The sequence below is a fragment of the Eleginops maclovinus genome, chromosome 17, assembly GCF_036324505.1.
Source record: "Eleginops maclovinus isolate JMC-PN-2008 ecotype Puerto Natales chromosome 17, JC_Emac_rtc_rv5, whole genome shotgun sequence".
Taxonomy (NCBI): Eukaryota; Metazoa; Chordata; class Actinopteri; order Perciformes; family Eleginopidae; genus Eleginops; species Eleginops maclovinus.
In genome coordinates, this window is record NC_086365.1 from 4449226 (window position 1) to 4737583 (window position 288358).

The 288358-nt window shown below is 41.8% G+C and overlaps 2 protein-coding genes across 2 annotated transcripts; one reads left to right on the forward strand and one right to left on the reverse strand.

The window, feature by feature from the left end:
• The first annotated feature begins 783 nt into the window (after positions 1–783).
• On the forward strand, positions 784–175914 carry snd1 (staphylococcal nuclease and tudor domain containing 1). Its single transcript, XM_063905770.1, has 24 exons — positions 784–1037; positions 3434–3583; positions 4291–4411; positions 4943–5024; positions 11675–11835; positions 13239–13330; positions 14225–14383; positions 14473–14579; positions 15617–15707; positions 22029–22133; positions 32092–32193; positions 42481–42581; positions 45584–45694; positions 47175–47247; positions 52716–52857; positions 64777–64886; positions 113946–114134; positions 139424–139565; positions 152388–152511; positions 154731–154800; positions 156856–156969; positions 161068–161271; positions 173166–173210; positions 174928–175914. The coding sequence occupies exons 1-24, from the start codon at positions 963–965 to the stop codon at positions 174991–174993; spliced, it is 2736 nt and encodes a 911-aa protein (XP_063761840.1). The 5' UTR covers positions 784–962; the 3' UTR covers positions 174994–175914.
• On the reverse strand, positions 84635–89917 carry lrrc4.1 (leucine rich repeat containing 4.1). The gene has a single exon (XM_063905105.1). The coding sequence runs from the start codon at positions 88410–88412 to the stop codon at positions 85563–85565; it is 2850 nt and encodes a 949-aa protein (XP_063761175.1). The 5' UTR covers positions 88413–89917; the 3' UTR covers positions 84635–85562.
• Positions 175915–288358: the final 112444 nt, after the last annotated feature.

Below are 288358 nucleotides of genomic sequence, written 5' to 3' on the forward strand. Positions count from 1 at the left end.
GAACACAAACATTATTTAAGTTTAAAGTGACATGCAATCTGTGATAACATGAACTGTAACAATGGCTCCGTAGGTGTCATGTAACATTTAGTGGGCATGCACAATACCAGAGCCCTGGGTCTGGCTTGCTGCCAACAATAATATTATTGATTCCACCTGATTGTTCCAGTCCAAACGTCTATTGTGTAAAGGGTCCATAAGTTAATGAATAGTTCAATTTTCAAATGTTATTAAATTGAACATTCTTTGTATTTGGCGATGCACAGTGCACACTTTTTTGTAGTCCTAAATCTGACAGCGTGTACAATGTTGTAAGTTAAAATAAAAAATGGTCTCACATATATATCTATATATTATACTCTAATACCCTTTTTGTGTTTATTTCATTTCCATCTTGCAATTTTGTGGAGAAGCTGCAGGAACTGAATGAAGAGAAGAACATATTCAGGAGATAGTGTGAATTTACAATACTTACAGTCAATTACAATATATTAATCAATAACATTTGATGCAAATACACCATATTTAATATAGATTGTTGAAACCTCCATTGTGCTAACGAACCCCCAATTTCCTAATGGAAACTGTTGCTAAATGTATTGTTAATTTGTGATTGAGTAGTCTCGCTTGTGTGGTGCCAACATTTCCGTCAGCCCATGAAGGCAGCACTGTAGTGTTAACTCTATGCTGACGTGTCGCAGGTCTTGCTCCGGAAGACGTTATTTCAATTCGCTTACGCGGTGAATAAACGGCCCCGTTCGCTCCCATTCATTCTGCTTACCAGACCCGGAAATATTTGGACGTGTGTGTATGCAGGGCACAGTGTGTTTCCGGTATAACGTGTGTGTTTATCGGTGCTCAGCCTTTTTCTCTTGGCTTTCAGTAGAACAGTCATTCACTACAGAGTCAACGCTCCCTCACCTGCTCACCCGTTAACGGCGTTATATCTTAAACCAGTGGACATGGCATCTGTTTCGGCACCAGCTCAGGCAGCAGCAGCTCCGGCTGCTTCCCTGCAAAGAGGAATTGTGAAAATGGTAGGAAACATATATATGTGTGAGCTCACTACGTGAACATAGTCATACAGCTAGATAGCGTAGTGAGCTAGGGGCTTATGCAGGCTAATCTAACTGTCTATTGTCATACAACTTTATATAAAGTTATTTGGTGACAATGATGAAACTGGCCGTTAAATGCCAGAGTTGGCAACGCGTCACTTACAACTGTCACTTGAATTCAGCTAAACTGCTAACATCAGCTAGCATTAGCTAGTTTGCTAATAAGCTGAAGCCTATTGACGTTAGCACATGTGTGCTATCTTGCTAGTTAGCTTTAACTTCAACTGACCTTTTCAGCTTAAATGTAAATGTATTGACAACTGTTGTGCAGCTGTAAAAAAATCACTGGCAGTAGACAAAGTTTATTTGCATACACTTATAGCCAAACGGGCTGGAAACGGACATTAATTACAAAGTAGATGTTAGCTCTAATATTAACAGATGTTTAGTTTCCCAGCTATTGTCTAGCTGGCGGTTAGCTAACTGGCGTTTACTGTTCAGCAAGTGTTGATTTAATAAACAAAGTTCTCGGTCTGTAATGCAACGGAACAAGGAGTTGACAGCGATTACGCATCTTATTATACTTATTGCTCTCATGTTATTAGGTACTTAGCCAAGTAGCGTTTAAGCTAACACTCAAAGCTTTTCCTCATATCACTTTTTATTGTCTCTCTCAGCATTTCCCATAAGTGCTATTGTGACATATTTCAGCAGTTAAAGTCCGGGTTATCCCCGTTAGTAAATATTTGATTCCTTTGGCTGGTTAACGTGTCCCGACCCCTTCGAGTCAGACAGCATTTCACCAGTCTGCCGGTTAAAACCGACCACGAGAAACTGACACGTAGCCTCAGCTTTCTGGCCCCTATAATCTCCCATTCATTTCGGTTTTGTGTAATCGCTGCTATGTAACTTAACCTTCTTTGGTTTTGATTTCGACCTTGCACTTGGTTATAAAGGAGAGATAACCCACGAGTTAATTAGCTAGAATAAGTTAATATATTTCTCAAGGAATGCCTTGCATAGTTCCATATTTTGAGCCCTTGGAAAGAGGCCAGTAGACCCTCAGTCTTCTGTATGCCATCAAGAAACAAACAGGCAACCGATGAATTCGGACTAATCAGGTTTTAAGTGGTATGTTAAGTTGTTTTCGTCTTTTAGATGTTACCATTATTAGGAAAATATTTGCCCCCAGGTGTTTACTACTGAAAAAAACAAGTAAGAACTGGTGTCCTCCCTTGAGAAGGTAGTGTGTGTATTATCTCTGTTGGGTTAAGGGCCAAGGGAATTTAGGGTTCTGTGAAGCATCTTTTGATATACTATAATCTGAGTAGTTTGGTTGAAATTATTTTGGTTAGAAATGTAATATTAACTGGTCGTTCTTTGATTTATGATGCACACAGTGTAGCCTACATCATTTAAATCCATACAAGAACCTTCATTAATGATGACACTTATCATTTACAATCAGCATTGTTCCTTGAATAAGGTGATCGGAGTTGTGTAGTGCATTCCAAGTGGAACTTGTACCTTTTGTAAACAGAGAAGGGGGTTTGGGGGTAGTGCCTGTTTTATGCATGCCAGCCACCAAAATACAATCACTCTTCTGCTTAGCCTATACTTTGAGGGACAGAGTCAGATAGCGGCAAATTGTGGTGACTTGATGAAAGACTTTATCTAGCCCACATCTTAGATCAACAGCCCCCAGTGATGCTCCCTGCAGACGAGGGTCCGCAGATAAAAAGTGTTTGCTCAGATTCGTGTAAATGCCATGGTTGTCAAACCCAAGAGTAGGTTATCTTTTTTTTTTTTTGTATTGAGCTACGTTATCAGATAGTTTGATCTACCCTTGTGTTTGAATGGCATAGTCTCTCCATGGCAACATGCAACCTGAAGTTGCATTTTCAACTCTATAAAGTTAGTCCTATAAGATCTTTTAAGATTTTGCTAATTTAGAGCTATTCCAATTTGGTAAGTTGCACTGATTTGCATTCACACACAAGCTCGGATCTAATTCTCTAAATTGAAGATTTTGTTGTTGTTGTTGCATATTTACTGTACTTATTTATGTTACACCTGTTTTAAATAAATCCTCCATGACCCTGTGATAGTGCTTATCAGATTGCCGCAATGCAAACACAATAGCTTAATGATTGTATCAGAGTGCATGTCTTACACAGAGGAAACAGAAAATGAGGGCTACCACTCATTGGTCCTTCCACACAGGTGTTGTGGTCTGTGAAATGCATTATGTTTTATGAGATTTTAAAAAGATTTCAAAAACAAAAAGAAGAGGGTGTTAGATATTATCTGTCGACTGAAACGGTGGCAAGGACAATTGTTTTTACTGTTGACTGTGTTTTTGTCATCTCTCTCAGGTGTTGTCAGGCTGTGCCATCATTGTTCGGGGCCAGCCTCGAGGTGGACCCCCCCCAGAGCGTCAGATCAATCTCAGTAATATCCGAGCGGGGGCCATGGCACGTCGAGCAGCTCAGGCCCAGCCCGACACCAAGGACACCCCCGATGAGGTGAGCAGCTCTAGTCCATTGTGTTTGTTTGTTTGTTTGTTTTTATGTGTGTGTTTGGCAAAGGCAGAACAAGGTCCCTCTGTGTAGCCCTGCAGAACAAACTATGATATTTGCTCTGCCTATTCTTATTTCAATGTTGTTATTCCAACAGTGCTTCATTGTATATGTGACTATGTAGCCTAGCAATTCCCTGTAGAACTCCACTGAAGATCCCACTGGTGTGATTTTCTCCACACTTTCACCAAGTCCATCAAGTATTTATCACAGCCGGATGCTGTCTGTTGGTTTGTTTTAGTTTTAATTAAATCTATAAATATCAAACGTTTGGGACTGAAATCTCTGCTTTTCATATACATCTCCTATATGGCTTCGACAGACAGCCAGGCCTGTTTCCTTTTTATCTGCTGAAAAAAGAAATCCATTAAAAACGGCTTACAGCGATAATTTGTTTTAATTAAGATAGTATCTGATGTACTGATAACTGTGTTTAGTGGGTATTATTTTCACTTCACTGCTGTGTGAAATAACCTGCAGACAGGGCCATCAACTGTGATTACACTCTAATTTAATTGGAAATCAATACAATATACATTTAACTTAAAATGAAGGATTATGTTTGTTGTCACAGCAGTATGTGTTTACTAGATTTCTACCTTTTTTTAACCTGCTTTACGGGTCAGTCGATAATATTCCTGTCTGTTTTGCAGCCTTGGGCCTTTCAAGCCAGAGAGTTCCTGCGCAAGAAGCTTATTGGCAAGGAAGTGTGCTTCACTGTGGAAATCAAGACCGCTTTGGGCAGGGAGTACGGCATGGTTTACCTGGGGAGAGGTGAGGGAACCGTCTCTTCTAACTCACAAACTGATCTGAGAAATGTCCTCATAGAGAGAAACACTCATTGGAAGTACATTTATTGAAGATAAAAGCAAAATCAACTGAGATGGAACATGTTGTAATGCTTTGAATTTACCTGTGATGTGCAACTGAGGGGGTCTTCCCAAAGTTCTGGGTTAAGATAAAAAGTTTAATGTATATTTTGTGCAAACAAAATAGCATTAGAGTGAGTTAAATACCCTATTTTTCAAAAAGAAATTGATCGTGTTTTTCAGGGAAGTTGTACAAGCTGCTGGTATAATGTAATTGGGTTTATAATCAGCTGTTTAATCAGCACACCTGCAAAATGTGATTTTTGTGTAGCTAAATTTTCTCCCTATCCGAAATGTCAGCACTCCTGATTGCCTCTTGTCCAATCAAATTTCCCCGACCACAACTAACTGCAGTCTGATTTTAATGGTCTTAAAAAAAATGCTTTGATTCTTAAAAAGTACTTGATGTTTTTTTTCTCTGCCCTCTTATTTTCAGACACAACAGGCGAGAACCTTGCCGACAGTCTGGTGAACGAGGGCCTTGCCACAGTCCGCAGGGAAGGAATCAGAGGGAACAAGTAAGATATTTGCATCTCTCTGTACCTGTAAGGTGTTGCTGTTTGTTTGTCGACACCAATAGATGAGAGTAACACCTACGTCACTTCCTGGCAATGGCAGTCAATACAGATTCTGAAGTTTTTGGCAATCGCATCAAAAAATTCAGAGAACGTACTTTTTTTAATCTACAAGAAGCCCCAATTATGATGGTCAGACAGGCAAACTATTATAAAAGGTCAATCGAGATCGATGCTCTGTGTCGACTTATATTTTCATTTAAATCAATAGGGAAATTATGTCCGGTCCGTCTGCTGGAGGATGAATAGCAGGCTTACACTGAAACTGTGATTTCTGAATTAGTTTCTTTTACTCCTTTTTTTCTGTAGAGGAAGTAAAGAAACCGTAACTCTGGATTTATTTGTTGTTTGAGGTGCAATATATGACTCAGCAGCTTTAAGACATGAAGAAACTATTATTTTCCTTTTCGCTCTGATGCATTATTTCCCCCCGAAAGTGGTTGGGACCATAATTTCTCCAGGAAGTGACGTAGGTGTTCGTCTCATCTATGGTTTATATGCTGACAGAATGGCATCACACTTACAGTTCAGTTAAAGTGCCGAAATAATTTTCTTGAGTCAAATGCGTATCGTTAGAACTTTTAGGCGTTAGGATGAAACTGCTACTTGTGCGAAAAACAGTAAGGTTAAGTTCTGTCTGTCCCTCTGCTTTTAGAAACAATGACTTTAAAAGAAATACAATTAGATAACATTTTATCTCCGCAATATGTCATTCATCAACGTTTCTCCGTGAGATACCCTCTTTATTACGCATCAGATTCTGTGGAACGTGGTTAATGTGTTGTGTAACCAGCCACGTTTGGCATGGCTGACCTCCTTATCCAAGAGACGGAGAAGTTAAATGTTTTCCCTCCAAAACGGTTTGCTCATTCACTGTGGTGGAAGTAATGCTCATCCATGCTGGTTTACAACTTCACAGAATTAGGAGGAAATCATTCTTGGCAACATGTTGTAAGCTTTGTAAAGCAGCACAACAACACTGCCGGATCTGTGGGGAGACATCCATAAGTCCTCAACTAGCAGACTGTAGAGAATTGAGATGGAGCCACCGTGTCCCAGATGGTGGCAGTATTACCCTTCTGCCACAATGATGTCCCTCGGAAACCCTTTTCTGCCACATTGCCTCTGCACAGTACTCCCCTAAATACACTTGCATACCCAGCACTATATGATAAAGTACTATATGTCCCCCCCAGTGGCAGTATTTGCACACTACACACATTACAAGCACTTTGACTCATGCTGCTACATTTGTATCATCCAACATGAGCGGAGATGATGTGAATATCCCGTCACTAATGACCCATTTCAAGCATCCTGTGCAATGGCCCAGATCAAGCACTAATGTAAATGATGCTTTAAGTGTAAGCGGGCATCATTTGGCCAAAGGGTGGGCCCATTACTCAGCGAGGACTTAAGGCCTTAGTTTTTCCCCTCGGTGGGCTAGCCTCCAATATCATTACCCCTTGTGACTGGCTACGTTGATCACACTAACTATGATGTGTTCATGATTATAGGGGCGATTAATACAATGATGGCTCAGGACAGCGCAGTAAAAATGTGTTCAGGCGCTGAGTGCGGCGCGGGGAAAAAACTGTCAGCCATTTCACAGATTTAAGGGATGGTCCACAGTTGTTCAGGGCTTTTTTATAGATTTTTAAAGAGCAAGCGTGAACACAGTTACACTCCATCGCACAAACACAACAACTAACTGACCACAAGTTGGATTAAAAGTTCATTTATGACCATTGATGCGTTAAACTTTCCATGCATTTCAAAGTCAACAAACCGATAGTATTTTCTTTAGCGTTTTGTCGTATTTTTTACCCATTTTTGTGCAAATTAAGTCGACTTAAAGTGCAATATTATAACAGAGGATAGAAACCAAGTACGTTTTCTACAGATAGCCTTTTTTAAAGTTCTTTTTGTGCTGTCAGGTATTGTTCTCTTCCTTGTAGCCTTCTCAATTTGAACTTAATACATCTTTGCACTGTTGCCTAGAAAGCACATCTCATTAATGTCTATTATGGTCACAGTAACATAGTCCCAGAGGCTTTGGTATATCCACAAAACACGTTTGTTGTGGTTAGTTATCTTCCCAGACTTCCCCAATACTCATCAAAGAGGTTTTAACCTGAAAGTAAGTGTAGTATCAATCTCTTTTCCTTCCACTGAATGGAGATTGTTTTTGTCCTAAGTACAAATCCTGGCATTTTAAGTAGAACGGTCTTAATTTGAAACTTGCAGTTTTAAGTCCTTTTGACTAGTGCAACAATAAATATTTTAGTCTGGTACTTGGGGTTTACCATTAATGAATGATGTGATTTCTTCTTTTCCTGTCAGCTTTAGCTGCGTGCTACATATCGCAGCCCTCTGAGTCAGGCAGATTTATATTTCATAAAAATCACATGGATGAGTTTTTTTTTTTAGTTTAGCTGTTACAGGTTTCAGTTTTACTTGATCAGGCATAAAAAAAGCTGTTCTTTTTTTTGCTGAGCTCCACAGCGATTGGTACAGACACGTTCATCAATCTCCCCTACTCAGAGTTTGATCTGCGGCTCTGTCACTCAGTCACAATCCTTTTCTTTTTAAAAATCTAATCGCTGAGGTGGCTAGAGCCAGAAAATCGGTCAGCTAAACTTCCCATCTGAAAAATAAAAATCCCAGGCAGGGAGGGGGGGGCTTGGGCTGATTATTATTTATATCTCCCACCCACCAGAGCAGAAAGGAGCTACATTAACATGGAGCCCAGCTGTGCTTTATTCCCACATCCCTCCTTTTTTTAACTGGAGCAGCAGAGGAGTGCTGGTTGAGGGATGTAAACGTTTGGGGGGGATGAACTGCGCTCATTTGGGCCTCGCCCTGCAGTCAGCTACACTTGGGAACGTCCTCCACCCTGCTCATACTGTGCAAACACAACAGGGAGCTGTGAAACACTAAGGTTCAACGCTTTGTATCTGTTTAAAGAGTTTTCGGCTGTTCGAGGGAGCCCAATGGAGATGAATTTAACCTATAGTGGTTCAAATAAAAGGGATTTGGAAGTTGTTCCTCCGTTTTGATTTCAAGCAGTGTGGTTAGGAGGAAGTTGCTGACCTAGAAGAACCCCCACTATTCAGAGCCATGTATACGTCCACTATCATCTGCCCACACACATGCAGTTACTTCTATATCCTAACCAATCTCTGCTTTCCATTTAAATCTCTGGCTTTTTCTGTGTCTGCGTTTCTTGATTGCATTGTTGGTTTCCTTCAATCTATCTTTCAAGCTCTCCGGTCCTGTTTAGCGCTTACATTCTAAGAAGCTTAAACACAATTGACTTCTTACAGAAAGTTTCACTCTTGCTGCCCGTAAGCAGGAAAGTGCTTTGATTTGAAGTTAGAAGAGAAATCAGTGTTGAGAGGGAGAGGGAGCTGCTGTTGGGCGTGAGTCCAAAAGCCCAATTAGGAACACACAGCTGGAGAATGGGCTACATGGTTTTTTATGTGTGGCATTTTAATTGAGACCCACTTTGTTGCTTCTCCAAAGCCAACAGTGTCTTTTTAAGGCGGCAAGACGTGAACAATTCAGCGTGTGCACCGAACAGCTCTCGTCACCACCACTGCTCCCATATCAACGGGGAGGCCTTTTTTGATTCTAGGAAACACAAAAGCCCGTTGCCCATTTTGAAGTAATGAATAATTAAAGTCGTAGAAGGGCCCTCAAAAAGCATTAGGCTGCACAATTTAGCAAGCCAGCATGGAATTAATTGTGGCGTTCGTAGCCAGCTGCGTGGTTGCTTTTGAAGGAGCTGTCAAACACTGTTATTGTCTCCTCACAAAACGCTCTGATACATTTTTTAAGCTGGTCATCAACTTAAAAACACTAAAACAACAGCTCAGTTTGTCAGGAACATCACTTTATCCAGCACTTAACTCAACAAAGCTGGAGCCTCACCACACACATAGTCCTATAATTTTAATGAGCATGTGCATGCTAATCAGAGCTAATCAGCAATGACAGGTTTCAGCGCCAAAAATAATCTTAATGAATGCAACATGAGAGAAGGTAAAAGACCTTTCACATTGCCTACTAGTTATTGTAATTGTAGTTCATGTAATGCTAATACAGTGGTATGCAAAAGTTTGGGCACCCATTAGGAAAACCACTGCATCAGTTTGTCACTTGCTGAGCTTTTGAAGCAGCAACTTCATTTTAACATATGTTATACCTTATGGTAACAGAAACATCTCAGTAGTGAAATAACTTTTATTGGTCAAACAGAAACATGTTTATGTGCATTCAAACAAAAATAGGCATGTGCATAAATTTGGGCACCCCTAAGAAATAATTCCATTAATATTTAGTATTGCCTCCTTTTGCTGCAATAACGGCCTGTAGACGCCTCCTGTAGCCACAGACAAGTCCCTTAAGCCTGGCAGGTGGTATTTTGGCCCATTCTTCCACACAAAACGTCTCCAGTTCAGTCAGGTTTCTTGGCCTCCGTGCATGGACAGCCTTCTTCAAATAAATCCATACATTTTCAATGATGTTAAGGTCTGGGGACTGGGATGGCCATTCCAGAACATTGTACCTGTGCTTCTGCATGAATTCCTTGGTGGATTTTGATCGGTGCTTAGGATCATTGTCCTGCTGAAAAATCCAACCCCGGCGTAGCTTCAACTTTGTGACTGACTCTAGAACATTCTTGTCAAGAATCTCCTGGTACTGTAAGGAATTCATGTGGCCCTCAACTTTAACAAGTTTTCCAGTACCTGTGCTAGCCACACAGCCCCATAACATGATAGATCCTCCACCAAATTTTACAGTGGGCAACAAGTTCTTTTCATTGAATGCAGTGTGTTTTTTTCGCCATGCATACCTGTTCATGTTATGACCAAATAACTCAATCTTGGTCTCATCTGACCACAGTATTTTGTTCCAAAATGCTTCTGGCTTGTCCAGATGTGCTTTTGCATACCTCATGCGACTCTTCTTGTGATTAACACTCAGGAAAGGCTTTTTGCACATCACCCTTCCAATGAGCTCTTCCTGGTGCAAAGTACGCTGGATTGTGGAACGGTGAACAACTACACCATCAGCAGCCAGATGTTGTTGTAGTTCTCTGGAGGTGGTCTGTGGCTTCTCTGTGACCATTTTCACCATCCTTCGCCTGTGCCTTTCCCCTATTTTTGTCGGCCTACCACATCTTTCCTTCACACGGACTGTTCCTGTGGCCTTCCATTTCACAACTACGTTTCTGACTGTGGAGACAGACAGTTTAAACCTGTCAGATAATTTTTTGTACCCTTCTCCTAATTTATAATGTTGGATTATCTTAGCTTTCAGGTCAGTGGAGAGTTGTTTTGAGGTCCCCATCTTGCCACTCCCTAAGAAAGAACCTAGGCCAGGCACAGCCAGCTATTACCTATGTTAAATAGCCTTTTTCATGATTGGTTCCACCTGTCTTTGTAATTGAAGGTCTAATGAGCTAATCAAAGCAATTTTGTGCAGCAACCTGTCAGCTATAAACCCGTACAGGTGTTGAAATGAATGCTATTTATAAGGGTGCCCAAACTTTTGCACATCCCATTTTTTGCATTTTATTTTATTATAATAAAACTATGTAATGCTACCCTAAGAATTTTGGTCTGGAAAACACTAAAACGTCTACATCTTTGTAGGAAAACAAATGTTGTTGCTGTGATCTTCTATTATAAAGGAAAAGCAAATTGTCATGAAATCTCAGAGGGGTGCCCAAACTTTTGCATACCACTGTATTTGCCTTTTGGGATACTGATTTGGGTAGCCATGTTTCCACAGCCTGGTTAGCAATAATTAGGGCATGCTAAAGTTAACAGGAAGTGAAACTCTACAATCCAAACATTTTCTCCTTAGCCACCATTTCTGACTGGTGTGAAATTAACAAGCTTTATATATATATATATATATATAATATATATATATATATAGAAGCATTGTTCTAAAACAACATTTGGGATTTTCAAAGCTGTCAAACATCCATCTGTGAAAGTTTCAATATCAGTTTCACTCAGCTGCAGCTTTCAGTAGTTGACCAAGTTTCTAACCATCCCGTTTAAAATGAACATTTGTGAAAAAACCTCACAGTCTGTTCCCCTTTTAACTTTTGAAGAAAACTTTTTTTTACACGGCCCAACTGTGAATGGAGAATACAAAAACATCTGAAAACTGAGAGAAAAAACCCACATTTTTAATAAAACTTCACTGTTTATTACAGTTAAGCCACTACCACACTGCTGCGCTGTGTGTCTGAGCACGAGACCAGATTTACAGATGACGTTTAAAGGTTAAAATACTCATTTAGGTTGTTAAGCATTCACTATTTGGGTGCATGCAAGCTCTTCTTAAAGAGATTGCCCTCACAGAGAATACAAATATTGTTACTTTTCTACATTCATCAGTAAAAAATCAGCAAAAACCTCAAACTGATTTAAGTCGTACAGTCATGTTGTAAAAGAGTACTACAGATAGTTCCTGCTCACTACAACATATTCATTTGTCACTAACTGTTGTCCAGTGTTTGAAATGTGTTCCTTTTCACTGTGCCCTAAACGTTTCTCTTTGTGTGTTACCAGTCCAGACCAGGCCAGACTCTGTGAGTTGGAGGACCAGTCCAGGGCTTCCAAGAAGGGCTTGTGGAGCGAGGGCGGCGGCACACACACTGTCCGCGACCTCAAATACACCATAGAGAATCCGCGGAACTTCGTTGACTCCTTGCACCAGAAACCTATCAACGGTAATGAGTTTGGCAGGGGCGTGCAAACATCCGGATGAGAAGGCTTGGCCTAGAAAACAAAGGCACACTTAATTTAAAAGATATAACATAAACCTCTATTTTCCCATTAGAAAGCCACACTTACAGGCTCTGTTGGCCACTTTGGTTGAAGATATTTAGTTCTAAATCTCCACTTCAGGGTAATGGAACACACTGTATAACCATCACTGGCTCATTCCTCCAGCCTCTCATCTCTGACCCTACCCGAGCTGTAAAGTGCCCCTCGATTCATTTCCAGGCGGCTGCCGTTAACAGTGGCTCAGCTCATTTCCCTACCATTTAATTGAACGGAGGAATGAACAGGGAGAAGTGTTTTTTCCTTCCTTTATTTCTGGTTCTTACCATTCATGAGACAGTCAGGGTTGTTTTGAAATTGGAAGCAGCAATCCAGCCGAAGCGCTTTAAAGTGTGTGTTGAGTTGCTCTGGTTGAGAGACAGAATACCAATGCCCCTCTCATCTGCTTATGCAGACACACACTCACAGGCACACACGACATACATGGAAAGAAAAGCATATAGAGGCTGAGAGAACCCATCATCAAAATGCCATTTAGGCATGAATTGCCTTTAACACAAGTGACTCATCCTGTCCAATTCCTTGAAGTACTTTAGAGGTCAGGAGCAACAGATGGGTGATGTGGTTTGGAAGGAATAAACAACGTTATACCTCCAAAAGCCTTTCATATATATTGACCTTGACTCAAGCCTTGATATGTTGCATAGTAAAATCTTTAAAGTGATCATCCAAAAGTGTTTGAGTATCAAGCACTCACCTCTAGGCTTGAAAGGTGGCTGTACAGTCCAACACTAGACATACAGAGAGTCCTTCTTCCATAGGCCAAGACTTTGACCACATAGAGATTATGTTTGTTTTAATTTAGGGACTTATTATTATTAGAAACTGACAGCAGGCATATGAACAGCTTCTTTATGCCCTGAGGAAGGAAGTGGCAAACCAGAGTAGCATTTTTCTCCTAAAGTAATGCGTGTTTGAGAACGATTTAGTTTGGGGTGTCACGTATAAGGCTTATCACTTATCAATTTCTCTCCTGAGTAACAAACAGTTTCACAGGTGTAAATTCAATGGGCCTTGTTGAAAAAGAAAGCACGTGCTATGACAATCTACCAAGGATGGAAGGGGATTAAAATACATGAAATCAATTCAGATTTTCATTTATTGGTCTGTCCCGTAAAATGAATTGCCTCTGGGAAAGTTTCCTGAAAGTATGAGATATTAAGTGTTTCCCTTCCCCAGTATGAAATATAGTATATGCTCTGACCAGCCTAGAAATCAGCAAGTGATTACAATTGAACTCATCGTACTCTCCTTCAATCGCTGTAATGTTCTCGTCTCCTCCCTTCAGCCATCATCGAGCATGTGCGTGACGGCAGTGTTGTTCGTGCCTTGCTGCTTCCCGACTACTACCTGGTCACCGTCATGCTGTCTGGAGTCAAGGTAACCAGCACTCACCAGTAGCCAGAAATAGATGGATGGATGGATGGATACTTTTTTTCATCCCAAATTGGGAATAATTTTGTCACAGCAGCAGGGTTTTCAAACATTACACCTGAGTGAAAAATATTTAAAAGATAGATAAAAATATAGCAAAATGAACAGCAAATATATACAAAATTACAATAGAAAGGACATATATCACGAGTATCTAAATATAAAGAATATACTGAATACATTTGAATACTGATACTAAATATATAGAAATATACAGAAAAAATAAATAAATACATAAATGGTTTATCATATGTAGTTTCTTCCACACAACCTTTACTTTACTTACTTTAAAATTTAAAACTGAAGTATTTAAAAGGTTATATATAAATATGCTAATGAAAAATAAGATATTTATAAAATAAATGCTCATTTTTGCCTCACTTTTTAATCTGTGTGTGTTCTACTAGTGTCATTTCCACTGAATTTCCCCATCAAACTCTTTCACCAAGCCCAGATCACTAATCTCTTTTCATCTCCCACTTTAAGATATTTCATTTATTTCAAGACGTTCTTTGTCCCGTGTTTCAAAGGCTTGTCTGCGCCTGTTGTGTTTATATCTGTCTGCTGTTCTGCCACACTCAAAGGACATTACAGATAGCAAGTAGAGCAAGAGGACATCGGTTAGAACTGGATAACGGTACTACACAGAAAAAAATGATCGTATCAAAAGAATGTGCACAGGAACATCTCCTAGAGGCGCTGCTTGACTGCTGGGAAATTCAGTCGGACAAAATGCCATTGCAAAGTTTCTAATCAAAGATATTTTAGCATGACTCACAAATGATCTGTTGACAAAGGCACGATAATTCCTGCGTTAATCTGCGTTTTCCTTCTTCCCAGTGTCCCACATTCAAGCGGGAAGCGGATGGTACGGAGTCTCCAGAGTCATTCGCAGCGGAAGCCAAATTCTTCACCGAGTCCAGACTTCTGCAGAGAGACGTTCAGATCATTCTGGAGAGCTGTCCCAACCAGATCATACTGGGCACCATCCTTCACCCGGTAAGATTCGGGAGGCACTTTATGGAAGTGGCTATTCAAATCAAGGCTTTTCTGTCTCATTAATTACTGTTCTTTTCCCACTGTTGCAGAATGGAAACATAACAGAACTCCTACTGAAGGAAGGCTTCGCCCGCTGTGTGGACTGGTCCATGGCCGTGTACACCCAGGGAGCCGAGAAACTACGTGCTGCTGAACGGTACGACACCTTAGACATGCAGAAAAACATGTTTTGTCTAATGGTTACTTCTATTTGTATCAGATGTTTTTCAAAACATTTGGACAGTGCTTGGGTCTTGAAGAGATATACAGGCAGAAGTAGGAAAAGTACTCTTTGAGACCCAGAGTGTAGGAATACTCTGTTACAGTAAAAGTCCTGCGATCAAAATGCTGCTCAAGCAAAAGTACTAGTATGAGCATCAAAATGTACTTAAAGTAGTCATTGTTTGATTGGTCCGTTTCAGAATAATATCTCTGATGTGTTTTATAATGATTGATCATTAAAGTGTTCTCAGAGCTGGTAAAGGTGCAGCTAGTTTGAATGGCTTTGTATACTGCAGGGTAGCTGCTGAATTACTCCAGGTGAACTAAAGTCTGATTAAGGGCTGATTATATTTACCATCATTAATCCAAATCTGTAAAGTAGCTAAAGGTATTAAATAAATGTAGTAGAGTAAAAGTACATGATTTACCTCTGAATTGTAGTGGAGTAGAAGTAGAAAATAGCAAAACGTTGAAATACTCCAGTAAGTACCTCAAAATTGTGCTTAAGTACAGTACTTCAGTAAGTCTACTTTTCACCGCTGTCTACAGGAACGGTTTTGGCTTTTGTTTATTTAATTTGATCTTTGTTTTTTCCTAATAAACACATCGTAAAGCATTTTTCTTCAGGTCCAACACGCTTTCATATCATACATGATTAAATACAGATGTTACTGAAAAAAGTATAGAAAGGAGTATAACAATAGATACATAAGACATCATAAATAAAGTACCTTCACTTTAGGTATTAAATAATGTTGTCAAATAAATGGTATGCAAATATGTACCCCCGCTACTTCCGATCCCCCTATATTGCTCTGCTGCAGTGATATGATCATCACTGCAGAGACTAATCATCTCAAGATTTTGCCTTTGTAGCTTTTTCCAGCCAAATGGATAATTGTTATTCACTCGATTAAGCCCTCTATGTCCTATGTATTTGTGGCTGATGATGTTTTTTTTTTCTTGTGCCAGATCTGCTAAAGAGCGCAAGGTCCGCATCTGGAAGGACTACGTGGCACCCACAGCCAACCTGGACCAGAAGGACAGGCAATTTGTCGCCAAGGTGAGGTCCTGAAGTGTCTTTTATATAGGCTGTGTCCCTTGGCACTTTGCCTTTGGCCCCTAACATAATGTCTTTTCAATTTGGGTCATTTTCCCTCCATTGAAAGCCCTAACATATCTTTGAACGACAGAGGGAAAAAAAGCAGTACGGTATAAAACCCAGCATGACGAGCAGCAGTGTCGAAAAATGATCCAGATTCTTTACTTGAGTAAAAGTACTAATAACACTCTAGATAAAAACTACATTTCATGTAAAAGTACTTAATCAAGAATGGTACTTAAGTAAAAGTTTGTAAGTATTAGTTAGAGTACTCATTGCGTAAAAAATGTATATACTAAATAAATATTTGAAAGCAAAAGCAGCAAACCTTCACATTTAAGAAGCTGGAATTTAAATATTTTTGAACAGATAACTTTTGTGTCAAAATCAGAATTTATATAAAGTTAATCGTAAATAATAAGCAGAAATGAACGTAGTGTAGAACACAATCACAATTGGCCTTCAAAATGCAGTAGAAGTATCAAGTAGTGTTAAATGAAATTACTCGGTTGGAGTACCTTAAATGTGCACTGAAGTGACGAGCAGACATTATCCATTTGCTTCAGAGCTAAGGGGTTTCTTCCTTTGCTTCCATCTCTCCATGTCCACTGCGGCATATCCACATTTTCTCCCAGCACTGCAGAAGCCACTTTAAGGCTACTAACAAATAATATCCTAGGAGGTTAATATCCTCCTGATGCCTCTATTTTCACATCTGGACCCCCCCCCCCCCCTTCTGAATAAGACTGAAAACTGCTTCACTCGAATACTAGGAGGAATGCTTAACAGCAACCTTGAAGCACTCCCCAGTCAAATTAGGGCCAAATCGCAGGCGTATGCTGTAGCAGCAGCACACAACGACCCCCAAAAGCCAGGGAGTGGAGATATTAGCTTTGGAGGTTATTGGCCAGGGCTATGGGGAAGAAGAGTATCCTTAATATCAAGTACACGGGAGGGCACTCCCTCCTAGTTGTCAAGACCCATTAGCTCAAATCAAGTGAGATGGACGGCTTGATACATTTTGGTAATAAAGTTTAAGTGTGAGCCGACGTGTTAAAGTGTCCACGCTGTAGCTTTGATGTAGTTAAAGTAACCCTTCAAAAACAGCTTTCCCTCTGTGTGCATTTTGATGATGACCTCCACTGCTCCTTTTTAGTTGATTTATTTCTTTCTAGGATTGAGAAAGTTTAATACCTCCTAAAGTTTATCTTTTGTCTGTGTTTGCTCCCTCAAGACGGGAACTTTTAAGACCCGGGAAAAAATTCATGGCTAGCCTGAGAGAGTTACATAAAAGGTGTTGCTTTGGAAAATCTGCTTACAGACTACATTTGATAAACTGCACACGCCATAAAGAAGGCGCCAAAAGAAACTATGTGCATGTATATTTTTTTCCTGAGTCAGAAGCAAGAGGCTAGAGAAAGGATAAAACATTTATGGTATCAGTGTGAGCCGCTCTCCGATCTGTCTGAACCCCCTCAATAAGAGAGGGTTGGGTGTGGGCAGTGGTGGGGGGGAGGCGGAGTGAGGGAATATTTGGTGGTGAGCTCCGGAGGGTGTATGAGAGAGGCACAGTAAGGTAGGTGGTTGAACGTTAAATAAAAGATGTAATATAAGGAGAAAAGACATGGGAAGAAATGAACAAGAACCCTGAAACTATGAGCGTCCTCTCGCTCTGCAGTTCCCCTTTTTATTTTGCTGCACTGCTGAAGCCTACACCTAAACCTCGAGGCACTTCCTGATCTCTGCAGGACGTTCCTCTGTCCTATTTCCACTGCTCTCCCCCAATGCTTCAGAGGAAGTGTTGCTGCTGCTGTGTTGTCTTTGTTGTTTAGGTAATAGAGACACATCAGAAGCTCCTGCAGCATGCACCTCTTCAGATTAGCACATTTAATAGTGTATCAAGAAGCATTTCTGCAGCATAAACGTGATGTAAGATGTATTTGTAGAAAAACACTCGCAATGTTAATCATGGGAAATTTGAATTATCCGGATAATGGAGAATATCCTCACACAGGTGACTTAAATAATGTTTTCCTGGCTATCATAATAGAAAAAGTAATATGTAGTTTACACAGCAATTAACTGAGAACGGACTGTCACAATGTTGCTGTTATTTATTCATAAATATATTCTTTTATTTATTCTGGTGGGCCTTATTATTTAAGATGAAGGGACAATTTATTTTTCTCTAATTCATTGCATCTGTTCCTTTTTAAAATGTAGGATCAATGGATTTCATAAGTCGATTATCTGGATATTTTATACATTTAAATTATTTTGGCTGGAGTACTACTGACATCAAATGATGATATCATGCCTGTATAACATGGCTTGAAAACTTTGAATGCAGCAACGTGACGTCAACACTTTTAGATAAAAGCGCCCTGATGACAGTTGTGATGGACCCCGGATGCTGACCCTGCATCATCTCGATCCACTTTAAAGCTCAGAACATATTGGACAGGCTAAGGTTACTCAGGCTGTCACTGCCCCTCCATACTTGTCCTCATGACATTTGTCGGCACCTAATACTGCAATGCACCCAGGGACACATCTATCCATCAATCCCATCATCATACACTCCGCTCCTCTTCCCGTCCACTCTCCTTTTCACTTCTTATTATCTGAGTGATGGATAGAGTGGAGAGGCAGAGCGGGTCCAATCCCCACAAGTTGATCCCGCTGACGCAGCTTCCTCTTGGACTGTCTGGACTCTCTCTCTCTGCCCACCTCTACAGGGACTGGAGATGTAGGCCATGCCCCAATAGTCTTCCTCTCTTTTTCCCTTCCCTTCCATACCCTCCTCTCCCCTGGGTTGCCATCGACCTGCGAGGTGATGGATGAAAGGTGACGTGGTGTAAACCCCTTCACCAGCCTCTCATCACGAGCACTGCCACTGTTGCTTTCAGGCCAACCAGATCCGTCAGAATATGGATTTAAAATGCTGGTGATGCTTGACGATGAAATGACAAGTAGCAGTACGCTTGGCAGTAGTATGGTTGGCTTTTTTGGGGAGCAGTTCTACCTACTATACTATACAGAAGGCTAACATTTTGTTGCACAACTTTCAGGTTGATGTGTTTTTATGCCTCCACAATGGAAATATCCCATTATCACAGGAACATGTGGAGGGGACTTCAAATATAGATACATTGGACTCAAAAATGAAGGTCAAGATCAGACCTTTAATGCAAATTATAACAATTGCACACAAATCTCTCTAACCAGATAAAATGATGTGATTTAGAGCAGACATACAGTTGTGGTCAAAAGTGTACACTTACTTATTACAAGAATGTAAAGAACCTCTATTTCATGGCAGTACTGAGTTTCCAATCATTTCTACAACTCTTATTTTTTTTGTGATAGTGATCGGAGCACATTCTTCGTGGTTACAAAAAAAAAATCATGAGTCGCACAACTTTCCTGTTGCAACTTGGACTTAAAAAGGATAAATGGCAACTTACTCAGCTTTAAAGATAATATTGGATGTAAAATGTCTCAGTATTAATGGTTTGGTTGACAATCCATGTGAAGTTATTCCACAAATACCCTTGACTGTCATGGAAATCAACTTTTGATAATGCTATATAGAACCTATATTACTGTATTTTGGTGCTGAAGGTCTTGCTGGATGGAAAGAGAATGGTACCCATAAGGGTTAAAAAGAAACCAGTGGCACGAGGGCCTCTTGGCTGTTATGTACTGCATGCCCCAGTTAAAAGCAGTCAGACAGAATGGTTACAAGGTCAGACGGCTTCTTTGAGAGATTTAAAAAAGGTTACTTTTAGCTGAAGATGATGAGAAAAGGGTAAATTGGCCCGTGCCCCAGTTAATCAGTCGAGCCTTAAGGTCAGAAAGTCTCTCGAGATTATTGTCACCTGTCCCGGCAAACGGTACAAACTCAACCAGCACCAACGGGCTACAAGCCAGCTGATCACAAACATAACCAGTTTATTTGAAACTGGTTGACAAATCATCTCCACTGGCACTGGAACTGCGCCATAGGTGTTGTTGCTTTTTGAAGTAGATGATCTGACGGGAGTAATCAGTAAGTCTTGGCCCTGTGGTTCAAACCGACCTAATGGATCCCACTGCCAGTGGCCACAATCCTCCTTTTTTTCTCCGTGACTGATCTTGGCCACTGCAGATGTCATGTGAGCCACGGGCAGAGGGTGGCAGCAGATCCCCACCTCTCCGCTATCAGATCAGAGCCGTGAGTCACGCTGCCTGCTCACTCGACCCCTCATGGCAGCTACTTTTGCAAAGACTTTTTCTTGCTCTATTTTCCTATCTATGCCCCCCATCTCTCCTCGCGCCTCTGTCCTCGTGATATTTGCCGAGAGATTACACTCCGACTCGCTCCGTCTTCCCGCTCCCTCCATCTCCCCGCTCCCTCCATCTCGGCGTGTTGATCCGTCCTTCCTTTGCCTCTCTCGTGTCGCCTCCTCCGGCTGATAATTAGCCAGTAAATGCTGAGCCATTTTCCTCCTTCTCCTGCCACATTCTCCCCCCTCTTGCTCTTTATTTACTCGGGCGAGCCACAAAATGACCTTGTTACACTGTGAATTTGTGTAGGCTGGAGTGCTTGGTGCTCCCCCCCCCCCCCCACCTCTTCCCCCCCTCTCTCTGTCTCCCTCCTGCTCCCTGAGTCTCTGCGTCTCTCCCACTCAGCTCTGTGATTAGTATATGATGTATTTTGGCTGCTGTGGTGGGCAGCCCATTTAGCATGTGGGCTGGTCTAATTTCTGTTCCGTGGTGCTGAATTCAATGGCAGTCTGATTTTTGTTTTCCTAGAACAATGAGTCTCCCAGAGAGCGGAACACATCTAGATTTGTGTCTGCCATATTACAATCTGAGATTCTGAAAGAGGATTTTTTTCGGCTGTTTTTTTGTTTTTCCGCAACAAAAATGCCCACGCAGGTCCAAACCCGGCTCCAAACGCGGCTCAGACCTGCATCTCTCACTTGAACTTCAGCCGGAGCGCAGCCTACATATGAACCAGCGTTTGAGTGATGACGAGGCCGTTTAATGCACACGTGGGCGGCAACATGTGTAGGGCGATTGATTTCTCTGTCTCTTGCAAGTGGCCTACTTAAAGGCTCTGGGTTTGGATGCCTCCTCCATCTCGGTCACATTATAGCCCCAATCTGTCTTTATGCTGGGACTGGCTCTGGCACGTAGAACCGCACATCCATAGATTGGGTTACAAATGTGTGACATTTGTTTCCTTCATTTGGAACCAACGCCACATAGTGAAATCAAACTTTATTTGTATAGCATTTATCATACACAAAGGTAATTCTAAGTGCTTCACCAATCAAAGATATACACCATTTACAAAGTATAAAAAACATCCTACCTCCCAGAATAACACATCACTTTTATTTGTGTTGCTTTGTGATTTAAATAATAATAACATAATAATGAACACCAATGCAGGACTGAATAAAACAGGAATCAAATAATAAATGAAATACAAATCTTACAATAAATAAACAATAATAAAACAATCAAAAGGAATAAAATACAATTCAGTCAAAAGCCCCAATATGTACATATTTTAGTTGTACAAATTGTAATATACTTTGAGCTAATAGCTTTGAATATCCTTTTCCTTCTTACTATAAATTGTGGTTGCTTGAGAAATCCCATTTAAATGCCAAACCTAAACTAGTCTGTGTGTTCGTAAGAACACTGGTAAAGGTCTCCAGAACAAAACACTGCCAGCCATTTGTAGAGGGCTGTATGACGCTCCACCGCTCTATCTTCAACAGGATGTTTGTGTTTCTAAAGCAGTTTCTCTTGCTTTCCGTCTCCCCCCACCCCTCCCTTCCTCCCCGGTGCCAATCCCCCGGATAGCCGAACGTCCTCGCGCTGTCCTCCAAAACCTCTGCCGGCCTTCTGGGACGACTTAGTCCGCTTACTCACTCAGTCACTCAAGGATCACTCTCTCTTACCTTGCTTTCAGTGGCTCCCGCTCGTGACAGCGCACGATCTGCACTGTCACTCCGCTTCCGCCTTTTTGAATAGATCTCTTCCTCTCCATTTATCCTTTACCTGCTCCTTCACTTCCCATCTTTCTTCCAGTCTATCTGCTCGCTCACTCACTAAAATGCAATGCCAGTCTCCTTCCTCCAAAGTCCTGCCTCTGTTCTAGTTTCCTCCTGAAATATTACCATGTTTTTTGGACCCTTAAATACATTTATTTTTTCCTTAAGTTGCTTGGTTCACCCTTCTGTATTTATACAACTAAATTGCTCTCTGTATCTGTCCCTACAGGTCATGCAGGTGGTCAACGCTGATGCCATGGTGGTGAAGCTCAACTCTGGAGAACTCAAGACTATCCACCTGTCCAGCATTCGGCCCCCCAGAATTGAGGGAGAGGTACAAAAACACTGTCTGTCTGCCTCTGTGTGTCTGAGTGGCTACTTTTGGGTCATGAATGTGTGAAAGTGTGGGGTCAGCCACTTCATCGGAAGCTCACAGACGACTCGAGCCCCTTTTATACATAAATGTGTGTAAGGAGACTCACAAAGAGTCAGAAAATACAACCCTCTCTCTTTTACTCCTAACCCACATCTCTGAAAGTGGGGGTACAAACGAGCTGATCCAGATTACGTCATAACCGAAACGTGGGCTGGCTTTACATTGAACTCCTGGCAACGTCCCGACACATGACCCTACCCCAACATATCGTCCGCAATATACAGTCGCAGGCTGAATCCCCTCCGCAGCACCTCTGTGTGTCTGTGTGTTCAGCAGGATGTCTGCAGGAGGGACTTAGAGTTGTTGTATATGAAATACATATAATGTCTCTGTTCTAGTGGTAAACACTGAGTTTCAAAATAATGCTTGATGTGGTTTGGAACATATGGGGTTTAATCACGGCAGCGTTTTAGCTGAGTGTCTCCTGGTGTAAAATGTTCACTGAGGAGAGATCATGACGCTGCAAAGGGGCGTGGCCAGCTTGAGCTCAGCTCAAATTTAAAGCCAGTCACAGAATCAGCACCTCAGGAACAGGGCTGAAATAGAGGGGTATGAGGCATGCTTCAATGGGTCTGATTTGTATTTTGAGCAAAACAAGACAAGACAAGTTTTGTATAGATATTGTCCTACACTATATTGTTAAAATATAGCATAATAGGAGACCGTTAAAGTCAAACACAAGCTGTTTACATATCTCTGCATATGTTTCTATCTCATGCCATGTCCTCTTCCCTCACACATTAGTCTAGTCTCCCTCCTAAATGACCGTGAGAATACTTTTGACCACTTGGTGGCGCCCCTCTGTTGGGCCACATGCAAACACAGTGAGACGCTTGCACACACCCAGTGGTTGCAGCACTGCAGAGAGTGAGGAGGCACATTGGGCCCCCCCCCCCCCCCACACACTCCCATCATTTTCTCAGAAGCACTTCAAGACGGTGAAAACATACACATGCTTACAGTGGAGGTGAATATTAATCCACATTTGCACTCATTTCTGTAAAACTGCTAGTTTGTAGTAACATTTAGACACAGAAGTCTACTCCCCAGCTCTGATTATGATGCATCGCCCATTCTTAAAAAAACATGTATTTCATTTTGAAAAACATGTTTCTCGCTGATTGCTCAAAAGAAAATGAGATCTTAGTTGGTATTGAAATGCCTTAAATAATCATTTAAATGTCTTAAGACTTGAAAGTAGCTTTTTATAAATCATTTGTGTGTGACATTTCCATCTTGGATCTCAATCATTTTGTCTATTTTGATAAAACAATCATTTACCAAATGCCTCTATAATTACCGGCTTGCAGATCGTGATAGCGGACTCGTAAAAATTGGTCTTAAATTTCTTCCATGTGGCATTTCAAAAGTCTTAAATTTAGCTTGGCTTTAGCTGTAGGAAGTAATCAATTTTCTTTTCTCAATTACCCTTGGTGTCTGAGTCCTCTCAAATGCCATAACATTCAAAATAACAGACACAAAATGTCACTTCCATTAATTAGAAAGTTCAAAACCGTAGTGATGACTAATAAAAAGCTGTGCTCTCTTTGTTTGACACGTCTGTCTGACACCATTCCCCTCGTCAACGCTGTGTTTACTATAATATCCTTTAAGAGCAAGTCTTGCGTTTCCTTGCTCAAAGAGGTTGTGGTGCTTCTGTCGAGGAACCGGCTGTAAAAGTCGGAATACGGAATGTGTGGTTTGATTACTATAGTCTTTATTGACTCCTCTTCATTTTATGGTGTTCTCTTTGCTATCTCTTTGTAGTTTTTTTATTCTCCAACCTCTCCCTCCCTCTCTCCCCTGGTGTCGTTGGGGCCTCGCATCATTAAGAGACTGCTTTGTATCCCTCAGTCCCTCCCTCTTTCCCTCCTTCCTGCCTCCCTTCCTTCCACAGTCACTTCCTCTTACCTCCCTCCCTCTGGGTGTGCAGTACAAGCCGTGGTCAGATTGTTGACCTGCACCGCTGCCCTTCGTGTGTGTTTTATTCTCCTTAGCTCTCTGCCGTTGTAACAAGCTTGTGGGCACAAACATCTCTCCTCTCTCCTGCCCTCTCTCCTGCTCTTCGTATTTCACAGCTTCCTACTCCTTCCGTATTCCTGCACCGCTTTCTGGATTCCTCCCCTCGTATTATTCCATCTGTCTGTCTCTCAGTGCCCGTCTGTTTTCTGTCTGTCGCCCTGCACCAGATGCTTCAGCAGTATGTGTTTTGTGCTTCATTACACTGGTGTATGTTACAGGGAGCCCGGGAGAGGGAGCCCAGATGTGAATGTTTGTGTCTATCGGATTTGGTGTTATATTGGCACAGTGTCCTATCGCTATTTCTTGCACTTCATGCATATTTAATTGCTCTTGTTTGGATGTGTGTGGGCTTTTCATGTAAATAACCTGAATATTTCTCAAAATCAGTCTATCTAGGGGCCAGTTCCCTTGGCTAGGACAGTTAAATGTGCCATAAAGGATATAATATGATAAGCCCTGTAACGATACTGTCACATCCATCATGGACTGTGAAGATCATGTTCGATTTGCTTTTATTTTTTCTAAACTGTTAGTCTTACTTTTCACTGTTCGATGGTAACAACTTAAAAAGGAAATGCAAATCTAATCCTGCAGTGACATTTAGAACATGTTCAAAAGTCATACCCGGTGTTTTTTTTAAGGCATTTTTTGACACTGCAGGAGGACAGTCTTTATCCTTTTCAGTCTTGTTTTTTTATAATTTGTTGCTGCGTTCCATGTTTGGATAAGGGTTGTTTACGGTGCAGCTGCTGGTGCTGTTTGTTGGCTAGTTATTTCTGTCTGTAAAAGGCCGCCTGCTTGCCTGAATGTCTGTAATGCTGTTGGCCCAGCTTTGAGTGTTGTCGCTATGGCAGCAATGCAGAGTTGTGATGGGTTTACTGCAGCTTTGATGAGCCCATGTACTGTAAGGTAGAAGAAAGGAAACCAGCAGAGAAGCACTGAAATGTCTCTGATATAAATATAACTGCAGGGCTGAACATCATCATGTAAAGCAGCAGGTTGCACAAACACGTTTCGCTCTATGGTCCAGTTGCCAGCACTTTGAACCCAGAAATATTGACCCCAATACCCCAAAGCTTCATGATAGAAATGAATGGAGTTAGACAATTTCACAATTAGCATAAGGTGCGTTAATTACAATTATGGACTTTTCTAGACAGTAGTGAAACATGGCTTGGTTGATTTGGAACATTTTGGAGTGGTTTTGGTGGTTGTTGAAGATGCTGAAATTAATGTTTGATAATTTCAGGATAAAAAAGGCAGGTTTAACCAGAAAGTGGCAATATTGGTACCTCGAATGGACTGATTTTGTTGCATTTTTGGATCGATTTTCCGGTTAAAATTACCATCTTTTTTTGTGTTTTTGTTGACTGGGTTCCCAATAGGACTATATGACCTGGCCACAGGCTATTAATCTGAGTTATAGCTTCAATCACACACAAATAGCTTAATCTGTACTCACATTTACTTCTAGGTCCGAAGCTATATCGCACACCAACACACTCTTACTCTACCTTACACTTTCTAATGTTCCACACACAACCCAAGTCTTTAAACAGAATTTCTACTTGTTCAACACCTTTTGAAAAACATTGTAACAAATAACCTACGTTTAAAAATAAATCCCTGATTGCTTGGTCCCGACGAAGGGTCAATTTAGTCAGTGTTTTATGGTCATGCATGGAATTTGATGTCCAGTCTCATTTGCCAGCTGGACTTGTGTCCGATCGCTAAATTAAGCAAGTGAGCTGTAACCTTAGGCGAGCAGGGGGAACCTCATTTCATGCCCTGTCTACGCTCCATTACATATGAAGATATAGTAGTTCACATTATATTATTGGAAGCCATTCTAATCTGTGTAACTGTTAATACTTACTGTCATTACTGTCGCTTGAACTGTTTTAAAGGCAATGAAATGTGTTGTTTAGCACCTCCAAAGTATTTGTAAAGAAGAAACACTCGCTGCGGGGTTATTCTTTCTCCAACAATTGTGAGGCACACACTGATTTTTGAGAGGGTGTAAGCAGCGGGGATGTTTCCTACCTCAGAGGTCACAGCAGGTATCTCTCAGCCACACGCTCGACACACTCTGACATCATGTTGGCTAACACTGTCACGAGCGAACCGGCTTGTTGCTTACAATGCAGCAGACAGACACAAAGACAGCGTCACGGTTTGTAGCACAGCTCACACACACACAGGGACATGCTTGGTTAAGCTGCGTTAGCCAATGTCAGGAAGCATCTTGGAAATTGGCGTCAGCATGTGCACCAACATGGATTTCACACTCGTGCTGCATGCGTACACAGAGGCACTCCAGATGTGCGCAGGCTAGCACCGTAGCCCGTGTATGAACCAAGGAATTCTCCGGAGAGAACACAAACTCAGATATTTTGGTATTGTGACAACTGTGTGTGTGTGTGTGTGTGTGTGTGTTGCATTCTCTAGAGGTCTTTAGGGATTCTCTTGTGCCAGTTGTTATTATTATCACTGTCTCGCTGTGTGCGTGTGTGCACTGGGTGACCCTGCATTCTGCAAGCAAGGCCATTTATGTTTGCGTGTGTGTACTGTTGAAGCGAGGCTAGATGTGAAAAACTGTGACCGTTCCTGCCATCCTTTCCTCTTCTTCCCATCTCCTCTGCTTTGTTTTAGTCCCCTAACACCACGAAAACACCCCCCCCCCCCCCCCCCCCCCCTGCCCCTCTCGCACTAATTGTGCTCAGACAGACAGATCGGCCGACCAATGGCGTGCGTCTGCAGTGAAACGTAGAACTTCCCCTCCTCTCCTTTTGCTCCCCAGTATTACTGCCATCTTCAGATGTGAGTTATTTTGAGCTTGGGAGTTGGAGTCAGCTTTTTTTCTTCGACTCTCCCCCTCATCCCTCTTTTTCTCCCCCCCCATCCCCTTCATTTTTTTTGCTCTCGCTCCGTTTTTGTATCTCATGTGCAGCAGGACAAACCCAGCGTAAACACGAGTAGAGATGTCAACGCCACTCAGTGACTCACTGTTACACCCACACTGTGTGTGTGTGTGTGTGTGTGTGTGTGGTAAGTAAGTATGGTTAAGGACAGTGCTGATGGAGCACATGGAGAGGTCAGCTCACTGTCCTTATGTAAGGCAATGACTGTGGCTCATCTCCATGCTGCCTACTCCTGTAGCCTGTGTGTGTGTGTCCTGTCTACTGCTGCTAGCTACCGTAACCCACCTGTATATCTCCCTGTGTCTCTCCCCCCTCGCCCTTTCTTCCGTCTGCATCTTATTTTTAATTTCACATTTATTGGGCTTATTTTTATCCTGGAACACTGATTAGCATTTCTGTAAATACTGCACAGGTCGGAAAAGTCTGACAAAGTATGTAGGCAGAATTTGACAATTCTTCATAACTATGAAGTACTTGAGTCTGTAGATGTGTGTGGAAGGCATGTCACAAAACAAATGACTACATATCGTCAACGTGAACACATATGGATGCACAGCCGCTGTTGTTGTTTTTGAGCAGTTGCTATACAGTCATATGTTTTGGTTACTTGTGTCTTTACATGACAAGGAATCCAATTTCATATCTGCAATTGCAGTCAAGACATCAAGGTCTTAAACAAAGGCGGTACAATATGGAAATAAAAAATGTGTTACTATGCTGTTACTGTGGCGTAGCGCAGGATGCTCAAATGAAAAAGGAGTAAAACAAAAAAAAAACAAAAGCTGTCAAATAAAAAAATTGACACCATGCCCAGCAAGAATAACAATAACATGTGGGAACTTGATGCGAGTCAGACGGGTAGGAAGATGACAAAACAGCAATGTGGAAATACATGTTTTTTTTATAATAATGGCATAATGGAAGTTTGGTTCAATCCCAAATCTGTAATGGAGTAAGATCATTTGTGTTGAATTCCATTAGCATTTCAGAACAGAATCAGCATGCAAATGTCACTGCAGTAATACACTCTTTTCAGTTTAACACTTGATAAAAATGTGATAAATGACGGGATACAGTTTTACAAAAACCAGTCTTTAAACAGACGGACCCATCTGCAACTCTGAAATTGCTCTGAAGTGGCTCCTCGTTTCTTCTCCTCACTTTGGTTTGGTCTCTTCCTGCCCTCCTTCCCTCCACATTTCTGTCCACTTCCTTCTACGTCTGATGGTGTGTGTTCTCAGCGTGGCCCCTATCCTTGCATAGCATGCTTTGACCTCAAGTGTGGGAGGAGAACAACAGGAGAGGAGGGTCTCTCCCTTTTTCGTGATTCACTCGTGCCTGATTGGCTGTGGCGAGGCAGATTGGTACCCAGTATCCCTCCTCACTACCGGGTGGATCATTTTTTGCCCAATTGCCGGGCTGACACTGCTGGAAAAACAAGGACTTGCTTGAGGAAGCTATACTAGGGATAAAAGACATTAAGTGTTGCAATGAGAGGTTTTTTCAAAAGCACAAAGGTAAAACACTGTACGAAATAAATTTGACCAGAATATGTTTTGATTCAACTGGTTAGCCAATTTATGCAGAGCTGAGCACTTCCATTCAGAGGTTTTTCAACACTCAGCATTGCAGATATTCCAATACTGCATCACTGTCTGTCTGCAGGCCCCGCCTGACCGTCTGTCTGGGTCAAAAATTAGGAACGCAACATATTGAATCGCAGTGTAGCTGCTTTCCTCACTGCTTAACCTCCCCCTTATTTTCTTTTTTTCCAAGCCATTATTATTCATGAGCGCACAATCCGAACACTGCCTGTCCCAGCAAATGTACCTGCACCAGCCTGGAAGCAGCTAATGATGAATTGAGTGTCTTTTTGTCGTTATGTTGCTTCAGGTAATTCCATTCTGAAAACCCAGGTTCCCTCTTGAGTCTATTGCGGAATCAGTTCCAGTCTTTTTAGTAATGACTTATTTGTATTCTGGCATATGGACAATAATGCTGTGAATGTAAGGTTATTCGATTAGATAAATTTGATTTTGTATTGTAGTACCATAACCAGCTCTTCCTTCATGCTCTTGCTCCTGGAAGTGTATGCCTTCTGTCTCTCTGTGACTCCCCCCCCCCCCCCCCCCCTCTCTCAGTCCCTCTGCATCCATTTAATGTTTATGCATGCACAATTGAGTTATGTTGTCCGGCATACAGTAGTGAATGTTTGTCTGAGGCTCCTAGTGCACTGCTTAATCAAAAAATAATGTGCACTTTGTCTGGGACACTCACGCCGCAGTGTCTCAAAACATAGGTTACAAAATAAAGAACACACAGTTTAATACAGAAGCAAAACTAAACCAATACTGTACACTCTCCCAAACCCACCGCCGCACATCAGGAGGCATGACATGCTCCTGAGTCATGATTCCACCCTTAAAGTTCCAGAAGCTGCAAATGCTTCCAGCAGCAGCAGCAGCCACATGTTTGCAGCCCCATCCCCTGCAGCCCTGCGACACTGTACCATCCAGCTAGCATCATGCCTCTGCAATAGTCAAAGATGATTCCTGAGCTTTAGCTGGTAATTTGGAACGAAGGGAAATTTACCCCAAATAGAACAGAACTCCCCCCGAGGGGAGAGAGAGCAAACTGTTGTTATTGGGTCATGGTGGAGACATGGCAGTAACTCTCTCCTCTTTCTCTAACCTTCCTGCAACCGCACAATAATAGTTTTAAGGACAGTGTGCACAGTTTGTCTGGGTTATTTAATAATGGTAATGTCTGGTTGTAATGTCTGGTTGTATCGGTAAAAGAAAATTAGACTTGTTGTAGGTTTTGTTATACTTGAACGTCTCTGTGCACTTTTATTTGGATTGGCAGTGGAACGCGTTGATTCAATTCACTTAACTGCAGGGAAAGTGACCCTGTTGTAGGTTGAACACAAAGGCCCGTTGTGAAATATCGGGCAATCAATCGGCATCGATTCCCATGTCTGCCTATGTTTTCCAGTTGTAATATTTCCTCTTGTTTTCTGATTTTTTCACCTTGTCGTCATTGACTTGCTCCATTCCCCTAAGACCTTCTCAATGATAGAGAAGTACCTATTGCCCTGCTTCTCCAGTCCTTGTGCCTAATTGGCAGAGAGTGCTGGCATTTCCACTCTTCGCCCTCAGTGACATGGCTGCCTTTCCAGCGTGAAACGGCTTATTAGTTAAAATGATTCTTTCTTTACTTTCCATCCATTCAAGTCATACTGTTGTTCTGACGCGGAATGGCCTCTAAAATGCAGTACTACCATGACTGTGCTATGACTGTGTTTGTGAAAGCCCCTCAGGATCGTCCCGTGTCTGGGAACTGTCCTAATGAACGACATTAAGATTATATGGTCCACAGGAAGGGGTTTCACCGGGGCAGTGCCAGCTTGGTGAAAGTTATCCTCATCCCCAGCAGTGGGCGGTTAAGTCCGCAGCTCAGGCACAAAATGCAGGAATCCTGGCCCGGCAGTGCTCCTAAAAAAGGCCCCATCATCCCACCGCAACTGACTTTGTAGGGATGAAAGACCCTGACAATAAGCCCCGACTGACACAAAATGGAGGACATCGGATCTTGGCTGAGCGGTGGGGGATTTCCGCCGGCCATGTGTGAGATTAACTCACCTCCGAGGCTCTGTGCGGTGCTGACTCTGCTCGTGAAAGTGCAGAATGATGGTAGGGAGGGAGAGAGAAAAGAAAGATGGAAAGCTATTAAACTCAAAGGTTATTACATTCCTGCCAAGGTTAAAGGAACTGGTTGGTGAATTTGGCAGCTTGCAGAGCTACGTTACCTTGGCTAAATCCAGCAGGCATGTTCAGACTGACTCAAAATATCATTTAGAAGGAGAAATCGCCACGGAAACACTTCTGGGAGTAGGAATTCCTGTAGAGCTTGTCGCCACCAGATTTATCTTAAACACCTTAATGCTCGAACATACCAACACATGCTCACACACCCTGTGCTCCCCATGTGTTCCCCCCCACATCCATCAGCCCAGCTGTGTGCCACACCTGGCGGCTCGGAACAACTGGAGAGGCATTACAAATTAATGGAAACCATCGAAGAGAAGAGGATTTTAATCCATCCCTGTGTGTTCTCTTGGAAGAATGTTACTGGTGTGTGTATGTGGCAGATAATGATGGCGCTAATGGAGCAGTGTGGGAGGGGCAAGGCTGGCGAGCACACTGGTATTGTCATTCATAGCCTCATTCGTCCCGTTAGTGCCTGTCGTTTATTTACCCACTGCGTCACTGTCGTTTGCTGTATTATTATATTGTATCCCGCCCCTACAAAAACGGCACCTGTCACCGTGTGTGTGTGCGTTTGTCTCTTTACACTGGGAGCAACACAAAACCTCAGCCTCCTTTTTTTTTCTAAATGCAAATGGGATCTATTTGTGGCCCGCTCCTGTCAGAGAGTGGGTGAGCGTATTGAGAGAAGTTTTTGTCTGCAGCTGTGCCGTGTGCGCGTGGCTTCATCTGTGTACCCACAGTGTGTGTGTGTGCACATGGCGTTAGCTCGCCTTTGTGCATCACTTTAACACAAAGTGTCTTTGGCTCGGATGCTTGGATCTGTGTCCTTGGTAACTGTGTACTTTGATTTCTTTTATTTTCTGCTCTGTCAGTGTTGACGGCAGAAATGTCCAGATCCTTCCTGACTCAGGGCTGAAGAAAGGAAAAAGAAGGGACAAACTGCCTGTGAATCTGTGTGTGAATCTGTGTGTTTACGAGGCGGGCGGGGGGGTTTGTATTTGTGTTTTTTTGCATGTTTCTCACAGGTCTGAATCTGCAGCCAAAATGTTAAGCCAAACATCTTTATGAATAATCTTTCTTTTCTCTCTCTCTTTCTACTTCCTATCCCTTCCCCCATTTTTTCCTTTATCCTCCACTCATCAGGAGAAGAACAAGGACAAAGACAAACGTTTCCGTCCGCTGTATGACATCCCCTACATGTTCGAGGCCCGGGAGTTCCTGAGGAAGAAGCTGATTGGTAAAAAGGTAAGAACCACTGACTCCCGATCACTTGTTGCAACTTTGATTCACCTCTAATCAGCTTACACTGATAAACCCAAAGAGGTATTACCCCAGTGGCTGTACATCTGCTTTCGACACCCTTTCTCCCCCACACCAGTAGCTTCACTTTTCTGATGCCCATAGCTAGATATCTATTCCTCTCCCTCTCAGTTTGAATACCAAGTACCCTCGGTAGGTACCCTGGGGCTTGGCATTGGCCCGGGCGCACCCTTTAAACAAGCAGTGTTGATTTCCCCCTCTTGTGTCTATTGATCTAGCGAGTATGTACACCTAGAGGGCCGCTATGATTTACACACATCTGACCTAGCAGAACCCAGCACAGAACTAAAGAGCAAACGGGACCAAAACCACCACTTGAACAGCTTCCTTTTTTTGTGATATATTCCAAGAAATGAACTGTGGTGAGATCGTTCTTCTGAGAGAAACTAAATGGGACTTAACGCTTTAAATGGTTCAGGTACTGAAGTACTGATTTAATGCCAACTTTACAATAATCAGAATAACATTATGAGTCCCACTGAGGGGACATTTCCATTGTTACAGCAACAATAAAGAGCATAATATTAACTAAGAGGCATGCGTCAAATATTGGAGAGAGAAATTACACACATGGGTACTATTAACAAAGTGGACAACAATAAGTACACACAAATAAGTGTGGAATGTAGTGTGGTAGCAGCCAGATAACAGAAGAAAACAGTTAAGTGACAGTTATTTTAGATTTTGTTACAGTTGCTGAATATTCTGACTTAGAAATAGCAGACAGTGAAATAATTATTACTATAAAACGGTCTGTCATTAAGGCCTTTATATAAGCATAATATGTTACGTATAGTATATTTAAATTTTGGCTGTCTTTCAACACTACAATGGTCTTCCTCTACTGTGGACATACTGTAAAAATAAAAACATACATTTTAAAAAGTCTACATTTTTCAAGATTTTTAACCCTAAGATCACCCAAAAATGGAGATTGGAAGACACTTTTCTTTCTTTGGTTCCCAGGAGGATTATATATATATGTGTGTGTGTGTGTGTGTGTGTGTGTGTGAGAACATACATACATACATACATACATACATACATACATACACATACAGTGGGGAGAACAAGTATTTGATACACTGCCGATTTTGCAGGTTCTCCCACTTACAAAGCATGTAGAGGTCTGTCATTTTTATCATAGGTACTCTTCAACTGTGAGTGACGGAATCTAAAACAAAAATCCAGAAAATCACATTGTATGATTTTTAAGTAATTAATTTGCATTTTATTGCATGACATAAGTATTTGATACATCAGAAAAACAGAACTTAATATTTGATACAGAAGCCTTTGTTTGCAATTACAGAGATCAGATGTTTCCTGTAGTTCTTGACCAGGTTTGCACACACTGCAGCAGGGTTTTTTGCCCACTCCTCCATACAGATCTTCTCCAGATCCTTCAGGTTTTGGGGCTGTCCCTGGGCAATACGGACTTTTAGCTCCCTCCAAAGATTTTCTATTGTGTTCAGGTCTGTAGACTGGCTAGGCCACTCCAGGACCTTGAGATGCTTCTTACGGAGCCACTCCTTAGTTGCCCTGGCTGTGTGTTTCGGGTCGTTGTCATGCTGGAAGACCCAGCCACGACCCATCTTCAATGCTCTTACTGAGGGAAGGAGGTTGTTGGCCAAGATCTCGCGATACATGGCCCCAACCTTCCTCCCCTCAATATGGTGCAGTCGTCCTGTCCCCTTTGCAGAAAAGCATCCCCAAAGAATGATGTTTCCACCTCCATGCTTCAGGGTTTGGATGGTGTTCTTGGGGTTGTACTCATCCTTGTTGTTCCTCCAAACACGGCGAGTGGAGTTTAAACCAAAAAGCTCTGTTTTTATCTCATCAGACCACATGACCTTCTCCCATTCCTCCTCTGGATCATCCAGATAGTCATTGGCAAACTTCAGACGGCTTGAGCAGGGGGAACTTGCGTGCGCTGCAGGATTTGAATCCATGACGGCGTAGTGTGTCACTAATGGTTTTCTTTGAAACTGTGGTTCCAGCTCTCTTCAGGCCATTGACCAGGTCCTGCCGTGTAGTTTTAGGCTGATCCCTCACCTTCCTCATGATCATTGATAGCCCACGAGGTGAGGTCTTGCATGTAGCCCCAGACCGAGGGAGATTGACCGTCATCTTGGACTTCTTCCATTTTCTAATAATTGCGCCAACAGTTGTTGCCTTCTCACCCAGCTTCTTGCCTATTGTCCTGTAGCCCATCCCAGCCTTGTGCAGTTCTACAATTTTATCCCTGATGTCCTTACACAGCTGTCTGCTCTTGGCCATTGTGGAGATGTTGGAGTCTGTTTGATTGAGTCTGTGGACAGGTCTCTTTTTATACAGGTAACAAGTTCAAACAGGTGCAGTTAATACAGGTAATGAGTGGAAAACAGGAGGGCTTCTTAAGGAAACACTAACAGGTCTGTGAGAGCCGGAATTCTTACTGGTTGGTAGGTGATCAAATACTTATGTCATGCAATAAAATGCAAATGAATTATTTAAAAATCATACAATGGGATTTTCTGGATTTTTGAAAATGACAGACCTCTACATGTTTTGTAAGTGGGAAAACCTGCAAGATCCGCAGTGTATCAAATACTTGTTCTCCCCACTGTATGTATTGCTCAACAGATGCGTTATAGTCTTTGTTGATGTGTGTGTGGTCTACCAGGGGCCATGATGGCTGTAAAGTCTGACTGCTGCAGGAATATACTATTTAATCTATTATTAATATTTACAAATAAAGTTTACCAGTGCAAACAGTATATTTTATCTTATCAAGTCCCCTCAGTAAATCCAAAAATGATTCCTATATTGTTGTCATTGAACGTGCCACCGCAGTAATGGCACAGGGAGAGCAGGCGGCTGCTGCTAGCGGGCATGCCTCCAGCTGTTGTCCACTGGCTGAGTTGAATGATAGTTTATATCTTTGCAAAAAGCGAACTCTCAAAACTCGTCAGACTTAGAGGAGACATATTATGATGGGGACAATTCCCGGAAACGATTGGAATCTTTCTCGCACAAACTTGGAAATAGTTCGTAAGTGCACATTGATGGGGAACTGTGTCAAAATGGTGCGCTTATCCCCAATCATACTGACAAAATGACTTCTGCTGTCAGAAGTTCTCATATATTTACCTCTTTATCTCATCTTAATACTGTTGTGCAGGTTTGTAACTTTAAACCTCCAATAATACATTTTTTTGTTTGAGCTGAGACTACACCACAAATGTTAGGCCTCCAAAGACATTAGATGGAACAAATCTTCCCATTTTACACACTCTAGCAATTGTACAGTACAGAGTATAAAAGGAAAAGCAAAAAAAACCTTTGCAGCCTGATAAACAAAAAAACATGCCGCCACTCAGAGCCAGAAGCCAAGAGAGTTCCTTTTGGCATTCAGTACAGGAGTGAGATGCATGTCCCTGGCCCAGCGTCTCATCACACTCGTTTTAATCATCCTCATTAATGCTTTTTTAATGACGGAAAATTCAGCCGTGAGCCGGCTTTTGACAAGTTAAGCGGGAATAAGGATTCGGCTGTTTATTTGTGCTGTTTGTGTTGGAGGGATAATGAGTGTGCGTGCGTGTGATAGGGATAGGCCGACTATGGCCTTTTTTAAAGGTGTAAAAATGCTTTCCAAAATGTTCCATTAGTATGATGATATGTGTTTAGCTCAGGAACACAGAGCCTTTTATCAAGCCGTATAATTAGTGTTTCTTGGAGTATGTCTGCATTAAAACAGAGCGGCTTGTGTGCGGTGTGTGTACATGCATGTAGATGGAGTCGTAAAACATATATATGGGCGTTTAGAGCCGGAAACGGGTATAGACAAACTCTCTTCTGTCTACCGTGGCCTTTAGCTGTTTAGCATGCGTAATGGATGCGTTATGTTATAATTGTGCTCTATACACAGACAAACAGTCTAGACATTGCTCGGATCAATCTCCGCAGCTTTTATACCTGGTTTAATTTCACAGTATTGCTTGTTTAGACTCTAGGGTGTTTGGAAATCAGCTCAGCTAAAATGTGCTTTTCCAGATCTCAGACAAAATTGTGGCTTGCAGTGTTTATCGGAGAGGAAAGTATGCATGATTGTCTAAGTGTCAACGAGAGTTAGCGTGATCAACGTATGCGTGTATTTCTCCAGAGTGTGTCAGTGGTCCTGGTTTACGCTCTGCATTTGAACGCATCCTGGATGAGGCAGGTAGGAGTGCACTCCATGACGTGTCAAGAGAGGTGATGAGTGAGGCCGGGGTCGCAAGTAGTGGTCCTCACGATCGGTTTGTCCTTACGCAGAGTGGTTAGAGTGCATATTGAACCTAATCACTGTTGCAATCTAAAGAAACAGTCCATAAATTACATTTACTGTTATCCAATGACGTTATCCATTCAGACGTTTGTTTATTCCATTCCCCGTCATTAGGGTATCTATATAGCTCCCTCTAGACCACTCCACATTTTTCTTAAATCTTTATCTCTACATGAATGACAGCCATTCCAATGTCTGTTGAATTCCAACAGAGAGAAATGTTGTCAGTAGTTTATCGAATACTATAAAAACAAATAATATTAACTTAACTCAAAGACATATCTATAAATAGTCAAACCAGAGAAACTGATAATGCTGAAGTGGTCTCTTAATTTCTTTCCGGGGCTGTATGTGCATTTGATTAGTATTCAAATTTGGTCTCCCAAGGGTGTGCTTATAGGCTCTTAGGAGGGCTCATGCCCATTTGCCTCCTTCCTCAACCTGAAAAATCAATAACCCAAAAGCTCTGGAATGTTACTTTGTTGTTGCTAAGACACGAGGCTGAAGCTTCGAATTAAGCCCTCCGTCGCAGTTAATCATCTTTTTTACACTTTATTTTCATTAAGCCCTTAAAAACTGCAGATTTATGAAGGTAGCGGCAACATCAGCCGCTTTTCCAACAAGCAAGAAGTATTTTTGGAAGAACTAATCACAGGCTCGCTATGGGTGGATGTTGTTTTGCGAGCACACTACTTAACCCCTCGGCGTTTTAATGCTAATCTACGCTACCTCGGCATACTTGTGTTGTCAAGTTGGATGCAGGTAGGTGCACGAGTGTACAGATGCATGTAGCACTCCAACAAGGAGAGGAGTTTAGTCGACCCACTTACTGTCATCCTGTCTCCGAACACTAAGCTCTGTAGAGACAGATTTGGAGCAGTAAGCATTAGAAGGCGTCTCTAAGACCACTGCTCTCCCTGAAACTCCTGGGAGCTCCTCTTTTATCTTTCTTTTCTTGTTCTTCTCAGACACAAAACGAGAAAAGAGATTTTTACCTTTAACATTGGCCTAATTGGGCCTGACCCGGTGGATTTAGAAGGGAAACGTATGTCGAGTCTGGGTCGTGCCAAAGTCTTGCATACACAGGTGTGCAGATCACAAAGGTGCATCTTTGCTGTGAACGAAACTTCTGGAGCAATGGAGACGAAACTCAGAGAGAAACAGGAGAGCTGGAACTTTGATGGCAAACACTGAAGGTTTATTATGAAGTTAACGGCCGGAGAATTGACAGCAGTTGCCCGACCAATCCTAAAGATCTCCACTACAATACGAGGCTCTAGCTAGTTCAGAATAGACAATCAACATTTTCAGTCGCCAGACTAAACAAATATGGATCCTAAATCTAACTAAAGCTGTCATACATGGGAAGCGATTGTACACCAGGGAACCTACGTTCCAGACAAGAAGGGCTTCTAGACGTCCCTAAACAATAAACTATCTCATGGCAGCTTGTGCTTAGTCAGAAGCTGGCATCAACAAAGCGCCAAGCTCCCCCTCCTTAAGGGAGATTACAGCAACCCCAAGGCCAAAGAACTATGCCATGGGAATAGAGACAGAGGAAGGAGAAAATGATGAACTAGGTCAAAGGTTAAACACCTAAGCAAAATATTCCCTAACAATTGCGTCTTCTAGCTCAAACTGAACTTGACCAACGCTTACTGTCCCATCCAGTCCCAAAATATTCCATTTCAGAGCTCAGAGCCTGCCTAACAGAGCAATACAATGCATGCATTGGAAACAAGCAGATTTCCCCTGACTAAAGCTTCTAGGACGTGACTAAGCATAACTATGAGTCTCAGTGTCCTGAGCAAAAAGCTCAAAGCCCTAATGCCACTGCGCCCCTTTAGGGGAATAAAGCTACATTACCTTCTTTTTCTATTAAACCTTCATCTCTATAAGGAGAGTATGGTGCTTTTGATCTTTTATAAAGCACATCTAATATCCATACTCAAAAGTCTGCCATTCTGTATTTGATAGCTCTCTGAAGCAGAAAGGAATTGGTGCAATACGTGGTGTAGTCTTTCAAAGAGGACTACAGGTAGTGATGAAGTATACACACAGCCTCTACTCCTACAACCACACACCACCTCTTTTGAATTCAATATCTACTTTTCTTGCCCGCCAAAAGCTACGCATTTTTTATTTTATTGTATTTGATAAACTACTGAGAATTTGTCTCTGTGTTGGAATTCAACAGACACTGGAATGGCTGCCGTACATATAGAGACAAAGATTAAAAAATGTGGTCTCTCAATTTCTTCGGGGCTGTATATTATATTGCATTGTTGGAGGAGCCTGGGATTTAGGATTTCCTTTGCAATGTCTAGCTACTATGCATCTGATAATCAAGCCTTTTAATCTTTAAAGAATTGAGATTGTATAGGTCTTAAGATTGAATCTAAGACATTCAAAGTCAAATTTTAGGGGACATTTGTCTCCATCACTGAATAAATTATTTTATATTAGCAACACTTCTTCTGAACTCCCCCTGTTAAGGATGCTAAATCTGCTCTGAGGCGTTTCCCTTTCTCTCTTTTTCTCCCTGTCACTCTTCGTCTGTCTGTTCCCTCTCTCTCGTATATATATATCCCACCCCCATTGAAACGGCGGCGTTTGCATGGTGACATAATCCCAAAAAGCTCGATTTGGCTAACTTTATAAGTAGCGCTTCTTGTGCGCCCGGGTCTCAGCCTCAGCAGGAAAAAAAGTCCACTGCAAATGTTGCATTAAGCCACTTATCAGGGTTGAGCACATTCGGATAATCCTGCGTGCTCAAAGTGGCTCCTGTTATGCAGCTGCTTGTGTAGTACTGTTAGCGCCAGAGTTCCCCCCCTCGTATTGGTGTGCACGAGTGGGAATGCGGTGTGTGCAATAAAGTATTTGATCTGGTGTGTATTTGTGAGACTTCAGGTGTGTGTGTCCAAGCAGATGCAAAGTATACCTAAGCATCACCAGGTCCAATAGTTTAAATCCAGATGGGGCTCCCTCTCCTCATTCCTTCTCTTTATCCCTACCTTATGCTCTCCTAGTCCTGTGTTTTTTCCCCTTTGTGCAAAGCTAACTTCATTCAATTGAATGCTAAAAACACAACAGCAACTTAAGCCCCTCACGTCCTTAGATTTCTTTATTCAAACTCACTCCGATTGGCTGGCCATTGTTAGGCTGTGGCAACCAGTGTTGGGTGTAACGTGTTACAAAAGTAACAGTTACATTAAAAAGACAGTAATATGTACTGTATTACATTTTGGAAGTAACTTGCCCAACACTGGTGGCAACACCTGCACACCTGCAGTGCTAATGATAATTAGGGTTTTGTAAGAACCGGGTAATAGGCGTGCACCCTCAAACCGAAATGCCGATTTTCCCCGTAAAATGTTAGTGATGCCAGAAAACAATATTTATGTTTGTCAAAAACTGTATAATAACTCCAAAAATCTGAAAATCATGTCAAATAAATTGTCAGACAGCAGAGACGGCTTTGTTTTTACTGAGCTCCGACGTTGTGTTTACGTCCGCGGCGCCATCTTGTATACGGTATGATATACAGTATCTTATATACAACAGCAGTGCCCTTATACTATATTTTTATAGAAACCAAACCTCATAATAATAATAATAATAACAATAACTTGGAGTGACTTTACAGATTCAGCTTATAGGTTAAAACATTAAAAAAAACTATGAGATGCAAATAAGGTTGAGATATTTCCAGCAGCAGTATATAACCTTATTAAAAACACCTCCACTTTGAACAGCTGTGAGTCCAGTCATTTCATTTTAACTTGAACTTTTAGTACTTGAGGTATATCATGATGCTTTTTTTGTTTAACTTGAGTAATATTTCAAGTGCAGGACTTTCACTTGTAACAAAGTTTTTAGACTGCAGTATTTCTACTTTTACACAGTAAATAATCTGAGTACTTCTTCCACCTCTGCATGTAGATAAGGTTTTCTTCACAGAAAACTTGGATGCATTTTAACACTGTTATTTTATTCCACATGAAACTGTTATTACACGTTCACCCATATTACAGACATGATTCCAAACCGCGTCCCCCCCCGTGCTGTTGGCGCCTCAGCGTAACAATAAACATTTTGTCTCGCACTTGTCCTGCTGTCCTTGTCCTTATCACTCTCCCCGATTTCTAATCCAGCGACTTCCTCGGCCTCACGTTCCTCTAGGGGGGGGTTCTTTATAGATAGCTTGGCCTTATCAGGGGATCGGTTAGATGGCCCGTGGAGAATGGGTCTGGAACTCCTCTAATCTAACATTGCTTGGTCAAAGTTTATAATCTGTCATCACCCCGCTTAATAGGGAGCTACTGGTTTCAGAGCGTCCTGTTTTATTTTCTGCCTGTGGGTTTCAATCTCATACTCAAATCTTCCTCCTTTTTTTGTGTGCAAATGCCTTTTCATTTTTTCCTCTTGAATTTCATCTCATTTTGTGTTCTCATGCCAACTTGAATTCCTTCCTGTTTTTTCATTGCTTTGTTTGTACCACTTTTAAATTACCCACGCCTTGCAATGTTCAGCCATTTAAACTGAAATGTAACCAAGAGGAGCGCAAATGGGTTTTTCCTTTCTCCTCTTCATTTGAACGGCTTCACTTTTCAATAAAGCTGAATTAGACGTGAAACTCTGTCACTATAGGGTTATGAGGAAATGAACAGCTTTGATGTGGGAGTGAGGATAAAATAATTTCCTTCAAGACAATGGCGATGGGTTATTTGCATGGTTACAAAATTAATGACTTTGGCAACGAGGATATTGCATAATATTCTACGGCTGACGAGATCACAAACCAATTCTGCTGCTGACGGTACGACTGTTAGAATTTGAGGGCTATTAATTTAAATTACGCTGCGAGGGGATGTTTATTTTGTAAGCTGATGATACCGTTAGGATTATAATGCTGTCTCATAAATGTTAAATAAAATGTGTTGCAGATGCTACTGCTATCCGACTACTTTAAGTAAGATTCAGCTGTCCTTTCCTTCCAGAGAACATCCACAAACTCTCTTAGCCTTTTCACTAACACCGTGTCATTCCTGGGCTATAGAAGTTTGAAACTCTTTCGTATGTGAAGGGGCAGCCACTGAGGCCTCCATCATCCATATCCTGGTTTCTTTTTTTATTTCCTGTCTGCTCTTGAGAAGCAGGCGCCACTTGCAGCTGAACACCCCAACACCAAACATCTATTCCGCTTTGACAGGAGCTCCTCTCTTCCCTTGCTCCCCGTCACCGTGCTCCCATCCCGTCCATCGAATGACAAGTCGCAGAGTGTCCTGCTTGGCGTGTCTTTCATGTCCCTGTAATAGGCCTGTCTGCATTGTCTCCATTTGACTTGTTCACGCTTTGATCCACTGCCAGATCCCTACTTTCCTACATTTGTTTTCCTTCCCATCACACTTGCTTGAAACCTCCAATAGTGTGTAGATGTACAGCTGCACCCCTGCTGTCGGCGTCGTCTGTCTGCATCTGGGCCACCGAGCAGGCTTTCCCCGTCACATCCCTGCGGATACACACACACACACACACACACACACACACACACACACACACACACACACACACACACACACAGCTGAGTGACAAAAATGCATCTTCAGGGTGGGTGGATTGGAGTCCATCCCCAGGGAGCTGCACAGTGTAGGGTCATTTGGGTTCCATCAATGTTCTCTGTGTGTGTATTTGTGTGTATTGTCCCAAACACCCACAGTGTGTTAATAGCGCTCCCCTAGGGACATCTACAGTGCTACATGATGTGATTCACACTGACTGGGGGTGACCTTGAGAACTGGGACACACACACAGAACACATTTTCACCGTTAATGTTGCTACTGTGTTTTTCTCGGTACTTGTTGCCTGTTTTTTTGACTTTTCGTCTCTCTCTCTGCTCCTTTAGGTCAATGTGACAGTGGACTACATCAGAGCAGCTACCGGTCCAGGAGAGAGTACCCCCGCATTCTCAGAACGTACCTGCGCTACAGTCACCATTGGCGGCATGTAAGTAGCACACTGAATAATCAGCTTCCATTAAGTCCAATCAGGATATTTCTCAAATTTCTATTTCCGAATGCTGATCGTTTTTAATAAGACAAAGATAAGATATACTTTATTGATCACAATTTGGGACATTTGTATTGGCACAGCAGCAGGTAAACAAGGCATTGCACACAATGAACCATTAAATCTAAACATCTAGAAATAAAAGTAAATGCAAAAAAATTGACAGAGAAAGATATATTTCTGAAGGTGATCGGTCAAATATTCAGTGGGAAGGGCCAATTACAGCTAGCAAAATATAAAAGTAGGACATTATTAACCGGGGTACTTCTAGAAAAATATAGTACAAGGGGGTTAATGTCACTTCCGGACACAATTAAGGCCCTGCCCACTGTCTGGAGTGAAGAATGAAGCAGAAAATAACAGTTTATTCATGTCTTAAAGCTGCTGAGTCAAAAACAAATATATGCCGAGTAATATTTTATTTACTTTACAGAAAAAAGGAGAGTAAAAGAAAGGATGTAATTCAGAAATCAGTTTCAGTGTTAGCCTGCTTCCTGCCACTCGTCCACCGGCAGACCCACCGGACAACCATCCCCTATTTATTCTCCGTAATAACAAAGCTGTCTCTGCCGTCTGACGCTCTATACGACACCATCTTCATATTTTTGGAGTGATTATACAGATTGTTTCCCCACTATTTTACTTCCTTATTTATTTTCTTTAATATATTGTGTGTTGAGCTGTTAGAGCAGCCTGAGATTTCACATTTATTCATTGCCATTAACTACACTGTGGCTGTTGTGCATTCGATAATAAAGCCTTCCAATGCTTTTGAATCTTTAAATCACAACATGTAGGATTTTTCTTAAAACAATGTAAAGATAATAACAAAACTTATCGCTCCAGTTGCCCTATCTTAAGCACCCATGCAAGAATAATTGCATTATGAAACTGTCACTAACAAATCCTACACATTGTGTCTTGTTAAACTTGCAGTACGGTTTTGTTTCCAATAAGTTGCACTGGCTGGGATATCATACAGCGTCTAATTGTCAGCAAAAGGGGCTTCACTAGCACATTTATTTTAATTACAGCAGCTGTCTCCCGTTTGTAAAACATAATTCTTCAGATGTAAAACGACGTAGAATAAACAAAATTGTAAATGCTCCGAACTTGTAATCTCAGCATGAATCACAAAGTAAGCTGAAAAGGCTTCTTTGTGTTTCCATTTATACAAGAAGTGTCGCCTCAGTGCAAGCAATTATTTCCCATCTACAAACAACCCTTTGAGGGAGTCTGCTTTATCTGTCAGAAACACGGACTTTCCACAGCACCACAGATCCTACTGTTATTAAAACTACTCAGAGGTTCAAATTGAATCAAAACCAGATAGAGGAGCTTTAATGCTGCCATCAGAAGTCTGTTCTCGCCCCCCAAAAAAAGTTAAAGGCCCGATTTTCTTCTGCATTACTCTGTCAGCTTTGCTTTATGGCAGAGTTACATGCAAATGGATCCCTGTTCGTCATCAACAGTCGTGTCTGCATGTGTACACAAAGGTCAGGACCCCACCTCGTGACCAGTCAGTTCCTCCCCAGTGTCAGCCAGCTGCACCAGCCTCTCCACTCCACAGTTAACAGTTGGCATGCCCCCCCCCCAAATGACGGCTGAGGTCGGGGGGCAAATGCTTTCGAGCTTTTACGTCATATCGTGTATCAAATATATAATTTCTCTGCTTGTGGTCAGAGGGTTAGAACTTGGCAGCGCATCTATTAGAAGAAACAGGCTTTGCTGTGGGAAGTGATAAAGGTTACCCAACTAGAAGGACACAGGAGGTAGGCGATATCACCCTAAAATAATATGACCATATTTGGGATTATTTTTGCAAATAATCTCCTTTTCAATTAAAAAATACTGACTTTTTAAAGTAAACCAAATCAATCTCTGTTTTTAACAAGTTTCGCTGAGTGAAAGTGAATTTTCTTTTAACCTCCACAACATTTATATTTTGTAAACTAATAATTAATCGCATGATTGTAAATCGTATTAATTGCTAATTATTTGCCCGTTTTATTATCGATTCTAAATGAACCTTAAACGTATATTTCATGCTTGGCCAGCAAGTGATTTTAAACTCGACGTACTCGGCTTGTAACTTAATTCTCTTTGACTGTACGTGCACATTACTTTGGTCTTGTCAATAAAGCCACCTGGCAGCGCTTTATAGCTCAACTTTCCATTCAAAAGTGACTTTTTTCCTTCTCCATTTGTAGTGTGTTACCATGGTTTCCTCATATTTGTTCAAACTAGGGAGCGGGCTGAGGCTCACAGTACGTGCGCGTTAATAAAAAAAGAGTGCCGTTAAAGGATGTTGCGTTAACGTGCTGATAACAGCCCAAATGTATTTATATATATATATATATTTCTGTTTTTGCTGTACTACCCCAAACCCCTCTACTATATCCCATACCAAATGATTCTAAATGTCCTTTTCTCATTTAGTTCTACTCTCTCTTTTAAACTACAACTCCAATTGACAAGTGCTGATGTAGGAAAAGGTCAGAAAACGTTTTATTGGAGACAACAAAGTGTGTAATATCATCATGCCTGCCAAACGGAGAGGGAAAAATGCACTCAATGATACAAACTCACTCCTGAAGAGTTTACTTCATTCTTTTGTCCGTACATCAACTAGGACATCGATGTCCAAGGGCTAGCCGCTAAGTGCTGCACTAAGCACAACAATACTCTCCTCTTTCTGCCCTTCATCCTTTCTCCTTCAGCACATCCATAACGCAGCGAGGAAACGGTTAGTCAAGTGTGCAATGTCAACATTTAAGTGACCTTTGTTCATTTGCTAAGCCACCGTTGGGATTCGTCATGGTTTTTCTTCCCCCCGTTGAGCTAGCTTACTTAGGATTCTGTGTGAAGCCGAGCGGTTTCGCTTGTTGGTTTTTATTAAAGTAATCTCTCTCTCTCCTCCCCCCCTCCTCTTCCTACAGTAACATAGCGGAGGCTCTGGTCAGTAAAGGCCTGGCCACAGTCATCAGATACAGGCAGGATGACGACCAGCGCTCCTCCCACTACGACGAGCTGCTTGCCGCAGAGGCTCGGTGAGACACACACACACACACACACACACACACACACACACACACACACACACACACACACACACACACACACACACACACACACACACACACACACACACACACACACACACTCCTTCCATCTCCCTTTCACCTGAGACTAAAAGACACAGTTTTAGCTTGAAATAAAACAAACATGTGCACACTAATCTCTTACACGAAACATTTTCACACAATCTCTCTGCCATCCACGGGTTCGGCATGACCTTGACAGATGTTGCTCTTTGGAAGAGGAAATGAATTGTTATGACCTTGAGGCTTTTTTTTTTTTTTCTTCTTCCAAATTGCTTTCTCCTCCCGGAGAAGCAACTCTGAATAATTACTATTACTATAGAAATATTATTACAGGCACCCTCATAGGTCACAGCTCATCACAGAAAATATGTTATGGCTCTCACACACATTTGTCCCCCTTTCATCATGGTTTTCTACATATAAACATACATGCAGCTTCCCAAGCGCCCTATCAGAGGCTGCCTTTACACCGGCCCTATGAATATAATTATATGGGGGTGCAGTGGAGAGATTTAGTACGGGCTTTATTGCTCTGCTATAGATTAAGATCTGCTGGCTATAGGTAGAGCAGATGCAGCCACAGCCTCCTTTTTACAGGACTCTTTCTCTCCCCTCCCTCCCGTGCAGTGTCACTACCCAGCCACCCTCCTTTCCCTACCCTCACCTCATCTTTTTTTGTTGCACATTTTGTCCTCCTTTTTTTCTTCAATTTTGTCCTTCTTTGGCCTTGCTTGCCTTCCGTGTCCCCCCCCCCTTCTCTCTGTCCCTGGCGAGGTGTTCTTAGAGCTGATGAGAGGTTTCTGTCTATAGTCTTGGTTTTTTTTATTTTTAGTTCCGAGGCCAACGACTTGCAGTCTTCAAGAAAACCTCTTCCGGGCTCTTATACACGCTTATATACACACTCTGCATAAATGCATCCATCATAGAGTCAATGACCTGCTTCCCAGTGACCCATAGGTGGCATTATCCCACCCCTCAGCCACAGTGGTCATGTTGGTCTCAGTCGGCACCTTGAGGCTTTTTAAAGCGCCGATCAGTAGCACCAGTGATCATCGCGAAAGCCCTCGCCGGCACTTTACAAGCAACCCTCCATCCCTCCCCGTCCCTCCATTCTAACAATCATTTCTCCTTCCTCATAATTTCTTCTGCGCCATTTCCACTCTCATCTCACGCCCATAGATTATCTGGGTGGGAAGAAAAACCCTCCCTCCCCTAGCACTTCCCGTAGAGATGTAATGGCATTTCAGCAGTGGGAAAGAAAATGGTTAGAATTGACTTCTCCACAAAGCCACAATGGCTCCATTCTTTTGTATCCACAGTGATTACTCAAACAGCTCCCATTTCTCAAGGTCTGTTTGGCCTCCAGCATAACGCTTTCTCCATGTATTATGATGATGATGTTTGAGCTATGTTTGTGGTTTTGTAGGGCCATCAAGAACGGGAAAGGGCTGCACAGCAAGAAGGAGGTTCCCATCCACAGAGTGGCTGATATCTCTGGGGTAAGTGTCTCATTGGTGTATGTATGCATAAGAACCATTTCCAGGATCAGAATCAAGTTCATTGCCGGGTAAGTTTACGCTTACAACCTATGATGGTGCAAACACAAGAAAATAAGCAATTATCAAAAAAATGTATGAAAAAAACAACTATTTAGCATTAGAAAACACAAGTATTTTGACCAAATTTAATTATACAAAAGAAATAATATATGACAAACTGCAAGTGGAGGGCTGTGCAGAAATGTGTGCAGAGACACAGGTTCTTCTAGAATAATAAAGTGTAAGTGCGCTGATGTCACTTCGGGACAAAATTACGGCCCTGCCCACTTTCTGGTGACAATAATGCATCAGAGCGAAGCAGAAAACAGTAGTTTCTTCATGTCGTGAAGCTGCTGAGTCATATATTGCACCTCAAACAACGAATAAATACAGAGTTCTGGTTTCTTCACTTCCTCTACAGAAAAAAGGAAAGTAAAACAAACTAATTTAGAACTCAAAGGTTCAGTGTAAGCCTGCTCGTCCGTCCACAGGCAGACCCACCGGACATCCATCCCCTCTTTATTCTCCGGAAAAACAAAACTGTCTCTGCCGTCTGACGGTCGATTTGTCACCATTTTCATACTTTTTGAGTAATTATACAGCGTCTGACGAACAGCAATGTTGTTTTCTGTCATTATTTAAACATTTTACGGGGAAAATCAGCATTTTGGTACGAGGGCGCACGCAGGAAGTAAGAAGGTGCAGCGAACCCTGTTACCTGGTTAAGACAAAATCAGAGAGATGTGCAAGATATATGCAGAACATGAACATGGCTCACCGTATTAAAAAAAAAAGAACAATATGTTCACATGATGTGTTGCATGACTGAACAAGCATCTCTAAAAATGCCTCTTTTTTCCACCATGGACTCATTTACACACTCAACCCCCATGACACTCAAAGATCATCAATGCCCAAAAGCTACCGCCTTGTTCCACCACTCTCAGGAGACGATCCATAATCCTCGGCTCACCACCCCTTCCCCCGATCCTCACAGCCGGTTTCCTCATCTTACAGAAACTAAGCGGCCTCTAAAAATAATCAGCGCCATTAATAAAACCATCAGCGGTGCTCTGTCCTAGCTTGTTTACGTGTGCCCAGGGGCTTGATGGAGGCATCGTTTGGCTAATGAAGCCTGATTGGGAGTGCTCACAAAATGAACATTAGCGCGGGGAACACATCAAATCTCTCTGTAACAAGTAATGGCGATTGGTACGCGTTGTTTCGAGGCGTGTGTGTTTGTTCGCACAACCACGATTCCCTTTGTGTTTTCCCTTCATCTCATGCTCGCCGTCTTCTTCAATCTTTGAAAGTCGGGCATGTTTGCGCTTCATTATTAATTGCAGAGACACTCCTGACAACAGTTAATTTCTAAAGGGAAAATGTCCTTCTTTCTGTCTTCGTTTTCACAAGAGATTTCGTCCTACATGGCTACAGGCTGTCGCAGCATACTTCTATACCAGTCTGCATTGAGTCGCTAAAGGCTGCAGTGTTGTAGCTGTCCAACGTTGTCATACTGAGATGAGCTCACATGGAGGGCAAGGCAGTGGAAATGTACCGATGGCTCTCACTCACATTAAATGCAAAACTACAATGGCCATCATGGCTAACTAGGTAACAAAAATAGTTTTAGTTTTACATTTTTGTCACAGATTCAGTGGCTCTCTAATGCTTTCAGTATACTGCCAAAATACAAAAAAAATAAAATAAATGTACAACAAACTTTTATTGAACAAATGTTTGATCTTGACAAGCCACCAATAAAACACATTAAAAAAAATCCCTCAAAATTCTCTCGCTTTCAACCTATAATACCCTCTTCCACACCCCCCTTCTTCCACTCAGGAATGTGTCTGTTGTAATTTATTTTTCTTATTTTCTTGTATTTTCTTTGAGCTCTGGAAAAAGTGCTATTTAAATATGTATTATTGTTATTATTATTGTATGTTAAAAGTGATGTATTCATTTCTATTGATACTCTTAAAATTGTATTTGAAAAAAAACTCCAATATTGCATTATTTCACGATGTCTCTGTTGTGGAATATAGCATTGCAATGCAAAATTGTATTTCACATCTTTATAAGAGCCTGTTATGCCTCTCTCTGCTTCCAACGGCCCTCTCCTTATACATTTCCACAAGCCACTACATGTTCTACAGTGAATGACTCAAAATTGAACTAGAGAAACATTAGCATCTCATTGTCTCTCCCACAGGAGCGCTCTTGTAGTACTTAGACTTGTAGGCTCTAGAGAGACATTTGGTTAAATTAATCAAGCCCTCTTTTTCTGTATCAAATGTTTACCTCTGACAGATTTGCCAGTCATGCACAAGCCCTGCAGGTTGCTGTTTTTAAAGTGTCATCAGCCCGCGTTGGAACAGAGGCATTCAGCCAAGTTATTAAAGCTCTTTAGCACCAACAAGGACGTTAGTGTCCGGCTAATAAGTCCGACACGGCTCTGTATTAGCGCTCTCAGATGTTCTGCTGTTCCACATTGTCATCATCCTAATCTCCCCGTGCGTTATTGTGTCAGCAGGACAGATAAATTCCCAGACCCTGTAAAAACATAATTATGACAGGGAATTGTTGTGCTGACTGAGCAGCCCTGTGCTTCTTCAGCAGGGGTTTATAAGTGCATTTTACACTTACAAACCCCGACAACCTAACTGACCTCTCTCTGTGTGCAGCAATGCATGTATACAGGCAGAGGGAGGTGCTCAATAATTAACTTTGATATAAGAAAAAACAATATGTTTTTCACGCCAGACTTCCAACGTCACAACTCTCTAATTAAAAACTGAGCCAGTACGGGTAAAACGGCGATGACTAAGAACTGGCTCGAGATTGGAGCACCAGACTTTAGACAATGGTTGAACAATATAGCTGATATTTTAATAATGGAGACACTTGCAGACTAAAGTTATGGAAGATACATTTCTCAAAGGCTGGGGAAAATGGTTAGGATACATATCCAAAAAGGAGGCGTGCAAACTGTTTGTGCTGTTTGATTATGATGTAGACTGTCCCCATTCAGACACTGTTCACTGATCTCTTTAAAAGCAAGGACATTTTTAACTGTCTGTAAATAAATACACAGATAAATAGATACTTTATTCCTCCAAAATTGTGAAATGTTTTTTTCACGGCAGCAGTGTCAAGCATTGTACGAGTTAAACATATCAAAAGATGCAATGAGATACAAATATAATACTAAGTAAATAAATGAATATTAGTGGCAAGCAGAGGTGTAAAGTAACCAAGTAGATTTACTCAGGTTACTTGTACTTTTACTTGAGTATTTCAATTTTAAACTACTTCTACTCAGCTACAATTCAGAGTTAAATGGTGTACTTTTACTCCACTACATTTATTTAATACCTACACATTTACAGATTTGGATTAATGATGGTAAATATAATCAACCCTTAAATCTGACTTTAGTTCACCTGGAGTAAATCCAGCAGCTACCCTGCAGTATACAAAGCCATTAAAACTAGCTGCACCTTTACCAGCTCTGAGAACACTTTAATGATCAATAATTATAAAACACATCAGAGATATTATTCTGAAATGGACCAATCAAACAATGACTACTTTTGCTTGAGTAACATTTTGAATGCAGGACTTTTACTGTAACATGGTGTTCCTACACTCTGGTACGTCTACTTTTACTTAAGTACAAGATCTGAGTACTCCTCACACATCTGACAGCTAGTATATACAAAATCCCAATAGACAGAACATAAATCAGTATCTCAATAATACACAATATAACCCCAAAAATATTGAACAAATAACCCTTTAAGGAAATAAATAAAATAAAGTTATAACAAAAAAAAACTGTCCCAGTAACCCAGCACACGCTTTACATTTTAGCATGATTTTGCTGCGTCATGCATTTCTCTCTCTCTCTCTCTCTCTCTCTTTCTCTCTTTCTCTCTCTCTTTCTCTCTTTCTTTGTGTGTGTGCCCCCCTCTAAACCCTCCCCTTATCAGTGCCAGCCCTGTCAGTGGGGTAGGCCAGTGCCATTATGAGCAGCTCCTCCTCTCCAAGCATTCCCAAAAGAACTCTCAGGATTTGCAAGCGCAGTCCAGGGGTGTGTGTGTGTGTGTACCAGTTGTTTAGTTAGGCTAATGTAATGAGCATTCGAAAAGGACCAAAATAGCAACATTCGCCCCCCCCCCCCTTCCTTTCCCTCTTTTCTTCTCTCCTTTCTCCTCTGTGCTACACGCCCACACACAGCTGTACACGTGCACCCCCATGGAAATACACACTACCATACGTCAGCTTCCTTCAGCTAGGTTTGCTGAAAAGGATTATGTACATTGAGTGGGATGCAGTCGCAAAATAGCGCAGCGATAGGTTTATAAGCGGACGGTGTGGGAGATGAACAGAGGTGGTGGGAGGAGAGTGGATAAAGCACTTGACTCACCCCGTACCTCTAAAGGTTGCATAATGAGGTCCTCTCTCATGTCTCTTCCTTTTTCTTTTTTTTTTCTTGAACCGAGTTAGACTGCACAGCCCACTCACTGCAGGTGCTGTGAATGTGTTTGTGTGAATGTTTGCTTCTGTTGTCACCCACTCGAGAGGCTATTTCGGACCGCAGTGGGTGGAGTTCAGGTGGCGCATCTTACGGCTGAAGCACGTACACCTCACATGTGTTCTAGTCCCGCCAGTGACGCGTGTTGCACCTGTCTCTCCTGCTGTTGCTGTTTTTGCGTCAAAAAATGTCCGTTCAATGATTATCAAAAACGTCCTTTTTAAAATTTTTAGATCTGACTTTCCTAGCTTGAAATTCGCTCTGAGCGCACGCACGCACGCACGCACGCACGCACGCACGCACGCACGCACGCACGCACGCACGCACGCACTTCCCTGGTCCACGACTCAGTGTTGTCCCTAAATGCTCACGTATTCATTTAGTTTTTATGAATACAAATCTGCCGCTGCATCCCCAGCTCTGCCTCAGACGCGCATAATTTCGCTCTGCTTGTAATTTTGGCACTACAACCTAAAATAAAAAGCTAGTGACTCACTGTTGCAGACAGACGGGGGCAGGGAGGGTAGAGAATTTATTTCTGATTGCACAAATTAGCAGACGCGTCACAGAGGAGCGGACTTCATTAGGCCGAGGCTGAGATCTAAAGATTCCTGATAAGCTTGCGCATCCCGTCTCCAATTAACATATTAAGTTTGTCTTTGTTATTTAGTCTCTAATCATTAATTTGTTTTCTGTCGGTGCTGTATACGTGTCACACATTATGTAAATAATTGTAATGTCTTCATTTTTTAGCCCAATAACTTGACAAACTCAATTTGAAATCATATTAAAATACCACGTCCTTCTTTCCTAGAGAACGACAAAGCTTATACAATGGGTCTTTCTTTAGGTGTTCTCTAACCTCCTTCTCTTTCTTTTTGTCCACCAGGATACACAGAAAGCCAAGCAGTTCCTGCCCTTCCTGCAGAGGGCCGGCCGCTCAGAAGCTGTGGTAGAATACGTGTTCAGCGGCTCCCGCCTCAAGCTGTACATGCCCAAAGAAACCTGCCTCATCACCTTCCTCCTTGCCGGTGGGTAGAGCTTTTTTTCGTCCGTTCTTCCTCAGTCTGTGCGTACAGGCATCAATCTATGCTGTGTGAAAGTTCTTTGACAAATCATTTAGTGAGGAAGTGTTTGTGTGGTGCACATTTCTCCACACTCAGACTTCTGCCGGATCAGAGCGCAGGCTTTCCTATCACCTCTCAGCAGGCAGGACTTACAGGCCAAAAGGTGCTGGGGTAGTTACTAATGCATTATACATTACCAGGTACTTTAAAAATAAACGTATGGACACAGACCTTTTTTCCAGTGGTGAACCGTCAGGGCCTTCAAGGTATTCAGAGAACACCCTGGAACCCTCAAATAAATAAAACAAAATCTCATTATATTTAAACATTTTAATAAAATGAATAGATAAGAATGGTATCTGAGTTGTTGATCTGTAATATTTCAGTGTTACGTTGATTTGTTTGTCTCTCTCGGTCCATGCACTAAGCATTTGAGTGGTTTTGTGTTGGAAAGAAAAGGCAACCAATCAGATATTTTTCTCTCTGGGAAGAATAACCTTCAAACAGGGTATTCTATATCCTTGATACAATGCCCTGGCCCTTAAACTGAACGAGAGTGTACTTTTTTATCAACCAATCATATATTGATTTGTAGCCAATGGGCGTATTCCTTCAGATATTCCCACGGTTCCAGGGTATTCTAAAAGACCCGTTAGTTCACTGGCTCGAGACAGAGGATCTAGCTAACGTAGCAATTCACCAATTGACGTAGTGAGGTTACGTAGTTTTGATTTCACTTTGAAATGGCAACAGGTGAAGATGATTTTGTTGCGGAATTGTTGTTAGTACACTTTTGAAGACGACCATTCAGTGAAAGATGGACATTATAAAAAAAGGCCGTCCAACGCCCGAAAGTCTCAAGCTGAGCTGAGTGAAGTAGTCCCTAATGTTGTCTAACGATGTAGCGAGCACAGTATCAGTAATTCAAGTAAGTGACTGCCTCCCTGACGTCTCTCTGACTAGACCTACCACATCTTCGAATCCGGGGGGAGGGATTGGGGCGTGTCTGCAGAACGTCTATCCAGTTGAGATAGACAGGTTCCCCGCTGCTGTTTCTGCTCTTTGCAAATTTTCTCCACACTCCGACTTCTGCCGGATCAGAGCTCAGGCCTTCCTACCACTTCTCAGCAGGCAGGACTTGCTGGGTGTGAGGCACTGACCTCAGCCCACCCTCTGTCAAGACTCCAGGGTTGGCGTTATGCATGTGTCACCCTTTGACCTCACATTCCATTCTCTGGCTCTCCGCCAGGTCAGAAGAGACTCGTGCTCTGCTCTCCACGTCTTTTCTGTTTTACCGTTATGGTCATTTTCATTAGGAACTGGCCTCCGTGTCGAGGTAAAGCAAGATTTGAAACTCCAACGCTGTGTCAGCTGGGTAAAAACAAGTTGTATATTTCTTCTTTTCCCATCCATATGTTACTCAGGTGAAAGTAAATGTCAACCGTTTGGCTTCTTACCACACTTTATCATTCTTAACGGTGTTTGTTTTTGCTACCTGACGAACTGCACATAATGAATCGTAAAGAAAATGAGCTGCTACCATCAGCTGATTAATCGTTCAGTCCCTTCAATACCTCACAGCGCGTTATCGGATATGATAATAAGCATTTTCCGCTATTTTGTGAGTAGACAAAATCGATTATCTTCTAAGTAATTAGCTGATTAACAGATATCACCTCCGAGAACATCATAGCATAACTCTTTTAGCATGAGACAACAGCAGTGGCTGAGGGGCAAGATGCAGATGGGATGAAATACACAGTGTTTGATAGCAGGTCTAGGCATTTATTCTGTGCTCCTCGACCACTTTGACAGTTTGCACTAGCAATAAAAACACTGAGACTGTATCTTTGGCAGCCCACAATGATTTGCACATCCTCTCAGATCATGGCAATGGTGGGAATGCTTATCCCCCCCTTCCACAACTGGGGACGCTCTTTTGTTATAGTCGTCATTAAAAACTCGCTTCAATCCATCTCCATTTCAGTCCTCTCCATACTGTTCCTGTCCATTTTCCAGCGGGACAAACACCATACATTCCGCACAAACACTCAGTTTAATTATGCGTGGCTGAATTGTCCATGCGTTCATTAATTTTGTAATTTGCTTCCGATTGTCCTCGCCGACGTTTTTTTCCCCCGTAATTGCATCGTTTTTTTTGTCCTCTGCCTGCAGTACGTGGAACATGTGAGGCGTTCAAGTGCTTGGTTGAAATGTCAGGTGTGTGTGAGCTGGTGTTTACTTTCGAAGAGGGTTTTATTTAATCAAAGGTTATTAGAAAATGATAAGAAGCACATTAGAGCTGATGGCCTCGGAGCGTATTTGATTAAGGTCGCCCCCCCAGAAGCAAAGATTCATCTGCTGGAAATGACACGAAGCGTTTGGTCTTTAATAAACACATTAGGCTGGATTAGCCCTGATTGATACGCATTATGCTTGATACTCTGCTCTGTGTGTGTAACCTCTATTCCAATTAGACTCCCCTAAGCTCCCCTATAGGTGCTTTTTCTGGTCACCTCCTTGTCATTTTTCTTTCAGATATGGGATGTTTATGAGATAAATCTGGTGGGTCATAGCCTCCGTGTTTGGATGCATGCATGTTGCACGGGTTTCTTTATCTGATGTTAACCATACATAAAAATGATTCCTGTAGGCACAACATCGCCTTATTATCTGCAGCACCTCTAATCTCCTAGCGCCTCCTATCTCCTTCCACTTGCTCTGTCCTGTCAAAGTTATCTCCCCGTGTTTTTTTTCACCTATCTGCACCGAGAGCTGTGTTTTTGAAATGACACGTACTAGATAAATCAGCTGCTTCGAGCCTCTTGTGTTTATCTGAGTATGAAACAGCAGAAGCCCCCCATTTTGACCCTCAGCTCTTCAAACCATCCCGTAGCTCTGACGGATAACGAGGTGTGTATTGGCCAATCTTTGTAAAAGCAGCAACTTGTTAAACCAAATGCATTTCCCTCAGGTTTGGATAAAGTTATATTATGCATTGTAAGCCTTACTAATGCATAATGTCATAACCAGAGTCTTAAGCTATGACCTTAATATTTTAACAAGATCATATGTCAAAATAGTTTCTGATTGCATTCATTTTGTATTAAAGCTCGGAGCCCTTTGCTTCATAATTGTACGTTTCTCTCAGTAAACATGGACTACAGACAAATGGAGAATATATTCAGTGTCAAAACAAGACCTGCATTAGTCATCGGTTTCTTTATACTGTATTCATCACAGCCACGTGTTTTTATTCTTTAACGATGTCGTGGGAGCCCACTGAAGAACAAACTGTTTACAGTAGAGCTGCGAGTGAAAGGCAGTAAAGAGATGTAACGCAGCAAGTTGAAATTATAATACCAAACACGCAGCACATGCATCTTTGAATCTGAACCAGCAGCTTGTTTGCCAATGGCGTCTTTTCTCCTTCTTTCAAACCTATTATTTGTCCTGATTTGACACGGAACCCCATTCATTGCTATTTTTCTTCCCCAGTGAGACCTCAAAGCCTCTTCTTCCTGCTTCTGACTTTTCACTTGATGGATAAAGACATTGCTTTTGAAAAAAGGGGGGTGAGGAAACAAAGGGTAGCATGAGAAGCCTTTGCTTCAAAGTGGGCCGGAGGTGTTCTCCAGGACGTTAAGGGGAAGTTTCCTTTCCTCTCCTCCCACATCACCTCGCCTTTCTTCTTCTCGCTGGCTGGCCCACGCCGTGGCACTTCCGTATGCAAGTTTGATAAAGGGTAAGGGAGTCATCCTGCTTCCTTACAGCAAAGGGATTTGAGAATGACGCGAAGGGGGGAGGGGGGCTAGAAGAGTGATAAAAGGAGGTGAAGCAAGAGTTGTGGAGGCAGAAAGGACAGAGGGATGGTAAAGGGAAGACAAAAAAGTCTAATTGATGTGGAGTTTGTGGGAATAAAGGGCAGCTGAAGCGGTGAAAAGTCCATAAAGGTTTTCGACAGAGTTTTGGGCGGAGTCCACATCAGGTGGAGCGTGCTTTTACATTTGCTCAGAGAGGTGTGTTGAGCAGCAGTCTGTCGGAAAGATGAAACACCCATCGCTCGGACACAAAGATTTACAGCGTCAGCGAGAAGCCTGAGCCCCTCGGTGTGTGGCTTCGTACCGTTTGTCAGAGGTTTCTGTGATGTGTGTGTGTGTGTGAGGTTGTGTGTCTACACTTCCTGCAGTGATTGACTGTTGGAGATGCTTGAGAGGTGGCGCAGGACATTTTTAGACTTGTTCCCAAAAAATATGTCAGTGCAACAAAAAAAGTTTAGCACAGGAGCAAAGTGAGTCAGGAAAAAGTCTGCAAATAAACTGTTATTGTGCTCCACTATGAACCGTGTCCTTCAGTGCGACGGCGGCTCTGCATCTCATTGAGATTCACTGTTATTAAAAACACTGAGGTCTTTGTTTTCTCGCCTTCAGACACATTTTATGTCCCGCCACAAAGAAATAACTTAATTGGTATTTTTCAACTTCATCATAAGCTAATCTCATCAATAATCCACCAGAGCTGATGCTCACGTTTAACCTACAACTTTGAAGTGCATAATGAATAATTTAAATGTGAATTTCATTAAAGACGCTTCTGTCTAGTGAAGGTGACATCTGATATGTGCTTTAGTGTAATGGACCAACCTGTCAGGGGCCTTATTTGAGCCCACACCTCATCATAAATGTCTAATTTTGTGATCGGTAACCTATATATATTCATTTAATTATGCTATAAAACAGAAAAAATAATAAATCTTCATATTTGAGAAGCTATTTGTTGCCCTAACTGCATAAAAATGAGTTATAAGATTAATGGATTATTAAAATAGGACATTAATTCCCAGTAGTTTGACTAACCGATGCAGCTCTAATTTGTCTGTCTAGTGAAGGTGACATCAGAAATGTGCTTTAGTGTAATGTCCCAGGCCTTGTTTAAGCCCACGCCTCATTATTTGGGTTTCATTAGACCCTGCCACTGGGTAGTCTTTGATTTAAAAGTGTGTAAAAATATGCTGAAATATTCAACAATGATGTTGTATTTTTAGAAACCAAATATAGAACTTTTCTTCATGATCTGGAGGAAAGGACGTAGCTTTGCCGAAGCCCAGTCTGAGGTAATGAGGCCCCACATTAGAGCTGGAGTTAGATAATGGTGAGACAGGGGGAATGGATCGACAGAATAAAAGAGAGTCAAACAATCCTAGGGTTTTCACTAACAGCATGTTCCCTCCGTCTGCCTCCCCTTCACCCGCTCTAACCTCCATGTGTTGCCAAGCTGCGTCTTTCACCCGCCGCTGAACTTCTGCTCAGAACTCACTTCTACCCAGAGAGGGGGAGAGGCTCATTAGGGCTGCAATTAACCACTCTATCTAATATCTATTAATCTACCCATTATTTGGTAGATTAATGGTTGGAAAATGTCCATCGCAATGCTCAAAACCAAATCGGAGATTATTTATATCGCCCAATATCACAAAACACGTTTTTTTTACAGATTTAAAAAGCGTAAATTACAAGAAAATGATAAAAGACATGATAGAATGTGAAATACGGATAAAATGGATACAAATTAAACAAAATAAAATACAACAAAGACAATAAAATAACATACAATAAAATGTAGGACAAACTTAAGGTAATCTTAAACCAGCTCAAGGGATTTCAGAATGTGGCGATCCAAAGTGATATTTTGTGAGTCCGTAACCTAAATATATACATGTTTCTGTTTTATAAAACCGAAAAGCCATAATATCCATATTTGAGAGGCGGAAAACCGATTATCTTTTGCTGTTCCTGCATAAAATACCTTATGAGATGAATCAAAACTTAAAATAGTTGACCATTCGTTCACAGTGGTTTGACTTATGGATGCAGCTCTAATTTTTTAAAGCCAGGAAGGACTGGGAGGGTTAATGAGAAACAAATCTAAATGGAGTGATAGTAATATGGTTTAAGGGGAAAAGAAAGAATTAGAGATAAAATCACACACACTCGCTCCTCCCCCGGCATTTAGCTCTTTGTTTGTTGCCTGTCGCAGTGCTAGTTATGTCCCGTCAACAGCTTGTCAAGAATCAAGAATTAGAAACGTTAACAACATTAAAATGAGACGCACTAATGGAATTCATGCCGAGTGTGTTTCTAACTGAGCGGGAGCACAGAGCGCCTGGCAGGTTGTGAGCTGGAAGTCAGAGGCTAATCAATACGCACATTATTCGTGAGGGAATTTGCGATGTGCTGCATGTTTGTATAAATTGCAGTGATGACACTAATGCACGGTGCACACACTTCTCCCTGCAGACTTCTTTTCTACAAGATGAAGCTCATTATCTCAGCCTGGTTAGCAGAGGAGGGGAGGTCGACTCAATCATGTTCCTGCTTCATGTTGGGTCAACTGAAACACGCTCGCTTACAGGCTTTAATGATATATTACAGAAGACGCTACACGCCACAATTAATGCATGTTGAGTTTTAGAACTAGAATTAAAAATAATCCTCTCTGAATGCATCACTTGTGTATTTGCAGTAATAGATTACTCTTAAAAGTATTCTAGTTAAATATATTGCGGTTAGATTGTAAGTGGTTCAGAGGTAGGAAGTAAAGTACAATTTTGAGTACTTTGCTTGATTATTTCCATGTTACGCTACTTTATACTTCTACTCCAATACATTTGAAAGGGAAATAATGTAATTTTAGGTAAATAGATAGATAAGTACTTTATTGATCCTAATTTTTGATATTTTCTTTTGCGTTGCAGCAGCAAGGCATTGTACACAGTCAAATTAAAAGGCTAGAAATAAACCATTCAAAATATAAACATCTCAATAGAGATAAAATAGTATTGAAAAAGCAGAAAATATCCAAAAATGTACAAAATATAAGCAAAATACCACTTATTTTAAGGTTTAAGATACTTTTAACAAAAACTATCTCACAAAAAAGTCACAAAAGAGTGAAATTATTTATCAGAACTTTGTCTACAACACTAAAATGCTACTTGATCCAACAATATTTTCTAGAAATGTCACATATATAAATATATACACATTTTTCTGCACAATGATTACTTTTTAATAATTTCAGTTCATTTTTACTGATAATACTTTTGCACTTTTACTTCAGTAATATTTAAATGCAGGACTTTTACTTTGACAGCAGTGTATTAGTACTTTTACACAAGTAAAGCATCTGAATACTTCAACCACTGCATAAGTACATTTATATAAAGAAGTACTTGAGTATTTTCAGTAATTGAAAGTCTTACCTCACCTTTTTTCTGAGTTAAGTATCATATTTTTACTCAACTGTATTCATTTCAGAGCTTTATTAACTAGCTACTTTTCAGATTTAGATGATTCAAACATTATATAAGGTTGAATATTAATTGATGATGTAAAAATAGGTTAAACCACTCGGCAGTGTACTTAAAATAAGCCCCTCCCCAAGCAGCTGCAACATTAAAGCCACGAATGCAACATTACTTAACGTTAATTAATCCAGTGATATCACACACACGATACATTCAGAAAACTTCAGCTCTGTCTCCAAAACCCCACACACACTTTTTTAATTAAGAAATCTAATATCTATGTCTCACACACATGCCGAGTGATTGATGTGAGGCGAGTGTGAGGAACAGCACGTGGGACGTTCTGTACAGCAGCACCCTGTGTGTGTGTGTGTAGTTGTTTGTGTAGTGCGATGTCAGTAGTGATCAGCGTACGTCTTGTTTGTCTCGGAGATCAGATAAGATGGATATCCTGGAGTTTGACCCAGATGCTTATCTTGGTGTCAGGCGTGAGTTATGTATCATGGTGCAGGTTAAAATTGGCTGTGCTAAGTGACTCCCCGGCTTGGTTTAAATGCTGCAGGGAGGAGACTACTGTGAGTGTGTGTGTGTGTGTGTGTCGCAGGATATTGAGTGCTGTAGGAGAAGCAGTAGATCATTTTAGGACGGCATGCCTGTGCGCCTTTAACTGCAGACCTATTTCTTCGACTTATTTTATTGGAATAGGATTATTACGTTAATATTTGACCTATTTAAAACCCCATTGTCAGTTAATAATCCTATTACTCTTTCTGTGTGTATTAAGAGTTTTTTAAAGGATGTTTTTTGTCTTTTAAGAGAGCTGGATTAAGAGTTGGTGGCTGAAAAGCTCTTTTTAGTCATTGTCCTATATGTGAGCACGACTTCCCGGGGCATTACATTCCCAAGCAGTGCAGATTTTTTGGGTTGCTTCCACATGGTCCACTGCACTTATTATAAGTTGCTTTGGATGAAAGCATGAGCTAAATAAATGTTATCTAGTCTTTTCTGTGGATTACGTTGGAGTAGCTTCGGCCAACCCTTCTCCCCCTCTGCAATTACTTTGTACACCCGTTTTTTGTCTGCAGTATTTACCCTCCCACTGTCCTTCTTTTATTCTGCTTCCCTCCTCTTCGCTTCACTCTGGCACTGTTGTAGCCACAGTGTCCCACGTGGAACACCCTGTCCTGGTCCATTTCTATAAATACTTTGTGATGATGTTGGCCTTCAGTGTGTCTCCACTCTCCAGGAAGCTTTCTCATTATTATTCTGTTTTATTTAAATTTCGGGATACAGAAGGATGGCTAATAGAATGAAACAACAGAATCTGGCTAAGCTATTATATTAACATTTTTTGTGTGTATTTGTGGGTAACATTTCCAAATAATCAGTTTCTTTTGGAGTCAAATAAATCATTTTAATTGACTGTTTAGCAGAATATGCTAATAATGGGTGAAAAGATGCAAATAATACAGTGGGAAACTAAAATGTGCATTTGTATTTGATTCTAAAGCTCCCTGCTGTGTACTAGGAAGACATTAATGTCCCACTAAAGGTTGACTGTACAGTTCTTCACAATTTTTTACTGCTGAGTGCCCCGTGTCCTCACTTTGCCTCTGCTCGGTCATTCTCCTGCTCTGTCTGAATACGCTGAAGTCTTTAGTTTTTCAAAAAAGGACAAAGGTTTCTGCAGGGAACAAACTTTCCTCAAAAAAAAGCTAGTTGGTTCTTTTATCTAGTAAAAATCAGCTAGGAAATAAATGTGTTCTAAGGTTAGGGGTTAGACAAAACTATCCCTAAAATAATTTGGAATTCAGTAGTAAGTAAATAAACATAACAACATAAATACAAATACATTATAATACGAGGTTATACCTATTTATAGAAAATAGCGTACTTGTAAGAAGAGGCCCTGACAGTAAAGCCCTTCAAAAATATAACATTTTAAAAACAATATTAACTTAACGAACAAAACTCTGTCTGCTTGGAAATTAATATTTTGTAGTAAGGTTAGCTGATATTTTTAAAAGGACCCCAGTAAGAATTGTTCCTTTTGAATTCAATAAAGAATACTAATATGAACAAAAAGGTGTTGTTTACTAGCATTTTTAAAGGTGCTAGCAAAGTCAGCCAAGGTTCAGACACACCTGGTACACAGTGTCCTAGATATACAGTACTCAGCGTAAATGAGTACACCCCCTTTGAAAAGTAACCTTTTAAACAATATCTCAATGAACACAAACAATTTCGGAGTTGCAAAGGTGAGGAATACAAAGTAAAATGCATGGTGCCTAAAGTGAAACATGGGGTGGCAGTGTCCTTATGTGGGGTTGCATGAGTGCTGCTGGTGTCGGGGAGCTGCGTTTCATTGATGGCATCATGAATTCACAGATGTACTGCTCTATACTGAAAGAGAAGATGCTACCATCACTCCGTGCCATTGGTCGTCGTGCACTTTTCTAACATGACAATGATCCTAAACACACATCTAAGGCCACTGTTGGATTTCTGAAGAAGAACAGGGTGAAAGTGATTCAGTGGCCAAGTATGTCTTCTGAACCCAATTGAACAACTATGGGGAATTCTGAAGAGACAAGTTGAGCATCACTCTCCATCCAGCATCCGGTCTCTAAAAGAGGTCATTCTTGAAGAATGGAAAAAGATTGATGTAGCAAAATGTTTCCAACTTGTTCATTTCATGCCTAGAAGACTTGGTGCTGTCATTCAAATCATGGAGGCCAAACAAAGTACTAGATGTAGTAGTTTTTTTATTGTGTGGTGTACTCATTTTTGCATCACCCTTATTTGAGTAAAACTGAAAAATGTGTAATCTAGGTTATATTATTAACCTTACTTTCATGTTACAAGTTAAACAGATGTTATATTAAACTTAGTCTTGTCAACATTTTGGAAATTGTTTTTGTGTTCATTGAGATATTGTTTCAAATTCTTTTCAAAGGGGGTGTACTCATTTACGCTGAGCACTGTATGTCCCTGTTAGGCACCAAGGACACATTTGGGGACATCTTCAAACATTATTGCTCTATTGGTTAGTAATGTAATCTTCAAATATAAGAAATGCTTGAACAAATACTCTCTTAAGCACATGCCTCCATTTTATTCAGGTTGTTCCCATTCGTCACATTGCTGGGCATCATTCTCTCAGGCAAAACATGTGGGGGACACTTTTCATACAAGTATGTCACTAGTCAAAGAAAAACCCAGTGGAACATGTATTGAACTTGCACAACTTTAATATTAAAGAAGTCCTTGTCAAAGCCTGAGTTGACCACCTCCAAAACATCTGGATCTGCTTCTATATAAACATATAGAAAATGAAGGGGTATAAGAGACAGAACGAGCGAGTCCAATGAAGCTGGATATTCTCCAGCATTATGATGTGGTTTAGTTGAATATTCGATTCTGATTGGTCAATTCAGAACATGTGACATATTGTTAATCCAGTAGTACAGACCGTTGTCAAAAACTTGTAGGAGGATAATAAGTTAAAATACGGAGCGCTGGATGTCAGATGAATCACCAGAAGAAGACAGACAGGAAGTGAACACAGGAACACGGTCTGGGCTCTGCAGGGTTTAAGGACTTGTTAATGGATCAGAAAATGTGAACAGACTTGAACAGTTACAGAAAACCTCGATCAGTGTTGCCGTAAAGTTGTTGTTGTCGCAGTTCCAGCCATTGGTACGCCGTCGAACAGAGTTTCTTTTTCCTTGCGGAAGAAATACGATCATTTTTGAGTCAATCAAATAATTTCAATTGGTATTGGGAGTTGAGTCGTTGGTTTGTTTAGTATCATTGCACCAGGCTCCCTGATCAGCCTGTCGGGTGTTCTTTTCCCCATAATGACCGCCTCGCTGCACATTATCCCTTACATAGAGGCTGTACTTCCTAATGTGTGAGACTTTGGACCGAACTTCCTGTACGATCGACTCACCCCCTCTCCGCCTCACAGCCCCGGCACCTTCCAACAGAGCCTCCCTCTTATGCATACCTCTCTTGCATACGCCTCCTTTTATCACAGTATACTTTTTTAAACAGTGTGAACATGAAATGGTCTCACGGCGCCTTTATACCCACTCGTTCCTCTCCCACCCCCTCCCCCCCGGTGCCCTGGAGCTTATCCATTCCCACCTAAACTCTAGAAGAAAGACTTCTGAAAACACACCGACTGGAAGACCCACCACCTGACAAGGCTGTAGTTTAATCCCGCTAACACAGAAACACTCTACGCACTCACCGTTGACCTTTTTGGATGACCAATTATCCAGTGAGTGCTGATGATAGTGTCGCTGGTTAATCTGCTCTCCGCCACGGACGTACCTCTGAGCAAATTTGACCTCGACCTGCTAAGAGGGATGACAGTTGTTCAGAGCACTCAAGGTCTATATAATCTATCAATGCCCACATTATTCCCATATTATCATGTTCTCTATTTGACAGATCCAGTTATGTCCTGCTCTTTTTGTACTTATCAAGCCAACTAAAACTATTCAGGATGTCCAGCTGTTCCTTTTGATTAGCCAACCTTTAACTCCTGCAATCATGCTTGTCTTTCCCAGGTATCGAATGCCCACGCAGCTCCAGGAATATGCCCGGGGGGATGCAGGTGGCTGAACCCTTCAGTGAAGAAGCCATGCTGTTCACCAAAGAGCTGGTGCTGCAGAGAGAGGTAAGCAGGATTGCGGGACATTTCTGGCCCCCGGTTGCATCACTTCCTTGCGGTTTGAAATGCTCATTCTCATGTTGCTAACACTGGCCATTCTGCTACTTTGGCAACACACATTGCTGCGTTTTATTTTCACACTCACAATCCAAGTTTAGTCTGCTTTGAGCCTTTTGGTTTAGAGATGCGAGAAGAATTAGGTCTATTATTTTTCAATAACAGTTGTTCAATACCACAGAAGCTACTTTTGGCCGGAAAACAAATTTCCATCACGCATTCTGGCTTGTTTTTAAGTGATTGCCACATTGAGTAGAATGGATTTGATTTGAGCACCACATATTCATCAAATTATGTTAGTTAATTTACAGTTTTATGAAGTAGTATAACATTTTACAGGCACTATTTATACTTCCATACATGAGGATTTGACATGACAGACATCCATATTTTCCTATATATCTGTTCCAAACTATATTCATGTTTTTCCATTTGAGGTCAGAAACAGTAAATAAATGTCACCACTGACTCCCAAATTATCTTATATGAAGCGCAGCCTCCTCAAGTGCTGTGAAATCTCAACCACAATCCATTCAAAAGTTGCCACAATCAAGTAGACCAAACCGAAGCACACACACCCCGTACCTCCCCCTCTTACACCCAGTTTATGGAAAGCTCACCTGATAGTGGATCAGTGCTCCTGGGCTTTAGGAAACTCCACTGTGTGCCCGCTCATTCACATGCTAATACGTTTTTATAGGAAGCAGTGAACGGGCCGAGCCCATAATGGAACCAGCCATAATCCCGCCACCACTTATCCCGGCCACACACTGCCTCTCTTTAACTCCCCCTCCCCACCCCCTATCGCCACTTTAAAGGGCTCTCTTTGCACAGGGTGGCTGACTCCACTGTTCGCCGCTCTTTAATTGTCATGGAAATGTACCTTTGCCAGCGTTTGGAGGTGGACTACTGTTGGAGTGGTAGATCTGTGTGTGTGGCAGTGTGTGTGTGGCAGTGGTGGAAACTAGCTAAGTACATTAACTCAAGTCATGTACTTTTGCATTTGAAGTACCGAGTATTTTTATTTCATACCACTTTAAACTTCTATTCTACGACAATTTGGAGGCAAATGTTGTACTTTTTACATTTATTTTGCAGATTTATTTCCTCGTTACTTTATAAATCATTTTCACACTCTTAACTAATGGAAACAATAAAAGGTGTGATTATTTGGTATAAATTAAACCATCCAACATTATATTTCAGTAACTAATACCGTGACTGGGAAATAATGTAATTTAGCTAAGACGTTTTTTTTCTGAAATATTTTACAGATCCAGCTTCTTAAAATTGAAGATTTACTGCTTTTGATTTAAAATACTTAAATGTTTTTTGAGTTTTTTCTGCAATGAGTACTCCTAATACTTTAAGTACATTTAGATAGATGCAGTACATTTACTTGAAGTTGAGTATTTTTAGTGTGGTATTAGTACTTTTACTCGAGTAAAGAATCTGATTACCTTCTCCATCACTGGTGTGGAGAGAGCCAGGCGTATAGGTTGGATCCAGGAAGCCTTGCCTGTGAAATAATTGATGCTAGCAACAGGGGATTTTGATTGACAGCCAACCATGAGTCGGTGCAGTGCAGAGGTGCTCCAGCGCTGACATGTTGATATGAATTTTGATTATATCCTTTTTTTCCGATGCACACACAAATGCATAATTAATCAGATTTATAAGGCGCCTGCTTCGCCACACCGCCCTTAGTCTTACAGAAACGCGCGCATATTAAATTAAACATTTCTATCCATACCCACTCTTGACGCAAACGCTCTCACACATTTTCTCCCTTGCCAGTCATCGGTGGTGTCAGCAAGTTTTTCTTCTCACAGGTAGGTGGGAGTTAGCAGGCAGGACGGAGCCACAGAATGAGCCCAGTGCGGGGGCTGCTTGGCTGGCTGCACTGACCTGCTGTTATGGGCTAGTAGGAACACAAACACACTCTCAAACGGACACGTTTCCAATAAACAACACAGTTAAGCATTAACACATGAGCTGTCACTTTTCCAAAATTATTAACTGAAAAAAAGAAGCTACTTTTTGAAAATCCGGTTCATGGCAAGAAAACCAGGTGACAGGTCTGAAAACACACACTTCTAGCTGTAAAGAAAGTCAAATGATGGTGTATTGGTGGAGTGAGAAGGTGAGAGGAAGTGCAGGAGCTCTAACGAGAGAGTATATAGCGGCAGAATAAAGAGGTGTGATGTAGGATGGAAAGGTAGAGACGCTTCTCTCCATCTCTCCTCTCCCTGAGGGCGAGCGAAACAGGTTATTAAGGTGTGTCACTCTCCATCCTGAATACACATCGTTTGGTTTCATTAGCATAAGACTCCGCTGTTGATCCGTGTCTGAATAGCGTGTGATTGCAGAAGCTTTTCACCATGTTTTGGAAGACGGCCTCACGTGAATAACATTTGATTTGGTTTTTGCCGGCGTATTTGTATGCATTCATCAAATAATTCTCTCGCTCTCGCCGCTTCACAGCCCTTTCCAGCTCTGCAGGGCTTTGTGATGTGATGGCATGTTGACTCAATGGTCCGTGTGCTTTTTTCTTCTCTTCATGCACTTCTGTATCTTACTGCTCTGTAATTATCTGCTCTGAAAGTGATGCAGACATGAGCTTTTTGGTGTTTCACTGATAGCCTTTTCTCTCTCCCGCTTCCCTTTTACCGTTTGTGACTCTTCTCTGGTGTCCAGTTTTAAATCTGACATTTGCTCTCCCCCCTCCCCTCCCAGCCCCTCCTTCATCTAGTTCTCCCCCTCTAAACCGCCACACAGCCATATCTTAATTTCTCCTGATGCAGACACGCATAATTAATGTGCATCCAGCGAGGGTAGAGGCTCTGGTTTCTTTCTCCTCTATTTATAAACACCACCACCACCACCCCTCACTCCATCTGTGTCTCCCTGGTGATTCGCTGTTTTTTTACAGATTTATTTCACTTTCTGACTTTCTTTTCTTCAAAAAAAAAAAACCCTTTTGTGTTTATCTGCTCCGTCTCCCTCCCTCCCCTCTTCCTATCTTTCACTGTCTGCCTGCCTCTCTCCCTCTGCGTTGTGTTAATCTCTGACAGACACTGCTCCCGTTCGCAGTGTGGAACCCAAACAGCAGCACATAATTCTGAGGGAAAAAGGGAAACACATGGTAAACACCACTCCCAGACGTCTCTTCTCTGTTTTGATGTATTCCGTTTAATTTTTCTCACCTCCCACCTTCCATTGACAAAAAAAACCCAAAACAACACATCCATTCAGAGTCTCTGTCACTGACGCTTTTTTATTTTCGCTTTGGGTGGCAACTTCAAACGCTCAGGCTAACCAGCAGGGACGAAGAAGATGAGTTCTACCGCGTGTTAATCGGCGAAGAGCCAGCTAGAGACGGCACGTAATTAGCTGTGCAGCGTTAATGAAACACACTATTCAGTGAAACAATATTTAAACTGTTCCCAATGTGTATGTTTAATCGGCGTCAGTCCAAACAGAGAATGCTGTAAGGTGACAGAGTGACGCTGGCAGCAAAGTCACTTTAAATCTACAAACTATTTGAGACATGCTTGAAGAATAATAGTTCCAGGTGCTATTTTTACATTTGAATATTGAATTAGAGCTTCTGCAGGGTTTCACATAAGCTCACATCTTTCAAACTCAGTTACAAATCACATTTAGTTTGCAGTGGTGTAAGTACATTTACTCAAGTACAATTTTCAAGGATTTATACTTTACTTAAGTATTTCAGTTTTTTCTACTTCTACCCCATTACAATTCAAAGGTAAATCATCTACATTTATTTAATACCCTTAGTTGCTAGGCTCATCTGGATTAATGATGGTAAATATAATCAACCCTTAAATCTGACTGTAGTTCACCTGGAGTAAATTCAGCAGCTACCCTGCAGTATACAAAGCCATTCAAACTAGCTGCACCTTTACCAGCTCTGAGAACACTTTAATGATCAATAATTATAAAACATATCAGAGATATTATTCTGAATGAACCAATCAAACAATGACTACTTTTACTTTTAGTGCTTTACGTATTCTTTTGTACTTTAACTTGAGTAACATTTTGAATGCAGGACTTTTACTGTAACAGAGTATTCCTACACTCTGGTACTTCTACGTTTAAGATCTGAGTACTTCTCCCACCTCTGATTTTGTAATATTTCGTCTTTGGTAATGAAATCTTTAATTTGTGTTAGCAAAGAGTCAATTGATTGTATATTTTTCCAGTTATATAACAGATACCCTTTCAAGGGGGGTGGAGCAGGAATGAGGAGAGAGGGTGAGGCAGAGCCGGAGTGTTTGATGAGCAGGTATGAGAGCGGGCTAAGTGGACAGTAATATGCGATGTACTGATCCACCTACGTCCTCCGTCAGCCCTGTTGACCTCATTCAGTCTGGGTGGTCCCTCATCTCCTGCGCTGCCTACACAGTAACACTCTATCTACCTCTCATACACACGCTCCTATAGCTCCCATTCTCTGCTTCACACAACATGGGCCTATGTGTGTGTCGGGGTGTTTTTCCTCCCTTTAAGTATTAAGCATACATTTTGTAGAAAGTGTTTTGTAATCACCTAAACTGTGTGTCATGCCCTTGTGATGGATTAGTAGAAAAACAGCCTATTTAGTAGGAATAATTTCTAAATGTATAGCTTGTAGTGCATGTCTTTCCTTTGGAGCAACAATTTAGAGACACTTCCTTTCACTGCAAATTTCAAATAACATGGCAATAGATGAAGAATGTCAATTGCTGCAATCAGGCAAAGAAAACACACAAAACAAGATTAAATTAGCATTTTAACATAATTGCCTCAGTCTTTACACACACACACACACACACACACACACTGACACACACTGACTTACCTGTCTCTGTGCAGAATGTCAAGTCTCGGTGTCGTGTTGCACTCGTCTCTAACCCCTCTTTATCACGGCCCTCGCTCCCACCTTACCCCACCTTGGGACCAAAACTGTGCCCCCCCCCCACCCCACCCCCTGCTGTTAACGGTGTGGGGCTGGCACAGGCTACATTCAGACCTGCAGGGGGGGCCGTGTCGTGGAGCGATGAGTCATTGTGCGAGCTGTGAGCTGCATTCTGTGAGCCATTTAATGAAACGCTTATACATCCGAACACCTTTCAGGATATCAAGAGGATGTGTCCGCCTGTTCTCTGTGCGATTATTCTGAAAGGACACCTACCATACAGGTACAATGGGGCGATTGGATAATTGAAGTGCAATCCTTTTCTGCACATTTGTGGTCAGTTTCTCCAATCAATTCATTTAGCATTCTCCACACACACACACACACACACACACACACACACACACACACACACACACACACACACACACACACAGAACGCATCCTTCCTGCGTTCCAGCCTCTCTTTCCACGTCTTATTCTGCGTCTCAGGGCCCGCGGGACACCATCGGATTTCTCCCCAGCTTCCATGCTCGCATTGATTTCCAATCACGCTTGAATTATTTTGGCATGAGGCCGATTATACAAGTACTGCTTTGACCATGTCCCTTCCTCCCCTCCCTCCCCCTCCTCTTTCACACACTTGCCTCACATTCTGTCGTTCATATTGGCCTGTTTTTGTCGACATCCATTTGTGAATATTTGCATCTATTTTTGATTTGTTTCTTTCTTGAGTGAGAGTGTATGCGCTGGAGAGAGAATGCGAGTACACATAATGAATAATGCATGGTGTGGTTTCCCCGGTCAGAGAGACAAACAGACGGTGGGGATGGTGAACTGCCCCTCGAGTCCTTTTTTTTCCCACCACATACTGTAGTTAAACAAACCACGAGTGCAGAAGGCAGCCCCACATCCACATTACTGCTGCTTTATGGCCACAGACAGGATATGTCCCCATCTATTTATAATGCAGCAGTCTGGACTACCACACCAGAAATGTGCAATACTTTTCACCGTTATAGGCTAGCTACATTTACTGACAGTAGAATGTTTGTTACTCGAGGGATATAACCCATAGGAGGCTTGTTATCATTTAAAATGACACTATAGAGTTGTGCAGGGATGACGTGTTTTTGTAGGCCGACCTGGAAGTAAGCTGCGCATGGGTTCCCTCCACAGAAAAACAATGCAATTTCTCCATAGGCTTTTGGAATATTGTAAAAAAAAGCAGATCTGTGGAAAGCCAACCTATTTGATAAATGCCGTTTTTTCAGCCGGATAACCTCCACATGTCTACCCTACTTTTATCATTTTCGAATCATAAATCTGCAAAGGCTAAATGCTAACGTTATGCTATAAACGAACTACATACGAGTACAGAAGAGTCGCACGACTTAAGATCCTTTCAACTGACTTTTGCGCGCTTGCATATTTTAACAAAGCTGTTCTTTTTAGCCACACTGAATTTAGCTAGAAGTCATGGCTGTTTCAATTACCAGTCTGATATCGTTTTACACAGATGAGCTAACAAACTTAGCGGGAGTGTTTACGTGTTCAGCGTAATGGCGTACAACATCCTTGGCAGGTTCTGTAGTCCTATTCAGCCACTTAACCATCGTTTTTCAGACACGTAAACTTTTCAAAAATCACCGGGGGGGGGTGTGTTCACTGCTGATGTATTTAATGTCGTAGAACAAAACGAGATCCATCTGTTAAATTTGTGTCAACCACAGACCTTATTTCGAGCTATTTTTCAAAATCCTACGCAGAAATCCCATTGACTCTCAGACGAGGGAACAGGAAGTGGTAAAATGCTCTCTCACTTCCGGATTTTAGGACTCATTCCTTCACCACTCTTTGGAGTCTTTATTGGCAGACTAAGATATTCTAATCGATGAAATGTCAATAATATAATCTAAAAGGAAGGTGTAATCGACATTTACCATTATTGATGTTGATGCATCTGAGGGAAAAAACCGGAAAAAAATATTTGAGGTCTTTTTTCCTTGCCCAGCAATAATTGTGTTTCTTTAAAAAAAGATAAGCAGCTAGTTTAAAAAAAAAAAAAAAAAAAAAAGATTAAGCATGTAATTTCAAATTTGACCTTGGATTTCACCTCCATGGAGCTTTAACGCCATTAGCAGCAGTTTGTAGCAACCACCGCTAATTGGTGTCACGGGTGGAGTCTGAGCATTTTTTTTTGCAGCGCTTTGCAAATAAAGTAGCGCTCTGCCCTGTTTGCGTGTATCAGTGTCACAGCTGAGCGGCTTTTTGTTCCTTTTTGGAAAAATGGAGAATAACAGCCTGAAGGTGAACAAAGCGACCCACATAAACACTGACGGTGAGATAGATGGGCCTGAATAGAGATGGAGAGATGAGAGGAAGGGAGAAACCTGCTCGCCACTTTATCGCCCTAACTCCTTTCTGTGTGTGTGTGTGTGTGTGTGTGTGTGTGTGTGTGTGTGTGTGTGTGTGTGTGTGTGTGTGTGTGTGTGTGTGTGTGTGTGTGTGTGTGTGTGTGTGTGTGTGTGTGTGTGTGTGTGTGTGTGTGTGTGTGTGTGTGTGTGTGTGTGTGTGTGTGTGTGTGTGTGTGTGTGTGTGTGTGTGTGTGTGTGTGTGTGTGTGTACCGTCCACCCCTGATAAGCAGACCCTGCAAACAGTGCAAAGACACAGACACACACTGTGCTTGGGGACCAGCTGAATCCTCTTAGCCCTTTTCCTCCACATGAAGGACACTGCAGCACTCTTCCACATCAATGAGGGCAGTAGTATAATGCTCTCATGCACTGTACCGTCCCACAGTATATCAATCCTCATCTTTAATTCTCTTTCTTTCCGTGCTTTTCTTTTGCACTCTTTTCCCCTCACATTGATCTGCATTTCAGCTGCTTTGCTACAAGGACAAATCTCACTGAGAGAGAGCATAATGAGGGTGTATAGTGTGTGTGCACATTCCTAGAAAAGTAATTGATGAACCTATGGTCCTAAGACTGCATGTTTCAAAAGAAATGTAAGCAGCAGTGGAGAACAAAATGACTTTTATTGTCTCTTTTTGTTTGCCTTTCCTCGGTTATACCCAGGTCTCTCTCAGATAGAAAGAAAGTATATTGAATTTTGCTCCGTGCGAGAATTCTCCATCCAGATATCAAGTGGCTGTATCAATACACACGTCATTACCTGTCTCTGTATCTGGCTCTTTCTTCTTTTCGCTCTTTTTGCTCCGCCTTTTGTTCAAATAAACAACAGATCTGTTTGAATTCACTCCTTTCAGTCAGCGCTGATCAGCCAGAGTAAAAGGTTTGTGACGAAGAAGTAGAGACAACTAATTAATATATTGAAAGGAGAGTATTGTATACTATGGAGTATTGACTTTTGAATGAGGCCAGTCCAAACTCGATAGCTTAACAGTCGCCCGACAGTTGGACCAATTTAATTCCTGCTTTTTATCACAAACAAGGAGTATATAACTGTTGGAGGTCTAATTTAAATCTAATGCACATGTTATTTAGTCATTAGAAATGTATAACGGACTCATACAATGTCTCAGCTTTGGCTTTTTACTCTTAAAGTGTCTTCTTTTAAATCCTCAGCTGATTCTCCTTCTGCCCCATGAGGCAGCTTCAACTTTTATTGCTAATCTTTTCATTTACAATTATTGTTGTCTCGCCATTCTTCTCACTCAGCTGGCATTTTACGTCCCTCGCTGTGTGGATGTTAGCACACACACTCCCTCTCTCCTTGTTGGTTGTCACGGTTGTCTTTCAGTGCCCTCACGTCACCCCCCTCTTTTGAAAGTTATTTCCACACATGTTCATTTCAGTACCCCCCCTTCAGCCTGACCCAAAATGAAAACACTCTCACACAGTTTCACACATCCCCAAATCCCTCCCGCCGTGTCGCCTTCCCAGCTGCAGGCCGCTAGGTGTTTGTTATCCGAACACGAACGCTGTTTGACACTGTAACAAACATGGCGTGCTTCAGAGGCAACATCTACAGTCAGATTCATTAGCAGCAAATCAATTAAGCCCTTTCCTGACATCATTTAAAGCCATTTTTATTAGATAAAATGCTGAAATTCAATACTGCTAGATTAAACCCAGTGCGTGTGCTGTTGCTATCTGACCTAGATACTTCATGTGAACCAGTATATAGTCTGTCCTTCCCCATATGTCAGCTGAATCTCTGATGAGCCGGCCTCAGGAAGTGGCTCCGGGCCTCGATGCTTTATTGATGCTTCGATTGATCGTATTCTGTGACTCAACATTGAACATATTGACAACTTTGGCAGCATTCCACTCTTTTGTGCAGTTTTCTTCCCTGTGCTTGGATATATTAGAGGTAATAAAAGCCATATATTGATGCATTGCAGTCAACATTTATGTATCTGTGTGTCCATCTCAGGCTATGCAGAGAAATGCTTCTCTCATTCATCACTAACATAGAGAGTTTGTGTGTGTGTGTGCAGGATAGCGCAGAGCAGATACCAGCCTTTCAGTCTTGCTAATGGTTCCCTTGACAACACAGCAGTTGCTACACATCGACAGTGCCTTGGCTGTAGGGTTTAAACAAATAGTACAAAAGACACACACACACACACACACACACACACACACACACACACACACACACACACACACACACTGAAATCAGCTTTTCTGATAAAAAGAGCACTCCCTGTCCTTCTCTTTTTAAAACGAGACACACACCCTGCTGTCTCAACCACCATCATCACCTGTTCCATTCCCCAGGTCGTGTGTGTCATGTCAGTCCTCCATTACCCGCTCGTTTATTGAGTTGTCAACGCGTGGCCCCGCTGCTCGGAGGGCTCACCTACCCAGACCTCCCAATCTCCTCTTGTCTTGTCCTTTTCTTTTCCCCTCTCAAGCTTCCTCGCTAACTCTGCCTACCTGGCGTGCGCGGGAACACAGCCTCAGAGATGTGAATACATAAGCGTGCAAATAAAGGGCAAGAAGAGGTGCGATTTGAAGCATTAATCCTTGGGCAGCTTACCCCAGCACAACCTCCTCACGCCTGCACCCTTATCCCCATCTCAGCATCCCCTTCCATCTACTTCTCCTCTCACTCAATTGCTTCATATCCCTTTTCCAACAAGAGAGAGGCTATCTCAGCGGCTGTGTCAGCGATCAGCATCTCTCCTCCCTCCTCCTCTCCTCTCACTTTTTTCCCCAGAGGAGAGACGGGGGGGGGGGGGCATAAAGGGAAGACGAGCCTGGCAAAATCTTTTCAAAAAACAGGGATTGGGCTCTTAGCTTTGAATTCAGACAGATAAAGCTAATGGCAGCAGTGGGCGACAGGCGGAGAGCCGTGTGTGCATAGCTCCAATTGAGGCCAGCTATAGAAATGTAGTCGCTTTAAACCCCTTTGCTGGCTCAATCTCTCTCTGGATATGCAGGGGTGTATGCAGGGGAAGTTCCAAGAAAGGCTGGCCGGGGCACTGCAGCTTTTTCAAAACGCTTTGGTTGTCAGCTGAATGTTAAAGCCAGAGCGCCTGCTGCTGTGCAAGTGTGTTCAGTTAGCCTTTTCTGAGAGGTGATCAATATCTCCGAGGCACATTTCATTATCTTTCAAAGAGGATCTTGTGCTGATTTATTTATTCATTCTAACCTTGTTTGGCCTTTAACAACAACAGGTAAGGTAGTGATAGCCCTTTCCTCTCACTGCTATAACTCAAAAAATCTGCGGTTTGGAGTCGCCCCGGACAACATTGTCCTTTCCAGACATTATTCAAACGCTGTTGCTTTTGCTTCACTAATTGCTAGGCGACTTAAACTTATGAGGTGGAAACTGGAGGCGCCTCTCACTCATGTCCAGTGGGTGACAGAACTCATACAGTTTCTACACATGGGGAAAATAAAGTGTACTTTTGGTGGCTCCACTTTGTTAACATATGTGTTCTCTTCCCTAACTGATTCATCTTTTCTTAATTGTAAAGAAAAATAATAAGCTGAATTAGAATACAGAACTACTATAGTCAACCATGACCAACAATATTTTTTATTAGTTTTGTTTTAGTTTTTTGTGCTGTGACTTGTCTATCATTCTAAATGTTTTTGTACTATTGATGTTGTCTTATTCTGGGGGGGAGGGCGGTTAAAAAACGAATTGAAAACCTGCAGGCCTGTTATTCTGTCTTTGACAATGTATTTGTTGTTTAAGAAAAAGGAAAATAAAGCAAAAACTAAAACAGATCTGAGGTTTCCAGGAGCGCTGTGACTGTTAGCCTCTGGTGTGTCTATACTGCTGACATTCAGCACTAACGTCTGACACTCCCACAGACAAACGCTTGCGTTTTAACATTGCCGCTCCATACTGTTTCGTCTGCCGCCTCGTAGCAACTCGTTTCCCACTTTTGGCTGACACAAACATGTACACACACACACACACACACACACACACACACACACACACACACACACACACACACACACACACACACACACACACACACACACACACACACACACACTCACACTCACACTCACAGTTATTATCTCCTGGAACAATACTAATAGATGCATGTACTGCTGTGAGCAAACAGTTTGTGCCTCCGCTGCCAACAGAGTGGGAAGGTGAACGCTTGCCAAGTCTCCTCCACCCCGAGCCTCCTCTATTCCTCCTCTCCTCTCCCCTTATCCATCATTAAACTTCACACACCTTTTCTCTGTCTCCCCTTTCTCCCTTTTTTTGATCAGTTCCCTCTGCCTTCTATCAATACTCCTCTCAGCCACATCCTCCTGTTCACTGTATCAAACTCCCATTAGAGTCTGTAGGTTTTTCTGCTGCTCACACCACCACCTACTTGTGTAATATCTCTCTCACTTGTGGAGCTAATCCCTCATGTTTACTCTCTCGCAGCAACTATGGCTCACGACTTGGTTTTTGAAGTATTTTTACTGCCGCAACAACAAGAACAAAACTGTAATTGATGGACAAACACATGCCCTCCCGCACACACAGGCCTTTGATGTGCCGTGTCCCTCACTGTGGCTAATTAAACACGACCAGAGAGTGTGAAGCGGTATAACTAGCTGTCTAATAATTGGCTCCCCCGTTGGGCAGGTACTCTTATATCAGCCAGGCCGACGAGGTCACGCTCAGCTTGGGGCCACATAGCGCCTCGTTTTAAAGTTTCTGGTTTGAAGACACCCAACACTCCCCAGTTTTGCTTTTCTAATCAGAATAAGTTTAAAAACCCTCAGTGTCGGACAAACAACTGACACACATTGATAAACAACCAGTCCTTAAATCAATTTATCGTAATTTTAAAGTCAGAAATCTATTTTCTTGTCAATGTATTGTCTTGTTGGAGGCCTTAAACCCTTGCTTTAACATTTAAATTAGCAAAGTTGAAAAGTTTATCTCCATTTTTTATCATGTCTGCCTCCATCTCCAATGACTCGCATTTAAAGATGTCCCAATTGAGCTCCAGAGTATCTCGCTTTTAAAGTTAAGGTGTTGTCTGACATTTCTACGCAGCTACCGGATTAAAATGCTCTTTGCTATCTTTTTTTTCCCCGGCATGGCATATGCTTTGATCAGTTTTTCTGCGGAGGTGGCACAGTTAGACTGGCACAGGTTCACCTGCAGTGACTCACACACAAGCTCCTCTCCAGCATGCAGTCACACATCTGTAAGTGTTATTGCAGAGGGCTGAATCATATCAAAGACACGACCAAAAACTAGTGGACTCGTAAACACATCACTGCTAAATATGCACATGTTTCTCTAATACAAATTCAAACAATTGTATCACCTACAGCACACGGAATAAATCACAGCACGCACTCTTCTTTTCTCTTTATGCTTGAGTCCAAAAGGATTTATTTTGAAGTCACAATTAAAGGGAATGACCTAAATGTTTACAGGGTTTAGTTCCTCTGGTTTTAGATCTGCCAGCATCCTTTTCTATTAAGAAAGCGCTGTGTGTTTTAAAAACGAGCCCTTTTAGAGACACCATTAATTAAGGTTCCATTAAAAAAATTGTGGCTGGGATCAGCGCCTGAACCCCGCCTCCACATGAAAACAGCTTGAGCTCCCCTCCCCTTTCTGTTTCGGAGTTCGACTTAGATAAAGTAATTAAACAAAGCCTGACCAATTCCCAAATGCCCGCTGCTAAAGATTAAAAAACTGCGAGGCGAAAAAGACTTGGCTACCTACAATGCAGCGAGGCTTTACTTGCAAACAGACGTTGGCTATTGATTTGTTTGATCTTTAAAGATCACTACTGACCCACCTGCACCCACACACATGGAAGCACACACAGTTTGCTGCAGCAGCTGAATAATTCTGCCACTACATAAAAAAAAAACTGTGTTTCAACCCATGGATTGCTGTACGTGGAGCTTTCATCTCCACGTTGCTTTCATGTGCCATCCTGAGCGCTGCAGTGTACGTTTCCTCAGCAAGTCTTTGACAGCAGCACACCGCTTGTCATCTTGAAGTCCACATCAGTGTAAATCCATGATCCTGCAGTTACTACAGAACGAATACCGAGCTCTCCTTAATGTGCCAGATAGGGACGTCTTATCTACTGCAATCACACCCCCCCCCCCACACACACACACTTGTCTCCACTTTTCCCTCCACACCTCCTTTTTTTCTCCATCCTATCCTCTGACAAACTAGATCAGGGTGTCATAGATAATGTGTCGTCTTCACTATCCACCTCGGTTAATTCTCTAACGCAAGTCTGTCTTTCTCCCTGCCTCTCTACTTGCATGGCAACGGAGGAGGCCATTTTGTCACCCCAATTCAACCCCTCCACAATCACTAAAATGTCTTCAGACACACTAGCTCGCACCCTAGAAAATATGAAATCCCAGAATGATCCCTTAACTGCTTATTTTCCTCCAACATAAACCTCCAGGATGGAAACACAGCATCTTCTTTCCTTTCACATACGGCATAAACAATGTTCTCTTGTCTATGCCTTTTGCCGCCTTTCTTCAGAAGATTATATCCATGCATCGCTCGTTATGTTGTTTTGTTTTTTATCGTCGCCCCAGTTGTGTAAAGTAACTAAGTACATTTACACTCAAGTACTGTACTTAAGTACTATTGAGACTTGTTCTTTACTTGAGTATTTCTATTTTTTTCTACTTGGTACTTCTACCAGACTAGAATTCAGAGTTGAATAGTGTACTTTTACTCCACTACATTTATTCAACACCTTTTAGTTGATAAAATCAGACTTCAGTTCACCTGGAGTAAATCCAGCAGCTACCCTGCAGTATACAAAGCCATTAAATCTAGCTGCACCTTTACCAGCTCTGAGAACACTTTAATGATCAATCATTATAAAACATATCAGAGATATTATCTGAAATGGACCAATCAAACAATGACTACTTTTACTGTCACTACCTTAAGTATATGTTGATGCTAATACTAGTACTTTTGCTTGAGTAACATTTTGAATACATGACTTTTACTGTGATAGAGTATTCCTACACTCTGGTACTTCTACTTTTACCCAAGTATAAGATCAGAGTACTTCTCCCGCCTCTTTTAAGCCTACTAATAACCTCAAGAGTTTCATTCCACATATGCAGATTTATTCTTATTTTTATCACATGGCCGCCTGTTTCATAGACTGTGTTTATGTGCTCCTGTGTTTGTGAGTGAGTGAACGAGGGCTCAACCCGAGCTCGGTATCCTTGGTGATGCTGCGCCTGTGATCATGATTTCTCTCCAAGCCGTAAATCTCAACAAAAGCAGTGAAATGAATGGTCAATGGCTTTATTTGTTTCCCGGTGCGTGCAAGTGTGTGTACATCTTTTATTTTATGTGTAATCGCACAAAAAACCCCTCCACAATCCCCCTCCACACATATGTCTCAGACCCCCCCCTCCTCTCGCTGCTAGACCTGATTTACTGCACACACACCTCGGCCTCAGCTACTGGACGGGATCGTAAAAGTAAGGTTTCATCGTTGTTGGCTGCTAAGAAAACGCACAGATATTTTTCACCCACCAAAAGGGCAATAAACTATGTCTCGCTGGGAGGAAGACACTTGAGCGGTCCTACATGGCAGGGAAAAGCTCACACAACCCACCTGCCGTTCACTCCGTTTAAGCAACAAAGTGTATACATCCAATAAAATCTGTTGACGTGAACCTATTGCAACACTACAGCCTCAACGGCACCGGGCTGACAGCCAACTGTATACTGTAATGAAAGACATTTCTTCTGTTTAACCTCACAAATCATACCACCAGCTGGTTATTGAATATGGCTTCATCAGCTCCACACCTTCCACACCTTTACCCTATGCTTGTTAGATTCCGACGAAATATATATCTATAGCACACTGTATATAAAGTGTATCCTCTTAATGACAACACATTAAAGTTCATTTCAAGATCCCTTCTGTCACAATGAGCATGACCTTGCTCTCCGCGTGGATGACGTGCCGTCTCCACCTTTTGACTTCCGCGTCCCTTCCAGTCCCTCCTATCTGACATTAGGACCGCAAAAACGACTCTGTGGCCCTGACTCATGTTGACTCACAAGGCAGCACGCTCGCAGGCCTGCTCAGAATAGCCTCCTGTCTGCTCCACTAGCACACTAGCTAGTGCTCACACAATAATCCCTTCACACGCACTGTGTAGCACACACTCCTTGGCATGCAGATTTCAAGCATGTGTGTAAATGATCAAGGAATCAACAGAAACGTATATGCAAATGATACATATTAAGTTTTAACATTCATATAATTAAGCATTCTGGAAAAATAACCCAACATAAATACATAAACTCACTCCAAGACACTACCTCCTATCAATTAAATGGCGAATCACAACAAATAAAGCATGTTTTCGTCCTTATTTCCCCTGTATGGACCAGCCCTTGTGCCAAAATGTGGTAGTAATCCTAAATGTATGGCAATTCCACCATGAGCGGATCCAAAGTCCCAGAAGAATATATCTCTATCCTATTAATAATTTAGCATTGATCACATTTTAACACAGATTGATTGTTTGCACATGAATCATTATACTTTTCATCATCTTTAATATACATTTGAGCGCACACTGATCGAGCAATGTGCCCGTTTGACAGAGTATTTTTCAAAAGTGAGCAGTCTTGTTGCTCCAGTGACATGACTGATTGAGAGGCTTTAGTTGATAAATGGCTGATGCAATTGAGATTGTAATGCCTATTGGTCTTGGTCATTTTAATGGAATAACTTTATTACAGCCATCTTCTGCGCCTTACTGCATAGTAATTTACAATGCGAAAAAAATCTAATTAAGAGATTGCATCAAAATAATTGGGTTTCAAACTTTGCTACGATATTTTGTTGAGAATTATCTCTTTCCCTCAAATTGAATGAAAGTGAAATCGTGTAGTTTCTTTCCAGTTTAAGGGCTTTGACCTGTTAAATTAGGATTCCTCTTTATCCCACTGACGACACATACGCACATGGTTGCTCTCATCGTCCCTGCAGTTCCATTTGCGCTGACCCCCTTGATCTTCCCATCCTCCCTGCCGTCATATTCACCGGCCTCCCTTTCCTCAAGTACCCCCAGCGGTCAAGTCTATTACTGGTATCAGCACTTCTGATCTGCTGCACTGTGCTATAGTAACATCACACGCTATCTCCCCCCACCACTAGCACCACACCCCTTGTGGTGCTGTCCAGGCCATTCACCACTGATGCAGGAGCCATGATGGCCACGCTATATATCCCCCATTCCATCTGTAGCTGGCACTCTTGCATCACATTTGCTCTGCCTACTCCTCTCCGGAGCGCCTTTGCTCTCTATACCTCTCACTCTCGCTGCTTTGCTTTCCCCTTCTTTGGTAACTCTTCTTCTCTTATTTTCATTTAATGTTACTACTTTGTTCCTTATCTGTTTTTGCTTCATTCTTCTACCTCTCGCCATCTCATCGTGGCTTGATTCTCTCTTAAATCCATTAACTTCTGTCCTTTATTTTAGCCTACCAGAAACAAATCCCTGTACCACCACCTTATCCAACCCTCTTATATTCCTCAGTTTTTATCTTCCTTTGCTGTCGGCTCTTTGCCTCTGGAGTTTGCTCCCTTTCTTTTCTGTTTTGGCTGAATGTCCTACTTTTGCTTGCCCTCTAATAAGTTCTGTCTAGCAATGTCTTTACTTCCCACATTTTTCCCCCTACAGCTCAGTTTCTATGCCATTTTATCTTCTTCCTCCTCAAATCTCTGAGCCTTTACTCCCCCCTCTCCCCTGTCTCTTTGAGCTGTGGGTAAATAGGTGTGTCTTGCCTTGCTTCCTCTTTCAAATGGCTTCATGATTGCTAATGAAGCACACAGAAGAAAAAAAAAAGAAAATGACGTGGAGGAGGAAGGGATAGAGGGATGGAGTGTTTCCCATGGAGACGGGCCCTTCAGTGGCTGCATAGCTGATTGGCTGATTTATGACCCTGTAGCCATGTTGACTGATTAGTATGACAGAGCCTTTTATAGCCCAGCATAGCTTTATATGTGAACACATTCTCGGGTATAAAATATAGACTGAAGCATAAGCCTCCTCCTGCTATTCCATACGGCATGCAATACAGTATGGCCAATCTTACCATCGAATGCCATAACACAGCTTAATGCTTGACACAGTGCTTGCATCTGTTCATACAACTGCTCACAATCCATCTCACCCATTTACATTTCCCGTTTAGATACAACACACTGATGTGTACTTGTTTTCACGAGTGGGAACATTCCTCGCACAGGCTTCACATTAGAGACCATTGGACACCCGCTGTCTGGCAAAGCTATGGTACAAAAACAATTGGAAGTAAACAACGGGAGTTTGATACATGCTGTCTGGGATGCGAGTCAGTAATGTGTAAATGGCTATGTTCGCATGTGTTTTATTTGGGCCTTTGCCTTTTTATTGAAAAGCTTCTCATGCTGCACCCTAAAATAGATTCATCACCCTGCTCTTACTTTCTCCTTTCTCCCCCTTCCTTCCCTTTTTGCCATGTTTAGCCTCTCCTGCACAGCTTTTCTTCCTGTGCTCCTTGTTTGATTTATCCAAACACATAGAAAACAACTCTGCTACAAGCAATGTACATACATGGACAAATGCAGACAGACTTGCATGTCTGATCGATGTAGATTATTATCGTACCTGCAGAAAAGGCTCAGTATTTGAAATGCAGGCTGAGTCATCAACATACATGCAGGAAGGGAGCGGGAGCTGTGGTTGATTTGATCATATCTGATTTTTGCCTAAGTGACCAGTTGTGACAGCTCTTGGTACACTGCAGCACAGTATTCTTACCCCAATTGTATAACGGTATGTAGAGAATAGTTTTGAGAAAATCACAATGAAGCAGTCGTGACCACTTTGTATGTACCACACCTACATCTGAAGCTAAATGTATTGTATTGCTGTTTTGGGATATATAGAAAAGTGTTAGAATTTTGAACATCATCCCTTCCTTGTAATATAGCACAATGTTTGTGGAGGTTATCACTATACACTTCCAACAATGCTCTCACAAAATATGATGTGTTTCCAAGCACACTATATCCTCTCAAACCACTTGATGTTAAGAAACCAAACCCTTGCACAATAGGCTTGTTCAGTTGTCCTCTTTAACCTTCGTCTCTTTTTCCATCTCTCTCTCTCTCCTTTTGTCACTTCCTTATTTCTCAGTGCACACATTGTCAACCACACACAGATATCACTCTCCTCTTTTGACAGCTTCTGCTACAGGTTAAGAACACCACAAGCTCTCAGCTAACTGCTGCACTGTTTTCGTAATGCGCCATGTCAACCTATCGCTGCCTCTCTCGCCCTCATTTTTATTCCAACATTCTCCCATTTTTAGTTCCTCTATTTCAAGTATTCTAGCTCTACAGTGGAGAGGCAAACCCTGATTCTGTTCTTGTGGCTGGCGTAGGTACTCTCCTGAAGCAGGTCTTCATTGGCCACACTTATTATTGGTTATGTAAACTGGTGTTGTCAACTACACTTCTAGGCCAGAGCGTTGCCTGCTAGCACAGGCCTGTGCCTGTGGACCAGATAATGGCACCCATCTCCAGAGGCTAGTTATTGTGTTTCTTTATGATCCTAGTTCCCATTAGAAATGTACAGCCTTAAAGGGTTAATCTCCCACCTGCTTTATCAGCTTTCGCCTACATGTTTCCCACTCAAAACATGTTATTCCGTTCATAAAACCAATACGTGCTCCCAGGGGAGTTCACACCACTTTTCTTATTTTTGTATCATTGAAATTTGAAAACACTGTACCCAGTTCTGTCCTTAAAAGAGTTGAAAAGGAAATAGTATGGCACTGCTTCAATCCCACTCACCACGGTTTCCAAACACTGTTTCACCTGTGCGTTACATGAATGCTAATCACTGTGTATGTTGTATGTTATCTCTCTTTGTTAGGCAGAGAGCCGTGGGGCTCTATTATGATTGAGAGGGTTAATATTGTTGAAGATGAAAAATGCACAGTTAACAGCGAGACCAAAATGCATTTGTCACCATAAAAGGCCCCATGGTGATTAATGAAGGCACAACAGCTGGCAATGCGATGACAAGTGAAATGAGGATCTATATATTTGGCAAAGTGCAACAGACTTAACACCCAAACAGTATTCCACCTTAATTTATCACCTTTTTCATTCATTAGATACATGATTAATAATACCAGGTGATAATGTAGGAAATGACTTTTTCCATTGTTGAAAAGCATTATGGAATAGGCATTTTATTTACCATTAGATATTATGTTAGCACTGCTTTACTCGTCTCTTTACAACATTTCTTTATCCTAAAACACATTTAAGGACTTAAATACGCACTTTTCATCAGCCACACCTGGATGAAGCCCCATGACACTCACTGGTGGTGTAAAAAAACCCTGCACAAGTCCTACTATTACATATAGAGAATATAAAAATAGAAGCTGTTTAGAGATTAAAAGGGAACCAACAAAAAACCCATCCACTTCTGCACCGTGATTCATTCTGCCTGAGTCATCCAGCACTTGTAGGGTTAAAGTATAGCTGCAGCGTCTTACTGCAGTGTCTAAAGCATTTGGCTGATCGTTACAGTATACACCAGAAGAAGAGGTAAGGGGGAAAAAAAAAACATCTCTCTCTATACTTCCTTTTTTTTTTCTTCCAAAAATCCTTTTTATTGCATTTATAACATTTGGCACAGTACAAATTCTTGGTGCTTTTACAAGATAAACCTGTAAAGATCGTCACTGACCTTTTTTCGGTTTTTGTTAAAGAAAGTCTTCTCTGTATAAATATTTTTTTTCTTATCACTGCATTCTCTGTAGCATGGTGTAAAAATCACACAGAATGCCCCCTTTTTAAAACAACACTACCCTCATTTGTCAAAGTCAAGACAGCATCTTAAACAACTCATTGTTTTAAATAGAAGTTACAAGTTAGAAAATAGTTTCAATTTCTTTTTAATATATGTTTCTCTATCACCAGCCCATGGTAGTTTCAATTTGTCCATATATATATTTATTTATAAGCATGTACAACAAGAAATCATCAGTCTTTTTAAGTTTGCACTCTGTACAAAAAAGTAGTTCCTGTCCTTTTTTTGTTGTGCATTCTATTGCATGATTTTATGAATAAAATGACAAAGGGGTGCTAGGGACAGGGATTGGTGGGTGCTAGAAACCTAGGGAAAGGAGTGGGAGCCTTTTGGGGGACCTTTTTTTAAATCTGAGTCTCCTGCACCTTCTCCTTGGTGTGAGTTTTTATGACAAAGGGCTCAGCCATTGCTGTGATGGTGCTGGGCATGGTTCGAGGCAAAGAGTTCCCAACATTGTTGTCTGTCCATTTAGCCCCATGGCCCGTTGGTTTGTAGGTGTTATATTTGGGCTTTAGAGTGCTGTAGTCCACTTTATGGGGGCTATAGTCCATCTTGTGTGGACTATAATCCAGTTCAGGTCTCTGAGTGTGTGGACTAAAGGCGCTGTAATCCGCTTTGTGGGGGCTGAAGTCAGTCTTGAAGGCGCTGTAATCAGTTCCAGTCTTATGGGAGGAGTAAGGATCCTTAGGTTTGAAGGTATTGTCAGTTTTAGATCGCTGGGCACTGTAGTCCATTTTGGGTTTGGGTTGAGTGCTATAATCAGGTTTAAATGGGCTATATTCAGGTTTAGGTCTTGGGTGAGTGCCAAAGTCTGGCTTGAATGGACTGTACTCCGCCTTAGGTTTATGCTGTGAGTTGTAGTCCGATCGTAATGGGCTGTAGTCATGTTTAGGTTTTGGTTGGGTGCTGTAATCTCGTTTGAATGGGCTGAGGTCAGTTTTCTGTCTGGGATGAGTGCCATAATCTGGTTTGAATGGGCTGTAGTCTGTTTTATTTTTTGGGTGAGTGCCAAAGTCTGGTTTGAAAGGGCTGTATTCTGCTTTAGGCTTGTGAGTGCTGTAGTCCTGTCTAAACTGGCTGTAGTCAGGTTTTGGTCTATGAAGGCTAAAATCTGGTGTAGATTTGTGAGTGCTGTAATCTGGGATGAATTTGTGGCTACTGAAGTCCATATTTGGCTTGTATGTGGTATACTCCGCTTTCGGCTTGTGAAGGGTGAAATCAGGCTGGGGTTTGTATTCAGCCTTAGGTTTGTGAAAGCTATAGTCAGTCTTGTGGCTAATAAAGTCCAGTTTGTGTATGCTGTTATGGTCCCGGATTTCAGGCAACGTGAGAGCCGTCTCTTGAGCTGCAGATGCTGGCGGAGGAAGGTCTTCCTCATCCACCTGGATAATCTCCACAGTTCGGGCAGCTGCCACTGTGCTCCTCTGCTGGTGGCGCTTTCTCAGTTTGTAGAAGGCGATGAGCATGACAGCAGCCAGCAGTGTCACCGCTACAAAGCAACCAATTATAATCTTAGTGGTCTTCATCACTTCATCCAGGCTAGGGCCAGACTTGCCTGGCTTGCCAGTGGCACCTTGTAGTCCTGGCGCCACAGATGTTTTAGCTGCCCCCGGTGGGCTTTCAGTACTCTGCAGCAGCACAGTTGGTGTGGAGATAAAGACTGGCTGAAAGACTGAAGGAGAGGCAGTTGTAGTTGTTGTCCCAAGGCCAACCCCTCCTCCTCCAGCTACCCCAGCTCCTGCTGCAGCAGCTGTGGTTGTGGTTTTAGATTTGGGCATTTCAGTGGTTGGCTCCAAGACCTCAACTGTCACTGTGGTGAAGTAACTCAAGTTGGATGTGTTGAGCTCAGCTGCACTCACATTGAGGTATGCAGAGGCGTTAGAATTCCCAGCTGCATTTGACACCATGCAGGTATAAGTGCCCGTGTCAACTGCCAGGACATTTGAGAAATTAAGAGTCCCATCATTGAGGACTGATATTCTTGGGTGACTAGAGGCATGAGTCAGGATAGTTCCATTGGGTAGGAGCCAGCGCACCGAAGACATCGGGGCTGTGCGGCAACGAACCTCAGCCACTCGCCCTGCTGAAATGTTCAAGTCCCTTGGTGCATCAGCAATGAATGGTGCTGAACACTGGGTTGCAGCGCCCTCACCTCGGTCCACCTCAACCAGCTGTCGACCTCTCATGCTGGCAGGTGCGTGACAACGTCCACAGCAAGTTGAGTTAGTAGGGATGCTCTCCCTTAGCCAGCGTGCTAACCATACAGCCTCACAGCCGCAGTTCCAAGGGTTATGGTGGAGATGCAGCTCCACCAGGTACCTGAGCGGGGAGAATAGATCATGTGGCACAGCGCTCAGGTTATTATGGGCCAGATTAAGCTCCACCAATGAAGATAAGTCATCAAATCCATTGCGCTCTATCACTGTGATTTGCGAGTTCATCACCCAAAGCTTCTTCAGTGAGCGCAGGCCCTTGAAGGAGCCTGGCTTTATCTCTGGAAAGTGATTTTCAGATATCTCCAGCTCCTCCAGGCCCTTGAGAGGACTCAGGTTTGGCATATCACCCCTTATGTTGCACATGCCCAGGTTTAGGTACTTGAGATTTTGTAGGCCTTCAAAAGCTCCTTCTGAGATATACTCCAGTTTCCGTAATTCTCCCAGGTCCAATCGCATGAGGGAGGGCACCCGGTTGAAGGCGTAGGAGGGGATACTTTCAATAGGGTTGTTCCTCAGCCACAGTTCTCTTAATTTAGACAGATACTCAAAGGCCCCACTGGGCACCACTGTCAACCGGTTGTCAAACAGTTCCAGGGTGTTGAGACTGGTGAGTCCATTAAACGCGCCCACCTCAATCTGCCGTATGGCATTTCGCCCAAGCTGGAGCACCTCAAGGTGGTGCAGGTGGCGGAAAGAGTCAGCCTGCACCGCCTCAATGGCGTTTTCCATTAGATTGAGGTGTCGCGTGTTGGCAGGAATGCCGGGAGGAACACGGGTGAGGCCACGTCGGGTGCACACCACCTTCCCCTGCTGATTACTGCAGGAACACTGCGGTGGACAGCCCTGGGGTCCCTGAGACACCGCCGCCCCCGCCAAGGCCAAGGAGGCGCTGCTCCACGCTCGCGCCATCAGGAAGACTACACAGAGCAGGGCGGCTTTCCTGGCACGATGCACAGCTACCCGCCCCAGGAGACTCATGATGTGGCACGTTCATAATTCAGCATCATCTGGGGGGGAGGATGGGGGTGTTTGGGGGTGGTTTTGGGGGGCTTTGGGGAACAGGGAATGTAGTTGTCTGGCTAGTAGTAGTGTCAAGGGGACTAAAGAGGGCAAGGATGGAATGTGGGTTTTGGGTGCTTTGATAAGGGGCAAGAGGGCTTGACCTCTCCTCGATTAAGCAGTGTTTTTACTCCCATTAACTGTGCTCAGGGGCAGAAGGATAAGGAAGGGAAAAGAGGGCTGGTTTTTCTGAAACGTGTGTATGAGAAGGACATTTTGATAAATTAAGCAACCAAAAGCTGTATTACAAGACAGAAGGGAGGGTTACAAATTGATGGAAAGAGGGGTTGAAACACTAGACACCTACCTCAAGTAATTATTACAGGTCCTTGAACTGAGTTATATAGCTTCCCTCCTGTTTGCAATCAGAAAGAGCTGTGGTATTCACATCAGATGTATGTATATCCCAAAAGGCAGCAAAGAAAGCCTTTTTATATTTGCTGTCAAAACAGGAAACAATGCCAAAGAGCTTAACCAAGATGAGCCCTTTTGTAAATCCAAACATCCAAAGAGAAAGGTTCGAAGGCCCTTTTTTAAAATGTTTTTTCTCTCCCTTATTGATTATAAAAAAAAGAAGAAGAAAAAAGCAAAGATTGCAGATAGGAATCCAGTCAGGCTCCCAACGCAGCAATGCTCCCCTGCTCGCTTCTCGCTGTCGGCTCCTCTTCTCTTGCTTGTCCTTGGAATCCGACAGTTGATCCCCCTGCTAGACACCTTACCCAGGTCTCCATAGCACAGGCGACCACACAAACACGCACAATTTTTGTGTGCACCAAAAGCCAAGGCAGAAATGGACAAAAAGGCGGTAGGTGGGGGTGGGATTGAAGAAGGTTGAATGAAATTCCACAGTCCTTTTTAAATGTTCTTTGCCTTTTGTTTGCGATTGTTAGAAGGGGAGGTTGACAAGCCGGGGGGAAAAAAACAGACCCCCCTCCTCTCTGTATTCCTCTGTTCACTTTTTAGTGGTCAATCAGTTGGTCGGTTGGTCAGTCTGACAGCCCTTCTCGCTCTCCCCCTTTCAATGTGGCGTCGTGTCCACTTGATTTTTCTATCTTTTTCTATTTTCTTTTCTTCCTTCAGGAGTGCTCGGCGGGGGTTATAAAGACTAGGCGACACGCACTGCCTTCATTAGCCTCTCTTCGTCTTAACTAGCCACACGCTCCAGCCTCAGCAGCCACGGTGGCGACAGCAGCAAATGCAAACGCACACACACCATCCCTGTGAAGCACACAGCAGCAGTAGTGAGCACACACAGCAGCAGCTGCAGCCTGCCTCCCTTGCACTTCCCAATAATCCGTCAATTTCTTCAGAGGGGGAGTGGGTTGGGGGATGGAAGGGGGTGCTGCGAGGAGTGGGGGTGTTGTAGCTGGGTTGATCGAGGTGGGTTGGAGGGAGGAGGGGTGGTGCGCAGTTTCTCCTTCCTCTCTCCGGCTTGTTTCTTTTATCTTCTTGTTTTCCAGTTCTTTTTTTTTTTTTTTTCTCCTCTCCTCGTGGTGATCGGCGTCCCCCTCACTAAAGCAGCGTCCGGCTAGGGAGAGGAGCAAGACAGGGAAGGCGAGCGCTGGGTGAGCGCGCGGCTTACAGGCGTGACGTTAACAGTAGCGTCGATGTGGAAAGGATCCGTTGTAGCAGCAAAAGAGAGAGCTATCGCCGGCTTGAATCCCTCTCGCTCGCTCTCTCTCTCTCTCTCTCGCTCTCTCTCTTACTCTCTCACACTTTTTCTCTCTCTCTCTCTCTCTCTCTCTCTCTCTCTCTCTCTCTCTCTCTCTCTCTCTCTCTCTCTCTCTCTCTCTCTCTCTCTCTCTCGCTCTGTTACTGCCTGCCTCCCTCCTGCTCTCTGCAGTGTCCTAAGGTAGTTGGGTGAGCTCAGAGCACTCAGACCTTTTTAGAGATCTACCTCTTCAAAAACCAGTTTGCTCCTGCTGTCCTGCGCTCCTTCTTTTTGAATGCTCGGTCTCTTGTTTTGTGGCTTTCTGGGGCTTTGTGTAGCTTAGGGGAATAGACGGACTGTCCAAGCTAAAGCAGAGATGGACAGTGGCATTCCCACAGCAACCATATTTTAACCCCATCCTCCCCAGCAATAATCCTGCCATTCCCGAGTCTGGCAAAGCTTTTCAGCATGGCTGTGGTGGTGATGGCGGGCAGATGGGACACAGTTTCTCACTCGCTTTCCTTTTCTCTCATGATGCGCTTTCTCTCTCTCTCTCCTAATCTTTCCTTTTCTTTACCTCCCATTGCTCTCTCATTCTCTTCGTTTTGTCCTCTATTGTAAAAAAATAAATAAGAGGAACATGAATGGACTGCTGACGCATCCTGCTCGGAGCAGTGCTTTGGTTTGATGCAGTGTGTTTTGTGCATTAACTCCCCTCACCCACTCCAGCGTCCTGGCTGTCTTTCCTTCTCACTGCTCACTCTTCGTCCGTCATTGTGTCACTCTACTTCGTCTCCTGCTGGCTATCCCTTTTATAAACTTCCTCATCCAAGTTGTAAGGACATTAAGTGCAATGTAAGCCATATCCATGCTGATCTCCAATCGAAAAGTTTGTAAGCATTTAATTAGGTTACTTTATTAATTCAGTATGATGGACTGAGTGACAGACTTAACCAATGACAGGCAGCAAGTGCAGTTTACAACATCAAATCAGAAAACGGAGCATTTCCACTCCGTTGCTACACTTTTTACCTGTGTTTTCACTCTTTCCCTCATGTATGCCTTTGCAGGTAGTTAGAGCACTCTAAACAGGCAGGCCTTAACCCTCAATTTGAGCACAAACTGTCGCTTCAGGAACACACAACCTTAAAGGTCACGTAGAGGAAGGCGAAGGGGAGAAAACAAGACATGCTTTACCTTCCTGCCACAGTAGAAGAGGCAAAATAAACACACCCTACTGTCCCATCGCCCCTCTATCTCCCATGATTTGTACTGGTCTTATGTCCATTTAACCAGGAAGCAGTGTGGGTAATTGATGGCTGGTGAAGCTAGCTGTGGCAGTGTTGCTAGGTGTGTGTATGTGTGTTTGAGCTAGAGAGAAAGCGTGTGAAAGAGAGAGGGAGAGAAAGCACGCCAGCTAGAAAAGGTCACTCTGCCTGTAGCGCAGTACGTTATTCCCACCGGCGCAAGAGTATGGAGCCAACTCCTATATTATATACACACACACACACACACACACACACACACACACACACACACACACACACACACACACACACACACACACACACACACACACACTTTCTCCTTGACTTCACTGCAGTTGAATACGAATGGGCTTCAATGAAGCACATGTAACAGTGTGGTAGCAGCCACAGGAGCATAGGGGGGGTTTCCTTTGTTAAAAAAGAGAGGCTATTTCCTTTTCCTTTCCACAGGGATTCCCTGGCACTGCGGCCATGTGATGGCTGATATCAGTGATGTGTTGCAATACTGCATCCTCCTCACTGCATCCTCCAAGCAAGACGATAATGCATGTACTTGAACAGGAGCGCAAAAAGGCAGGTTATATTACAATGGCAGGAACTGAGGTAAATGTGCGGCTCCAAACATCCCAATTTCATTGATCGGTTGTCAGGGAAGCCAACTGCAAAGGACGGCTTGTGATTCTCTGTGAATACCGAGTGCACAAATCAAACAGTGTGCGTTGTGGCACTGCTGGCTGTGTTTGGGTGTCAGATGGTGACAGAGCTGTGTCTGAAGGTGTGTTGTGCCACCATTTGATGAGCTAGTGACCCAGCACAGTACATCCCAGACTACTTTCTAACCAAAATGATTCACTGACCCATCACATGACCAACTCCGCCAGGACAGCGCTCTCCTATTGGCCCTCAACCTGCCTATTTCTCTCCTTCCTGTCTTTTCTATTCTCACTTTATTGCTCTCTGTCTGCGCACACTGGCTTCCTCCCTACTGATGGAGCGTAGGTCATGGCCTGCCAAACTCTGTAATGCTCCACTGACCAAAAATGGTCAAGCCCTTACTTTATAGTTTGATCCTGGCCCGCTATGGCCAGCATTGCTTGATGGTCAGCCAAACTCTGTGATCAGAGAGGTTTTCCCAAGTGTGTGTGTGTGTGTGTGTGTGTGTGTGTGTGTGTGTGTGTGTGTGTGTGTGTGTGTGTGTGTGTGTGTGTGTGTGTGTGTGTGTGTGTGTGTGTGTGTGTGTGTGTGTGTGTGTGTGTGTGTGTGTGTGTGTGTGTGTGTGTGTGTGTGTGTGTGTGTGTGTGTGTGTGTGTGTGTGTGTGTGTGTGTGTGTGTGTGTGTGTGTGTGTGTGTGTGTGTGTCAAATTGAATTACTGAAACTGGCAAAACGGTGAACCAGAAAAGCCTTTTGCCTAGCTAGTGACGCTTTTTTTTCCCGGGTGTACCTGAATCCAAGCTTAATAGAATTTGACCAATAATGACATTTAAAGTTCAGATTATGCCAGTATATCATACCCTCTCTTGTATGAATGAATGTTGTCAGGCTTTACCTTTAGGACTTGCTGCCAGACTTCATGAGCTGTCATATTTGTGGGACCTTCACGCTTTTATGCCAGCTACATGCCCCCTGCTATGCGACCCCTGAACTCCCTGCTTCACCTGAGGCTTAACGGAGCCTCCCCCTACATCAGGCCAGACCAGCAGGGCACTGGATGTAGTTTGGGGGTGTTGCAAGACCTACTTTGGTGTGGGTCATTCGCTAGCATGTTCGAGGGGACATTACAGAACCCATCCCCTGGGGTCAGTGCTAGCGAATCTGGACTACGGCCAGTCACATGTAGGTCAGCAGTCTGTCTCTGTTTGCATGTGTGCGTGTCACTAGTTCCATTTGGGTGAACTGCCTGCAGTATGGTATAGCAGCAATGACAATCGGAGTGAACTGACGAATGACAGATCTAATGATAATGTCATTGACGGCCATTGCTAGGATCAAGCATTCACAGTATGGGCAAGCTACACTTCTGTTCTTGTGCATATGAAACATTATCTTTTCAAGTCGACAAGAGACACACCATTTTTGGGCGTGTGTTGAGAGCATACTTGTGTGAGGGTGTCCTCCAAGTATCCGGTAATGTCCCAGTGGAGGATTGCACACCAGTACTCGCCCTGGCACAATGTTATCTTAAACAGATTTCTCCCGGCCAACACACACACACACACACACACACACACACACACACACACACCCCCCCCAAACTCTACGTTGGTGACCTTGAGGTAAATGACCCGCGACTACACACTTCCTTTCCCATATTCATTTCAATTTTCAGGAATTAATTCTGCAAGAGATTACACACACACACACACACACACACACACACACACACACACACACACACACACACACACACACACACACACACACACACACACACACACACACACACAGAGCTATCAGTGCTCCCTGTAAAGGCTTAAACTGCTTGGTAGGGATATTTCCGTTTATCATTTTTCTCATCACTCGCAAACACAGACAAACACACCAATCATATTCCAGTGTATCATGAGATTATAATAAGCAATAAGGGTATATTAGCGGCTTGTGTGCCCAGGTTGGATGATTTGTTGTTTCATCCCGATGCCTGATCATTCTTGCCAGTCTGCTTTTACTGACCTTGTTTGACCTCGACTCAATACGAGCATACAAATCTTGATAACATTACCAGGGTTGCCCTTCATCAAGCATCCTGTGACATTTTCATTTAAAGCATTTAGCTGGCGCCTTTTCCGAGGGCAGGTTAGGATACTCAGGCGATAAACATGGTTTGATCTAGACTTGCTGGTAATTTATTGCTGCCATTAATCACATTATTTTAAGTCACAGTTATTCCCTTTCCATATGAGTTTCTGGTCCATGTGTGTTCTTACCCTGTTCTCTCTATTACTTTCTTTTTTCTTTTCACACTCTTATTACACTGCCTTTATTCTTACCCTTTCTTCTACCCTCTTCCTGTTTTGTTCTTTCTCTTTTGCTTTCCCCTTCTTTCTTTCTCCTCTTTTTTCGATTCCCTTCCTCTGTCCTCCCCCTCTGTCTACTTGCCGTCACTCCCTTTCTCCAAATTGCTACTTCTTGCAATGCTCCTCTGCTCTACAATTTGCAGGCCAGTCCCAAGTTAATTGTGTTTGCTCATTCAGCATATGTTTTTTGTGTGCGACAGAGTGTGTTCTCTCAAATGAGAGCACTATCAGGTCATGGCAACTGAAGGCGCACAATAAAAGATGAGCGTTTTCACTCCTCTTTTTTTTTTGCTTTCATCCTGTGTCATTCAGTGTTGGAGCTTCGCTAGCAGCCATTGTCTCCAGACTAATGGGCTTCATTATGTTGAGCTGTGTTCATACTGGCTGCCAGAGCAGGGATTAGCTCTAGCGCCATGTTAGCTGGAAGCAGAAGAAAGATACAAGTAGGTTAGCACTGTTAACCCGATCAGCCTGAGCCAAGATGGATAGATATGAGGTATTGGCCTGTTAAATTTACATTTTAACCTTGATTCAAGTAATACTTGCCCCATTCATTTTTGGTTGTTTATACTTGTGCCAGGTTTGTGATATAATGCCCGTTATAATTTTCGCACCATACGCTAATGCCTCTCATGTCTCGCACCGGCCACGTCATTGGTCAGCTGGCCTCATTACGATTCGTGGAGCATCCCTGTATGTGCGTTCATCACAATGTTGCCTTGCCAACTGCCAGGCCTTAGGAAATGGATGTCTCTGTCTCTGAGCAATGTGAAGGTAAAAACATAGTAATTCACCACTGAGAGAGCAGCTAAATCTTCTAGACTTTTAGTTTCTGGGGAGCAAAGATGCCGTCTTCATTCCACCCCTCCCTCGCCTTCTTTTACTTCTGTGTGCCCTTGGCTTGGTCAAAACAAAACCTTTAAGTAGTGAGTGGATGCTTTGCAACAGTGACATCAGTCCTCGGTGGTTTTAATTCTACTTACCACTTAAGCAGGAGTTAAAACTGGTGTTAATTGTTTCCACTAACATACGTTTGTCGCGTCTTGCCTTGATGCTGGTATTATCGTCTAGCTTATTGAGTGGCTTTCATTCAATGACAAGTGTGAAAAGTGTACTGCTAGATGTAATTGGATCAAATGTGTAGCTCTCGAAAAGGCTCTGTTTGCTTGTTAAGCTATATTTCTCAGATATCGACATGAACTCTCCTCTTGTAGGGCCATCTCAAGGGTTTGTGAAGTGACAAGTCTTTTGTTGTACTCAAAGTGGCCACCTTTCTCTGTTCCGCAACTATAAAGCCATGACCTTCAAATATCCTCCTCCTCTTCCTCCTCCTCACTGCGACAATTACCTTCTTAAAAGGGTTATTTCTATGAAGCTGTTAATCCCAGAATCTCCATCAAGCTTCATGTAGGGGAGGATTAGCCAGACAGAGGACTGTTCCTGCACAGGGATGGAAGAAAAAAATAGAATGAAACAGCTTTTCATCTTTTCAAATCCACCTGTCCACTCCCAGATTACCAGCCGCACTGTCCAGCAGATAGATTCAGCATGTGCATGCCAATAATCTTTTGCTTTCCACTTCCATTTTAGTGCGTATCTTTTGCCTTATGCCAAATATCTTTGATGTGTGCCACACAGTATTGCAAACTGCTTTCCAATGACGCTCCAACGGTAGAAAGCAGACGGACGGTAGGGAAGAAACAGAGCTGTTTTTCTAATATGCACCCAATTTGGATTTCATTTCTGATAGTCTACTTCATCTATGTTCAAGGGAACTATCAGCTTCAAAATGTAGGCAAAATAACAATAAAAACATGCAATGTAGCCAATATACTTTAAATACTTTCACTGAAAAAACTGACTTTAGTAGAATGTATCATGTCAACCCATTTCACATAACTGTATTAGGTTAGTTGAAAGCATTAATATTCAGTTGAAATATAAAATATGAGGTTCGACTTAATATTATTGCTTTCAACTAACCTAAAACAGTTGTGTGAACTTAGTTGACATCATACATTTTATTAGTTTTAGTTGAATTCTGATTGTGGTGACATACACAAACATTTTAGCAGTAAATGCTGTAGAGTGTGTGTACAGGAGATGCATTGTGTGTGTCCGTTCTCTAATAGGACTCACCTCCCAGCAGGTTATTTTTTCCTGTGTAATATCCGCTGTCTCTCTGCCTCCATCATTTTCCCATACTGGGGGATTTGTGAAGCCAAGCTAAGTGTGTCTAATCTACGAGCGCAGCCAGCGCAGCGTCAAATGTTTTTGTGCCGATGTACCTGCTGCTTCCAACAATACGACACTTCAGCAGCTGTCTACCCAAGCAGGTAGGACACAATGCAGGAGGGGGAGGGCCGGAGGTTGAGAAACGGACACCCGAGTGGACTTTGACATTATTGCTAGGCGACCATGGACTTGAGTATGAATTAATGTGAGGAAAAGGAATACATTTGGGTAAAGGTAAGAGCATAGTAAAATGGAAATGGAATATGGGTCAACGGAAAAGAGTACCCCACCCCTCCAACTCCAACCCTGTGACCTTGCTTAAATGTGTTTTCTGTAGCAGTGCAATCAGGGATATCGTAGGCTGCGGTTGGGGGCCAACAGAGTCCTGGCTGTGAAAGGAAGGGGGGTGGGGGGGAAAGCAGCAGGCAGCACTTTCTAAATTGAAGTCAATAACACAGCAGTCCATTCTGTCAGAGCCAGTCCTCCCACACAGTCCGCTTACAGTCACTAAGGAGAGCTGAGGGTAGGATGTCGATTGAGTTCTCCAAAGTACCACTACGCAGGGCAACATGTGTTTGTGTGGGTGAACGCACACGGGGGAGTGGGGGAATAGCAGCGTCAGTACAGAGAGGCGTAGCACCGTTGCTGTACATGTCATAAACTTGGTCTTGTTTAAAAAAACGCTGACAGTAATTGTTTACCCCTTTGCTGCTTGTACTCAGTTGGTAACAGTACAACTAGAATTAAATGTTAAGTAGTATAAGTGATCCAAAATGAAAAATAAATGCAGTGAGCATGCTACATGGAAGGGCTTTTATTCTGGCTGTTGTATGAGATCTTGCTAATGCAGGCATATCTCAGACACACATGCACACACAGTCTTATTCTGCCTTTAATCCCTTTCTGCATGTTAGCACTTCTACATAGCCTCAGGGGGATTAAAACGAGTACGGTTGGCCTGCCCTGAGCAGGGGTAGGAGAGGAAATTAGAGATTGGTAGAGGGTAGACATCCGGCTGACATGAGCTGTCCTGTGCGTTGAAACATGTAACTTACATTTTCTGTATTAGAATCTGATGACGACTACTTACTCTCACATCCGCACAGCATGGACAAGCATGATTTTGTTTGGGAGCTAGCACTTTTTGCTTACTTCTGCTGAGCTGAACGCTTAAAAAAAATCAACTGGCAGCAGTTTTGGCACTCTGTTCCCACTTCTGTACTGCTTACGGTATTCTGTGCTTCTCACTGGGAAATTCATAGTCGGATTTTAAGCGCCTGTATATAAATTAAACAATTAAATCCATAACTATCATGCCCTATACGCTATGTCAAAGAGTTCCTGCTCTCAACTCGGGGAAAAGTACTGCTCAGTCACATGTGATCATACTTGGATACATGTCTATGATTCCATAATGCATGGAAGTGCTCGCATTGTACACGATATCAAAAGAATAAGGTAAATGAATCATGAAGCTATTCTCCATCTACAACGCTGTTTAACTTTTTAAAAATACACAGAACATTTCCAATGCATTGCCACAACCCACTTAAAAGCTGACATCTAGATTTAGAAACTACAGTAAGTGCATCCAATGTTTTATCTACATTACCTCTCTTGTGCTTTTATTCCCTTGTATTCCATCATTGTTTGCTTGTAGATATTTTATAGACTCATGCTGCGCACAGGCCACCGCCTACTAATCCTCCTACTGCTGCTCTCGCTGTATTCTCTGTCAGTGTTCTCACTGATGGCATCAGTTTAAGTCACTTGCACTGCTGCTGGGTGGACATTCATAATTTCCCAAGGCAGACATTGATTTCACTTTCATTTTCCTGTCACTCATTTTTTGACACTTACTGAAAATGATAATTTTGTCTTGAAACCTATCTCTGTTTTGCAGAGAGTAGCTGGAAATGTGTCTAAGTTTGTGCTTCGGAGAAAACTCCTGTAATAAGTCATGAAATGAGGGATGCCACAGTGTGTTGAAATGTAGTTAATAATAAAATCATGACATTATTGATGTTACGGATTACACAAGACATTTTTATTCTTTTCGATGAAGCTTACTTTGATCTTAAACATTGGTTGGCTTTGTTGCCTCGGCGGTGGGCAACTTGTATAGTTGGTATATACTAGGGGGGAAATAATCGATACAGCATAGCAGGCTTTTAGCTAGTTTTTGTTTTTACAGGGTGTCCAATTTTTGTTCAATGGCCTAGCAACGGGTGAGTATTTTAGGGGGGCTAGGGGGCATCCCCCCCACCAAAACATTTTGAAATTCATAACTCTCTGAAACACTATTTCCTGCATTTTGAGGTGCAAATTTTGTGGAATACAGCCACGTCTTTGTCTTTGTTACAACCTTATTTTTGTGCTGAGGCTGGGAGGAGGTATGTGTGTGTGTCGGGGGGTGGGGAAGACCAGAGATCGTTGTCTGTGTTCTTCCTCTTTTCCTCATCTGTCACAGTAACTTCAAGAAAGAATTTTCATTTAGCCTTCATATCAAATCAAATCATCAAATATTATAAAGGATATTATCAACTGTAAATATGTCAATAGTGGGTCTTAAGTACACTGTTCTCCACAAACAATCTTTTAAAAGTAAAGGCTCCCTATTATTCAAAGGAACCATACACATTTTGATCTCCATCATGTGCCCCCTTCCCACTACAGTTCTCGCTGGTCGCATTGTAATGACGTTTTTGTTGTTGTTTTTCCCCCGGTTCATCGACAGTTATTGCCACCAAAGAAGCCAGAAAAACTTTGAAATACTCCTATATGTATCAGGCTTTCTGTCATGTTTGTAAAGATTGTCAAAAGCTTACCTGCACTTTCTTCCCGCAAAAAAGGTTAAAGAGATAACAGATATTCCACCAATACAGCGGCCGTCCACGCCGTGTCACGGAAAACCGACCAATGCAATGCGAGTCACTCGCGAGATGTGAGCTTAGCGCGATTTCGGCTTGAATCCGCGAATTTTGATCAAATTCAGCAAAGTTAGTAGGGCGTCCAATTTCTTATTATTTTTAGTACAGGGCGTCCAGAGAATGCCCAGACGCCCACCTACCTAAAAGCCTGCAGCATAGTATTGCGATACTTTGCGTGGCGATATTGTATCGATACATGTACACCCAACTATCGATATTTTATTATATAAACTATTCATATTGCAGTCAGTGGGATTGGCAGAAATGTAGTCAAAACAAAGATGGAGTCAGCGGAGAAAGAAATCAGAAATGCGCCATAGCGTAATATATCGGTATCGTGGCTTAAGTATCGCAATAGTATCTTATCGTATCGTGGGGACCCTGGTGATTCCCATCCCTAGTGTATACCCAACAACCATGTTAAACCAGTCAAACCATGGCCAAGTCTGAGACACATCATTACTTTTGCCATTACTGTCTTCATGTGGTGGTTCCAGGGAATCGCGCTCATTGATACAGACATTTGATGTTTCCCTCCATTTCTTAGTGTGAGTCAGATGTTCATCCTGTTTTTTTTTAAATAAGTTTTGTTCAGTTCTACAATCTGCTAGCTAAATCTTTCAGTGCCTGCATATGTACTTTAGTATGCATTTATTTTCTGCAGGTGGCTTTGCTGACTTAAATGTCTAGACACTCTTCTTGGAGGGCTGCTATTTGTTTTCTCCTGTTGCTTATCACCGTCCTGCCATCCATTTGTTAAAAGCTCAGCTGTGCACAGCAATAATGGAATGAAAATTGATGAAACCACCGAGACACATTGGTTTAGCGTTTTCTTTTGAGGAAACAATTGAGCTCTCCACTTATTCACTGAGCGGAAACAGTATCAGACAGCCTTCGGGCGTGGGGTTTTATTTTCTTACAAGGTGCATTGGGTATTCAAGCAGTAAGTCTGGGCAACATGTTGAGTTGGCCACGAGATTGTAATGGCTTGTAGCTCCATGTTAGTAGCAGGGTGTCTGCCTTTGCCTTTGGCCACATTGTTGAAATTGAATTTGAAGAGTGTGTGTTGTGCTGCTGCCAGTTTCTGAAGTGAACGTTATCCATCCTATTCGGAAGCACAATTGTCCTATCGCACACCTGCTGGTGTTAAAAGCACTCCTGCAGGAAATGGTGCATTCAAAGCCAAATGTATCGAGTAATCGCTGCTGCTGTGTCTGTTAAATAGATTTGATCTGTTACAGTAGATTTTAAGTTGTGCATATCTGGGCTAGCTTCACTTTTGCAATGTCCTGTTTTTATTAAGCTGATTATCAGGAGGGTTATTCTAAAATGGACACTCATTTGTTGCTGTGATGGATGAGAAAATGTGTTGCCATAGTGATAGTACTTGTCAGATATAAAGACTGCACTTTCCTCACGAAATGATTACCTGCATTATACAACACAATGCAATAAGAACTTCCAATCAACCTGTGATAAACCCAAACCAACCACTAGTGACATCACTTGGCTTGAGGATGTTTTTGATGCCCTTTTGTACCTGAATGACTCAAGCTTCCTGCTGATTGTACTTCTTGTATTGTGTTGTGCTGTGAATGAGCACACTTCGTTCACAAACCTCCATGTGGTGTTCATGACTAAAAGGAGCGGTTTAGATTTTTCTGCAGCTCTGACACAAGCCCTGGCCCTGAAGACACTTTTAAAAGGAAAGAAAAATGCAATTCTGACATTGTTGACTGACTCATGACTGATGACTCAGTCCCAGCTATTGGAGGAATTATTTGATTTAATATAAGTGTTTTAAATGATGTCCCCACGTATGTTGAGATTCAGTTTCCGTCCTGATGTTTTGTAATGCCTTTTAAAGGTAGTCGATCGAGGGGAAAATGAGGTAAATTAACATGTATTGATGTAAATGATAGGTCATACAGCCCAGTGTTCTGAATAGCTAAATTAAACATCATTAAAGTGCATTCTTAATCTTTCTTTGCACTGATTCTTTATTTGGATAATTTCCTCTCTGATGTTGCACTGATTAACAGCCTCTGTGTTCTGTAGTCAACTTTTATTTTCTCATTTTTAGCCCCATTTCCTTCCCGTCTCCTCATTATGGGGTTGTTTGAAGGCCCAGTCGTGATTTCGACCGGGCCTTTTTTATCTCCCTGTATTTCTTATTTTATGATCTCTGACTACCTGTTGGCATGAAAAATGATTTTGGTCTGACTGTTATATCCCTTTTCATAGTGTACCTCACAGTTGCTTCACAAGTGAGTGCGTCAATGTCCTCTCAACAAGGAGGCCTTTCTGTCTAGGCTCCTGGTTTTGGTCTTCTATAGGAAAAATCCCTGTTGTACCAGACCAATACAGTTAAATGGAAACTGAATGTCTTCACAGGTCTATAGGACTCCTTCTACTCCCCAGCTTTTTGTCTATACTACAGGTTTATATCAACCTGTAGTACCACTCCAGAAAACTGTCTCCACTACTTTCCCAACACTCAAACTTCCACCCCTTGCCTAACAACTCCACACCCAGCCTAGCAACCAGGCACCACCTCTCCTTTTGACAAGCACACAGAGATTGACAAAAAGCCATGTTGAAAAATGCTTCTGTCGGCTATTTCCCTCCCCTTTTTTTTCCGCTCCCTCATTCTCTCACTCTGTCAGCACCGGCAGGGTCTGGGAGGACAGAAATGGCTTTTTGAGTGACACAGGCCGGCTATGCCATTTGCCGTGTCAACTGGAGAAAGAGGATAGAAAAGGAGGTGGAGACAGATGATGATAGCCCGGCCATGATTGTCCCATGCCCTTCTCACATTCACCTGCCATCTCTCCCCCTGAGGTCATTGAATCCCAAATAACAGGGCCACAATGCTGAAGGTGTACAAATGTTTTGCACTGGGCTATACAAGTTTCAGTTCTCTCTCATTTGCAACACGGCAATTTCTTTCAATATTCTCCTATTTCGAATTTGGATTGTTTTTTCCAATCTGAACATTTTGCTTAGGAATCAAAAAGTAAAAATTGTTTTATGGTTGTCAATTTTCAAAGGACGTCCACTAAGGATTCATCTTACCGTTTTCTGGGCTATAAATGGCGCCCCATCGTAGTTTGGTCATTCCAGCTACAGAATCATAAATATTTAAAATTCCATTATGAAATCTTAAATTGATTAGCAAGTGGGGGCTGAAGAAGCAGCTGCTGGATATGACTGTAGAGAAGTTCGAAAAAAGGTACCCACTCCTGCCTTCCGTTCTTACATCTCCCCACTACAATTAGTAGTATAATCATTTTCTTTGAAGGCATGGCAACCATTGTGATCAAATAGACATACTCCCCTTCATCATGAAAAAATAAGCATGTTGGATGATTATGTTTAAAAGCCTCTGTATAGCAAATTATAGTAGATTACTAACACATTATTTGCACCGTGCTGACATCACAAAGCTGGGCCTCTAATGAGTCTTGCTTTTTGGGCTTCCAATGTCTGTGTAAGAGGGTATTTACTTTAATACAAATAATAAATGGAAAATAAAGTAATGCATTTTATATTTGAAGATAGTGGACCTCTTAATGTTGGTTAGTTTCATTCTCCTTATCACAGCATAATGTCTGCTTTTAAAATGAGGCAGTGCTCCAAAATGGTAGGGAAAACAACATGGCATTGTTATTTCCTCTGTGTTGCTGCCGTACTGTTCAGTGATTGCAAAATAATAGCCAGGCTGTATTGGTTATGTACTCAGAGGTATATGTGTGTATCTGCGGGAAAGCAGTGCTGTCATTTTGAGAGGTAATGTGGCTTAATGCCCTCTCCAATCATTCTGACCACCCCTAAATGTGCTCAATGCGGCTTGACTGCTCCCACCATGCATTCACAGCTTCAGGCAGCGATTTTAAGATTTTGACGCTTACCTCTCATTGCTTTCCGATGCCCTAGGGCTTCGAAAGGCCGGGTGTCTCAACCCAGAACACAATGTGCCGCTGAGAACTAAGTCTACAATGTCTGAAAATGAATTACAGTGACCATTCAAATGTGTCCAGAGTTGCAATTAATTTAGAATTCCCCCTTTTGTTACCATTTTAGATCGGTATTAGCTGACAAAAACATTTAAACTGTTTCACAAAAGTAATAACTCTCACAGAGCTGTGTGACATTTGTTTTTAACAGCCGTTTAATAACTCACAGCCCAGTTCAATTTGTGTTTTCCCTACTGCACCCTCCCACCGCCCAGTTAAAGGGAATTCTATGATATTAGTGATATTACAAATGTAGCTCAATATTCATCGACCGGCATGCCATGTCGCTCCTCTTTAAAAAAAGAGATGGATTGTAGTTATTGCTGTTATTGATTTTAATAACCAGGCCCAATGCAGAGTCTTGCTCAGCTACCTTTCTGTGTTTCGTGTGAGCTGTTCGTCAGCCCGGTAACAAAGGATCTATAAACTCATTTACCTACAGGTTTAGCATGATTAGGTTTGCAGACTAGTGCAGTTTTTCTTTTTGACCTCCAACCTTCCAAGAAACAGGAGGTTTTATGATGTGTACTACTTCCCCCATCATGCTACCTTAACCATGGATACAGGTAGACATAGTGATGATTTAATGGGGGGGTCGCAGGATTAGAAAAGCCAGGTAATGAACTCAAATGAGAGGCCACTGTTAGTTGAAGGATCAAGCCTCCTCACACTATTGATTCACCCTGAGATGTTGAATGGTTTCTCTCATTACATCACCAGAGGTCTTGTATTACGCAAGGTCCTTTCATGGGGTTGGTACTTGTCAAATCCCTATAGTGTTTCATTGTTGTACATGTTGTGGCTTCGGGGGGGGGGAAATGATGGAAAAGCATGATCACAAAGGTCAATGAGCTTCACAAAAGCCTGCGGGTTTAAACCAGAGTCAATTTCCTTTTCATACAATTCAGCACGACCTTGTTCATGTGTACTTTTTAACGACAACAGCTGTGCCTGATCAATGTTGAAAATTCATTCCATGCTGTATTCTAACAGGATAATGGTTAAATACACTAGCTCATTTACTTTAATGGATAGTTCTCCCACTCTTAGTGCCACTCAGCAAACGGATAGCAGATGATAAAAGGCTGCAAAGTCATTCAGTTGTTTTGAGATTGTATGTCACTAGCAAAGGGATGCATTTGTGTTGACAATACTCCACTTAAAATGCCAGCGCAGTCCTGAACTCCCCCCCTCCTCCCTAAGCAGGAGAGCTCTCCATAATTTATTGCTTTAGTTTGGTAGTCTACTGTAGGTCATTTGCAGAGGACAACAGCTCTGATCGACTCACTATTGACGTCTACTCTTTCTCTCTACATCTTAGCTCGGCCTGCTTTTCTGTAAGGCTTCATAAGGCTCTATAAGCCCGCTTTTGAAATACTGTTCTCTCTATATATATATATATTACTCTTTCGCCTTTACTTTTCCAGAGTAGTTTAGGCTATACTTTGGACTCAATATATCATAGATTGAATCATTTATTTACTTGTTCTTTTTCTGAGTGAAGACAAACCAATGATGGGGCCCAACAATTTCTGGTGACCACTAAACATGTATTATTTTAGGTATCAAATAAGACAACCGATGTTGATGCCCCGCTGTTTAGGGGTTTTTCCTTTCCTGCAGTGTGAATAAGTTTGTGTTCATGTAAATGGTATGCAAAGGCTGAAATCCCAAAGTTCCCTTCTTGGAGTTTCTCTCCCTTGACTTTCGTAACATAGTGACATCACTATATAACACTTCTATTGGCAAGTGCTCCAACATATTGTACGTGATATGCTAAGCACTTCAGACACATTTCTAAGCAATTGACAAATCAACAGAGCCAGAAATCAAACCAATCAGAGCAGACTGGGCTCTTGTGTACTTGTCCACTAAAGCTTTCCGGTTTCGCCATTTATTTAGAAAGACTTGCCGAAAAACATGCCAAATAGGTCTTCGCTCAATGTTTTGAAAGCACAATTGCATGAAAGTTGCAACAACAAAGGAATGACAACGGCAACAGAATGCATTCGGCAGCAGCAGTTTGTCTTTTCGTCTAAGTTGGAGATGTCCTAATATACCAAGGGTCAACATCTCAACACTCAAGGACCAAAGGGTAAAACAACAGTGATGTTCTCGCATCATTTTCTGCTGTTGGCCTTTTCTCAACAATTCCCTGGGGGGCGAACATGGCTCCATCTCGGCTGGACAGGCTGACAGTGATGCCAGGATAAAACCTTCACACCACCTGCATTAACTGGAAGAATCTCTCGTTTTCCTCCATTCACCCTCTCTACCAACTCCTCCTTTTTTTACCTGTTTTGGCAGAACAGCGATGCAGGGCAAACATCAATAATCTATTGATAAAAAGAAAAACTCATTAATGGGCGTCGGGCAGGTTTAATGGTGGAGATCATGCTGCTTGCCTGACCGTTAATGGCCTTGGCCATTAGGGAAGCCATTTGACTTTTCCCCACCCTGCCTCCGACAGACAGCAGCCTGCCACTGACACTGATGCATTGGACCCCCCTGAGTCACATTGATCACCCTAAAGAGAGTCTATGCACACATAGGCACCCCCCACAAACACATTCCTCTCCACCATGCATGCTGTTGTTCCAATGCTACAAACACTGACCTAATGCGGAAATTGTTCTCCCGAAATGTAGTGTTCGAGTCCAACAGGATATTATTTGGAGCTTGATGTTTGTGTAGAGTTGGTTAGTTTGCTGGCGTGTTAGATTTGTTGTCCTTAAAGTAACGGCTGTTATTACTGTTGACTGAGGGTATGTGATAAAGTGTCCTTCTGCCACCAAGTCGTTTAGACGACCAGATTGAGACACCCTTCAGCTTCACAGTGAGCAATGTGGACAGCAATATCTTCCCCAATCCTCACCTCACACCAAGCTGTAAATGGAGAGCTTCTTGCGTCTTCATCAGCTCTACCCTCCATTTCAACCCGTCCGTTATTCTTGTACAATGGAAAGGTGTGTTGCAACAAAACAATATCCCCTATTTAGCATTTATGAGCAGTAAAAGATTCATAACACACTATAATTTAGAAGTGCTAAGTAATATTTAATGTATTTGTCTTTATATAACATGAAATACATTGCTAAATGTTGAAAGGTGTCCTTGTATACTACATTATAAGGTGTTAATAATTTATTTCATTTTGTATGCTGCGTGCTTAGCCCTCATTTTCAGGATTTAGAAAAACCTAACGGGCTTAACTTGATAAACATCTGACAACTAGCTCTCTGTCCTGACCCTGTGGTCTGATAGTTAATGAACCAACCTAGTTTTGGAACTTGTGCCAGAGGTTTGGCCCTTGGCCTACAGCTTAGCTGGCTTGCCAAAGCAGGACAGTCAATAACCCACAAACACAGGCGTCCTACCAGCTTAGGGAAGCCGCCGGGGAAGCTTCACCTCACCCAACCTTTGTCACTCTAATCGGCCTACATTTGCTCGTATTGTAGTTCATCTCCTCGAGTTTCTTATAATATCTTTTGTGTGGCTATAACAATGAATGGCAATCCCATTGATAACCAACAAAGAACATTTTAACAGACTATTATCGTATATTCTTATTGGCTTGATTGGATGTTTTTGCCTCTGACTTGACATCTCAATGTTTGACATCACCCAATGTTTTCAAATAGTACGCTGAACATGTCTCACTCAATTCACATTTTATTGTATATTTTGTCTCACTTACTTCATATTAACTTGTTCTTGTTGTTGAAACATATAAATAAAATAGGTCAATGCTTCAGGCATCATTCTCACTGCCCTGGTTTTAGCACTGTTTGATGGTTGATGGCCTCTTTTAGCCTCTGGCCCTTGTTTCCTCTTGGTTGTGGTTACTACCCGAGTCATCAGTTTCCACGCTCACCTCTCTTCACTACTGGCTGCTGCTGTTCTCACAGTGTGAAGATTTTAAAATGACAGGGGACCATTAACACACTATTTACATCCCTGTCTGATATATGCCATTAAGGGATCAATAGTGGTTTGTTTAATTCATGCATTTATTCTTCTGTCTCTCTTTCTCTCTTTTTTTTGTATTTAAATAAAAGCGATCTATATTTATAGATTCCTCCCGGATGCACTGGCCTTGTCCTCTCAATTCCACCGGAGTGGCCTGCTAACATATTTTTACACCCATGCATTCCTGGTGTGATTGAGTGAAATAGATATTAACATGTGTAGCACTTAAGAAAGACAGGTCTTTTGTTAGAGTTAGGTCACTAAACAAGTAGGACGTCAGGGTGCCTACACTTAAGAGTGCCTGTTACCACAATCAAATAGCTATTGTTTTTTTTGAGTGATTGAACATGTGCTTGTGTCCTGGCCATGCTGTGCAACTGTGTTCCATTAACAGCAGTTTATGGACCTTTAGTAATGGACATGCACTATCGATAATGGGCTGTGGGACGATTTTTAGGGGGTGCCATGCAGTGCTAGTGCATTTTCTTTTCCAACTAAATGACTTCTATGGTAACAGCTTCAGGGTGTCGACACATTTACCTTCTGCAGCTTGTCCTTTTTCTTATCTTCCCCTTTTGTGATTACCCTACATAAACATTAGGATGTCGCCTTATTTTCTTTCTGGTTAGCGCTGCCCACGCTGTCACCGCCCTCCACGACGCGGTGACAGTGCTACTGATATGTTATTCCTGCTCTTGACGGGTAAACAATTACATACCTATCAGCACACGGTGCAGGATCTCACACCCGGACATATTTCAGGATCACTAAGGAGCCGAGCGACTTCTCTTCACATCGCTGTCATGGCTTGTTGCGACTCTGTCACACTAATGTTGTATTTATTACCCCTGTAGAAGTCGTCCACTTATTTATTTTTTGCCCCTGGCTCATATGTCTTCTCGGACAGTTTCATTCAGTTTGCAATTTAGCTCTGATTAATTATTTCCGCGCAACAGGAACACCTTCCTGAGATATTGATTTTCGGTTGAAATCTGATCAAAGTTGTGTCTTACTTGTGGCTACAAATGTATCATTTAAAGGAACTCTGGGTGTCCACTTGGGAAAAAAATGGCCCATATAATTCAGCATGAGGGGCAGCATTGAGGGATGATCGACTTTTGTTGGATGGGGCCGCTCATACCCACAAATGGAGTTTTTCACGCAAGACTGGGCTCAAGAGCGGTGAGGCTGATCGGCCAGTACTCAGCTTATTCTACTTAAGTCCACATGTGCCCATGAGGAGGACAAACTGTCCTTTTCATGCAACATTCATGACTGTGAATTACATGTCCAGAGGCATTGATTTTTTTTAAGTGAATAGAGTAGGCTTGGAATATGAATTAAGGTATAGCATATCTGATTGCTCTTTCTTTTTACCCCATTTCTCCCCACTTTGCACCTCAACCTACACTTTTGGATCATTCAGTGCTTTTAAAGGAGGTTTGATCCCTTTGCCCGAACACACAAAGGATCACACACACACACGCACACACACATACTGCACACCGTACACCTCCACATCACTCCTTCAATCTTCTCCAAGGCTCAGTTTGATGAATGGCTTATTCTGTTGGATGAGCAAAGGGCTATAGGTGGGTGTGACTTGAGATTCTTTCTTTCTTTTTTCTGTCTGACTTTCTTTCCCTGCCTGTCGGGTTTGTTTTCTCTGAGTCACACTGATGAGGGAGACGAGCTGATAATATGACGGAGATGGAGAGGAAAGAGTGATGCTTGTGCTCTTCGTTACAGAAAGTTGTCTTGGCCTCACTTTACCTTTATCAGCCGAGTGCGCTGCCATAGGATATATTCACACACACAAATTCATTAATGCAAACAACACTTAATACACTCAAGCAGGTGCAAACACACCCACATAAATATTATCCCCTGCATCATTTGACTTAAAAACGATTGATATTTCCACTTTGATTTCATACACACAACTATTTGAGGGAGCCAGACTAAGTGGCAGAGTACAGGAATCCTAAAAGCAGCATCCTCCTTGTTGCCTAATGAGAATGAATGAAGACATGCCAAAAGGTCTCCACCTGCCAGTCTGTTCCCCCGGTGTTCACTGCTTGCATCCACACATTGCAGGGCCGTCTTTGACAAGCAAGTACACACACGCTTTCTCACTCGCTTACCCAACAGCCAGTACACTCTATGTTTACCCCCCCCCCGTCTGCCTTTTAAACTTTTACGACCAGTACTGGTAATTTGCACCACGCAAACCTAACTCTCTATGGTGATAACGGTGATCTCGGTAATTGGAATATGCTGTAAAATTCCGATTTCAATAGTGGCAGAGTAACCGTCGGCGATGATTGAAAGCCCTGACTGACAGATTAATGTTCTCTGCGCCTTGCATTATGTATATGCTGTGTATAGGCTGTATTCAGAAAGCAATGCTTGAGTCGAGCCTCTAGCATGTGCCAGGTTAGACCTCATGGGGTTTTGGACACACAAGTGGACACACCCTGCTCTGGGTACCCTTTTGTGTGTTCCCTACATGTACTCAAAATCACATTTGTTTGTTTGTGGCGATAAAAGGAAATCCCATTGCTTGCCAATTTTGAAATTGCCAGCCCACCGTCTTGTTTAATTTTCTTTTAGTGCAGGGTTTGGCTCTGACATGAGGCGACACTTTCTTAGTCTTGTTTTTTTTTTGTTCACTTTCAAACGGCTAAGTGAATTAAATCTGCTGCAGTTTTAAAACATGCCCCCGGGCCAGGTTTCACTTCAGTGGCACCAAATGCCTTTGTCTTTTTGTTCCTGTGAATGACTGCACATGTGTATGTGCCTGCACGCACATGTGCATGGCTTTGTGTGTATGTGTATTCTGCCCTTTTCTCTTATCCGTCCACTGTGTCGACACAATCCCAGCGTTTATGAGATTACCAGAGCCCATTTGTGTTCCGGCGGGAGCCATTTTGGCTCGGAGGAAGCCTCCGCTGGGAACCATCTGGGCTCAACTCAAACAGTTTCCACTCCGCCTCCCCTGTCCCCTCCACGTTGTGACCAAAGCTATTTACTTTAAAGGGCAGAGGAACTAAAATCCATGTGTGGGTTCTGAAATTCTGTCTTCAGATCTAATCCATGAGTTGTGGTGTGGCACTGTCTCTTCAAACAAGTAGAGGAAGAGGAGGAGAAGAATCACAATATATTTGTCTTCATTAGTTTTATGATTGTTGCATCTGTTGATTTTTTCCTTGACCTATCATGTATTCTATATAATGTCAAACATGACAAATGTTGATAATGACTTAACAGATCATAGCAGTTCCCTAAAATAATTTGTCTTACAACCTAAAAGCAGAATGGGAATCAAGACGCGTCATATCTGTTATCAATAGTATCAATCTTCTATCCTCTGAAGTTGATGTTATTCTGCCAGTGAAAAATTGGGCATCCACTTCCTTTTTATGAATGAATTTGTCCTTTTTAATTTTGCACCGGCCCTCTCTATGGCTATGCTACCATTTGTCAATCGTGCCATATAATTTGGTTTTCCAGTATATTACTGACATCCCTCAGAAGGCCTCTGTGTTATTATTAATGCCGTGTGCACACACGCTACCCCTCTAGTCATAATGTGCTGGTTGGCAGTATGAGGTAAATGAGGTTTTCCCTTTAAGTGGTCTGGGGGAAGAAAGACTCATTTGTTTCATTACGATCGAAGCAGGTCTGTGATGCCAATCATTTAACATGAGCTATTCTTTACCTCTCCCGTGTCATCTCTGGCTGTCACATGTTTACATCTGACCCCATAAAGTGTGATGGATAGGACTTGTCCTGCTGTGTGATTTCTCCGTATGGTTGTGACATTCATCACATTTATCTAGTTGGTACAGGACAATTCTATTTTCCTCAAGCGCACGCACACGGTAGGAGGGAATTGCCTTGACCTCAGAACCCAAACTGAAATCTCTAAAATGATTTCAGAAGGATCGTAAATTATCTTCGATATGAAAGCAAACGGTTGCATTTCACATACAGTACTTTCCCCTATAATCTATGATCACATTTCTTGTTGCCATGGCTTTTTTTCGCGCCTTTTATGGTGTAGACAATTATCACCTAATGAATGGTTGTTTTATATGCTAAACAAAAGGCTGATCCGAGGTCAGAATGTTCCACTTGTTGTACAACGAGAGATGGAATTATCTTTGTATTTCCCTTAGTGGTGGTATATTTTCCCTCTTTCAATGTGCAAACTACATTGTTATTATTCTTTACATAACATTTTTATATTGGCATTTCTCTGAGTATGTGGCTGTCAGTGTGGTTTTATTTGTGTTTTGAATTGTCTGCCTGCGTGGTACTTGGTGACAGTTAAGTTGGTTCCAGCCATTCTAGCCTTTTTCAAACTCTCGCCCACTTTTGACATTTGGGTGCTCCGAGGACCAGTGCAGCTCTAATAGCCTAGTTATGTAACCACTTCTGCACTTAGAGACAAAGGGAAATAAAATAGGGTGAGTATCTGAGAAAGCAGTGAGAGGAAGAGAAGGAGAGTTGGAAAAAGGCTATCACACGAAGGCAGATGAGGTATGAGTGGACTTAGATTGGATCGTGGTCAGGACCTTGGAGGCTAGACTAATGTCCTCGCTGCTCTTGTGTCTTGGGGCCTTTACAGTTCCTTTGGCAAGAAACAACAATACTTATTAATAAAGCTTTTTAATTTTTTTTAATAGAAAACCACTACTTTTTAACTACTTATCAGACAAGTGTTGTTCTTTGAGCCATTCTGCATTAATGTGCCATTATACCAAGAAGGGCTGAAATATCACATTCTTTTTCAACAAATAACTTTATATTGATATTGTAGGGTTGAATAGTGCTGCCTTTCCTGATATTTTTGATAAATCATCAATAATATAATAATAGTTTGCCATATTTTCATTGTCCTCAATATTTTAGTGTTTTCGCTTGTAAGGTCCTTTATATATTTAAATACACATTTTACGTAAATACTTGTCTTTAGCATTTTCTTTTTTTAATGGTAAATCATTTCTTAAAAATACTTCTTTTTATTATCTTTATATATTTGACCTACTTTTACAACTTATTTTCTTAGATGGTTTATTTTCGCACCCACAGACGCCAAATCAAATTCCTTGTATGTGTAAACGTACCTGGCAATACACTTGATTTTGATTCTTATAATTGTTAAATAAATAAAAGTGCTCTGCTTTCCTCTAATGTGTTCTTTGAAACCCATAAAAAGACAACACTTAAGCCTTCAATACAATATCTAGTCTCACATCTGAATATAGTTACATACATTATTGACCAGCCACACCTGAGGAAAACATATTCACCTTTTTCCTTCCTCCCCCCCCCACACCTTTTTATAAATGGAAGTTTGAATATATGTACGCCGCTGCTTTATGCTTAGGTTGTCAGTTTTGAGCTTAATAATAGAACCCATCATTCGTTCATTAATCAAAGCTTTTTACTTTAGTTCTGAACAAGGCAGAGCAGTTTACTAACTTAATTCCTCTCAGATTTCCCTGGTGGCTGCTGGGCTGAGCAGTGCGAGTCTTAATCGCTTGACTTCTTCCTATCTCTTCAGCACACCTGCCCTCTCACTTTCTCGCTGACTGAGGCTTTAGAGTAGGGAAAAGGGGGAAAAAAATCGATTGATTTTTCTTTTTTCTTCTCTTCCCGGTCGTCCATCACTTATGAAACAAAATGTAATGAATAGATAATTAGCCTGAATATGCAGAATTTGGTTATGGTCCATCGTGGGAAATGTTGGGAGATCTTTCCTACTTTGTCAGCAGGGTTGGCTCTTTCAGTGCCCTCATTTGTTAACCCGAGGGGAATTGCAACTTTGCTGTCACTAATTGCAAATGATTTACATTACAAAAAAAAAAAGTAGGATGGCAATATTTAGAGTCTTCATTAAGGTTGAAGTGCATACGCAACACTAATTTAAAGCTACTCACACTGTTTTTGTGTGGGCCCTGGGGTTTCTGCACTTACTCTTAGGGTTTGCAAATTAAAACAGAAGTTACTTCCATTAAAAACTGGCTGAGGTGCTTATTTAGGAATGTCAAGGACAATATGTGCAAGACAGGAGGCCACTTCTGGGTGGATGTATACCACTCTGGCTAAAAGTAGATTCCACTAACTGGTAGAACCACCACAGAAGAAGGAAGTGGGATCTGTGTGTGTGCTACCTAATCAATACAGCCCTCACAGGCCTCTATGGATGTGTCTATTTAAAAACAGTGGTGTCTCCTCACAGCAGTCCCCCAGCCCCCTCCTTCCCTTCATTGCTGTAATTGAATCTCAAACCTAATCTCGGACACAGAACATTAACTTGTCCTCTCTTTTTTTCTTCCTCTCCTTCCCTTGTGTTCCAGGTGGAAGTTGAAGTGGAGAGCATGGACAAAGCCGGAAACTTCATTGGCTGGCTGCACATCGAGGGTCTGAATCTTTCCATCGCGCTGGTAGAAGGCGCTCTGTCCAAGGTTCACTTTACAGCCGAGCGCAGCGCCTACTACAAAACCCTGGTCTCAGCAGAGGAGGCGTGCAGAGACAGGAAAGAGAAGGTAAGTCTCATTTAGATGCTGCCACATCCTAATTAAACCGTCAAAGTGATGACTGGTCTCCTGACTGATATAAAAGTCCTTCTAAAGTAAAAGAAGCATTTATTTACTCCCATTCATTAAAGGAAGGCTGTGTGACAATTCATTATTCTAAAGAAGAATGGGGCTCCAGATATATTTCTCTCTTAGCATTAGTATCAGGCATCGGCTATGATGTCATGTTTCTCAGGCACACCAGCAGCCTGGGTTAGCACATCAGGATTTATTTTGCTGCCTCCCTGATCTATGGTGTCCCGGGTCTGGCTGTCTGTGAACATATTTTAGTCGGAGCTGCATAAAACTGGCTCTGGTCAGGGTGTGGTTCATTCCTTGCAAGCCAAACAACAGCTTTTTACACCAGAGTAGCTTAGCCGTTTATCAGAAGAGGAAGCCGTCAGGATGATCAGAACTGAAGGGAGAGATTGTAGCAGTAAATGTTGGCATAACGTTTTTTTAGCTTGCCAACCATATGCTTCTTCTGGTATTCCCAACTACAACAAATCCCTTAACGGCTACTTTTCTATTAATCGCTTGGAAACTTCTACAGCCGAGGTGTCCAAACCTTTTTTAAAGTATAATGGAATATGGCCAACCCTTAAAACCTATGCTTGTGTTATATTTTACTTCTTGAAATGATATGGAAAAATATATACACAGTGTTCATGTGTTAATGAGCCACATATTCAAATAAATGCTGTCAATTAAAACAGTCTAACAAATCTTAAGCCCAACAATTTATTTGAATAACAAGCTTGGCATATACCGTTCCTTTTCCCCCTTATCTTAAGCAATCTTCTGTTCTAAGGGATGAGCTGCCAACTGTTTTTGTAACAACATAAATGAAATCCTATGGAAAACTGATGTTGGCTGTTTTTTCAATCAACATTTGATTGATTTAGCTAACTCCTAACTTAACGTGTGAGGCAATATACCTATCCTCTAGTGAGTGATGTAATGGAATATTTTATCATTCTAAAGTTAGCATTGAAAGTTTACCATGTGTTATTAATTAAAGCTGTTTTCTAACACAGTGTTTGACAGGTAGTAAAAGTCCGAACCTACAAGAGTCGTAAATGAGGATGGACGTGTTTACAGGATTACGGACTCTTCCTTTTGAGGAGTGTAGACATTTTGTGTCTCTTGTTGCTAACTGGTGTGTTAAACAGTCATATAACTCTTCTTTTACTTTTGTGATTATAAGACACTCTGCAGACCACCTTAGCATTTCTGCAATCTGCTCAAACGTTGTTAGTATCTTCATTTCCAGGTATCCGGAAGGTTTCCTATTATTTGTTAGTTTCGATTGCTACATTTCCACCACAGTGTCCCTGCCGTTTCTCTATTTTTCTGTACGCTAGGACACCCCTGTTCTTCATACTGCCCTTGTCAAAGGCAAAGCCCATCCCCCTATCAGCATGACGGCCAATTAGGACAGGTGCCGACTTGACCTTTGGCTACCTTAAATCAAAAATGTGCTTTTTTTCCTGCAAAAACTTCCCAAATAATGGTAATATATCTAGCCTGACACCCTATTCAATCATGAGAATAGCCAACACTTTTAGCATGCAGGCCATTCCTTTAGTTAGAGCTGCAAAAATGTGGAAATGCTCCAATCTGGGCTGGAGAATAGCCACATATTTCCCCGTTATCATTGAAGCTTGCTTTCCTCAATGGGAGTCCTTTGATGGATGGAGGCCTCTCTCACACTGATCCTGATCTCACCCTGCATTTTCATTATGGCTCCACGAGTCGCCCCTGCCAGATGCATGAAGTGCCTGGCCAGCTGTCATCCTTGTCCTCTCTATCTCTGTAACGTATTTCTTTCACCCTCTCTATCTCCCTCTCGCCTCTGCTTTCATTCTCTCTCTTCCACTTAAGTTTACCTATGTGCGTCCTTAAGGAGATACAAATGCCTCTTCTCCACATATAAACGTGATGTATTGCTGCGGCCGAGGAAGGGGCTGTGTTTCTTTTTCCATCCACTGAATCTATCATGCTCATTGTCAGAGTTCCTACTCACCGTTCATGCTCCTGGCCTCCCTTTTTTCTTACATATACTCCCCATTTGTGTCTCCTTTTCTCAAAAAGGTGAAATACAGAGCTCAAGATCTTGAATGTTAAGCAGGTGAACATTTTTCCTCGATTTCTCCCCAACAAAAAGAATATATGTTCAGCGGAGTGAGCCCACCGACCCTGCCATGTTGAATCCAACTGCAGCAAGACGGCCTATTCCTGACACCTCCAAACTAAATTTCACTCTTAGGTCTCCAAAACCCTTTGCATGTGAGGCGGATTGACTTTCACCACAAGGTTCTGACTTAAGCTAACCGGAGTGCGGACAGGACGGAGAGGAAACACAACAGAACAGGCCAGACAGATGGTGATTATGTTTGAAGTTAGTTAGTAGCCACCAGTGCACCGATCAACCACAGCCGTCTGTCTGTCTGTCTTCTGTCTGTCTGTCTGTCTGTCTGTCTGTGTGGGGTGTCAATGGAACACAGGGAAGTTGGCTGTGTGAATGCATAGTATGCAGCTTGGAGGCAGATGATGTGGGACCTGGTGTTCTAATTAACCCGTAGAGGCCGTTTCGAGAAAAGCTGAGCGCTTGGCAATTTCTTCCCTGTGTCTTTCTCTTTTGAAGTCGCGGCTGGTCTTTGTCTGTGTGTAGGCTGAGGCTAGGTAGGGCAGATTGCTTCTCCTCCCACCTCTCTTCCTCTTTTCTCCTTGCCCTTTCTTTATTGGCCCTACGGCTGTGTATATGGAAGACATCGGCGGTACTGCTGCGTCAGGCGTCCCTGCGAGAAAACAAGGTTTTCGTAATGAAGTGGACTCAGAGGGTGTGTGTACACACTCACACGCGCTCATTAAAGGAAACTTTCAACGATGGTCCAGCGGGGGACCCGGGACAACAAGGGGGGATTGAGGCTCTTTCTGCAGTAGCATCCTGAACCAAAAGTGCTTAGTTCGAGTGACTTAAGTGAATATGAGTTTTTGCTACAATGAGACCAATGGGACAAAGTGATTGTGTTCTAAATGAGGAATTCCAAAGGGTTTAAAGAAGAGTCTTTTGTGGAGCTCAGCAGATTTTCATCTTGCACATCAGCATCTCTTGGAGAAACATTTGGAATCAGTCCTCGCACGTGCAGGAGGCTCAAGTTGTAGGCATTCATAATTATGTTCGCCATTTTGTTTATTCATGGCTATTGTTTGTCTCTAAATCGCGTCGTGCTGTCAGAACCTATTGTCGTGCTATAATGTTTAAGCTACAAGATAGACCCGGAACACTTTATTCACTTATTTCATGTTGTTTTAACAATGAGTAGTTGCCAAGCAATGCCCTCTTCTTAAATCTCCTGCCTGATTTGTGTAAAGCATTATTATGTGTGTATGGATGCTCTGAGGGGTGGAAAAAAACAAATTCTTGCTTACCAAGCATCTCTGTAAACAAAACACTGCATTTTGTCTTTGTAATCTGAGATGGCTCATTGCAGCGCTTCATATGATGTTCCAGTATTCCCATGCGGCAGCTGCGGGAAATAAATGTGACATGATGGCGGATAGTTTGGCTCAAAGTGGATTGGGAGAAGCACTTTCAAGTGCACATTATTGAAGTTCCCCTAAGATCGAACATGTGTCGATTGTTAACATTTGGTTATGCCTCAAAGGGTATTTTTTTTCCTTTTGAATATTCACAAACAAAATGAAATGGAATGAGTATCCATTGGGAATCCATTTACACTCTCACACACTCTTGGTTCTTCTTCAATTTTCGTTGAATGCATGCATGTTTTGCAACATACATCGACTTGAACAGACAGCAATCCTAATAGCTGTACACAGGCAGCACAAGGAAACATGCAAGTAATTGGAGTGGCCTAATTATGAAGAGGTGAGTCAACAATCAACCCTCAATAATAACCAGAGTGCGCTTTCTGCTGAGCAAGGTTTTTCCGCTGTAATTACCCAACCTTGAAGGATACTAACACCTACGATGGTTCTCGGAGTGGGAGAGAGGAAGTCGGAAAAGAGAGTGAATGTAGAAGGAATGAGGATATGACAACCCCTGTTAAAGATATTTCATGTCACAGGATTTCCTCCTTTCATCTCTGCCCGCCCCCTTTCCTTCAGTCCTGCTCTGCCCGCCTCACAGACCACACTCTTCCTCTTCACCTCTTTAGTGGTCTCACATCCTTGCCCACCCCCTTTATTTCCTCTCCTCCTTCATTTAATCATCTTTGAATGCCTTCTTATTAACCAGATTAATGTCTTCTCGGATGCCCTGTGTCATGCCCTTGTTCACCTCAGTTGCTTTTTGAACCGGGGAGGACAGTTCATTCTTTGGCATGGTCATGGTGAGTCACGTGTACTCTTTTTTGAGAGGAAAAAAATCCTCTGAAGCATAAACCCAGGACCCGCTGCTGCCGTTCCCTATACTTCACCCGTCCATCAACGACACTCGTCAAAGCATTTGAGGCGCCATCATTTTGACATTGAGCGCGGTGACATGTCCTTGGCGGAGCATGATTGAAGTACATAATCTTGTTTCGGCTTTCTCTGTTTTTTTGGGTAGAATCCAAAGTTGCATTCTGGCAGACTTTGCCCTAGGGCCTGTTCACAAGTACACACCAAACACATGACTCGGACGTACCATTTTTGTACGACAAACCCAGACAGCCCTTACGTTTGCTGTGATTGGCTGACTTATTTTCTTATTTACGTTGCTATTTTTGCCCATTTTTAGAATGCAGTTACCTCACACTCTCAAGGGTCAAGCCACTAGCTCGTAAGCCAAACACATTTCCATTAGACCAGAAATCCCCAACTGAACCGCTTTTAATGGAATATTCCTACTGTTTTCAATAGTGTGCAATAAAGCGACGTGTCCCCCTCCTCCCATCTAAGTCTTCTCACCAGTCAGCACATCACACACCTGGCTAAACAGGAACACGCTGTGGAGAATCAAGATAATTGGGCTTTTAACAAAGCTAATAGGCTTGTGACTCCGACTAAAGACAGGAGGAAGTTCAACTCAAGACTGTTTTTACTCTTGAGGATTAGCTATGGTTTGAGTTCTTTTTTGTTCCAATTAGATCATTTATATGAAAATCTACTCTTTATCGAATGTTTTTCCGAGCGATTTTCATTCAGAACATTTAGAGGAAACACATTATTTGTACAATGAAAGACCATTTCTTGCCACGCATGTGGCATGTCGATTCAGTGTTATGTAAATAGCGATCGGAGAATTAGCCTACAAACAAGCAGCCTTGTTTGGTTTCCATGGATGACAGTCCCTTTTCTATTAATACCATGCTCAGTGCTTTCCTAAGCCCTGAAGCCATTGAAACGCATTCAGGTTTGCAATCTTTTTCTCTTTCCCCTCCCATTTTTCTTGGAATCTCATAGTGAAATAACCTGTGGCAGTCAACGAGCAATATCATGGAATATTGCTCAGGATTATTATTAAAGTGTCTCATCTATGGACGCTTCAAGTGGAGTAACAAAGTAAATTTGACTCTCTTCCTAACTCTATCCACTGGGTCTCCAATTAATATCCATTCCAGCCAAATCCCATGGCTGCTCCTGCAAATTATCTTCTCTGAGCTTTACCCAGTTTGGTGTCAGTCCCTGGCCATCCTCGCACCGCAAAGAGATTTTTGGCGAACATGAAATCATTAATGTTATTGCTTTATAAATTGCATTAGGCTTTGCGAATAATTGAGCCTTAATGGCACACTAAGACAAACAGGATGATTGCACCTGTATTACCATTCCAGTCATCCCTCTCTGCTATCTCTTCCATCCATTGTCTAATGCTATAATTGTCTCCTTGTGGGTAAACAAATGGAGGCCGCATGGTGTTGAGACTGAAACAACGTCCATGACATGGCCAACACAGAAAGTGATATTCAATTAATGACCGGGCAAGATACCTGTCCGCTCCATTTGATAGGAAGCAGCACTGACAGCTGAGGAAACGGCCTCTCTTCCAGGATGGAAAAAAATGCCCCAGCTGCATTTGAACAAATTTAGGAGTTAGTTATTCTTTAGGAGAAAAAGTGCTGACGTTTTAAGATTCACCAGCTACTTTTTAGATTTCTTTGGCACCCTACCTTTTCATCACAGAAAAGTCTGGGTCATTTTTGTAAATTAAGTTTATATGGTTTAAAGGTGGATGGAAGCTTCTATAAATGTGTCCTTGATAACACATTATACCCAGAAATGTGTATTTGCTGGCGTCTTCTCTGCCCTGGAGATTAGATTTGGATAATGGGAAATGCTTAACTTAATATAGTGCAGTATATCTTGCAGCTTTGCTTATATTCTCAGGATCCGCACTTGTTTGCATTTGCTCCTTTGCTGTGTGGAATGGTTTCATAACAGTGGATTAAAAAGAAAGACACGTTGTCTGCTCATACAGTTCCAAGTCCGGCTACTCCCTCCTCTTATTCTGATCAACCTGGACTTCTGTCAGCCAGGGGTTTTTGCGTTTACTTTTGTGTGTGTCCGTTTATGTTTTCCCTCAAGTGAAGGGGCTTCAAATGTTAGCTGAAGCCTCTCAGCAAACACATTGCGTGCATCCTGCAGACCATGCATAATGCAGGTGTTAAAACTGCTGATTCAGGGTCACAACAGCCATGATGTGCATCTATAACTGACAGTAACTAAAGTCTAATTGAAGTGATGATTGTATTTCACATCATTATAGAGTTAAAGTACAATATTTACCTCTAAGTTGTAGTGCGGAGTAGCAGAACATTTAAATACTCGAGCACAAGTATCTGGAAATTGTACTGAAATACAGGACTTGAGAAAATGTACTTTGTTACTTTACACCTCTGCTTATTATATCATGTTCTACATATTTAAGTCCCCAAAATGTTACAATATGTAGCTGATATTTCAGATTTTATTTCAGTTCTGATAAGTATCGTGCCTTCAGTGACAACCTTTCATCACTGGATAGTTTTTAAGAGGATATATCAAAGTGTCAGCCATGTGCAGAGACCCTTTCAAATACCAGAAAACAAATGGGAGAATAAAACGGTGTCAGTGGCAGCATTTAGCTCAGCCATCACAAAGATGGAGTGCCTGGAGAATCATTATGTCACTGGTGATTTGCATTTTTCTGCCCTTTAGGAGATGAGTGGTTAAAAACTGAGCCAAAAGTCACAGTACATCACTTCACCTATGGGCAATCTATCTGTGCTAGTCTTGCCTGTTTTGCCAATTCATCCTCCTCGGTAAAACATAGTCAAATAGCCACTAAACTCCAAATGTTGGCTTCTCTTTGGACCAACATTTGCTGTTCAGTTCAGAGTAGCTGCAATAGAAATGAACAGGTAAGTACAGTTGACAACTCAGCCGACTGCAGTGACATCATGTTTGTTCCAGCAGGCCTCTTTTAAAAACACATTTATCAGTTGATTGGCTTTAAGCAGAATACTACTACTACCAATGATGATGATGTACGTCTGTTTATTTTTGAGTATTTGGCTTTATTATACAAATCATGATAAATGGGTGAACATTAATTTAAATGTGATATATTGCAATTTAAAAGAAATCACATTTGGGAAAACATATTATAAAGAACCCTTTGCCATATGCATTCAATCTGAGTTTAATAAGTGTACCCTTATCGTGCATCATTGCAGATAGAACTATGTTTGTGCTTTTCACATCCAATGTCATAGCACTAATCCTTTTTGTGCAATTTCTTTTTGGTTAAACTTTCCTTGTGTGTATTTATATATTGGCTTTATTAAGAAGAGCGTTATGTCCAAATAGGTTTTTCCTTTTTTTCCCGATGTACTCATCATTTTGTAATTCTCAAAGTAATAATACTGGCAGTATTTCATCAAAGTTCAGTCACAATCCAGTGACTTTAGAATGAAATGAGGAAGAGCTTGCCAGTGGTGAGCAGCGCCCTGTAAGACAGCGGAATAAAAACAATCCTTGGCACAGGGGACCCGGTCCCATGCTGGAAATCATCAACACATTCAGTGAGAGAACGTTTGGCCCCGTTGCCAGCGTGTCAATACACAAGGATGATGAAGGTTGCAGGGTTTGTTGGCAAGTGTGAAAGGACAGCGGGATCCCAGCAAGGGGACATCACTGCCTGCAGGGGACCTCAATGGGAGAGGTGACCCGTGTGAGACCTCACATCTCTGGAAAAAACAGATGGAGAGGACTGTAATACGCCACACAGTCCCAGGTTCCACTCTGTGTGTGTGCAGTGTGTCTTCACATGTGTACAGATGTGTGTGTGACTGCATACATTTCCCTTCAGTTTGTTTACTGTTTGCGTGTGTGTGTGTGTACTCCTGACTTCATCTTTCTTCTCTGCACTGCATGCACAAACCTAGCACACAACAAAAGCAAAGAGCTGACCGAGGCTCTTTCATATGGCGAAAAAAGATTACATAATATGATTCTCAGTGCGCTGTGTACACACACACACACACACACACACACACACACACACACACACACACACACACACACACACACACACACACACACACACACACACAGAGTTAGGTTGCAGATGGAGGGAGGCGGCACATGTGCACACACACCATACTCTCGCTGTCTCTCTCCTGCTTACTCAAACACACATTGAGCATGTGCAGTCGGACAGTGCACACACACGCACACACTCTCCGATGACACCCCACCCCTCCTTCACTGTAGACGCCAAGCTGGACCCTCGGTGCCCTGAGGCAGAGAGACAGAAAGACAGAGAAAGAGATCAGTGGACCCAGTGATGTGTGTGTTATTTACACCCCAACCCGCAGTCCTCCCGTCTCTCTCTCCCTCTTTCTGTCTTCATCCTCGTTTCCCCCCCCAGTTCCAAGTTGCAGACTCAGCAGTCTGTCAGCTCCACTCGCAGTCTTGTGAATACACATGCAAACAGTCCCCCCCCCCGTCTTTATCCACTTCTTTTCTCCATTCGTGCAGTCACCTGCAAAGTGACGCATTAAAAATCCGCTATGATGAGCCAACAACTTAAAAAGTCCAAAAGACACACACCCGGTGAAGCAAGTCCGTCTCAGCAGTCTCACCTTCTGCACGCTAAATTATACATTTGCATGAGTTCCAGGATTACACGCTGACTTTGGGAAAATGTCATCTGAAAAATGCATCCAGCCTCAAGGACATCAGGACGATCCTGAGGAACACACACACTCTCGGATGAGATATTCTACTTGATGAAGCACATAAACAGGAAGTGGGCCTTTTTGTTAAGGGACATTCTGTCTGTGTTGTGCCTTCACTGTGCAGCAGTGTGCATTCTACAGTTCTTTTGTACAGCTTTGTTGGTGTAGTTCCTTTAACGTGCATTAGTGTGCATGTCCATTGTTATGCATATGATCTTGTGTTTATGTGCATTTGTCTGTACGTCCTTGGCCTTGTGCCTCCCATTCTCCAGTCATGCACACGGATTCTTGCAGGCTCTTAGCAGAGGTCCTCAGGGGCAGGTTTGCGGCTCACTCTGGTTCATCAGTGCAGAAAAACTCAGTCAGTCTCCCCCTCACCCAACTGCACGACACTCCCCCCTTTCACCCTGCTCTCTGGATGAATGGGCTGAGGCCACAGGAGGAGGGCGATGTCTGAAAAGAGGGAACGGAGGTGAAATGCTGGCAGAGAGCATAATGTGAGACGACATAGTGCGTCACATTATGGCTGATTAACACATGCTCAACTCCGCCAACACAAAACACAAACCCCCAGGTGTGCCCGCACGTCTTACTCTGTCTCCCCCCCTTTCATCTTATATCTTGGGGCTTCCCTTTTTTTTCCTGTTTACTCTAACTCTCCTCTGCCCCAATTTCTTCCCCGGTCTCTGCTGCTGAGTGTGAAGGACAGGCACTGACTGGAGTTGGGCTGGCGGATTATTCATTCTTCTTTCTTTTTTTTGGTTCATCCCTCCTGGGACACTGTAAGGAGACACTTTTCCACTCGGTTTGCTTAGGACTGGTTGTGGCTGACTGCCTCCTACCTCCACTAGAATGAGTGCATGGAATACACGCAGCAAGCCTTGAATTTTTTACACGGCATATCTGAGCTCAGACTGCAGTGCTTTGATTAGTCAGTCGCCGCAAAGGTTTTAGTTCAGTTTTATGCGTGTTTACTTTAATGCTTTACATATTTATCTGAAATGAATTATCTTGAACATATTCACTTCAGAATACTCTTTTTAAATGCTTGCTTTTGATCAGATACACTATAATATAAATACACTTTTGGTGAAATTATCTGTAACCAGTGGTGTAACGTAACTGAGTAGATTTACTTAAGTGCTGTACTTAAATGAGGTACAATTTTGAGGTACTTGTACTTTACTTGAGTACTTTTTTTGCTACTTTGTGCTACTACCCCACTACAATTCTGAGGTATATTGTATACTTTTACTCCACTATACTTACTTAAGTTACTTCAGATTAATGATAAACTATATAACCAACTCCGTCATAAGACTTTAGTTACACCTGGAGTAATATTTACAATAATTAAAACGAGCTCCAACTTGATCAACATATAGATATATCATTAATTATAATCGAAACCTAGCATATATATTATTCTGAAATGGGCCAATCTGCAGAATGACTACGTTTACCTTTGGTACTTTTAAACTTTCATTTAAAGCCAATCCTTTTTGACTTTTACTTGTAACAGAGTATTCCTACATTGTGGTACTAAGTACAACATCTGAGTACTTTCCCCATGTCTGTCTGTAACATTGCAGGGGTTTATACAACCCTGCCATGATATATTGGCTTCTCCGTTTATCTGAACATCCATTACGGTTAGAAGCCGCGATGACATTTCCCCCCACAGATAACTGACATTTTTTATTTTCGGAGTCATCAGGCAGATGCTGTGAAAACATCCCAGTCCGCTCATTTTCACCCTGCTGCAGGTGTCCTTTCCTATCGTCCTTGTGTAATCGGGGGAAGAGAGTAAAACAGCGTGGTCTTTCGGCATTTGCACTTAAAATAAGACACACGCAAGTTTAGTCATTTACGCACACTTTGACATTTTTTAGGGCCCGCGCTCGGAGCCACACTTAACTCCATTTATTATGGGTCGGCAGTGAAATACCCCTCTCTTGCTGTTTCCCTCCATGCTTCCCTCTGCTGTCTAATGAAATGCTAAATATTTGTTTCTGCAGGGCACCATTTAAATGCGCTCTCTGCCGGTTGGACTCTTCAAACCTCGCCTTGTTTAATGAGTTCCAGTTTTATTACTTTCAAGGCATCAAGATGAATCCTGGTTGACACCATGGCCCTGCTGACACCTAAAAGGGCTGACATGTGTCCGCTATTTATATGCATTATTATTTATGTTGTAGTTACTCCATAAACACACAGCTTCATGTAGGGTCAGGGGTGTCCAAACATATCTCACTGAGGGCCACGTACAGAACAATATACGAAGGGCTGGTCCCTTATATTGGGGTATATACTGTAGCTATATTGCCTCACAAATGAAGTTAGCTAAATCAATCAAATGAAGGAACATTTTGCTGGATAATTGAATAGGTTTTAAAAAAAAAAACAGCCTACATCACAGCCTTTCAAGGGATTTCATTTATGTTATAAAAAAAGATGTACAGCTCATTCCTTTAAGCAGAAGCCTCAGATTTCTTATAATAAATGGGAAACATGAAGGGTATATTTCAGGCTTGTGATGCAAATAAGCTATTGGGCTTTTTTTTTTAAACTTGACTGAAATTATTTAAAAAGTGGGCGTATTAACCCATGAATATATTTGTGTGTATATATATATATATATATATATATATATATACACACAAATATATATATATTTCAGAAGTACAATAAAACCAGCACATGTTTCATGTGATGGCCATATTCCATTATTCTTTAGGATTGGTTGCAGGCCAATTACAAATGGACCACAGTTGGTCCCCGGGCTGTAGTATGGACACCCCCCAATCTAGGTTAGAGCAGATCAGTCCCCTCCGCTGTTAGCCGGGATGGGGAGAAGGAGCTTATAGCCGGTGTGGTTGCTACGCCTCATCACTTCTCTTTATTACCTGCGCTCAGACTCTGAGTCCTCCACACATTGGCAGACCGGTCTTGGTTGAGCGGCCACTTCTACTCCTAAATGCATTTTTTTTTTCCTGTGTTCGCCTCATCACAGTTCCTCTTCGCAGTCTTTCTTCCTTCCCCTTTTCTCACACTTTTTTTCCTCCCTCTTCAACTCGTCCGCTGTCTCTTCCGTTTTCATTTGCTCTCGAATCTTTCTCTTTTTCCATCATCTCCAATCAACCTGTTTTTCTCTCTGTCTCCCCTATTACCTTGGTCTTTTTCCAATCTATGCCCTGAATTAGACCTTCTCTTTATTATTCTCCCCTTACCTCACATGCTCTCTAATGTGTTCTCTTTGTAAGGAGAATTTAGAGTGCATTGATTCATTGATGTTTTTGTTTTTTTTTGACTCTCCTGTGGTCTCTCTAAAGGCAGCTCTTAGGAAATTTGATTTCCAACAAAAGCACCAAAACGCAAATTCCCCTGCTCATTTGTTCTTTATTGGATGATTTGATGGAGTCACTAGGTAACAAATGCTACTGCTGTATGTCTCCCTACCTTCTTATTTGAGCAGTTATCTGTATTGCTTATGAGTCACGCTCCACCAGCTCAGGGATGATATAAGCCACAATTCTGCCAACTGCAGAGGGCCATACCTGTCAGCCGAAGTTTTATTTGTCCGACTGCTATTTTAGTGTGTTTAGTGGCCTCTCAGGGATCGTCACACTGTCCCACAAAATAAAATATGTTCTGGTGACCCTAGTTAAGTCATAAAATGCCAGTGCACTGCAGATTGCCACTGCTTGGCTTGTGAGAAGGCATTCAACTTGTTTGTAAAACCTTAAAAAAAAGCTAGCCGTTAATAGAAAATAGATGGGTCCTTTTTTATGGGCTGTCAACCTTGGAGCCCAGTGACGTACAGGGAAAAAAAGGAATAAATAGATGAATAAAAGGAAGCGGAGAGGAGTGGAATGATTGCCATTGTTCAGAGGATTAATGGACTGGATTGGGGTGCGCAATACTTGAAATGGTTAAATGTGTACAATGTACTGCACATGTATACAGTTAAATGTTGTTATACACCTATTAGCATCATTTTGAATTGATATACTATAATTGTTAACAGATCCAAGTAGTTGATGAGTTGTTCTGCATTCTCCGTGTTGTTAGTTTGTATTTGACTGACCATTAGAGGTGTGGCTGGCCTAATCCATCCCATCAGTCAGAGTTAAGGGGGTGGAAGGGTTTATTAACAGGGCGGACAAGAAATAACTCTGTGCCTGTCCTCCTCTGTTGCCTCTTTGTCACCAACAAAGTCAGGTTTGAGATGATTCTTGATGGATTCTTAAGCCTTCCCCTTGTAATTTAGGTCAGCCCACTTTTAACTCTGCTCGTTCTCCTGGTTGGCTTGCCTGCAGAAAACACTCCACATCTAGAGAACGGGTCCACTCCTGCTAGTTTTGCAAGTGTGTTTTTGTGCATTTTACTGAGTCGCTCTCTTCCCCTCTCTCATGCCTCGGGGAGAGACGGTTACATAAACAGGCTCTCGTCATCACTACACTTCCGATTCCCCCTGTTGTACCAGTCTCTCTCAGCCTCTTTTTTTCAGTTTGTTCCTGTCTTTTATCCCCACATTTCCCACACTACTTCCCCAGCTCATTTCTGCTACTTCCTCTTGTGTCAATATGGGTCTCTGCAAAAACGTTTAGCATGGTTTCAATATGTTACTTGGGTCAGAGCATCTCGTTGAGACAGATGTTGAGACATAGAATAAGGCCTTTTGTCCTGAAAGGAAATGGAAAATACTTTCACTTTGCAAATAAGAATCAAATCATTTGCAAATTAGTTTCACATTACCTGATGTAATATGCCTTTTGAGCATTGCCTTTGTATCCATTTTGGATTTTACTGCTGCCAGTGTTCATTTTGACACCTAATTTAAATAAAATGCTTATAAGTTCAATTCATATTTGAGTTGTTTGTATCCGTCATAGTTTTCTGTCTCAAAATGTATAAGTTGTCAGCTTGTTTTTACCTAAAGGTCATCCTTTTCAAGTCATTGCTAGTCAAAGTTGTTTTGCTTCATTTTGTAAGTGACTTTTTTTAAACTTATACTTAGTTCTACAGTATGTCACATCCACTTTTTTATTGAACATTTCATTCAGTATAGCCTAGCCAAAACTGATCATTTTGTCATGTTAGTCCAGCATTTAATCCTTTTATATTGTTTCTGATGAAAAAGTTGTGGACAAACATATTTCATCACTTTTTTTACCAGTCAACACTAGCTACTGCAGTTTGCTGAAGGTCATGTGGTCTTTTCCTACATTCACCAGTAAACAAAGGAATCAAATACTTAATCCGTCGGACCAATTTCACATCTCAGTGGTAAATGGGTTGAATGGGCAAATCAGCAAAATCCTAAATGCCTCAAGTGCCCGGTCATCTGACTCATAGGGCTGTTAAAGCTCTGTTGATCTCCTGCCTCTGTCAACTTATGAGTTAGGATTTGGTCTCTGACACACACGTGACCGACCGTCCCTCCTAAAGAGACGCTGATTAGTTCAGTTGTTTGTCAAACTGGGAGAGCATCAGTAGACCTTTTGAATCGCTCAACAAACTGTGAGATGTGATTCAAGGAGCATTACCTCTGATGTGATAGTATTACCATAGCTTTCCTCCCCTTACCCTTCTCCCCCTCCCCCTTTCTATTTCCCTTTTCTTCGTTCTTGTTTTCTCTTTCCATCGCTGCTTCTTGCCAAAGCCAGATCCATATTAACCTCTCTGTCACTCTCTGCTATCCTGCATCTCTTCCCAGTTCCCTTAATCCCCCACCAGCTCTGCCTGCGTAGCCCCCTCCCCTTTTCATACCTCTATTATTTTCCTTCTCCTTAAATGGAGAGTGCATAGGGAGCGGAAGAACAATCGAGTGGAAGGTGTGATCAGAGAGAAAAATGATCAGGAGTCCTCCACAGAGAAAGAGAAGAGATAACGCCACCCTAGAAAAACCAGTCGTCATGGCAACAGCGTGGCAACCCACTACAAACTAGCCTGTTAATTAAAAAGTTGATTAATTGCCTTTAATAGAATACTTACACATTTTAACATGGCGGTAGTTCTGGTTTTTTAATCACCTCACTTTGTTCTCCCCTTTTCCTCTTCCTGTCTGTGTAACTTTGAGCTCTTCCATTATTTCCACTGATGGACACAATAATCAATATTAATCAGCTTGAGTTTATAACCATATCTTACAGAGGAAGGACAGAAAGAACAACGGAGGGCGGAAGGGACACGAGGTGCTGTAAAAAATCTGAGTTTTCTCCTTCATTTCAGCCCCACATGTCGTTAAGCCAGCGGAACTTCACCCATGTGCATTCAAAGTCATAACAATGGCTGTGAAAGGAAGAGGACAAGGTCAAAGAATATGGGGAAAGTGATCTAGAAATGCAAAATCAGTGCACCTCATGTAAACATAGCAATCAAACCCAAATCAGGAAAAGCTTGCGTCCCTCTGAAACCGCTCTGCATCCTGCTTACTTTTTACCAAGGTTATCACGATACAAAATCACACAAAGTGTTTGTCTGGACTAAAGCTTAATTATTTTGTAACCCTGCTTCCTTTCAGTCGATTTTTTCCCCCGCCTCTCTATCTGCGCTATTTAAAGATGGAGTGTATGTATCACTTGCTCTCACACTTGCAGCTGGCCGGCTTTTAATGGCGTGCTTATTCCCCGGCGCCGCTTTTTTGTTCTGATCTGACGACACTTCGCTCGGCTTGATCATCTTTTAATGGCCACGGATGGACACAGTCACTGCTCCGGTTAAATATGACCAAAAAAAGGCCAACTTGACATAAGGCTCCATATGCTGTGAGTGACTGCCTCCAGGGACGATGTGTGTGGTTTGGTCTGTGTGTGTGAGCTGTGCCTGGTGCAGCCGTCTGGTTTTCCATACCGGCTAAGTAGGGTGGCGCCAATCAGGACGGTGGCACAGGTGTAGGTTTGTGTGCATGTCATTACACATGCACCCACATGTCCTGTTTCCATGGTTACACCTTGCCCTCCTTTAGTATATGCAGAAGTGCCACCAACCTGTCAGTCGCAAGATAGTAATTATTCATTCTTCGCATATTTCTTTATTGTTCTGTATTTTATTTGCTCTTTTGTCTTTTATTTGCACTCAAATGTGCTAAGTAAATAAATAAACGTATAGTACTTTCTCAGCGGCTCTGACAGACCAGCTCTCACCCCCCACCCCCCGACTCAACACATACGTCTAAGTGGATCAATTTATGTCAATTTAAAAAGTGTAACAAGTTACCGCTGCGAGAGCCTTAGGTCATCCCTGAGCCCTCAACTGTCTCCCGTGTGTGTCCGTGTGTGTGGGGTGGCATAAGGGGGGACATATTAGCCGTGTAAGCCGGGGTTGAGTGGCCCTGCCGCCCGCCTGCCGCCTCTGTGATGTGAGAACATCTGTTGGCTGTGATATGAAGCTAGGGAGTATGGTTTTCTCTCCCGCTTCTCCCTCTCTCCTTCGCTCGCTCTCCCGTTTCTCTTATGAATTCCCAGCTGCTCGGCTCCCTCCCTTCACCTAAAAACCCTGTCCCGCGCCACCTGTGCAGTTTTAATGCATAATTTATCTGCTAAGTAACCACATCCGAGAGACTCTCCCCTCCATCCTTCTCCTGCTTTCACTCTCTTCCTTCAGTGTCTGCTCGGGATGTGAAAACGGACACCTATTTTTCTAATAGTCTTATTGAAGGAGATTAGGATTGATTGGGCTCCTGTGGTGGGCAGTGTATCCAAGAGTTGAAATCCACAGTCGGTGTTGCTTTGGCTTTAACCTACAACCTAGAGCTTGGCACTCTTTGAGGAGGTCATTTTGCCTAAAACTGTAATGTGTCCTGTAATGATAACATAAATACAAAAATACAGAATTGTTTATTATAGAATCTATTGGTATATTAGATTTCACCTCCAGATGTTTCCTAGGTTAAGTGTATTTGTGACTGTTTTTATTTATTTATTAATGTGTTTTTTTTAACTATACGGATAAAACCTTGTCAAAACAATCTCCCTTTTTAAAATGATTGATGTGTTAGACCAATCGTCCCCCCAAACATGATGTACTGGTGTTACGTGACTTCAGTTTTTACAGCTTGTCAGATAGGCCTGTGTGCAGCTGACGTTTTAAGTTACCGGGTCCGCCTGTGTGGCCTTGCAGTCGTCCTGTATTAGCCCACTGTGGCAGGAAGCATGTTGCTACACCATCGTAGCTCAACCTGGACCAATCCTTCCCAAGGCCACGACAGTGCCTCTGTGCACGTACATATGTTTGTGTCTTCTTAGCCCGTGTCTATATGCTTTATGATGCAAGACTGCCATGCTTTATGTCTAAATATGTGGACAGCAGGGAAGGAATGACAAGAAGCTTGCATACAAGCAAAGCCTCCCCTCCAATAAATCAGATCTCCTCCTCTTCCATGGCCGCCCCTCTTACTTATCCCACCACGACAAGGTTAACCATCAGGGTTAATGTACCAAAACCCCATTTAACCTTGGAGGCGAGCCTTTTAGGGCTATGCGATTGCATTGGGTTAATGTCTTTTCTCTCTACTGTACAAGAGCGATCGGACAGCCCTGACACCTGTCACTCAACTCACTGTCCAATTAAGATCAATACAGACAACAGGTCTGTTGTGTCACATCCATTGTGATCACTCAAATGAACTGTAAAACTGCCGATAAATCTAAGTGAGGGACCCTTGTAGGCCGCCTGTCAGTCAGTGGAGCAGTGTGCTACCTTTATCTTCTCCCAGGATTTACCTGGCACCAACCTTTTATCACATTAGTTGAGTCATCTTTGAATAACCAAAGTAGCAATTGCATCAGCAAAGAGGAGCAGAGACAAAGAATATTTTCCAGTGTTTTGATTTATTTTTCAAATGTCCATATGGAGAATATTACTTGCTTTTTTACTCATTTGTAACGGGTGATTTTAACCTGAACCCCCCATTTCAACTTATCATAAGCCAATAACCCTCCACCTGTTTATCAAGGCTTGAATTATTGATGCTAATGAGGAATTACACCCTGGTCTATGCCACCAATGCACCTTTAAATACTTATCTAATTATAAATGTCATGAAACCCGCATGACGTGAGGAATTGATTCATTTTTCAAGTGTTAAAGTGACTTTAAGAGGAGGCGACTCAATCATAGCAGTTGTGTTGAAGCAATTGTCTGTCTTGTTGATCATTCTCAGCCTCTAATGGCTTTGTCGATATGGACAACATCATCGAGCAAAAGGAAATCCGGGTCATTCACCTTTCTGCCACGCCAACCTGTCCCACTCATGAACGTGACTGCAATGCTGATTTCTATTGAGCGCTTTCCACTTTGAAGGCCAATCAATTTGTTGTATTCACCAGGATAATGTTTGTAAGAAATATTATGGAGGGAATGCACTGAATACTAAAACAGAACATACAGGAAGTATCATAAAGCTGATTGTTTGGGCCACAAAAGTGAGTATTTTCTACAGAGGAGCATGATTTAGAGCAGAAAGGTCTGTGTTTACCTTTCATTGGAAGAGGCAGCCTTCTTTTCCCTTTGATACCTTGCATTGTTGTTCACCCAGCCGGCATCTATACGGCATCAAAGTGATCGTAAGTAAATGTGGTCCCTTTCTATTCTTGAGTCGAGCTTTAAGCTTTTTGAAGTGAGCTTCTTAAAAAGGCCACAAGTGAACACTGAAGCACCGAAAGACAGAAAAAACGTGCCCTCGATTGAATTAATTATCCATTCTCTCCAAAGGGGATTCATCAGGGATATAATGGGGGCTAAATTGATTTACAAAGTGCGCTCTTATGACTAACATGCTCCTATTGATTTCAATTGTTCTCCAAGTGTTATTCGGTAATAAAATAACAATGGAGCCATGTAAGAAGACGGGCCACTCTATAATATCTCGCTCATATTCAAACATACATCAGCTACTTTCAGACAGCTGCATTGTCTCAGAGAGTTCATCATAGGCTGCGAGGGGCTCAGATACCTTCTCCAGTGAGGTGTGTTTGAATCAGTGGGCAGCGACATGTGCATACTGCAGCTGTCGAGCGCTTCTTATAGAGTGCATTAGTATCGCAAAGACGGGCTAATGAGGAACTGTGAAGACGGACTGTGTTTGGAGGAGTGCTCATAATGTTCTCTTCAGGGAGCGCTCTCTTCTGAGTATCAGATTAATCAGAAAAGGGGTGTATCATCTTCTTATTTTCTCAAATCATAGGAAACTTTCTATAGAGATTTACTCCTAAACAACTTGTAAACCAAATTCTATGTGATTTAGTATGACAGTCGGGTTGGACTGAATAAGGTTAAAGCCACACCCTTTGTCTTTTTATTCTTGAAATGTGGGCCTGCTTTTAGTGCATGATATACTTTATGGAGCAATTTTTGACTAGAATTGACTCTCTGAGGACTTTAATCAGTGTTCAAACCAACCTTCACCCCCTTGTTCAGTCATCCATCTGTGTGTTCAGTCATCCATCTGTTTGTGTATTCACCCACCTGTGCTTGTGTGTGTGTATCTACTGTATGAATGTATCTCAGTCGTTCTTCGCTGCTGCGCTCTTTATCAAATTAGAAATATCCCTACAAATCAGCGCTGAGTTGATCAGCAGCCAGCAGAGCTCTCCAAAGCAGAGTTACTCTTCCATCAGAGAAGTGTCTGATGTGCCAAGCTCAGAAATTAAATCTGGCCACCAGTGAATTGCTGTAATGATTTGCCCAACAGACAGGTATTTCTTCTTCAGGATGTTTGTGGTTTGCATCCACGTTTCATCTGTGTAAGGCTTAAGAGGTGTAGCAAGATTAAGGAAGCCGGGAAATGGATGAGTTGGGGCCTGTGTCCACATAGAAAAAGGCCAGAAAGAGGCGCCCTCAGCGTTTCATCAAGAAAACACTCCCAGCTCTTTTTTGTTTTCGTGACCACTGTTGTAAGTGTATATTTTTCCACTTTGACCACCACTTAGATGATTCTTGCTCCCACACTATGAATGTATGAGCTTGTCACTGCTCTGTCTGACAGCCATAAACAAGGAAGAAGGACGATAAAAGTCTCATACTCACGGCAGCAGCATCCGGTGTCCACCCGGCTGATCTGCTCCGACAAATGGGCCTTTAGGTCTCTGTTATGATAGTTTCTGTCTGACAGACACAGCCCAAAAACAAGCTTTTCACCGGCAATCTTCTGAAAAGTTCAATATTTTCATCTCACAGCGCCACATCAAACCGTCGGAGCATTCAGAAAAAATAGACGCTGGGTGCTGCACCTTCTCTGGAGTCGGCTACCTCCGATTGCATGCGCTTGGTCCTCATTGGAATCGATTGAAAACAGCACAGAAAAAGGCACTACATGGACTCTGCTACCTGAATGAGACGTGACAGACATGAATTTGTGAAATGTAAATAGAAGCAGACCTTCTCCCCACTCTGTTGGTGAACACTTCTTTCATGGGGCCAGTCGTCACATCACCCCTCTGCACTCACAAGTGTGTTTTGTCATTCAGGAGTTGTGAAGGTCAGCCTAACCTGCCATCTCTCTCAGATCGGCCTCCATTATTAGGACTTGTTGTCCTTTCAGCCCGAGCTTAATGGGCTGCTGCTTTTTTCCTTTTCCCCATCTTTCTATCGCTCTCCTCTCTCTGCCCCCCCCCCCCCCCTTCATTGTCTCTGGCAGCTTGGTGTCTCTAGCGTCTGGCTGCAGTTGCAGAAGCAGCAGTCACATACCTGCATTCAAGTGGAACAAACAGGATGGTTGGCTGCTTACGGAAGGTCATCAGCCCTGGGCACAGCGTGTGTGTGTGTGCGCGCGCGGGCGTCTGCGTGTATTTTCTCTACTTTAAAAAGAGATGAAGCTCTACAGTTATCCTGATGCAAAACCGTGTGAAACAAATAACCAATAGATGATCTTCCAATTGTATTTTTACCGTGACAGATGCTCTTTATGTGCGAGGGATATCTTGTACTAGTGTAAATACTTTAAAGAACTAAACATACTTTCAATATTTATTTTTGAGTGTTGGGCCCATGCGACAGCTTGTGTTCTCAAACATTTCATGGTAACGTTTTCAGCTCCAATGTGTGCTTCTCATAGCGTGACTATACTGGAGACAACTTTTTAATGCTTCTGTTATAAGCATGATAGAATTAAAGCATGAAAAGTATCAATTTTATCAATATTACCAATCCATTCTCACGTTCCACTTGTGTGCAAACACTACCCAAACCAGAAAGTGGCCTTAAGCTGCATCTCAGTTAGCGTGCTGTTCACGCTAAGCCTTCTGTGCGGACAAAGCAATAGCCCTAATTCACATGTGCAGCTACAAAGGGAGTAGAAGAAGTAGGATTTCATTTTACTGGAAACCTTCAAATATCCAGCCGTGCACTCTTCGGCAACTCAAACAACAATAGATCTTTTGTTGGTTGCAACAGAGAAAAAAGAACACATCACGTTGAACTGCCCATATGCAGAGTAGGAGCTGGAAATGGAAGGTAAAAAAGACATCAACAAAACAAAACAATCCAGATTTTGGGTGCAAGGGATCGCCTGCCTGTTCATATTGTTGATTCTATCTGCATCTGTTGGTCCTGTGATAGTTGTATGCAGTTGTGCAAATTTCAATCACCGTTTTATTTTTACCTGTCACTTCGAGAGTCACACTCGCCACAGAGTCAGAGGTCAACAGGAAGCCCTGTGGCTATGCTTGGTATCAGATCCCAACCATAAGCCCACCCACTTGCTACCACCCTCAAGGTGCCACGGTGATGGCCACCAGCCTAATAAAACGTGACACTCTAATCTTTGTCTTCCATAATTATTGCCGCACATTTGATTTAAAGCCATGTCAGCGCCGTTGCAACGAGGGAAGCGTGTTTGCATTCCAGCATTTGTGTCTGTGCATATAATGTGTGTATGTAATGGTGCTAATAATGCACATGCAGGTCTAATGCCATACACAAAAAAAAATCCAGGTTGATCTCAGGGTTTACGAAGCGTGGCTGCATTTTCGGTCTTCATTAACCTCGCTCGCCCTCAATCCACAGAATTTCCACCTTTTTATTTTCCGTTCTCCAGCTCCTTCCGTCCTTCAGCATTGGTGGGATGAATAATTGAAGAGGTAATTGGGTAGTGTGGCCCTGTCTTTTGTTGGGGGGGTAGTCAGGGCAGCAGTCACTCTTTTCATGGCTAACAGTTGCAAGCATTTGTCCCATGGTTATTAATATCATTTAATTTCCCCTTCCTCATTCTCCAATTTCTCTTGTGAGCACAGACACACACAGTTCCCTCTCATCACCACATCAATGAGGTAAAAGGATAATCATAGCGTGCTGAAGAGCCAGAATATATATTAAAAAGAAAAAGCAGCCTCGGGTATGATTAACTAAGGCTTTACACTAGCAGCTCTGCAGATGAGCTAAGGCAAGAGGGAAAAAAGTGAAACATTAAAACTAGCTAATCTAATTAGCTCTATGATACCACACCGTTAAATAATTACCCAGAACCTAATTGGGTAATATCACTGCCTTATTAAAAAAAAAAGAAGAAAATCTGTCTGCCTTTTCCCCCTCTCTTTCTGTAACCTTTCAAAGTAAACACTTCCCAAATAGCCTGCAGAAATTACAAGAGAAAACACGCTGAGCTGCTGCTGCTGATGCACGAGAAGTTGGAGCACCGTGGAGCTCGGGTGCACTTTTTGACTTTTGAGTTCCCCGCCCCTCTTCACTCTCCGTCTCCCCCCCCCTTCGCTTCATCTGCAGGGAGTTGATTGGATCGCTTTCATTCGGACCATCCTGTGTCGGGACCCGTGCTTTAATACATTTACTGTACTTGGAGCCGTATACACCTTTTTTATATACAGTCCTGACAACCACCTACTCTTTCTGCCGCATCCCTTGCTCTCTAAACACACACACACATACACACACACACACACACACACACACACACACACACACACACACACACACACACACACACACACACACACACACACACACACACACACACACACACACACACACCCTCACTGACATCCATGCAGTTTGATATGTGGCCCAAGGCAAAGCACTTCTCCGTAATGAGCCTCCTGCCCTCTGTTTCTCCTGGGGAGCCGGAAAAGAAGTAACCTTGATGCAGAATAGAAAGGATTCAGCCTGTTTACACACACATTAATATGCTTGTGAGGAAGCTCATTGACTTTATTGTTTCCCTAACCTGTCATCAACAACACCACAGTCCATGGCTAACCTCAACCTGATTCTAACAATAACGTTAAACTCGTTAAATATCCTCACATTACAAAACTTCCAAGGTCTAAAACGTTTGACGTAGAATTGGTGGTTATCATTGACACTAGTTGGGGCATGTTGGATTCTTTTCTCTGCTATATTTTTAATCTTAAAGATGGTTTTGTTTGTCACGTTTTAACAGAAACATCTTAATTATGAGCAGCACATTGTTTCTTGCTATTGTACTTTAATTTAACTCTAAGTTAGGGCTGCAAGTTTTAATTGTTTTTATGTCTTTGCCCCTAAATTACAGACTATTCTCTTGAGTCTCTAAACTGAAACTCATTTGGCAACTTTTACCGTGAGGATTATCCAGTTTCTAATCATTTGCAGAGTCGTTTATAAAAAAGCATGATTACTTTCAAATCATCAGCGGGGAGTGTGGAATCAGTCGATTGGTCTATTATAACTCTTACTATTAGGGAATATTTTGCTTAGGTGTTTAACCTTTGACCTAGTTCTTCATTTTCTCCTTTTCAGTTTCTGACCGAGCATAAGCTCACCTGAGATAGTTTATTGTTTAGGGATGTCTAGAAGCCCTTATCTGGAAGGTAGGTTCCCTGGTGTTCATTCTTTTCTGATGTACGACAGCTTTAGTTAGGTTTAGGATCCATATTTGTTTAGTCTGGGGACTGAAGAATGTTGATTGTCTATTCGGAACTATCTAAAACCTCGTCCTTCAGTAGAGATCTTCAGAACTGGTCGGGCAACCGCTGCGTCAACTCGTGGCTGCAGCACGTGTAGTCAATTCTCCGGCCGTTAACTTCATAATAAACCTTCAGTGTTTGCCATCAAAGTTCCAGCTCTCCTGTTTCTCTCTGAGTTTGGTCTCCATTGCTCCAGAAGTTTCCATCACACTTACCATGTAGACAAAAGAATCTCCACTATTATGTGCTTTGAATTGAAACGTCTGTTTAGTGTAATCGTTGTTCAGAAAGCTGTGGTTGGAATGAAATGTTTTAGTTTGGCCCAACATAATGAGTAATACATTTTGATTTCATCAAACAAATCAGTAATGCGTCAGTGCCTTCCTTTATGTCTATCTCTTTCATTATAATGATGCTCTCACAATTATGTGACCCAATTACACGGAAAATGTATGGATCAATGTTCTGTCTCAGGTGGGAGAAAAAAGCTGTGAACATATTGAGTTAATAGACAAATGAGAAACATTAGACAGTTGTTAGTTTGATTCAAGTTCTCAATCTACTATCCTCATTTACGTTTCTGTTCCTCAAATTATACTCTAAACTGCTTAAGCAGAAGTATTGGATAATTGAGAATTTGAGAAATATTGAAGGAAAGCCACTTGAGATTTGGCTTCTCATTTTCAAGTGGCTCCTCAAACATAAATACACAAATGATCCAACACATAGACAGTTGCATAACATAACATACACTAGTACATATACACACATACAGAAAGCTCGCTCACCCTCTCACCACCTCCAGCCCTCGACAGTTGTACAGGAAAAACAATGACCAGATAATAAAGTTTGAATGTAAGTTGGTATGCTAAAGGCATAAACAAGGTGTGAATATAAACATGTCCTTGATTAGTGGGAAGAGGTAATGGATCTAACAGAAAGAGGAAGATTATTCCAATCAAAAGGAGCTTTGTATTTAAATGACCTGTGTCCCACTCATTTGGAAATCCTTTGGTTAAAGAAAAAGGAAGCTGTCTCAGTGGATATGAAGATCTAAATGGAACCAAAAGCTATTTCATAAAAGAGTGACAACATTATTAAAGATAGACCTTATCCAATGAGATTGAAATGAATTAAAAAGCATATGATGCGTTTACTGACCTGTCCCCTGTGTGTTTGTGTTTTGCAGATCTGGGCCAATTACGAGGAGAAACCAGTAGAGGAGGTTGTGTATGTAACAGAAGAAAAGGAACGAGTGGCCAACTACAGACCAGTGTTCGTCACCGAAATCTGCGACACCCTGCACTTCTACACCCAGGACGTAGAGACAGGTACGTTAACCTGGTGGGAAAACAGATTTAGTCAATAAGTAAAACTTTGAATTGTTGTGGAAACATTTTGTAGGACTGTTTCCTCCTCCTCTTCACAGAATACCAACCTTTCTCAGGTGCAAACGAGGGCTCTCTGACTTTTGATTCCTTTTTAACACCACACTGACTTTATGAATGACAATTATCTCTACCACTCTGACGCAGCCCCCCCTCCCTCTAGCGAACACAACTCAAAGGAAGTCCTCCTTGTTATTACGACTGAATGACAGGAATAAATCACACCATCCCTTCCTGTCAGCAGTGACACGGGGGAGGAGAGGAGAGAAAAGTTTGGAGATGGGAAAACTAACAATCCCTAGTATTCCTGCATGGCTGCTCCCTCTGAGTGTGTGTGTGTGTGTGTGTATGTGTGTGTGTGTGTGTGTGTGTGTGTGTGTGTGTGTGGATGCACACTTAATGCCTCCCTACATTCTGTTTTGTTCAGGGTAACGGTCCGTCTTTTTTAGGTAGTGTACTTAATGAGCCGTCATCCTCAGAATCAAGCTGTGTGTGTAGGCATACATATGTATCCAGGTTTGTTTACACACACATACAAACAGCAGCTTGTTGTCACTAAGTTGTCAAAGGTAGCAACAGTAACTAAGGGCAGACAGAGCTTAGGCTGCATTTCCCTCAGCAACACTTTTGCTATTTTTGCCATCACAGTCTGTACTTTAGGGTCCACATCATGTGGAAGTGGAATTTGTTTTTATAGAAACTTGGCCAGTCTTCAGAGTAATCGAGAATTCAAACCAACCTGTCTGTGTTGCCTCGGATTTGTTGGCTTAATCAATGTCACAATTACACCAAAAACCTGCGCTCATAAACTCGCTGGAACCGTTCTGAAGCCTTCATGCCAATCACCGTCCCTTCATCGTGTGCCAGCCTGTGTGTGGGAGCGGCACAGGATGCTGAAGTCTTCCTCTCTCTGCCGCCCCGCACATCTGGCCCCACTGCCTGTTGCCTTTCCGATGCCATGAAATCGACTTTGGCCACCTCTTAGTTTGCCATAATTACTTAATGTGACTTCATTTACTGCCAATCTGAGCCCAAGCATCACTCACACCATAATAATCCAATCACAAATGAGTGTAGAAAGCCCCCTCGATTGTTCTTTTGAATGCGCCTCTACCTCCCCTTCCTCCTGGGGTTAATAAGAGTGCAAAAACAATCTGTTATTCATCTCCTCTTCCCTGGATTCAAATCTGTAGCCTTTACATTTCCTCTGGCTACTTCAGCTTCATTCCCCCGCAGGTCAGCCAAGATGTTAAGGTTGTGTGTGACGTTTTATCACTGATCAGAATCACGTGTAACCGGCAGGAGTCTGAATGTACAGCATCACTCACTGTCAGCTGGGAAAATGTAAAGGAAAGATGCCTTGTGGAATTTATGATCTAATGGGTTTTTCTTGGGATACACGAAAGAGCACGTCCAAATGTTTTTATAGATTTAAAGCACATTTCCCATATATTCTTTAGGGTCTGTAAGGGGAGCAACTGAAGTGTTTAACAAAATGTACACAAACTGCATTTTTTATATTGCTGCTCAGTGTGGTTTGACAGGATTGCTGTGAGATATTTAATATTTCTCATGTAGAGGCATGATTTTAGATGATCCAGCAATGCTGCAGCCTTTTTATTTATTTTCTCCCTTTAATTGCCCTGTGTTCCCTCCACCAAGAAGCTTACGTGCTAGTAAAAAAAAAAAGTGTTATTCTCAGCAGGGAGGCAAAACCTGACCAGTCCTCACCCCTTCCTCCTTCTCCTCATCTCCCTTTACATCACGCTGTTTGTCCGCCCCACCTCCCTCCATCTCTTTTTTCTCCCGTTGGTCTCTTTCATTTTCGCTGACGCTCCCTCAAAGCTACATTAAGTCATACCAACCCCTTGAAGAGCACATCAAAGTGTTAGGGCCTGTAAAATCATACAAGCTGAGTGCTTTGCAATATCATTACATGCCCCCCCCCCCCCCTCGCTTTCCCTCAGTTTCTCAAGTGAAGGAATATATATATAAACTCAGACAAGCTTGCAATCAGAGTCTGAGTTTCATAAATACGCCTGTGTTCGTGACTGATGGCAACAGAACTTTGCATGAATTGAAAAGCTTGGATAATGTGTGCAAGTTCACCTCTATGTTGTGACCTCATCCCGTGGGTGCTGCACTTCGGACAGGGCATCTAACCAATCACACCTGTCAAAGAAATGATGTGGAACACAAACAAAAGCTGACACTTCACTCACATGACAGACAGCTGGTACTAATGTAAACATCCCTGCAGTTCATCATAATACAAAAGCCCTTTATGCCCTCTGTGACACCCAGAATTCAAATACTTCTCGATTGTTTACAACACCTACCCATCTTGTGCTCTGCAGTTACAAATTCACCGGCTCAGAGTCAAAATTCTGAGTGTTTTTTGGCACCGCTACCACCACTCCATTTGCCAGATGGAGCAAACACTTTCATTGAGTACTCCTTGACCATCCTTGAGGTATAGCACGCTTGTGACACAGAGTGCCAGCTAACTGTCTCTCCCCGGTCCCGCCTGATGTTCAGTTTGGAAGGCGGGGGTAAGCCTCACTGAAAGACAAATAAAATGGTGGTGCTTTTTATGGTCAATGCGAGACCATTTTACTTAACTTCAATGATCACAGATTTTATTGTGGGTGTAAAAAGCAATCATGAAAGGTAGCTGTATTTATAGAAGCACAAATGATTAAAAATGCAACTGGGACCAGCAGGGGAAAGTAATTTTTCTGTCTTGCGCTATGCTCCCATTTTGTTTTCAACCGTATCTTCAATAAGATAAGATGAACTTTATCGATTCCAAGTAGGAAAATTAAAGTGTCACAGCCGCAAGATGAGAAGGGAAAAAGCAGTGAAATGTTCCAGGTAGCGAGATAATTCTCTCAATAAGGAGCAGGAGCTCTTACAACCTTCTTAAAACCAGGGTTTTAAAAAGTAAATTCAAATAAATGAACAAGACTGATATACATAGAAACGTATACATTTTGAGGCAGATGGCAGCACAATATAGTCCCCAGTAGGGCCAGTTAAATAGCACATCTGTTGGATAGCAATAAAGAAAACACAGGGAGAAACATTATAAAAACAATAGGATAACCGCCATCTTTATGTAAATACTATTACAGAACATTAATCCTATGGGAGTCTGGGGTCCAGGATTTCTTGTATTGTGGTCTCACTGAGGGCAGTGGTGAACAAAGTGTACACAGCTGTTGTTACACTTAAACGAACAAAGGCCCACAAAATCATGTTCACGCTGTTAGCTACTAAGTGGTCCTCGTTTTAGTTTTTTTTCTGTGGAGGAAGCTTGGTATGTAATATATTTATATTCTCTGGGGATCCTTAGCGCTCTGTGTTTTACCCCTTTTCCCATTTTAATTATTCACATTTAATTACTCTTAAGTGCTTCTTTTTTCACATATGGATATCTTTACACAAGCCCGATAAGTGATTAAATTCACGTTAGTTTTTTCTTCCCAGTCACTGAGAAGCTTGAGGGATTGCGCTCTTAAATCCTCCGTTTATTTTAAGGTTCTTTATCTGTCGCTGTATGCGGTTATCTCTCATTGTCTCACTGTCCTCCCCGCGCACATTGTCTCTTCCTCATACTGCTTTTTCTCTCCCGATTTTTCCTTTTTTCTGTATTGCTCTGTCTCCGGAGGCTATATGTAATTACTGTCGGAGGGGGACCTGCATAGATCTTTGTGACCTTGGACACTAAAAGACAGAGGCCACTCCAGGCACAGGGGGGAGCAAGTGACTATGCTGTACACTGTTGTTGCTTCGCCTGTATGCGGCAGAGTCCACATAATTAAAAAACTTTCTAAATATAGCCCTGGAGTCTTTATGGATGCGTATCAGCAATCGCTGCTCTGCTGCTTTACAAGTTTTTATAATCAAAGACATTAAGTACAGGGGTATTAGTTTCCCTAAAATTCATGAGCTGAGCCCCAGTTTCATAGTGCATACTGTAGTTTTGAATGGACTTAAAAGGATAAATTAGATGCTTAGTGCAGATATGTTGTTTATTGAATGTATGTAACCATGATTAATTTAAAAAGTCATCGAACCCATAAGTGAACAAAATATGGCCTTATTTGGTCTTTAATCTTTTTTTTTTTAAATGTAAACGTGCAAAAAATGAAAATGGGAAGTAAGATTTTATTGCTATTTTTCTTGAAAATATTTGGCTTCTTTTGTTTTTTAAATAATTTGCCAAATACCTCTCGCATTTACATCACGCAGATCTGGAAAGTGGAAAAATTCAATTGCCTGCAAGATTGTCCTTCATTTTCATTTCAAGTGTCATTTAAAAAGTCTTGAATCTAACTTTCGGAACCCTAGGGTAAGCTAGAGAACCCTCAGAAATGTTAGATTTAATAATGTCCTGCAGACTGCTTCACTAGACACCACTACGGGCTCTTCTTTGCCAAGCTAGCAGCCTCCTCCGGTTTGTGGTCGTCAACCCCGAGTGTCCAGGTTGCTAGGGCCCGGACATCGGCTGACAAACGCACGATTTCTGCCCACCTCAAGCCTCCGCTGTGGCGCAGTTGGTGGTACATCCTGTCTGGTGCTTGTTTCCTGGCACTCACACAGACTGATAATGAGTGGAGTCGTTCCCCCCCAACCAGGTGCCACTCCGTCCACATTATTCACACTTCTACCTTTTACACACAGCAGCTGTTCATCACCTAATGATGCTGGACCTAGCTACTGATGGAGCAAGGCATGCAGGGAGCTCTTCTCTCTCTGGCTGCACTTCAGTCCTGGCCCTTTGTGTCTTTGGGGATTGAATTCCATTACTTTGAAATGTTAGGTCCCAATTTTACATTATGTCTTCGAGTGCTTGATTCCTTTTTGCCAATTGAGGAATCGTCTTATTTCCTCTGTGTTGGGTTCCTCTACTCCGATGTTTCCCGCACAACATCTTTGGTAATATGGCCTCTCTACAGTGATCTCCCAGTAATAACATATTTCTTTTCAAATCCACCCTCTATATTAAATGGAGGCGAGTTGCCACAGTAACCATGGTGTTCACGGTTTCGATTTCAATAAGAGGACATGAGAATTACTGCAGCATTTCATATTGATTAGGGTGAGTGGCCCGCTAATTGGATGTCATGTCAAGGCAGCCAAGTGATGATTACTTTATACAAAAGAGCTTAACAAAAAAACAAGGGTGCACATTTAGACACTCAAGTCCCTGCACAGCCTGCAGTGTTTGCTTTACATTTTCATTCTCTATGAAACATCTTCCTGAGGCAAGTCAGTCAGGGGGGTGAGATAATTAGCTCCTACAACCGAGCGTTATGCAACGACTTTTTCCACAAAAGCATTTGAGAAAGTCATTTTTCTCTTAATCAAGGGAGTTCTTTGTTGAACAATGTAATTAAAACAATGAAGTGAAGGAACTAATTGGGGAAATTAAAAAATGAGCTCATGAATTTCAGGCAACATACAAAAGAAATGCAACATCCTGCTAAATGTGACAATTGTATAAACGATTATGTTGAATAGTTTAATGGCCCCATTACATTAGGGGGCTGTAATTGCTTTAGTGTTCTGTCGATGTACATGCAGTCATCTTAAAGCGGCTTGTCTTTAACACCATTAGGTTTAATTTTTACATTCAGTCTGATTAAAATGTGCTGCCTTCTTAATATTGAGAACACGTTGTCTTCTTTACAGGCTTGAAAAGGAAAAGAGCTTCTTGCTATGAAGAATTTACCCAGACCGTGGCCCATGTTGGGTCCTTTTTGTCTTTTATGTCTCTTGTTTTAAACATGGCCTTTTTCTTTGAGTGAGCAAAGTAACAAAGCAGGCGAATAAAAGTTGCAGTACTTGTAGCAGTCGATGCTGCTGTTTCTCCCTTTCCCCGGCTCCTTGCCTTTGCAGCCGATGCAATATTTAGAGGTCACACTCTGCCCAGATGATCCCCCCCCTCCCAAGGCATTCATAATTAAATCGGATTCGCAACTTAGCTTCTCAAAGGTCAGCTCACCTGTCGGTTTTAGGCGGGGTGCTTTTGATTTTCTTGGATTTCATCCTTATTCTTCACTATCTTAGCGCGCATGATTTGCTCTAATGCCAACTTCTGGGTCTATTACCTAAAGCTGAGTGACACTTTTCTCAGCGGAGAGCCACTTAGAGGTCCATGGGGTTCTCTTCAAATTTGGCAAGTCCGCACTCCCCAGTCCTCTTTCCTCAAATGGTGCACAGGGCCATCTTGTGAATATATTTGGACTCTTCACTATCAAAACAGGGCATTAGGCGCAGTCAATGAGGCTCGACAGGTGGCACAGAGAGGAGCAGGAGAGACTGATGCAAACACAGAGCTGCAGATGCTGTCTCTGTTTAGATTTTCAGTGATGGTTTTCCAATTACAGAAACAGTAATTTGCTGTAAAAGGCTCCAGACTGCCGGGAAGGGTAGAATGTAGCAGGGTAATTGGTGGTGGTGGTGGTGGGGGGCGGCAGCGGCGGCGGGGGTATCGCGTGAGATATAATCCATATCACTCTCCAGTGGGAGTGGAGCAGCATTAGTCAAGCAGGGGTATCATTTGTTTTTTATAGTGGCCTCCCTCAATGTTAGGCAGATGCTGACACCACTTTAAACATCACTCAGGAAGGGGAGTAAATGGCCTTTCCTCGTGTCTCGGCTCCCTCCTTGTCACACTGTGTCCTCAGAAAGTGTACAAATATCCCCGGGTGAGCGCCGGCTCATTGTTGACCAACCACACAGGGGCTTTAGACTCATAACAGCTGTGCGTGTTTGCTTGCCCACACAAGTGCAGACCTCCCGAGCCGCTACGCACAGAGCCCGTGTTCTGTTGTTTGTCAGTGCGGCCTTTTACCTTTGAAGTGTTGCTTGCATGGCTTGTAACGTAGTCATTCCTCTACCCCAGAGGATAAAGCCCATCCAAACCTCGTGCATATTTAACCCTCCAAACTAACACAATGCTCTGTGAAGGTAGAAGAGGCACCGTCCATGTGTCCTTCATAGCACTCAACAAGCTAAAGCTCTGTGAATTGATGCTTAAACATATTTGTGTGTCTGCTTCAGTTTGATGTTTCCTGGGAAATGATCATCAATTATAGCCAGGTTAAGGTCTCCGGATCCTCTCAAGTCAATTGTTTCCCCGACAGGTGTCCTTTTCATAGAGGCGCTCCACTCCGATTTGGTAATTCCTTCATTCTTCTAAGCCAGGAAATGAGAACGCTTTCATAACAGCCATCGCTCTCTTGGCCTCTGCCTTTGTTATTTTGTGATTATTTACCCTTCTGTGGTTTAATGGCTTTGGTAAACAGCTTAATAGAATTCAGTATGGCCTTGGGATGCGTAGCGAAAGGGCACATGATTCACTGTTTTCATTGGCTTTTTGTTCCCCCCCTTATTTCTGCTCACACACCGTGTGCCACAGTATAATCAAATATGATCATGGCCAACCTGTAAAACTGTTCTAAGTATCTCTTAACCTCTCTCTCCATTCCTTCTTCATTGTTTCCTCGTTTTTTCCACTCCGCACTGGGCCTTCACAATGTAATTATATATGATTTACAAACAGCTGCAGCCATAATGGTGTATAAACAAATTACAGAACGAGGGAGGAAAAACAACAGAGGAATAAAGAGATGAAGACGGAGAGAAATTGGCCCGCATCAGACGCAGTCAGTGGTTTGGCTGTTTTTTTGGATCATCACTTTGGCTCTCCCTTCGACACAAAATGAGCATTCACGCTCGACATGGTTTACCCCTTCTGCAGGCAGATATTTAGTTGTCCGTATGCCAACATTGAAAAGGAATCTGCCTCTGTAATGCAGAGTGTCCTCGCTGCTCTTCCTTCCTAATGTGATTGCTAGTATTCATTCTGGATTTCACAAGGATGCATAAGAGTCTTCTAAATTGACCCCTGAGGGCCTAGATTTTCTCTCTGTGATGGCCTGCAGCATAAAAAGCTCATTGCAGACTTTTGACATGATTGCAGTCGGAGTAGTGTCTTTTATTACATACGGATGCCTGCTTTTTCGATGTGCTGTCATATTTACACATTATCCAACCATGGTTCAGCGAAAAAAGCACTCAGCATTCCTTAAACCTGCACACATGGATGTGTTCATGATGAATTCATAACCCCAAAGTCGGTACACCTTTTGTCCAGGAAACTTGCACAGCAAATTGAATGTGTAAATCCCAACAGAGAATAATGATAATGCACGAGGCGCACTGCATACTAAATCAAAGACTTCCTGCAAACGTGGACGTGTGCATTATACATTGCTCAGCAGCACACTGGGAAAAAAGGTGTATGAATTAAAAGTTGTCATAGTTTACCGCTCCTAGGACACCGCCTGAGACGAGGAAGGGCTACAGGGACAGTGTGATGCAATGGCTATATTTAGCTCCTCATATTAATGATCCTTCAGAGTCCCACACTAAAATCATCAGGAGTTGATGGTTTGATTTGTCAACCATAATCAGCAAAATGTCATAAAGGAAACTGCACAGAATGACATCAGAAGACACGTTTTTTCTCGAAAGTCAAAAGAAATGTCAGTCAGAGGATGGACATGGATTTATTGTTAACGTGTGACTGGACTCGACTTGGAAGTAATTGGAGTGAATGTATGGGTCACAGCAGATCGTAAATCATCTTGTTAAACATGGCGATCCATAACACTGTACTGTCAGTGCCCTTTGACTTCATAACCCCAATATATATAAAGAGAGAGTCCCATGGGTATATCCAGCCCACAAAGTAAACCTATAAAAAATTCCAACTTGTTTGATCAATCGGCAGTAAGACATGGGAGAGAAAAACAATCTGAGTTGGAGGGGATAAAAGACACTTTTGCTGAACAGGACCCAGTTAAAATGAAGGTATTGAACTTCAAATCGGTACCGGAGATATGCATTTGGGTTAAACATATTCATTAAGGATGTAACATCAGAACATTTCAGTGTTCCCTTGCCTAGCAGTAGGACATGCAACACATTTTACGTGCATTAACAACCTGCATATTTTTCCCTTTCATCAGTCTTAGTCTAGAGGTAGAAAACCATCAGACCTTCATCAAAGCGAGACATCTGAGCGTCAGAAGACGTCACTAACCGCACTTTGCCATGGTGCATGTAGGAAGAAGGAGCATGTCTGCATTGTAAATTAAATTCAAAGCTCGAGTATTTCAGTAGACCATCTGATCCCACAGTAAGGAACGGCCTGTCAAACTTCTGAAAAGCCGAGATTCATATCAGATCTTCCCCAGTAATCAGGTCACTGTTTACGATTAAATTCCACCATAAATATGCATCACATATTACAGCCAAACTACTGTACATGAAAACATTTCTAATCAGGTTGCTAAGAGGCTCCATCCATTAGGGCTTCATGTGTGTGCATATATTTAGAGCAGGTAGAACCCTCTTACTGCTCATGTGTCATTTATTCAGTCCTCTCCGGGCCTGAAGTGGAACACGGCCCGGGAACAGAAATAAATATAAAAGTCGGTGTGTAAATATACACACATACATTCACACCAGTGCACTCTTAGATGGAAGGAAGGCACACACTAACTTTTTTAAATTAGATTAATAAATCAAGGAGGTGGCTGGATGGTGACGGCTGTAGCACAATGCCACTCCAGTAAGGCTGGAACAAGCCGCTGTGGCTAAGATGGAGCATGCTGATGGTGTGTGTGTGTGTGTGTGTGTGTGTGTGTGTGTGTGTGTGTGTGTGTGTGTGTGTGTGTGTGTGTGTGTGTGTGTGTGTGTGTGTGTGTGTGTGTGTGTGTGTGTGTGTGTGTGTGTGTGTGTGTGTGTGTGTGTGTGTGTGTGTGTGTGTGTGTGTGTGTGTGTGTGTGTGTGTGTGTGTGTGTGTGTGTGTGTGTGTGTGTGTGTGTGTGTGTGTGTGGTTTAGGAAGCAATTCATCTGATCTGTTTTTCCCAAAAACTGCTTTCTCTACAAAACGCTGAGGATGTGTCTGGTTGTTATGTGTGTGTTTATGCTCCTATTCCCCTCACTGCATTCATCAGCAGTTGGTGTAGCAGTGGGTGGCCAATAAGGTGTTTGGACACCCCCACCCCTCCTCTGCCCTGACCCCTTTCACAATCAAACCGAGCTCCCAGCTTTTCCTTCACACTCCAAATCCCTCCGTACCCCTCGCTGGTGTTTTTCCTTTATGTTTGACATGCTAATGAAGGTTTCCTGTCTGCTGGTTGGCAGCTGCTCGGCTCACATAAACAGCATCATTATTTATGTGTTCTCTTTTTATCCCAATAGCAGCAATAATTTTAGGTGCTAATGACGACTCACCTCAGCGGTAAAGAATGGTGTGTATTAAGAAGTGCATGCTCCACTGCCTGCCTCCAAGCTGTTGTTTGCTGGTACAGTAATGTGAATTGTAAGCAGAAAATGCTAATTGTACACACACTTATGTAAAGAAACCCGGTTAGTGGGAAAAACGCGTTAAGACAGGAGTTTGCATTAACCTGGTTACTGTTAAACCCAGGTTAACGTACAGATGGCCAGCTATTAGATTTGTTTTCTCTCTATCCAAGGCTGGCATATTTAGAGTGTATTAGTGAAGCTGCAGCGTGAAATGTGGTTGTTTTTTGTTCATAGCGTTAGGACTGATGGCGCAGTGAGAGGACAGACTGTGTGTGAGAGCACAGTGTTTCCCTGCTTTTTTCAGATTTAACAAATCTGCTGTTCAGCTGAGAAAACAGACATATTCATCTAAGTGTCATTTTTATATTGGGGTCATCTTTTACATGTAGCTGACATTTAACAAATAAAATGGCATGAGAACCAAGAATTGTATTCATTTCTCACTTTACTGACTTAATATCCAAATCTCATTCATAAATATGTATTTTTTGCAATTGAAAGTGATCCATATTTGGAGTAAATCTCCCTCACGTTACTCAGGGAAGACCTTTTATGTGTTTTTAAATCACAAAACTGTCCAATTCAGTGTATATATTTACTTAGTTTCAACCCTGTAGTCAAAGTCAAGTCAAAGTCCACTTTATTGTCAACGTTTCCACGTGTTATACATACAGAAAATTGAAATACCGTTTCTGGCAGTCCCACAGTGCAAATATAAACAAGAACATGTAACATAAAACGATAAGAGCGTAGAAGAAAAAAAAGGGGGGGGGGGGGGTAAAAAGGGGTATACAAAAAAAACACTAAGTAATATATACATATGTTAGACACAATCAACACAGTTTGACGGTAGTGCAAGTAGTTCTTTAGTGTAAAAAATACTTTGTGCAAAGTACATTTTTCAGTAGCAGCGGAGAATAGAAAGTGAAGCAGCGGAGAATAGAAAGTGAAAGAGGAACCAGTGTCATATAAATGGCGAGTGTCCTTTCAATGTCTGCTAAGCTTTTATTTCAGCCTTTGAAATGAACCCTCCCTGTATAATTAAGTGTGGTTAGACATGCTCTATTACTGACGACCCTGGCTTCCCCCAAAAAAACTCCTCCAGGTGGTAGATCAGTGAAAATGGCCTCTAAAAATACAACATAAAATTTCATGTGGTGCACTTTGCTAAACTAGCTGCAGTAATTTCTTCCGCATATTTCATACACTCCCTCCCCATACACACAGTCACTTGTGAATATATGTGCATAAATGTACCGTGCCATACACAAACATGTATATTATACATAGTGCACAAATGGCAGGAAGTGGCATACTCAGTGGCTCCACTATCATCTCCCTGATTGGGACTGATGGGTACAAATCGAGCTGCCACTTACCACAGTCATCGACTCCATGGAGCACTGACTCTCTATCTGATTTCTCCAACCTCCACCATATCGACAGACACAATCTCACCTTGAAACCACCATAATGTGTCTGCCGTGCATGATATAATGGCTTGATAGGCCATAAAGGGCCCTTTTTATGCTGGCTCCTGTTAGTCAGAGCTGTATGTCTCCAGCAGGGTCAAACCAGCATTAGCTGCATGGTGCTAAATGGCTTGCAGCATTTAAAGAGTATTTTTGGTCAGTCTTTAAAGGGCAGTTTGGGTTTACTTTGGTTTTAAGTGGTTTGTAGCAAACAATTAGAGCTGAGATATATCATCCTTAAATATAATCTCCTTATCCCAAGGTAACACCTTTTTTAAGCAATTATTTTATGTGACTGAAGAGCTGTGTATTTGTATTCTTTGACTGTTCGTATGAAACTAAATTTACCCAAAGCTGTGATGTTGTTCAACTGAAACCGGATTTGTATCTTAAACCATGCTGCATTATGCAATAAGTCATTATCTCTCAACACAATGCTAACTAGAAGGTCTCCCATTAATTACGAACGAAACAACATGAACAACCCAAAAAATCCTCAGTCTCTCACTTTGATAATGCCTCAACACCTTAATGTGTTAGTTATGTCACTGTTTTAGCCATGGTTGTGTACTTATTTGACTTTATTTTGATTCTACTACTTATGTGTGCTTACTCTTTATAATTGCTTTCATTTTTCACTTTTGCTGTAACACTGCACATTTCCCCGCTTGACTTCTGAATCTGACCCGTGTGTTGCTTACAAAACTACATTCAAGACCAGTTATAAACATATTCAGCTTAAAATATTCTTCTCTATAAACATAAGCTGCTAATAGAGGGAACACTGTAAACGTGTCAATGTCAAAGTAAAAATTAAAACAGCCAATAGTGACGTAATGACATGCAACTTAAAGAAATAAACAAAAGCTGTTGGTTAAAGTTTGACATTGTGTTTCTCAGGGAGCCAGCTGGAGAGTCTGATGGAGACCATGAGAGCAGAGATCGCCGCCCAGCCCCCAGTCGAGGGATCCTACGCCCCACGCCGAGGGGACTTCTGCATAGCCAAGTTTGCTGATGATGAGTGGTAAGCAAAAATGTCAATATGGGTGATCATTTAAGAGCTAGTAAAGACTTTAACCCTCTTAACTGAGTCCTGAACATCAGCAGCTGCTCTTATGGCAACCATTGTAGGGGAAGTTACTCAAAAAAAGTGATGCATTACACATTACTAGTTGGTTAAAAAAATTAAAGTTACCCCTTGCTTTACTATATGACTTACTGCTGAAAGTAATTAGTTACGCTACTAGGTACATTACCTTTGGACTACTCTGTAAGACATGCACCATGAATTAATTTGTAAATAAAAATGGAAAGTTAAACCTCATTTATGCCCAGATCAGCACACATCCTCAATCTGATGAACACAGATGTTTGAACCTCAGCCATGTTTCCTTTAGCTCAGTTCCCATCATAACTCTGGTCCAGTTAGCTTCAAAAGATTTCCTGTCTTATGGCGGCCACCCGTTACCTCTATCTTGCTCAACATGTTTCGGAAAGATGGCGATTCCACCTTGGAAACGGGCAACATTTCCTCCAAGATGAACGCTGCGACAAGCCTGCTTATCTCTGCTGTGCACTGTCTCCTCATCCATGAAGTTGCGAGTGTAGGGCAAGCCAAAAGGGACGTTTGATGTACTTCTGTGTCCTCCTGTTATGCAGATAGTTGAAGACCTTTCAAGTTTGTGCTTGGTCATTATAATGTAATTACTGCTGTTTTAACACAAACGCTTTACATTTCTACATGACAGACAAGTCTACAATTGAGACACTTTACAGTTTGATTAGCTAGATTTTCTTGAGATATATACGTTTAATCGCAAGTGTTTTTCTTCTCAAGAACACCCGACGTTCCCTTTTTACCTCGTCTCTTCCTCAGCCTGTGATGCGTTCACTGCAGACACCTACAGGGTGTAATTAGCTCTCTGGCTCTGCTTTGGCCTTTCAGCTGGGGCTTGACAGTCACACACACACACACACACACACACACACACACACACACAGTAGACACCTTCTCATCTCCTCACCGGATGTTGGACGTTTACAGATGGTCATGGGGACAGATAAAAGTCACGGTGATCGAGGGAGGGAGAGAGAGTGTCTGTGTCAAGAAGGTGACTGCAAAAAAAAGATCACAGAACTGATTAAAAACCAAATGTTCCCCCCACACAGGTGGTCTACTTTCTTCCTCATCAGACTAAATATGATGTTATACCCATGTCCCAGCCACCAGTGGACATCTATGGGCATCTAAAACGGGCCATCTGTTGTTAACCTTCACTTTCTTCTGTCTGTTTTGTATAAAAATGTTCCTGTTACTTTAAACGACCAAACAGTCATCCTGCACCCAGTTTCGATGTGTATCTTTAGTTTTTCCTCAAATGTTGTAGCGCAAGCTCATTATGCTCATATTAGCATTGTTCTCTGTTCCTAGCTTTGTATTCTGTGATGCATGTGGAATGTCGGCGTGTTTCATTAGGGGCCTAATTAGGAACTTGTCGCCTTTTTAAGTCTTCTTTGCACACCAGAGTCGGGGTAAATAGAAAAGAAAAACTCACTGTCACTAAAACACTGTCTCTTCCTCTCTGTGTGGTTCTTTATTATTCTTGTTAGTCACTTATTAGGTTTAATGTGTTCTCTTGTCTTTTAACTTTTGCCCATATGGCCGTAATTATTAGCCGTAGTTGCTACTCGGGCATTTTCTCCGCCCCCTCTCTCGCGATGAACTATAGCAAAACAAACTTTTTTTTAAAGCTCCTATATGAATTCATGAGTTTGGTTCAGCTCTCACACAGAGACTTTGTTGGTGTTTCCTTTAATCTGGAAATCCAGTTTATTTTCATTAAATCCAGCCTGCCGTATGTGCTGGAAAAAAATGAAAATGCTGGGTTTTTGTGCACATCACTAATGCACTAAAGTTATTTGCTACAAGGCAAAATGGGTCCAAATTTCTGTCCTTTATTGCAAAGAGGCCTCTGTGCAATTTTCCCAGCCCTGCCCCGTGCTGATAGATCCCCTCTGTCCCCACTTCACTCCCCCGGCCTGATCTTCCTCTCCCGCTCCTCCGACCCGATCACAACAGACAGGTCCTGCAACACCTTCTCCCCAGGGAAATAAGCACGGAATCATTTACTCATCTCCTTTTTCCTCTTGTGCCCTCTGTCTTCATCTCCCTTTCCCTATGCTCTCTCTCTCTCTCCCTTCCTTCTCTCTATCTGCCTCTCTCTCTCAATTATTCTATTCCAGGTACAGAGCCAGAGTGGAGAAAGTTGAGTCACCGGCAAAGGTTCATGTCTTCTACATTGACTACGGCAACGTGAGTAACCGCAAATTGAACTGTGCTGAAAGTGTTGCGTGTTGCATACTCATCATTAAAGCATGATGTTGTTATTTGTGACTTAACAATGTTGAGAAACAGCCAAACCCACAGCCAGAGGCGCACTTGTATCCGAAGAGGGATTTCTTTCATCTAGTCAAACACCAGTTGTTTGCTAAACAGCCTTTATGTATCCTCTCAGCTGGAGATTTTAGGACAAATACGATCCAGACTTGTTTGTGTATTCCCTTCGTTGGTTATGACTGAAGCAAACCTTTGTATTCCTTCTTTTCACAACAACGACAAAAGCAGAAATCCCCCGCTCTCGAGTCATTTTATTCATCTCTGTGATGACGAAGGCACTGCATCCTCGTCAGTGCGTTATCGTGTGTCGTTCCTACCGACGTGCGCACACACGCTTGCATCACCAAGTGGCTCATGCAGCCAACCCCCACCCTGCGGGAGATTTCCCATGATGCAGTGGAGCGGCACAGTGTATGACTGACCTTAGAGCTGGGGGGGATAGCTCGAGGTTTGGCTGGCAGACGCGATGCGTCCTGGCATGTTGCCGAAAGTGTGATTCTCCGAGGCCGACCTGGCTCACCGAAAAAAAAATCTGCCGCTGATATCCACCTCCTCCTCTGAGGTTTTGCATCACTGAAGGTTGAGTCACTCGGGCCTTGATTTCATGCCTCTGTGTCACGAGCTATTAGTTGGTGATATTGCCACCCATCTTGGCTATAGGTCATCCCCTGACTTATAGCGTGATCATTAACAAACACATCGAGCACTTCTTATGTTTAAGCCCCGCATTTACAGTGCTGTCAAACTCAAATATGGCCTTGATAAATCTGAGTCCATGATAAACGTCCGAGGCCTTCTCCGTCTAGACTGTACAGTCCAATGAACACATTAACCTAAGATATGGGGGGTCATTAAATTAACTCCCCATCCTAATGGTTGCATGTGTCTGACTTTCCACCTGCATGTTCTCCCTTCAGGAAGCCCGCGGGGATCAGACAGGCTGTTTTATGATTCATATCAGGGAAATGTCGTAATTATTTTTTATATATAGCAATGTACAAACCGGAGTGCTGACCTTGCAATTAGCAGTGAAGATGGAAATGTTGGCGGGCGTGTTAGCGTGAGACAAGAGCTCATGTTGATCAGTGTACTGTACATCCAGGCTTTATTATAAATAGGAGTGGAAAGATAATGGTTTCGTAAGAGTAGATTTCTGTCATCATTGCATAATTAAACCTGGGATATCGTCTCAGAAACATTTTATAAAAAGTTAGTTTGTTGTTCCTGAATGAATATCAAGCATTATTATATTCAGTTGCAAGTAGTTTTTATGTTTTACTAAGTGTGTTTTATGATCTGATTGCCAACTTGACATCCACCATGGTCTTCACTCTTAGCTTGTAGCTGATCTACAGCGCAGATGGAGCTTAGTGAAGGGGGCTTCATAATGCTCCGGAAACAGCTGGGAAATAATTGTTAAGGTGACATACAAGCATGAAGCCCTTAAGCTACAAGATGGCATCTGTCCTTCTACCACAGTTGTAAACTATCATTGTTAAAGTGACACAAAGATGTCCGACTTGATTCAGAACCGAGGTAAAGTAGAAACATGACAGAGCACGGGATGGATTTACAGCACGAGTGTGTTTGGTTGGAAGATGCCCTTCGTGAGATGCACTCCGTAATGTAAAGACAATGTGTTTGTTTTTACTTATTTGTATCCAAACTGAACAGCACTTGGAATCTCTCCTGGCTTGCTTACGCTGGAGATGGATGTCTCTGTCATGTTTGCTTAGACAAAGTCATCATCACAGACATACACTTCAACTGTGTGCAGCTTCACTTTACTATCTCCAAACAGACATAAACCAAGAGTCAATATTTTTTACCTTAAACCAAGAATTAAATTACAGCTTCAATATTTGGTCGTGATAACACAGAAAAACAAACGTATCACAGCACAGATAAACACCATGACGACTGACTTGGAAGAATGTCTTTATTGAGTCTGTTCTGTTTCCCCCTCCTCAGAGAGAAGTTGTGTCATCCACTCGTCTGGCTGCCATCCCCCCCGCCTTCAGCACCCGGACCCTGGCCGCACAGGCCACCGAGCACGCCCTCGCCTACATCCAGGTCCCACAGGACGTAAGTCGAGTGCTGAGCAGAGATATGTGTCGCGGCTGAAAGCCTCAGAATTAACTTTTCCCAGATATCAGCGTCTTCGGTCTCATTTTCCGCCAGCATTTTGAAAGTTGACTTTTCTGGCGAGACGAACTATCTGTTTGAGTTTCACTTATCGCACGGGGTGATAAGTCTGTAACTGACAGACAGGGACCAGTTTTCATTCCGAGCAGGAAAATGACGCTCATACATAATGCATGGAGTACAAGCAGTCGTCGCAATGACAAATACCGAGCCATTGATTTACTTTGTTGCAAACAATTATAGAATAATTGACATAGTAGCAGAGAGACATTAATGTTTCATGGACAATTTGATAAGGTATACAATATTTCTTCAATAGCCCAGCCCGCCTGCCATCCTATAGATGCATACAAACAATCTAGGTCCTTAATGGGGAAGTGTTTGTGCATATAAATGTCCAACAGCAGCTCCTATTTTTTTTTTTGCATCCCTAATCTTCTTGTTTACACAAGTATGTCTACTCAACCTCCGGTGTGTATGTGAGTGACTGAGTTGTGTGTGTCGGGGTCAACTCATCAGTAGCCTCCTGAGACGGCAGCATGAACAGTTTGAGCAGATACAAACTGTTGATGTTATTTTGTTTTTTTGGGCAATGCCTTATTGGCACAGTACTAAGCCCTGTCTTAAATTGGTTGTGTGTTTGTGTGTGTGTGCGTGCGTGCGTGTGTGTTACTTTAAGGGGTATTTGTTCTACTTTGCCCAGATAAGGTGCAGAGCATTAGCATGTTTGTGATATCATGTGTTCCTAGATTAAAGAACTAGCAATGTTCACGCTCGCTTGCTGCTGATTTGGATTATTTATCCACACTCAGTTTCCAGTTTATTACGCACATCTATCTAAAGGTAATCTAATACAGCAGTCGTGCAATAAATCCTACCTTTTATGAAGATCATAGTGTTGTTGGTTTTAAGAGAGACGTCATTCAACTTTACGGGTAGTTTAGAGGCTGTGAATAAAAGCCTGTTTTGTATTTATTTAATTTCTTTGTTTTCACTGGACTATAAGGACAAACAACTAATAACATATTTCAATTGCATTTTTCAAATTAACAAATCTAATTATAGACCTATTGACTCTTGTTGGACATGTGTTTCCAAGCTTCGTGCTTTCACACAGTGGAGGTGTGTGTGTGTGTGTATATGTGTGTGTGTAGGTGTGTTTGTGTGAGAGCTGGTAGGGCCTGCATGCATGCTGTCACCTGTCTCATGAGTCAGTGTCTCCTGAAGGATGAAGTGGCCCATCTGTTGGTCCAGCCCAGGGTACAAAGGCACCACCTACACTATACAGCCCCCAGACACACTTCACACACACTCTCTGAAGCTTTAGGGGTTGACACGCACCTTCCACCTTTCCTGCTCACTCTTTCTCTGTCACTCTGCATCTGTCTAACCTTTTTTTCCTGTTGTTTCTCTTTGCTCTTGGTTTGCCTTTTTATGTGTGTTTTATCTGAAGCTTTCTACTGTGTCACTCGCGCTGACAGCACGGTGCTCCACTTGTGAGTTGCCTTTTGCTGCTGCACATAGGAGAAAAAGTTGTTGTCTATGTGTCACAACCTGACACCTGATGCCCTTCTTTGAATCATCTTTCTCTTAACACCAACATCCTGCCACTGGAACAAAATGATGCTGTTTTCTATTGAAATTTCATTATATCTTTTAAAGAAGCGGCAGGATGGAAGGAACACTGTCAATGTTTTTGCGGAGGAAAAAAACCTGAAATGTGTGCTAGTAACTTGACAAAGCACGGAGCACACATCTCCATGGCATCTGACTGCAGCAGTTACCTCTATCTGAGCCTCTGCTAGCACCTTTTTAAAACTGAATCCACTTTTATTAGCGATGTGAAGTCTCAGCTGCCTGCACTCAGGACTGACTGCCACCCCTTTATTGTTCCCGGTCAGCTAATTAAAGAGAGCACTTTATGCCATGAGTGCACTTGTGAAAAAGATGAACAACAAAATAAATTCTTAAAAGTACCACGCACAAAAAAGTCCAGCCGCACAATAGTCAGCTCTAAACAACTGGAAGCTAAGAGGTTGCTATAAGTAATGTGTCTTTTACTCATTAGCATGAGTTACGGTGTAATGCACCGCCTGGTACTTTCTTCTTCCTTTTTTTTTCGAGCAAAACACCCACAAACTTAAAGGTTTTCCACTAAAATTACAAAGGAAAGATAACTGAAGAATGCAAATAAAAAAAGTGTGACACTACAGATCTACACGGCCTTTTTATAATAATAACGCAACTTATAGATATTAAATCAACTCTATTTTATGTATTTTTGAATGTGTCAAATGGCAAGTTCTACACTTATTGCTGCATCAGATGAGGAACAAGCCAAGGCAAGTTTATTTATACAGCTGCGGGAAAAATGTGAGACCACTTTTTAGCATTATCATTTTCTCTTGTTTTATTATTTATAGACATGTCTTCGAGTTAAATTATTATTATTATTTTTATTGTACTGCCATATATGTAGAGATAACGATTTAAGAAACATTTGGTGTAGTCTCTTAATTTTTTACAGAGCTGTATAGCACCTTTCAACTCAAGGCAATTCAAAGTGCTTTACAAAAATTAACAGCATTTAGAAATAGTGCAGCGGCAACACATTATCAAATAGCATTTAAAAAGAGTAATTTAAAAGCAAAGAGAATAAACATAAAATATAGAATAACACGGGTATAAAACACATGAACAAAAGTCACTGTGCCTTTTGGTAATTGATCAGTAGGTTTAATTTCCTTCTGCTTTCCTTTAAGACAATATTTACACAGATTTCTTTGTTGAAATTGAGTAATTGTATTGGTTTCATAAAACAAAATACAATATATCTGCACATCCAATTATATTTAATAAGAGTAGGTACAATGGTAATATGCTGACCTGATTTAACACGTTGGAGTGCTGTAACTAGGCTGCTCTTCACATATGGCGGACAACAGAGGGTCACTAGAAGGCTCTCATTAATTTTGTATCATCGCCTCATGAGCGTCAAAGGATTCTAGTTCTGTAACACCGTCTCCCTTCGTCTCTGTCTTATCTCTCGCCCCGTGTCTGCTCTCTATCTCTCCCTCCGTCTCTCTCCGTCACACACTGCTTCTCTCCTGCCCCGAGCTCCCCTGCAGCGCCTGTGACAAGTTGACCGGGGGGTAGGGGGCGCGGGGGGGGCGCGGGAGAGCGGGGACAAAAAAGGCCCTTAGTTTTGTGCCTTGAACAAGCTTCCCTGCCCACACACACGCTTGCACACACAAGACACACATACCCAAGGGCAGCTAGCTCGAAGGGGGTTGCCATGGAGACAAGACCGGGGTGGGAAATAAGGGAATGGAAGAGATGGATGGTGTAGGGGAGGGATGGATGATGGCCAGAGACTGATTTTAGTTTTTTAACTGTCATCCTGCCTCTGAAGATGCAGCCCCCTTGTTTTTCCCCGCTTTTCCGGCCAAGACTGCTGGAGGACGTGAGGTCAGGATTGCATTTCAGCCGTTCCACCTCCTTCTCCACCATGTGTTCAATCAATCGGCCTTTCACTTTCTAGAAGGTTAGGGAAGAGAGAGAGCGAGGTTACTAACTGAAGAAAGGCAGGAGGAGGAGGAGGGAGGGCGAGAATCAGACCCCTCTACTGTTCAGCCAAACCAAAAATCTCTTGAGATAGTTGATTAGATAATTGCCCTGCTACGTGACTGACTTTGTGAGTGATCATGTAATTGTAATCGATCTCAGAATGATGTTCGCCAACGTGTTCTTCCCAACCACGCTACCAAGTGAACATGTAAAGGTTTCTCCCACTTTCTTAAAAGTTTAAAACAGAAATCCAATTCCACAGTTAGGCTCGTGCATACATAATGTGTTTTATCAGCCGCTGCATGTACTTGTGTTTGCATGCATATTTTTAAGAGCAATTAGTGATAACATAGTAATTATCCCCTTCTCCCCCTATTTTTCCTTCTTTAAACCCACCATCCATCACTACTGGGCTTCCCTCCCCTCCACTTCCCTCCTCATCCCTTCTTCTCTCACCCCCTACTTCTTCAGGAGGATGCCCGTGCGGACGTGGTGGACTGCATCGTGCGGGACATCCAGAACAGCCAGTGCCTGATGAACGTGGAGTACTCGGGTGCCAGCTGCCCGCACGTCACAATACAGTTCGGCGACACCAAGGACGATGTGGGCCTGAACCTGGTCAAGGAGGGCTTGGTCATGGTGGACGTCCGCAAGGAGAAGCACCTGCAGAAGATGGTGAGTGATGGGGAGGCATTCACGGTAAAATAATTTGAATGTTTCTATGGGAGACATAAAATTAATTCGGAGGCTTCTGTGCAGGCCTCTTGTGCTGTTTCTCTCCCAGAGTGGATAGCTTGTTTTCACTTTTAGGCAACCAATGACTCTCCATTTCCAAGTAAATGACAGTTACGGTCTCACTGGGGCTGTAGAAGAAGCAGTCGTGGTTAATTATACCGTTAAATAACTGTGGTTGCAGCACAGATCTGCAGTGGATCCACATTTAGAAGACAATGTTGACAGACGCTGATAGCTCTTTGTATTAATGGTGAGACTTAACTGTAGGGTTAGGGTTAAAACCAGTTCAAATGTTATCTTTCCTGACTATTGAACATTTGTATATGCACCATGACAGAATGCCACCGACATACTGTCATGTTTCAGTATTTTTGTCACCCGAAGAGGAAACAACTCTCAGAAGTGCTCATCAACCTGAACGGATGCACCTTTTTTTTCTCTCTGATTGCCACATTGTGAACACTGTGTGTTGTTCAGGAGAGCTTGTTTAAGTTATGACAACAGCACATCCTGTACCTGCCTGGCTAAATATCAGAGTTCCTGCTAAAGTCATCACAGGTTCAATCATATACCATTATTATGCGTTCCAGCTTTCTTTAATAACACAAGTTAAAGCCACCCCTACTCTTACGTGCCTTAACTGTCCCAGTGAAATATTGCTTTTATTGAACAGTGAGGGATCCATACAGTCATGTCCGTTTCTGTACATTTTCTATTGATTTCCCAGCTCTACTTTCACTGTTGTGTGTATATGTCAAACAGAAAAATCACTTCTGTCTTTCAAAATATGTCTTATTATTATTCTCAACCCACCATGCAGAGTATGGATCAATATTTGTCTCAGCACTGTTCTAAATAGACAATGCCGTCAGTCAAACTAATGGTAGCAGGTGATGCATTTTTTAACAGCACACTAAATGTTTACTATTATCATCGGCAGAGGGGCCCCTTGTGTGTTATTTAATGTTAAAAAGTCCATATCCCACCTTTGGCTTTCTACTAGTCCTATAATTACAACATATCTATGCTAGCATGTACCGCCCGGTCGTTCCATCTCAGTTTGTCATGTATGGATTTCCTTTTTCTAAATGGAAGCCAGCATCACATCAAATGCCTGTTAGCTTTTCAAATGTGAGCACTGTGGCACAGGAGACATAATACCTCTCCTCACTTGTCAATCCACCGACACACCATTAACACACCTCTACAGTTTGCCTCAGACGGCAGCCATTTTGTCAAACCGTGAAGCTTCGCTTGTTTACCTTCCTCTCATTATGCAGATTCTCCCAGCAGGCCACTCTGTACGTGAAAGATAAAGAAAAATGGAGGATATTTATTCTGCTTCCGCACAAGCCCGATATTAGACGCTCTGTTATTGAGTTCTAAAGTGCAATGCACAATGGAATGATCAAGTGTGTCCACTAGAGTGTAATTGTTCATAAACATCATTAAAATATATATATATATTCACATACATTACATTAGAGGCCGGTGGCAGGAACATATTTGTTCTTCCACTCACACACGGCGGTGTAGTTACTAACTCATTCTTGTTCACACCAATAAAAGCACTTCCCGCCTCTTTAGTCAGTCAATAAAGCACTGTGCATCATTGTAAGAGTGTTCTGACCCCTGACCTCTAAAGAGTAGCCAGGAACTATAATGCAGTCTCTGGGTAATGGACCCTATAGACAAAGGACAGTGATTAAAACCTCTCAGCCATACCACTAATAGTCTCACAGACTGTGCAGATTCAGGTTTTGTTGGATCAAATGGTTCCTGTTTAATATTCAACAGCTGCATGTGCCTCTCCCTCGCTGGGTACTGACGAATGTTTTGATCTGGAGAAAGCGTAACAAGCAGCAGTGTTACCAATGTGCTTACAAGTGAGTGTTAAAGTAAGCTCTACAGCACTTCATGTGGATCATTTCACCCATCAAGCCTGCTTCCAAACTCAAACACCAACAAGCCCGAGTGTGATTAGGCTTCATTTCAAACGCATACATGAGTAGATGTGTGTCTGATTTATAGAATGTGTGGGTTTAGTCGTTCGGATGTATATAGTCGCTGCATTGCCCAGCTAGAAGTCCTCTACCCGAGCAGTGAGGGAGCTTTAACGGTTCCCTTTCTGGTCTTTAAGGCTTTATTAGAGATAATTAAAGATTATTGACTACACTTTAGCCCTTGGAAAATTCCAATATGTTGAAAGGGACTTCTTTTCTCTGTCATTTAACAAACTTTATTTTAAAGAAATGTGTCATTATAGTTTTAAAATGCTGTCATTTGTCCAGTTAAACAATATGTTTTGGACTGCTGGTTCATCAGAACAAGACATATTATGGCAATGTTAACAATTGGGCCATTTTAAATACACTATGCTCTTGGATGACAAAAAGAATTCAGGAGAATAACAGATATTTGAATGGCAGCGCTAGAACGGACAGTGAATGTTTTGATTGTGAATATTTTAGTTTCAGTTCCACCCATCCCTTTAAGATATGCACCTTATAGACTGCTGCTATATTTGCCGTTAAATTTCCCCTTTTTTTTTTGTCACTCGGTAGCTGTAGAGTCATTTGTTTGCAGGGTGCGTTTCTGTCTCAAAGACTCATGAACAGCGCTGCAGCTGCAGCCGGTGCCACAACAGAAAATGTTATCTCGCAGGGAACCCAAGAAGTGTTCCAAGATACAACCGTTTGTTGACCTCTGGATCTGTGACCCCATTTTCCCCCTCTTTTATAGAAAGTTCCCTCTCGAGCCTTTGATCGTGCGCTATCCAAACTGGCTCGCCCTGAGCTCTCCTCCTTTTTCTCCTCCTGCTCTTCCAGACTATCAGCCTCCTTGTAAAAGTGACTTTTGTCCTTCATATCTGTTCCATTTCTGCTCTATTCTTTATTCATTATCCATTCCAGGGGATTGGAACATGGTCATTGTAATCTGTACTCTCGCTTTAAGCATTGCGTAACAGATGGGCCCTAATGTTCACTGGCACTTCAGTGACTATCAATAGTCAGTCATAAGTGCACTGAAGGTTAACACCAGTCTTTGAGGATGGCATTGTCCCAAGAGAGGGAGAGCAGAGAGGGATGATCATCCATTTGGGGTTTTATGTCCTTTTTTTCTCTCCCTTTAAGCCCTTTATTCACTGCTGTTCACTCCGTGCACCATATGGATGGGTTTAGTTGCAGCTATACTATCACGGCATAGGATAAACAGTCGTTGGGAAAAGTGTAGGCGAAAAGATGATCATATGCATGCCAGCTGCTTGTATCCGATTGGAAAGTAGTGGGATATTAGAAGGGAGGCAGGAACTCAAAGTAGGATGGAAAATCAGTGAGCCAAATTCTGATTGATAATCTGTTCTGAGTGAGGGGAAACTGACCGAGTGATCAAGAGCTGTCGGGTTACAGTATATTTGACCCAGATGTTTTGTCCTTAAGAGTTGATGACCCAGAAATGCAGATTAACATCATATATGTATATATTCTATACTCATTAAACATGCTTAATGTGCATACTACACTTACAGTAGACAGATTTAATGTCATATAGAGTTTAATCTGTCATACATCTGGCCTGTCGTGTGCAGTCCTCGTGCACATGTGTTGTTTACGAGACTTTGATATTTAAATTATTGTCTGAGAGCGATATCATGGCTTTATGAGCGGCACAGCGTTGGAAACAGAAGGGACATTAATGCGCTTTACATGTTAACATCAGTTCAGGCATCAGGGGCCAGTAACTCTGTAATGATGGTTTCAAATGCAGCCTGGAATATGTTTTCCTTCAAGTCTTACTACATCGCATTTCTCCGTCTGCTCATCCTCTCTTTCACTACTCAGTCCTTTTGAATTCAGAGGTAGAGCCTAAGATGAAGCTTGTGTAGAAATCACACTTTATTGTTGCCGAAGTCTCGGTACTGCCCAGCACATTGTCAGGTACAATTGCAGCATGAAATCTTAATGTTGGTAGCATTTATTAAAAACAAAAAAGCTTTTGGCCAAATCAGAACAATAATGGTTGCTCTCGGCAGCCATAGTCAGTGTTTTAGTGTCAGGCCAATTGGTCTGATTGCCCTGAGTTGTGAACAAAGTCTGTTTCTTCGCTTCAGTAAAAAAATCTAGGAAATGCGAGGATGAGAGTGGCTCCATTTTCCCTGTCACCTATGAGAAGATTGTGAAAAGGTCATCAGCAAAAACTTAACGAAAGTAAACTTTAAAAAAAAAAAAAAATGTTTTATAGTTCTATATGTTGGTGTTGTTTGCTGAGTCTGTCTGCCTTCTCTCCGATATAATGGACCTAGCCGCAGGTAGTGCCTTGCTTGTGCTCAAAGCGCCAACATATACAGTTCCAAAACCCAACACCAATGTCTTTTCCCAGAAATCACGACCTGGTTATTCAAGATAATCCAAACACCTTGACAGAGCCGGCTGAAAACCACATTTTCGTTTTTCCTTCTTACTATCACCTCACACTGACACACTGTATTCATGCCTCCTCCACCTCAGCCCCAGTAGGTTTACTAAAAGCCATCTCTAAAATGTCCTGGCAACTTCCGCTAACCACTGCTTGAATGGCAATTTGCCTTACTGGCGTCCCTTCACTCACTGAAACTCTCCTCTCTCTCTTCCATCATCAATGCTGTCTCCACTCATTGTTCAGAGTCTGCTTTCTTCCATTTTTTGTCAACATCACTCAATATTTCCTCCTCTCATTCCCATCGCCTTTCATCTTCTCCGCTGCTCTCCTCTTCATCACTTCTGTCTTGTTTACTCGCCCCTGTACTCTCCGTTCCTCTCACACCTCCATTTCACCGGCTTTTGCACAGCACTATTACTTATTTTCCTCCACTCAGACACTTCATCACTAATGCACATTTCCTCTTTCTTTTTTTAACCTTTGCTTTTCGTGTTATCCAAACTGAGCTTGAGGACTTCATTTAGTCGGGCGATGGGCAGGCGGCTCGTTTGGCTCCTGCGTGCTTTGATTAGATTTTTTTCTTTACCGTGCCATGTCATGATGAACAATAATCCACAGGAATTAGAGTGGAGAGGCACTCAGATCAGACCTGGTGTTGGCCTCGTAATGAGCTGTGATTTAAAATGCTGTGAGTTAAAATGCAATTATTAGCAACCTGCCGATTCTGCCCTGTGAACCCACACCAAGTTGACATTAATGCCTCTAAGGAGACACATTTACTAATAATGTATTTCTACCTGATTTGGTACAGGAGTATTAGGTGCCTGCAGCAACTACCTTTTGTCTCTGATATATATTTTTGGTCGCAGATGGAGCTGTAATGAGTCTGTCATGACAGCTCAATTGGAAGATGGGTGAATGGTTAGAAGCACTATCTTTGCTCTGCTGCTTCTCACCAGTGTTTCCTGTCAGCGACGGGCAACAACATGACTGATCCAGACTCTGGCCGGCCTGCCGGTGCCATGCGTCTCGCCCCGGTCACCTCAGCTAACTGACAGCGGTGCAAGCCCTCCAAACTTCATTAGCGTCACAAGCTAATAATCTCCTGTTGCTAATTACAAGTCAATTACAAACACCAATGTGTCCGTCAATCCAATAGCCAACACAATTATTTTCAATCAACAACAACAACAATGAAGCCTGCTGTATCGACCATAGACCAGGTTTCATTACGCTCCCTGCTAGAGAGATAAGGAAGTATTCACACACCTTTTTGTTCAGACACGCTTAAGATCTCTATTAAGGTATAACAGAGTTGTGTGTCAGCAGGAAAAGAAATGATGAGGAAAACAGCTGTTATGTGGCTCCCTGAGAGTGAAAGCTGCAGATGAGAATCCTTGAATCTTTAATTAGCCAGCAGCCCCCTGGGAAATTAAGTTTTGTATTTTCCATTTATCTTCTTTCCTGTCATGTAGCTCGATTCAAGCCTAGCTCTTCATGTATGAGGGCTTTTGAAGTACCTTGTGGAGCCAAAATGGCAGCCTTTAGGTTGGAGATGCAGGTTATCAGTGTCTTTCCACATACTCTGCCTCACGGGTAGTGGTGGGTAGTTGTCAATGGAGTTCCCGGCGTAGTTAATAGCAAGGCGGCTGCAGTAATTGTGTTAATGGGGTTGGAATCTGTGGATGAAGATGAAATGGAGTGCTTTAGAAGTGTAGTCACACCTACAGTAGCATGTGAGTAATCCATAGAGGAAATCAGGAAGGAGGTACAGGATGCCTCTAGGGATGGCTTCTTCCATTTATCAAAGAGCAGTTGTGCTGTACAGCCCACAGTGAGAGGGGGGGGTGGCTCCTGTGATGAGGTCCTCTTCTTTGGACACTGATGATGTGCCTCATGGGAACATTGGTGTTTCTACACAGTAGGTTTGCGGTACCAAAATAAGGCCTTGTGGGCTAACCTTTCATGTCGTGTCGGTGCTGAGCGGTCCTCCAGCAGTGAGGAAGAACACAGGACACGTGGTGGTCTCTCATTCGCTCACTTGTTAATGTTTTTTTGCAATATAAAAAAGGAGCCAAACAAGAATAAAGCAGAATATATAATCCTCACACACCCAAAATAAAAAAGGTGTGGGTGTAAATGTAGGTTTCTCAGTATAGCAACAGCAGTTTGCAAAGTGATCTATGCAGTAGATTGCTATTAGCCGTATGCTGACTTTCAGGCCCCTGCCCTCCATGTTCAAACCCAACGCCTTTCACACTCCATCAAGAACCCCCACTTCTAACCCCAAAACACTGCAGGGAACACACACACACACACACACACACACACACACACACACACACACACACACACACACACACACACACATACACGGCATTGTGTGTGTGTGACAGCATGACCGCTCTTCACCAGTGGCTCAATACCTAATTTACAAGAAGAGTTAAAGATGGGGCCTTTTAATGGACATTTTCTGATCCCCTGTTATTGACTGGAGACACACACACACACACACACACACACACACACACACACACACACTTGCACAGCCGGTTGCCTCCCCTGCTGCAGCTGCTCTGAGGGCCCTTTTGACATGTCCTAGCTGACACGCGCCACTTCCCAAACGCCATTCCATCTTCTGCAGATGTACTCCACACACACACACACACACACAGTTAATCGCACACTATGTCCTCCCCCCACACACACCCTGAGGGTGAGCAGAGGATTGTCAGGGAGGGAGTGCATTGTTCCAACTTAGATTACTTTCAGTGTGACCTATCGGGAGATAGAAAATAGATATTGGAGAGAAGGAAGAGCAAACTCTTTGAAAAAGTTAGTGTGTGTGCAAGAGACATATTTCTATGATACATTAGTGTTTATGTAAGACTTGTTTTCTTTCCAGTGCCCCTTAGAGAACATTGGAGAATGTTTTTTTCAATATCTGTTGTTAGTTCTTGGATTTGTGGTGTGCATGTGTGTGGGCATGTGTTTTAAATGTGTGTCCTCCTTAACTCGATGAACCCACGCTGGTGGGCTTGTCATGCCACGTTCCCTCCAAAGCGCCTGATCTCCTCCGACAGCCATGCTGGGGGGGGTGGGGGGGGCAGCGTGCAACATGGTGTATTCCCAGTGTACCCCTGATAGGGACAATGACACTTGTACACGTTATGTTCACGTAAGGCTCATCTTTTCTTAGTATTATGTTTTTCTTATTTTTTTTAATTGGTGTCAATGTGCAAGTTATTTTATACCAAAACTGCGATTTCTGCAGTTTACAGCATTCTCTTACATCGACAGCTCAAAAATGCTTTATGGGGGGAAAGTTAAAAGAAAAAGGAGGATCAGCTGATTACAGAATAAAAAACTGGAAATGGATTATTTTATTTGTTATTCACCCTTATTGGGTTAATTCATGGAATGCTTTTGTTCTTAGGAGTCAAATATACAGTTGAATTTATGAGTCTTGGCAAATTGCAATTTTAACTCTTCCTGGTCTACTTTGGTGCTTATGTTACCAGCCTTTGGCTCTCAAACCACTTGTACAATGAAAAGTCTGATAAGACTTTCCCCAAACCCTGGCCCACTCTTCTTCCATGCAGTATTCATGCACTGGCATGTCGAATAAGAGACATCTCTTAGGAGTACAATCCTCAGCTAAGCCAAGAACACTCAACTTGAAACAGTGTGAGTTACAGACATAAAAGCCCGAGTTATGTTCCAGCAAATGTTCTGACGGCGACCTGTCTCGTGCAAAGTTCTTTCTCTTTTAGAAGAGTCAAAAGGAGACAGAGATGGTAAGAGGAGGGAGAATGAAACAAGATGTAATCACAATTGAAAGAACATCAGGAAAAGAGAGCGATGCAGCAACGAAAAAACCACGACAAAAGGGAGTGAGTGACAGCTTTAGTGTTTCTGTGGTCGGAGTTTGACTGCTCTTGTCTGGGAGGCTGTGTCTGATCGTCATTGCTGTTAATGAGAAAAGCTTAACGTGCGTAGAGGACAAGGCTCATTTCTCCCTCTCCACCCAAGCACTTTTTACGTCGCCTGACATCCCAACTCAGCAGCGGCGACTGAGAGAGCACATGACGCTGCAACTTCGATTATTCATATGCACCTCGTCCAAAATCTGGTTACACTTATCATTTCTGTATACTGTGAAATCAAAAAAAGGCACAGCTCACCTACGCACCAGACGCGCACAACCTGTCAGATAGCTGCCATGTTAGCACTCGCTGAGATCCATCACTTTCACACCATGCTTACTAGAACACCACCTGGGCACGGCAGGCAGGCCGGCGCAGGGAGATACGTGCTCTCGCTCTCAGGAAGACGAGTTCACAGCCAGGCAGACATGCTGACAAGTGCCAAAACACCAGACCCTCACCACCTGTCCTCCGTCTTATGGGAAGCATCACACTTACACAAAGTCTCTCACCAAGTCTGCAACTAGAAGGTTACCTGCACGCATTCAAATTGAAGTGAATAATTTTGGCTTAGTCTTATAAGAAATGGACTTTTAGTCATTCAGCTAAACTTTTAACGGTTGTTTTGTTGAATGTTGAGTAGAGTTGAATGCTGAGAACTAATCACACGCATTCAAGAACACACAGCATCCTGTTTAGCCGAACAGCATATCCTCTGCTGCTGCCAGTGTCCATGGCCACTGCTCACCGAACATGGCATCTGTCTGACATATGGGAGCTCTGTAGGGTCATCCAGACGAACACGCTTTCACCCGCTGCCTTCTGCCTACCAAAGCCATTCCAAATGCTGCGTTTTATCTTCCTTTGCCCCCTCATTTATTAAGAAAAATATATATTTCATATTTTCTCCTCACCTGAAACACTTAATCATCTCCCTCCTTGTTGGCCTTCTCTATGCTGGAACATCATTTCTTTGTTCCTACAACTCTACAAGTTCAACATTCGATTCCCATGACGAGAAACTTTCCTGTCCTTTGCTACTTAAAGTCATCTCCAGATGCTTCTGTTCGCGTCTTAATGAACCATTCTGCCTCCCTACTGGAGCCAATAGAAAAGCCATGAAAGAAGGATCCGGTGCAGGATACGTGTGGGCTGTTCAGAACACGAAAGGCAGTCTCAGCTGTGCCCTGATTGGCTGTTGTACTACACTGAGCTGGAGTGTGCCGTACAGTGAAAGACGAGGGCGAGCCAGAAAAGGCACCCCCCCCCGACTAGAGTACAAAGAGGCTCACCGCGGTAGTGCCAGTGTGGCAGCATATCATCTGTGCATATTGTGCTGTAGTGCTCTTCACTTCCAGCTTTCACAGAACACTTGGGATGCAGGCGCTCAGCTGTGTGGAGTTTGGCAAAAGTGAATAAAGTTGAACTGGGGTGTTACATACCTCCTTTTTTTTAGCTTTTCTGCTCAAATATTGCTACAGCTACTCTGGCAGATATCAAACTGTCTTCTAAATCATTGTAGTCGGCCCCTAGCTACTAGGGAGTCCTACACGGCCAGTCATAGCTCCCAGCCAAAGCTCCAATGGAATAAATGGCCTTTTGTGTTGGTGAAATATCACCCGTTGGGTTTCTCCCATATGGTGACATCTGCCTGATGAGACCGAGATGCCATATCCTGACGACTTCCTAAAGAATTCTCTTCTTTAGTTGGCTTTGATGGATGACTTGTGCAGCCACTGCACTTTCCCCAATTGTGCACGTGCGCTCTCCGGGACAGAGTGGCTGTAGCATCCAGCTGCAGGGCTGCTATTCTGGCGGCGCCTTGTGCAGCGCAGCTATCAAATCAACCTATGTAGACGAGCTGGCTAAGCAATTAAACTCCAGGGCCCCGTCCACACTCGACAGTTTTAACATCTGGCGTCCTTGTTCTGGCAAGTGTGTGCGTCTGAGTGTGAAAGCCGGCTCATCTGCTGCTATAATAAGCTACAAAAGGTGGTGTACAATTGAATCCATTACAAGAGCAGAATGACTCATCTTTACAGCGTCCTCCTTTGTACTGATAGCTTTGGGTTGTTTTTCTTAAATAGTTTTTTCTTGCTAGGCTTAAAGTAATTCACATATTTTCTGATCTTAATTACAGAACAGCACTTCACAGACATAATGTGACAGTGGGTGGTTGAAGATTGTGGTGGTGAACTGTATGTTCGGCCCTCTGTATCCACTCTGACATCACAGTGTCGGAAGACAGCTCCACTCTTTAAACCGCTTAAACTTTTTAAGGTCCATACATCCTTTCACACTGTTCACATCTGACCAACAAAGGCCTATTAAACCCTCGCTGTGACCCCCCCTCGCCCCCTCAACGCCCCTGTTCTATGACTCATCACTGGTTCATTCAATGAGGCTAAATGGCTGTTCTAGCAGAAGTGGTCAATATGCCCCAACGCTTTCCCTCCTCCTCCGACTCCTTTATTTCCTCTCTGTACTCTCAGTACTGCATTCAGCACTTTGTTTCCAGCAAAACATAGATATTACACAATTTGCTGTGAGCATTCATTTGAACACATGTGACCTGTGTGTCAGGGCAGCACAGGTTGGATAAAAGTCATTTAGTCATAATTTTCAATTATAAACAATCTAGTCTTACCAGAACTAAAACATGTGTAGAGAAATAAATGGCAAACATTTTGCTCATCTATAGTTTTAAATGTTAAGCAAAAAATGTCATGGCTTCACAGACTTCTTATAGTTGCATTCATTTGATTTACATATTTACACATTGATCGTGTTTGGGTTCTGTTGGTGGAGAAAAGAGATCATTATTGAACGTGAGGGGCACTCTACAATTGTAATGGGCAAATAATGTAATGATGAATCCAGAAATCATGTATTATTGTGCATTAAGCTTAGAATGTTCGTTGTATTGCTTTTAATCCGCTCTGTTTATGCTTCCATACATGACAGAGTTACACTTCAATAAAGGAAAGCATTATCTGACTTTCCTACTGGAAACTGATACTTGGGGCTCGTCCCCCTTACACCTCAGGGTGTCCAGTGAATGCACTTGATTATAAATCACTCCAAACCAGTGAGGTGTTAGCTTGAGGCTAGCAGACTCAGGGGCCTCTCCTCTCCGGTGGCTCTGTGAGTTGTAGCATGAAGCGCAAAATGACGCCCTGCACACGGCGGAGAAAGCAAGGACCCCAAACCATGAGCCCTAACGCATCGCTCTTTATGCTTCCTTCACATCCCTACTTGCCTCATCACCTGCAGTGACTTAACGTGTGTGTGTGTGTGTGTGGTATCAATGCTGTTGGTCTTCAGAGAACACCGTGTTCCTTACATCCAGTGCTGACCTTCTCAAAAAAGTGCAATGTCTCCAGGGGGCAGAGCAGGTTGAAAGGACGCGTTGAATCACATTAATCCTCTAAAATCCTGCCTGTGACGCACCGATGTGATATGCTAATGTCTGTTCTCTTTGTGCCCTAGGTGACAGAGTACCTGAACAGTCAAGAATCTGCCAAGAGTGCCAGGGTAAGTCACTTCATCACAATCAGCCTCATGTCTCTGTCTTTCTAGCAGCTTTTCTGGGGTTTGTCTGCCTCTCTGTGAGCTATCTCATGTTGCCAAAACAAGACTACATTACAACACTCATTACTTCTATACCCCGACCAATAGAGAGGAAGTCCTTTCTCTTCTCTCTCTCTCTCTCTCTCTCTCTCTCTCTCTCTCTCTCTCTCTCTCTCTCTCTCTCTCTCTCTCTCTCTCTCTCTCTCTCTCTCTCTCTCTCTCTCTCTCTCTCTCTCTCTCTCTCTCTCTCTCTCTCTCTCTCTCTCTCTCTCTCTCTCTCTCTCTCTCTCTCTCTCTCTCTCTCTCTCTCTCTCTCGGTTGCTCTCGCTCTGTCGAGATGTGACACATTGCATTGGCAGTCGCCATTGTCCCATATGGATTGCTGCCCACAGTCTGTGCATGTCCATACTGTGAAAATGGGGGGTGGGGTTGTGTGCTAAAGTGTGCACTGGGGATAGAAAGCGACAAGGGGAAAAAATGGAGAGTGAAAAGAAGGCAGCACATATCACACGGGGTTAAGATGAGTCAAGTCACAGACACACCAGCCAGTGGAAACCCTGAAATCAGATGCAAAGTATTGGAAAGGAACTTCAGAAATGTAAAAACAAAGTATAGTTTAGTCAAAAACCTGATTAATTTTGAGAATCCCTAAAGAGAGAAAAACTATATTACATGTGGATCTTATATTGAACCATTGGGCTTGGTGCTTTGTAAAATAAAACAATTTTGAGCTTTCTGATGTCATTGGTAAGGAAACTAAAGAATATCAACCATACCCTTTTAAGAGACAATGCAGGAATAACATCAGATATCAAATAGCATGAGCTCCAAAGCTGCTGAAAGTCCGAAGAGTTGAATAGGCCTGACAGGAAAGCGTTGTACAGATCCGAGGTGCATTTAACAAGAACCCTTTTGAGCTTGCACGGCTAGAACGTGGATCCCATCTTATTTGTACTCGTGTAAATGTCAAGCAAGATGGCTCAGAATCCCAGGGAAGCCGGTCCTCCTGTGCTCTTTTAGTCACCCTGTGGTTATGCAGCATGCTCACACAATGAGGCAGTCGGAGGTGGAATTGGCTCTAATCACAATTTCAGTTACTACCATGTTTTCAGGGTGTCGGGGAGGAGGTGAAAATAAGGTAGCGTAGTGGGAGACAGGGAAATGGCAACACGAACAAATGGCTTCATTCATTCATCCTAATAACTAGTGCTAATTAGCACAGTCGCTAATTAGCTATGAATCACAGCATTAACAGCTGAGCGCGCAGGCTTCTGAGAGCCAAAAAGGGAAACATCCCACACACAGACCCTCATACAGAAACACACACACACACACATTAAATAACTACGCTGGCTCAAGCTCCAAACTACCCGCTCACACTTTGCCAACAGCATTTAGCTAGCGTGTTGGTTTATGAGGCGGGGCAGGTATGTGAATGTAATGTAGTAGGAGAAATGATAGACTGGGTTTTGAGGCTCCAGTTTGGAGATGGATTGCCTCGTTGATGAGGATGAGGATGATGATGCAGCAGCGGCCTTCACATTTGGCTTGGAAGCAGTGATCGTATTTTGTTCAGTTTTTTTCACGACCATTCAACATGTAATGTGCAGGAGAGGTTATTGATTTGTTGTTTGTTTTCTTTCATCATGGTCACTAATATCTATCTCTGTTTTCCCTTAAGCTCAACATTTGGCGCTACGGTGACTTCCGTGCGGACGATGCCGATGAGTTCGGTTACAGGCGTTAAAAAATGAGGGAAAAAAGAAAACAAACGACCATCCAATCAACACCATTCCAAAGACCACCATGGACAGCGAGTGACACATTGGACAGAAGACAGATGACGAAAACTAAACGACAAGCATCGACTCAATTTTCCCTTTTTTTATTTGACATTTCATCCCTCCAGTCCTGACTTCTCTTCTGCTCTTACTTTTTTTCTCCCCTGTAGCTCCACATAGAGCATGCTAGCAATGCTAAATATAAAAGTAACTCATGCAAGAATCACTTTCCCTTCATCCGTTCTTTTCCTAATGGCCCACTGCCAGCTCAAGCAGCCTGCACTATTGCCAATCTGTGTTATTTGCCATGTTACCTTTTCAGCAGACTTACTGTGTGAATGATGATAATTATTATACTTAAGTATATGTTTCCGCCAATCACTTCCTCTGCTGTCAGACGCTCCAGCCCAGTCCCTGCTTTCCTCTGTACAGGGGGGGACTGGGTGCTCGGGGGAGACGCTTGATCTTTTGCAAACAAATGCTTCCCTAAAGAATTTCATGTAAATGTGAGGATATGTTGAAAAGTGTAAATGGATTTATTTTAGAGAAATACTGTAGGTGGAGCCACACAGACAAAAGAAAAGGATGAGTTTATTTTTGTCTTCAATGTATATCTGTGTAATGACATTTGCGGATGTTTTTGTGGGGAGTGTTTTGTCGTTTATTCACTGTCACAATTTTATGACCAGTAAAAATTGAATTCAGTAAGAATCTCTATCATCTCTCTATCTCCTTCTGTAAAGTTTACATTCTAATAATGGTTATGATCCTGTCTCTTCTCTTTCTGTCTCTGTATGCCACGGCAGAAACAGTATTTGAATTTGTTTCCAAATAATGGACCTTTGCATTCTATTGAAAATCTGCTGAATAAAAATTAGCAAACTTAACACGTTAACGGGGTTTTTTTTCCCACAAGAGAAAGTAAGATTAGTGGAGGTTTTGTAACCTATTTATACATGTTGCCTGTTACAAGCATCCTCTTATTTGGACACAGTACGCTGTGCCTTACCCTACACAGTATTCTAAGTTGTGTTTTGGCATGTTTTAGCCATAATATGCTACGTCATGTTTTTCCATGTTTTCGAAACAGCATATCACGTCCAAAAAATGCAAAAACATTACTTGGAATACTGCGTAGGAGTTTGTAACGGTGTATTCTGTCCAATGAGGCATAATACAGCATGTTTATTTTTGACCAAAAAATGAAAGAAACAACTTTTTTTTTTCTCAATTTTTTTTAAAACAGTATCAGCGTGTAACAGCAACAGGATGTAACAGCTTCAGGATGTACATCAGGGTGTAACAGCAACAGGATGTACATCAGTGTGTAACAGCAACAGGATGTACATCAGCGTGTAACAGCATCAGGGTGTAACAGTTTCAGGATGTACATCAGGGTGTAACAGCATCAGGGTGTAACAGCATCAGGGTGTATTAAACGTTGATAAATCAATTTAGCGAAAATTAAGGCTATTAAAAAGTATTGAACGGTATTTTCCGAGGTATTAAATGTTAGCTTGTTTTCAATAAGTATATCAATTGTCCAAAGAGGTTGTATTCTAAAGTTTGCCTGAATTTATTGCGTAGGTGTGTAGTGAGATATTGTGTAGTTTATTTATGGCATCCTGTTGGATTTGACGTCATCTGAACAGGACTGACGGACGGACGGACTGACGGCGCGCGAAGGTCCGTTTACGCGTGTTGACAGTTGTGGGGAAATGTAAGTTTGCATCCAAATGGTTGGAAGAGAAGGAGTTTGAACCATGGCTGAGACCCGTCGCTGGGTATAACCACGAGGCCTCCTGCTGCGTGACTGTGTCGGAAGGTGATCAGTGTAGCCTCGATGGGGACCAAAGCTGTCCGGTCCCACATGCTAAGTGCTAGCCAAAAAGCCGACAGACAGACGCAGACAGCAGGTCTCATTCTCAGTCCCCTTACTTAAAGAACAGCTTGTTAATAACATCAACAAGGCTAGTCCGTTTGTGCTGATGTTTGACAAGAGCCTTAATCAAGCCACCAAGAAAAAACAGACGGACGTCCTCGTTCGTTATTGGGATGATGGCTGTGTGCACGCCAGGTATCTTGGGTCACAATTTTTGGGACACGGAAGAGCCGAGCATCACATTATTTGTTCAATCTAAATTATGATAAGGAGTGATCACAAACTGTTTAGTTGTGTTATCTTACAATCAATACTGTATAGCCTATGCTAAATGTGAGGTAAAGTAATGTAACCGGTTAAAAGTTGAAGTGGCAATGAGGTCTTAAAATGTATGGAAAGGGTCTTAAAAAAGGTCTTAAAATGTATTACATTGACTTCAGCATTCCTGCATATACCCTGAGCATCTCGAGTCCAAAGAATGCTCAAAAACGACTGTGAATACTGCGTAAGGGTTAGGAACGAAATTCAACCCCTGTTGTTTTTTTCTTTCTCCATTTTTTCGAAACAGCAAATCGAGTCCATAAAATGAGAGTGGAGAGAGGCAGCCAGGCTAGCTGGCGCCAGGGAGCAGTTGAGGGTTTGGTGCCTTGCTCAAGGAGACCTCGGCAGTGGAACAGGAGGTAAACTTAAGACAAATTAAGAAAAACTTTATTATAAAAGAAAGTGATTAAAGTACGCAATACACATCATTGAGAAATGAGACATACTATTTGTCGTTTTTAAAAAATATATAATTTGCCATAGCTACTATACTTTTTTTTGGCATATTTTCAACATACTAAAACTAATTATATGAAGTAGTTTTATATATGTATATACTATATACTATAGGCTACTAACTTCTAGACGTGCAGTACTATGAAGTATTTTTTCATTTTTTTCAACATGTTATACTCTGACTTTTTTCACAATATGTTCAAATGACATGTTTTATGTCGTCCTAAAGCATCCTTTGTTATATTGCACAGGCTCTGTTGAAGCCAAAGAGGATGCAGCCAAAACGAAATGTCACAATGTTATGAATACACAGCCGTATTCCTAACATTGGTATATCACTAAAGTCACCTTGATAACATTGACAACTACGTCTTCATTGAATGTCAAACCATAGCAATTAGAAAACAAAACATTCAGATTGTGTGACTCAAGTTATTGTTGACATGAGTCATATACTTCATTTACATTGGAGATGTACTGAAGATGCTTTTAACCACAGTGGACATCCATCAGCACAAAAACATTATGACTGACATTGTGAGGCCTCAACAGTGACTAATCCAAAAGTAGATCTCTCAAAAACAGTTAACATGCCAAAGTAGCTCACTGATTTACAATGAAACAATTTAACTACGCTCAACTTGATTTAAAACACATAGCAGAACAATCTGAACACATTTAGTACCATATGGATAAACATCAGGTGCAGTTATAGAACGAGGAAGACTCTTTGTTGCAGCATGAACATGACATTCCTGCATTTAAGGTCCAATGAAAATCATATTCCTTTGCATATATTCAAAATGATAAATGTAATTTCTATGCTTTTTATGTGATCAATAACATGGGAGAAGAAAGGTCTGGGGAAATACAAGAAAACATCCTATTTTTCAGATCTCATGAAGGGGTGTGTCAGTGTGTAATCGACAGGCTGAGAATGGAAAGGGACGTAAAGAGACGCTAATGTTCAACGGAAGCTGTAGTTTAAAGGTCGCCTATTATGTAAAATGCACTTTTTGCTGTCTTTTATACATACATACCACTGATTCTTGAAACTTTGCCAAAAACATGTCCCACTAAGAAAAGTGCTAATTCTGTTGGAAATGAATAACATTTTCATGAATAAAAAGAATCAAGGTTATAATCAGAGGGTCTTTTGCACAGATGTAAGGTTCTTTCATAGTTTTAGTTTTATTTTTTATTAATTTAATGATTATATAGTGGCCCATTGCCTACAAAATCAGTTGTCCTCGGATAGGAGATAATCATTTCAACTTGATTAAAAAAACTAAAAGTAATAATTTAATAGAATAATATTCTTACCAAATGAAAGAGTACATTGTAATATGTATTAAAAACTACAAACAGTGAATTTTGAATCATATTTACCATTATTTTGTGGTTGCTCAAAATGCGTCCCACATATTCGTCACCACCGTCAGATATTTATAAAAGGCAATAAAATCAGCCAACTACAAGGTCAACTACATTCCTGAGGACCCCCTTTTCAAACCTTCAGCTTTACTGTATGCTTCAAGATCACTCAAGCTCCTGTAAGTTTGCTATTTTCTCTAAAACTTGTACATTTTTTATCTGACTGCTACTGTCACAACCATAACATGTCAACACCGTCTCTTTTGTATAGAAAATATTAGATTAGATTATGACATAAATGTATACTTTTTAAGACGAGGTCTGGGGTAGCTAGCAAACGAGGGGAAACAAGATGGCTAATGTGAACAACTCATGCATGTCATGTAAAAGAGTAGGTTTTTGTCACCACCGTCAGACATCACCACCGTCAGGTTTTCTGTCTGACGGTGGTGACATACTGTCTGACGGTGGTGACAAAAACCTCCAAATTGTCCTCAAGGGAGGCTAAAGTATATATTTTTACCACAATAACAATACACTGCATGCTACTACCACCATTGATGAACCATATATATATATATATATATATATATATATATATATACCATCGGCCTATCGCTCAATCCTAGGGGATGAGGTGTGCCTTCTCTCTTTCTAAATTCACTATTATGCCATGTTCATTTGGCTTACGTCATGGGGGATGCACATAGTGCACCTACTACCTACCTACATAGCACATAGTACAATATCCCTTGTAGGCTATGCATCTCCAATGACTAAAGCCAAATGAAAATAGCATGACAACATTTAACCAAATATATGTTAAAACAATATATTTCCACACTTGAATTTGTCATCTGGTATTGGTAAGACTACTCTGACTATACCTTATAGGAGGCTGAATTTTCACTGGGGTCAGTAAAAAGTAATATATGTCAGTGGTAACCGTCAAACCTTAAACTCTTAAGTCAAAGTGTTCAATATGTCACTCCCGCTTTAGATGAAATGCAGCTTTTTATAGTAATTACACTCAACTTTGACTTTATGTCAATGATAGCTTATTGCTTCATTGAACCTATATGTTTCTTATTGAATGTTTGCCACAGTGTTCACAATTGTTATTTGTTATCTGTTCTTCACGTCCAATATACAGTTTACAGAAGAATATTATGTATTATTTTATGAGTAGGGGGCACTAGATGACAGTTTAAGATGATGTCAGTGAGGAATTGTAATCACTTTATTTTTTAACTATGATGATATTTGATGATATGGGGGTGGGGTACTTTTATTAATGATATTGCTTAATTGTACCTTAAGTTCCTTAATGAAATGTTTATCACATTTCTCACAATTGTTATTTGTTGTACCAAATTGTTAAATAAAGTTGTTAAGCAAGGCATTGACTTAAGTGGTAGACATGTTGGAATTGTATGTTGTAATGAGGACACTGTCACCACCGTCAGATTAGTGTCACCACCGTCAGAGGGAGTTTTATTTGTTTTAAATGAATATGCGTGTAACCTGTTTCTTCAGTGCTGTTGAGTTATTAAAGTAATAGTCTCTTTTCATACAAAAATGTGTTTTTTAAGTAAAAAAACATTAATTTGTCTGTTTAAGCTAAAAGTTAACGTTGTATGATGTAAGATCTTTTAAAGGAGCACACGCAAAACAGTATAAATAATGAGCAAAAGTGAATATTCAACATTTAACAGCATATATGTGTACTTAGAATGCCAGATAATGATTTAAAAGCTCTAAATACATATTAGACTAAATACAAATAAAAAATAAATCACTTTTTATTGTGTCTGACGGTGTTTACAAAAACAAAGTAATGACTGGAAAAACCTATTTTATGAAAAAAATACAAAATGAGGAGGTTGCACCGGTACATTGCTGAACAGCCAAGACCTTGGCCTATAATGATATAACTTCAGATTTTGTAATTTCACAAACTTTTTACTTTCAAAATTAAAACCTGTTTTATCCAAATTCCCAAGAATCAGTGATATGTGTCCCCTGTGTGTAAGTAGACTCACAGTGTCAGAAAATACAACCCTCTCTCTTTTCCTCCTTACTTACATCTCTAAAAACGAGCTGATCCAGATTTGCTGCGGTCATGACGTAATATCGGAAATGTGGGCTGGCTTTACATTGAACTCCTGGCAAAGTGCCGTCCACGTGGCACGTCCCTACCTACCGTCCGCATTATACAGTCGGCGAGCTGAAACCCCTCCCCAGCTGTGTGTCTGTGTATTCAGCAGGATGTCTGCAGGAGGGACTCAGAGTAAAGTTGCTATATATATAATACATATAACATACACACTGTTCCAGCGGTAAACACTGAAGAAAAAATATGTCAAGCTATGTGCTGTATCAGAAACAATGCGCAGCGTGTTTTGTTTTTTGCACCAGCAATTTCCATTTAATTTATATATAATATATTGATCAAATATAGTATAATAGGAGACCTTTAAAGCAAAGGACAGTCAGTTTGTTGTTAACAGCAAAACAGGCAAAGGTAGTTTGGCCTTTAAAGGTCCAATATTGTAGAATGTGAGATTTTAATTATAAAGCTAGTTGCTATGGGAAATTATTAAAATGCTTAATCAATAGTGATGAACACAGCCTGTATTCAGAAACTGTGTCTCAAAACAAGCTGCCAGGACTTCTGTAATGTTGTGATGAGCAGAAGAAGATGTGAAAACGCTGACCAATAACAGGAGGCGGACATTTTTTATGCATGAGGCCTGAAAGAGAAAGGCATGAAAACTGAGCATTTTAGACAGAGGATGAATACAGCGAGGTTCAGCCAAACAGTTTGAGTTATGAACATTAAAGTATGTAAACATCTAATAGAAACACAAAATACAAGTAGTGAGTCCCCTGAAGATGGGCATGTTATGTCCCCTGTAAAAATGACCTAATTTACTTATTTCGTGTCCACGTACCTGTAAGTCATTTATTAGCTAATATGCTTCAAATTTAGGACAGCAGTAAGCTAAGCTGTACCGATTGAATACAAACGCATGTGATAAGCAGTGTACATGGAGCATTTAACAACAAAGAAAAAGCTTATCAAAAAGCAGCTGTGGTACTCTCCATCCACAGCTCTGAAGACTCAGCCACGTGGAGCGAGTGTAGGAACTGGTCTGACTGCCTGCTCTCCAAACTCGTCTACAGGACATCCTGAAAAGGCCAGCATCTGTAAGACAGCAGGATTTAGACATTTTTTAGGATGATTACAGCACTAAAGCACACAGCACAATACACAGACTATACTGAAAGGTGGTGGAAACAGAATGTGTGAATACTTATATGTTCGTTGAGATGTGTTAGAAGTTAGTAGTCGTAATGTCCGGAACCCAAAATGGTTCCTTTAAATCTTTATACAAATTGATTCACATTAACAAGTTCTCTATCTCACATCAGGTTTTGGTTTGATAATATAACAATAGGTGGCATCAGGAAGCAAAAGCATATTAAATATACATTTGACACATGTTGATTTTTGAGGATTTGCAACCTGTAGCAAAAAAAACAACGTATTCTATTTAATTTTGATTGGACTTCAACAGGTAAAGCAACGGGAACCAAAGTGTTACTGGTTGTTTTTGTTTAGGAATCAAACACTCTGAAGGCCTGACCAGAGGTTGTTATTGCAAACTGGGTAAACTAGATAAAACTGTTCCTGCTAAAATTGTGACTTTGAAAAACAGCTTCAGCCTGGAAGACATGTTTTTCAATTAGACATGGCAGGAGCACTTTTATTTTATATGACTTGCTCTGCGGTTGATAGATGGCTCAAAGTGTTGCATGATCGCAGTAAAAACCTGAGGCATAAATTACCATCCATGACAGGGCTGCTTTGTGTCTTTTTAAAAAGCTCATACTGTGTTTGGTAGAAGTCACGGTGCCATTAAATAATTCACAAATGATGTGTTGAATTTAAAGTTGGAAGAGTTTTTAAAAAACTAAAAACAAGCAGGGGCCAACACCTCCCTTGGATGCCAGTCTTAATTGCAGGTGCCACACAGCAGTAAGATCCACCAAATCAAAGATGGCCTGAGCAATTTATCACCGGTGTTCACGTCCAATTACCAGAGGTTGTGATGAGAAACATGCTCTAAGGGCAATTAACATCCTGTCTGAGGCCGAGACGACTTTGCCTTATAGATCCATGTCCTTTTTCCGTCTTTTTGACACAAACTATCCATCCGTCTCTCCGTCCTCCTCTCATTTCTCTCCCTATTTGCCTCGTTTCTTTTTTCTCTCAGAGCTGATGAGATAGCTACTGGGCCTACTTACTGAAGGAAAAGCACAAAAGGAAGAGAAAGTGATAACGGGAGATATGAGAAGTGTCTGTCTGTTGGAGTTGTAAGCTAAGCCTTCTGGTTTCAGCTCTCTGTTTGTAAAGCTGTCATAGTTGAAACAACGCCCAGCAGACGTAACACGCAGATTACAGAGGGCTGTTGTCAGCAAATTGTTTCCTTAGAAATGTCGATTATTCGGTGCCTAACGCAGCATCGGAGGCAGCCAATTCAAAAGTGTGTCAACAACAATTAAACCCTGAAATGTTGCCTAGTTGGGATGGATTTGTAAGCAGAAAAAAGGCAACCATCACCATGGTCCTTTTTTTTCAATTAGGCAAAAAGTGTTTTTCTATGATCTAGCCACGCCTCAAATATAATTTGGATACCAGCCTCAAGACTCTCGGAAAGAAAAAATAAAATAAAAATTGATAATTTAGGCGGACAAGAAGCAATGGGATGAAGAAATATATGTTTTTATGAACCAGACGCGTGTTTACCCTCTCAGGGTTTTGAGAGGGGAAAACAAACATCTCAATAATTCACAATCCTGAGAAGAAACGAAAATACTTTTAAACACAGTTGAGAGTGTTGTGGATCCGAGACTTTAACACTCACACCATTAATTAATAGAGTCATTAAGACACGGACACAGAAATAGATGAGGTTAAATATGATATTGTTGCGTAACAAGCATAATACTCTGAAAACACCACGTTGCTTCCAGCAGTCAATCGCGTGGGGTCTCCCACGTTACAGAGGATTTGTGTCGCTTATATAGGAAGCTTCCTTCCTTCAACGCACACACACATTCCAATCCTCAAGCGTCAGCCTGCTCAGTGAACATATCAATAGATGTATAGACTTCTGTCTTTTGACCTTGAGAGCCGACAGGTCAGTCTTACTGTCCTTTAAGGTCATACATGTTTGAGGAATTGCAGAACAGATGCTGAACATATTTAGACACTTGCTTGGAGAAACTTTGGGAATAATATAGTTAATAACTTAGATTGCATTAATCTGCATTAAGTTTCCAAAAACATTAAATAATAGTCTTGCAAATACTGAGTTGCGCCCTTGAAAGTCCCTAAACCTTTCTGAAACATACTTCTGAAACGGATGATTATCCTACTCACAGGCAGAATCACAGGTTACATGCATCTACTCACAATAGCCAAAAAACCCACCCTCTTAATTTGACGTGAAGTGGAAGAAAAGACCAATTTTCTAATCTACTCTAATTAAATGGAACATCATTTCGGATCATGACAATAACCATTGTTTGATTAAAAAGAACAAATGTAATTGTCCCATCCAGGTTTAACACACATCCTGTGAATAACATATCTAATAACAGGGTGATTGAAATGACTCATCATCAATATTCCTACAGTATCCATAAAACATTGCAGTAACTTGTACGTCCAATTCAAAATAGTCCCTCCTGTCTGTGGATAGGAAAAAAACTCCTGTAGCAAATGTTCTTCAACCAGTGAGTCTCGAAGCACACTCTAACCGGCATCCCCTCGTTCTGCTTCTTTTGCTTTGTCCAGTATACACTCCTCATGAAGCGCACGTTCTGATCTTCATGCGTGACCATTAGAAGTAAATGGAACCGTAGTCCAAATAACTGAAGCTTCTGTAAAAGAACCGTTGATAGTCGATCTGCTATTACTGTATGCTCTCCATAATGTTAGGATCTCCAATACACTTGGCTGGAATCTATTCCAGAAGTCGGGTTTCACGTTGACCTAAAACCCACAGGATAGTAGCAATGGAAGAAGAAATATCTTAAGCAGTCATCCGGCTGCCTGTATTGACACTCCAGTCTGCATCAAGACATCTCCTGGAACCAGTCTGGAAGGAATAACCCAATTTTCCCTCCTTAAGGTGCAAGAGAAGGACTTTTACCTGGGTAGGAACAGCACTTAAGTCATGGGTTAACAGCCTACACTACACCCCTATGGCCTTAAAATCTTATGTCATTTGAAAACGTTCAGGAACCATGAAATGCTGTTTGTCGTGCTTTTCATCTTACCCATATTGTAGCACACACCAGACATCTCCTGCAAAGTTATTCTGTTAAATTAGACATTGATGAACCCATTTGAGTCCAACCTTTGAACAATACATTTAGTCATGCTTTACCCAGAAGCACATTTTCATCCAGTAAATTGAACATCTCTAAAAGACATTGAGGGCTAAAAGATTCCTGTGACACCTGTGATTCCTATGACACAGAGAAGTTAGGGGACATCTGAAGTAAATGCTTCTTAAAAGAAACAGTGGCAGATTCACTGCAGAATCAGCAAAAGGATTTCCTTTAGAAAAAGAAATGTGATAACCCACACATGGGCTTGAAGCGTAGATACAGTCACTTGGGATGGAAACAAGATGGCGTCAAGAACATTGTGATGGTATTGTTGTATAGATGTGCCCTGTGTTGTGGAACAAAATCATCAAAATTACAATTACAATTATACCCCTCTCTATGAGACCATGTTTCAAAACTTCTTTTAGTCAAAATAACAAACGTCAAAAAGTCGAGTCAAATGCGTCATGTTTCACAATGGTCTCAAACCCATTGCTATCAGAATTGTGTGCATTCTAAAAACTAGCACTCGTCACCCGTCGGTGATTAAAGGAATTGACTAAATCTATTTATTCTGTCTTTGCAAAACCTAAAATCAGTCTTGAGATCTCATGTAAAAAACATTGTGCACTTGTTGTTTCACCAGCTGGAGTTTACTAGTGACATTCTCATGTCCCTAGTAAACAAAAACACATTTTGCCACAAAGCATTCGTATCAACAGTACAAGCTCCTTCAGATGTTGAGCAAATGATCAATACACTGAATTAAACTATAGGTACTGCCCCAGGAAACACGAAGCCTATCAAATGTACTGCAAGGCGGCTCTGAATGGCCTTGTGGACATTGGGCCTAATTGTATATTTTCTGTCCAGAAGTGAGCCTATCTCAGAAATATGTTCCAGTATGAGCATGCTAAAGAAATAATTAGCCAAGCCTATCATACTAAACCATTCCAGTACCACATGCTAAAGTAAATAAGTGTTAGAGCTATTTCACTTCCAGCATTATGGTTTGAATATACGGTTTATTAATAATATAAGGTTTTAGAATAAACTCTTAACCATTTATTTTAGTGAGTTTCACTAAGGTGTAATAGATGCTCATCTAGGTGAGCAAAAGTTCATTAAAATCTCTATTCCTTCTGTCAAATGTGCACCAACTCACGTTTGAACAAACACAGCCTATACTTGTTTACAATATGCAAAATATTAAGTCTGAAATAGAAATATTGTAGATGGAACAAATATTTGCTGTTTAAGGATGTTGACTTTTCCCTATCCGGTAAAAAACGACATGGTTTAGATTACCCTATTATTATCACCAAATCCTGAAGCTGGAACTACATTAAGCCTTTCGTTAAAATACTATTTGATCAATTAAATAAATTGTACTTGCTGTTATTTACATTTACAACACCACTCACCCTCTAGGATCAAATCAGTTCACCTTTAACCAGATACTGTTTTCAGTTTTAGTTAATTCCAGTACAATGACAACACCCTTATCAATAGCTAATGTATATGTCAGGATTGTTCTGTATAACAATAATCTGCTAATCTTTTCAGACAATAAGGAATAACAGTAGCAATCTCTTCAGCATTACAGACCATCATTGAACAAGCAGCCTCTGCTCCTAAACATGCAGGCATCATTTCTTACACCACCACAAAGAAGCACCTTGCACAGCTTTGCTGTAAAATGATTGCATCAATTCTTCCGAGAATACAACAGTCTGAGGAAAGTTTTTAAGACAAGCCCGGTCTCAAAATCTTGTTGAAATAAGAACAGTCAATGATTCGCTGTCCTCCTGTAGCCAGTGGGAACACGGAAACTCCTTGTGACGTCAGGAGTTTGAGGCGGAGGAACCTCTTTGATCAATGTAGTTCAATCAGCTGATAACACACCCTGTCTTCTGGACAGTAGTGATCCCAGAAAATCCAGTTGTCCTTCACACCATTGTGACTTTGACAATGAAGGTTTGTGTCCACATGAAGCTGAATGTCAGAACCACATCAGCGAGGTGTTCTTTACACAGTTCTTCTTGTCTGTATTGAGTAACAGGTAATCAACACGCTGATTCAGAATACAACCTAACGGTGGCGCATTACTATCCAACGTTGCTGTAATGACAGCTATAGAAAACCTCAATTTAAATCAGTGCCCTCAAAAAGTAATAGCAAACAGTGGCTGAGTGTCTGTATGGACAGAAATGCTGAAACATGCCAATTTCAAAAAGCCTAATGTTGTTAGAAGTACTGGATTCTTTACTTTAGTAAAAACAGCAAAACTAAAATCTCTATTTCCTAGCTAAGGTCCTGCTTTCAAACTCTACTCAGGAAAGTAACATTAATATTAGCCTTAGAATTATCTTTGACATTTAAAATCAGAAAGATTTGGACTCTCCACTACGATCTTCTTACTTGTCCTATTCATTCTTAAACTGCTTATCTGAGTGGTGTGTGCTACACAAACCACACACTCATAATATTTGTGCCTGCTAGAAACAGATTCTCCATAGCGTGGTCTAACAGTTCCCTATATGGTGGGGGTAAAAAACAAACACAGCATCAGTCACAGTTATCCAGCCTTGCTTTTAAATTAGCTCCCCATACAACTCCAGCAGCTGTCAGTAAGTGGGGTAACTGTACATCAGGCTGAGCTACAACAACTGGTTGCAGAGGCCACATGCTGACCTTTCCACTCATGGTACTCCAGACCCCAAAACATTCTGTCACGTACAGATATGCTGTATTACTTCAAAAATCAATTAGTTCATTACAACTTTCAGTGATCGCTTACTGTAGTGATGTTCAATTGGTAGGTCAAATCCTGGTTCCTCTTAAATGGTTTGAGTTTACCACAGCGTCCTTACAGCTGCCTGGCCAAGGGGGTTTTGACACTTCCAGGATAAACAGCTCAGCAGCAGCGATCTCGTTAGGACCTCAAAAATGTCGGGGATCCGAGACTTTAACTCTCACAACATTAATGAATAGAAAGTCATTAAGACACGGACACAGCAAATGATGAGTTTATAGAAAGGCAAGATGGATTTCAGTGGCATGGTTTACAGTTTGTGTGTGCTTAATAAATACTGTGAACTGTTCAAAGACTTTATCATTATGTGACCTTGTCTTTCGTGGACCCAAAGCTTTCAGTATTATATGTAATGGATTATTCAAAAGCAGGATTATCTTTAGATGCCATTGAAGTGCTTAAATAAGAGGGTTCTTGACTGATTCTTATTTCAACAGGCTTGGGTCCCAGGGTCAACTATGTGGCAGACAAAGTTAATTTTATTCCATTTATAATGTCAATCCGCTCTTGTAAATTCTTAATGTATTGTTCATGCCACCTCATTTCATGCCTTCTGCCTCAAAAAAAGCACTGCACTGCTCCCCTGTCTTTGCTTATCTCTCAGTAACACCCGCTCACGTCCTGCCCTCTGTCCTCCAGTGCCGTAGGTTGTGTCCAAAATGTCCCGGCTTCAGCCCCTACAGGATCCAAGCCACCGTCACACTGGACAGCACACATGCAATCTGCTCGTTCTGGATAGAATTATAATTTTGGGGAAGGAATCCTGTCGTAAAACGCTTCACCTGTCTGTTTATCTGGCACTTCAAACATCACAGGTGCTTGCAGGGAGGTAGAAACAGTGTTATAAGGTCCATAAAATAGAGACCATTGCAGCATTATCAGTTTCTCTGGTTTTTCTATTTATAGGTATGAATTACATTTATTGTATTGTATTCTATAAACTGCTGGCTGCCATACATATAGAGATTGAGATTCAAGAAAAATGTGTAGTAGTCTCTTATATTTTTCCGGAGCTGTATGTATAAGGAAAGAGATCTGAAGCTGCAGTCATGTAAAGTAACCTTAAAAACACTAACTATTAGCTGTGTATCAACAGGAATTTAACAACTGTTTTGTTGTTTTTAGAAGTGGGCCAATCGTTAAACACTTTAAATGTAAGAGTCAAGATGGAGGCTTATCGTTAGGGTTGAGCAGAGCAGTTTGGACCCTAGTGCAGACAGACAAAGGTTTAAACAGCAAATTAACTTTATTCAAGGTTGACTGGATATATAACGTAACGACCACGTTAAACTCAGAGAACCCACAACACCAACAGAAAAAACAGAACGTTAATACATGCAGAAGTAATCAAAGGACAAGACACAGCTGGGGAGGGCAGGAAAACACAAGGGCAGCAGGTGAACCTAATCAGTAATCACACAGGAGGGAAATCACAGAGACAGGAAGCAGACACTAAGGCCTTATTTCAAATCTGATGTATATAGTCTGCTTAGTTTTTGCACACATTTTCTGTTTTCTGGACTAGGCACCGGTATATATCACAATTTATAAACAAGTTAGAAACAATACGAGTCTGTATATCGATGTTAAATGTCTCTTGTTGTGCAGTTTATGAGTTAATGTTTGCAGGAACTGTTTGTAACAGCGGGTTTCAGGACGGAAACAAACAGCGTTGAGTCCGTTGAGGTAGTGCAGCAGGTGAAGTCAGTTACAGTTGGAGCTTGATAACCCTGACCCCCTCCGTGTGAACGTGCAAACGTAGGGTGTAGGGTGTAGGGGGGGTTTGGAATTGGGCCAGAAGAGACAGACCGAGACACCTATGTATTGTGAATGTTTGGATTATACTTTTATTGATGACATCATCAGTGGGAACACACTAGATACTGTAAATATGCTTACAGCACGACAGCATATGGCTTTTTGTGGCACTATTTTCCTGCTAGTAATGTTAGCTAAACGGTCTCAAAATACAGTGACATATCTATGAGTATGCAGTTTTATCTGCAGTTCCACTGAAAAATAACAAGAGGTGGCAACAAAACAGCCAAGTCCACGCACAAAAGCAGGAAGGCCAACAAGCTGGTAGAGAAAATTAAGCTAACGTAAAAATTGTCAATGTTACGTTAAGTGGCAATGTCATGTTTATTCAGTGTCTGTAGGACTGGGTTAAGGACTTCAACAAGATCTAGTTCAGTGAATGAATATTATTGTATAACGGCTCCCAAGCTAAACCCAGAAAAAGAAGTGTATTTGTGTGAACTGCTGTCTAACACATAGGTAGTTGCAATAATGCAGAGTGACTACAATGGCATTCAAATGAATTCATACTGTGTATAGATCGATCTTTTTTTTGGTCAATTTAAAAAGACTAAATCCAAGATAGGTGCCAATATTAACACTGCATGTGACCAGACCTGATTCACTGATCACGTATCACACAATGTGGTAAATGGAGACACAAACCTGCCTGCTTTTTGTCACAATTTGCCTTAAATTGTTTCAGTTGCAGCTGCAGAGAATTCTTCCCTTTAGTATGCATGAACAGATGGTGTTGTAAAATGAGTCAGTATTCAGACATTTTACTGTTCAGTTTGAAATGTTAATAGGAAAAAATAAAACAGCATTTATGCATTTCTATACAATCTCTTGGGGTAAAACTATTCAACTTAAGTTTGCTGCTGATTCAGAGTGAAACATGGTCATTTCCCCCTCCAGTTAATCAGTGCAATTCAGACAAGTATACGTTTTATAAGAAAGAGGTTTTACAAGCGACCTTCATCACAATCCTAAATCCAGCCAAGCATATCAAACTGTTGCTGCGACCTATGTGATAAGTTGAACTGCATAAAGCTTACACCAAATTTAAATGTAATTTATTTTGGCATTTAAAATCCGATAATCCATGTAATGTCTTCTTTACTGACAAAGTTAAATACTGTAGTTACAGAGTCTTTGTGTGTTCATCCAAGAAAAGAGATGAACACACAAAGAGCGACAACAACTTTCTTTTCCTTTAACCAAAGAGCTCTTGCATGTGCAGAATGACAATAGAACTCAGAGAAGAAGGTCAGAATCAGTATGTCGGATTGAATAAGAAGACTTAAATTGTCTTCAAGGCACAATGTTCATGCTATAAAGACTGAAAGAAAGGCAACATTCACAGGAAATAGAAATGAAATAGAAAAGGCACAGCTGGCTGACAATTAACACTTCTTTTAAAATGCTTTACCACCAGAAATCCATAATGAGTGTCTACAGGAGCAGGAATGCTAGCTGCAATAGTTAGCTCGTGCTTCATGACATCCACTTGGAGCATACTGTGTGTATGTGAGTGCAGTAAAACATAATGTGCCGTTTTGTTGACTTGCAGTACTCTATGTTATTATCAACATAACTTTTCCACCATCAGGGATGAAATCTACCCTGAAAAGCCTTTTATGGGGGATACTAGCCGATTCATCCCTGAGCGATTTGAAGAGCATTAGACCTGCTCTGCACATCATCATATTACACCGCAGACAACGACGACACACAACTGTACAAATCGGAGAACATTCACACCACTTCCCTTGTGTATTACAAGCATCTCAGCATGTCACTTAGCTACGTTCAAGTGCCTCTTTGTATTTCCATCACATTTGTTTTCCTCTACCTGCATAAACAGCGCAGCACCTTCAGATTAAATTCTTGTTTGATTCAAAGTTAATCTACCGGCAGAGACCAATGGCAGAGTCCAACTGTGTAGTAGTCTTTGTAAATGTACCTTCGGTAATGTTCCCACTCCTTAACAATTTTGACAGCATCTCAAACAGCATCTCGCTGTGCAGAGCATGTACTCTGTCAGGCTTGTTGAATGCCATAAAACATGTTTATCACCAAACACCCTGTAGTTAGCTGTCAATAACAACACTATGTTGAAAAAAAGGCTACTGAGTGTGAACACAGGACTATTCTGCTTCAGTGTTGGAGCCATTGTCTACTTTCTTAACAATACAGTCAGAGCTGTAAACCCAGTTACATCAACATAACTCACAATAGACCTTTTATATTACACATACAACTTCTTTTTGGTAAGCCTAGGGAAATTACAATTTTAAAGCAAATATAACATAAAGCTAATGAAAGAATGGGCCCAAAAAGTACTCTCCTTTCAACAGGTATACAGTAACTCACACAGACCGTCAGTAAGTTTCTAAAACACCATCATCAGAATCATTCATGCAATAACCACATGCAGCTAAAATACTATAATACAACCAAAACCGGCCACCAGATAGCTCAGTGGTGAGAGTTGGCGGCCCACAGTAACCACTCCCTGGCCCGAACAAATAAAATAAAAAGACAAATAAAGAGTTACACACAGCAACACAACGGAAATGAAAAACAGATATCAAATGCTGCCAATTCCAAATCTTTTCCATGTTGAATTCTTTATTTCTTTTTACTTCGTTTAAACATTTAAAGGTGCCATACAATGGAAAACTGTATTTACCTCGGCATAGTTGAACAAGGAGAGTTCGGTACATTGAGCTGACATACCGTGAACCTCAAACTCCATTGTTACCTCCTTCACGTGCAAATCATGGATATGCATATCACAGCGGTAAAACGGGCGAATTACAACAATCCCTGTGTGTTACGTCACACAAGTAGTCCAGCCCCAACATTTGCATACACCAGCTGCTGGAAACACTAACGCTGACGCTCACCACTCCGTAACGTTGCTCTCCAACCTCCGACCAACTGGCTGTTCTTCCAATTCATCGGTTTCCTCCTCCGATAAAGACTCACACATGTAAGGTCGGATGCCAATAGCCTCCATGGTTCATCTCTCACAGTTCCGTGAACTTCACTTACTTCAGTGGGCTCTGAGGCAGCCATGGATTGCTCCTTGTAAACCAGCCAATCAGAGCAGAGCTCATCATCATTATTTAAATGAGCCCCAAATAAGGCAAATCAGCTTGTTTCATTCTAGGACCAAATCATAGGGTTGTAAAGGGGCCGTAAAACCACATCTGGACATTTTTTGGATCAACCAAAGTTATTTACCTTATTTGTAGACCTCAGAGAACAATTTCAAATACCAGATAGATGCTTTCTATGGCACCTTTAAAAATCCAGTTGGATTTTACTATTTTACATCCATCATAGTTTCAGAAGTAAACAACCCTAACCCTAACCCATAAACGTATTCCTAGTACAGATCCAGCCACAAACTGGGAATTTTAAAGTAACACCTCTTGGTTTCTGGGATCATCACCATAACGTTCAATATCACGTCATGTTGCTCATTGTGGCCTCACATCTACATGAACTGTAATTAAATATGTTTCTGTTTTGGAAGGAGACTCAGGGAGAGACGACTGGCAGGAACACAATGTCCTGAGAGATGTATTAGCTGAGCGAGAAGTTTTAATTCATCTATGATTTTGCATGAGGCTGTGTGAACTGTTTTCAGTGTGTCTGTCTGCAGGATGCCGGTTGGTTTGCAGTAGAAATGATCAAATAATGAATAGGAATGGCGAGGTTGGTATGCACACAAGCACAGAGGTTTCCAGTGTGACGAATAATTGTGCCTTGACAGTGTGCAACATTTCTCCAATTAAAGACTGCAATTGGGACAGATATCTGCTGCCTTGAGATGACTGAAGAGACTCAATAGTAAAAAGAAAAGGCTTCGAGTTCAGCATACTCAAGTCATCAAGATACCAAAAACGCAATTGAGTTAATAACCTCAGTGTGCCCTATTTACTAAAACCAAAGTGGGGCCCTTGGTGATGGTAACTGCTTAACCACGTTATCTTCAATTACTTTTTTCATTATTTTAATTGCTATATTCAAAGTGGCAGCCTTCCATTTAGTGATGACTGCTGTCTAGTTTTCCACTCATTGTACTTTGACAAAGTGTCGTTAAGTCACGTTTGATAATTAAAGCTGAAGTTATCCTCTAAATTGATCCTGCCCACAGCTTGTAGTCTCCCCTCCAGAAGCTGAGCTAACGGTAATTATCTTTATAATATTGTAATGGCCTTTACCCCCGAGTACATCTTGCCTGCCGCTGAGCAAGGCACCATTCCCTAAGATGCTCCCCAGGCCCACTGCTCCTAACAGTAGGATGGGTCAAATGCAGAATGTGCATTTCCCCTCTGTGGGACCATTAAGGGTATATTCTTCTATATTCGATTGGTCAACCGCTAAGAGATGTCCCGTCCCTCAGCCTATCAAATACAATATATTGGAAAACTACCCAATATGAGAGTGTTACGTAGTGATGTCTACTGTTTGTCACGGAAGTAAACAAAGGAGTCCAATGGAGGCGTTTCAGGCAGGAGGGAACTTTGGGATTTTATCCTTTGCGGACCATTTACATGCATGAAAACCTATATAACACACTACAGGAAAGGGAAAACCCCAAATAGTATAATTGGGCCCCTAGCTTTGAGAAATCTAACTGCTTTGACCCAGCCCTTGAATTTAAGGTGGACAATTGGGTACAGACAGGTTTTAGTGGGTTGAGGGTTCTTTGTCGCAATGCTGTACTTACTCAATCCATTTATCTCACCCCAAAGCTAACCAGAGGGACTCATCAGTTATTCCTTTTTGTGTGCAGCATAAATAATGAGTAAAATGCATTACCAGCTCTTAAAGCTCCAAACACACATGTGCTCATGGTTAATGCTAATCTCAATCAGTTATACATTTTAATCAAACTGGCTTAAATAATGTGGATATGTGCTTCAAATCCATGATGCTCATGAGGTGTTGGCCTTTTCAATCTCATCTGTATTATTTCAATGAGCCATCTGTGAACCTTTCTATCCCAGCCATTATCTGGGAATACCCTCACACCCATAATGTTAATAAAGTACCAGGTAGGGATCTGCGCCAACTACTTATATTTCCAGAGGGTCAGCAATGTCCACATTTGGCCAAGGAGCTCTTAAGCTTTATCATTCATCCTGTTTAAATACATTCACATCCACAGTAGTCCTATCTGCTGCTTACAGAAGTGGATTTATTGATAGGACTTTTCCACTGGCTCATCTTTCTGTAATAATGTGAACTTACTGTTTTGAATAGACAAAGGATGGAGGGAAGAAGCAGGTTAAGCCTTAAAATAATCTTTAAAAATAACGTGCAATAACAACTCACTTGAATAAGACAGCCCCCCAAGAGCCAGAATTCAAGTTTAATTAGGTACACATTGTCCAGAACATATAGATTTACATGTCATTCCTTTTCAGTTTTCAGTGTAATCCTGCTTCTTAACATTTCCAAACCCCAGAGTACTTTTTTCTGTAAGCTCCTATTACATCCCATTCCATTGTAGGTCCCAGATAGTGATGAAGTTATTGTTAGTGGACCCAGAAATGGGGATTGGATCCTGCAGTCTAATTTAATTAAGGCTGTTTAGCTATCTGAGACTTGCTCTTGTGCATTATATCCCTATGTGAAGGCAGAGCAAAGGTCGGGATTTTTTCCGAGCATTACAAAAACTAAATGCAACCAGTGAAATGGTAATTTGTTAAACCCATATTTCTGTATTCCTTATTGTATTGCTTACAAAAGGGAGGCCTTTGAGTTCTGTGTGGTTAAACTGACCCATATAAACGGCAATCAACAGCAGAGGCCACATTCAGACCAACAACATCACAACATTTTTGCGATTTCCAGGAGCTGTGTTGGTGTGAGCTTTGATGTGGGCGGGCTTTTTTTGGATGATACTGGAAGTCCAGTTTGCAAACTTCTGTCAGAAACGCTCATGTCAAGGAATTGACAATTAATAGCACATGGTTATACAGTTAGATTTGCCTGAAGAGGCTCTGCTGTTGGAGGAAACTCTGAAAGGAACTGGGCAGCAGGAAAAGATGATGCTTAGAGAGTGGATCACCATCAATAATACTATACTTGAACAGGAAAACCCAAATAACAATAACAAGATACAGCACATAGGCAGGAGGCTGTGTGGTGGAGAGCTGCAGCAGCCAACAATGTCAAAATGTGATTATTGATACTAAGAAGCACTTTTAAGTAGCAAGGATAATTATATGATTGGATGTTATCCGTCCTCCGGTAGCCAAAGAGCTTTTAATGAGCTGCTATTACAGCAGCTGGACTTATGTGCTTTGTGTCAACCAACGTTGTGCTTTACTCCAGCAGTTTATTTTCATTTGAATAGGGATTTTATAACTATTTCAACATTTCAAAAAACTGAACTCTAACCCAAAATAAAACCTTTTTGGATTCCAAAATGTAAACTTCTTAAAAACAGCGTTTATTTTCCAACAATAAGTAAACACGTTTCCAAATCTAACCAGACATGTGATGCTAGCATTCAGTACATGGTCCATACCTGTTGCAGTGGTAATAATAATAAATTGGCGAACACAGCTTGGTGCCAAATCACCTCAACCCAAGAATACGATTAAAATGAATGCAAAAAGAATAACAGGAAGAAAGCCATGCTGTCATTGCCATTCCCAACAACGCTGCATCACAGGGATGTGACTTTGAAGAGAGGGAAGTCTTGACCCTGTAATTACGTGTTGATGCATGTAGTCACATTGATGCACTTGGTCGTACATTACAGGAGTCTATCGCTGCATGAAAGTGACACTAACGCCTGTTGGTTGGATACTACCTAATCAACTTCTGGGTGGGATTACACTGGTTATTTTCTTTGTGAAAACACAGACTGTCTTCAGTGGGTGAGTGAATAACTGTTTTCTGAAAATATGAAAGCCTTATTTGTATAATTGATATGCCTTGTTCAGGTTTTGGTATTCTATGAGGGACACTGCACTGCAATTTAAAATGAGCCTCCAAGGATGCTGAGCGATAATTTGCTCACAGATTAATCATGTATCCAATAGGGCAAAGATTCCTCTGAGGCCCCGCGATAAGCAATAATAATCCTGATAATAATTATCAGATTGCTCTGCTTTTTTTTTTACTCCTCAGACATCTCCCAGACACCTTTGTTAAACTCCTTTGTGTCTTAATTGGCGTGTGTGATTATGCGTGTATACAGTATGTACTTGTATTTACTTGTTTTTTTCCCAGTGGAAGCAGCACATCGCTTTAAACGTTTCTCCTGCTGTAGGAGCCAGTATTTATCTTTGTTAGGTTCATTTCCTTTACACTCTTTGTAATTCAAAGAACAACAATTATGTATGTCTTTTATTTCCTGTCTGGTAGAAACTTCCAGGTGAAAACCTTTTATTTGGATTATTTTCAAATAAATTCAGTAAAAATAAACTATATACATATATATACATATACATATATACATATACATATATATATGTATATATATGTATATGTATATACACTTGAAATGAAAAGGCATTATCTATTGCTAATACTATAGATTCATGCTACTGTCGTAACAGTGCATGAATCATCTATACTCACCTTTAATTTGAACAATTACAAATCAAGCGTGTTCTCCTGATACCTCTGCAGAAATGCAATGTATCTAAAAGCAGCTCAGTGGTTAAGTAGTAGGTGTAATTAACTGCCTTATGTATAACTACACACAATATACTTTGATTCATTGAAATAGTTGCACGTGTTCTGACATACAGTATTGATAACACAAATTAACCTGTGTTCGAACAGAGGGCTTTGAGTGCTCTGTGTAGGACGCTAAAACACTAGGAGGAAGAAGACAAAGTGGAAGCACAAAGGAGGCCATCCCTGACACACACACACAAACACACACACACACACACACACACACACACACACACACAAACGCCTGTTCTCCTCTGCTGTCTCCTCCTTTTGCACCTTGTTGGGAAAACCCCTCCATTGAAGTGACAGCACACACCAGAGGGCGTGAGCCTCGTCGCCAGAGCACGCCGCCCGCCTCTGTCCCCGGGCCTCGCAGTACTTCCGGTACACTGGCAAACCAAGCGTACACAATGCCAGTACAGGACGCACTCACACATGCATGCATTCACGTTGTAAAAGCATATCGTTCAATGACATGGCAGCACAAGGACACCCTCTCTCTTCGCCCTACGGCTCGGGCACACATGTACTGTGCCATATGTACATACACGCATGCCTCTCTCACTGCAGCTCACCACACATTCTCTTTCGAGTACCTTACACTCCCCACATATCTGTCTTAAAGTACGGAGCCAACACTTGTTTCTCTTTAGCGTGCCATCGCTTCAAGCTTGCATATGCTTGCCAATTGAGTAAGCCACCCAAGGGATACAGCATTATCAAGTGGCATGCTGGTCCTCCTCGGTGCCTGCTGTGGTTTGCAAGTTTTCTGTTGTACATCCTACTGCTCTGAGGGTGCCCGCTGCCCAGGAACACATCAAACCCCGTCAAAAGAAAATGCAGAAAAAACACCCTTCTTCTCCCCCTTGAGGGATCTGTGCGAGTTCTTGTAGTGCTGTGCCAGCTTCATGCCATGCTAATGCCCTGCAACTGTGGAGATGGCACTTGCCGCGGCAGGTGGCAGTTCGGGACATCACAGGCCTTCCAGTGAGCCTGTTAGTTGGAAGTCTGCATGTTGAAATGTAGCGTGCCGACATGGTACGATTATATAACAGGTTCTACACACCACTTGTCAGCACAAACGCTCTGATTCACACTGTTTGTATGTAATACCCCGCCAAAAAGTGCAACCTGAGCACAACAACATTTTAGTTGAAGTTGTTATTTGGGTTTGTTTTTTAATCCGTTAAATTGTGAAATCTGTACATCTTTCCAAATGCAATACCTAACGTAGCTGGCAAATGGCAATAATAAAACCTCCAGAGCTGGAAACAAAACTGCAACTTTCTCCACTTTTTCCTATCTGAGCTTTAATGCCTGGGCAGTACAGAGTAGAAATACCCTCCATGTGTGTACTGTTAAGCTTCCATTAGCTAGCCATGTATTTGACAGTAAATCAGATTGGTTGTTTTCATCTTGTCGTGGGGGCTTCCTTGTAGTTTCAGCATGTGCTAATGCCACATGGTATGCTGTCGAAATCTACAAGAGCTATTACTGACACTGGTAACAGCCTCCAACTAGGTGATGATGTGAATTAATCATTCATCATTTCGTTATTTCCTTGACACTTTTATCCAAATCAAATCAGTTTGGAATATAGATGGATCAAGAAGGTTTTCCCATTTCTTATTAGTCCTGGGTGTCTGCAAGAATCTTGTTTTTATCTCCTCCTTCAATTTGTGGTTAACATAGCAACAGGCTCTGTTGCCATGTGTGTTGACAGGCATGTCCAAGCGGTGGCTATTACATATTTACATAGAGAGCCCATCCACCAGCATCTCTGTTTCCCAGGTAACACCAGGTGATTCTCCAAGGCAACCTCCACCCACAAATCAACAGAGCAGCATTCTTCTGTTCTTCTGCTGAATTACATCCATCACACAGACACACACACACACACACACACACACAGACACACACACACAGACACACACACACACACACACACACACACACACACACACACACACACACACACACACACACACACACACACACAATGAGCATTGAATTAAGTTAATCATTCAAATATATTTCCAAGAGGATGCAGTACTCTGGTTCTCATATCTCAATTTCTTAGCAAATCGCTGAGATGACACACAAACAGAAACTTGGTTTGATAGTTATTTTGTACAAATATCTGTCAAAACTGAAAAAAAACTGCAATTCTGTCAAATTCAGAGCGGGGGTAGATGCCTTGCAGCGATGTCAAAGCTGACGAAATAAATATCATCAAAAAGGAATAATAAGTGACGATGTCTTGCAATAAGTTGTCTAATGACGATGATATGCTCTGCAGGACAGTTACACAAGCAGTGATATTTGAAAAATAAAAATAATGTGTGGCTTTTTCTAGCTTATCCATCACCAAGACAACTGTGTGTGTCCTTTTTCTTTTCTATGGAGACTCAAGTTCACATTCAATTTGTTTATTTATGACTTCATGTGGATTTAATTTGATATGAAAAAATGAGTTTGGCTTTAGTTTGACCGTCTGAAAAGGGCCGGTTCTAACGGGGACACTGAGCTTAATTTTAAGAGGTAAATAACATATGTAATGGTATTACTAAATTCAAAGTTCGTAGTGTATAAGGACAGAGGGTCATGCCTTCTTTTCCAGAAGGGAATCACTCTGATCTATTGCCTGCCCTGCTGTGCTCGGCAGATTAGATTATTGGTGTTCTTTTCCTTAAATAGCCATTTAACAGCAAAGGTAGGGCTAACTCTTTCTGGTAGAAAGTGTCAACCAAGTGTTCCGCCTCTGACTTAATCAAGCAGCTCTGCTAGGCGTGGTTTTGGGTGTAATAACACACAAGTAAATGTTTGATACAAATTCAGCAGAGAAGATTTTTTTTTTATAGTATTGCAAGTGTCAAAGACAGACCAAATCCTCCTGCTAGGGACTAAAGCAGAGTTTTTACCCATTGGCAACTTTGGTGAAGTATTTGGATTACACTTTATTAGCTGACTGGCAACCTGCAAGGCAATTCATTTGCACAAGTTTACCAAAGTGTGACTGACTTGCATGTGTTAACCTCCGCACACGTTGCTAACGGCGTCTGGCTAAAGTTTTGACACAGAACGTGCTCTTGTGAAATCTGTTGCCGCATTACGTGCCATACATATTTTACCTCTGCTCGGTTGCACCTGTAACTGCAAACTTATTATGGTGTCACAGTGTACTGCTATAGTTTGAGGTTTACTTGAATCTCTGAAACAAGAACAACATTTAAACCACAAGAACAAAATCTCAGCTGGCATTAAGATGCTTTTCATTTTTAACTCAGAAGGAAGGAAACTAGCAAGCAGGGAAGAGAACATCATGAAAAGGGTATACAATTGACAATGGAAAGTCTTTTCATTTCCATTCTCTAGCTGCAGATAATCTCCTTTAGAAATCATTATTTATGTTGTTACAAAACTGACATTTAAGCAATGCACCAATATGCACAGACACAGCTTGCCCCCTTTCAATTCTCCAAATACTGTTGGCATTTGTTTGTGAGGGTAGAACATTTCCTGCCCTCGGTCTAGCCTTAGCTTTGACAGGATTGGATCTAGTGCTGAGTCTCCTAATACCCCTGCTGTGCAGTCCGAGGTAATGGGACAAGAGAGATGAGCAGAGGTGCTGTCTGCTCGCCTTTCAGCGTTTATCAGAGTTTATCAAGAGAGAAAATTAGGAGTGCAAACACACATTACACTTAAATTAGATCAGCGTCTCCACTTCTAAGCCATGTCTGCCCAGAGTGCAAATTAGGTTTACCTTAATACCAACAGCACGCAAAAGGCCATTTTGTTCTTTTCCATTGTAACAACATCGTCAACAGGTTTGCATTTGGAATCGATTACTGGGAAGGTTTTTGAAAAAAGAGCCTGTTTTCCCCACCAAGCACTAAGCATTACAACCTTCATGCCTTAGAGTATCCTTGGATCCTTGCCTCTTGATTTCTGACATTAAAACTGTCCCCTTGCCATTTGTTATGCATATATTAGCCTTTACATGATTGATTGAATTAATTCATTATTTTGCTGTTTTTAATCTACTGCAAAAAAACCGTGCCTTTAGGTGGGGGCTGAATAGGAATTACCCGGCGGAGCAAAGCTAATTAACAAGCATTAGCATATGCAAATGAAGACGTTATCTTGTGTACAAAATGTTGCTTATGGTAAACAGTAGCTAATCACTTTAACGAGTTTAGCTGTTTAAATGCTGGTAATTGCATATTGTTTCAACAGATGGGCATGATTCACTGAGAATCAAGGTAAGGGCTGGATTGCAAGATATTCCTCCTTTGTGTCCACTTTCTGTTTTAACCTTGGCTGCTGCACTTGGAGCTGCAGCTCCTTGAAACACATGAAAAGACTGAAAAGGGAATAAAAGATGTTCTCTGCCTTTAGCATTAGATGTTGGGTTTAGCTGTTAAAGTTGTGTCATGGAAGTGAGATTACTTTTATGATACTGCACCTCACAGTGACGCACACTGCAAACCTTGTGAAAGCTTTCTGTCATGAAGTAAGAAAATCAGACAAATCACAGGGATTAGCAAGGCCAAATGTGTTAATACCAAATTCCAGGTTCAAGACGCATCCTAATACTCAGACCAAATCACACAAATGGTATTTGTAAAGAAACTTACATGGTTTAGACCAAAGTCTCAACAATCCACCTTCTTTCATTTCTGTGATTGCAACTGAAGTGTGACTAAACCGTCCCTTGAAAGTTTTCCAGGAAATCTTACAAGATACTTTCGACACGGCAGGAAAATATGATTTGAATTGTGTCAGATTAATCGCAAAACCACTTAGAAGGGGCAGTGAAAAACTCAATGCCTGTAAGAAGCAATATCTTTCTAATAAATGATGAAATTAATGAGAAAACGTATGAGGAGATAAACTTAACGTTTGTTTGAAAGTCATCACTTTCTAACTCACAGCCACCTCTATTTGCACTGTTGGCCAGAAAACATTGTAAATATCCTGTTATTTATTCAGACCTCTGTCTGAATGACGAAAGGCCATCACTTTAACACAATCTGAAGACAAATCCAGCGATAGAATGCATCTCACGTCTCAAAAAAGTGGACGTGTTGTGATGCAACAAACAGAAACAGAATATGTTCTAGTTTGGCAGATGTTGAGAAAAAATGTGAGCACTGCTGTGTCCTGAGACATTCTATGTGATTTCAAGAAATGACTCGCAAAGAAAGAAGTCATAGCTTATCAGTTGAGGGTTTTGTAGTGAAGAGGACCCTGTGGGAGAAAGGTCTGTCCCTAGAGGTTAGAGCTCCAGTGAATGACAGTGGACAGAAAAACAGCAGCCCTCAGGCAAGCTTTCCAGTGTGGGGATGGCCATGGTTTCATGTGCGCACACACACACACACACACACACACACACATGGTACCACGACCACAGGGTGATCTAGAGATACACCTTCTCTCTCTGTTGTGCGCGTGCTCACACGGTCACACAGTTTCTCAGGCTGTGTAGAACACAAAAGAAAGAAAAGGTAGTCAGACAGGAAGAAAAAACGCTTGTGTGTCTCTCTGAGTCACCCTGCGGACCCGTTACAGAAAAGATACAATCATTTCATCATGTCACAGCGAACACCTACCTTATCTATTGCTGTAGGGAACAGGGTCTGAGTCAACCCAACTAAAAAAGACCATTTTGCTCTCTTAACACACTCATTTGATGATACAGAACCTCCATGGAAATAATTCAGCCCTCTGTGGGGGCTGAACTTTAACACTAATTGTGAGAAGGTAGCTCATACTTTTGGTGGAGTGGAAAGTAATTATGGTGTGCACGTTTCATTTATGCTCCTGTAGAACAACACAGCTGGCAGGATTTCAGTTCACGGTGCTGTCTGTGTTTCAATTTGTCGAGACTGAGCGCTTGCTGGCTCCCTTTTAGTTTACTGCTAAAACATCATTGGAGGGAACAATGGTTTCACCATGCACAGAAAGAAAGAGATGTAATTATATTCAAATTGAGTTGCTTTATATGAAGGGAGTACATTTAACACTAATTGTTTTTAGGATATAAAACAGAGTATGCTAGGCAGGGCAAATTAAAATTCAATTCTAATACTATTTTAGTTGATAAGCTAACCAGTAAGCTTTTATATACATCCTTAACACCAGGAGCCTGGTCAATAACACACTGTGTCCATTAAAGAGTAATGCCACTAAAATAGATGAATCTAGTCGATGGACAGACATTGTACTTTAAATGTCCATTAATCATGCCAAATATGCTCTTCAAATTTGAGAATTTTCCGATTTTCTTTGACACACATGCAAGTTGGGTAAACATATTTTTGCTCAGATGATTAGATAAATCATGGAATTTAAAGCCCACCCCGATTTCCCACCCCTTGGTTGAGTAGGGGTGGGAAGTATTACGCATTTACTTCCTCCTGATCCTTTTCAGGCACTGTAACATTATTTTTGTTAAATATATAAATGTGGTTGGATATATAAATATTGTTTGACAATTTATAAAAATAATTAAGAAAACGTTTCTACCAATACGGTATTCTGTTCAACATTTTTTCTTTTAGTTCTTTTAGTTTTTGTCTGTTCGGATTAAAGATGGAAATGAAAAAATGAAATGACAATGACGCCGCTGTGGGCGCCGGAGAATTATGATCACTGTTTATTGAAATTTTAAAGACTATGATTAATTCTGGAAATAATTTGGAGACAAACTAACAATTAAAATAATTGTTAGTTGCGGTACAGGAATGTAACATGCTGAAGGCGGAAAGATTTTTGGGTAAAAACAACGAACGGCGTAGGCTATCTATGAAACTCCTATATAAACTTATAATATCATGAACCCTTTAATAACTCAGCATCCAAAGAAGTTATATTTATCTGAGCATACATCTCCTAAAGTGTGACCTCGAGTGGAACAGTGAGTCCAGTTGGTCTCTAGTTAAAGTATCATAAAACTAGATGGACCTCCAAGTCAGCAGATGCCCCAAAACAGAGGTTTGCTTTCACAACTGTTGCCCAAAATGTCCAAACTGTAGCACATACACTGTTCCATGCCACGGATCTCACTCATTGGGAAAAGAAAAAACAATAAGAAGTCAAATAACAATATCTAACCATGTGCTTTCAGACATTTCTTTAAAATGAATACAACCATTTCTGGAACAAATATGGCTGGTGCTCCTATGTAGTTTAAATGCACTATATCTTCCAATGTAACATGTCACAAGCTTGATGTCAAACACCCATATTCAACCTTAACAATGTTGGCACGAAAAAAGGTCACAGGACTGGACACACTTAAAATGTATATCAACGGGTAGTAAAAAAAATCCCAACAGGTCAACAGCTAATCATTTGTATTGGTATGATCACTATACACATCACAACATTATGTACAAGCATGGTTTATCTTTGAGTGTGTTAAGAGTCCAATTTGCTGCAGCCAAATTCTGAAACACATGCGCAAATGGCTTAATGTGATTGTAAGTTAAAGGTCCAGGTAACGCATCTATCGATGAATGGCATTGCTCCATGTCGCAGCAGTCTGCTGCTGCTTAATTGGTCAATTGGATGCTTGTTTTGTCTAATTATACATAAAAACGCTCTCTGATTCGAAACATTAAGCTTAACACCTGCTTGATGTGATTCCCACTCAAGGTGAAGGTCAGTGCAGGTGTGTGGGCAGTTCATTTTCCAGCGCCAGGCTTCTCTGGACACTTCTCGGCCACACATGGACATGGAGTAACTAGCCGTATCAGATACTTCCTATGTCTCCAATGTTCAGTGTTCCAGTCTGTAAATAACCTGCTCCTGCGACAAATCCATCCTGTGTGATGATAGGCCTCCCTATATTCCTTCAATCTACACTTCTTCTACTTCTTAACACTCCCGACTGCTATTCCCCTCACTTTTCTCTCTCGGCAGCGTCTCTGAGGGATGGAGAGTCATTAGCAGGTAATGAATGCAGGGGATGTTTGATTTCAGGTCTGTAGGGCAAACCAAATGGGGAATTGAGAGTGGACATTTTCCCTCACAGCTCCCTGTCCGTGCTTTGGGAGAGACTTGGGAATTTTGGTTATTTTGACCCCACCTCCTAATTGGCTCCCCTCGGAGACTGGCTATAGTCAGAGCAAAAATGTGTTCAATTTGCTGCGGCCAGTTCATTTCACATAGTCACATATACTATGTATAATGGATGTGCATCTCTCTCTCTCTCCCTCTTTGCAGCGGAGGAGGCAGCTCTGATTTTCACCCTGTTGTGTTCGAGCAGGAGGGGAGAGAAAAAACCCGGCTTCGTGATTGGATGACATGCTGGGTGATACATTGTTGAACTGCTTTGACCGCTGTGCTGCGAAAGTTACCATCAAGAACCTCTCACTGCTGAAATATACATCAGGATCTCATCCAGTTAAATATAGATGTAGTGCACAGTATGCAAGCTGAGTGAGGACTGTATGGTTCACTTTGAGTGTGTGTGTGTGTGTGGGGGGTGACACTGATTGCTGCCATGTTCACCACAGTATCATTCTACCCTGTTGGGGAATGCCTGACATGTACTGCTTTGTTTACCAGGCTTGAAAAGAGGTTGTCTCTATTTTTATACTTTTCAAGAATCTGTCTCTTTCAAGATGCACGAGAGGGCCAGCCAGTCGCCAATATATCTTTCATCTATTCTTTTGTTCTTTTATGGTTCAAAATCAAAGCTATTTTTACAGGACAGTGGGTAGTCTAACCTTCTCCACTATGCTCTCTTTACTGAGATGGTGGAGAAGATGAGAGGGAAAAAGAAAAGAGCAGAACCAGACACAGGAGAGAAAGTAATGATGGGATTTTATCCTGTGCCAGAGGAGTGTGTTGTACAGAGGATGGGTAGAGATTAATAGGATATTGGACACATTTTATTATTTGGAGGGCAAGATAGCGCTTCGAACTTATTTTTAACGGTAGAACCACCAAACACATGGTGAGTCATAGCATGCACTAGCCCTCCATCATGCGTTATCTCTAAAATGGATAGAAAATGGTCAGATTCCTGTTTGAGATTACACTGCAAGTTCCCTGTGTGCTAGCATAAAAATAAATATACCGGGGGATGCCAGCTCAATGCCCAAGTGAGTTCCACAATAAAAGGTGTAGTGATGAGCAGTGCTCGGATCTGCAAGGGGATATAAATGGTGTTTCTAATGCTGCAAGGCTGACTGTGACTTGTGCATGCAGTGAGATAGTATGCCAGGAGGCCAAGGAAATCTCATTCCACCATATTTTCTGGCTGGCTCGGGCCAACCTCAGATGAATGATAAATGAGCTGCTGAAGCCGAGGTCTTGTGTGCAATCCTCACCCATATCATAACTGTCAGTGTAGTTACAGGATTGCTGTGATTGAAAAGAGGAAAGAACAATAAAACTCCCAGCAGTTATTTCCCCCCTTGTTCAAAGAGCAGCTGTCTACGGCTAATGTCGGAGAACTGTCCATTTCCTCCACTATCAACGAAGGGACGTGTAATCTTAGTGATAAGAAGAATAGTGATTGCAAAATTCAGCACCAGCTTCATCAACATACCCTTTAACACATAAGGATGATGTATGTCATCTCTCTGCGCTGCTACAAACTGTTCAGTCTAGGAAACAGCATTCATTGCCATGGTAACCGAGGAAATCTAAAACTTTTCGCTGTTGTTTCAGATTAGTCACTGTCAGAAAGACGCTGAGACATGACCCCACCAGCCAGTGCTGTGTACCAGTGTTAGTAGCTTTATAGTTTGTGTTTGTGTTTGGTATTTCCCTTTGATCATTAAACTTATTTGATTTATTATAAATGGCACTGTGAAACTAAGAAGAATAGTTCTGCCTTGAGCTACAAGGTCTTGGTAATTTCAGATGGAAAATAAAGGCATACATCATCAAAATGTGCTGCCATACAGATTCAGCCTTTGTGCTCTTCAATTCTCTCTTATTGCGCAAAAATCTCAATTCCATCTCAAGGACAGTCCTCTCGCATTCCAATTGTTCATCCGCAGCAGCGGCAATAGGGGATGTGAGCGTTAAATGACCCTGAACTTGATGGATACTGTTTTTTGTGAGGTTCCCTCAGGGCTAAGTAGCCATTTGACACATGTCGTTGCCATGGTAAACGAAAGCTTCACCGGAAAGGCGGGAAAGTCTGTTAAAGGTTAAGTTGTCAGCGATTGGCTGTATGGATGCTGAACAAGGAAGGGAGGTAGCAGCTCAGGGCTTCTTATTGGGCGGAGGAAACAGCGTGTGCCTGGTTGGTTGAGCAGTGTGTCTGTGGATCCTGGACACACACTGGACATGTTCTCATCTGCTGCTCCTAATTAGCTGTTCGCCTGAGAGGGCAGTGTGCTGCCCGCCAACCCCATTAGCCCAGCAAACTGTCCCCATGAATCCCTGTTTCACAAACAATCAAACACACACACACACACACACACACACACACACACACACACACACACACACACACACATCATACCCTTGTCTCCATCACAGCTCCACTAAGCTTGTATCCACGGGAATGACAGATTTTATTTATCTAATACCCCAAACCCTCTGAGTGATGTGCTGATGCCGAAATTACAGGGTGTGCTGGGTTGAAGTATGGCCAAAATGGAATATGTGAGGGGGAGCGCCCATCCCTCATCCTCCTTCTATTCTGCTCCAGCAGCATGATGAGCCATCAGCTACTGCTGACAACCCAACATCAGCTGGCCAATTAATGTCCATGCTTCTTTTTTAATCAGGCGCCTGTGCAGATGCCTCAGTCCAACAATGTCTGTGCCCTGGCTATTTGGATGCTGCTTTTTGTGAGTCTCTATAATGATTTCCTCAAGAAAGCAGAGTTCACATTCTGCCAGATGATTAGTACTCAATGGGAGCATCTTGGACAGAAGCCTGGAGGTAGTGTTATATCCAGTGGAGAGCCACACAGCGTGCAAACTGCACAATAAATACAATTAGGTAGCGTTTGCAAGAATGACAACTTAAAAAGAGCTTCAAGTAGTTAGCAGCTTGAAGGATTCAACAGGAACACAATGCATAGACATTCCAAATACAGTCTGGTGTTGTCTCTTAAAAGGTATTGCAGAGATAAAACCGTCTTTGCAAAGATAGCTATTGACGTTAAAGAGGTGACATGTAATAACAAGAAATCCTTTAAGAGGCTGAAAATGGGGAAAACAGATGTTCAAAGAGGCAACAAAAGGGAGCTAAAGAATAGCTGTGACACAGGGACCCATCTTCTCATTACCCAGTCAACAGAAGTGGCCCTTCTGCACTGCCAAGAGGAAAGGGGAGGGGCGATGGCAATGAAAGAGCGAGAGAACAGAGACAGATAGAAGAGTGTGAGCTCTCCAAATGGTACTGTCAGAAGATAAGGAGAGTTATTTGGTTGTGGCTGATGCTCCAAAGCCGGGTCATGCATCAGTGCTTTTGACAACTGCTCAGTCTGCTGTCAGTCAGTAGACTCCCTTATCGGACTAAGCCTGGCTGTGGAAACCCACCACATTTCCCAGAGATGCTCTGGTGAAACATGCATGATTTCTGAGCACATTTTCCATGTCCTATAGTAGGCTATTAGAATGGTGATATGAGCCGGAGCAGGAGCGACACCCCCTGAATACATCCTTCTTTCCAATCCTCCAAGAGCTATCAACTGTACCATGCCTGGTTTATGAACCAGCATCGATTTATATGTTAATTATACCCTTGGACAGATTTAACAAGCTCTAATGTAAATGTGAAGACTCCTAAGCTAGCTGTATCTCCTTTATCTCCATTCTCTTTCCTCCAACCCTTCACAATCTGCCACCCGGCATCTGTAGTATTGTCACGGAGCTGACACAGGTTATCCTGATGATAGCAGATGTCATTTAATGTGACTCTCCAGGGGGGAGAGTGAAGGGGCCAAGGCTAATGGAGAGTGGAGCAAATCTGATTTAGTTTTGACAATATTGTGTTTTTTTCAGACTGCACCTGCAGGATTTCTCTGAACTGCGCACATAGAGACAGATACAGCTGTAGTTCTTCGGGGGTGAACAACAGGGAGAGGGCCTTTTATCTATATCTTTAATAAACATCGTATTCTATTCCTTAATAACCTGTTTCTGCAATTACACAGGAAAAGCATTGAATGCAACATAGCCAGCAGCCATGTTTGCGCTCAGTAATGATCTGAGTACTTCTACTACCTCTGTTCATAGCTTTAACGTAGGATTTAAAACATATCAATAATGACAGACGGATCAGATCATTGCATAATCCTGAAAGCGTCATTTTTTTGGGAATGCTTAAGAGGCACACAATCCTGTTGGAAAATGAGTACACACTACATGGTATCGATACACACCAGGGGCCAGAAGGATAGACATTTACGGTAAACTTATAAATCATGCAAAATGTTACCATTCTGTCATGAGAAATGTTACCACCACACATGCCCTATAAAGGTCAGTAGTAACATATGCACTAAGGAAAGGAGGGATGGCACGTGACGCAAGACTCAGAGCTGGAGTCATACTGACAGGTTGTGCCGGCCAAGGGCTTACAGGGAGGACATCTCAAATCTCAAATTCAAATCTACAGCTACACAGACGTACGCCATCAAGGCCATACAACGGATCCGTCTCTGTCACTGGTAGTAAAGCACACTGTCAGTTCTGGATGCTGGGCCTTGATTAGCAACTTCTTTTTCTGCCATACTGCCAGGAGCAATGCCACATTTTATTTTCTGTATATCTGATCTAAGTAGGACTTTTACTATAGAACATATATTACTTGCTTAAGTATGTTTCTATTTTAAAAAGTGGGCTGATATGTGTTGAGAGTGCACTCTCAATGTGTAATAGCTAATCAAAGGCGTATGACCGCCAACTGCGGCAATGTGGCTGCTGTTAATCACATAGTGCTCTTTGTACCAGGCTTTTTCTCGCAGCTGATTGGGCGCCCTGCTGAATGTAGGGTGGCTGCATAGCCCTGGGGCTCTGCAATGCACTACAATCAGAAATGCACAACGAACATTGAAGCAGGTGTGCAAACAGATAATGTTAACATACACGTGATGGCACACAATGCTTGGATGCACACACATGCAAACATAGCTGCAGACAGTGTGTGGTAATAGAAATTCATTCTGGGACAGAAACGTACACTCTGCGGTAGAGTACGGCCCACTGGTCGGATTTGTTTTCAAATTGGAAACTATACTCATTCTGTATGCATCATGCATTCATAACATACCCCCTTATCTCCTCAGTTGACACAGGAACCCTGTAAATTAAATGTGACTTCTGTCATCTTTCCAACTCAAACAAATGAAATGCCAACACACACTCCCAGAGGCCTTTATGCAGACTAACCCCCCTGTCGACTGACTTAAGGGTAGGCCACAGAAGGAGTGAAGAAAGAATAAACGTATCAGACAGACGCTTTTTAGATCAAAGTTGGCCAGACGTTGAGCAAGTATTGCGAAATGGAATAAGTCAGAAAATTCTAATGGCCATCAAAGAGCTCTTTTACCCCTAAACAGATGTGCTGCGGGAAATGTCCAGTGTAGCCTGTTTCTTACCATCAAAGTAAATTACTCTCTCACCATGGGTCATTACTGCAAGCGGCTCCTGTCAATAATGAGCAAGCCGCCCTTAATCTAATTTGACAGAGGGACCACAGCTCTGGTAAAAAGCTGTCCTCTCCATAAAGAGCAATGGACATCTGGCTCCCTTTGAAATGAGAAAAGAAGAAGCTGGAGAAGACTTTCTTGCTTTTGCACTCATGTAACTAAAAGCAGGTGTGGGGATAGCAACTAGCAGCTAGCTGATTATCTGTCAAAGAAGCAGCTTAATGGCCTCTCTTTGATGCCAGTTGTAGGGTCCACTGCCGTGATCAAAAGACTCAGGTGCTCATGCCAAAACATATTGACTGTAACTGACTTAATTATGGATGGGTGGCTGCTTGGTTTTGCTGACTGACCCCATACCATGGTCTTGTGTAGCACTGCCTTTAACACCACTGGGCTCCAGTCAGACTGCCCTGTCAGCCAGTCAAGCCTGCTCCATGCTAATGCAACGTGACCACTTTCAGCCCTCTACCTCTCTTTGTCATGTCAAGGGCATATATATTAAGCAGTATCAGTGTGGAGCGGCTGTATTCACTCCGATGTTTAGTGTCCATCACCCCAGATCCTTGCCTGCGGTTAGGAGCCCTCTTAGGCACTAAAGGTCATTAACGATTTATTTCTGTAATTATTTCTGGCATTCCTAGAAACTCCTGATGCCGGTGGCTAACAGCATCGTGCAGAAGAACTGATGGAAACTAAAGTTGTGAAGCTCTTATAGGAGAGGGTTATAATGCGGAAATGTGTACGTAAAATCACATTTCAATTAAAAAATATCTTGTTTTCTTATATTGTTTTTAAAATAAAAATTCCTTGTGTTAAATTTCGCCTAGTGTTGTAGTACTCGCGACGGGCCGTTTTAAAGGTCTTGGTCTTGTAACGGAATCGACTTCATTTGTACTCGGTCTTGTCTCGGTCTCGGACCTATAGGACTGGAGTATTTATGTCAAGACCAGTCAAGTCCACGGCTGTGGCTCAGGATGTGATTGGATGTAAAACTCCCTGTTTCAAAAGCAACCAATAACGTGACTTCACTGACTTATTTTTAAGCATTCACAAGACTCTTCATCCCCACTCCGTTCTCAAATGGTCTTGAAGTGAAGATGTCGGGAAATTCAACGATAATTACATTTGGCTACACCAACCACAACAATGTCAACTGTTTTTCACTGTGGATCAGAAAACATTTATTGTATTTAAGGTTAACATCTTTCCCCAGGCATGATGCTACCAGGCATGCATATTTAACAAGAGGAAATGATAGTGTGACGATGGCTAGAGGGTTCAGAGAGTCTTCAAAGGTTTAACACACACCTGTGAAACAATTTGGTGTCTTTTTGCAGTGGTATTCAACAACAACTCAGCTCCAAAAGCTGAATCATTCAGAGAAACCCTCCACATACCCATGACCCACAAATCATTCTGCCATTTCGTTTTTTTGCCAACATATGAATCACTTTCAGGGTCACGGTTGGCAGATCATTTGTCTATAACACCTGTCTGTGATCACATATGCAAATCTGATTTAATATTGAATAATCCCTGTAAATCCATAGCAGTCAATTGAGTAGTTCATAACATCTGCCGTGCAGCTGCCTGTTACGTAATCATGGATTACTCCCTGTGTTTCGAACAGATTCTAATAAGTGCCGAGAGTCACAATTAAAGGACAACCTGACATTAGGGGGAATATGCTTGTTTGCTTTAACAGAAGGTAGATGAGAGCATACCGTGTTGTACTCTGTTTTAGGTACAGATTGTTCAGAGACATACGTCCCCAAGCTGCTCACAAAGCTAGCAGCAAAAAGCAAATAGCATTGCTAGTAACATCTGTCTTTTTGCAATATACAGTCCATTAACTCATGCATATGAACATTGATGACCAACTGATCCATCTGAGCGTCATGTAGCATCTGACAAATGATGCTCTCATTCTAAGATTCTGGCCAATTTACAACAATCAAAACTGTGTTCAATCTGAGAGAATAGTTTGCAAGATAATTAAGACAGGTGTTATTGTTTTGCAAGGATATTTAAGCAACTAGTCAAGGCTATCAAGTGTCCCTAGTCTTTGTGTAGACTTGTTGAAAGCCTTTCCATGACATACATCTGGGAATATTGTACTGCAAAATTCCTTGACTTCACCTTCACACAAATATACAACCTGGATGTGTTTTCACTGGAGGCTATGAAAAAGCACATTGTAATCTCTGTAGACCATTTTGATAAGCATACAGATCAGATTCTCAGAACAGCATAACACCAGGTCTTTGTCGGGATTCCTGTTTATTCTGTGTGTGTGTGTGTAAACGTCCGGATAGCACCAAGATCTTCTCCTCATTTGACCAAATATGAGAGCAGGGAAGAGAGAAGAGAGAAGAAGGGACAAACATGTTATCCTTCCCTACACTGCTGGCGCAGCGGGTCTCACAGCGTCATCAGTCTGAGTCATCTCCTTTTAATATGTTACTTTGATGAGCTGCTGGTAGGGGGATGTCCCTTGTGAATACACACATACACAGACACACAAATACACACCATCTCCACTCAGCTTTCTTATACACTAAGACATTTGGTTAGTGGCCAATTCCAAAGTGCAGATCTGCAAAGGAACGGGATATTGCATGCCTACACCAATCATTTATTATTCTTTGCACACCTGCTTGTCTTTTCCTTGTCCCACAAGCAACGACTTCTGTTTATTTCCATTAATTCAGAAATCAGCAACATATGCACATTTGCCTTTCATGCCTCTTTGACCAACACATGTGCCCGTACGCTACCAGCTAGCATGTGAGTTAGGCCCGCGGCCTGTGTTTGTGACTCCATGCGTACAACCATGTATGTGTATGCATATGTATAAATAAAACTGTGTAACACTGTAGGTGGGAGAGTAGCATGTGCCAGTTATGCACTTGTGTCCTCCAGGGCAAGATGTACTGAGAAAGCAAAAGTGTTAGGGGGAAGGGAAGTCACGCAACCATTTTTCTCAATAGTCAAGACCCTCTTGAGTATTCTTCCCCCATCTGTTCATCCATACAAACAGATGTCTGAGCTGGAATGGCATAAAAAGGCATCAAACCGTCATATGTATTGAGAATACAATATTTGTTAGAAAATCAAATGAGTCTTTGCCTGAGGGCTGTTTGATATATGCTGGCAGCTTAAGTTCCTTTCTTTCTCAAGATACAATTCAGAAGATGCTCAACTCTGACTGAGGCAATGTAAGAGTAAGAGAAATGTTCCACTTCTTTTTTCATCTCCTTTCAGCTACCTCGTCGTCTTTCCAAGAGTGCAACATTAACTGGGCTTGACTTCATTTGTCAAAGCTTCTTTATGTCTCCTACTAATGACCTTTCTGTTTAAATAAGTAAACATCTCTCTCTTAACTCTGCGTCTTATAGAAAATGACCTTGCTAGATGTCTGGGGTCCGGTGTCTCCCTGTATTAGGGTGCCGAGCCTCAGACTGTGAGAGCAAGGTATGGGGCGGCAGCCGGGACACCCTATCTTGCTCGGTGTGATCCAACGGGAGCTATGGACCCGATCTCAGCGCTGCATTCTGTGCGGCTGCTCAAAGCGTGAACTGGCAGGGCGGGAGGCAATTACCGCCACTCAGCCAGCCATTTACCAGAGGAACTGAGGCTGCAGAATGGGCCAGCACTGCTCACTTTGGATTGAGATCAAATAGGGTGTAAGCAGGAGCGACACTCCGCTGAGGCGACCACGTTTCAACACATACATAAAGAAAAACACTCTGTTTTGCTTTTACACCCAGACCTAAACACACTCAGAGGTGGGAGAGGTACTCAGATGTTGTACTTCAGTAAAAGTAGTAGTACCAGAGTGTAGGAATACTCTTTCACAGTAAAAGTCCTGCATTCAAAATGTTACGCAAGTAAAAGTAGAAAAGTATTTGGATCAAACTGTACTTAAAGTAGTGACAGTAAAAGTAGTCATTGTTTGATTGGTCCATTTCAGAATAATATCTCTGATGTGTTTTATAATTATTGATCATTAAAGTGTTCTCAGAGCTGGTAAAGGTGCAGCTAGTTTGAATGGCTTTGTATACTGCAGGGTAGCTGCTGAATTTACTCAGGTGAACTAAAGTCTGATTAAGGGTGATTATATTTCACATCATTAATTCAGATCTGTAAACTAACTAAAGCTATTCAATAAATGTAGTGGAGTAGAAGTACACTTTTAACTGCTGAATTGTAGTGGAGTAAAGTACTAATTAGCAAAACATTGAAAGTCCCTCAAAAGGACAGTACTTGAGTAACTCTACTTAGTTACTTTACACCACTGCACACACTCTACCATGTGTATAAGTATACCCCTCCAGTCAGGGTACAGGAGAGAATACAACCTGAGACTAGAATAAAGACATCTCTTCAATAAACTTGAGTTACAGACAGAATACTGAAACACAGAAAAAATCTTGCATGTTTGAAAACAGCTAAAAAAAGTCACGCTCTCCGCCTACACGTTTAAGCACATGACACTTCAAAATCAGACCGTGGCCCCGAAGATAAATACTTTTTGTGCAACAGATATGTCTATTATTTTCTGGCCCTTATCTACAGAAAACATAATTATTCTTTCTCTTTCTTCGAAATAGAGGAGTCACGACTTTCATCTTTTCTGGTTTCAGGTGTCATCGAGAATAATCATGGATTATCCTGAATAATAAAAGCTTTCTGCCCGACAGAATCTTAAAGACTGACTCACTGAAATGAAACAAGGGCACTTGAGCTGCCTACTGTGCTGCCATAATAACCATTAACAATAACCACCAAATGCTAATGAGGTCAATTAAAGCCATTACGCTGATTCATTTCGTTCAACATACATAAAACGCAAGTATTAAAAAGAACATTATTTTAAAGCATTTAGGACTATGATTATTTCAAATAACACTGTTTTATTATACATTTGACTGATCAAGCTCCTGTAAAGAAAAGCACTTTTAAAAAACTTCAAACTAATTAAAAAAACCTCTCTAGAGGTCAGAAAATCCTTGCTAAAGTGCTCTCTGTGTGATAAAACTGGCCTAACATTAAAAAACATAGCCAGGGCTTTTGTTTTGTGTTTCGATATTGGAAAACCTCCCCACGTAGTGATCTATTTTTACAGACATTGCACTCCGATCCTCCACTTTTCACATCTTGCACATCTATAAATGTGATAACGCTGGCTGGCTACACCATGTTAATGCACTCCTTTAGATCTAAAGCAATATAGAGGGAATTGATTAAAGCCTTTATGCTGGGGAGTTTAACTGCTGTTACACACCAGAGGAATGTGAGCGACCAAGCAAACGTTTCATTACAACTTATGCTGAAAACAAGTTGCCGGTGTCAAAGCCTTGGGCAATTTTCATAAAAATAAAGTGTTACTGTATTGATCGCACAAACAAAGACTCTTTACAGCGTTATAAAAGCAGCCCTGGAATAGATTCATTGTGTTGCTCAAGGACAAGTAAGAAGGAATGATTCATGCCAACACGGGTTGAACCGTAAAACCTAGCTGCAACAATGGGAGTCATCAAAATAATTCACATTATCAATACAGGTAAGTTTGCAGAAAACAACACGGTATCAAGTTATGTGAAACACGAGTGGCCTCAAACGCTTTTTAAACCCCCCCCCGTGTTGTGCTTCTTGTAATTTCTTGTCAATGTTATGAATGTTTTATCTTGCATTTATTTATCTCAAAGCTTTTTGAACAGGTGGGAGGTTTTTAAAAGGATGCTTTTCCTTTGCGTGATCACGGTCAAATATATCATAAAACATTTCAATGTAAATGATAGTCTTTCTAGTATTTGGGATTAGTAAATTCCAATGAAAAGGGTAATTATAAAATAAGACAAGATATATTTTGTTAATCCCAAATTGGGAAATGTTTTCGTTGCAGCAGCATGTATTAAATTCTTGCACAAAAAGAGTAGAAAATAAACAATTATACAATATAAACATCTCAAAATAGCAGAAAAAACAGAACTAAAACAGTGAAAAGATAAAAGTTGACACTGAAGAATAAAACGTACACTATCTTACAAATACAAAACTATCCATCCATCCATCTTCTCCCGCTTTTCCGTCAGGGTCGCGGAGGTAACAGCTCCAGCAGAGAGCCCCAAACTTCTCTTTCCCTGGCCACATCAACCAGCTCTGACTGGGGGATTCCAAGACGCTCCCAGGCCAGCGAAGAGATATAATCCCTCCACCTGGTCCTAGGTCTACCCCTCGGTCTCTTCCCAGCTGGACGTGCCTGGGGAGGCGCCCAGGTGGCATCCTCACTAGGTGCCCGAACCACCTCAACTGGCTCCTTTCAACGCGAAGGAGCAGCGGTTCTACTCCGAGTCCCTCCCGGATGACTGAACTTCTCCCCTTATCCCTAAGGGAGATGCCAGCCACCCTGCGGAGAAATCCCATTTCGGCCGCTTGTATCCGCGATCTCGTTCTTTTGGTCATGATGACCCATCCTTCATGACCATAGGTGAGGGTAGGAACGAAGATGGCCCGGTAGGCAGAGAGCTTTGCCTTCTGGCTCAGCTCTCTTTTCGTCACAACGGTGCGGTAAGCGACTGCAGTACCGCTCCCGCTGCTCCGATTCTCCGGCCCATCTCATGCTTCATTGTTCCCTCACTCGAGAACAAGACCCCGAGATACTTGAACTCCTTCACTTGGGGTAAGGCTTCATTCTCTACCTGGAGTGGACAGTCCATCGGTTTCCTGCTGAGAACCATGGCCTCAGATTTGGAGGTGCTGATCCTCATCCCAGCCGCTTCACACTCGGCCGCGAACTGATCCAGTGAGTGCTGAAGGTTACAGACCGATGAAGCCATTAGGACCACATCATCTACAAAAAGCAGTGGTGCAACCTTTAGCCCACCGAACTGCAGACCCCCTCCCCCACGACTACGCTTCGAAATCCTGTACATGAATATCACAAACAGGATTGGTGACAAAGTGCAGCCCTGGCGGAGGCCAACCCTCACCGGAAATCGGTCCGACGTGCTGCCGAGGACCCGGACACAGCTCTCGCTTTGAGAGTACAGAGATTGGATGGCCCTGAGTAGAGACCCCCTCACCCCATACTCCCGCAGCACCTCCCACAGTATCTCCCTGGGAACCCGGTCATACGCCTTCTCCAAATCCACAAAGCACATGTAGACCGGATGAGCGTACTCCCAGGCCCCCTCCAGGATCCTTGCGAGAGTGAAAAGCTGGTCTGTCGTTCCACGACCAGGACGAAAACCGCATTGTTCCTCTTCAAGACTTCAATACAAGACTAATGAAGGTCTAAATTACAGCTAACACAATATAAAAGAGGGATATTATTTACATTAAGTGTGCAAGAATGCCATATTCAATGAAAGACAAATGTAAAGTGAGAAGTTATAAGTCCAGTACCATGTTTGTGACAGCTAATAGAACTCTTCAAAACTTTGCGGTGCTTGTTGTTCAGCCACCCCAGTGCCCCTCCCATTAATTATTTTCACACACAACAACTAAATTAATATTTAATTTAACAACAGAGGCTTCAATAAGATGTACGCCTGTTATCCGTCTATGTAGTGCCACAGTGAGAGTGAGCGATTAAACATTCAGGGAACAACACAGATCCATCAGAGATGTCAAGAGGACTTCATATTGTCAGTCTGAATAGCAATCCTCTCTCTGCGTTTTGACGGGGGCCTTGACCCGTCTACACAGCGGCACGAGAAAACAACTCTTTTGCAATCGCACGGCATGATGCTGTCTCATCCCAAATTTGGAGGCCTCTACTTGCTTGTCAGAAATAAATGTAGGTTAAGGAATCCTTGATCAATCCGGCCTTTTGATTATCCTCCAAATCTCCAAAGCGTTTGCATTGCCAACTCCTAACTACAGTAATTAGTTCAGTTTTGGAGCTTAAACTTCTTCAAATGAGGCACTTTTGAAGGTGCTCACTGGAGAAGTATTCAGATTATACTCTACTACAACGATAATCAATAGTGTTGGGTGTAACGTTACAATAATGTATTACTCTTTGCTGTAATGCAGTAACATAACACATCACTAATGACATTTTGGTTGTGTTATACCTGTTAACATTTTCAGTAAGGCACGTTCAAACACATTTTAACCTGACATTAAATGGTGTGTTGTTGTTTTTTTTAAGAAAAGAAAAGAACACCAACATTACAAGACATTCAGATACCAGAGAAACGATTGTGCGGGTAGAACAGTTTTGGTTGGTTATGATGGCTGCTGCAGAAACAGATTCCACTTTTTGCTCGCAATGGAGAGCTGCAGGCTCGGAGAAAAACAAATAAATACAGAAGACACGAGCGCAGGCAAGCCAAAGCAGAAGGAAATTAACTTTCTCTCAGCCTGCTAAGCTGCTTGAACCCCAAGAAGTGAAGAGACTCGTGGCAGAGTTTGTTGTTGAAGATGTTGTGGAATCGCCGGCTTTAAGAAAGCTTGTCAGCAAAATCCCCGTTAACACACCAATGACAAGGTGAGCTAACGTTGCCATAGAGACTCGTTCATACACAGCAGGTACTGGGCCGTGCAGAGGCTCCACTAACATGTTATTAATAACACACAGAGACGTCATGTTACCGGTATCACATATTATTCAGCCCAGTAATACGAAGCATGACTTTAATAGTTTAATCTAGCTGTCTTCTTCATTTTCTGCACATACTGCCAGATAGAAAGACATTTGCCAAAGAGTTGGATAAAGCATATGCTGTCATGGCTTTTGTGATTCTGACGGTGATGATAAATATTGGATTGCACCATGAGCCTTCATTGCGCCTATTATAAGTTGTTAGGAGCCTTAAGGGCCACAGCTGTTATGCTATACCACATCGCCCTTCAATGGTTGTATAATCAGCTGCAATAAAGTACATTTTAGCATTTAAAGCCACACTTTTGTGGTTATTTTTGTGAAAGTAACTCAAAAGTAACGCAAAAGTAGTGTAACACATTAGAGTTCAGAGACAGTAATAATGTAATGTAACTTATTACTTAAATAAAGACAGTAATAAGTAATATATACTGTTTCACATTTTTGAATTAACTTGCCCAACACTGATAATCAACAACATAAATTTACTGTCACTGAATTCAAAGTATGTTTCTCATTGTGTGGTGGACTAAGCTTGTTTCGTTCTTAAGTAATCAGAAAGATCCTTGAATCCTTGAGGAGGACTCTTCCCTGCTGTTATATTTATTATTTTTGATGAGGTGCCTCCGTGTTCCAATTCATCTCAAAGCATGCTCACCCGCGGTACAAAAGAGGCACTTTCAGCTATAAACTCAATCTCATCGGATCTATTTTGGGAGCGGTGCAGAGTGAGGTGGGGGTTAATTAAGATGTATAACTAAGAGATTGCAATTAATACCTCCGCACAGGTCATTTAGCTGTTGGTTGGACATGCAGCACGCCGTTTGCTTGGATTAGAATGAACATAGTAAAATCAGCCTCATTGGTACATTTAATCTTCTTCTCTTCCTTACATTGGATGCCACAGGGACCGATGAGTGTGGAAGAAGCAGTGGTACCCCTGGAGCTCATGCCACGGATAAGATTTTGGGATAAACGCTGGAACGGCATGGCGCTTCTCTCACCAGAGGGCACATGAATCAAACGCGCCAGTGTCATTTGTCCTTCATGTCGGGCAGATGGGATTGCGTCTGTTGCTGCCTGTTTGATGGCTGCCGAATGATCGTATGCAAGAATGATGGGAACAACGAAAAAGCTGCGGGGTGGCGTGACTACAAAGTCACTGGTGTCATTTCATATGTGCAACAAAGGAATGATCCCCCTTTGAAAGCTCAAAACTAGTCTGTTGATTAACATTTTAAAGTTCATGACATAACATATAGTGATTGTTAGACGTTGGGAATTGAAAGGTCACGGCGGGCTCTGAAATATTATCATGAACATATTTCACACATTTCTGACTTTGGACAGTAGCTAAAACTAAAACTAGGTTCGTTCAAAATGTCTTCATCCTCTTACCTGTTAGACATTTCATAAATAGGATTGAAGTTTTTAGACAGAAAACATGTTTTGTGAGGTCACTGTTACCTCGACCTTCAATCACAAAAATCAAATCACTTCTTCCTTGTATCAATGTGAATGGTATTGCCAAATATAAAGACATTTTATCAAGAATTCCCAAGATGACGATAATCAGTAAGAAAGACAAATAGAGATCATTAAATATAATCGGCGAGGTGAAGTCAAAAAAACGATTCATCTAGAAAACTGATTGCCAAATTAGTGATCTTGTAAAATATGGTTAGTTGAAGTACTCTGAAACCTCTCCACTTTATTCCAATTTATCCCTAAAGTCAATCTGATTGCATATTTATCATTTCACTGCCAGTTGCTTTTCTACACATGGTCCTCATGGAATGCATCTTCAGGGTGATATCTTTTTATTTTTTCACGAGTAATCCACATGGTCTGCTCTTACACTCCACTCAGATTTTACCTTGATGTGATGTACTCTCCCCCCAAGTTGTTTCAGTGTGAAATGGAACTATTAGCGCTTGTCCCCAGGAGGAATCAACCTAATGATATTCCAATGTGATTTAATGTCCCAGGTGTGGTCATGGTGTCTTGCTTTTTTTTGTTGGCCTGAGCTTGTCTGCTGGGCGAACCAATCCATCAGCCCTGTACTGTCAGGTCCCTGCGGCAAAGCTCGTGCTCCTCCAAGGTCTTCTTAGACATGACTGACTGACCACATCCCCATTCTTTCCATCTCACTTACATGGAAAGAAGCACTGAGTGATGAGAGGGGACGCGGCTTCTGAATAATATCTCCATAAAAAGATAAAAACAGGCTCTTTGAAGGACTGACACCAGACTCATTATACCATTTTTTTCTCTTTTGTGCCACCATTTGCCCATACTAGGTAGGATCTATTTTTAGAGAGTGACCTTTAACGGCTACCTCATCTCTGGTGGAGTGACTGATATGAGGTTTATTGAGGATAAAAGTGACTACTTGTTGAATTGAATGACAAAAATGTTGGCACACATACAAGCACCTTTAATGTAAATGAATTGATGTTAGAGAAGGATTATTGCATAAATGTAAATCCTTTGCATAAAAGAAAACAGTATGAGCTTTGGACATTTTTTAACCTGGTTTTTTATTAACATTTTCAAAAGCCTTAAATGGCTGACGCAGATGAATTAATTGCCGGCTTTTGATTCCCAGGGGCTGTTTTTCTTAGACTATAAAAGAAAGAAAAAATGTACTGGTGCTGTTACTATGACAACAAGCTTATAGATATATAATCACACTTCCCTCACCCCCACAGGAAACCACCATCACACACGCGCACATATTCTCTTCTAGACAAAAGTACCGTTCCTCCACTGAAGCTGTATTCATGCCGCACGCTGGGCTGAGACACACAGCTGTTCACCAGTAAGCTTGCCAAAAGTGCCCCACCGCCTCAATCCTTGGACTCAAGTCAAATCCCCAATTTGTTTATGTTATTATGGTAATAAAGGGTAGCATTTCCATATGAATATCAATATTTCAGTAGCAAGCCAGGCGTTACTGTGAACACACTGGATCCCTGGCAAGAGGCACCCCAACAATATGAATGGGGCTCCATTTGAAGTGTAATTTCACTCATCTGATTCTTTCTTCCTCACATGATCTGAAAAGGAGGTATTTTTAGAGCCCAGGTGCTTATCCTCTTTGTGGTGCTGGAGGCTAATGTTAAATGAACACATCAATCTTAGTGTTTGAGAGCGAGAAGGGAGCAGCGGCGGCGGCGGCGGCGGCACAGACACAGTGGTAGTAGTTTCCCTGCCAACTGTGGGATTCTAAAGCTTTTTGTGTTTCCTATTGCTGCAGTTTGTCGTAGCCATGGGGCATTAGTGGCCTCTGTGTGATTCATTCAAGTCACTTAAGGGATGGTAAACTTGAATCGGGGAGCATAAATAACATTGGGGAGTACAATACACAATGAAATATCCGCAAGACAATTCTGAGCCTCTTTTAACACAGTGATGATTAATCCTCCTGGCATTTAAAACACAATTCCTTACTTAAATTACATTGCATTAAAATATATCAACATATGGTAAGTGCCAAACAATGTTCTGATATGAATGCAACTAGTTCATAAGTCATAACACAGTGAGATGAGTCATCACTCTTTCAGCTATCTAAATCACCATGGGGCAGAAATCATTAATGGTAGTCTAATGCATCAAGGACATGCAAATCAGCTATTTAGGCAGTGTGTATGAGCTTTTTGAGTTATGTGCTGTTGTTAAAGCCTGATGTGGAGATGGGTAGGCCAATCAGTCATCTGCGTGCTGGTGTAGATTATTTAGTTAGTGTCTGTGCGCACATGATTAAAAGGGCCCATGAGGATCCTATAGACTTCAGTGCACGAATGCCATCATTCACAACTCATTCTGCTGTATCGTTTTCAAAGAATTAGGTGCAGATGTAGCTGTTTTTTATTGTCCCCTATTAAGTATTCATGCTTTATCATCCTGCATTAGTGCTGGAGGCAGCTCGCGGCAGAAATAAACTAATGATTTTAATGCTCAATGAGTGTCTTTTAATTTTCTTATTACCAAACTCATCACAGTAGCTTCTGATGGAGTTTTTTTAATTTAATTCCAGAAGATTTCCGTTTTGGGACCAGAAACAAAATATGGGCTTTAAATAATATCAAGAATTGTAGGAGTTTTTGGAACAGAAGTGGCAAAGAGTCAAAAGTTTAGAAATAAAATAAAATGTTTGACAGAAAGTAAGTCAATGCATAAACATTTGTTATCCCCCCCCCCAACTCGACCGTTCTGTGGTTGGGTCATTTTGAATATTGCTTCTGTCTTTTCTTTATTGATTTTGAAGAAAACGATGGACAAAAGCTTTCTGCTCAGCAGGAAAAATATGATAAACAGAGGTATGCTTCAAAGTAAAAATAACGAGAGAGTGTTTCTGCAGTAACCTCTGGCTTTCAGCAGACTTCATTACTTCTCTGGCTATGCCAAGTTCACCCCTCGATCACCAGTGGCAGCACAATGGAATTGATGCAGTCTAGAATACAAGTGATCCCAGCTGTCATCAGCAGGTATTCATATTTAACAACGGGCAGCACATGAAAACAGATCGATTCAGCATCCACAGACCTGTGTGATGTGAGACGGTGTGAAACCCTAACCTCTGGCCCTGTCGTCCGCTTCACATCAATAGTGGAGAATAATGCATTTTTTAGCTTCTCAACTCAATTTCTTTGTTTGATGGGACAACAAATGCTATCATTTCAATGGTCATTGATTCCATCTGCAGGAATCGGATTGATTAGCCAGTCTACTGAAAGTTGATGTAATTATTGTAGAGTGGAAGCTCTCTGTTACGGCCCTTTGTAGGCCATTGATTGATTTATAAGTGGGACAGCATTCTGATGCGTCCAACTGACTATTGATTCACAACTGTCCATGTCTGTTCATGTTGTTGGAGATGTCGCAGTGCCGCTGCAGTGTTGCCCAACACAACAAAGACAGAAATAATTCTCCTTTTGTTGGATTTTTTATTTTGTATTCATCTTTTAGTTTTTTTAATGGATCTTTGAAGTGCTTTTTTATAGGTACAACAATCATAATGTGAAATAAGTGTGTTCTTATTGGTTAAGAATGTCTTTAGTGCACAGATGACATTGAGTATCTATAAGCCCTGTTTGCCTAACAAATACAACATTTTTTATCCTTTCAGAACTAGACGATGAATGCTATGAACGAAATGTAACCACATACAATGTGTCCCGTCCCTGTAACACCCTTTGCCCAGCAACATTAATACTGACTCATTGTGAAAGGAGAATAATACAAAGCCTTATTTTGCCGCTTGCTGGCTTCTGACAGCAGAACTCATTTACAGACCTGAATGGCTGTGAATGCTCAAGTGTTACGATTCATAAGGCTGAATGAGCATAAATCATGTTCGGAAATCAATAAATACAGCGAGGGTACAGCAGGTTCTGTAACACCATCATCTTAGTCACAGCCAGTGAAGGCAGCCTGAGTTCAGTTGCACGTGTTTACAGAATAACACCTCAATCATCCACACCACGATGGGATAAAGACCAAGAAATGGGCCTTACACTCCACGAATAGGGATTATTAATTGTCGATAATGGAACCAAATGATGTTTAGGTGCCTCTGCAATCAATATTTCTTAGGAATTTTGTTTGGGTAAGTGCAACCACAACATTTAAAACATAATGATTGAATGGTAATAGGTAATATTTGTCTAGCTTGTTTGGATATGCACTCTCTTGTCCTAATAGGTCTCTTTGAAATCCCATTTACTCCAATCGAGGTGGAAAAATAGAAGCCCAAATGAGAACAATCTCAATTTCAAAGCAAGGTAATTGAAACTGGTAGTCGCTGGAAGGATGTGTTCCTTTATTGGCATCCCTTTCTGTTTTTTTTTGTAAACCGACACATTGTGTGATCTGTGAATTAATCCAACTTCTACTTAATTGAGGCAAAAAATTGACGAAAAGGCGATAAAACGCAATACAGCCCTGGACCAGAGCCAGGGTTTTTTACAATTAGTCGGAGGGGGGAGAGAACAAAATAACATTTTCAATGATCTTCAGCTTCACTGTTCACTGTATCAATGTAAATTTAATAAAAAGATAAAAGCCCCCCCAGTCTCCGCTGAGGCACGCTGCTTTTTCAAGGCTTAAAACGGGACTATATGCCCATTGAATTCATGCCTAGGGTCACCTTGAAAGTATTAGGATTTAATATGATTGACCGTGCAGTCTTAGCAAAGGATTACCTGTGATGTTGTCCATATGTTGCTGTGAAAACCAGAGCAGTCAACATTATGCTTTAATATGAAACAGAGGTGAAATGGAAAGGGAGGGTGCACAGGTTGGAAATGGGGCTGTTCCGAGTTAACATGGACGTGCGGGTCATTCAGTCAAACCAGAAGATGAGGATCCCATTAGCTTGAAAAAGTCTGAGGTGAATGTGATGAGCTGCGAGACTCAATAATGTTCCCCCCCTAACTCTCTTGCCCTCCCTGTCTCTCCCTTCATCCGTCACGTCCAGGGTCAAGCATGGCTTTATAAATGTTATCTGATTGCTGAGGGCTTTCCAATGCTTTGCTTCGGCAGTGAAATTAATCTCTGACTAAAATATTGACGCTACACAGAATCTATCATGAGAGGCGAAGCAATCAGGCAATAAAGGAGGAGGTGTTGGAATAAAAAAAAACAACAGAGAAAGCATTTCAGATAAGCACAATCAATCGGACAGCTTCACCCTACACTCCCGTGCTGTGGACGTTGGATGACTTTGACCATTCACAATATAGCTGAAGCTGAAACGGTGCTGAATGAATCTCAAATTGTTTGACCTTGAGGTTTGACCTTTCATTAAGGAAAATCTGCATGGGTTTTAACCTATTACAAGGCATGATGATAAAACTGTTTTTTAATCAGCTTACGATTCCCTTGATTGAAATGCCATTAAGGCTTTCAGAAATGACCTGTTCTTCAATGAAGCACTCATTCTATATTCAATATGAAAAGCAGCATGACTAACAATATTGAATGTCATAATCTAACCTTATGGCTATGTTTTCTGTGTTTAGTCATCAAAACCTCTTGAAGTATGTAACACTGTAGCAGCCATTATAATTCCATTGGACAGGCCTAATCCTTGACAATGGCAGACGGGCTTTATATTATACAGTATACAATGGTGACCTTCCAAGTTCACCTCCGGGGTTTAGAGGAATAATACAAAACATGCAAGCGCTAATCTTCTCTGCTGTGCTTCAATCCTCTGTCAAACCCTAGGGGAATGTCACAAAGGCACCAGCCTCCTGCATATACCTCCTGGCAAGTGAGGGAACATGGAAATAATATAATAAAACATTCATCATTCATTTTGTAATGCTGAGGTGGAAGAAAAGGGAAAGAGAGAGCGGGAAAGAGAAAGGAAGCGGAGGAAATCAGGAACACATGTGTGACAGACACTGACAGCCTCTTTTATGTGAGGAAATAGCACTAATTCATTTCCCACATTATAAACCCTCCTGTTTGCAATATTCACGTTACGTAGCACAATGAAAGAGGACAGCCCCTGCTACTGGTGTAGTGCTAAATAAAGATGTAACCCCCTTTCTTTTTGTTTTTTTGGAGGGGGGGTGTAAAAAGATGATGAGAAACTCCTCGCAGACTGACCCAGATAACAACCACATGAAACTCAAGTCTGCAGGGGCAAACAAAGCAGTCCACACAGAAGAGGGAGAGAGATAGCTGCAAAGAAAGAGAAATAAATGCTTTAAAAGGGTTCTCCTGACGGAAAGTTGGTTGAGAAGTAACTGCGAGAAAAGGAGATGAATATTTTAAGAATCTCAGGGAGGAAAAAGACAAGTAAGAGTGAGAATAAACACAAGCAGCACTTGCAAATTGTTGACTTGCAAAAATAGGGGAGTTTTTTTTTGGAGTACATGAGCAGGCAGCATCTGCTGAAGCCTGCCTCCGTGTTCATGTCCTCCTGCCAGGTGGAGTGCACCATCAGCTTATTGACTCAATCATCTGAAGAAGCGAAAACACAAATATGGCAACCGGGGGCTGGATTCTCAACATTGTTAAAACATCTGCAGTTGTTGCAGTTCTATTTCCAGAACACTTCCTAGGTTGCGCTGAGGTAAGTGCAAGAGTAAGCTGTGTTACAGAAGCCTATTCAATGCCACCCTAAGAAGTGCAATGGATTAGCATTCACAATAGCCCCAACTCAGACTTTCCAGAAAGAAGAAAGTCACTGATTATTATTGATACTTTAAAAAGTCACTGTGCAAAGGTAAGCCAGTTGAGAACATCTACCCTGATGCTCACAAAGTCGATATGCTAATTCCGCAACACCAATCACATGCATAGGGCAAATACGCCTCATTTCCTAACTCCAACACTAAATCCTATGCCAGAATAAAAATGCTAATGTGTGCTGCAATATGTCATTTGTCCTTGTGCCTATCTGGCCTGCAGCTCCACTGAGTATGGCCTATGGTGTACAGGCTGTCAACTCCACTCCGCTCTCCTTCTCCCTCCATGCCGGGGAGAGGGGACTCTGACCCCGCCATGATGACACTGCTCCAGAAGAGATTATAGACCCTGATACTCCGCCGCGCCAGCATTATGCACACACTGCCCTTTAACTAAGATACACGGGCTGGCTGCCAGCTCTGTCCAGCCCCGTCAGATCTGCCTACTCACGTTTGTGCAGGAGAAACAGCCAAACAAAAAATGGGGATATTGTGATGGATAAACATCATGAGGATTGAGAGTGTTCTCAAACATCCCGATATAAAAAATAGGTGGTGCAATAACCTGATGAAAAATCAATGAGCAGTAGTTTTCATGTGGGTTTCGGGGTGTTGAAAATCAATCCCAATAGTTTTAGATTGAAGTTTCCAACTGTTCTTTATTGGAAGGAGACAACATAACAAGTATGCATTATTTGACACCAAGGGAAATATGATCACCAAAGCAATATAGACTATGAAGTTAACCATGTGTAAAATGAAAATGAATTAGATCAGAAAAACTGCTGATGCTCTGCTCTCAAAGGGGAGAAAATCCTAAGCATGTTAAGCTTTTTCTTCCCACTACACAATCAGTGATGTCACAGCAATGTTTTTCTTCATATGTCAGAGTAGAGAACAAGCACTATGATATAACTCAAACAGAAGGCACTGTAGCAGCAGCTTCCTACCCTTTTTGATTGTGAGTGTAAAATTACCCTTTTAAGGGAAGCAATAGGTTGCTCTTCACAAGTTCTGAGGCAAGTACCAGACACAACACACCGACGTTTCAGCTATTTTTTTTGTGTTCTTTCATGTACTTTGATCTAGAAAACCACCTTCTGTTTACTCTTTCAAAGAGATGGTGCAATAGTAGACCACTTCCCGAAATCTGTACATTTCTTGTTTGTGCAAGGCATTTAAACAATTCCCTACTTTGCTAAAGGTGCTTGTGATCCGAGTTCTAGCTACCTAAAAGAAAAAAGAAAGAAGATTGAAGAAGCTGGTCACAAGGACATTGCATTTTAAAGAGGCCACATTATGCTTTTTGAGGTGTTCCCTTCCCTGTAGTATGTTATCTAGGTTGTTGTGCATGTAAATATCAGCAAAGGCTAAAATCCCTCTGTTCCCTCAAGAGGGAGTTCCTCTCTCCTCCCCCCCAGCCTGAAATGACTCCGTTTGACTCCTTTGTTTACTTCCGTAACATAGCGACATCACTAACACTCGCACTTCTTTTGGCTAGCGCTCTAACACATGTACGTGAGAGGCTAAGTGGCAGGACATCTCAAAGCGTTTGACCAATCACAACAAAGCCAGCAAGCTAACCAATCAGAGCAGACTGGGCTCTGATTTCAGATGGAGGGTGAAAAGAGATGCTGCAGCACATGCAGTATGAGAAAAATAAAGAGCTTTTAGAACATTAAAGCATGGAGACATGTCCCAGTAGAGGCATAAAATATAAATATGAACCTGAAAATAAGTATAATATGGCCCCTTTAAATACAGCAGTTTGTCCATTAAAAGGCACAACACTGCATATTTTAATAAAACATGTCACGGAAAATGATTAGACGCTCAAAAGATTCAACTAACTCTCCTAATGACAAATATTCCCCTATGATCAAGATATAACTAGTTATTTGGACAATTCCCCAGTCACCTCCCATTTTAAATTGAGTATGAACCTGAGAGTCCTGAATGTCATGCTTTAGGACCACATTTTAAACTTCCCTGTCAAACTACATATAGTTCTGCTTAGATCTTCATTTAATTACTTAATTAAAATGTCTTAAATTGAATTTCTAACTTTGACTTTGGGGAGTCATTAATGTCACTGGGTGATAATAAACCCTGTCCTAACGCTCCCCTTGGGATAATGAGACCCAACATGTCGATGCCAGCTTGCCTTCCTCTCACCCTCCCGACCCCTTCTAACCCAACATTTCCTCTCAGTGCTCTTCCATCTTGTCTGAGGGATTTGATTAGACTTTAACGAACCATGACCCTTTGTGCTTCCAAAATGTTTAAGCTCCTGCTGAAAAATTAATCTCACATTACTGAGGCTTGTCGATGGCTTGTTTTGACACCTGAGGGGATATCAATTAGAAAATAGTTGAAGTCCTTAAAAATGAATGAAATATTGAGGACAAGCAAGATCATTTATTTTGATCATATATTATTTTAGTTAGTTCAACAGCCTGTATTCGCCTGGGGGCTTGAAGAGGGTTCAATATAATTTAGCGTTGAACCAACCCAGTGACATATTATACTTGAAGCTTTTTCCTTTAACATGAAAGCTGTACTTAAAGTTGAAAACAGAGTTGTGGAGGCTCTATAACAACATATGTTCCTTTTTGTGCCAACCTTTGTTTGGCTATTGTTGATGGACGTAGGTTGTTAACTAGCTATACAAAGTGCCCATTCCTTTTCCCACCTACTGAGCTCTGAATAATGACTGCTGCTCCAAAAACCAATGTGAATGGCAACAACTATAGAGCATTATGAATTGATTTTCAGGTGATTGGCCCATTGTAACCCAATGTTCTGCAGTTTGGTGCCAATTCAGAAGCCCAAAAGTGTTATGGGCATGTATAGCAACGGGAAAAATATAAAGTAAAAGAAACTAGTTTGGTAAGAAAAGGAAGGATCAATTGGGACTAAAGGACGTTATACCTCATGTTGTCTGTCTTCATCAAACGTTTCAAAAGGCTCTTGGGTTTTTGTAAGCCTCTGCCAAATACGAGATAGCTAACTATCGTGAAATACATAATGTGATTGTTTTTGCCCAATTGAGTCCATTAATCCTGGAAGGAATGTTGGGGAATGCAACTGAACTGTTCTATTCTTGGCACTTTGCTCTGTGCGTCATTGCACAAGCAAAGGAGCTGAGCGAGACAGAGGGTGAGTGAGCGAGTGAGAGAGTGTGTGTGTGTGTTAGTGTGTGTGTGTGTATATTTTCATTTGAAGAGACTCCGCCCTGAAGGCAACAGCTCAAAGCTGCTGCTGTCACATATAAACAATGAGACCTGATTTGACAAACTGACAATGACACAGAGCTTGTGAAGTTGTATCCAAAATACCAGAGACTATTTTGATGACTTTTTTCAGGACTGAGGGACAAAATGGGTGACACATAAGAGGAAGGGAAAGAAAGACCATGCTTCAATAGAACTGAAAGCATGAGTCTGGTATGATTCATAATTATATAACTGCTACCAAATCACTGCGATGGGTACATACACATGTGCACACCAGTAATTCGTGCCTGCTGGGGTATTCTGTTGCCAATGTCCTTGGCCCTTCCTTCAAGGCAGCAGTCTCATGAGATGGCAGTGATCAGAAAAGGAACAACACGCAAACTGATCCCACCATGTTGGCCGGCTGGTAATTAAATATCAGCTCTTGGCTCAAAAGTATGTAAATGCTGCTTCCCGGCCCGTGCTCATGCCCATTTCACCCCGCCCCAACCCCGCCCCCAGAAACACTGATCGGTAGACAAGGCCCTGCCAGGTCCTGTTGCTAGAGAATACTCTCAAACATATTATTAACCCCCGTCTCTAAAGCAGATCCAGATCAGAGGCACCCTGCCGCTTTGAGACCCTCGGCTTAACAGGCTGCATGGCCAATGCTTTCTTTGGCCCTCGCAGCACACGAGGGGAAGAGAAGAGGAAGAAAACAAATGGTGTGGAAACAGATGCAATAAGTCAGGATGGGAGATGAGTGGGTGGCAGCGCGGGATGTGGGGTAAAGAATAGGGATGTGCTCATAAATATCAAGGGCTCATAATTCTGAAGATGTCAAGAGGCCAAATGGATATTTTTCTATTGGCAGCGATAAGGCATGTGGGCAACTCGGATAGGGGCTTATTACATTTCCCATAAAGCCTATCATTGTGTGGCAGAGCAGAGGGCTTTCGGTTAACATGCCAGTTTATGTATGCATGGCAATTGTTCTGGTACAGACTTGCTTGCTATGGAAAGCATGGGTTCTTTGTTTTGCCTTATTAATGTTGCCCCATCAATTATATTGCACTATGACTGCACACTCATCTGACCCTGAGTCAACCCTGCAGTCAGAGATTGTGAGTGCAAATTCAGACTCTGACTAGACAAAGCAAAACATAAAAACGTTTTGCATTACTGGCTCAGGTTTCATTCATGTATACCCTCTGGTTTGTATTAAACCACAGAGAAGCATACTAACTGTGGCTGTGCATAAACACCAGCAGGAGTTTCAGCCAATTGTGTGCTGTGATTGGAGCTGAGGAGCCCCCTGTCACTGGCAAGGAGAGATGTATCAATCACCGAGTCTCTGGCTGCAGCCTGGGCTCACTTTTGCTAAAAGTGGAGAAGGATGTGAACAAGAAAAAAGGGAGTAAATGGGGATGTAAATATCTGGAAAATAAATGGGGGTATGAAGAAGAAGGATAGTGAAAATAAGTGTGGGTAAAGACTTGCAGGAGAGAAAGACTGATTTCAGAGGAAAGAAATTGTTTTGAGGGGAAGTGAATGGTAAAAAGAACAGAAGATAGAAATACCCTGAGAGGAAAATCATTAAAAGAAGTAATTTTTGAACGCCTTTAATACAACACAGTGCTCCAGATGTTGTCATTGTGAGACATAAGCCAATTAAGGTGGGGTAGATGGGGTAGATGTATTCAGCATGCAATAATGCATGCATGATCCTACTACAGATGTAAAATATCACATTGCTAATGCTGAGCGTTACTGTGTGTCAATGTCAACTACAACAGAGATCCAATTAATTTCCCCTGCGTCTTCCTTTCAGTCTGCCTCACCTCAAATGTATACAAGCTGATTAATTCAGAAGAACATTCAACACATACGGAGCAGAAGCCAAGCATAACTGATCCCGGATACGCTGTGTACTACAAGGAAGAAAAAGCGTTATGATACAAATCAATTGTCTGGCTTAGAAGTACCATTTGGATGGCAAATGGAAAAGGTTTCATCCTCTGCTGATAAGAAACACAAAGAACCCTTTGTCTTTTCTGCTTCTAAATAAATAGTGTTTGAGTGTCAACACCTTTTCAATGACTTTGCTCTATCTCAACCTGCTAAAAAAGCTGAGAACAAGAAGCAAAAGTGCACTCGATAGATGCAAAGGCCTGGAAGATAATACGTTTGGATCACAAAAGGCGTAAATGTATTCTTCAACCTTGCCGGGGCTCAACTGATTGAATGTCTCCCCAGATAAGGCTTTCCAAAAGATAAAAGGGAAATGCTCCAACACATTAATGATTAGTTGCTAATGACTGATCAAACAAAACATACTGCCACTAGTAAGCAATGCTCTAATGAAGTCAGCGGAATACTAAGCAATCAATAGCCTATCTTTTAAAGTCTGAGAGATATAAGCAAAGGGGAGGCGCTTTGGAAAGAACAGCTCGACATGATATGTGATCTACGCAACAAAAAAAATACCCAAAAGTTTTCCTGTCGGGCTTGTAAATGAATTGGAGTGCCCTTTAAGAGACTTACACTTTTGACCAGAGATACACTGTGTAATGTCACAAACCACCTTATATAATGAATCAATGAGCCTTCTCTGTATTTTTGTCTCCTCTGCCCGCTGCTTTCTCTCTAACCAATGTTGACATTTGGCTCAAAGTATATCGATTCACGCTGGGAAGTGGAGCGCATATACACAACGACTCCAAGTGTGAGGTGGAGGGTGCGAAATGGGAACAAACTGCACTCAGTGGATCTTTTTAAGTCTGGGACTGTTCATTCAAAGCGCACTACAGTCTCATTGGTCAAGAAAAAGAGGACCATAAGTGACAGTTAATTAACCTCTGGAATATGTCATGCCTTTTCATCAATAGCGTATTGTACATTGTAGACACAAGTGAATGTTCCTCTGAAAGTGCTCAGAACATAAATGTTTTCAAGGACATGTTATGAATGAGGTTCCTATCTTCTGAAACTTCTCGAAGCATTGGAAAGAGAAAATATTTCATGGTCAGTAGTTATAGAAAAGCCGCACAAAGGACACTCAAACTTCTTCTGAATAGCATTTCATGCAACAGATTCTCATCAAAAGAAAATCTCAGTTGGATTATTCTCTGCAGATTGTCTCAGATTGCCGGTATTTCTTTCATTTGGTTGACTGGGAACATCTTTGCAATTGTACTAGCTTTGAGCTCAATTGACTTCAGATTGGTGAATATGTATAGCAGCGAGTCTTGAATAATGTATTGGAATCAGACGCGTTCACTATCGTGGTGCAGCTCCGTGATAGCCGGGCACAGTGGCAATCTTTGATCTGAATCCAGAGCCTCAGATATGTTTAAAATAAATCACGGTTGGGGGAGTTAGGGGGAGTTTTTGTCACCTTAATGCATACATTTATTAAAAGCAAAATAATGGAGATAAGGTACCCCTAACCCTAGATGAATGTATAAAAAGGGTTTACTGTACCTCAATATGGGGGTTTTAATGGAAGTGTGAGGAGTAAATAGGTCATCGCAACAGGTCCAGGCTTCCTTCTCTCCAAAATCTAAAATGAGAAGAGACAGGAAACACATAACTGATGATATATTTATATGATTCAATATGCATTCAATGTTACATTATCAATTCCTGCCTGATCGAAATGAGACACTTCCATGCATAATAAAGCTATCATTTAGAACTACAACCCCCCTCTTTCTCCATATTCACTAGCACTGTTTGACTACAAATGTTAATCAAAATGTAGCCTATCAAAGAAATGGCCATGCCCCTTGGCTATTTAAAAAAAAGATAAAAAGATGAAAAAGTTAATTCACTGTCAGTCCTCTATGATAAAGCAAACACAGAGAGAGGGGTAGATGAAGAGAGATCATTGGGAAATATGCAAATGAAGGTATGAATACAGATCAGGATTCTCCTCTGTAGGAGATGAATATATTTACCTCTCATCTACATGCTGATGAAAAACAATAACATGTTTTTTTTGTTGGCTTCGGCACTGTAGAGTATATATCGCTTTCATGGTCAGTTGTTTGAATTGAAAATAACCTCAATAGAAAAGAAAAACATGGACTGCAAACTCATTTACACCTTGTGTATTCAAATAGTCATCTTTACATATTCTCCAGGTGATTTTATACTAAAGTTTATAGCCTCAGTGGTGGTCAATTGTATGCATTATACCACAGGCTGCTGCTAGGATATGAGAATAATTACCAGTTACTACATCCTCGGTAGAAATAGGTAAACATTTGCTCCTGCACAACATGACAGGAACACAATTGAGTGAAGACTGCAGTCTGTAGTTAGCAAGGAATAAAGTGCATAAAAATCCTGCAGGTTTTTGAAAGGTGAAGTATGTGTCTGAGTCTGAGTGCAGTACGTACAGAAAACGTGGGTTTAGTGTTTTGCTCCGTTTCACCATTATTTGAGATTTGTTTTTAAGTCCTTTTAGACTAATAACTTTCCTTATAAGCTCTGCTGGCACACACCAGAGGCCCAATTGATCACAAGCATGTTTATTTCTGTTCTTTATACTTTGACTCACTATAGTTATTTCCTTATTTTTCTGGTGGTTAGAATGAAACCCCTTGCCAGTGTTTTCCAGGGTTTGTGAAGGTAACCATAGTCAAAGCCTGGCACATCTGTCCCCGGGCTACCTTCAAGCATCAGCAGAGCGGCCACCAGGAAGAGAGGGAGGTTTATGGTCCTGAAGTGAAGAGTTTGCTCCCCTAACCCCTGTGGCATGAACCTACTATATCTTTTTAATGAGCCTGTTACAGGCCTCAAGGCTGGTGGCCAAAGGAGATGGGGTTTTCCAGAGACCAGCTTGACATATGCGCAGGGAAGAAGCACTGACGCAAGCCCATAGATATCAACAGAGGACCTTTGAACCAACAAACCACATCACATCTATATTCAGTTCCACCTGGTAAAGGTGTTTGACTGCATATTGCATTTACTCCCCTCTTGCTCCAGGGATTTCATTCAATAGGCAGCATACTATATCAACATGTGTTGCAGCCGGCTCTGTTTCGCAAATGCATACACTTCTCTGCTTTCCCATTTTCCTCGTTGACAGTGTAATCTTAGTCTTTAGTTTAGCTATAGCTTAAGGTCTAACCTCAATCTGTCAGGTTTGTGACAAATCCATATTCATTTGGCTTCACCACATTGCATACATATGAGTTAAACCCTACGGTGGTAAACATCTCTTATATATCATATAATTATTAAAGCACTGAGCATATGAATTATTTACCGACTTTCATAAGGTACTCTAAGGGTTTAACATTGCATGACATTAGGCCGAAAATGACTTTTCAAATATGAAAGAAAAACATTATTAATCTTTCAAATTAAAAGCTGAATGCATAAGCAATAGTTTTCCCAATTGCTCATGTCTACACACACTGTTATGGCCTTACAATGCTCTAGTATGAGAAATGGATAATATTACTTTTGTTACAGTTGCATTTTTGGCAAATCACAGATGAATATGGCAGTAAAATGAATGTGTTACTTCTTGTGATAAAACCATTGACATATTACTCTGCCACATGATAACAAAAAAACATGAAGAAAGTCGGCAAAATAAAAAAATATAGCTCAGTTAAAGTGCTGGCAACACCAATGTAGACAGTAAAGTGTTTTATTGTTTAGAAATTCCACTTTTCACTTTTAGCTTCTCACTTTAAAGCAGTTCACCTCCGCAAAAGTGTTTCTTTTACTTTGTGAAAAAAATTAAGTGTTAACAGTTTGGCCGAAGACGTGATAAATACAGTGCTGTGCAAATGACTCATCTCTATCTTGTAGGTGCAGGACGCACTGTAGAACATTATTGGTTCACACACCCATTTACTTCTACAAATGTCACAAAAAAAAAAAAAAAAAAGGCTGAAACGTGTATGCAAATTCTGTAGAACTAGCTTGTTTCTTGTGCTGGAAGACTTCTGACTGGTGGACATCCAGCTAATTATCGAGCTAATCGGCAAGCAAAGCTATGAGTCATGCATCAGTGTCCACAAACCTGAGCACTTGTGGTTCTCCACCTTCTATGACTATGTGGGTTGAAAAAACAACCGCTTCTGTTTTGAGTGTCAGAATTTTGGTCTAAATTGACCTGCAATTACAGGTAGAGTGGTAAACATGATCTTTTCTGCACTGTATTTGAAGGCTGTGTGACAAGGGAAGCTCAGTAAAAACCGATTCACTGTTGATTTGTTGTTATCTCAGAGTGCAGTTTTTTGCGAGTGTGCAACGCCAAGCAGCTGGGAGAGAGGAAACACATCACTCTTGAGAATAGATGGCCGTTGCTTGGGTCGCCCATATGCCTTGGCATCTGTGATTGATGATAAAAGCTATTTTGTTCGACACAATAAATCCCTATGACCAAATCTCCTTTTTGTAAAGACTAATGTTTTCTAAAATGTTTTTCTTACTCTCTTACCAATTAGATGTTATGCTTCTACATACATTACAGATGGATTTTCAACATCTTATGGTTTATGTGTTGAGTGTTTAATGTTGTTCTGTTATAAATATTACACCAGTGATGTTGAGTGTGCTGTATAAATTTAAGGTATACCCTACATCCTGTCGGAGTTTGGTCCAGAGTCTTAATTTAAAAGCTGTCTTGCTGTGCTCCCTTTGGCTTTTTAGTGAGTCATCACCAGTGTTGGGTGTAACAAAAGTATTGGAGTTACAGTAATGCATTACTTTTTGCAGTAATGCAGTAATATAATGCATTACTTCTGAAATGTGGGTAATATAATAGCCGTTACAATTCTCAGTAACGCAGTAACAACACATTTTAACCTGAAATGATGTGGTGTTTTGTTTCTAAGAAATCACAAACACGCGAGACATTCCGACACCAGAGAAATAATTATGCCAGTAGAATAGTAACTCAGTAAGCCTGTTTACTGTTGGTTAAGAGGGCTGCAGAAACAGATTCGCTATGGAGAACTGCAGACTCACAATGCAGAGCTGCAGACTCGGAGAAAAGAGAAGAAAAAGACAGGAGAGCGCGCAGGCCGAAGCAACAGAAGGTAACTTTCTCTGGGTCTGCTGCTTCAAACCCCGAGAAGTTAAGAGACTCGTGGGGGAGTGTTGAAGATATGCAGCCTCTGTCCTCTGTGGAATTGCCGGCTTTTAGAAAGCTTGTGAGGTATATCTTGTAGCGAGGTTTGTGAAGATGATGAATAAGTCTCCGGAGACACCAGCTTGTATATAATAAGGTTTATTACAACAGCATAGTATCATACACCAACACGGGCAATACGAAGTTCCCAGAGCCAATTGTGGAAGTCCCCCGAACAGTCTTTGTGCATGCAATTTATAGGACAAAATGTGTGTGCGTGTCCAATGTGTTTGTGTGACCAAAGGGGATGTTCTATAAGACTGTGTACCCAAATAAGGAGAGATGTATGTTCCTCCAACATGTTTTTCTCTTACTCATCCTTGGAGGCCCTCTGACGTATTCCAGATGTTGTCATGCAACCTTCTATGGCACCCCAGATGGGACTTTCTAAACAACCTCTTCTCTGCACTCTCTATGACCTCCAAGAGTGCCTAACTGTATATGAACTGATTTAACTACCTGTACATCTGAACAGATTTAATACACCACACTTGTCAGCAAATCCCCGTTAACACACCAATGACAAGGTGAGCTAGCGAAAGAGACTCGTTCATATACAGCAGGTCACAGGGCCGTGCAGAGGCTCCACTAACATGTTATTAATAACACACAGAGATGTCATGTTACCGGTATCACATATTATTCAGCCCACTTAAACGGAGCATGAGTTTAAAATCTAGCTCTTTTCCTAATGTTCAGCATGTACTGCCAGATAGATAGATAGCTTTAATTAATGAGCTGCAATAAACTACATTTTAGCATTAAAAGAAATACTTTTGCGGTTATTTTGGTGAAAGTAACTCAAAGTCACGCAAAAGTAGTGTAACGCATTACAGTTCAGAGACAGTAATAAGTAATATGTACTGTATTACATTTTGGAAGTAACTTGGCCAACACTGGTCATCTCTGTGTTTATAGTAAATTCAGAGACTCTGTGATTCAAGTGGGGAATTGTGTTGTTTTAAAACAGCTCAGGTCATAATTGTTGAGAAAATAAAGTTAGTTAAAATTCTTCACCACCATGATTGCAAACTTTGTCTGCTGTTAATGCAAAGGGAAGGGTAGAGCAGAGGGAGTTTTTAGAGCTATTATTTGTCCTGTTTGTGTATAAAGCCCTAAATGGGCAGGGCCCCTCCTATGTTGCAGACCTCCTAATCCCATATTCTAGCTCCAGGCCCCTCAGGTCGGCTAACCTCTGGCTCCTGGTTGTCCCACACTCCAAACGCAAACTCAGGGGCAACAGTGTCGTTTCTATTGCAGCCCCAAGAGTGTGGAACATCATCCCCCTCCCTATCAGATTGCCCCCCTCCATTTAGTGCTTTAAATCCAGGAAAAACATACTTTTGTTCTTAAGCGTTTGACTCTTTATAGTGGCTTTGCTTATGTATTTGTTTATTTGTGTATATGAACTCTGCTAATGTTTACGCCAGTGTTTCTTTTATTTATTTATTCTATGAAATGTGCTTTATAAATAAATGTGATTGATTGATTGTTGCTGAAAACAGATACTGCCATAAACAAAGCTATGAGAGAAAAGCAATCAACCAAAACAAGTAGCTGAAACACTAAAACACCCGAATAGAGTAAATGATCCATTGTTGTTAAAGAAACAACGGCAAAGATAATAAAATAAAAACAAAACTACACAGTTGCATTGCAAATTGCAGAAATGTTGACTTGCCTAATGTGTAAAGTGCATAAACGAAGATTACTTTTAACAAAAACTTTGCAATTCACCTTGACTGCATGTCAATTTCAGTTCTCAAACACATGCACCTGGTTTGCATGCAGCTACACACGATTTCCTAACCAACATGCTCAAATGTAATCATGCTCTCTCTGTGGTGTAATTGAATCTTGTTAGTGTAAAGGGAACATAACAGGCCCAAAAAGAGGTCTGCTTCGAATATGTGTTGGTCGCAGATCTGATGGGCCAAATAACAAATGGGATTACACGGTCTAGAGCTACTGCAAACACATCGGAGCAGGACTCGATGTTGTTGCTGTTAAACATATGATTATGTTGGCCAACATGAAGTGATAATGCATCGCTGAGAAGCAGGAGCGAGAGATGTTTAAGTCATGGTCAACGATAACCTGTCATCCAAGACCTCAAAGTAAAACCTGCTCATACAAGATGCAACCGGATCTCTGGGCTTCTGTAATTTAGGACTGGTATCAAGAAGAAAACATAGGAATGAATATAGATTTCAGATTAATGGTATTCCCTGTAATACATCTATATAAGATAATATATAAAGGGGATTGAGGCTTTCATTATGAGCTATGTTAAAAAATGTAACGTCAAAAGAAAATGTATAGCATAATAATGTACATTTTACACGGTAGTTCTATGATAAGAAAAGTAATTTTATTTATCTCTCTTATGTTTCATTATTTTCTTATTTTAATTTAACATGCGTTTTTTTTTCATCCTGCGACACCAACTTTCATTTTTCCATATGGCTCAGTTCAAGGAGAAAAGAGAAAAAATAGGGTACACTCTTGGCACTCTATATCAAATTATGAATAAATAACCCAACATGCTGTTAGCCTGGGGATAAAACACACACTATTATCTCTCCCCCCCACCTAAAAAAAACCATGTTAATAGCCATAGCCTTAAACAGATGGCTGCATTGTCCTCTATATGTCAGGTCTGTCCCGCTTTCACAACCTTTGGCTGTGGCCTAAACCTTTCACTACTGCCTGCACATGTGACACAGACACACAAACACACACACAAACACACACACACACACACACACACACACACAATGAGTATTTTTTCCTCTCCAACACAAACATGTTCTTTTTCTGTCTTTCTCCCCCGATATATCTCCTCTCTCCCCAAAAGCCTCTCTAATAAATATTAATGTCAGCTCCCATGTGGCGAGGCAGGGCTTACTCACAGCCAAATGATCCTCACACAGAATAATGAAGCCGCTGGGATCCAGGTGAGAGGACAGAGGGAGGCTTGTGTAAGTCTGTGCCTTGTCAGGTAGGTCTCATCCATAATTTAATACCCGGGGAAGGAGATTGGAGATATAGGAGGAGACGTGAGGAATTAGCCCCATAACCTGGAAAAGACGTGGAAATGGGGGAAGCAAATGTAATGAGAGTAAGCCTGCAGGAGATTTAGTGCATAAACAGATCTGCAGCTAACTTGTGATTAAGTTGCAAATACATCATGCATACACCTGCTGGGAGCATTATACTTTGCCTGCAAGTAAATTGCAGGATTTCTGTTTATGCATTGATTTAGTAATATCACTCACATGCACCGGCCATTTCTAGCACGGGAATGATCAACACGAAGACATCAGCAAACAACTGTCCACCACAGGAGATCCCAGAAGTCAAGCAATTCAGAAACTGTGGGTTTGTCTTGCCTACATGTGTCCCCTGTTGACACGTATAAACAAGACAAATGGCCCTGACAGCCACTGTGATGGACAGAGTGGTTGACAACTTCACATTTTCTGCAGATCAATCTGCCACCACGAAGCAGCAGTACACAGGCCAAACAATGGGACGTGGACAGGAAACCACTTGGCTATCGATCCAGTCGACCTCTGAACTGTACATCCTGACCTCGCTATAATCACACAGTGTGCTGGACAAATCTGGGGCGAAAACAAGCTTGGAGATCATCTGCTGCTCTTTTGGTAAAACTCTTTCCTCTCTAGTTTAGAAAATGAGTCAACATTTACAGAAAGGCTAAGAGATATAAATGGGACCGCTCCAATGTGATGTATGGTGATAGATGAAGCTGTTTAATGTTAGATAAAGTACTGTTTTAAATGTTTAGCTATAGAGTGTTTTTGCTGCTTTTCTTAAATAAATACTCTTAATAATTCCCTCTACTGTTATATTATTTATATAGCAAAACTTGTAGTATAATGTTATTCAAACAAAAACAGACAGAGACCAAAAGACATACACAAAGAAACATTGCTACCTAGAAATAACTGAGGGACAGACAGCTAATAATAACAAAAATAATAATAAAAATCACAATAATCATAATAATAATAATAATAATAATTATCAGGGTTTTTTAGAAAAATACTCTGAGGTCAATACTGTGGCGCTGAGCTTGTATATCAGATATATCAATTATTGGGAGAACATGACGCCATTATACAAGATGGCGCCGCGGACGTAAACAACAACGCGACTTCGGAGCTCAGTACAAACAAAGCTGTCTCTGCTGTCTGACGGTGGAGTAATTTTACCGCTTTTGACGAACAGAAATATTATTTTCTGGCATCACTTTGACATTTTACGGGGGAAATCAACAATTTGGTATGAGGGCGCACACCGACAGTAAGAGGGCGCAGCGAACCTTGTTACCCGGTTCAGACAAAACCCTGATAATAATACATTTTAATTGAATACCATCTTTTAAAACATAACCCAGTTAAAAAAAAACATTATAAAAAAATAGAAAAATTAAACAGAAAGTTGATCATCAGATATTGCACAAAAGCCCATCTGTTTGTGTTCAAATCTGGTCATTCCTTGTATCGTTCAGTGTGATTTGGTCAGGCAGTTAATTGGCCACGTATCTCTTGTCCCTATATAGTTGTAGCTCTCCTTGTTTAAGTCACTCCTGTCTGTTACTTTGATGGTGTGCGTGCATCTAATGGTGAGTTGTGATTATAAGTGATTATATGTTAGTTGTCAAGCATGCAATCTTAACTGTTGGTTGGATGCACCAATGTACACTTTATTGTTAGCTGACTTGCTAATTTATGCTAATCGCGATTAGCACGCTAATACTGATGTAGCACAGTTTAGCCTCATCTTGAGCTAGCTAATGCTATTTGTACAATAATGTATGCTGCATGTGTGCGGGCTATGTGTAAGCCTAATGTTAAGCTTCAGTTAAACTACTTCAAAAGCCACATGTAGCCCTGCTAAGCTAATACTACCTAGACTGGTTGCAGGCTGCAAAGTTATTGCAGGACATTATACACCTGTCTTTTCTGTGTTACAGAACCACACCTTACAGACCTTACACACCTATCTATATCTGTGTCAGCAGGTACACTCACTTCAGTACTCTGTGTTGTGGGTGTGAAGACTCAATAAATGACGACTCAATAACATTTTTCTGGATGCCGTTTTCCCCCTTTGTGTTCTGATCGGACATTCTGTAGAGGTTGCCACCGGAAACAAAGTATCAGCATCACTCTCCACATAACAATTCTTTTCAGATATCAAAATGATTAAACAATAATATGGCGCAAGGAATAAAAAAAGGTGGAATTGTGTTTTAACATTTTGGAAAGAGGACAAAGATGTGGCTCGCCTGATAGATGGAGAGATGTGTTGATAGAAAAGCACCTTGTTGTTACAACAAAGAAATGCTTGAAAGTGAATCCCACGCTACTTCCCTTAAACAATGAATCATCTACATTGTAAATGATTCATCTACAATTCGTTTGTGAATGCCTCATACTGACACATGCAAAAGGTATGCGTGAGTGTGTGTGTGTGTGTGTGTTTGAAACAATGTGCAAATTGTGGGTGTAATCTTCCAGCAAACTCTGCCAGCTGGGAGTGTGCTGTGCTTTATTTGTTTGTGTATGCTTCTAAAGTATGTTTATTTGTGTGTTTATGTAAAGGCATGTATTTGCACATGTAAATATATATGTGAATATTCATATTAGCCACTATGTCTGCACGCATACAGTTTACTTAATGTTTCTCTCATGCATAATGCATCTGTATGCTTGTGCGTGTTTGCCCTTGTGTCAATAACGCTTGCCAATACAGGTTGTGCGCACAGCGGTGAGTTGAGGGGCCACAGATAGAGCAAGGCCAAGGGCCAAGCAGTGGCCAGATTGATCAGAAAGCCCCTATAGAGCCCCAGGAGGGCCACTAATGGAGTTGTCATTATGTCACGTCCTTGCTGTCCAACAGCCTCCTCTGCTGTCACGCACACATCACTTGCACATCACACACACGCTGGGTTTACTGGACTCGACGACTCAGCGCTTTGCCCTCAGCTGGAGTCGGTGTCAGAGAGAGAGTTCAAAGGCACAACTGTGTCGGACAGGCGAAACATGGTCAGATCAGTGGGATACAAAAAACAGAGGAACCTTCAAAGGGAAACAAAGATGTTTAAATTTTACATCGTGTGTTCAACACTCTGACCTCAAAAATCTGGAAATACAGCCATGACAGGCGAAGCAACAGTGGATTGCTTAGCCACAAATCTCTGAACAGTGCTGAGAAGTGTTACACAAGTTGAACCAGTATTTTGCTCTGTGCCTCAGAGACTGCCTTTTTAGGAGGAACATTTGAATTGCTCTTATTTTACGACTGGGTGTTTTCCACAGGAGGAGCACTCAAGACTTTTACTCTCTGTTTGTCTGTATCTGTACGTAATAGAGACGAGAATGGTTTAGGCCCTTTATTTATCCAATACTGAGTTTGTTTTTCTGTGTAAAAGATCCAAAATCAAAGGAGACGCTTTGTGTGGTATTGGCCTATACAACTATGTTGCTGTCCTCTCAATACCAGGTCAAAGCCTGAAGGTCTTATATAAGGTGTTTTCACCACTTCAACAGCTTGTTTTCTGTTTGTCCTTGGAAAAACAGAACCTTTTATGTTTGTGTACATGTTAAGCTGTTTCTACACATCCACTTTGTCTTTCAGGAATTATCAATAACAAGTCCAGGAAAAAAAGGTGATTTTTAACATTTGCAAAACATTTTCTCCCCGCTTCCTTTCTTCCAGAAAGTCCAATAGGAGCTAGAGAAGTGGTTCCAGGTTTTTCAAAGATAGGACTTCTTGATTTCATCTATTACTTTCTAAACTCAAACCGCGAGAATTAGCATTAGCCTATCCTGAGGAGGGGGATCTGCTGTCTCACAATTAACCCATCTCTCGTCGGCTCTTTCCTTCTGGTGCTGTCAAACCGGATCAGAAGTGTCACTGACGGTAATCTTAGCTTGGGAAAAGAGCAACGAAGTTGGCGACATGGAATGAGGCAGGATATTTTACAATGACGAAAGTGTTGGAAGTCTGCAGTAAGCTGTTAATCACAATTGGAAACCCACAGGGAGAATCTGACATGTTTGGATATGTTGGATACCTGCAGAGTCATACTGGGTTTCTATTTGGCTTGTCAGTGTCAGCAAAATGAATGCTTGCGTACAGCAACAGCTACTTAACTTATACTGCTATCTGCATTTATTGTACAATGTTGCAAATGTATGTATTTTGCATCTTTTTGACAAAAGAAAAAACAGTTGCATCTGATACTGACAGTCAATAGCTGTGTAGGAAAACCATGGTTTCTTGTAAACTGGGTCCAAACATAATTTCATCATTTTGCAGGGGGAAAAAAATCCATTAAAATCTTCTTCAAGGTTGAAAAATAAATAAATAATAAAGCTAGGCATATTGCAATTATTACATCCTAGCCGCCTTTGCTGCAATAACCCATAAGGATCAATGAAGTTTCATCAAATTCCAATCTTATCAAATATTGTATGTAAAGGTCACTTTATGAACAACTGCCTGGACGCAGTGAGAAAACAAAAAAAAATGGATTGTTTAGCGCTGCAGCATTCACAGTGTATCAAATGTAACACCTGTGACCTGAGGAGAGGTGTGAACAACTCTAGTATCTCCTCCAAGAAAACATCCTGCCAGTAAAACAATATCTAATAGGCCATGAGTGCACCCAAAACACATAACAAAGTGACTCAGCCCAGTGTTGAATGGGAGGAATAGTGCAAAATTGGTATCCTGCTGGTACACTCCAAATGTCAGGTCTGGTAAGAAGAAGTCAAGGCTGCCTTGACAGCGCAATATGATTTGAACCCAATTTTGTGACTGAACTCGATACATCTTCTCTTTCGCCTTCCGAGTGAGTGGAAATATCTGCCACTGTCATTTTTAGAGTAGAGCAGGAAGGAAATGAGCCGTGGAAAAGACGGATTTAGAAGATGGGATGGTGTTTGTGTGTGTGAGTGGGAGTGTATAACAGACAGATAAGTTGTGCATATAAGCATCAGAGTTTATTCCACAGAGAGAAATGGACTCCCTGTACGTGTGGGTAGTGTATATAACACTTAAGATTGATAAAGATACTCTTTTAAAATAATACAAATGTGGTGACGTCATAGCGTGTACAGTCTGTGGGAGTGTGTTGCTGCCCATTACGCTCTATTCTCGCTGGCGTGAGACTTTGGTGTCAGAGTGTCACCCATCACTTGTCTTGACATGTCAGCCATGATACTCCCAGTGTGTCAATCAACCATCGCTAGGCTTTGTCTGGGCTACCACGGCAACTAGGGAGAGATGACACCGTAGGCGATGCATCTCCCTGTACGGAGCAACGGGAGTTTGGTGGACTTTTTGAGCATCTGTCGAATACAAAAGATGAATGACAATAAGTTCCTTTGTGCATTGTGTGCACACGCAGAAAGGTGTGTTTGTGTGTCAGGAAGAGAAGGAGTAAACCTGAGAGAGAGAGAGAGAGAGAGAGAGAGAGAGAGAGAGAGGAAGTGAGTGGGCAGGGATTGACACTTGACTGACAATAAACTTAAGGGAATCTGGTGGTGTGCATACAAAAGGTTTCCAGGAATAGAGGTGGGTAAAAAAAAAAAAGAATTCAGAACTGTGACACCTTTTACAGATACATCACTGCTGATGTATTTAATGTCGTAGAACAAAACGTGATCCGTCTCTTAAATTTGTGTCAACCACAGACCTTATTTCGAGCTATTTTCCAAAATCCTACGGAGAAATCCCATTGACTGAGACGAGGGAACCGGAAATGGTAAAATGCTAACTCACTTCCGGGTTTTAGGACTCGTTCCTGCGCCACTCTATTGCCTGCTAAGTTAAGGTATAAGTTAGCAAAATCATTCAAAATTGGGTAAATTATTCTTGATAATTGAATATGCTTAAGGACAGCCCACATTACAGCTTTTCATACTAGGATTTTATTTATTTTGTTGCAAAAAGGTTTTGGCAGCCATGATGATGCTCTCCCTGGACAGCCTTGAATAAAGCGGATCAGAAGAAATAGGGAGTACTTCAAGTTCGTTGTGCAAATAAGTTATTATAACAATTAAGATTTGTTAGAAAATGTTTTCACTTGTAATTGACTGAATTTATTTGAAAATGGGCCTTATCAACACATGAATACTGTGTAGCATAAGAGAAGCACAAGTTTCATTTGTGGGCTATATTCAATTATACTTTTAGAATTTGCTGTGGGACAATAACAAATAGAACACAGGCCGCATTTGGCCCTCCGGCCGTAGTTTGGACACCCCTGGTGTAGTGGAATGGAGATAGAGAGAGGGATGTCAGGAAAGAGAAACAAGGGAAAGATGACAGGGAGGAAGCCCAACTTAGGAAATTAGATAAATGCGGCGGGTGTCAGCTGGCGCTCCACTCCTCCTGAGGCAAGGGGAATAGATTCACTGCCTCCCACCTGCCTCTCATCGACCGGTCAATAGGGAGTTCCTATTACACTCTCTGCCTTGCTGGCTGTGGATACGGTCTTGACACAACAGACCCACGGGAGGTTACTGGCTGTGCTCTCCTTCAATAACCGCTACACATCTCCCTCTAGCTTGTCTCCATCAATCAGCTTTGTCACTTTGGTTTGTGTTTTCACCGTATGTTTGTCTTAGATTTTCCATCATGCTGTTATTTCCTTCCGTCCCTTCTTTCATACAGATGCTCTCTTTGTCTTCTATGATACTTTTCAGGCACCTACACCTGTGTTTGAGCTGCTCCTCTTGCTACAGAAGCTTCTTTTTATCTCCCGTTGCTTCTTGGATTTTACAACCTCATTCAATCTCATCCGCTCTCCCACTTCCTCTTTACATTTTCTTCATCACTGTTTTTCTATCCAATCCACAGCATTTTATAAAGCTTAGTATTCGTTGCCAGAGAGACAGCGGCCCACGCAGAAGAGAGCTGTTCATTCACACTTTATTTCTATTGCTATTTACTGCTATTCAAATAGAGTGAGAAGGACACTGTATTGTGCCAGCACCTCTTAAACACACAAACTAAGTGGGAACAAGCTTCCTCTTAAACTCTCCAGTCAAGATGATCGTTCAAGATCATCATCTTGTTAAGAGCTGTGCAAGTAATATACATACACAAGCATCCATATACACTAGAGTGGTGTGTATTCCTTTTCTACTGAAGAACTTTAAAACAGATCACAAACATTTATTTTAACAAAGACTAAATCATTTCCGATAACACATGGATACTATATTGTCTAAACAAACATGACTTAAATAGAAGTACAGTGCGATTGTGGAGGAGTATTTTCAGCCCAGGATTTGGTGCTCTTAGCCAGCACTTGTCAGTATGAGTAGGATCGACTCAAAATAAACAACAACGCCCATGTTCATCGTAACAAAGACACATGTCAGCAGGAGAAGCGATGTGGCTCACTGATGTGTTTTTAATAGCTTTTGAACAACAATGGAGGTCTTTAGCACTTAGGGAATAAGCTAAATCGGGCTTCAGCAACACAGGCAATACTTGTAAGTGGCATCAACTCATTGTTGGTTTGGGTCTTTTCATGGGATTTGTGGACAATGACAGTTGTGTACAATATGAACAGACAGGAACAGTGACTGGTTCCAGCATCTTAAATCTGGCGCTGCTTTTCCTTAAGTTGTATGTAATTGCAAACACAATATTTTGTAGTTTTAAACTTCTGGATGGGATCACATGTTGACATGTTCAGTAGATTGGTATATAAGAATGTATTCTGAATTATTCTGAATATTTTACAATGTTCAGATACTCTGAATATACTGTATATCTTTTCAACTGAGTCAAGTTTATATAGTTTTTGAATTGTAACTATTGGATTTAATTTGTATTTTATTGTACTTAGAATTTTGTAATTCCTGGAGATTGACTGTCAAAATGCTGACAAAATATTTTCCCAATTTGGGATAGATAAAGTATCTATCTATCTATCTATCTAGAACAAAAATATAAATGCTCCCATTTTTCATGAGCTGATATCAAAGATCTAAGACTTTTTCTGTTTGGACAAAAGGCCTATTTCTCTCCAATATTGTTGACAAATTTGTCTAAATCTGTGTTAGTGAGCACTTCCATAATCCGTCCACCTCACAGGTGTGGCATATCAAGATGCTGAACGTACAGCATGATTATTGCACAGGTGTGCCTCAGACTGGTCACAGTTAAAAGTCACTCTGATATGTGCACTTTTATCACACAGCACAATGCCACACAAGTTTTGAGGGAGCGTGCAATTGGCATGCTGAGTGCAGGAATGTCCACCAGAGCGATTGCCCGTGAATTTGGCAGTACATCAAGCTGGCCTCACAACCGCAGACCAGGTGTAACCACACCAGCCCAGGACCTCCACATCGGGCATATACACCTGCTAGATCGACAGAGACCAGCCAGCCGGGACAGCTGATGCAACAATTGGTGAGCAACAACTTTGGAAACGTGTCCTCTCGTATTTTACGGACAACTAACCAAGGTTTTTCAAACAGGCGATAATGGAAGTTACAAAACACAGAACCAAAGCAGGTCGTAATCCTGACTTCTCTGATAACAAAGTGAGATCCCCGACATTTTCCCTGATATAGAAGGTAGATAAAGAATGACATGGTTAAAACACTTGACTGACATGATGTTGTGGGAGCTTACTGTCTCACACCCAGAAAACGATTCCCTTCCCAGACACCTTGCCCTGTTTCCAAAGAAGCACAGATTATGTTACATAATTTAAAGTTTTCTTGGCTTACTTGCCTTATGGAACCCCGCTTTTGCCTTACCATCAACATAAACGCATGCCTCAGGCGGTCAATATCAATATTTTACAAACTGTACTGAAAAACAGCATTGCATTCAGTGGAAAGAAAAAAATAAACAAGTAAATGAAACGGCATGCTAGACCAAATCATGCTCCTTCAATGAAGAGAAACTAGGACAGATACATCCCCACCCTTTATTTATTTATATTTGTCCTGCAGTTTAATATATTCTTCTGCGCCTGGCATAAAACTGCCGAGCTCCTCTCCATCACTGGCAAATACAAGATTGAATTTTGGGGGAGAGAAGGGGAAGGTGGGGAGAGATAGAGATTGAGGGAGACAGAGAGAGAGCCAGCAGTAGGTGGTGAGCGGTGCGGTGAGTGAGGGGTGGGATCATGAAACCAGTAAATCTGTGCATGTACTCGCTCAGGGGATGTTTGATTTCTTTTCACATGCCCCTCTGCTGCAACGTTCTTAAGGGAAATGAATGTGTGGCAAGGAAAAGAAATCTGACAATATGAAGTGCACATTTCTGTAATTCAATGTCTTTAATGCTTTTAAAGCATTATCTTTTTTTCCCCATTTCAAAGGGCATTTCGCAGAGACACAGAGGGGCCGCTCTTCCTCAGTCATATCTACCTTTTAGTTCTTCCCACTCCTCCCTCTCTGTGTGCCGACGCCCCCCCCCCCCCCCCCACACACACACACACACTCTGGGATTATACAGTCCCGCGTGTGATGTAATGAATCAGCAGGTACAGTCAAAATGGGATTGCTACTGTGCCTGCGACCAGACAAACCTCCTGCAACATTCCCACAATGCTCTGCTCTGCTCAATCGCTACCAATGCCCTGCCAAGAAATAGAAATGAGATCTTATCCTGTTCATCCCATCATGCACCCCTGAGTGTACACACACACACACACACACACAGTTGTGTCCTCTTTCATTGCTGTGGTGTTCTATTGTGGCCGCTTGTTCTACAGCAGTTGCACACATACTCTGGGCTGTAATCGACTACTTTCAAATTGGCTTCATAGGAAGAAAATAAATGGGAAATTAATTAGGTAGTGTTGTAGTACCTGAAACCGATCCCTTTTTAAAGTTCTTGGTCTTGTCCACTGCATTTGTACTCGGTCTTGTTTCGGTCTCGTACCTAAAGGTCTCAAGATTTTATGTCTAGACCGGTCAAAACCAAAGCTGTGGCTGAAGATGTGATTGAATGTAAAATGCTACCAATTACATGACTTCACTGATTCACAAGACTCCAAACCCGTTCACACATACTCAAATGGTCTTAAAGTGAAAATATCGGGGGGAAAAATATCACAATTGTACAGTTCTTAAATAAAAATAATCACTTTGATTAAATATAAGGAAGTTTAATTTATGTCTTATGGTTTGTATGTGGGACTTTTTATGGGGATGCGAATCTTTCAGATCATATTGACTATGGTATCTTCCACATTTTATTATAAGTGTATTATGTAGTGTAGGATTCACACTAGTCTGGTTCCGGTCTTGACTCGGTCTTACCCTGCCTGGGTCTTGGTCTTGACTCTGTCTCCCCATGCCTTGGTCTTAGTCTTGATTTAGTCTTGACCTCTTAAAGTCCTGGTCTTGTTTTGGTCTTGTTACACTCCGGTCTTGGTCATGACTTGATCTCGGTTAAGGTGGTATTCACTACAACACTAGAATTAGGTACTAAAAAGGATCCTTCCTCTTTCTACCACAACCATACTGAGATACAATGAATTAAACTTAAAGTAATAGTAAAACAACTTCACTGACATATTGTAGGGGTTGAAAGGGGTCATATGGCACTTGCATTCTGGGTTTATACTACAACATGTTTTCATGCTTTAATGTTCTAACTCCCCGTTCAGCACTGCAAATTACAGCCAGTTCTTGGACCATATAAGATTGCAACCCCCAGAGGAGCAGCTTTTTATTATTCATCTGCCCTAAAACAAAGGAACTGTTATGAGGATTTATTTGTATAAATAATGTATCTATCGAGATAACCTCTATGGGATTGTAAAATGTTACCACCCTATTCAAGACACATCCGACAAGAAGTCAGAGGTGAAAGCTCTGCTATGGTGCAACGAGGGCATAAAACTGTCTTATTCTTTCAAACTAAATGTAGGAGAATAGCTCTCCAGGCATTCTGAGTTTTGTCAGCATTTAAATGACACAATGGACTTTATGTCAAAGTATATTAGTAATAAAACGCAAGAGAGAGTAGATCGTGACAGGGATCACAAAGGTGGAGGTTGTGTATAAGTGCAGTTGAGCGTGTGTGTGGCTGTGACTTCTGCATGTGGGGATTCTGCACGCCGTCTCATCAGTATTCTGAATGAGTGTGTCCTGTTTCCATCAGACGCCTGGTGCTCTCGTCTCCATGATGCAAAGCACGTATGTGTCCGTGTGCAGAAGTATGCACACACATGGTGTTTGTTTAAAAGTCACACTGAAACAAATGGAAAAACTGCAATGTGATAACAGCTGTAATAACTACGGTATTTATAAATAAAAGCTATAATCTGTACCAGAAATGCATTACAAACTAAGACATTAATTGATGGGACAAAAAAAGAAAAGAAAGCCATGAATGTAAAACCTATAGATGATTTTATTTAACTATCTTGCTTTTCAATTCATCCAAAGAGTTATACAACCCTAACCCAGCTTGAGTTCCCTGCAGTTTGTTGCTAAACTTTTTGAAAGGCACCGCATGCAAATATGTTCAACACATATGCTAATAACCTTCTCAAGGCAGACACAGCTGAGCTCAGTAACCAGCAGTTATATGCAGCAATGCAGGAAGTACAGAACAATGCACTGTAACAATTAATCCCCCAGGAGAAGTGCTTGTGTTTGTAGCCAATCTTCCAGGTGGAATCACAACTTCCATGTCAGTCACATGAAGCAAGGAGTATTCTGTAAATCAGCAGATTTTCCTCCTGTGATGTAAATCAACTTCAAAGACAAGCACTTAAAAGAGCCCTTAATTTAATCATTAGGTCATAAAAGTTGAACTGATAGCCAAATCTAATTATCGGAAGATCAGGGTTAATTAATACCCAGTAATCAAACTTTTGACTTCATGCACCACTGAGCAAGAATTCCACTGGAACCTGCTTCCAACGATGTAACCAGTTCTCTTTCACATCGTACCAATGGTGTTTAGCGTCGGGTAAAGTGGCCACTGTAACAGTATTTTGGTCGTGCGGCACTGTAAAGTTAAGGACAGCTCCTCCTGAACCGTGAACCATCATGCAACTCAAACTGTAACCAAATAGTCAATGTTAACAACTTCAGTCACTTAACAATCCCAATCAGGGCGCAATGTTAATGTCTCAGCCCTTCCCATAAACAGGGTCTACAATGACAGAACCGAAAAGAGGCCTGTCACACGGGGAGCAGGGAATCGCAGGCCTGTGTAATTAGAATCGATAATTCATTTTCCCCTTTTCTGCCACCGTTCCATTCAAACGACCCCTCACACACTATTGAGAGAGCCTCCAAATCTCTTCAGGGTTGCAGTAATTGGACTGGGATTTTTCTTTTTTTCGTTCACCTCCACTTTTTCCTTTTTGCAACTCACCAAAATCTCATCAGTTAAATGCAGAGGACGGCATTCTTCTTCGGGTAATTGTCTTCGACTGCCATGTGAAGTTTTTACTGCCCTTTCTCAGGTGCTGGTATTGTTCTTTTGGGCTGGATCATTTTGTGGAGAAAAGGGAGCTTTTGGTCTTTTGAGTGTATGGGTGCCAGACAATGAGGGTGTCATGCTATTTATCCCCACTCGGCTATAATGGAGCCTACTAGAGGTTAGAAACTTAAAGCTGTCTGTAAGTAGATGAGCAATATGACTTCCATGTGTACTGGCTGGAATAATTATAGGACTTTCTTCATTTGGATGGTTGATTTAATAACCATCAACCAAGGAGCAGCCCATTGTGTGAACATTCAAATTTGTGTGGTCGCCTCAATGTGTGTCATAGAGCGAAGGTAATTCCACGCTGCTATTAAAGTCCTTTTTTCTCCTGATAATCGAGGCATTTTATGCATTAACATACGTCATAGTCACCAATTATTCCTAGTTTAGCCACCATTATCGATCATAACTGTCACTGCTATTGCCATCACCATTTCGCTACATAAGAATAATTTGGACTGCAATCATCATCATCATTGATCAGTGTTGGTATGACCATTGTAATCATCGTCATCATCACTGCTGTCACCGCCCCTGCTGCTGTCAAGTGGGTTGGCATCACTTTGAACTTGTGAAGAGAGTCACAGTCAGTGTCAGGCGGGAGATTGCTCGGGACATTGTAAAGATCATGGGCACCTGAACATGTCTTCGCTTTCGCACGGCCACACTACAGCTGCACATTTATATCTGTGGGTGTCACCCATAGAGACTTAGATAATGGCGGTCGTGAATGGCTTCTCTGTCAGTCTGCCATTCCCATCTCCCTGGCTGGGATTTAATGTGACACTTATAGCTATTGCATGGCCTAGCCCCCAGATAGCAGGGAACCATGCCTGAATGGAAATGAGATTGTCATCTGTCAGCTACACCCATCAAACCACTGGAAGACTGACAAAGAGAGTGGGAGAAAGATTGAGGGAGATACTGGGTGATGGAGGGAACGGGGACTTACCCGTTGGTTGCCTCTTATATTGGGCCCCTCCCCATCATAGATGCCCTTATCTAAAAATGGCATGGCTACTATGGCTCAGATGGCACAGAATACAAATATGGACAGGCAGGAATGTCACGCAGGTCTATCATTCGGTGGGATTTTTTATTTAAGCTACCTGATGCAACAAATTGGTGATGCAACAAGTGAGGAAGTTTGTACATCACTTGTTACACGTCACCCAAAAATGAAACTCCAACAGCACAAGAGCAACCACCAGAAAGGGATTTTGCCACCAACTTAGAACACAACACATTTTCCCCCAGATATACGATGTAGTCTGTAAGTATTTAACAAGTGAAAAATTGTTCCTACTTTCATTTTTTGTTGGCTTTACTTTGACGCTTTAAGATTGTTTAAGGTTGTTCACATCCATATTGGCAATGGCAGGGTGACATTTTTATGCATCGCCTATCGATTCCTGTCATCTACACATTTGTCTATCCATTAAAGCCATAAAAAGGCAAAAATTACGACTTAATTCAGCTGAATGGTTATTTTTCTAATTACTCCCCAACTAGCATAAATGGCTAAAATTCACTCCAGCCTCAAAGTCATTGTTATATTTTTTTAACCCAATGCTCAAGCGAGAATTTACCCAAGTTTCTGTAAAATGAATTAGGTTGCCTTCAAGTGCCAGGGAAACGTCAAGATCATAATTGCCGTAGTGACTGATTTGGTGTGAATGTAGCATAAGGAGTCTGATCCAAGCCTCCTGAAGGTGATAGCAGGAGGGAATGTGAGGCCAGTGAGCTGAAATCAAATTAGCATCAAAATAAATCAGCAGCAGAAAGACAGCAGTCAGAGTAAAGGTGACGGTAGGAGGCCATGGATTTTCTGCCATGGGGAGGACCTGCTGTCAATCAGCTGCCCGGAGGAGTGCTGTATCCAAAGAGCAACATCACAAAGGGACATACATACCACTCACATTTGCACGCTGTACACGTCAAACTTACATGTCCAAAAGCCTTACACACAATCAGGCACACACTTTCTCCAGCGCATTGATTCTTTTAAAAATAAGAAATCATTGACTGTGGCCAAGTTGACTGGGTGTGTTGACAAGACAGTGAACAATATTGATGTCCCGAGCTACAGTTGGAGCAGAGCTCACTACAGAGTAGGTGCCTTGAATTGCATTATTGCACAGCATGCACACAAGCACAGAGACGTCTACACACAAACATACAAACACGTATATAGTTGGTAATTAGTCAGCCTGACAGAACATCCCATGGCATGTGAGGACAAATGCAGCTGAATTAGACTAGGGGAAGCTACTCCTGCTAACACACAGTCCCCGACGTACACACAGTCAACAGGGAGGGTCTCCGCCCAGTATGAGGGCCTAATTAGGACAGAGATAATTGGGAAATGAAGGCGGTAATGGTAGTAGGGGAGGGTCAGTGTGTGTGTGTGTGTGTGGGGCTATGTTTATTTCAAAGAGATGTTCAATTATCCAATAGAAAATGTGCACAAACCCCAACAATGGTTTCCCACGGGGGGCTAGACAGCAAAGGCACTATTGGGAAAAGTGAAACGACAGCAGGCGATCGACAAACACATACACAGGGACACAAAAGGCATGCACAAACAGGATATATGCCAAATTTAGCAAGAGACACAAAAGCCACAGTGAGAGAGAAACAGAGGGTGGTAGGAGAGGGGCGACACGGGGAGAGAACACCAGATGAAAAATGAGGCATCCTAGCAGACAGGCCTCAGACGACACCACGCTCTCCCATCGCAGCAGAGCCTTAGGGATACACAGGGAATTTTGGGTAATGCGGTCCGACATGCCACAGCTCAGTGGCCCCCTGACTGGCTGCTTTGATTGGGCCGACAAGCTCGCAGTAGGGATGGGTCATGGCGGAGGTTCCTGATTGGACGCCCATTTCAGGAGGCAGACTGTGAGATAGCAGCATCTGTTTGTCCTCAGCATAACGTTGATTAGCCAAAACTCAGCTACAACATTAATCTACGTGCTAAAGGTCGATAAGAACCAAAGACACAAACTGTACCTTTCATTTCACAGCAAACATTTTGCTTTAGGTCATCGTATTATCTAAGCATGTAGTCATCAGGTACAGGTGTACTCTGCTACCAAAGCACTTAAGGTACTTCTGGGAATAAGTGCATACAACTCGAAGAAAATGGCCTTTAAAATGTGAAGGAATAAACACATTCATGGAACAGGTCATGACCTAGAGGCATTACACACATCCTTTTTATCTCTCAAATATCGTCTTAGTAATGTACGTTTGTATATCTTTTCAGGAAGGGTTCGCTGAGAAACCATGGACGGCTCTTCTTAGTCGTCCATGGCCATAAAAAAAACATATTGTAGACACCTTACCTTGGGCTCCTTCTCCTGCACATGCCCTTCCTCTCCCTCAATGAAAAAATATCTTGCAACCATGCATTCATTCATAACCTAGGGCTCCATGCAGCTTTCTGAAAAAGCCTCAGAAATGCTTACCAGCAAAACCATCACGCACACGGAGTGATATTAGTTTAATGCGAGGCATGATTAATTGAGGAGCGGAGAGACTCAGTGGCCCAGTTCTCAGTTGCATTTAGATACAGCGACATATCTTCTCAGTACGAACTGACTGTCCTTTGGTTGCAATGTCATGTATCATGCATTAGCTAACATATTAATCACCATAAAGATGACTCAAATATAATTAGATTTCTCCCCCGGTGCATGCCTGATTTGGTGTTTCACTTCCTCAGTGTGAATTTGAGGTCATGTCTCTCTCCACCGATTTCCCAGCAGGAAAGTGGGCTCGGGGAAGCGTTAGGGGCTATCCCTCACTTCTTTTCTATTGGGAATGTCTCTCTTTCCCTCCATTCCTCTCTACTTCACAGTTACGAATGGTGCTTTTATGGATGAGCCGGCTAATGAAGGATCCATCTTCTGTGATTAACATTTTCCCAGGCCCAGGAATCGTCTGTGGGTTCAATTATCACTCAGGAGCCCACCTATTGTTCAGGTGGCATGCGCCTGCTAAGTGGAGGTTTATACCTCCAACAATGTGCGTTAGTGCACATCAATTATGCAGGTGGCAGCAATTACATATTTATGTATTCTGATAATTACATTTTTAATACAGCAGATGTCAGCCTCATTTATAGCACTTAATGAAAATGAATGACGGTCATTTTACAGTGAGAAGTTTGTAGGAGTGTCGAAAAAAGTCTGCATCGCATGGGTGAGTTTGGCCGCGTTATGAATGTAAATGATGCGTCCTTTATTGATTAGGTGAGCCTTAGTAACATGAAGTTGTAATTTCATTGTGGAGATCATGACAAATTTACATAATCATGCACTAAGTGCTGTGTTACAAAAAGGGTTGCTATACATACATCCCCCATCCGTGCTAGTGGCTTTCATTCCTGGGACATGTGGTGCTGGTACCCAGGCAATGCAGTATGTAATCTTTAATGCAGTACATCATTAATTTTCACTCTACTTCGTGAGGTCATGAAAACCGTTGAAGATGCCAATCAATTCTTCTACATTGTCGAGCGATTATGCGGCACTATTGCGTAACCAGTGCGCTATTAAAAGGAACAAACTGGGGCAAAAGGACTCCGCATCATGAGGGGCGGCAATCCCAGTGAGCAAACGGACTGTGCATCCAAATTAAATATGGCATTATGTACGGCTTCTGACATCTGAAAATGAGTCAGAATCTCCGAGGGGCATCCCCACAAAACAAGCCCATAAGAGAGAGAGAAAATTCAATAGCAATTTGTTCTGATTTTTTGGGAAGATGTTGTGTTTGTTGTCCAGTCATTTGTACTCATGCAAGACTCATCATTACATGCCCGTAGGAGAATGACTCCACACACTAATGTGGAGGTCATGTTTCTAGAAATATCTCGGGTTTTGGTCACCCATCATGAAGAGTAAAAATAAAACTAGTGATCATGGGCAACGTCTTCACAGGCCTCTGAACACTGTGGCCCTTTGACATGACTGCTGCTTGAACTTTCCTCATATTCACTGCAATCACAATGGTATACCAAGCACTGCAAATACCCAAAGGCGTGTGAATTATTTGGTGGTCATTAGGAGTAAGGCTGTGTTCTTGGGATAAGGAAGGTTGTCATCAGCGAAGATACTTCTGAGATTCACTCTAAATGCAGATTTCATGAAGCGTTTGACAACTGCAAGGAGACTAGGCAGTGGGAAATAACCTCAGCTGTAATCAAATAAAAACACAAGAGGCCTTCAGTTCCACTCAGCCCTTTGACAAGTGAACTGCCCACTGCTATGAGTATATCCATATCCACCATTGGTTGAATTTTGGTATGGGAGACAGAGAAAATATGTGTATTGACTGTAGTTGATTAATGACAAGCTTAATGGTTGTCACAGGACTTTAATAGAGTTTGTTTTCAACTACAACAAATAATAAAAGGATTAAAAAGGACTGCAATAAAAAGGTTTCATTAAACAAACAGATTGAGCCTCAATTAAAAGAACTGTCAAATTTGTTTTCAAACTATTGCCATATTGCTTTGGATTGCAACATGTGTACTGCGTTTTGTATTTTTGTTGATTTTGCTTTTTTTTATTACAGCTTGTTGTTTTCATAAAGTACAAAGTCCTTTCATTACAGACGATTAGTTATTCTGAATACAGCCTTATCTGTGAAGCTTATTGACTATGAAGTGCTAAATTGGACATGGCTCCCCATGGGTTTAGGCCAACACTTCTGTCGGGGCTTAGTTAAGTTTACTGAGTCTGTGCATCACATCTATTTGGCAGGAAGGCCCCACACAGACAGAGAAACTGTGAAAATGAGTGTGATGATAATAAGACATGCGGGGGCCATCGTGACATCCAAAGATTTCTGGTTTTCTTTTAACTCTCCAATGTCAGTGCTGTGTTGTTGAGTTGTTTTGATGGCTGGCAAAGTTGAGGGCATATGTAAATGATAACTGATCGATACCTGCCAGCACTTGCAGACAAACTGGGCCTCAGCTTGAGCTGCAATGCATTCCTGCCTATCAACCACGGACTTGTGCCTAAATTGGAAATCCAATATTCGTTTATGGAGCTCAAGATATTGCGATTAATTAAATTTTCGTCATGCTGTCAGTCTTTTGCCTCCTTTCCCCACTGGTGATTCATGGGGTGGAAAAGCAGAGTCCATCTTCCTTACCGTCTCTCATTCGCCCCTTCCTCCTCCCTCAGCTTTCTTGCTTGAGTACAGATTTAAGAATGAAAGAGATGTCAAAAGGAGAAGAAGAAAATAACAGTCAGAAAAATGACAGGCCGGTGTCAAAACAATTCACCCGTGGTAATATTTGTGCAAAGGAGCTTTAACATGGTGACAGAAATGCACATACAATATTCATGAGATAGATCTCAGGAGCTCCTCAGATGGGTTTCATGTGCGAGCTGGTGATTGACTGGCTTATAATTGTCTTGGTCATCAATCGAGCAACACTGACAAGGACAAAAAGGACATTCAACAAAGGCGTGAAATGTGAGAGAATGCCAAGACTCGCACTGAGCTAACAAGTCGTGCCAGTAAACAATGTTGTCCTAGCTTTTGCATTATTTGATGAGCAAATTAATACACCGGATTGAAGGATGTTGAATAAATTAGGTAAACAAGGACCTAATCAAAAATGAAAATACTTTTGCATCAGAAAACAAATCAAATCCTGGATTGTCCATGATCGCTTTCAAGTGCAGCTTCCTCATCAACCTTCACTGTCGTGTCCCTTCAGCTTCCACGGCAACCTGTTGCCTTGGAGACAGTAAAGCTCCAAAACAGTAGTGTTAAGGCAGACAGAAGCAGATGGACAATGTGTCATCGCCTATACTTTAATTGAAAATTGTCCAACACTGTGTTTGTTCCCTGACTCACTCAGGCTTAATTATTCTTCACATGAGCACTTTGACAGGTAAGAAGCTTATCCTGTCAGACAAACATTAACTTGACACCAGACACTGCTTTACATCTCAGTACAGCCTACAGCCGTGCGACAGCCCAATTACTGTTTGAAAGCAGCACCTTGGACATTGTATCAATTACAACTCACTGGAAGGCTTGGGCCAAATCCACTTATGAAAGATAGGGGAAGTCATTATCGTGCTACTGTACCGAAAGTAATTAAGTAAAGCAAATTGCGACTGGTTATTGTCTTCTAATTAAGTCTAAGGCAGTGATTCCCCCCCTCCCCTCCCCTGCTCTTCCATCCTCTAGATCTACCTAGAGCAACAGCATCATTTTCTTCCGTTTCTGTACTGTAACTGTCCCCTTTTGTGCCCTAAATCCTTCACATAAGCCGTGCTCCACATTCTATCACAATACCTCTACTCACATTTGAACTATTTCCTCCACTTCTCCCAGAGCCTCTTGGCTCACAGTCTTCCCACAGAGGGTAATGTTGGTTTTCTCCACCGGGGAAACAAGCAGGAAATTGATGGATGAGTGGGCCGGAGCTTGCCATTTCCCAAATCACGTCCTGAGGATCTTAAAAGCAAGGGGGATGAAAACAGGATGGGGCTCTGCTGGTATCAATCTGCCTGCTGCCTGCCCCTGACGGATGGCACAAACCACTATCCATAATTACCTGCTTGTTAACAGGAGAGAGAACACAGCGGACCAAGGGTGTCCCTGCACTTGTTTTCCAGTCCCTCCCCCAGCTCCGGATACAGTTGTTGGTAGTGTGTTTCCCCCGTTGTGTCTTGTTCAAAAAGATCTGCGTCCGTCTTCAAACTTTGGCTTAAGGACAACCTTGCTACAGCAGCTCTGGACGTTCAGATTGATGCTGTGGTGTTGATTAATGCCAGGGCCCACCCGTCCAGGTTAGTGGAGGCCTGACAGCTTTATTGATAAATTAAACACATGGCCACATGAAAAGCATAAATCTCTCAACTCCTCTCAAGCTTGTTTTCATCCATGAGCATTACTCTGAGCTAATCTGAAGTGGTGGTTTGGAGGACTGTCTGTTCGGAAGCTACTCAGTCTGTTTGTTTTATCGGCGTCAACAAATGGCATCAGAATTTGGCAGGAATTCAAGGTCATACAAGCCTCTGAAAGTTCTCTGAGTCACTGGACTGGAACTTCTTGTAAAATTCAGAGCCATGTTTAGTCACTTTGATGTTGTGGTTCACCGGAATCAAATCCTACACATTGGCTCTTAAGGAAATGTATGCGAAACAACGTCCTTAAAGTCAAAGTTTTGACTGTAAAAACCAGGCAGGTCTCTCGCAGCAAATTAGTGGCGGAAAAGCCTATGTAGGTCAAAGACACCCTTTTAACATCCACCATCGTTATTTGATCAGAGTTAACAAAGCTGATCAAATAACGAGCCAACGCAAGCAGGAGGGAAACAAATCTTAAACCAAGGCCCTAGACCCAATCCATCAGGGATCCGAACAGGCAAGAGGAAGAGCGTCAAAGGAAATTAAATCAAAGGGAACAACACAAGGACTCAGATAGAGAGATAATGTCCACACCCCCTCCCCACCCTCACACATCCCTCTTCTCATTCCCCTCCGTCGTCTCTCTTACCAGACAGATGGATGCACTTTTGAAGAGGAGTCTGAGGAAACTTTTAATGAACAAGAAGCTGGCTGAGGGGCTTTTTGAATTATCTCATGGTCGATAAGCACCCCACAGCGCAAATGGCACTGCGAAGGGCTTTGGTCAGATAAACAGCATCTTTTCAGAAGAACAGAGGAGGGTGCTGACGCTCGAGGAGAGATTAGCGGGGTCTCTTTTCAGGGCTTGTCAGGCACATTGGACAGGAATTGAAAGTGTGAAAGGGAGCTCTGAGAAGAGTAGGAGGAGCGAACACAACAACATGTTTCATTCCAAGAGCAAAGAGAGGTTTTTTTCATTGAAAATGTGTTAAATGCAGTGATCCTTAGCTATTAAAAAAAAAAAAAAAAATGGATGCTCAATAATTTGGACAACCACAGGTAAGATTATTCATGTTAAGAATCCAGGTATTAAATCCATATTTACAATTCTGTACCCTAAATATGTATGTCAAATGCAGCTGAGGTCTATCAAACTTCCATGAAGGAATGCAAGTAATGTCCAAATGAATAAATACAACATTTTTCTAACCCTAACCCAAGCTTTTTCTTTAGGCTAATCTATACCCTGAAGATTAGAGTTCATTTACAAAAACCTTTCCCTAATCTTAACACCATTTTGGACACATGGGTTAAATATCAACCAGGGACTCGTGCATTTGTGTGCATGGGGATCAAAGCTTATGGCCTTTGACCTGCGGAGACAGGTGTCACATTCTCTCTTTGATATCCTCAGATCAATTAGAGACCCCATGGGAAGAGTGGCGATTGCACCAAGGTTAGACATCAGAGGTGAGGGTGATTGATCAGGCAGTGCCCTGCCACGCTAAAACAAGCAGAGAAGCATGATGGATTTCCCGGTGTCACAACCTGGCGGGACTGATGCTTTCACACCAAGCAGCCTGTGTGTAAAGAATGGGGAAAGAAAGAAAATAAGATGTTTGGTTTTCATACTAATATTTAATCGTTGCACATTATGAATCATGGGAGGTATGAATAAGAATAAACACACATTGATTCCTCCGCCCACACACACACACACATACCTGCAGTCATGAATGCTGCCAATATTGAGAATTTTAATATACCACCAGACAGAAGACTTGTAAAGCCGCTTATTATTTGGCATTGTGGAAGGGGAGGATAAATGCACACGGGCATTACCAGCCGACGAAATAACCCGGCACTGCAAGTCATCACAAAACAAATTGTAAAACATCCAATGATTTTCTCCTAATCTTAAATGTGTTCATGGTACGTCATTCATCAGCGTTAGTGATTATTAAAAAATGCAATAAAAATAAAAAATACATCTTGACACAGTGTTCGAGTGAATTATAGACGAGGCGTTTGAAGGCGAGGGAGCTCGTGTCCTTTTTTTTTCACTGAGCGAGGGAGTCAATCTGAGTTTTCGGCAGCCTGCGCCTTTAAATCAGATCTGCCATCATTTACTGCATTGCAGATGAGAAGTCAAGTCATTAGAGCCACCAACCGTACACTTCATTGACCCAGGCTGTATTAATGAGATCAACCTGTTCCCCTAATGGACAGCCGCACATACAGTAGGGAGCTGATATGGTCGAGTGTGATTCCAGCTAGACCAGTATAATTGAGCGTTGTTGAAGTGTGTGTGTGTGTGTGTGTGTGTGTGTGTGTGTGTGTGTGTGTGTGTGTGTGTGTGTGTGTGTGTGTGTGTGTGTGTGTGTGTGTGTGTGTGTGTGTGTGTGTGTGTGTGTGTGTGTGTGTGTGTGTGTGTGTGTGTGTGTGTGTGTGTGTGTGTGTAAATGAGTGGGGAACCTGCCGAGACCAGCCTTCAGCATTCTTATAGGGCTTTAAAATCTTTATTGACCTGTGAAGGTGAACGTTTTAAGGACCTCTCATAAGTACGGAGGTATACTTTGTGGTTGATTTGGTAAATTGGATGCACCCTTAATTGAGCTGAGGTCTGCACATTAAGTCAGGTGAGACGATATGCACGGATAATTTGAACTTAGAAGCGTTTTCAATTCACAGGGTTGAAGAGGTATGAATGTTTTGTCAAGTCAAAATGATACAAATGACTTGGAGAAAATTACACCCTCCATGATTACTCTTGTTTTCATTTCCCCAAGGAATCAACTTCACAGTCATTCTCAGCAAGCAGTAAACATAAACTGCCAGCCCGGATATGCAATTTTACCAAACACACTTCTATCTCTACGTAAAGCCTGTTAGGCCCAATCAATGCCAACAATCTGACACCCGCAGATGAATCTGTTAGAGAAATCCCTTAGCCTGGAGAATAGGCGAGCCGTGAGTGCCTTGGCATTCCTAAGGAGCTATCCGTCATTAGGATCTGAGCACACGCCAGAAACAGATGATATACAAACATAATATCATTTGCTGCAGCTTATCATGCATGAAATATAATTTTTCAGGATGGTGGAGGAAAGAAAAGAGCAAAGAATGCATTTCTCTGGATCGTTTCCAACATTTATGAAGCCATTTGTTTTGTTGCTACATTCCTTTAATAGACATAGTGTAATGGCATGTGGTGGTTTAATCAAAAAGCCAGAGGTGTCCGCTGAAATCATGTAAATGTGAATGAGTTTTATGGACCATGTTTATTGTTTAACAAACACATGTAGGAATCAGTCAGAGGACAGCATTAATCATCACATGGAAATAATTATGTGATAATCCGAGGTGAGGATTTATAAAATGTGACGACACATTTTGTGTTAAAATACGGTATTCTATTTCAAAACGGTGCATTTCAATGATGCAGTGAAGTTGAGCTCAGCCCAGTCAAATATTGTGAAAGGCATCCAAGAGTCCTTCAGATGCGTGTTAGTGCTGCCTCCGTGGATTTAGAGGGTCAAGGGGAGCTGGGCACAGCAGGATGGTATGAGCTTGGTGGGAAGAGTGCAAGGTAACACAAGGTCAGAGGAAGGGCAGCTTTTGATTAAGACTTTTCTACTACACTGCTTATTTGGAAATTACACCTGCACTGCTGATCTAATGCAGCGATGTTATAGGTATTGGCAACCCTGTAAGGCTTTAGCTCTGGGTCAAGAGCAGGGTGCAGCAGCAGATGTATGGCAACACACTCTGTTGGTTCCTATCAAAAGTCAGGCAGAGCAGGGCTTAGCTGGATGTTTGTTGGGGTGCATATTTCACTTTGATGACAACTTGGGTGTGCATGTGTCCATGTGGGTAGGGTGGCATGATATATTGGGAAACTGGGTCATTGCACTAAAGGCAGCAAAAGAACTCATAGGATCACATCAAATATAGGTCATAATGATATCTCTTTCCTATCAGCAAACTGGCTTAATGTAATTAAAAAGAGACGTGAACAGACTACTCAAATTAACCAAGAATGAGTTTACAGTACCTGCAGTAGCTGCTGGTTTCTTAATTTGTTTTTTTTGCTCATTGTGCTTTGGTTTTCCTTAAAAAAAACAATATGGATATATGACAATGGTGATGATGGTAATGATAATAATAGTAATTATAATTATGATGGCTATTATCGTAATTATCATAGTTTATATAAAAATAGGATGAACATTTATACTGTGTTGTTATCCGAACATTAACTTTTAGGAATCTTGTTTTTTTTTTCACCCGGGAAACTGGGTGTATGTATGTACATATGTATGTGTATGTATATATATATATATATATATATATATATATATATATATACTGTTATATATATATATATATATATATATATATATATAATATGTGTATTTGTGTGCATATTTAATTATAATTTTTTGTATTTATTTTGTTTAATCCTGCAAATGGACGACTAACAGGAGGGCTACTTTCTATATAAGCTATTGTTTCTGCCCTCCAACTTATTCAAATTGTTTGGATTCATGAATTGTCTGTATTAATATTGTAATAGTAGAATAAATAAAAACATTTGATGGCCAATCATTGTTGAAGCTAATTGTAGTTGGTTTGAGCAATACATTCCATAGTGTACTACTGACCGAGATAACGGACTAACTGCAGAAATACGTTTTTCTTCCATATTAACGTGACATAATTGTATGGCTCTGTGTATGCAATGCATCCTGGTACATGTACATGTAGGCACTGTGGGAGAACTCAGTTTTTTTCGTCGCTAAAGCAGAAACAGCAGAGGAATTTATTGCTTATATTGACTACCTTTACTGTCAACACTGATTAGTCAGCCACGTAATAGGTGGCAACTTTTGCTATTAAAAGTTCTCATTAGAAGTGAAGGTTTAATCATTAAACAAATAAAAGAAGCACTAAGAAAAAAGGTCCAAGCCCTTATAAACAATGACAGCAAAACATCCGATCACCTCTTCGTTATGCATTCTGAGAAATAATAATTTCCAAAAAGCTCAATTTTTAATGCTCAAGTGAATGCACTGCCAAACAGCAATTATTTCAACCCTGACCTAACTCCATTTGGTATATTCATGACCTCCTTCTGTCTGCAAAGTGGTTACAGGACAAAGACTTCTTACTGATTCAGCGGACCTGCAGCTGTGGGACTAAGAGAGGGGGAGGGGGGGTGCACTCAGTGCTAACAGATGATACCTTAACTCTACTGGAGAGGAATCCAGGCACTGATGCCCAGTCAGGGCTCAGCAACGCATGCTGATGGACCAACCCATGGGGACACAAGTAGCTACCCAAGCATGGCAGACAGGACAGAGGTAGAGAGGAGGGAAAGTAGAGAGGGCAGGAAGTTAAGCTTGGAGGGAGAGATGGAGGAGGGGAGAGCAGAGCAACCAAGAGGGAGAGAAGGTACTACAGAGTGACAGGGCCCACATGTAAGACAGGGCACGGTCAGTTAGCGTTCTATGCTACAGTAACACTGAGAGGTGCAAGGTAGGGGAAAGGTTAGGAAGCAGAGTGTTGGAGAGTGTGGCTGTAACCGCATCACAAAACAACTATATGAATGAATAAAATAAATGGGGTTGTCACAATAATATATGCAGCAAAGATGACCTTAACAAATGAATGAATCATTTCAAGAAATGATTGAAGGAAGTCCTTCAGCATCGCCCAGATATGACTGATACACCTAACAATGTTTCTTTTCTTTTTTTGGCTAGACACATCAAATCAATGATTTCCATTCCCATGTCCTTATTTTCAGATAGATTCTGACTCAATTGCAAATACCACAGCAATTCCTGGTGCCTCATATTCACAAGATTGTTTTTGTTTGGAGCATTTCACTTTGACCAAATGTCAAAGTTGTATAATTTACATGCAAACGTGTGGTGATCAAGTGACATTTTCAGCACCCTCCTGACCCCTCTGATTCCCCTCACATCAGGAGCTCTGCGTCCAGGACAGACAATTGGCCCTGAGTGAATGGCATCTTAGAACACGGTGGGTTAGAAAATGGGCTCAACCGGCTACTACAGAGATAATGGCTGCACAGTGGTGTGGCCTGCAGCTAAAATCGGGAGCCATTTGCCAACAAGGGCTGAAACAGAGACATGGTAGGAAACTTTGCAAGCTCAAGACACTACTGCTAATAATGAACAGCATCTGTTATTCTTTTTTTTAACTGGTGAAGCCAGGAAAAAAACTCCCAGGCAAACAGTAAAAACATCAGCTGTAAAATCACTTAATTAGATGGCAAAACTCAAAAACAAATTATGCTTTTGGCCATATTTTGCTTTTCTTACAATATTATCTGTGTAAATCTGCATCCTTTATATTTCAAAGGCAGCACAAACAACATTTCAAAGCTTGCACATTTACAGTACAGTGACTGTGCCATCTTGCAGGACTTTTTCTACGATCGGACTTTCCAGGGAGAAAACTTTCTTTGGACATTATTCAGAATTTTCCCTTGAAAATCACCCATACTGGGCATCAGCACACATTTGCACAGGCCTGAAAAAAGGGAAATATGGATTAACATAGGAGACTGTCAACAAAGCAAGCAGGCTGAGCGTATGGATTCTAGCTTCAAGGTACTGCTTTCATGAGTTTGGAAGCTGTGGAAGCAAAGCTCCAATTCCCCAAACTTGCCGGTCCACCTGATAAACTTTGCTTTTGAACAATGCTAACAAAAGAGTGGAGGCACACAAGCCCTTTGCATTTCATCAAAACCAAATTATGTCACAGGGGAAAACGCCACTGAAGGGCTACGCTAAGAAATTCCATTGCCCTAGTTATATTTTCTTTCCTTTTCAAACAAGAATAAACACAGAGTGGTGTGTCCTCTGGGCACTGCGTTTGCTCAAGGTTTGTACTGTATGTCTGACGTAGCACTGTGGACTATAAAACATACTGTAAGCACACATCTGCCCTTGAGAGCTACATGCCTTCCACTTTAAACGCTGTAAGAGTGTGTCAGGTTTGACAATGCTAGAGAAGTTACTGTTCAAGCAGCTCTTATGCCCCTCAAAGCTGCATGGTTGTGATATAATACAGATAGTTCCACTAGTGCTTGTGTCCCACTCTCTGGTGTAGTTGCTCAGCGTCATTTACAGTATGCCCAGTTTCACTGCAGAGAATGAGGGGGAGGGATAAAGGACAGAAAGGAGCAAGCTGACATTTTGATGAAGGTGCCAACACATTTTATTTGCAGTTTCGAAATGTCTGCTCTGTATTTCCCCCTGGACACCTGAGGTTACAGGGAACAGGTATTCTGTCCCAACTTCAGCTGTCAGGTATCGATCCTTCCTAGATCACGCATAGGATGGGGACAAAGTTTACAGCGGGACAGGAGTTATAAATTATGGAGCAGCTAACAGATGGAGACGCATCTCCAGGGCATATATGCAAGGTACCTAATGGTAGAACTCAATGTACAGTTTAAACTGATGTAAAGGTCATCCAAAGCATGGAGCGGGGATACAATTGACCTTGTGTAAATATCAGCTTGAATAGAATTATTAGAAAGTCTGAATATTTGTCTCCTGCTGGTATACCAAAGCAAAGTGGTAATCTTTCAGAATCCACACCAGTGTTCCCGATACCCCTGCTTTTGAAACCGTTTGCCATCATTTAGAGCTAACTGAAGTGTTTATATTAATTTTCTGTGCACAAACTATTTACACTCTATTAGGCTCTTGAATAAGCCAGTGGTTGCAGTGATAGAAAATGGAAAGTGGGCCCTAGCCAACTCTAAACTCTGGGATCGCTCTGGGACTCAAATAGGCAATTATCTTTCGTCGTGTTGACTGTCTGACTCATTGCCGGTCAATCTGACTTGAAGTGAATCATTCTCACATACCTTTGTCCACTCAAAGTGAAAAAAATAAAATAATCATCAGATCTAAATGGTGCAGAATCCCAGCTGGGAATCACGGTTTGTTTCCGGAATCATTTTTCTCCACACGTACGATGAACTTCAACTCGAGCGTGAGAGGTTAATCATGTTTTGTTATCGATGTGAGCAGAGTTGAAGTAAACGGGGAAGTCATGAACCATAAATCGCCACTCGAGTGTGGATATGTTAACAGCCAGATTTACTCACACAGGACAAAAACGGCGGTTTATCTCCAGCGAGATTTGCCACATCTTGGATTGAAAAGTGTGTTTGTGTGGGGGGTACTTTGAGATTATTTATGTACGGGTGCCGTTCTTTATGGGTTGGGTTTATTCAGCTTGGCTGCCGGCAAGGAAATTGAAATGTGGTTAAAGTGGCAAAGGGACACTTCCGGTTTTCCATAATCCTCTGCCAAAGACTTAACCTGATGTGCTGGGTGTCTTTCTCATAATTCCATAACTGCGGGCCGCCTGCTCCCCTTAAGCTGCACCCTTTAGTATGAGCCTGAGAGGATGAGAAAGCCCATCTCCCCACTGCTCATTCAAAATCTGACAGTCTCTTTTTGCCTTACAGGGTGAGAGGGGACATTTTTCACTCTTCCCAGAGGGAGATGGGCGAGTGCCATGCTCACAGCATATAAGAAGATCACACGGCGATGCTGAGGAGTTGGCCATTTCATGGCTACTCTATGCCGTGACAGATGGGCAGTGTGCTATTGCCATAGCCTAGAGTTTAAAAACCCAAGCTGCTTACCGAGTGAGACAGAAACGGGGAGAGAGCTGATGGGTGGAGCTACTGTGGGATGGAAAAATAAAAAGCTGATGAAGAGAGACATAAAGAACGGACATGTCGAGTGAAGTGAGACATAAATACTGTGTTTTGACAAAGAGGAGAAAAGAGTGTTGATAAATATATAGAATTGAAAATATTTATTCTAAGGAAGATAAATCCAACGTGCCATGACGAGATAAGTCGCAAAAGAAGACAAAAAGACGGAGAACAATGAAAGAGACAGATTGGAGACTGCTGGAGCATGTGAGAAAAGAGAGTGAGGTAGGGAGAGTAAATACATCCAGTAATAAAGACAGCCTGCTGGGAGAGCGTCTTCGTTCGGTGTGAGCGCTAAATTAGTTTCCCACCGGGAGCTCATCTGCTGCTGAGGACAACCACAGAAAACCTTCTGGCCATAATCCAAATCGAGACAATGATTTGACAGATTTTCATCCCGAGAGAGGGATTCCTCTCTCAGGATGCAACATATGTGTTGTTATTGCAAATATGCTGCATCCTAGTCTGGATTTAGGATTCATTGATGATGTATATTTGGACGTTAATAAAAAAAGAAGATATCTTTGATATTTACTTCTGTAATGACTCAAAGCCATATTACAGGAATGGCATTTTTTGAGGACAGACTTTAGTTGTCTCAAACACATTTCCAGGAGTGGAAGAATCCTTTAGGCTACTCTAGTAAAATATGAGAAATAAAGTCCTGAATTAAAATACTACTTTAGTGGACGTATACATTTCCCCAGCGAAAAAAAGGTAATGTATAAGAAAAAGCTAGTAAAGGTGCAGCTAGTTTTAATGGCTTTGTATACCGCAGGGCAGTGTTGTAGTCAAGTCACTATATGCCTCGAGTCCAAGTCCAGGTTCAAGTCTCCAGTGTTCAAGTCCAAGTCATTAAAACTATTTCCAAATCGAGTCCGAGTCGAGTCCACTACTCATCCAAGTCAAGTCCAAGTTGAGTCCCTATTGATCAAGTCCGAGGCCAAGTCCAGCACTAAAGTAAGCATACATGTTATTAAACTTAAAAAAAACACAACTGTGGTCATGCAGCTCATAGGCGTGTCCTAACGGCGGGCGCTATGAACTTTCATATGCATTTTACCGTTTAACGCACTCTAGTGCTCATAACTACACTCCTGTCCTTTTAACAATAACACTCACAAAAATGCAACTCTCATATGCTTTATTTGCACATACATAACCATGTATTTTATCATGAATAGTTTATTTACAAAAAGGCTGGCAGCACCAATGTTAAGCATAGATGTTGTTAAACTTGAAAAACATAACACTCACAGAAATGCAAAACTCTAATGTGCTTTATTTAATGTGCTTTATTTAATGTGCTTTTAACACAAATACAGCTGGGAGTATTGAACATGTCAATTTAACATGCAACTAGTTTATCCATGTAAGAGAGAGACAGCAGGTGACAGAGACAGACAGTAAGTGTAAGACAGAGAGACAGTAAGTGTAAGAGAGAGAGACAGTAAGTGTAAGAGAGAGAGACAGTAAGTGTAAGAGAGAGAGAGACAGTAAGTGTAAGACAGAGAGACAGTAAGTGTAAGAGAGAGAGACAGTAAGTGTAAGAGAGAGAGAGACAGTAAGTGTAAGAGAGAGAGACAGTAAGTGTAAGAGAGAGAGACAGTAAGTGTAAGAGAGAGAGAGAGACAGTAAGTGTAAGAGAGAGAGACAGTAAGTGTAAGAGAGAGAGACAGTTAGTGTAAGAGAGAGAGACAGTAAGTGTAAGAGAGAGAGACAGTTAGTGTAAGAGAGAGAGACAGTAAGTGTAAGAGAGAAAGACAGTTAGTGTAAGAGAGAGAGACAGTAAGTGTAAGAGAGAGAGACAGTTAGTGTAAGAGAGAGACAGCAGGTTGAAATTCGAGGTAGTCCCCACTGTCTCCTCAATCGTCTTCGAACAGAGGGAACATTTTGCATTTCATTTATTGCCATGGCACGTGAAGTCTTTGAACGCAAACAAACAATCTTTGGGGCATTGGGGCATTGTTGTTCCCGGTTAAACTTAAGTTCACGTTAGTTTCTTTTTTTAATGAGAACAGACGTGACGTCATGTGCGATGTATGACATGGAAGCAAAAAAACGTTCCCTTGCACCGGAGCTAGAGGGCGAATAAGAGAGCTTGACACACACATCATTCAGAAAGATGTATGCGTCAAGCTCTATTATTGGCCCCCTAGCTCCGGCTGTGAATCACGTGGGAGAATGCATCGGAAAGAAGAGAGTCTACCGATTCTGGCAACATTTCTACGCCGTATTATGGCATAAATATTAATAGAAACATATCGAAAACGTTGCGAAAAGCGCGCCGGCATCTTCGTCGCCCTCAGGGTTTTAATGCCAAAGTCGAGTCCTTTCGAGTCAGCGCAAGTCCGAATGCACGAGTCCAAGTCCGAGTTCAAGTCATTAGTGCTCAAGTCCAAGTCAAGTCACGAGTCTCTAAATTTAGCTCACGAGTTGGACTCGAGTCTGAGTCCCGGACTCAAGTACTACAACAATGCTGCAGGGTAGCTTGTGAATTTACTCCAGGTGGAACTAAAGTCTGATTTAACGGTTGATTATATTTCACATCATTAATCCAATTCTTAGTTACTTTACGCTACTGCAAATAAATCTGCAAAATCCAGAACATCTCACATGTTTTGTCATGTACAATGTTTACCTGACAATGAATTAGTCACAGTATACTATTGAGTTATTTTAAACTACAAAATGGTGTATTTGCCCACAAGACAAACAAAATAGAGTTTGGATTTCCTTCGACAAATGTACTCAGATCTTCTGCGGAGAGTAAAAACTCCCTGATGCTCAGTAACATCCATCTCTGTCCCTGCAGCCCCATGGCTTACTGTTGACATTTATCTGATGTGTTCAGGTTCACCAAGTCAGACTCCGATACTGTTGCTTGTCTAATAGCAGGGTAACTTTAGAAGTGGCTTTTACACAACAAGTGTTCTTCCTCTACCTTTGGCTTTTTCTCTTCATTTATATGTTAAATCGTTCAACTGGCAGGTTGTCATGTACTCCTGACCTCTTGTAAGCGGGTTCCCACACTTTTTGAAACAACAAACTCAAGGACTTTTAAAAATGTTCCAATACTCAAGGAACTCTGTTGCGTTTGACACATAAACCAATGTAAGTAAATCAACTTGTGGAAATACGGGACACATTCATGCATTTCCTGGAGAGTGATCAAGCAAGTGAAATTGATCAACGTCGCTGTCAAACACTGATAAAGAATAAGAAATTGCAATAAACCGTGTCTTTCAAAGGCCTTGTTTGCCCTTTTTAGGATTTAAAGGACCCACCTGAATCATGGTTCATATGCATATGCTCGGTGAAGTGCCTCCATAACCAAAAACATTTATCTGGTTTCATCTAAATCTTATCTTTTTATTTTAATAGTTATTATTGGATCAAATAGTATCTTGTCTTGTCTTTCACTATACAATATGTAATCTTTAATCTTACATTCTGTTATTGTATTTTTAATTCTGTTTACATGCACATAGATTCCTGCCTGACTTGGTCACTTTCAACATTCCATGCATAATTTAGCTTATTGTGTTTATTTATCTTTCTGACATGTATATAATTTATCTGCACTACTTTTAGACTGGTATCGCAACATAACCTGCAAAGTCTAATTTAAACTACTTTTGTTTCATTTTGCACAATTTTTTATTTTTATTATCATTCTCTTATTTTCTCTTATGTCCTATTTATAATATGTTGCATTGTTGGAGGAGCTCAGGACCTAAGATTTCCATTGCCATAACTACACTGTAGCTACTATGCACATGATAATAAAAACCCTTGAAACCTTAATTAACAAAATAGGGAAAAAAAAAGTTATTCATCCCGTGATGTCACTATAATAGATGTTTATGCCAAACAGGAGAAAAAGGACAGCACAAGCAATCCTGCGGAAAACTGCAGATATATTGTCATTTTCAGTCATACTTTGTTCACCTCCTTTATCAGTTTGCAAAAAAAACAAGATTTAGTTCACAAATTCCCACGAGGTGGCACATTTTATCGTTGATAAAAGTTCTTTCTGTTAGTTGTTTGTGTGTGGGGTAGGGTATTTGAGGAAGTTCTAGGACTGTGACAAGGTGTGTGATTCATTTCAGGTGTTGACATGAGAAAAGGAATATTAGTATTTGTGCTTACACATTCAACAGAGAGCTTCACAGTAACTCACGCCACTGAGCTCCAGATACAGGCGATTATTTTTGCCAGGCTAAGGTGTGATCCTAGCAAGCCCCTGCGTGCCTCTGGAGCTCTGACAGAATCAATACATCTAAAGTAAAAATCAAACCCCGGCAAACTGAGCCACTCACACACACTTCCACCTCAGAATGCATCCACTCCTGATGCGCCGCAGCTCACATTAGGCCCTCTCACAGAGGACCTGCGAGGACGATTGGTCAGCTCCACAGACACACCTAAATAAATTCATATAGACTTCCCATTCACTCCTTTCATTTCCCAGTCCCCTGCCGGGCAGTTGGCTTTCCGCACCACTCCAATCTATTGTGAATTGCCAAGCGGCCCCTCTGCACACTGCAAGTGATTCTCTCTACTTGTCTTATTTATACACTACCTTCTTCTGGATTTGCTCGGATATAGAACCCTCTGGCAGAGTCATAACACTGGAGACTGTTAGGCATGGGAGATGTACAAAAATAAAGCATATTAGGATTAAATTTCCTGTACATCTTTTCCGTTAACAGGTTAGAGAGACAGTGGAATGGAAAGGGAGGGCGAAGGAAAGCAGAATATAGGAGGATGAGAAGCACGCAACCTTCATATGCTCCCTATGCATTGCAAATCATGCTAACGTTATGCGGCCATCATCTTTTATGCAAATTGTTTGAGTGCTGCAACAGCGTCCTATACATATTCATGCTGCGGTAAGAACATGGCACCTGTCTGCAGGCCCGGCTGGTTAAGTTAAATCTCTGCGTTAATGTACAGCATATGCAGAGAGGGCACAGTGATTATGCACAAGCAGATGAGATGCTTTCTCTAAAGGTGACATTTGGAGAGAAATGACTTTACAATGAAACAACTACACATTCATATGCATCGTGTTGTCCTACTGTATGTGTAAATGTTTCCATGTGGGTCATTCTCATTATTAGCTGTGCCTGAATGCATTGATTAAAAAATGTAATACTTGATTTAAATGCATTGGTGGGTACAACCTGGGTAGAAAAAAAAGGAGAGTGAGATCCAGAGGGCAGTCCGTCAGTCAGCCTGCCAGTGGGAAGAGCAGTTGGACAGAGGTCAGGCCTGTCACGGCCTGATCACACCGGCGAGGGGTTTACGGCTTGTCACAGCCATGACAGGACCAAAATGTGTCAGGGTGAAAACGACAGCCGGACTCTGTCTTCATGTGTGTCGCCAGAACCTGCCGCCATGCAGCACACTTCCCTTTGGGGAGTCTCAGACTACAGTTTTAGTGTGATCTGACTGTAAAAAGCAGAGATCAGTGGATTAGTTGCATGTGAGGAATGAGAAAAAAGTCTATGTTCGCATTAAATAACTATTCCTATGGAGAATGTGTGGGTGGAAAACTGGGTTAAAAAGGTGACTTTTAATACAAATGAATACAGATTAAAACCATGGCCTGTGTGTCATACTTCTGCTAGTTGGAGTCATATGTAGGTTAGTGCTTGGGGGGAACTAGGAAAGAACCGCAGAAAATCCTCGATATATATATATATATATATATATATATATATATAATATATATACACATATACATATATACACAACAACACAAAGAAATCAATATAGGTAGGCAACACTTATAAACTACCCACTATCACCAAAGAGCAAAACAATGGCGACTTGACCTCATTAAAAGCTACGCTCAGTAAATTGGACAATGCAAATTCTAAGGAGGAAAAAAAACAACGGGAAGAATGGCCCTGTCCTCCCCTTCACTGCACTCCTCTCCTTTTTGCTTTTGAAAGGTTGTGTAAATATAACCGTTCCAAAGTAGACATTAGTGAAGACATCCTGCCACTCTTTTTTTTTTGCCTTTAATCGGATAGGACAGTGGAGAGTGACAGTAAAGTGGGAGAGAGAGTCGGGGTGGGATCCGGATAGGACCACGGGTCGGGAATTGAACCCTGGTCGCTGGCGTACGGTGCAGGTGCCCAAGCCAGTTGCGCCACGGCCGGGGCCATCCTGTCACTCTTAAAGGGAACCCATTAAGACAGGTAATTAAAGGAAAACTGTCTGAGGTATGATTATTGAAAAGAGCCTCCAATATGGGCGATAACTCTCCTGCATGTATGTCTTTAGGGTGCTTTGTTGGAGTGTATTATTTAGAAGCATCTCTTTGGCTGAGGCCTAAGAGAAGCATATGCTGACAGGATGGGGGACCAGGAGGGTGGCCAAGTGGTGGCCATTTTGTAGGTGACCTACTTCTGTTTTAATGAATAGAGGAGAGGGTTTTGGGGTGCCTTGCCAAAAGGAGCCATTTGTCCTTGCTGTGCCTTCAGTTTATGGCATGGTTCAACTATTTTAGATATACCCCAGGTGTAAGCAATACTTTTTAATTCCGCTGATGCTGATTTATTAAATTCAAACGTCAGCTACGGCAACAAAGGCATTCATCATAAGCAGAGGATTTGCATGCAACACAGTGAACAGGACGAGTTGGCTTCCCTGTCACACCGAGCAATGTTTATAACCCTAATCATATTATGGTATTCCGATGAACATTTTCATTACCTAACACCTTCTGAAAGCTCTATCGCTGAACCACTGATGAGTGCAGCCATCATCTATTGATTGGACATTCAAGTGGAAAAATGCCCCTGCTTGAAATCGAGAGGGATTGGCGCAGCTGGAATATTGACAATTTCAAAATGACGCGAGGCGGAGACAATGGAACGCACCGCATCGATGTGATTGTAAATGGAAACAATCAATACCTGTAGCATTCTGGAAAGAGGGGTCATGAGGGAAAGCACTCCGATTCACATTCTAACTGAGATTGCTATTGAGGTATTTGTCAATCCAATACCTGCGGCTATAGGAGTTTAAGGAGCAGCTGCTCTGAATTGGAGCCTGGATTGGATTCCTATTTGCAGTAAAGAGAACTTCTGTGAATCAACTTTAATATGGACAAATGACCCTCATTTGCTACTTCTCTATTGAATACCGGTTACCAGAGTAGGCCTCTAAGAAAAGAAATCTGATTCAAGAGGGCTCTGTATCTCTTCCCCGCCTTCCCCTTTCCTCCCGCTGTCTGTTATACACAAGAGAGCACAGCCTGGAGAATACCGGGATGCACACTTCAATTTAGAAAGCATGAATAAACAATGGGGTTTCCATGTGCTGAAGAAATTTCCCCCGGCGCCGTTCACTCACACACTCCACAGCCGATACACTCGCACACGCGTGGAACTCGCTCTCGCTCTGTGGGTCGCACACGAGCTTCTGTGGAACGGATACAGATACTTTGCCTCGTAAAAACTGCAGCGATGTGAGGCTTCTGTGCACGCACCATGTCTCAAATCACTAACTTTCCCCTTACAGAGATACTCTGACACATATAAAGTGAAAATTGTTGGCTAGATTTCATTCACATACACACAATACACACTGTCTCACATACTTTGACAACCGCGTAGTTTTATGGGTGGTGATGGGGAGCACAAAATGACTTGCTCACAGCAGAGTACTGTGTCACTGGGAAAACTGCTGTGAACACAAATTTAGATAATGGTCTTTCACACAAATACACACACACACACACACACACACACACACACACACACACACACACACACACACACACACACACACACACACACACACACACACACACACACACACACACACAAACAAAAACAGCCTGAAAGTAAACCACTGCAGAGATCTTTGTTCCAATCTCTTTGAAGCAGACTTTCTTTAAGAGAGAGCACTGAGATGGAAACAAACTGTTCCTGCAATAAAGCCTCCCTTGGTGCACAAATTAAGGATAAGAGACACAGCGTGAGCTAGAATCCGCTGTTTGGATCGTGAGTGTGTGTATGTATGTATGTGTGTGTGTGTGTGTGTGTGTGTGTGTGTGTGTGTGTGTGTGTGTGTGTGTGTGTGTGTGTGTGTGTGTGTGTGTGTGTGTGTGTGTGTGTGTGTGTGTGTGTGTGTGTGTGTGTGTGTGTGTGTGCGTGCAGGAGTGAGATAAGTCTACTGTACTTCTTTGTGCGTGATTCGCCTTCTTGAGAGAGTGTGTGTTTGTGTTTCCCCCCACCCCCCACCAGTCCTGGTTATTTAATTCTGTGAGCTAAGATAATGAGAATTTTATCTGCAGCTCCTCTGAGGCGAGGGGCTCTGATTGAATGGGAGCAGAGTGTAACGGATGAGACGCGCGATAGCGTGCCGGCTAGGTAACACTCGGGCAGGCTAACGCGCCGCCAGCGTGCTCTACGGGGAAACATGGATCGTGTGTTTGTGCCCGCGCTGAGGGAGGTAATGGAATGACGTTTGTACCTGTGACAAAACAGGAGTCCCTTGGGTTGTAAAGGATGCCATGGCCGTGTTAATAATAATACTCACTATGTGTCTGAGAAATAGGACATGGTGCAACACTGCGGCACTCAACCCTAAGCGGTCGTAGCATGTTTACGATTATTCACGCAGCAAACCGGCCAATCACTTCTCAAGATTCTCCGTCTCTTTCTGCTCATGCTCACTCTCAACTTCTCCGATTAATCATTTTCCTTTCCCTAATGACACACCTGATAAGTCTGATGTCAGATTCAGAGCCTTAAGGTAAAAATTAACAAGATTAATCAAATTAATTACACTGTATCACTTCTCCTAAATGCGGAGCGTAGACCAAGCCAGACCTGGAACCGTCTCCCTTGCTCTATTTCTCTAGCTACATCTTTTTACCGTCATATTCAACAGTTTTATTTCGAAGAAGCAGTAATTCTGGAATCATGTCTTGTTTAATTGGCCACCAGCGCTTTTTATCTGTGACCCAGAAAGAGATGCTCATACAGTAAATGCATTTTAGTTGCTCATCTAATTGTGGAGAGGAGGACTAAAGGAGATGCTTCGTCTAAAAATAAGCCTGTGCAGGCAAGCCAGGATGTAAATGATATGATTATGCAAATGAGCATTGTCAAATTGCATGCTAGTTAAAACAGCAAGAACTGTCCTGTTAGTAAAGGCAAAAAAACCATCAGTAACATTCTAATTTAAGGTAATTTGACTCATAAACAGGATGAATACTTTCTATTTCTGCAGCACATTCATTATAACACGGTATTCTTCAACAACAATGACTTCTCACGTAAATTTCCATAGCACGTGTCATTTTCAGCAGGAAACTGTGACTCATTTTAATCTTTTTACTTTCGTGAAAAGGTGACATTGTCCTCTGTGTGTTGTACAAGTGACCTTAGGGTCCATGATATCCATTTAAAGTCCATTATAGAACAGCTAATCTTATTCAGTTTCCTTCCTGTTCTGCTATCACCCTTTCCTTCCCTTGTCTTCTTGTGATGAAGAAAGGTTTTTGAAATGACTTCATTTAGCTTTATGGCTCGCTATCAAACCAGGCCCCATCTATATCAAGCCTCTCCCTTTCAGTCAGTGGAATATAAAATGAGTTGCTCATAATGAAGCAGAACATTTTGAGAAAAAAAAGGTTTGTTTTAGATATAAAGCCGATTGCATCTTAGCTTTTTTTCATCTCAGATTTATTGCCCTTCATTAAAGGGCTTGGGTGTCATTATTTTTTCCATAATCCTGCTTCTCTTTTAATAATAAATCCACAGAAGAACAAAGGTGAGATTTAGTGTTTTCTGAAACAACTTGTGAAAGCCACACTTAGAGATAATGACATGTGATGCTTAAAAGTAAAGGAGTGATACTTGTAAGGATTTATTCATAGCTTAAGAAAATGTCAACAGTGATTACTGTTCAGATGAGATATGAGCTAGGCTTGCACCTGATGGGCCCAAACACCTATCATGCATGCATTAAGTAAATGCTACATAAATGCTTGATAGTGTTCCTCACATTATGTCAGTACTGCTAAACGCTTATCACAATAGGCCTCTGTGTACATAAGGTAAGCATATTGCTTTCTTATTAAAGGCTTATGCATGAGCCTTCAACACACATTAAATGATGGGATATCAAGTCATATGGATGTTGACATGGACTGTGCCGTGTCTTACAGAAGAACAAGATTATAGAAAGTGGTTTGTGTGCTGGAAGATTTACGATGATGTTTGACTCCAGAAGTCTATGTTCAGGAACTGAATGAGCGGTGCTCTATCAAAGCCGGGAAGGAAACTGAAACCCCGGTTCCTGGAATTAAAGGCAGAGAATAAATACACTGAGATAAGAGTTGAGGGATAATTGTCTGGCGATTATAGCGGAGCACAGAGTCAACAAACACTAAATGCAAGGTTGTTCAACTGTTATACAAACTCAATCCCAAGTTTTTGAACGATCCCTTCTTTGATTTCTCCTCTAAGTGCTGTTTTGGACCAATTAAATTAAGGCAAACACGCATTCTTTGTGGAATTACTTTTAATTGGCACGCTTTATCCCTGCTCTTTGTCAAACGTATTCGACGCTGACAATAAAATTACATCTTAACTTGTTTCTTCAATCTGACATCCAGGATCATACTTGGTGGTCTCACCCCTGAATGTCCTCCAACAAAGATCCTTATTCACCTTGAAGACCACTCTCCATCGAGTATATCAAGGTACTAAAATGGAAGAACCACTCCTCAAGATAAGAGGGATGCTGCAACGCCTCTTATCACCAACTTTGATGGCTGCCCTGTCATCACTTCCCAGGTATGACAGCAATTAAACAATACTTCTTAATAGACAAGTTGAATGATAGAGTTTTCCTGTACAGCAAATTAAGACACAATCTGTCAATGTGTCACTCCAGGCGCTCAAAACTCTGTTTCTGAGATATGAAACTGTCAGAAGCGCTTCGACAAACCATTAAAAACAAAAACTTCATCTCCTACCCCGACACTTACAACTCAGTGTGATGCCTGAGCACATGTTCCCATCCTTTTTTATCGCTGTGTCGTGATTGACTTGATGAACATTGCCTCGGGTCCTTTGTTGCAATGGGTTTCATTATGCAGCTGTTTGTGACTGAAAAAGGCAGAGTGGTTCAATCCGGGCACTGAAGCAGGGTCAATACGAGGTTTAAAACAAGTTAACTGTTGCCGACACGGCCCTCTCGAGAAGAATTACCGCATCGATGCCCCAAAAAAGTGAGAAGAGACAGTGACAGATCATGTCCTTTAACTCAATCTAACTGTAATAGTTGGGAAGGCCAATGTTGTTGATCATGGTTCTTAAAAATGTCTTTTTGGGCCGTGTTATATGAATTGGTATGTAACAATCTCCTGGTTGCGCCTTTGGCACTACTTAAAGACACACAGCTTTATAAGTGGGCCCTGAGGGATAGGACTCAATGGGATGTGCTTTTAATAATGCATGACACTGAGCTCTGTCGGGTTTTGACAATAAAAAAAAGTATATTTCTATGGGCTTCTTTACTAAATTCTATGAATGCCAACAATTAAAGTAAGATACGTTTTGAGAATTTGTTTTCAAAATAGATACAAATGTGATTATAGCCTTTAATCACCAACATTTGAAAATCAGTTTAGATTAATTAATGAAAAAAGTCCATCTTCTACTTATAGAGGTGCCGGCAAAGCAATTAAGAAGACATTGACCAATTAAAAATGTGGTCCGAATGCAAATACACAAGTATATTTTTACACGTTTCATTAAATGTGTAAATCAGACTTTGTTAAAAATGAATGTCGCGCAGCTACAATTCATTAAGCTCAATAATTTGTCGACAGAGCGACACCGTGTTATTGCAATCTCTGGTTGTTAATTGTGTTAAATCATAATTAAGAAGACAATGGAGGCACACATTTTGTGTCTGCTTAATTATCGTGAAAGACTGTTATTTTTTCACTTGAGAATCTGTATAATGAGCACTGCTGTGCAATAAATAACATTCTGACAGTTGTATTGTTCTGGCTCTCTGAAATCAAAGTAATCGAAATAGCAAGCTTCCTCTCTGACAGCGGACCCTAAACTGCAGATCCATAATTGTTCCCCGCAGCCTGTTCAAACCTAAAAATACTGCTGCGTTTGTAGGAATATCATAATAATTAATTGCTTTTGGGAAAGTTTCTGTCATGAAAGGGTCGACAAAAATGTGCAGTGTACACTCTGCCTTTACATGCTATAGGGGGTTATCTTCCCAGCCATATCTGGGTGACATAACCACCCAGATTCCAGACTTTGTCCAAAATGGATCGATGCAAATGGCCAATCCCAGATGTCACAGGCAAGGACAGACAGGCGGCCAACATCTCTCTGTCTGTCTCTCTTCCTCCCAAACAGTGTCTCCGTGGCACAAAATGATCTGCCACTCTGAACAAGACTCTGCGCTACGGGGCGGCCGCTGGCATCAATTTATCAGCACAGGGCTCATCCAGAATATTGTCTCTCCTTCTGGCAGGAAGCAAATCAAACAAACACGAGGACAAATGGTTGAGCAGGGAGGGAAAGGGTAGAGGGAAGAGAACAAAGAGGAAAACAGTCGGACATCTTTTGCCAACATCTTCAATCAGGTGAGCAGTTGTAGCCGAGCGACAGGTGAGAGGCTAAAATAAAAAGAGTAAGAGGACAATTAGATCTCCGCTGCAGGGTTTGGCCCCTGGCAGTCTACCCTTTGAATGCATCTCCAATCAGAAACCCCCCCCTCTCTATCTCACATTTGTCTTAAAGCAACCTTTCCCTCCTATGACGACCCTTCCTCGACCTCTGATCATTCATCCGCCTTCAATCCTCCCTCACTCCTGACTTTCACTCCTCCATCTTAACCTCCATTCTTCAAATTGGCCATCTCAGTCCTCTCTCATTCCCCTTGATCCCCCGTCTTTGCTGTACTATAGAATAACAGAGTATTCCTGCACTCTGGTACTTCTTCTTTACTTACATATCTGAGTACTTCTCCCACCTCTGTTGAAAATACACAGAACACCTTTCATTCCTACATGGCATTCATCAACACATTTCTCCTGATTTTACAGGCAGTCTTGAAACGCGTTTTCGTTTTTTTCATATCTCACCCCCCCCCCCCCTCGCTCTGGTCTCGTCTGGATGAGCCGGTGCCGGTGGCTTTGCAGACACTAGCTGTGCCCATTACCTTAAGCACGTCTGGCTGCGGTGAGCCAGATTAGGGGAGAATGAACAAGGCTTCTTGACTGTGAGCACCTGGCCACCTACCTATAAATCACCTGCTTAGTCCCCCCACCACCCCGACCCCTTTGCCCCTCTGTGTCAAACGTCTCTGACCCAACCAGCATTCCACTGTTGTTCCTCCCTCTCCCTTCTTCCCCATTTACCTAAATTTTCCCTCCCGTAACTGCCTGCTTTATTTCCTCAACCTCACCGTTTGTCTCTATTCCTATTTCTGCTCCACTCGGATGCTTCTATGCTTTTCCCCTTCTGTCTGTCACTAGCGCCATTTTTCAGTTGTGTTCATCACGCAGTTATCCCGTAGTCCTGCACCTTAACTCATTGCCTTCCACTACACCTCCTACGTCATGGCCATTCTTCCACTTCCAGTGGAGCATGTAAAGGAACAATGAAGGTGGTCCAGTTGCTAAAAATCTGTTTTACTTTGGCCGTGAGCAGCAGATGAAGGAAGGTTTTTTTTGCCCTTAAATGTGCAGCACTGTTTGCAATTTTTATTTAGCACACAGTTTAATGGGAAGCATTTATTTTGGGATGACAGTTTATTCTCAGTGTTTATTCCCAACTGCTTATTACAATGGAAAAACATGTGATGAGCCCAAAATGGTTTAGGACTAAATACCTTTGTTCTAAATGGCGGTATTTGATGAGATTAGATTAAACTCTAATGATCCCTCCGGGGGGAAATTGGGTCTTTGCTTGCAGAAAGGAATGGTTACAGTGTGGAAATAAATAAGCACAGAGCTTAAAGAGGACATAAAATATCTGGCTGACAACTGCAACCAATGAAACATACTGCTGATAATACCGGCTTCAGAAAAAGGATGGCAATAAATGACTAAATAAATACCAGAGAAATCCCTGCAATACTGGCCCCTAATGCCTATTTGCCTGGTGTTGTATTTCCAGCAAAACAATCAAGAATATAATATCATCATTCAGCATCTTTCCCATAATGTGACTTAGCACAAAAATGTGTCTTGGGATGCATTCAATGACCGTCTTTGAAGATTAAGTTGAGTGGAAGTATGTATTCTTTGCGACAACAGACAACAACAAATCAACACAGACTATAGGCACGATCAGTGGATTGTCTCCTGCCAATCTAAAATAACAACTAGTTTTCGTCTCTGCAAAAGGAAATAATGTACATGTTTGTTTGCATATAGAGCAAGATCTGTTGATAATTGGTCATTTGAAACGCATGTGGAAATGCATTTTAATGCGAGGTGTGGACTGATCGGATCACTCGAGAGGAATGTGAATGTCTGGTGTAAACAGTGGCTCATTACTCTGAATGCATTTGGGACATAGATGAACATATCTTTCACTAAAAACACATCTAGTGTCTATCTATACAACTATGCATATACTGTAGAGTTGTATGCTAACAAGACTGGGACATTATAACGAGGTTCTCTACTTTTTCCTTCAAGTTTCAAATGTCAGAGCATCCCGAAACGAGACAGGAATGTGAACTAGTGGAACAGGCCATAGTTCACTGGTCCAAATCTGGCTGCCTGGCAGCAGTGATGAGAATCTGCAGAGTAATTTGTAGTCTGAGTCAGTGCATTAGTTCAATTTTCAAATGGAATCCTTGCCGCAATTCATCCGTACACTTAGCGAAGCCCTGAATTTTGTAATGGGGCGATAATGGAAAGGGATCTGGCTGAATCTCCCTCTCTTTTTACTTCCCCCAACCATCCCCATGTGCACACAAATACCATATTGCAAAAGTAACTCTCCATTTCACCAACAACTAGGGTGCTGGACTTATTACATGCAGGCTGAGAAAGGAAAGTGACAGAGTAGAAGACAATGAGCAAGGAGGTCAGAGATAGATGGATGCGTTGGTCTTAGAGGGAGATATAAATGGAGAGGGAGACAGTGGGAGAAAGAAAGACCCATCATCCAGTGCAGTTACGTCCCGCAGAATGACAGCACAGTTTGTGTGTGTAATTATTGTCTTGGTGCACGTGTGTGTACCTGTATAGTTTGCTTGTGTGTGTGTGTTGACGGGATAGCTCTCCATCTGCATGCGTCATCAATATCATGGCGTGAGACGGAGCTAATTGCGATATGTCAGAGATAACGAATGCTCAGGCAACGCCACACATAAAGAGGTCTGACAACTGCCTAACAAGAGTGAATGGACACTGCCGTTGCCTTGGGAGCAATTAAGATGTGTTATAATTGTGTCACCGGTTTAGTGATGACAAGCTATGGATCTCTTTCACCATCCTAGCCAGCTTCCTCAACTGACACACTGCCCCCTGCAGGTATTAATAATGTAGATGGGGGTCAATGGGATTGATTAGGGTGGGATGAAAGGCTCTGGGGGAATAATATGGATTCCCTCTTTCTACATATGGTATTTTATATTGAAAAACAATACACAGTACATTGTGACAAACTTTTTACATCGATTCAAATGAGAAACCATTTCTAGATTAAATAATTGTATTGAAACTGTTGTTGAGGGTCATTTAGATGCATTACAAGTAAAAAACTTGAGCAAAAAACATCAACATTGAGATGCACTTACATCCATTTCAGTCAAAAAAAGTAATCAATTCATTAATGTATCCTATTAGACATTTGTGTGGTTGTCGTAATAAGTGAAATTGTCCACCAAATTCAACTCAGGTAATCCTTAAATCCAACTGGAGGTTTTAGATTTAAGGACATTTTTGAGATCTGGAATCCAGAATTGGACTGATGGGAGGACAAACTCGATTAAACGGTGGTTCTTCAAAGTGATGTTAAACTAAATTAGCAAAATTAAAATGTAACACCATTTGTACTGTTACAGTTGAAACACTTAAGTCACACGTAGAGTCGGAAATGTTCTGAATTTATCCATTAACTTTTATAATGCCATTAGTGCATAAGTGTCAAAACTGTAGCACAGCAAAGTATATTACATTTAAAATGGTTTATAAAGGAATACATTAGTTTGTTTCCCTCAATGAACTGAATAGTATTTTGTGTGCTGTAGTCACACTATGTACAGTATATTGTCAGATTAACCAACCCTATTGGCCCTCACATGAATAGTGACATCTGTCTGTGGTGCGAACACAGGTGCAGGAGACATACACTTTATAGACACAAATATTGGGACACTCTGGTATATGGGGGTGGTTTTTGTGGGGTTGGCCTATGCCCCCTCCAGTGAAGAGGATTCTTAATGCTTCATCTTACCAAGTCATTCTGAACAATGCTATGCTTCCAACTTTGTGGAAACAGTTTGGGGTAGGCCCTTTCCTGTTCCAGCATGACTGTGCCCCAGGGCATAAAGCAAGGTCCATAAAGACCTGGCTGGATGTGTTTGGTGTGGAAGAACCTGACAGGGCCCTGACCTCAACCCCACTGAAAACCTTTGGGAGGCACTAGGACGTAGATTGCAAGCCAGGCCCTTTCATCCAACATCAGTGTCTGACCTCACAAAAGCTCGTCTGGATGAATGGGCAGAAATTCCCGCAGACGCACTCCAACATCTTGTGGAAAGCCTGAAGAAGAGTGGAAGCTGTTACAGCTGCAGAGTGGGGACTTTCAACTTCATATTGATGCCTAAAAAATTGGCATTTGGGTGTAATGTGTAAGTGTCCCAATACTTTTGTCTATATAGCGTATGTTGGACTTACCAATAGCCCACAATCTCTGCTCTATTTCAGGGACAATCAGACACAGAAACGATCAGGCATTCCTTTCACGGAGGTCTGCTGAATCCCCCAGAATGGAGCGAACCTAAACCGTCCCAATCACGTTGATGTGGAGTTAATGAAAGGCTTTAAATTCTTCTGCCAATCACGTCGCCTTAAGACCCTGATTCCTCAGCCAGAAGGACTCGACCTGCTCATAATTTGGGGGTTACTTTATCAGAAAGTTGATGGCGGGGAGGCCTGCGGTGGCTCATTGGTATGAGCATAGGGGTCTGTTCAGCTGCATTAAGCCCCAGCAAGTTCATTAAGCAGCATGAGAGGGGAAGGACGAACAGTGGTGCGGATAGACCGCCTTGATCAATGCAGATGAATGTTCTGCACTGCTGCATGGGAGGCTACAGGGATAAAGTCTGAAGTCAATTAATGTATGTGCATTAAGAGAGTGCATGTGGGCGCAAAGAGAGAGAAAGAGGGAACACAGAAACACAATTCAAGTGAAGAGGGTACGAGTGTGTGAGCAACAAGGAGGACCGGGTACAAACACACAAAGGGAAAATTAATCTGTGTGAGGCTCCATAAATAAAAAGCCAAGCAAATATCATATTTCA

Coding starts and splice junctions, on each gene's coding strand:
- lrrc4.1 (XM_063905105.1), bottom strand. CDS start 88,412: ATGAGTCTCCTGGGGCGGGTAGCTGTGCATCGTGCCAGGAAAGCCGCC.
- snd1 (XM_063905770.1), top strand. CDS start 963: ATGGCATCTGTTTCGGCACCAGCTCAGGCAGCAGCAGCTCCGGCTGCT. Junction 114,135..139,423: donor GCAGAGACAGGAAAGAGAAG/GTAAGTCTCATT, acceptor TGTGTTTTGCAG/ATCTGGGCCAATTACGAGGA. Junction 156,970..161,067: donor ACATCCAGGTCCCACAGGAC/GTAAGTCGAGTG, acceptor CTACTTCTTCAG/GAGGATGCCCGTGCGGACGT.